Source organism: Ctenopharyngodon idella, chromosome 5 (assembly GCF_019924925.1).
Source record: "Ctenopharyngodon idella isolate HZGC_01 chromosome 5, HZGC01, whole genome shotgun sequence".
In the NCBI taxonomy this organism is placed as follows: Eukaryota; Metazoa; Chordata; class Actinopteri; order Cypriniformes; family Xenocyprididae; genus Ctenopharyngodon; species Ctenopharyngodon idella.
In genome coordinates, this window is record NC_067224.1 from 23,071,321 (window position 1) to 23,334,034 (window position 262,714).

The 262,714-nt window shown below is 37.4% G+C and overlaps 7 protein-coding genes and 2 long non-coding RNA genes across 22 annotated transcripts; 6 read left to right on the forward strand and 3 right to left on the reverse strand.

Moving 5' to 3' along the window:
- Positions 1-19,325: 19,325 nt before the first annotated feature.
- il13ra2 (interleukin 13 receptor, alpha 2) lies at positions 19,326-28,365 on the reverse strand. Its single transcript, XM_051893029.1, has 10 exons — positions 28,193-28,365; positions 26,935-27,052; positions 25,896-26,047; positions 25,193-25,346; positions 23,707-23,827; positions 22,230-22,414; positions 21,105-21,256; positions 20,478-20,634; positions 20,040-20,157; positions 19,326-19,921 (listed from the first exon to the last, which is right to left on the reverse strand). The coding sequence occupies exons 2-10, from the start codon at positions 27,044-27,046 to the stop codon at positions 19,822-19,824; spliced, it is 1,251 nt and encodes a 416-aa protein (XP_051748989.1). The 5' UTR covers positions 27,047-27,052; positions 28,193-28,365; the 3' UTR covers positions 19,326-19,821.
- Positions 28,366-28,537: 172 nt separating this feature from the next.
- LOC127512271 (uncharacterized) lies at positions 28,538-47,820 on the forward strand. Of its 2 annotated transcripts, XR_007930164.1 has the most exons (4): positions 28,538-29,450; positions 29,934-29,976; positions 30,318-30,489; positions 46,723-47,820. It is a non-coding gene; the product is annotated as an uncharacterized LOC127512271 (long non-coding RNA). The 2 variants fall into 2 exon arrangements; XR_007930163.1 differs by lacking the exon at positions 46,723-47,820 and having other exon boundaries at positions 30,318-34,567.
- lrch2 (leucine-rich repeats and calponin homology (CH) domain containing 2) lies at positions 41,951-117,613 on the reverse strand. 4 transcript variants are annotated; one of them, XM_051893008.1, is made up of 22 exons: positions 117,314-117,613; positions 96,717-96,861; positions 95,558-95,684; positions 95,354-95,459; positions 95,039-95,175; positions 84,852-84,982; positions 82,917-83,004; positions 82,348-82,444; positions 81,246-81,346; positions 81,033-81,097; positions 68,281-68,385; positions 66,583-66,651; positions 65,584-65,643; positions 60,054-60,102; positions 58,617-58,655; positions 57,116-57,256; positions 52,218-52,271; positions 50,714-50,777; positions 48,769-48,881; positions 46,764-46,901; positions 46,462-46,539; positions 41,951-45,565 (listed from the first exon to the last, which is right to left on the reverse strand). In XM_051893008.1, the coding sequence occupies exons 1-22, from the start codon at positions 117,561-117,563 to the stop codon at positions 45,446-45,448; spliced, it is 2,277 nt and encodes a 758-aa protein (XP_051748968.1). In that variant the 5' UTR covers positions 117,564-117,613; the 3' UTR covers positions 41,951-45,445. The 4 variants fall into 4 exon arrangements, with proteins under 4 accessions (XP_051748968.1, XP_051748969.1, XP_051748970.1 ...); XM_051893009.1 differs by lacking the exon at positions 58,617-58,655; XM_051893010.1 differs by lacking the exon at positions 66,583-66,651 and having other exon boundaries at positions 117,314-117,612.
- A 2,295-nt stretch (positions 117,614-119,908) lies between these two features.
- Positions 119,909-127,772, forward strand: si:dkey-17o15.2 (uncharacterized). Of its 2 annotated transcripts, XM_051893030.1 has the most exons (9): positions 119,910-120,276; positions 121,070-121,228; positions 121,387-121,478; positions 121,621-121,712; positions 123,912-123,969; positions 124,097-124,149; positions 124,269-124,340; positions 124,444-124,567; positions 124,746-127,772. In XM_051893030.1, exons 1-9 carry the CDS (start codon positions 120,189-120,191, stop codon positions 125,088-125,090), a joined length of 1,083 nt encoding a protein of 360 aa, XP_051748990.1. In that variant the 5' UTR covers positions 119,910-120,188; the 3' UTR covers positions 125,091-127,772. The 2 variants fall into 2 exon arrangements, with proteins under 2 accessions (XP_051748991.1, XP_051748990.1); XM_051893031.1 differs by lacking the exons at positions 123,912-123,969; positions 124,097-124,149; positions 124,269-124,340; positions 124,444-124,567; positions 124,746-127,772 and adding an exon at positions 121,966-122,005 and having other exon boundaries at positions 119,909-120,276.
- Positions 127,773-128,430: 658 nt separating this feature from the next.
- zgc:163098 (uncharacterized protein LOC100037380 homolog) lies at positions 128,431-144,406 on the forward strand. 3 transcript variants are annotated; one of them, XM_051893006.1, is made up of 24 exons: positions 128,431-128,512; positions 129,278-129,364; positions 130,408-130,519; positions 131,221-131,330; positions 131,515-131,582; positions 132,067-132,161; positions 132,245-132,309; positions 132,488-132,653; positions 132,743-132,948; positions 134,534-134,577; positions 135,178-135,282; positions 135,894-135,960; positions 136,083-136,249; positions 136,411-136,573; positions 136,693-136,772; positions 137,609-137,696; positions 137,811-137,939; positions 138,039-138,234; positions 138,465-138,542; positions 140,288-140,321; positions 141,039-141,183; positions 141,306-141,416; positions 142,503-142,693; positions 143,918-144,406. In XM_051893006.1, exons 2-24 carry the CDS (start codon positions 129,287-129,289, stop codon positions 144,042-144,044), a joined length of 2,625 nt encoding a protein of 874 aa, XP_051748966.1. In that variant the 5' UTR covers positions 128,431-128,512; positions 129,278-129,286; the 3' UTR covers positions 144,045-144,406. The 3 variants fall into 3 exon arrangements, with proteins under 3 accessions (XP_051748966.1, XP_051748967.1, XP_051748965.1); XM_051893005.1 differs by lacking the exon at positions 128,431-128,512 and adding an exon at positions 128,552-128,770; XM_051893007.1 differs by lacking the exons at positions 128,431-128,512; positions 140,288-140,321; positions 141,039-141,183; ... (1 more) ...; positions 142,503-142,693; positions 143,918-144,406 and adding exons at positions 128,542-128,770; positions 140,185-140,255 and having other exon boundaries at positions 138,465-138,566.
- A 579-nt stretch (positions 144,407-144,985) lies between these two features.
- Positions 144,986-160,145, reverse strand: wdr44 (WD repeat domain 44). The gene is made up of 19 exons (XM_051893004.1): positions 159,650-160,145; positions 158,312-158,345; positions 156,821-156,898; positions 155,578-156,217; positions 155,310-155,443; positions 155,117-155,209; positions 153,538-153,674; positions 152,775-152,858; positions 151,717-151,975; positions 151,460-151,598; positions 148,485-148,549; positions 148,274-148,390; positions 147,988-148,110; positions 147,414-147,605; positions 147,165-147,266; positions 146,894-147,009; positions 146,649-146,776; positions 145,842-145,976; positions 144,986-145,734 (listed from the first exon to the last, which is right to left on the reverse strand). The coding sequence occupies exons 1-19, from the start codon at positions 159,724-159,726 to the stop codon at positions 145,646-145,648; spliced, it is 2,742 nt and encodes a 913-aa protein (XP_051748964.1). The 5' UTR covers positions 159,727-160,145; the 3' UTR covers positions 144,986-145,645.
- Positions 160,146-160,923: 778 nt separating this feature from the next.
- Positions 160,924-218,158, forward strand: klhl13 (kelch-like family member 13). Of its 7 annotated transcripts, none has more exons than XM_051893013.1 (9): positions 160,924-161,077; positions 167,738-167,827; positions 196,595-196,666; positions 200,939-201,083; positions 204,733-204,865; positions 207,632-207,828; positions 207,935-208,730; positions 212,791-212,904; positions 217,455-218,158. In XM_051893013.1, the coding sequence occupies exons 2-9, from the start codon at positions 167,763-167,765 to the stop codon at positions 217,946-217,948; spliced, it is 2,016 nt and encodes a 671-aa protein (XP_051748973.1). In that variant the 5' UTR covers positions 160,924-161,077; positions 167,738-167,762; the 3' UTR covers positions 217,949-218,158. The 7 variants fall into 7 exon arrangements, with proteins under 7 accessions (XP_051748973.1, XP_051748974.1, XP_051748977.1 ...); XM_051893014.1 differs by having other exon boundaries at positions 167,738-167,815; XM_051893017.1 differs by lacking the exon at positions 196,595-196,666.
- Positions 218,159-249,886: 31,728 nt separating this feature from the next.
- On the forward strand, positions 249,887-254,249 carry LOC127512270 (uncharacterized). Its single transcript, XR_007930162.1, has 2 exons — positions 249,887-251,440; positions 253,137-254,249. It is a non-coding gene; the product is annotated as an uncharacterized LOC127512270 (long non-coding RNA).
- Positions 254,250-257,187: 2,938 nt separating this feature from the next.
- On the forward strand, positions 257,188-261,329 carry si:ch1073-224n8.1 (B-cell CLL/lymphoma 6 member B protein). The gene is made up of 2 exons (XM_051893022.1): positions 257,188-259,206; positions 260,444-261,329. The coding sequence occupies exons 1-2, from the start codon at positions 258,501-258,503 to the stop codon at positions 261,049-261,051; spliced, it is 1,314 nt and encodes a 437-aa protein (XP_051748982.1). The 5' UTR covers positions 257,188-258,500; the 3' UTR covers positions 261,052-261,329.
- The last annotated feature ends 1,385 nt before the right edge of the window (positions 261,330-262,714 follow it).

The following is a 262,714-nucleotide window of genomic DNA, read 5'->3' on the forward strand; positions in this document are numbered from 1 at the left end:
ACAGCACAAATCAAATAGCCGCGCTGCCATCTCATGTTTCTCAGAAAGCTTTGTCAAGAGTAGCCTACCATCAATAAAATAGGCCTACTGCATCATAAACATTTTCTACTATTTGATATATATATTTAAATGTTTTAAATCTTGAGAGGCAATGTGACAGATGATATGATACATGAATAAGTGAAAACTCTGAATGAAATGAGCACAGCGCTATCGTAAAATCAAATAGCCGCATTTCTCTCGCATCTCTCAGAAATCAGCTTTGTCAAAAGTAGGCTGCTATCAACTAAAACACTACACCATACACATTTTCTACTATTTGACATATGTATTTAAATGTTTAAAACATTATACGATATGATACATGAATGAATGCAAACTATATGAATGAAATGAAACGCGATAGAGCAAGTCAAATAGTCACGTTACCGTCTCCGTGCATCTCTCTGAAACATACACAATTTTTCTACCACTTGATATGTCTATTTAAATGTTTTAAACCTTGCATGATATGATCTTGTTTCAACCAATAAATAGCTCAGCGGTTATGTGCAGTGTATGTCTTACAAAGCTGTCTTGGCTTGTGGAAGCAAGAACACAGGTACATCTCTACAGCAATGGATTTCTGGTTCGGGTCGGGTTCGGTCTAAACTGTAACAGGTCGGGTTTGGGTCGGGTCAGGTCAAACAATCTCGGGTACGGACCGGATTCGGGCTTCAGTTTAAAGCCGTGTAGACCTCTACTTTGAACTCCATTTGATTTTATGCATGTTTTACTACATGTGACTGAAGACCGAACCGAAAGACAAGATTTTTTTTGCTGTGTTTTTTCTTTTTTTTTCCCTTATGGATTTACCTGCCATCCAGCTACTCTGCCTAAAGTAGAAGCACCATTCCCTGAAGGACCATGCAAGGAATTTTCTTTGTCTGGTGTGCCTCACACACGACCTGGACCTCTCGCTCTGCATTTTCTACTACACCAGCCTCAGCGAGCAGTCCAAGGCATGCCTGCCTGTTGATGGTCCTCAGGAAATTTTCTCTGTCTATGTGGAGTGAAGCACCACTCCAAACCCTGAGCCCAGCCAGCCGCTTCACTCACTTTGCACGGAGTCTAAAGCCCAAAGTATACTTTGGCCATCCGCGTCCGTGCACCGTCCACATGATGTAATTTTCAACATCAGGAAGGTCCGCAGACGTCCCCAAACCCTGTCCATGTGCAGCCCAATTTTTGAGACCACGTGGACGGTCCGTGTACAACAGCGCATGTGCGAGTGACTTGAGCGCTTGAAAAAAAATCCACTAGATGGAGTGCACATGCCAAACGCGTCTTTCCGTGCTCACGGCCAAAGGAGTATACTTTGAAAGGCTCACACACTCAACTACACGAGATGGAGCGGAACGCTGAAAATGAAGTATACCCGGGCCTTAATCACCCCAGAGCTCGCACTTGACGAAGAGTCTCCTGCCTCTCCAATGGTTCTGCCCAGCTCCAAGTTTCCTGTGTCTCCAGTGATCCCACCCAGCCTCCCTCTCCCACCTCCTCTACCAAAGACAGCTAGTCCTTTTGGCCTTGCCTCCGCTGGTTCCCTTCAGCCCCTCAGCACCCGCTCTGTTGACTTCACTCTGCTGCGTGGATCTGCCTTGGGTCTTCCAGTCTCCAGCTCCACCTTGGCAAGGGGATCCCCTGGCCCCCCCTCCAGCTGTCAACCCCTTTAATCCACCTCAGCCAGCTGACCAGTTGGCTCCACCTTGGCTCCTTCCTCACTTGGCTCCACCTGGGGCTGACATCCATACAGCTCAATCAGGCTCCCTCTTCCCTCCAGCTTCGCCTTGGTCAGTCATCACTCTGCCTACGCCATGGACTTCCGGTTCTTCAGCTGTACTACCTCCCTCCTCATGTCCTGATTTTGCTGAGTTAGACGTGTTCCTGGATCAACATATTTTGTTGACCCTGGAACAACATTCCTGTCTGAAAATTTAATTCTAATCATATCCATACCCCTAAACTTAACCCTACCCATAAGTTGTCACTAAAATCAGAGGGAAATGATAGGTGAATAAAGCTGATGTAAAAGCATCTAAACCTGGTTGTAAGCCTAAACTTGACGTAAACTGTAAAAGTGTCCCTCAAATCTGATTGGTTAACTGGAATGTTGTTCCAGGATCAACAAAGATGTTCATCCAGTAACATGCTGCACTTTGTAAAATCAGGTTCTGCAGTTTCTCCCGCCACCAGCCCCTCATCTAGGAGGAGGGTGGTGGTCATAGTAATGTCAGGGTTATGTGTCTGTTTAGTTTCACTGTGTTTTGGTTTCGTTTTCCCTGTTCCCGTTTTGCCTGTGTTTCTTGGTCATTAGGTTCTGATTAATCCCGCAACCGTTTCTGTTCTGGTAATTAACTCTCCCTGGTTTTTAAGCCCTTAGTTTCCTCAGTTCTTTTTTCTGTCTTGTTTATGTTGTTGTGTAGTTGCTGTTCTCATGCTCCTGCGTATTCTTCTTGTTTATTAAAAGACTCTGAAATCATTCGATTTTGTGCGTGTTTTACTACACATGACAGAAACAGGCGGAGTGAATCAGAGGCAGATCTAGGATGTGAAAACTGACATGGAATGCCAGAGCAATTGCAAAATGCTATAAAACATGGGGAAAATTGTACTCAGAGTTTGAGGGTGGAGTCCAGCTTTTTCCCCTACCATCATTATTTTTCTCAGTCAGACCAGTAGTACCATGGCAACAATCTATGTGCAAAATAATTAACTCATGGACACTGCTTGAGAGTAAAGAGATTTTTATCTGATCCTGACTAACACACATACAGTACCAGTCAAATGTTTACAAACAATTACTCTAAATCCACTCTAATTCTTAATTTAATTAATTAATTCTTTTCCCCTACATTTTAAAATAATTCTATGAAACCATAAAATAAATGGAGAGCATGGGAATTATGTAGTGATAAAAAAAAGCTACACAAATCTTGCATTTTCTACATCTTATTGTATTTCTTTGGTCTAGATTACAGTTCTGCACATTCATTCTCTCAATCAACAAGAGGTGCATCCTGTGATACTTATTAAAAAGTATTAAAGGAGTTCATATGTATAAAGGAGTTCTCCACTCTCTCAACCATTTCCATAAACAAAAATTGTAACAAAAATGTCAGTTTCTTTGAATTGAAATTTTGGTTTAGTAATGGATTTTATATGTTGGCACAAATATATATAAATATATTTGTTTCCATGCCTTCACAACAAGGTTTTCAAGATCATTACAAACAAATGTTCAGTCAAGTGTGTCCAAACATTTGACTGGTAGGGTATATTTGCACACTCAAATACAGATATATATACACACATACTGTAAACACTACAGTGATCACTGTCCACTCATTGGCATACCTCCTAAAACAAAGTCACACACCTAATTCACAACAGTCTCTGAATTAAAGTCTGCATGAAATTCACCCTGTTATTTATGTTATTAATTCATCCATGCATAAGTTTTATTATTATTATTATTATTTAATTATTTTGACCTTGTAATTTTTAATCAAAATGTAATGGTGAAATGACAGACAAGACCTTATTTAGATCTGCCTCCATCCAATCAACAATCGATGGATTGAACAAGTCTTTTTCGATAATCTGTTTCACCCAGATGTACATCACAATACGGATGATAAGATCTGTTGCTAATTCCATTACATTGCAACTTTAAACTGACATCCATATAAAAAAAAAAGGTTTGATATAGAGTAGTCCTGAATGCATACATCAAGTCACATTATGACCCTGAGTTTGACGTGATGGGTTTTTGTCTAAATGTTTTATTTTTAGGGTGGTGCAGAAAAGGTGTTTGTAACTAAAATAACACTACAGAAGTGCATAGAATGTCATTGTGATCAATACAAACAAAATAAACAAGAAAAACACATTTCATAACTCTATAACTCTTAACATGTATTACTGACATCCCTTCGCCCTCCCCTTCCTTCCTTCTCTACATCCTGCCTTCACACTTCCTAGTCTGTCCGTCATATGATTTAACATATGTCTCTGGTGGCTCTGCAGATAACCAGAATTACATAACAAAAAATTCCAATGGCATTCATGTTAAAACAACAACAACAACAACTTCCAGAACAAAAAACCACAGCCTAAGAAGAAACATTAATAGCGGGAAAATATAATGATTATGACTTTTGTGGTTTTGATGCTCAATCAAACAACAAAAGTACAAAAGTATTTTTCATGCAACTAAATGACTTGTTATGACCACTGAGAAAACAGATTTACTAAGAAACATGTGGTAGGAGTGTTAACGATGAGCAGGGACACATTATCTGTCCTATGCTGCCCCCTGCTGTTATACTCAAAGTGACAGCAACATGCCTCATACCACCAAACTAAAAAAAGCAGTCTATGAAAAAATATATGACAGGTCCAGTGACCTTTCAGCATGGTTTCTATGCTATTAAATAATGTAATTAATATAAACAACATACATAACATAAACTGCATTTGTTTGTTTATGTAACTACAGACACACAAACTTTGTAAAAAAAAAAAAAAAAAAAAGTAAAGCTTTATTTATAGCACCCAGTGTTTGCAAAGTGCTTTACAGAAGAGAAATACATATGTGCAAATACAGCAATAAAATAAATCAAGGGAAGGCCCTAGTGAACAAATGTGTTTTGAGATCAGTTCAGTTCAGTTTATTTATGAAGCACATTTAAAAACGGCCGCAGGCCAACCAAAGTGCTGTACGCATAGAAATAGAGCTAAGAGAGATTAATAACACAAATAATATTAAACACAGTTTTAAACAAAAGAGTCATTTATAAGCTAAAAGCAACAAAAAATAAATAAGTTTTGAGACTTGACTTGAACTCAGACAGAGAGGAAGCCGATCTAATATAAAGTAGAAGCTTGTTCCACAATGTGGGGCCTGCCACTTCAAAATCTCAGTTACCCCCTGATTTTAGCCGGGTTCTGGGTATCTGAAGGAGGAGTTTTGTTTCAGATCTAAGACTTCTAGTGGGATAATATAAATAGAGTATATCAGACAAATAAGAAGGAGCTAAATCATTTAATGATTTATACACCAGTAATAAAATTTTAAACTCAATTCTGGAATTGAGCCAATGAAGGGATCTCAGAAGGGAGTAACATGATCAAATTTCCTCTTTCCCTTCAGGAATCTCGCCGCAGCATTTTGAACAACCTGTAAGCCAAGATATGCCAAAATAAAGAGAATCGCAATAGTCCAGGCACGAGGTAATGAAAGCATGGATAGCAGTCTCCAAAGAACGCTTGGGGAGACAAGATTTAATTTTCGATAGAGAGCAAAGATAGAAAAAACTAGATCCAATGACCGCACTAATTTGCTTATCGAATTTAAGGGAGCTATCTACAAACCCGATTTCAAAAAAGTTGGGACACTGTACAAATTGTGAATAAAAAAGGAATGCAATGATGTGGAAGTTTCAAATTTCAATATTTTATTCAGAATACAACATAGATGACATATCAAATGTTTAAACTGAGAAAATGTATCATTTTAAGGGAAAAATAAGTTGATTTTAAATTTCATGGCATCAACACATCTCAAAAAAGTTGGGACAAGGCCATGTTTACCACTGTGTGGCATCCCCTCTTCTTTTTATAACAGTCTGCAAACGTCTGAGGACTGAGGAGACAAGTTGCTCAAGTTTAGGAATAGGAATGTTGTCCCATTCTTGTCTAATACAGGCTTCTAGTTGCTCAACTGTCTTAGGTCTTCTTTGTCGCATCTTCCTCTTTATGATGCGCCAAATGTTTTCTTTGGTGAAAGATCTGGACTGCAGGCTGGCCATTTCAGTACCCGGATCCTTCTTCTACGCAGCCATGATGTTGTAATTGATGCAGTATGTGGTCTGGCATTGTCATGTTGGGAAATGCAAGGTCTTCCCCGAAAGAGACGACGTCTGGATGGGAGCATATGTTGTTCTAGAACTTGGATATACCTTTCAGCATTGATGGTGCCTTTCCAGATATGTAAGCTGCCCATGCCACACGCACTCATGCAACCCCATACCATCAGAGATACAGGCTTCTGAACTGAGCGCTGATAACTTGTGTTGTCCTTGTCCTCTTTAGTCCGGATGACATGGCGTCCCAGTTTTCCAAAAAGAACTTCAAATTTTGATTCGTCTGACCACAGAACAGTTTTCCACTTTGCCACAGTCCATTTTAAATGATCCTTGGCCCAGAGAAAACGCCTGCGCTTCTGGATCATGTTTAGATATGGCTTCTTTTTTGACCTATAGAGTTTTAGCCGGCAACGGCGAATGGCACGGTGGATTGTGTTCACCGACAATGTTTTCTGGAAGTATTCCTGAGCCCATGTTGTGATTTCCATTACAGCAGCATTCCTGTGTGTGATGCAGTGCCGTCTAAGGGCCCGAAGATCACGGGCATCCAGTATGGTTTTCCGGCCTTGACCCTTACACACAGAGATTGTTCCAGATTCTCTGAATCTTTGGATGATATTATGCACTGTAGATGATGATAACTTCAAACTCTTTGCAATTTTTCTCTGAGAAACTCCTTTCTGATATTGCTCCACTATTTTTTGCCGCAGCATTGGGGGAATTGGTGATCCTCTGCCCATCTTGACTTCTGAGAGACACTGCCACTCTGAGAGGCTCTTTTTATACCCAATCATGTTGCCAATTGACCTAATAAGTTGCAAATTGGTCCTCCAGCTGTTCCTTATATGTACATTTAACTTTTCCGGCCTCTTATTGCTACCTGTCCCAACTTTTTTGGAATGTGTAGCTCTCATGAAATCCAAAATGAGCCAATATTTGGCATGACATTTCAAAATGTCTCACTTTCAACATTTGATATGTTATCTATATTCTATTGTGAATAAAATATAAGTTTATGAGATTTGTAAATTATTGCATTCCTTTTTTATTTACAATTTGTACAGTGTCCCAACTTTTTTGGAATCGGGTTTGTAACATCACACCTTAGTTCTGTACTTGGGGAGAGATAAATTGATCAAGAGGTCCAAGGTCAAGATCATGTCTTGGCCTGGATTCTGATTCTGAGAGTTCAAATACAATGACTTCTGTTTTGTCTGAGTTCAGAAATAGGAAATTCTTGGCAAGCCAAGCTTTTACCTCATCAAGACATGCTGTCAAACTGTCATACTGAACTGAGATACTTTTTAAAGGTGCATAGTGAGTCGATAGCTTGTGGGTTGTCAGGAAGAGAATTCCATAGCTTGGGGCTGAAATGACTAAAGGCTGACTAACCAATTTTTAGCCGTGTTTTTGGAACAACTAACAAGCTACTATTGGATGTTCGGAGCGATCTTGCTGGAGTAAATTCATTCAACAAAATAGAAAGGTATATTGGGCCAGTACCATGAAGACATTGAAAAACTAATAAAAGGATCTTGAATCTCTTCAATTCTAAATGATACGGGCAGCCAGTTTCTCATTTGAGGCGAGTTCACATTCTTTGGCGAGCTCTTTGGTAACCCAGCAAAACCCTTTTTTAATTGTAACCTACAACTTCAATCAGTCACCAACAGAGGATGCTATTGCCCTTGGCTGAACCTTCATGAAGAATAAACATTTCATCATACTACAATTACAAATCATCAAGTAAATACATGCTTACTGAGCTGAAGACATTTGTATTTGATTGTCAATTGCTTACCTTGATATTGTAATTGCTATTTTTGCTGTTAATTTGTAGGCCTATTATTTACATTAAAATGTGTGGGCCATCTGCATACCATATATTTTATGGGCAGACTACACATCTAGAACAAGTAGGCTACATCAGGTATGCATTACAGCATCCGTTAATCAAGTTAATCAATACCCTCTGAGAAGCATAAAATAACTATTCAAATGTTGAATAAATTATGCAGAGTGATAGCTAGAATACATACTTTATACCCAAAAGCACGGGAACGCTCCCTTTTAAATAGTTTTGCTCTTCCAGTAAATCTCTGCTAAATAAATTTAACATATGTTTGTGATGTACGGAAGCCCTAAACGGCCATGGATTATTAACATTTTTTCTATCTTGTTTTCTCGTGATCACAACTTATTTTCTCATGATCTCGAGATAACAAGATGTTTTCTCGTGATCACGACTTAATTTTTCGTGATCTCAAGATAATAGGCTTGTTTGAGATGAGCAAATTCTGCGCAGAACCGATTACCGGTGATCACCGCGAGATGCATGGCGGTTAGAAATGTGTCCGAGGGTGGGCCGCCTCGCTCTGATGTCATGCCGACATGTGTCAAAAAAGTCTCGCGAGGGCGAGGCGGCCTCATCGGATTCTGCAGTCGGGCGCAGTTGCTCTCCACCGACTGCGCTGACCAAAAGCACGATGGGGAACGACTTGATAACGACACGGCTTTATGCTTATTGGTTTAAACAACTGTGATGTATTGATCTGTTTTAAAATGTTTGATTTTAAAACTCTATCATGTTTTTATGTGAAAAATAATGTGCGAATATTCCCAAACTCTCTGACAGTGCGATCACCTCTATGGGTTATGTGATTGTTGTAATTTATAAAAAAATATATATATAAAAACATGTCTATAATTAAAGTAAAAAATGATTAATAGACACATCTTTCGAATGGAAATAAATAACAAGTACTTTGCGTGTATTGTTCATTATGTTTATTTTCATATAAACGCAACAGAACTTAATGACATCCAGTTTATCAGCAACACAGCGCAAGAGTGTGAATCCCGCGATATCCGCCTTTGATCTCGTAGGTGTCTGTTCCACTACGAGAACAGAGAACTGTCGTCTTGCCTGCACTTTTTTCACTCCTCCCCTCACTGCATCCGCCTACTCTCGCCTACATTTCAGGCGAGGATAGGCGCATCTCGCCATCGCAAGAGGTTTTTGACACATGTCGGCATGACATCAGAGCAAAGCGGCCCACCCTCGGACACATTTCTAACCGGCATGCATCTCGCGGTGATCACCAGTGATCGGTTCTGCGCAGATTTTGCTCATCTCAAACGAGCCTATTAGCTGTTTTCTCGTGATCACGACTTAATTTTCTCGTAATCTCGAGATAACAAAAGTTGTTCTCTTTAGGTTCACTCGACGCTGCGTAGCTTATGACGCAATGGGAACGCCCTTGGGGCGGTGCTAATTGTCTGAACCCATATAGAATCACGCTAATTCATTGGCTGATGGCTCGGGCGCCTCCTTCGTGGCGCCACGTCACTCACTCTTATACAGTGAACGCGCCATCTGATCCTCAAATTTTCTTCTACGGAAGAAGCGATTTATCTGGCCCGTGCTAGTTAAGCTGTTTGGTTTGGATATTCTCTCTTTATGCTTCTGCGACCGCATATAGTGGAACTTGCTTCGTTCTCCTTCCGGTGAAGCATAATGGATCTGCGTCGTTGCCAGTCGCCGTGCCCTCGCTTTATTTCAAGCGAGGATTCACACGGTAAGTGTGTGAAATGCATTTTGAAATGCTATTTATGGTGCATCTGGCTGCAAGTTTTGACAAATTTTTAAGATTACAAAAAACTCTAAAGATTAATCCGCTCTCCCTCGTCGCTCTGTGGAAAATGAAGCGGCTGAGGCCCTTCATGTGTCAGAGGCCTGGGGATCGGATGTTGAGCTCGAGGCTGTAGAGAGCGAGCAGGCCGGATAATCCCTCTCTCTCTTTCGCCCGAGAGCGCGCCGCGCTGTTTCTCTGGTGGAGTTTCTCCATGATTATTTATGCCCCAGTCCAGAAGCACGCTATGTCGTTTCTTTTGGAATGGAGGATATTTAATTTACCGCGGCGTCTGACTTGAAGATTTTGACGCGGCCTACGCTCTCCCGCCTAGCGGCCAGGAAGCGCTGCCAATGCTGAGCTCGTGGACGTGCTAGTGCATGCTACAGAGAAGCTCAATATCGAGTGGCTTACGAGCCTTGCGACTCACAATCCTCTAAGCTTTACATGAATTAATTTGGCACTTACGCTTCCAACTCTTGTGCTGTGTGATTGCTTTTAGCGGAATCTGAGTTCTGCGGTAGACACTTTGTCTTGCACTATGGTTTTGGTGCCTTAAAAAAAAAAAAAAAAACGTTCCGCTTTTGAGTTCACGTGTTGAGTAATTTCCTACGGCAAGCTATTTCAATTCTATGCCATAGTGGCTGCAGAGTGAGCAGAAGATTTTTCCTATCTCTCTCTCTACTTTCTGCATTAATGCAGACACGTGCATTTGATTTGGCGCTTATGCTTCCAACTCTTGTGTCGTGTGACTGCTTTAGGTGTGGACACTGATGAGTCATGCAGCAGACATTTTGTCGTGCACTATGGTTCTGGCACTTCATGCTATCAAACATTAGTCTGCCTGATTAATTACTATATCTTTCAGCTTCGCTACTGCTTTGAGCTGGAACACTTGAGTGGACAAGTTCATGTATTTAAAAATAACTGCCTGTGGCAAGCTGTTTTATCACTAATGACATAGTGGTTGCAGAGTGAGCGAAAATTTTTCCGTCTCTCTCTCCGCTTTATGCGCTGCATTAATGCAGGCCACATGCATTTGATTTGGCGCTTATGCTTCCAACACTTGTGTCGTGTGACTGCTTTAGACGCGGACTCTGAGGAATTCTGCAGCAGACATTTTGTTGTGCACTTTTGTTTCGGCGCTTCATGCTACCAAACATTAGTCTGCCCGAATAATTACTATTTCAGCTCCACTGCTGCTTTGAGCTGGAACAAATGAGTGGACGAGTTCACGTACTAAGTGTAGGCCTATTTTCCTATGGCAAGCTGTTTTAACACTAATGCCATAGTGGCTCAGGCTGCAGAGTGAGCAGACAGTTTTCTCATGCCTGATAGCGGCAATTTGGTTGATGGGACAGCTATTTCACTGTCTTCAGCCTCTTTTTGTGCAATTGTTTTGGCGCTTATGCTACTAAGCACTCGCTCATTCATCTGACTGTTTCTATGAGCTGACTCTGGGGAGTTCTGCAGCACACATTTATTGTGCAACATAGTGTTTGGCGCTTCATGCAACCAATGCTGTTTTGCATTACTAATTACTCTATTCTTGTCAGCTCAACTGGAAATGCATTAAGCTGAACAATTGTGTGAATGAGTTCACATGTAAGAGTAATTTTTCTTATGGCAAGCCATTTTATCGTTCACCATGGTCAGCCTCACTGCATGTGACCGGTGCGGCCCTTATGCTACCAACACTCCCTTCACATGACTGGCTGCATTTACTTGCTGCAGCATAAATTGTTGTGCACTATAGCATATGTTTAGCGCTTCATGCTACCAAACAGTGATTTGCATGACTAATTAGTCTGTTCTGGTCAGCTCCGCTTGTTGCGTTGAGCTGGAACTATTGCGTGAATGTATTTGTGCTTAAAGGTGATTTCCTATGGCAACGTCTAAGTGTGTTTGCCTCTCTGTCAACGTGCCTTAGCTTTCGGAATCCGAGAAGATAGCCCTAGACCATGTGTGCAGGGTCTATGTTGGCATCCAAAACTCTCATCTCTGCGGTTAGCGCTGGCTTGCCCAATCGAGTGATTTGACTGTTTCAGAAGTTTTTCCCGCGTCCCGCATCAGGTGTCTTGGGAGACCTAGGTGACTGGCTCGTTCTGGCTTAATCCAGAGAGTTAGTGTGTCATCACAGGGATGTCCTTCTCCACCACCTTCGGTCTCTTGGTCTCAGGTTGAGTGCTCAGTAGAGTGTCTTAACTCCTCAGCAGACCACTTTCCTGGGTGTCCAACTCAATTCTCTCTCGATGCAGGCCCGTCTGGCCCCTGATTATTTATGCCCCAGCTTCTGGACTGGGGCATAAATGATCGTGGAGAAACTCCACCTGGAGAAACAGCGCGGTGTGCTCTCGGGCGAGAGAGAGAGAGGGATTATCCGGCCTGCTCGCTCTCTACAGCCTCGAGCTCAACATCCGATCCCCAGGCCTCGGACACATGAAGGGCCTCAGCCGCTTCATTTTCCACAGAGCGGCGAGGGAGAGCGGATTAATCTTTAGAGCTTTTTGTAATCTTAAAAATTTGTGAACTTGCAGCCAGATGTGCCATAAATAGCATTTCACACACTTACCGTGTGGATCCTCGCTTGAAATAAAGCAAGGGCACGGCGACTGGCAACGACGCAGATCCATTATGCTTCACCGGAAGGAGAACGAAGCAAGTTCCACTATATGCGGTCGCAGAAGCATAAAGAGAGAATATCCAAACCAAACAGCTTAACTAGCATAGGCCAGAAAAATCGCTTCTTCTAAAGAAGAAAATCAGATGCAAAAGCAGATGGTGCATTCACTGTATAAGAGGGCAGATCAGAGTGTGGTGTTTGGACGGGTGAGCTTCTCTTGTGGCACATAAATTGCCTGGAGTTGCAAGCCATCTCAGTTGCGCACTCTGGACAGGCATGTGCACCGCCCCCTCTTTGGGGCTCGGGACAGGTTTCTTTCGCTGAGAGCAGTTCACGTTCCAAGGGACTTGAACATAGCAGCCGACTTCCTGTCGAGACAGAAGTTCAGGTCTTGGGAGTGGATGTTGTACTGCCAAACAGTGGCTCAAATTTGGAGCATGTTCGGCGAGGCAGATGTGGGCCTCCTTGCATTGCAGGGCTTGATGCAGTGCCCTCTGTTATTCTCCCTGTCTCATCCGATACCTCTGGGGATAGATGCCGTCGCTCATCCGTGGCCGGATTTGAGACCGTGTGCATTCTCTCTGGTCAAGTTAATCCCTGCAGTCCTTTGTGAAGGAGTGAAGGAGTGTGGAATCCGTCTCCTGGTAGCCCCATTATGGCCATCTCAGACGTGGTTCTCGGAACTGAGCTCCCTGGTGGAGGGGTACCTTTGGCAGATTCCTATCAGGAGAAATCTGTTGTCTCAGTTCCAGGGCAGGATTTAGCATCCTTGACCCGAGATATGGAGATTGTGAGTGTGGCTGATCAGGGGCAATCGCTAGCGACAGTTGCGTCTCGTCTTCCCACTATAATGTTCGGGAGACCGTTGATAATGCTCGTTCACCTTCTACTAAACGGCTGTATTTTTCTAAGTGTAAGGTCTTTGAGTCTTGATGTTCGACTTGTGCAGTGGACCCAGTCAGCTGTTTGTATGCTTTGGGGCCAGCCGCAGAGGGCTCGCCGCCTTTAAGCATAGGATCTCTCCCTGGGTGAGAGACGCGATTTCTTTGGGCGTGAAAGCTCACTCTACTAGGAGTATCATGTCTTCCCTGGCTCTTTTTAGGGGAGTTCCTTTGTGAGATATTTGTGTGGTGACCGATTGGTCCTCTCCGCACACTTTATCAGGCTTATAACCTGGAATTAGATGCAGCTCCTGGTTCCCAGATTCTTTCTGTATGAAGTGGTTGTTTCGGTCTTAGTTGAGTTTGGTCTGGCTTTGTTGGGCCAGATCCAGCAGCACTTAGCTTGATGTGTGTGGTATATCGTTCCCATTGCGTCATAAGCTATGCAGCGTTGAGTGAACCTATGAAAGAGAACGTCTCAGGTTACTTGCGTAACCCATGTTCTCTGAATAGGGTACGAGATGCTGCGTTCGCTGCCAAGCTCCTCTCGCTGCCAAAGGTGCTTCTTCGTCTTCGGGAGAAAATCTGAGGAGCAGATGGCGCATTCACTGTATAAGAGTGAGTGATGTAGTGCCACGGAGGAGGCACCCGCGCCATCAGCCAATGAATTAGCGTGATTCTATACAGGTTCACACAATCAGCACCGCCCCAAGGGCATTCCCATTGCGTCATAAGCTACGCAGCATCTCGTTCCCTATTCAGAGAACATGGGTTGCGCAAGTAACCAGAGACATTTTCTCGTTATCCCGACTTAATTTTCTCGTCATCTCAACATAAAAGTTCTTTTTACAATGATTGATTCTGAAACACGGTACCCGGATTCTGCTGTTGCTATAGTAACGAACACAACTTTCACATGCATCAGATCGACACAGAAATCATGCGCTCTTCTTATATCTTGTGGATATTTCAGCAAAATGTTTACTTTGCTTAATAAAGTTTACAATAAAAAACTACATATAGGCTAATTAATCACTGTTCAATAAATGTACGCTAAATGTTTTATTTGTGTAATTAACATGTTTATTAATCAACAGAGAATTCAACATCTCAAGCGCAGATGGAGTGCCTTCAGAAAGATGCCAGATTATTCTATAATTCTAAAAACTTTTAAAGCTGCTTGGATTAAACCCACTTTATTTTCCTCATTCGTTTGAAATAAAATTATATTACATAATGTGTTTATTTTTATATGTCATGTAGGCTAGGCTGTGAAAACAACTTTTATCTCGAGATCAAAAGAAAATATTAAGTCGTGATCACGAGAAAGCAAGATAGAAAAAAATAATAATCCATGGCCGTTTAGGGCTTCCGTAGTGATGCCCTTTAATTTTAAGTTCAACTTTTTTGTTTCTTTTTATTTAAATTATTGTTGTTTCAATGTATACTTATAAAATGTGAAATTGACTATATGCACGGAGCGGTCTTTAAAACTTCCGCAATAATATACAGGTGCATCTCAGTAAATTAGAATGTCATGGAAAAGTTCATTTATTTCAGTAATTCAACTCAAATTATGGAACTCATGTATTATATAAATTCAATGCACACAGACTTAAGTATTTTAATTCTTTGGTTCTTTTAATTGTGATGATTTTGGCTCACATTTAACAAAAACTTACCAATTCACTATCTCAATAAATTAGAATACTTCATAAGATCAATAAAAAAGGATATTTTAAACAGAAATGTCAGGCTTCTGAAAAGTATGTTAATTTCTATGCACTCAATACTTGGTTGGGCCTCCTTTTGCATGAATATACCTATTTCGGTCAACGTCTTGACCCTTTTAAACCTAGTGTTCCCTAACCTAGCTTGCTGCGCAGCAATAACCAGAGACTCCAGTTTTTGTCCTTCAAAGCTTTAATCACGGCTGGGAGAGTTCTCGTCAATTCCAGAGAATCTCTCTCCGAACAAAGGAATACAGCAGGTTTTATAGGATTTCAGGTACATTTCACAGTCAATATAGCATGATCTATTACTCATTATCATCAGTCTTAATATGATTGGTTCAGATTTAAGAAAAGCAACTTAGTTCCTCTGCCCCGCTTGCTGGCAGAGTAAATTTAGATTAGAACAACTGAATCACAGGATCATCAAAAAATATCACCGGGTTAATAGTTCACTGATTACTCAATAGGTCAAAACAATTTTTCATAGACTATTTTTTATCCTTAGAAGGATGTTGTCTAGCCAGCACAGCAGAATTTTTCCACCTGTTACAACACTCAGTCCTAGTGACTATTTCTCTATTTCAAAGTTAGCTTATTAGGCCTGTAGAAGAAAAGAAATGTTAGTTCATAATTAATTAGTTCAAAAATTCCATCATACAAGTTTGCTGGCCAATCAAGCACAGTAACACCATGGTCATTGAACCAGCTTTTGGTACCTTTGGCAGTGTGGGCAGGTGCCAAATCCTGCTGGAAAATGAAATCAGCATCTCCATAAAGTGCTCTAAAATGTCCTGATAGATGGCTGCGTTGACTGTGGACTTCAGAAAACACAGTGGACCAACACCAGCAGATGACATGGCAGCCCAAATCATCACTGACTGTGGAAACTTCACACTGGACTTCAAGCAACATGGTTTCTGTGCCTCTCCACTCTTCCTCCAGACTCTGGTACCTTGATTTCCAAAGGAAATGCAAAATTTACTTTCATCTGAAAAGAGGACTTTGGACCACTGAGCAACAGTCCAGTTCTTTTTCTCCTTAGCCCAGGTAAGACGCTTCTGACGTTGTCTTTGGTTCAGAAGTGGCTTGGCACGTGGAATGTGACAGTTGTGGCCCATTTCCTGAAGACGTCTGTGTGCGGTGGCTCTTGATGCACTGACTCCAGCTTCAGTCCACTCCATTTGAAGCTCTCCTAAGTTCCTAAATCGACTTCGCCTGACAATCTTCTCAAGCCTGCGGTCATTCCTTTCACTTGTACACCTTTTCCCACCACACTTTTTCCTTCCAGTCAACTTTCCATGAATATGCTTTGGCACAGCACTCTGCGAACATCCAGCTCTTTCAGCAATGACCCTCTGTGGCTTACCCTCATTGTAGAGGGTCTTGATGATCGTCTTTTGGACAACTGTCAAGTCAGCAGACTTCCCCATGACTGCTGTTGGGATTACTGACCTAAACCCAGTATTTATACCCTGAGAATGGTAATTTAATAGAACTTGAAATTAAATATTCTAATAATTTGAGATGCTGATTTTTTTATTTTGATGAGCAGCAAGCTGTAATCATCAAAATGAAAACAAAAAAGTCTGGAAATATTTTACTTTATGTATAATAAATCTAGAATATATTTAAGTTTTACTTTTTGAATTAAATTACAGGAAAAAAATAACTTTTTCATGATATTCTAATTTATTGAGATGCACCTGTAAGCCAGCTGGAAAACTTCCAGTGAAATGTCACTTGCTGGTGTGTAGTTTATAATCAGAATATAGTCACTTAAATAGTAAGGCATAGTATTAATTTAGTTATTCAAACATAAGATGACATAAAAAGATAAATAAATAAAGATGTACCTCAGTGTTCCTCCTCGGCTAATAATGAATCAGCGTATCAAATCATGATTCGGATCGCGTGTCAAACCGCCAAACTGCTAAAATCACGTGACTTTGGTGCTCCGAACCACTGATTCGACACGCTGATTCATTATGCTCCGAAGCTTTATGAAGCAGTGTTTTATAATCGGCCATCACTATATAAGTCGTTATTTTGTTTTTTTTGGTGCACCAAAAATATTCTCGTCGCTTTATAATATTAATATTGAACCACTGTACTCACATGAACTGATTTAAATATGTTTTTAGTACATTAATGGATCTTGAGAGAGGAAATGTCATTGTTCCCTATGTAGGCCTCACAGAGCCATCGGATTTCAACAAAAATATCTCAATTTGCGTTCCGAAGATTAACGAAGGTCTTACGGGTGTGAAACGGCATGAGGGTGAGTAATAAATGACAGAATTTTCATTTTTGGATGAACTAACCCTTTAAGTTTGTGACAAGCACATCAAAATTATTACTTTTTTAATTGGAGTAATAATAAAGAAGCTGTCCTACATTCATTAGTCTCACTGTGTTGTGCTTGGAAAACTGCCAAATCACCCAAAAAAAAAAAAAAAAAAAAAATAGAAATTAATAAATGTATAGGCATCGGTATCGGTATCAGCGAGTACCAGAAAAAAATATCGGTACTCGTACTCGGTCCTTAAAAAATGGTATCGGTGCATTCCTAGTTTCTAGTGATGGGCAGTTTCAAAACACTGCTTCATGAAGCTTTGAAGCTTTACGAATATTTTGTTTTGAATCAGTGGTTCGGAGCGTGTATCAAACTGCCAAAGTCAAGTGAACTATTGAAATTTCGAAACACTTATGACATAACGAAGCCTCATTTAATCAAATCACATGATTTTGCCACTCCTAACCACTGATTCGAAACAAAACATTCGTAAAGCTTTGTTTTGGTGTGCAAAAAGTATTCTCGTCGCATTATAATACAACTCGAATTCCGGAAATGTTGGGATGTTTTTTAAATTTGAATAAAATGATACTTTGATTTGATAGGCCATCAAATCATTTTAACATTGACGAGTGCTGATAGACCGCTGAGGCAGAGCAGCCTAAAAATTTAACTTTTAAACCTTTTTGTCATCCTAACAAAATACATTGATTTTTGATTGATTGGGACACTTTTCGCTATTGAGATGACTCACCCTACTTGTTGTCAGGGTGGAGTTCAAACTGCTGGTAGCCGAGCCTGGCATCTCATTTTGAGAATAATTTTTTAGTGTTGAGCTCATGAATCACATCATCATTGGTGAGTGTAATGTCACACTGAATGGCTCACCTTCCACTCATCTCACCATTTCATTGTTTTTGTCTTCTACTTTCTGATGAATGGCCACCTGTGTGTGGCTGACATGCTTGCTGGAGATCAAGGTTGATGTGCAGCTTTACTTGGAAATGTTAATTTCCCTTATTCCAGTGAAAACTGCAGTTCATGGTGAACAACATAGCTGATATGTGAGATTGTTGGATAAAAGATTTACAGTATTATAATGATCTTTATCGATTCCAGTTTTATAGTTTGTGTGATCCCTGAACCAGTGAAGCATTAAGCTTGAGTGTACAGTTTCACTGATAATGCTTAGTTTGACGTGCTTGCCTGCATTTTAAGCTCCATTTACTTTACGTACATATGACTGTTACCTTTGTGTTCCTGGTACATGCTATACTTTCTTAAATTCATTATTAAAACAAATATGACACACAGTAGAGATCTTTATTTGTTGATGTGTGTGTGTGTGTATATATATATATATATTAGACCAATCTCTAATTCTATCAATGAATGAGACAAGTCCAAAGATCTGTTCCACACACTGGCCAACAAATGAGAGGCATTTTGCCAAAAATCAAAGAGTTCAAAGAAATTCATTACCAAGAGGCAGTTCGGGATGATAATTGCTGTTACTTAAAATACATTTTATAAGAACTGATTTAAAATAATAGATATTTGCTTAGACATCCCACATACAGCAACATATGGTAATTTGGAAAACTTTTACATACATTTACTTACCTTCAATCAGTAGACAAAAAAGCTATTTTGAACAATATTTTAACTGTTTTTGTCCATACAATGAAAGTCAATGGGGTCCAAAACAACAACAACAAAACACAATTATTTTATGTTCCACAGAATAAAGAAAGTCATACAGGTTTGAAAGAACAAGAGGGTGAGTAAACGATGACAGAATTTAGATTTTTAGGAGATCTATCGCTTTAACGACTTATTGGCGCAAGCTGTGTCATGAAATCAGTAGTCTGTGGATACCACACTAGCATGTGCAAATATTAAATCAAGAGGTTAGAAAGCAAATTGGTTTACAAATGGAGGATGGTAGCTGGATAACTGTGGAACATTCTCAAAACAACACTGCTTGTTGCCTTGAAGAATACAGTGACACTCTGTTTCTTGGAGTAATGCAGTGCATCATCTATACTGTCATGACCCAAACATCATCATTCCAGTCACCATACATACTAGAATTAGTCAGCTCTGGAAATGATGATGACCATGAGGAAGTTCTGATTAGGAAGTGAATGGAAATATGTTTTGTAAATGTGTGTGCACTGTATTAGCTGTAGTGGGTGTTTTAAAGACTTCTTGTTGATTGTATGTATTATAAAAAACGTACACAAACAGATCATAAATTCAAGAAAATGTGATTTTAATAATGTATATGAAAGCTTGCACTTTTTCTGAACGAACACTCTTACTCATTCTTCATGATGTATGAGGTAAAATAACCTAAAATATTGAAAAAGTCATACATCAAGGCAAAACAGCAAAAAAAGCTCATAGAAAAATAAAGAGTAGGCAAAATTGGCAAGATCATTGGCATTTGAAAAATCTATGAGTAACTTTAAGTGACACATTTTACGTGTGTAAACACATCAGGTAGCATAGTGGCTTGGTAAACAAAGTGCCTCATACATTCAGGTCAGTGCTGTGGTTCATTCAGGTCCACATATCTGTTCCACAAGATTACTGGTCCTAACAGCTATCACTTTAAATGCACTACAAGGTAAACTCTGGAAGGGCGTTGAAGTCTCACTCCTTGTGTTTATTTCTCTGATTAATGTGCTTTTAGTGCAGTCTAGAACTGCTGAACGGTAATGCAGCATAGCAGGTCGTAGGGAGCATCACTTGAAAATGGGACTGAGGATTGTGGGCATGGTCTCATTGACCTTCTGCTTGTACAAAGTGTAAAGGGCATCCTTCTTGCTGCTCTTTTTTATGCAACTGTGGTGAACAGAAAAGGGTTTTAGAGTCAATCTAAAACATCATCAGTGAAGTATAAACCTATCAACAAATCTGGATGTGTATCTGTTTATTTATTCACTATTTGCCATATACTTACATCTTTTTTAATATCCACAGTGAAAGACAAAGGATGATGACTCCAGCAATGCTAATGACAACCAGGCCAACCAGACTGAGATGATTCCATGTTTCCACGTATTGCGTTTCCTTCTCTTCTGATGGTGGCAATAAGAAAAACAAACATATGATTAAAACTAATATAGTAGTGTAAAATGCAAAGGCCTATTTACAATATAAGGATAATGTCTAATGTCCTAACATCTTAGGAGCTACATTTGCTTTGTTAAGCATACATATTTTCAAAAGCTTAAAAGGTGACATTAAATCAAGATACAATAACAGTCTTTAAATAGTCAAAAAACACACTTCAATTATGAATATGTTAAAAGATTGAAATAACAGACTTTGCATAATTTTACAAGATTTGCTTGATTACATAATATGCACACACACAAACAAAATCAGTAAATCTAACCTGTACAATTTGTTTGGCTCCAGTCACTCCAGAATCCTTCATCAGCGCAGTACATGCTCACTTTTGACCTGATTTGAAAGCAAGTTTTCTTACTTTCTGCTTCTTTCCGGAGGTCATAAGATGTGTCCAGAACTACATTCTCCAGAACCTTTCTTTGCTGAAGGGGACATAAAGATAACATAGATGTCTTTGACAGGTAGGATTTCTGTTTTTTCTTTTTTCGTTTGTTTGATTTGGCACACAACCTAAACCAAATCTTGGTTTAACAGTGCATGCCAAGATTCAGAATGAAATGCAATTGAATGGCAGCTGTTCATGTCGACATGTGTTGTTTACAAATTACTGGATGTTACAAAGCAATAAAATTACTTTGAGAGTCTTATCACCAGTGTTCCTAAGTCATGTTCCCGAAGGCATTTTAGATGTATCCCTTATCTAATACATCTGATTCTTATCAGCTCATTGGTTGACTACTCTATAATCTCAATTGCGTGTATAAATGTGAGACACCTAAAATATGTACAAACAAGAGCAAAAACTTGAAAATTGCATTTCTGAATAGAATAGATTGTTTTAATCATCAAATGGTGCTGGATCGATGAAAGGAAGATAGAATGATTGGAATACCTGCAGTTCTTTGCCATTTGCCATTAGAGTGCTGCTCTCTATCTCATATTCCAGGCAGTGTTCTGGCACCTGACCACTAGGTGGCGACCAATCTAACTTCAACAGTCCATCCATCTCTGACACATGCACAGAGGATACCACTGCTGGTTTTACTGCAGAGAGAAAGAAAGTGAGAAGCAAATGAGGAATATGTTCCTTATCCCTTAAGCACGTAAGTTTAAAATATTCCGGCGTGAGTTTTTTTCAAGGCGACTGTTATTTAGAACGTATCACTTTATTGTTTCCATGGTGACGCGTCATTGCAGGTCACATAACACACCACAGCGCTGTATGACTGATGATCTGCTTTTTAAATTTTTCCTTTTTTATTCAAAATATTCACAAATTTGTTAGCTATAGCATGAAATATCTGATATTCCGATTGTAAAATATGTGCAAGTGGATGTGTTTTGCTGTTTAAACACCTTTATAACGATCGCGTTAGTTGAGCCATATGCGCGATGGGCGCCGCCATGTTAGTTTGCGCCGCACAGAGAATCGGATGTGTTGGATTTACAAGACGTGAATTCATCCACTTCTCCCGAAATACATTAAAGTAAGTGAGTCAGTGAACTGGGGAAGAATAGAGTCAACTTTAAAGTTACTTTCACAGTGTGTATCTGATATGAATAAAACGTGTCGTCTAATTATAATGGAAAGGGTTGTTATTTCAGCTTCTATAGACATCATTGTGTATTATACAAACTCTAAATATATTGTTTTGTTAATACTCGTGTGTATTTAAATGCCTGAAAACCTAAAATAAACATTATTTGGTTGAAAACACTGCATATATGTGATATCCGTCTCTGGTTTAGCGCCAGCCAAAGCGCGCAAGCACATTTGAATTTGGCATTTGATCACGTGAGGCGCTGAACGTTCTAATCACACCGGTGTGGTCGTACGCTCCTGGGGCCAGCCAAGACTGATCACACCGGTGTGATCGTACGCGTCAAAGGGTTAATGCACTTTATTATTGAGTCAGTTCAGGTGCTCATTCTGTACATCTCCCTAGTTAGCCAAGTTTGCAGTATATAAACTCATAGTGAGATTTGTTCTGTCAGGTATAAAACTGTGTATAGTTACCATGATTTTGAACCTCAATAGAGAAGTAGGCTGTTCTCAGACTTTCTGCTGGAGACGATCCATTTACACACATATTAAACTTGGAGAACTCTAAGAGCGATTCTCGAGGAAACCTGCATCCTCTCCGAACCTCAGATAATACGATGTATTCTGGACATTCCTTTGTTTCATCCATTTCCCTGTGCCTGGAAAAACAGATACACACATTCTTGTTTTTCAAAAATGTGGGATAACAACATAAAACTGATTTGTATGTATTTTATTTGCATCACTGAAGAGAAAATGGTGCATGTCACTGACCCTAGCAAGAAATTATGACTATATTCAGGGTACGTTTACACGACAACATACTAAAAACAGAAAAGTTTTCCTTTGCGTTTTTCGCACACAGACGACAACGTTGTCAAAACGATGTCACTTTTAAAGACAGTTCCCGCCCCTAATATATAAACAATATATTTTTGATATATATATATATATAAAGTTTATTGCAAAATATGCATATTTACAAATATTTAAATATTCAGAGAGCTTAGAGAGATCGATTCGATTACATCGAAGTGCTTCACTGAGTGGGCGGAGCTAAAGAGCTATTTTGTAGTGTGTTGCTTTTTTCAACTCACTGATGGGTGTCATTTTCTGTACAGCATCATGGGTAATGTAGTTTTTCACTATAAATATGCTGTTAAATATAGTTATTTTAAAAATAAGCTGAAATAACATGGGCTGATGGCTTTAACAGAAGCAAACACCATGGTTTAACAACCTTGTTATTGTTCAAAATCAATTTCCCTAGGGAGGAAATGAATAGAGTTGTTACTTCTGGAACCGACTGTTGCACTCCATAGACTAAACATGTAATACGCATGCACATGACATCGCCATTTTCACAAACTTGATCACAAACCACTCTGAAACCCACTTTCAAAAGTTTGCGTTTTCAGGCCTCCATAATGCCGTTGTCTTGTAAATTAACGGCCAAAACGCATTAAAAAAAGTTTACCGTTTTTAGTTGAAAATGGTGTTGTGTAAACGGCCCCTCAGAATATGAATAGTTATAAATGGTATTTTGGCATTAAATTGAAGATTCTGTTGTATTACCACCTGTTACATACATTAACAGAAAAAACAAAACAGCTAAGCAGTCCTGCCTTCACCTGTAGTGCAGTGGAATATGCTTAGATCATAAAGGTTCATCCGTGACCACAAACAAATTGGCTTATGGTGAACTTTGCCAAATTCAAATGTGTGCATACTTCAGTGAGCATTGTTCCATGGAACAGATAAAACAGCAGAAGCTTTTGCATTTGAACACTGAAGTCTATAATATCTCTCAAATTCAGGTAATTCCAAGTAAAATGACTTGTGCTTCAACCTGTCCTCTCCTCCCCCTGAGGCATTGCATTACAGCCCTTAATACTGAAACTGGAATGTTTTGATGGTTTATTTTAAGCAACATTCACATGAAAGTGCCCACCAGTAATAGAGGTAGTGCTGTGAATTTGGAGGCTGGACAGGTCCTGACTCCCAGGTGCATTCCATGTACTCCTTTCCATAGTAGACACAATGAAAATCTCTTATTCTTGATCCTGCCATACCTGAGGCAAAACCACAGTTGAGAACATGTTTAGTTAAATGAGAATACTTCAAATAGAAATTAAACAGAAAAAAAGTTAAGTCCTTTAAGTTAAGTTATTTTGTAGATCAAACAAGCAAGGCCACATTTCAGATTAACTGTTTGGTGACAAGACCAAGCAACATAAATATAATATAAAAATAGAGTAAGCCATTTCAAAACACAAAGGCAATTTAAAAACTATTAAAATGTAGATTTATTTGCAACAATGAATGCTCCATTCAGATTTCACACTTGAAGGACTCCTTAGGCTTAGAGATACCTACTTCTGGTTGGAAGTCACTCTTCATGTCATTTTATTGAATATTATGATGCTATATTCTAACAGTATGGATAACTTCGGAATGACAATTCTGCTTAGAATTGGTTTCCTCAAACTCCATCAATTATATTTAAGGTAACATGTAATCTAAAAGACAGTCAGGGCTATAGTGAGACTCTTTTTTTTTTTTTTTTTTAACCAATTTCTTAGAACGACTCAAACTAAATGGTGCAACAGCTGTTTCACTTTTCAAAAGCATTTTTCTTATAAACAAGATATAATAGATTCCAGATGGGTGTGTTTAAACTAGCTCTTTTTCAAATGTTTGCTTATGCAAAAAAGTTCAGATTAAAAAGGATGCATGAGAACAGAGAAGTGGAAAATATTCACATGCATTAGTTTAGATTACAAATTTGTGTAATTATTTATGCTTCAACATTAAATGTATACGTCTGAAAGTCTAAAGGATTACACCACACACAAAGAAGCCAACATATCAACATGCCTTGTTGATGTTTGTTGAGTATTCCTGTGGAGTCTGACTGACCTTTTCTGCTCCTGTTTTTTTTAATGTAGAGTTTTCAATCAGATACACACAAAATCTGGAGATAACAATCAGATACTCGCAAAAAAAAAAAAAAACCAGTTCTCAGTTAAAGATACGATTGTAGAAATGCGCTTTTCGCCACCAGCCATGAATAATAATTTCAGCAAGTGTCAGTAATGGAAATTACTGAGATAAAATGAATAGTAACTCGACCGGTCATGTGATCTCAACCACACTGAGACAACCCACTCACTGTATGTCAAATAAAGCTGCTCTTATTACATACGGGAGTGATTTTTACATGATTTTTCAACATTTTTTTTTTTTTTTTTTTAAGTATTTTTAGAGATAAAATTATTTTAATTAAATTACTGAGTGCATATTTAAAAGAAGCTACAAAGCAATAAAAGTATTATGATTAGGGTTTCAGTTAGATTACGTGCAATAACAAATTATGTATGGCTGGTCTTTGCTCTTGTTCGCTTCAATGGGAATGAGAATAGTTTTTAAATCTTTACCTGTAGGTTCAGGTGTGTATACTTTCTCTGTCTCCTCCCCTTGGACCTCTGTCCCATTGGTGCAGGCACACTTTAACATAGTGAGTATTCTCACCTTGACTGGTTTCTCAAGGTCAAACTGGGCAGCATAAGTCAACTTTACAGTTCGGACACTCTGTACAACACAAAGTGAGGGCAGTTTTGAGTCACAAATCACTAAGCTTGTAAGAATAATTGCATAATATAAGGCTGCTCTGTTTTGAGGATGCTGTACAACAAATACGTCTCTCCTGAATACTAAGTATATCGCCCCAGGGAGAATGGTTGCATTAAATGAAAACAGATATTTGGCTCTGTCATAAACAAGTTTCATACTGAATTTTCAGGAGTTCCATGGAACACGGAACTCTGTTTATGAAATGGACCGTTTACAGTATGAAATGAGAACCTTGGCTCTGAAACCAGCCTTATCATATTTTTTTAGAATTAAGCAATAAATGCTATTCACAAATTGAATTTGACCAAATTATCAGGTCCACAATGTTTTCACAGAAATGGAAAAAAAAAATTCAGAGCACAGTTATTTCAAAAGATTTATAAATGACAAGTGAAGCATGCATGAAGCGTGAAATACACTTGTCCTGAGAAGTAAATATTTACTTGCTGAAAGGAAAACAAACAAGTGTGTGTGCGGTGTGTTCTGCAGATTCTCAAGGATTCTTACCCTCCATCGTTCCTCATAGGTGTCATAGTATTGGAGTTGGTATCGTACTCTGCAATCTGTAAGGTTCTGAAGGCTGGCTGGCTGCGTCCAGTGAATACTGAGGTAACCCAGGAAGCCAGGGTCTTTTATTTCAATATTGGCAGGTGGATCCACTGTGGAAAATTAATACTGTATGTCTATGAACAATGTTTCCACTAATAACACTTTGCTTGTAAACAGTCCAAGCACCTGCAACAAACATCTAGTTGTGCAGTAATTCTAAACTCAAGAGGAGTCAGTTGCTTGAGTCAGACTGTTTTGTGTGTATTAGGACAGCAGTTGTGAAATCCAGTGAATTTAGCCAAATTATCAGAGATCTGTACTATGTCATGCTGAAACCTCTGTCTGTCTAGTCATAAAGTTAGGCAAAGGAGACATAAGTTCGTATGTAATTCCTTGCAGAACCAGGCACCACAATATCTGACTTCTTGCACCCGCACACTCAGTCGAGATCACTTAGATCAGGTGATTCGGAATTACATCACGTTCCCAGGACTAAACTCAAAAATAGCGCTGATTGTGCTTTTTGACCTAGATTATGGAATAGTCTCCCGGCTTACATTAGAACTGCCCCAGCTATATCAATTTTTAAATCTACTCTTAAAACATACTTATTTTCACTGGCGTTTAATATTCCTTGAGTTTTGACCTGTATCCAAAAGTTCCTTTTGAGTTTTCCTTGAACCATACCCAGTTTTTATACTCTGTGCAGCACAATTGGTCAACTTCGGTTGTTTTTTAAATGTGCTAAATAAATAAACATTGTATTGTATTGTATTGTATAAACAAAATAACAATTGTTGAAGACAATTTATAGACAACATTTGAGAAATGTCACATAAGTTAACTATTTGCTAGTATTTACCTACTAAAGCTTTGATAAATGCCATGTTCATGCAAATACTTGGCTGTCTTGTATTTATCTGACTCCGCAGGAGCAGAGGTCTGGAATTGTGCCTATTTGTTTAATCATTTCATTGGAATCGGCCAGGAAGCTTACCCGTCACTCCACAGGCTGTGACCTCTGATGTGGAGACGGAGTCCTGAGTCAGCAAAAGCAGAGTAAATGCAGAAAGCCATACAGGAACCTTATTCAGCAGCAACATGTTCATCTGTGTCTAGAGAGGGAGTATCTCATCAGTTATCTGTCTTAACACTTGTTTGAACTCCTTTTCAAGATGATGGAATGCTTCCGTGATATAAACACTCAACAAAACAGTGCATTGTTTTGTTTTGTTTTTTTAAAAAGGGAGGTGTTTAAATCACCCACACAGTCGCCCATTATTTTCCCCCATGTGATTTGAAAATGACTAAATGTTCAAACGCATTAAACGCTCACGCATAAGGTGTGGCACCTTTATTGGTTGTAGCCAGATGAGTTTATAGTCTGCGCAAGATCATGTCAGCTCTTTGGCATCTTAACCCTAAAACAGCTGTTCTGCATCACTGTGTATTTGATTAGTTCTCAGCCTTAAAGTGTCAGTTCACACAAAAATGAAAATTCTGTTATCATTTACTTGCCTTCAGGTCTTTTCAAACCTGTATGACTTTCTTTCTTCTGCACAACATAAATGAAGATATTTTTTTTAAAAATGTTGGTAACCAAAAAGTTTTAATGTATGGACAGGGAAGGAAATTTTCCAAAAAATCTTCTTTAATGTTGCACAGGAAAAAACAAACAAACAAAAAAAAACAACCATAGTCCACTCATATTGACTGCAGGTTATTTTTAGGTGAACTAACCCATAACACATTCGCAAATGTGATTTTTTATATTAATACATTGTATAAATAGAAGGGAAAGCAAATTACAAATACACAAATATTATATTACAATTTCTTTATATGTTCAAAATGAAAAGATGGTCACAATTTAAAAAAAAAAAAAAAAAGATCAGAGAATCAGAGTAAAAAATGAGTTATAGTTATATGTGCTGTTATTCTGTATTCTTTTTATGAGCTCTGGTTTTTAAATGTAGTATATTATACATATACATTATATAGCCTATAATACATAGCCTTGCCTTAATGTGTTATAATAAATGCTGCTATATTGATCAACTAAAATATTCACAATAAATAATGATATCTGCATACACAAAAAGAAATATAGAGAGAGTGAATTCAACTAAACTCAGCCTAGATAAATAAAGCAGATCTGAAAAGGTGTTGAGAAGTGAGAAGACAAAATATCCACATATGACGAACAAAAAGTTATAGGCTACAGTACAAAAGATTAGAGGAAAAAGTATACTCACTGTCACTGTCCTGTGATAGAAACTCCTGATGGTATAAGCTCATATATAGTTGGACTGAATGAAATCATCTCATGGTTCCTACATGTCGTACAGCGCTCTCGTGTGTAAATTGTGCGTCATTTTGGCTCATTTGTGCGTCTGCGTGCGTGCGCGCGCGCGCGTAGAAGCACGCTGTTACTTACAGACTGTCTTCCTAGTAGTCTGTGTAGTTACTTTTTTTTTTTTTTTAACCGCATACACGTGACAATTTTTTTTTTTTTTTTTTTTTTTTTGATATCGTTGAAAGTTTTAATTAAATACTTGTGGTTTTGTCATTTGGTATGAACTGTTATGTTTAACTTATCGTTTGAAGTGAACGATTTGTAACAAAGGATTATTGTTGCTGCAGCTCCGTTTTGCACAGATCATTTGTGCTCGAGCGTTCTGTTGGTCGGTGTGTGTGTGTGTGTGTGTGTGTTGCTCTGTAAATCATTGTAGTTAGAGTGTTTAGCTACTTAGATTTACTCTGTTTATTCACCCCTTATGTGCATAAATATGGCCACTACAAGGCAGCAAGAAAAAAAAAATCTGTTTGTAGAGCAATGTTCATGTTGAATATGAGCACTGAGCCGTTTTAGCTCTCAGAAGTACAGACATTTATTTTCCTAAATGTAAGTGATAAATGTATCCTCTGGGACTTCCATAGTATTTAGGTTATACCCATATTCTTCATAATCTTCTTTTGTGTTCAGCAGAAGAAAGAAATTCATACAGGTTTGGAACAACTTAAGGGTGAGTAAGTGATGACAATTTTCATTTTTGCATGAACTATCCCTTTAATATAAAATAATATATAGTGGTTGTAACAGTACACAATTAGTATCCATAATATGGCATAAATTCAACGAAAATTAGCTTGCAGTAACAAATATTTGTGGTAAAATTATTTCGCATGATTGTTAAATTGTGAATGCTTAAATAAATGGGTTCAAATTTCATAAATAGGCCTCATCATTTCTCATAATTACAAATTGTATTGTACAATAGTGTTTTGTTTTTTTTCTCTATTTTGTTCATTGATAAAAACTGTCATCTGTGGCTGTTTTAATTGACTCAAATTATTCTGATACACTCTGGTTTGACCTGAACTTTCCTAAATATGAGAGCTGTGAATAATAAGAGTGTTTGCTAATCTTTGTTCATGAGTGTAACTCGAGAGAAGCACAGCGCTTCCTTCCTGACCCCCTGCCTTCTTTGGGATTGATTCTCAGGAAGAGAGGTAAAGGCTTTACTTGGAAATGGATTCATAGTTCTTGAATCATTTAGCAGACACAGACAGATGAATGGTCAAATATTATTGTACATCATTGCTTGATGTTTTTAAACAATGCTTATTTTAATTTGTCACTTAGAGAGTGTCTGTATTTTCACCCATTCCCTTATGAAAAAAGTTTATTCAAGTGTGCGATTAGTATACTTCTTTTAAACTAAAAATAAGAAAGTACACTTTCACTCTACTTTTTATGTACTTCTCAGAAATATGTATCTCTCATAAATATACTTAAGTGCAATTTTAAGTCTACTTGACTTATACTGCCAGAAAAGTCTAAGTATATTTGACTCAATATTTTGATCAAGATATACGTATGATTAAGAATTCTAAGTATACTTGGTTTGTAGTTGTATTTTCTCTTTCCAAAGGCCATCTGACTGACATGTAAAGTAACCAGTCACAATTCATTTTGTTCCGGGTCATGTTTAGGGGTGTGAAAATGTAACGTCGATGTCCCTACAATAACAGGCTGGTGTGTAAAACTCTTGGACATATTGTAAAGCAGGGGTGGGGAACGTTGATCCTTGAGGGCCATTGTCCTGCAGAGTTTTGCTCCAACCCTAAAAAAAAAAAAAAACTCACCTGCCTGTAACTTTAGTAATCCTGAAGACCTTGATTAGCTTATGTGTGTTTAATTAGGGTTGGAGCTAAACTCTGCATGACAATGGCCCTCCAGGATCAACGTTCCCCCACCCCTGTTTTAATGAGTCTATGCTTCAAACTTTGCATAATTCACATACTTTTGAAAATCCAGTGTTTAGCTTATAAGCGTTCACTGTCACAATTGTAAACACAATGGCTTTATCTTTCCAGGCAGACTGTAAAAGAATGCAACACACACTTCTCCCAGACAGCCTGTAGAATTCAACCAATCAGATGACGACTTTGAAAATCCTGAAGTGTTTCCAGTTAAGCGTGCCATATGCATCAGACGTTCAGCCAACAGTACGTGGGTGTGACGTCCGAGGCTGTGACTAGTCCACTGGTAGGGTACATATTTTCCGGCTATCCATGTTTTCACTGTTATGCGGTAGGTGGTGCTATTACGCATCTTCTGAAATAGTACAGAATCTCCGGATCAAAACAAGGATGATGAAGAAGCAGAAACAAGTGATAGAATATTGCTTAAGCAAATGTAAAATAACACGATCATCAAACATTAAACAGCATATTAGTTTAAAACTGCCTAATGTTATTGAATGAAATGTTGACCCAGGAAGAGTTAAAGGGATAGTTGACATAGTCTTTGACAAAAATGCGATTTTCTAAGCCTTTTCTTTAAAATGTTGCTTTTTAAAAAATTTAAACTTACTGTTGATAAAAAAGGATGCATGAAGCAAGTATATTGTTTTTAAATGGAAAGAGTTAAAGTACAATTAATTTCAAGTATAAAAAATTAATACCTAAATAGGAACATAGTAGTATACTGAAAGGTGGACTCAGTAGAATTTCAAATACACTGTTTGGAAGTTAGTTGGGCCAACACCAACAACAAACGTCTAACCAATCTGTCTAGGAGACAGAACGAGCAAGAGGGAGATTTGAAAATAATAAGAAAAAAAACTGCAGAACGAGAGATGGGACACAACACAAAAAAAGCTCAAAAGAATATCACTGGAATGAAGGTTTATTTCTGGGCAAGCGCTTTAGGACCGCGTTTATATTAGAAAAGCTTTCCAGCGCTGGAGAGAGCTAAGTGGGAAGGCCTGAAAACAGACTTGGAGGCTGCTTTGATTCCTTCTTATGTGAGTAACACTGGGTTTAGATTGTCTGGAGCTGCTGTGCTGTTGGCGACTAACAACGAACGCTTTGTATTTACTCTTGTGTACTGTGCGTTCATTCTTTGTGCTTCCTTGTTGTTCGTTCATCAACTGCGCTTTATTTTTCGTGAAGCATTTTGTTGCGCGTGTCAGCTGTGATAAACAGACATCCACTCTCACTGTGTGTGTAACAGTGGTCAGATAGTGAGAGTTTTGCAGTTAAACAACTGCACACTGACAACCGTTAGAGAATGTGGTGTTTAGTGTCATTGATCGTGCATTTGCCTCGCGTGCCAGCGGCGATCGGGCCGGGGTTCGGGACTGACTCGGAGCAGGAGGTTGGGATTGGAGTGTGAGTTTTGGAGGCGAAGCAATGAAGAGAGGGGTGGGTTTTTTTGGGTTGATTTCAAATATCAGCGTTGTTAAAAATCTACTTACCGCACCTTTAAAGTGCAAAAATAATATATAAATAGTAAACTATAATGGTCACTTAAAGAAAACTTACAGGTATACTTGCAGTATAAAACTACTAGTAGTTGAGAGTATACTTCAAAGTGTACTTTCATAAAATAACTTGTCAAATACTTGTTGCACATTTAACAGTAAACCTATAAGTTCACTTGTAGCACAGTTGCAGTACAAAAAAAAACAAAAAAACAACTTAGTTGTAAACTAGTTGTGTACTCAAAGTTTACTACTGTTACACTTAAAAGTATACTGTTACCCACTAAAAAGTGGGCCAATTTAGTCCAAGCAGTATTGAAACTGTAAGGGAGGTTAGATTTTAGGAAATGTCTGCAGCAGCGGCGTCTATAAGAGTCCAGTAACACAATATCATATGACCACTTTAATCGCCCACTGAAGCAGGTAGAGCAAAGATAAGCAGAGAGGACATCATGTGAATATGGGAGGGTAGTGATGTTACATATGACACTGAAGCTCATAGGCGTGGGAAGTGGGACAGTAAATTTTTCACAGGACAGTTAATGCAACGCAAATTTTTGCTCAGTTACGTTTATTCATTTTTATCATTTAATAATTTGTTTGTAATAAACACTTTAAATGGGCTATAAAAATGTTGTTGTTGTGTTTTTTTTTTAAGAACAACTAAGATCTAATAAAAACGCTTTACAGGCTCAAGCATAGGCAGAATTTCCAATAACGTGTTTTGCAGCGTTGATCACAGACAAATGTGTTGATTTCTGGAACGCAGTGAGATGTTAGGATCCACTCACCGCTCAAAACGCCGGAGTTTTTGTTCAGCGCTGAATGCTTTGCATGCTGGCAAATCCTGATTAAAAAGTGTAGACATTATTATTAAAGAATCATTGTGCAGTTATTGAAGCGTTATGAGATCGCGACGAACTTCTTCATCTTTTTTTTACTCATCTTTTTAGTGATTATAAAGGAACGCTCGTTGCGCGCATTCTGCCATGCCAATCATGCACGCAGCACTGCATTTGCTTGCTTTAATGTTTCTGAATGTTGTTGATACTTTAATAACAAATATTATAATGTATCACCGTTTATGCTGGGATCTGTAGGTGGCTAGGCGACGCCTAGTTTGTCAAACGCTGCGGCTTATGTATTTCCGTGTGCAGTCAAATGTCCTGGGCTGCGTTCAGCCCCGACAAAACGTTGCAAAACGTTTTTTAAACGGAAACGGTGGTGCGTTGAACACCCTGTTCTGATGACGCAAGAGTTGCAGCTATGGCAGCTGAGAAATTCTTTGTGTTCTTTTTGAAGAATTTTCGGAGTCTGATGAAATCGGTGTAAATACGTGCGGTCAAGCCAGCCGCCACCGCGAAATGCACGGTCACTCTAGGCCGCCACTATATTTTGCGGTTCGCGCATACACTGGCTATTCAGAGAACTGATCTTAAAACAAGTAATCTTCTGTCAAAGCGATTTCACATTCATTTATTCAGTCAGTCTGTCTGAATAAATGAAAATAACTAAATAAATACATATTTTACAGCCCAATTTCACCTGAAAATGATAGTACACCTCACAGCCTGTCACTGTATGATATGCTGAAATCCAAAATAAATGTCTGCCTGAATAATAATAATAAAAACAGGCCTAAATAAATAAATATAAATGAAAAATATATATATTTCACAGCCCAATTTCACCTGAAAATGATAGTACACCTCGGACGCTGTCACTGTATGATATGCTGAATTCCAAAACAAAAGTCTCCGAGTAAATGGAAAAAAAGGCCTAAATAAATAAAAATTTAACAGGCCAAAGTCACCTGAAAATGATAGTACACCTCACAGTTTGACACTGTCTGCTGCTAAATTCCAAAATAAAAGCCCTCCAACACTCATGTATACAATGTTTTGTCCATACATACCAAAACTAAGAAAAGTCCTAGTTTCCACAGACCAAATTCACCTCAGATGGACAGTACACCTTCTTACGGTGTCAACTACACTGTTTCAGGACATTCTGATGTTGTATTCCAAAATAAAAGCCCCTCAAACTTCATATCTATGCACTGTTTTGTCTATACATTCAAAAAAATCATAAAAAGAAAAGTCCTAGTTTTCACAGACCAATTTCACCTCAGATGGAGAGTACACCTTCTCACGGTGTCAACTACATCGTTTCAGGACATTCTGATGTTGTGTTCCAAAATAAGAGCCCCCAAAAACTCATGTTTCGGCTGTTTTGTCTACACATTCAGAAAATCATAAAAAGAAAAGTTCTAGCTTCCACAAACCAAATTCACCTCAGATGGAGAGTACACCTTCTCACGGTGTCAACTACATCGTTTCAAGACATTCTGATGTTATATTCCAAAATAAAAGCCCCCCAAATCTCGTGTTTCAGCTGTTTTGACTGTACATTCAGAAAATCATAAAAAGAAAAGTCCTGGTTTCCACAAAACAAATTCACCTCAGATAGAGAGTACACCTTCTCAAGGTGTCAACTACACAGTTTCAGAACATTCTGATGTTGTATTCCAAAATAAAAGGCCCCCAAACTTCAAATATACACTGTTTTATCTATACATTCAGAAAATCATAAAAAGAAAAGTTCTAGTTTTCACAGACCAGTTTAACCTCAGATGGACAGTACACCTGCTCACGGTGTCAACTACATCGTTTCAGGACATTCTGATGTTGTATTCCAAAATAAAAGCCCCCCAAACTTCAATTATATGCTGTTTTGTCTATACATTCAGAAAATCATAAAAAGAAAAGTTCTAGTTTCCACAAACCAAATTCACCTCAGATGGACAGTACAGATTAGAATGACCGTACATTTCGCGGTGGCAGCTGGCTTGACCGCAGTAAAATACGCTCAATGTTACAGTCACTGTCCTTGCCGTCTAGAATAAAAGAGAACATCCCAATCGAGTGAAGGGATTTGTGGAAACTGTGGTTCCTAATTATTGTGATCCAACATTTGCCTTGCATTTCAGGATGAAAAGACAAACATTTCAGATGAAGGATAATCCACCTCTTACCTCCGAGACTATGTAATGATCTATATGATTATTATTATCGAGTATTAGGCTTATCATAATTCATGATCCCTATTGCTGTGCTATGATATTGTAATATTTACCATCATATAATCAAAAGAGTATAGAAAGTTTATTAAAGTTTATGAAAGTGCCACTCCACAATACTAGCAAAATATATAATTATGTAGGCCTATAGTAATTTTATGTTATTAATACCCATCGTGCGAGCTGTCTCTTTAATACCGCGTGGTTTATACATGTATCTGTTGATTGGGCTGACATTTTAGACACACACACCGAACAAGAGAAAACGTATCTCAAACCTGTTGCACACCGTTTCCAGGAAACATGTCGTTCAACCCGGAAACCGTAGCAAAACGTTGCGCACCGGTTTGAGCTTGAACGTGCCCCTGGGCGTATGGGCTATGCAGTGTTCTCAGCTACTTTTTTTTTTTCTCAGCGATATACTTGTTGTTTCCCGGAGTTTTGACGCGTTTTATATACTTAATAAATGTATATTATGTATATAAAATATACACCCCGCGTATTGTTTTCAGAGAAACACGTGATCAACAAAAACGAAGCCTCACTTTCTTTCAAGTCACGTGAATGCTTCACTTTTGTGTTGGAATGTTTGAGCCCAGACTTGGGGCACGTTCAAGCTCAAACCGGTGCGCAGCGCTTTGCTATGGTTGAACGACATGTTTCCTGGAAACGGTGTGCAACGGATTTGAGATACATTTTCTCTTGTTTGGTGGGTGTGTCAGAAATGTCAGCCCAATCAGCAACAACATGTATATAAACCACGCGGTATTAAAGAGACAGCTCGCACAATGGGTATGAATATAACATAAAAATACTATACATATTCATATATTTTGCTATTGTATTGTGAAGTGACACTTTAACAAACTTTCTATACTCCTCTGATTATATAATGGTAAATATTACAATATCATAGCACAACAACAGTGATCAGCAATAATGATAAGCCTAATACTCACAATAAAATTAATAAAGTCATATAGATCATAACACAGTCTCGGAGGTAAGAGGTGGATTATCCTTCACCTGAAATGTTTGTCTTTTCATCCTGAAATGCGAGGCAATGTTGGATCACAATAATTAGAAGTTTCCACAAATCCCTTCACTCGATTGGGATGTTCTGGACGGCAAGGGCAGTGACTGTAACATCGAGCGTATTTTGCAGTATTAAACACGTATTTATACCGATTTCATCAGGCTCCGAAAATTCTTCAAAAAGAACACAAAGAATGGCCTTCTCAGCTGCCATAGTTGCAACGCTTGCGTCATCAGAACAGGGTGTTAAACCATAGTGTTCAACGCACCACCGTTTCCGTTTAAAAAACGTTTTGTCGGGGCTGAACGCATCCCAGTACTCTACGGGTTTATGGAAGTTCAAGTCCATGTCCTAAGATTCATTTTATATGTGTAAGCCTATATTACATGATCATATTCTGCCATATAAACAGTATAAAACCATAAAATAATTAGAGCACCATTTACTTGCATCAAACAAAGGTGTTGGTATTACAATAATTAGTATCATTATAATTGTTACATTTAATTTATTGCCACACTTTAATATGTGAATTATATTATTAGAAAACTGAACATTTAGCGTTGTCAAACTTTTGTTTGTGCTTAATGGATAAATCAACGGAGCTGCGCTCTCGGGTTTATGGCTGATGTAAATTTGACTTGCCACAAGATGGCACTGTTTTCGACGCTCCTGGTGCTTCGAATCTTTTCCTGAAACAAACAAGAGGCTTCATTTCTCCATCCCTATGGGAGGGTGTGTGTGTGGTTTCTAAACAAAAACAGAAATACGATAAAGATACTTAAATACGATTAAATCCGAATAAACCACACTAAGATTACACAGTTAAAGATACACAATATAAAAAAACAAAAACAAAACAAACAAACAAAGAAAACAAACTTACATTGCTCATGAATACGCACACACTCTTACAAACATCAGGCAGCTCCAAAGTCTCTCAGTCTATTGTGCATCTTTGCATGCATTTACAAATCAGGACACGTTCGTATAGGGCTGCAGTGATTGGCTAATTAACAGAGGACGAATACAAGTCAATGAGCAGCTAATTGGGGAGGAATTGAGGGACTGTTTACACGACACCGTTTTCAGCTAAAAACGGAAAACGTTTTATGTGTTTTTAATCGTTCATTTACATGATAACGGCATTTTGGTGGCCAGCATTCTATGGCTGCGTTCCAGTTCGTTTTTTAAATGCCCTTCCCTCGCTAACTTCCCTCAGTCTTGTTGACTCGGATGTACGTCATTGCTTACATTGCAAGAGTGCCCACTACTGGCGGAACCTTTGCAATGGGCTGAATTGGAACGTCCTAAGCCCTTGATCTCTTGGAATCCGCAATGGAGCTGATTTATTATTTGTTTTTTCCCCTTACAAAATTGTTTAATGCAGCATTCTATATGTATATAAGTGTGTTTTAAATATTTAAAAAAAAAAAATTAATATATCATAGAGTTGTTTGTGGTAGGGTAAATTAAACGTGATATGCGGTGACGTCACAATCGTGTTGCAGTGTGGGTTATGGAGCTGCCTGAAGTGTACATATGAAGTAGACTCGCTCCCTCAGTCAAAATCGAGGGAGCGAGGGTCTGTCCATATAAACTTCCCTCGTTCACTTCACGAAGGGGAACGCACTTCAAAATGGTGGCAGGGATTCCCCAGAGGGGAAGTGCTTAGGGAAGTTTGTGAGTGCGTGTCTAAAACTGGAGTGGAACGCAGCCAAGATGTCTGTGTGTGTTTGGGTTGTTTTAAATATTTATAAAAAATATATAGGCCTATATCATACAGTTGTTTGTGGTGGGGGTAAATTAAATGTATTGTGTGGTGACGTCACAATCGTGTTGCATTGTGGTATATGGAGCTGCCTGAAGTGTACATATGAAGTAGACTGGCTCCCTCGGTCAAAATCAAGGGGTTGAGGATCTGTCCATATAAACTACACTCGTCCACTTCACAAAGTGGAGCGCACTTCAAAATGGCGGTGGGGATTCCCCCGAGGGGAGGTGCTTAGGGAAGTTCACGAATGTGTGTCTAAAAGCGAATTGGAACGCAGCCCAAGACTAGGTGAAGTTACAGCATGTTAGTAAGGCAAACTGGAGAAAGGATTATAATCAAAAAATAAAAAATAATAATCTTTAATACAACTGTTTGCAACATTTACCCCTGGTTTCACAGACAAGGCTTGAGCCTAGTCAAGACTAAAATGCATGTTTGAACGGTTTCAACGAAAAGCAACTTGCACTGACATATCTTAAAATATGTCAGTGCCATTGTTTTGTCTCAAGATGAACACCAGTAATGTTTTTTTTTTTTTTTTCTAAGGCACATTTATAAAAGATACTTAAATGCCCTAATTGAACTAAGGCCTAATCCTGGCTTAATCTAAGCCCCGTCTGTGAAACCGGGCCTTAAAGTGTCTTAAAGGGAATCAACATAGACAGGAATAGGGACAAGACTTGCTACAGGTCTGATGTACCTGTTGTCCTCAGCGATCCTTACTAGTATGAATTACCGTGACCTTGCCTATAGGCCAAAGAGAATGAGGATGCTAGTGATTGAGGATGCTGGTGATCAAGGATCATAACAGAGTCAAGGGAGAGGTTAGGGTTTTCATTGCTCCATTTTATCCAGCCTATACGCAAGCATGCAGGGGGAGATTAGCCAGTGAAAGCAAATGGCTTAATAGGAGAGGTCTTTTGTTCTCTTGACATACATATCATCCCTGGATGCCTCACTCTGTGCTTGGTTCAAGGCAGTTATTTCAGCCTTACAGTTGGTCTCAGCAGAAGGAACAGCATTGTTGTCAGCCGCCCCGTGAATGGATGCTGCAGTAGTCATCAACAGTTCTTGAAAGGTGGAAAATGGACTAGATTTAAAACATAGCTTCACAGGTTTAGTGCTGGATTTCTCAGATGAGAGGGAAGAACTGGGTTGCATAGCAGCACTAGCCTTTTCTGATTTAGGACAGATTTTTTTAGAGGAGAATACTTGAGGTCTCAGGAGAAGGGAGTTGTTTAATATAGTAAGCTTTCGAAAATTTCAGTCTTTGTATGTCTGAGCCAGCTGTGGTTCTTTCAGGAGGCACATCTCACAGCTTTGAAGCCTAGACATAGCTTCCTTTATTGGGACTTTCAGGGATGCCCAAATGCTTGAATGAATGAGAGGTGTAGCATACCTATCAATTCCATTTGTTGTAACTCGGGTTGTCTGACTTTCTAGAAGTTGAACTGCCTGTTGATCTTGCTTGGAACGGACAACTTTATCACTCCTTGGTGATACAGCATCAAGTTGCCACTGCTTCTCTACATCTTTAGAGAAGTCATCTGGCAGAGAGCTGAAAGAGGTAATTAGAACATGTTTCGGAAATCTCTGACAGGCCCTGAAGTGTCCAAACAAGTTGAGTTCTGATGGCTGCAGGAGTACCAGGAGGGCCCAACTTTATAGGTTGGATGGGCATTATTAGTGTAATCTGCACCAATTAGAAGCAAAGGAGTCACTTTATCAAGCTGCTGGAGGTGCAGTCTCCGCAAGTGAGGGTAATGGTGCTGAAGATTTGTCACTGGGTTAGAGTGTTCAGATAAAGCAAGATGTTGAGCAGTGAAATCTTGACATATAATAAAGGATTTCTCTGGACTGCATACAGAACTTATGGTGCAACTTACTGCTGCACTCTCAAGGGTCTTAACATCCTGACACACAGTTCGCAATGTTAAATGCTTTACCCTCCAAGCATAGTTGTTGAGCAGCTGGTTATAAGATGATTGTCTTTTCAGATCCATTATCTAATATGGCATAAGCATCCAAAGTTTTGTCCCCATTTGTCAGTGCTACTGCTACTACCTTTAACAGCACTCTGTTATAGTCACTAGGATGATCAAGGTACAGGTTTTGAATGTGCCTTTGATTAACATGGCAAAGAATCTGTGTTTCCCCATTGCAAAGGTTACAAGGTTTCTCAGGTTGCAGTCTGCTGTCATATGATCAAGGCCACACCGCCAACATAATTTTTTCTGCTGAATCCAATTGACTCGTTGATCTTTAGTGAGCTTTAGGAAATCATCACATTTACTGATATGATGCTCAGTGGTACTGCAGTAAGCACAAACAGGAAGGCACTCTGAAGTTAGTTGAAGGGTAATACTACTCACTGTAGAAGACTTTACTCCAGCTTTAAGAAAATTTCCTTTCTGAGAATCCTTAGCATCCTTTTGTCTATCAGCTGGAGGCAGACAAATTCCCTTTGGCTGGCATCAAGACTCAACTTGTAGCCATTTGGAGAAATCTAGAAGAATGTAAGAGAATGGACCTTGGTTGGATCTTTTCATGGACATCTTGAATTCACAGAACTGCTCACTGGGTTGTTTCTCTAAACGTCTCTCTACACGAGATCCACAAGTGAGCTTAAAAAGACAATCACGGCCCATGGATTGGAGTAGTCCTACAAGTGCTTGAACACTCAGGGAAAACTGATCTAATGCTTGACCATCTCCAGGACAAAGAGCTGGCATATCAAGAATAGCTCGAAGTTCTTTCAGTGCAAGCTGTCTTGGCTGACCATAACATTCATCAAGAGCTCTGATGGCTCGAGTATGAGGTTGAGGTGTGTGGACATAAGCCAACACAAGTCTCTTAACTTAGTCCACTTTCAAATGGTCTATCAAAACATTATACTTGTACTGTTCAGTCTCACGTTGATCCAGCAAATTAGACAAGGCCATTTTCAACATCATATACTGGGTTTCATTCTCTTTTTCAAGGTAAGGAAAAGATGGACATCATCTTGAGAGATTCATAGAAGATGAATCTCTCAAGATGATGTCTATAAGGGACTTATGCTAAAGTTGCGAAGGAATGGGCTGCAGCAGGAAATACTTGATGTTGATAAAACTGAAAAACAGGTGCATAAGAGGTCTGAGAGGGAACATTTAACGCAAGTGCATAAGTGATGAGTGGAAACGCTGTCACAGTAGCAGGTTAAATACTGCTGGGCAAATGTACTGACACAGCAGGCTGGTAAGGGACTGCATCTGGTATAAACAAAGGCTTAGACGAATTTGAAGAACAGGAGCTGACAATGCAGGAACACGAGAGGCTTGAAATATGGCTTGTGGCAAATTATGACCAGCAGATAAGGTTGAAGATAGGATCTGAGCAGAAGACTTATGATTTACAGGAGGTGGAGACTGAAGCTGGAAAGGAGCTTGAACCTGAGGTGAGAGTTGTTGAAAAACTCTATTAGGTGGTGGAACAAAAACAGGCTCTGAAGGTCTAGGGGTAGAATGTTCATAGGGGCGGGACCTTGAAGCATGTAGAGAGCCACCTGCATTCATGCACTGTTGGATTAATCTACCTTGCATCTTGACTTCTGTAATCAACTGCTGAAGGAGTTCAGTTTGACAGTCAGGTTCTGTGACTACTGGGGGTACAGGAGGAGGATGAGTAATTTCTTCAAGAAATGGATCCTCATTTGTGGCTTCCTCTTTCCGTGGATGATACTGTGCACCACAAAATTCTCAGGAGAAAACTCTCCACTAGCCAATGGTGAATGTGATAAAACAGGATGTTGTATCACAAAGTCATCAAAATGGGCTGGGAGTTGAATCTGGTTACGTGGTCGGTCATTATGGGAAAGAGATGGCAAAGACTGACTGGACATAACCTGCTTCTAATCAGTGAACTCCGGCTCGAAAGACCATGTAAGGGAGGTTAGATTTTAGGAAATGTCTGGCTTGTGTCTGGCAGCGGGTGTCTATTAGAACACAGAGTCCAGTAATACAATTCCATATGACCACTTTATTCGTCCATTGAAGCAGGTAGAGCAAAGATAAGCAAGGAGCGTTAGCATTAGCCATTACGTTTTTTTGGCTAAAGGTTGCAGGCTTGCAAAAAAATATAAAAATAAAAGAAATAATCTTTAATACAGAAACAGTACACTTACAAGTATATTTCTAGTATATTGATATTAGTATACTTACAACATAAAATATACTTAAGTGAATTTCAAGTATATTTAAGTATACTTAATAAAATGAACTTGAAGTACACTTTTTTTTTTTTTTTTGTAAGGGTTATGAAGAACCATTCCTGCAGTGAAGGAGAAGCACAAAGCAAAGGACAAAGACACAATGAAACATTGTAAAAGGTCATTTTATTCCAGTATTTTGACCCTTGAAATGTTTCGGTTGTTTTCCTTTTTAAGAAACACCCTAATGTGTTGAAACAGAGATTATGAACAAGAACAATGGTATGATCCAGACATGCAATCCAGTTGTGTCATACAAAAACATCTATACATACAGTACGCACTGCATAGGAGGCATCTCCTGTCTATTACTTTTGAATCAAGACTTCTTTTTACAAACTGAACATTTTCTCATCAACATGAATGAGAATCAGAGCTGACAAGTGAGATCATTTCAAAGCTTTGCTAAGATGGGGTTTGATTGGGAAAGGGGACAAAAATAGCATGAGAATGGCTTTCATCAAAACAGCATACTGTCATACTCACAATCAACAGTGTAAATGTGCATACTCAGTATGAGCTGTCTACTTGTTTCCCACAAAGAAATAAGTCTGTCATATTTTAAATTAGTCAATTTAAGGTCTTATGGCAAAGATTATCTCTGCTACAGTTCGGTCATTACTGTTGCATACTGAGTACTATAGCATATTATTAAAAAAGTAGCATGCAGTATGCAATTTATACCTTATACCAGGAAACCAGGTTTCTGGAATCTTGCAAGTGACACATGGGCATGTATGAGTGACAGATGGCTAATTGGAAAATCTTGTCATAAATGTAGATGCTAAACAGGTAGAAACCACCAACTTAGATTTTAAACTGATCTATTATGGTACATTTAACATGAAATTCACACAGATCTTATTTAATGGGAGTGACAGAGTAAAACTAAAATAAAAACTAATATAAACATATTTTGTTAAGAAGAACTGTAGAAAACATTTTAGATTCTTGGCTGAGATTGTGTCAAGGAGGCAATTAGCCTGAGGAACTGCTGTCATCAATCTATCACCAAGCTTTGGACCTGAACCAGAAGCAAGCTGCTATGATAAATGAACTATGGTAGGAGGAGCAAACATTACTAATCATTGGAAATTTATTTCCAAAAACTTCTTTCCACAGAAAAGTTGTCAACAGCTGCTCCTACTGCCAGATGGGGAGGCGAGTTTTTGAAAGGCATAAATCAATGTTTACTCATCAGTCTCTTCAAAACATCAACAAGTAGGCTAACTTTCAAGATGTGCTTGTGCAAGATGTCTTATTCAGGCACAACATCAATGAGAGGCAAAAAATATCTGTATTTTTCACAAGAATATATGGTAAATAGTTATGAATAGTAAAAGACTGCAAACTGTGTTTAGACCTTCGATACAGGTAGACGCCTAAAATTGAAGTTACCATGTAATCAAATGACAATTCTTTTTTAATAGCATACTGCAGTATTAGAAATGATTTATCTGTGCGCATCATTATAATTGTAGAATTCATGTGCACTTCCCCTTCCTCTTGCAGCAACATCTCTTCTCTGATGACGTGTTCATTGGTTTGAGGGCGGGACAACCCGTCACTCACATGAGATCACAGCAATAGCAAAACACAACCGTCCAATGAATTCCCGACGGACAAAATCAAGTCTCGCCCTACATTTTTTCTTGTTTGAGAATCGGTTTCAATCAGAAATGTCACAATAGGAAAGAAAGACTAATGTTTCATGCCGACTTTAATCTGTCAGTGTTAAAGCTATTGATACAGATAATGATCAGGTAGTGAGCAGAAAAAGCTTAAAAAAGTGACAGTACATACATGCACACTATAAAGCTGTTTAATCTGAGAAATCGTGTCAAGACACGAAAGTTGGTGTTTACATGCACTGTATTAGCAGCCGTTTTCTTACTTCCATATGAGAATGTGGCTTATGCAGTCATGTAAATGCATAAGCAGCGTTCTTACAGTTTTTTTGATTAGTGCACATGGGAAAGCAATGTACAATTAAAGTAATATAAAAGTGTGGAAAAAGCTACTGATGCGCAAATAATGGGATAAAACTTGGCATGTAAATGTGAACGTTCTGATCCTAATTAGCTTTCTCACAATAAACAGCTTTCTGGTGTGCATGTAAACGCAGTGTTCCGCAGAAATTGCAACTTCGAGAGCTAAAACCTGTCAAGATGGCTTCTCAGATTTCCTTGTTTGGAAACATATATATTACACTCAAGACTTTTTGAATGGTATTGCTGATTTTTGGGCAATACAGTTAATGTTTTTCAAAGGTTGATAAAGAAGTAAACAGACCTCAAAGAAATAAATAAAACACACAAAAGTACATAAAAGGTAAATAAATAAATTCCTTAATAAAACAAATTAAAATTCTTTGTACATACTAAAATTTCTAAAAAGTCTTCAGTTTACAGATGAACTGTGAATGAACTGCTGCACATTAGATCCTTTACAACTTGATTAAATTCTCCAAGCATTTGTTTATCCATCCATGAGACATTTTCTTTTTAAAACAAGCCTTTAGTTGAATGTAAATTTAAATCCATACAATCAAGTGTATATCAATTATTAATGTAACTGTTACTACTCTATAATTAGGTGTTGCGATATTTTTAATTGGCCTATTTTTATTGCTGAAAGTATTCATACCTGCACAACAAACAATGAGCGCACAACGCAATTACACTGCCGCGTGCAGAACGTTCAGGAATTCTGTTGTAAATTCCTGACTCATACTGTTCACGAGAACTGAAACAATAAATAAAACGTGTGGGGAAACCAGTCATGAATAAGAACAAACATTTGCAGGTACGTGAAAGAACATAAATTAGCCTGTGTCTTGTGCGAGTATGTGAGCAGTGTCTTCATGGCTAAAAGAAAACAGTCCAGGCATGCAGAAAGAAATTAATACTTTCTAACACACTTCCAATGACTCACCTGACTGTAGTATCAACAGCTATGACAGCCATGATCATTTTTTTATGGCAACATCTTTGTTGGTCCTTTGCAGGTGTCCTCATTGCTGGTCTGGTTATGATTACATGCACATCAATACATGTTTCTGACCCATTTATTTCCTCAGACAGACAGGAAACCGACAGAACGTAACGAGATGACTGACAGCTATTAGTGACTTCATACAGGAGAGGGCTGGAGTGACACCTTCCCTCTGGTCCAGAATCAGCCAGAAAGCTGCATACTTTTTCCCTGTCCTCGCCCATTGTTGGGCTCACCGGTCCAAGAGAAGAGAGAGAACACGAGAGAAATGAGAAGGAGATACAAAAGAAAGGAGACAGAGGTGTCCAGCATTGAGAGGGGACAGATGGCATAGCCAGCGGTGGACTAGAAACAGCTATTTCCCCTCAGAATGAAATGCGTGGCTTTAATGTACAATTTCCCTCCAATAGGGCACAATATTGGAGCTTTAAAACGTCTAGACCCCTCCATAGAGGCTTATAAGAGGTAGGGGGAAGCCGGCCTGTTCACCACAGTTGAGTTAGGGCCATGACCTCCCCATAGTAGGTCAAAGATCAGCACTGAGAGTGAGGATGAGGAGGTAAGGCAGGGTAAAGGGATGCTAGTAGACGTCCCATGATCCAGCGATGCTACATGGTAGAAAGTTGGTTGGGCTTTGATGATGGAAGATCCAGCAGAGCCTGTACAGTGACACCAACTTTCACCAGACCTCGCTCCTCCAGGATGTGATGTGGCAAACACAACTTGTCCTGTTCATAAACACACAAGCAAATGTAAGCATAAATATAGATTAATATAGATAGATAATATAGCTCAAGAAACATTGAGCTATTATCCATGTTAAAAACAGCTGTGCTGCCAAATTGTCATGGGCTGGTTTGCAGTATTCAATGCACGACGAAGAAGATATATTCAATAAAGGTTTAATGGAGTACTAGGAACAAGGTTCAGTGAAAATAACCGTGAAAATAACCAACAAAACAACTACAAACCCAGTGTAACCTAAACAAAGCTAGACAAAGGACAAACTGAAACTAAGGGTATAAATACACAGTGAACTGAGGAGTTGACGAGACTACTAAACAAGAAACAGCTGGTACAAATGAACTAATATTGATGGTAACCATAGGAATGCCGGGAAACTGAACAAAAGAGAACATGTGACTAAAGACAAACAAACTAATACATGAACAGGACAGGGAAACATAAAAAACAAACTCAAAACAGGCTTAATCCTGACACAAATATTATTGTGGAAACCATGATGTATTTTTTTTTTAAGATTCAGCATTTATTTGAAAGAGAAATGTTTACAACATAAATAGCTTTACTCTCACTTTTGATCAATTTAATGTGTCTTTGCTGAATAAAAGTAGTGATTTCTTAAAAATCTTACTGACCTTAAACCTTTGAATATATACTGTATGACAGATGGATAAATAAACTTTTTATGCATGAAACTTCTTTAACGTTCACATCTATCAATATCCTTTAAGTAAAAAGTAGATTATGTTCTAATTTTAAAACATGTAGAATCAATTAAATATTTGATTTCAGATTATATGATTAAAAAAAAAAAAATGCAGATATCAGATGAAAATGGATATATCATGCATTCATACAATGAAGAAATGCTCAATCCTACCTGTGGCACTCCAAGCTTTTTACAAGCATCCAAGAAATTCTCAACATTCCGCCGACACTTAGCCATACTCAGCTTTGGCTATTAGAGACAGACACAGACAAAGTCCTTTATAAAACCTTCAGAAAGTAGAGTATCTTGCACTAAACAGATCCACACAACATCAAACAATTTATGTGCTTGTTCTGAATGCTAAATAAAACTGCAGAGAATCTAATTTGAACTCACAGAAATACTGTAAGGCATTTCATTAATTTTTTCCAGAAAAGCAGATCCAAGAAAGTCTAAATGAAAGTGGGACTTACCACAGCAGGGGAGGGTACATGAATGCTGGCCACAGAACGAGGGCGAATATGATTGGCCAGATGGCATAAAACAACACCATCCATCAGGGCAGCACCCACATCATCTGGCAACAAAACCTTCAACCTAGACTCGAGGTTCTGCAAACACACACAACCACTTGGTTTACTTCATTTGACTCCAAATAAGAGACAGGTATATCTGTCTCCACCGGCAACTTCAGCAACCAACAATGACCAGAGGAAAACAACAGCAGTTGATGACAGACAAATCATAATAGCTGTGAAAAAGAACCCTGAACAGGAGACAGCAGAATTACAGAGGCTACACAGCAAGATGCTTATGGAACAGAGTTTTATGGAGAGATGGGACAAAGATGAACCTTTATCAAAGTGATGGGAAAGCAAAAGTGTGGAGAAAAGGAACTGCAGATGATTCTAAGCATACAACCTCACATGTAAAGCATGGTGGAGGTAGTGTCATGGCATGGGCATGCATGGCTGCCTCTGGAACAAGCTTACTCATCTTTATTGATGACTTAATGTATGACAGCAGCAGCAGAATGCATTCGGAAGTGTACAAAACCATATTGGCAACCAAATGCCACAAGACTCATAGAAAAGTGCTTGATATTGCAACAGGACACTGAACCATAACACACTGCCAACTCAATTAAGGAGTTTATAAGCGGAAAGAAATGGAAGGCCTTAGATTGGCCAAGTCAGTCTCCAGATTTAAATCCTATTGTACATGCATTTCACCAGCTGAAGAGGAGACTAAAGGCAGAAACTCCCCAAAACAAGCAACAACTGAAAATGGCTGCATTAAGGGCTTGGAAAAGCATTTCATAAGATGAAACCAAGAGTCTGGTCATGTCCATGGGTCGCAGACTCACTGCTGTGATTGTATGCAAGGAATTTGCAGCGAAATACTAGCTTTTAAAAATGTACATTTGCTTTAAGTTAAACTGTCCCAATACTTATGCTCACATTAGATAGAGGGATGAAACACTAAAAGTGCTGTTGTTCTTAGTTGGTAAAACATTTATATGTTGAAACAGCTTTTGTCTCATATTTATCTTTTAATCATATTTCCAGATTTCTTGACTCCACAGCAAAGAGAGCAATTTTGTCTTTACTGTCCCAATACTTATGGAGGGCACTGCATGTTAAAGTAATTAAAAAAAAAAAAAAAGCAGATTAGTCATATTGAAAAAAGTGAAATAACAACAAAATAATAATACATTTCTCTCAGGATCACTGTCGTCAAAGATGACTGGCAGTTAGCATATAGTTTGGATTGGCGGTATGGTTCTGTTCTGGGCAAAAACTCCCTGCCTATACATTAAGCCTAGCATGGATAAGAGCAGGGAGAGCAGCAATAACCCCACTTAGGGTGAACAGAACAGAACCAAAATGATTAATTTTCTTAATGACAATAATTAATATAACAACATAACTGAAGAAGTGAGTCTGATAAAGAGAAATATCAGGACAAGTCCTGACTGGACAAAGGAGGAGCTGGGGATGGAGGAGGGTAATTAGCTCCTGAGCAATGCGATAAAGCTGCTGATAATACTGAATAGACCATACATATATACGAATGCGGTGATAGGCGTCGTATTTAATACCATAGAATTAATGCCATAGATCTTTTCTTTTTCTTACATTATGACTCAACAAGTACATTTAACACCATTGATGAGAGCTTGTCAGAGACAAGTAGAAACATAGACCAGCTAATACAGAAGACTGCCCAAAGAAAGCAATAAATCACTGTTATGATAGGTGGGATTTAAAAACGCTAACAATAAATTTAAAGGGAATTTTGACCAATATAAACCTCTAGGCAAACTTGATCAGCGACTGATATTTTCTGTTGAAAAACAGAACATAATTACGTGTTTAATTAGCTTCACTTGGCTTACCATAGAGATATAAATCAATCATTTTTGCTTATACTTTTAACTTTGTGAAATATGTAAGTAGGTTACGGTGGAATTCTGACCTGCCGCAGGAGTCTGATCTGCTCCATCTCCTCCCTGAGGTGCTCCATCTTTCTCCTCATGGTAAAGCTTGGGTCTGTGGAGCTAAAGTCTTGACGGTTTCCACGGGAGAAGGCTGAGTAGTAAACACATAGTCATCATCATCATCATGTTTTTCTTCATTTAAACTTTCTTCTATGAACTAACCTGTCTGATATTTGAGTCTGGTAAATCTTTGAATCTGCACACTGTGTAAACCTGGTCATTCAGTGTCTCCTTTCTGTTCCTTAGCATTAGCTTATAACAGAGGAAGTTTTGAAGTCTACCATGGCTGCCCTTCAAGTTTGTTCATGCACATCTTTCTAACCAGTAATAAAATTTACTGTTGAATAGCTCCATAATTACAATTTTCAATCAGTTGGCGGTTGCAGCCCTGGTTAAAACAAATAAATGTGCATTAACACACTTTGATGTGGAACAATAAAAAAAAACAAAAACAACCTCAGATATAGACTTTAAGGTTTCAAACAGTTTTAAGCTGTTTGTGGTATCTTCGTTCAAACCAGATTTACTGGATGAAATTACATGGCCATTAAAAGGCCTAACCAACAACAACATTTCTCGATTCCTCCATTTTTCACAGAACTTGGTACACGCATTTCTCACTGCAACGGTATGAGGGCTAATTTACATGAACGAAAAATATAGAGAGGCATGTCTTGATTTGTTTTGTTGACGTCTTTATGATGTATTATGCAGATGATAAACAAGTGATTTAATGATTGTTCACATAGCAGCACTACCTCTGCAGCAGCTATTGGTGGGTCTCAGAGCACAGGATGTTTTAAATATAACTGACTCAAATTATAAAAAGGGAAGCATTTGTGAGACTGATAACATTGCAAAAACAAGCGGCTTTGGTATTGTATGCAGGTCAATTGTATTTCTGTAAGACAGGAAGCACAGGCCTTCCTTATGCTTTCCACTGAATTGCAAAGTCATGAGAAAAAAATGATAAAGAAATACCACTTATTTCTTCAAACCTTGGTATCACTATCAGTTTAAGACCACAGTTCAAGATTACATCTTTCCAAAGAAAAGCTGTTCTTGACCTCTAAATTCCAATTAAACAAGAGTAATGGAGTTTTTTTTTTTTTTAAATTAAAAAGATTGTGAAATTTGAGTGCAGCTTCTGCAAAATAACATATCTGTGAAAAAAAACACTATGATGATTGTGTGTTTCAAGTGTGACTGCTAGAAGCGGTTTTAAAAAGGGAAATGTCTGTTTTTTTGTCTAGCACATCAATTTATATATATATATATATATATATATATATATATATAACGTTCATTGCTTACTTGCACTGAAAAATGCAAGTAAAAGGGGGGGGGGGGGGTAATAAAAGGCCTATTTACATCTAGTCACTTCATGCAATCGGATAGCTATCAGATCGTGAAAAGATGAGGTATAAACTCCCTCTGAAATGCTTTCAAGACAGATTTATATCTGATCATTCAAACCACTTTAGGTGGTGGTTTGAGATGCATTCCAGATGAAACTGGACAAGTGTAAATGCATTTGGTTGTTGAAGCCACATATGTAAATTTGACTTGGCAAAATGGTAATAAATGAATAAATAATGTGATAGCGTGTTATACCGGCTTCCGGTAGCCATATATGACAGCACTGCCGCAACACACATCGCCACAGATATGGCCATTCTTCAGCAAGCAGATGCAAACTGCCGCAAATTAAATTCAGTGTTCAGCGTCACATCCTGAAAGCTCAACACAGTGATGATAAGTAAATTGCAGTGCATATCTGTTGCATTCGGTGACGTGAACTTGGTTTTTTGGAGTTTTGCGGAGACACATTAATGTGGCCAAGTGTAAATGAATCAGATCGGATAGGTATTTGATCAGTAAAAGCTCATTAAGTGACAAGTGTAAATAGGTCCAAAGATTTACCTGATCTTGGTTTCAGGCCAAAGACAGTGAGAGTTGTGGTGAAATCATTAGACCGCATTCCCTCCTGTAACAACACAGACATTGTCATGTTGAAAAAAAAAAAAAAAAAACTGTGTCCGTAAACAGCAAACAATCCTGAAACAATCCTGAATTCTGAAATGGATTCAGTTTCTCCTGATTGAGATGGTCTTACATGTTTTACACAGATGTTTCCTTCCTTCATGAACTTTGTGAATGTAATATTGTACTTCTACAAAATGAGACAGGGCTACAAAAACCAAGGTTTTAAATGGATTTCCAAAACACTTTACAGACTGCTCTGACAAAAGAGCATGACTATAGACATTTCTGTGGTGGAAATTTTTAAAGAAGAATGAAATATGTTCTTTAGAAGACTGTTAATGAAAGTGCTTAAGAAATATGGAAATTCTTAAACTTTATTTTATTTATGTTGCAATCAGCCACAGAGGGCAATGGAACAATTGTATACTAAAAGTAGTCTGTGTTATGATTTTGTAGTCTAGAAAAGGTGCTTAGAAAAGAGTTTAACCAATCAATTTGAAGAAAACATATTTTTATGCAACATATAAATATGCGTGCCATTTTTTGGCTGTGAAGTTGTTTTAATAATGAGAACACTGGGGGTCCTTTTTGGTTACTGCTGTGCTGCAGGTTAGTGGGGCATTAGAGATTATTATTTTCCAAGTGATGGTGTCCATTAAGCTCTGTTGGGGCCTGTGGGGGCCACCTGAGGATAATATTAGTTTGGGATCACACCAATCTCATGCTACATCCACACGAAGCCAGAGCTTTCCCTATCCGATCTTTTTTTTTCTTCGTCTCAAGAAATATCTGCGTACACATGAAACCACTGAAACGACTCAAAATGATGTAGTATACATGCCAGATCAGTATGTGGTGCTGTAATTCTGCAATAGAGAAACACTAAAAACAAAGAATAAGACTTGGAGCATGTAAATAAACCTTGCATGCTGTATGCAAACTTTAGTAAAGCTTAGAAATAAAGCTTGGTAGCTTCTGCAGCATGAACACAAGCTTCTAGAGTCCGCTATTGTTGTTGTTGCTGTTTTGTGCTGTTAGCGGTGTCTGACTAGGGTTGACACGTGGGGTGATGACATCATCGTTTCACAAAATATACGGATTGGCTGTACACGTGAAAATGCAAAGGGCGTTGTTTCCAGATTTATCCACTCTGGGACCCGGTTTAAAAAAAATAGCGGTTTCACCTTCTGAAAACGCCGGATCCGTCTGGACGAAATGCATATACGATACAAAATTTTTGCGTATACAGCTAAATTCGTCTCCATGTGGACGGGGCTTCGGGTGTCTGGGGCGTTAGGTGCATAGAGTGAATTTCTACTACATTTCCAGGACTTGACCTTGCCTAAATATCACAATTATACAATTTCATGACCATGGAAACCCAGTAAAACAGTAGCACTCAAGCAGAGTGACATGCAGACAGTAACACACAAAGTCTCACCTCACAATCATTGTCATTGCCGCTGGAGTTTCTTCGGGCACTTTGACACTTGTACTGAAACACAAGGAGACAGTAGATCAGATTTGTGATTATATATATTTTTTCAGCCTTTAACATCAGAAATGCAGTCTAGCCAGATAAAGGGATTTAATTCCCCAGATAAAGTGCCCACGCTCACGTTTCACTGACTGTCTGATGCACGTTGCACACACAACAAAAAGTGCACGTGCTGACTGATACCACCACTTCCAAAGTGAATGGCTGGAACAACATAATCTGGACCAAAAGCGTCAAGTTACCAAAAACTACATATCCATGAACAGAAGTGTATAAACTGCTTTATTTTTTGCATTATATGAAATAAACAGTATACTTATTACTTTTGTACCAGCATAAATTCTGATTACAAAATTGACACACCTTTTCTACCATTTCTTTAGTGTTTTCTGTTCAACCATTTGTGGAGACTGCCACAAACTGAATAACAAATTTAATTAATTCATCCTTCACCAGTTTTATTATTATGGCACGATCCATTTCAGGAAAAAAAAAAAAAAAAAGATTTTTTTTGCTTTATATGTCAATCAGACAGACTCTTACACACTAGCACATTAGTTCTTACACATTCGCACAATAATATTACAAATATACCTTATGGCTCATTCAGAAAAATTTGTTTAAGTTCATGTTCTTAGTCCAGTTGCATTTTAAGAACAGATTTCGGTATACCCGACACCAGAAAAGTCTCAAGTGGTATCTGCCAGTCACACACACAAATAGATTCTCTTCCTGATTTCCCTTTTATGTGGATAGCTGGGATCCTGTCTGATCCAAACTGATTTACTTATTGATTCACTCTCTCCTTGTCTCTTGACTCCAAATTTCTTGACTTTGAAGGCTACTCATTATTCCAGCTCAACCATGACAAGCGATCACTTCCTCTTTCTCTGAGTCACAAACATTTCTCATTCTTTTTAAATCAATTAATTTCATTTGAATGTTAAAACAAATGGCTGTGAATGTTTAACCGTTTTATAAAACAGTGGCTTTATTCAGGAAGGCTATACAACTCTTTTTAGAGAAGAGAGTAAGACATCATATAATTGTAGACAAAACAAAAACAGAATTATCAGCATGGCATCATCTGCACTTGTCAGAGCAAAGACAAGGAGTGCACATTCTCTAGATGATTCCCATAACAGTCCCCGGAATACATTCAGTAATGACATAAAATTAAGATAAACAAAATCTGACACACCAGAGACAGATGCTGAATAATCCAGCATGTATCATCCTTCTTCTGGGTCAAATCACGTAGCTGTTGCGATTAAATTGCCTCATTCAAAAAAGATCAATTGGCAATCACAGAAATGTTTCCTGAACGAATTGCATGTATGTGATTGGATGAGTGTTTGAACAGGTGTGTGTCGGGTGTGTACAGGAATTTCATTGTGTGGTGAAACTGAAATGTCACTTTATGTTAAGTGTCTTTACTATGTAATTACATCAAATTAACAACAAAAGTACAACATTTATTTATTATGTTTATGTTGTATAGAGGGTGTGCACTGACATCACTTTCTTGCCAGGATACAACCCCTCAGCCAGATTGAGCGTTGAGTGTCACGAATTCATGACATTGTTAAAAATGGCAACAGCTTTCTAACCTGTATGCGACAGTGTTTTGTTTTGGGGGTTGGGTGGAAATGACAGAACTGTAGTTTCTTTATTTTTTTCCCCTCCATTTGGCCTAAAACACTGTCACTGAAGTTGAAATGTTGACTACAAAGAGGTTCAGATTTTCCTTTGTGGCGTTCTCACCGTATTTATGATTCTTTGCAGCCTTTAGCTGCTACCTACAACGAATTGGATTCTTAACTGGAAACTGACAGTAAATCACTCCTGCTAAATATTTACTTTTCGAAATCTTGCACCTGGGAACAATACAAGTGGGACAAAGATAGCTGCAGGTTGGAGTAATAGGCGTGATGAAAGAGGCATGCTGAAAGGTGAATTACTACAACAGAAACTAACCCATAACCCACACCCTGACAGACAGCTTTCGTGGCCCATAATAAAGATCTTTCTCCACGCCCCAACCTTTTGCACACCCATTACTCCAACCTGCAGATACCCACACTTGATACAAGTCAACACCATTGTGACTAAAAGTTTGCAAAGAAGTATTTCCTACTAAAGCAAGGCACTATTTGGCTCTGGTAGCAGACTGGTGGGAGTGGCCTTGGATGGCATCATGCAAAGTGCATTGAAGTTTTCCTACTTATTTGGTAATAGGGAAGACAACAGCCTTTTTTTCTCTGTTTTCTCTGGTAGCACCGATTTAAAAAAAAAAAAAAAAACTTTCTACTTTCTACTGTATAAGCAGCCAAGTTTTATTGAAAGCCTACTTTGCCTTCAGTGAAGTACCCCTTTAATATAAAATGGAACCTAATGTTCTTTCTTTCCATACCATTAGTGTCTGTCTATAGCAGTGGTAAGAAACAACTTTAAAAGTAAAAAAGAGCATTAAACGCTAATGCAAATGTATCAAAATTAATACATCAAAACAAACAAATCCTCCAAGAACTCTCATTCTTACTCTCAGCTACAGTTATGTACATGGGAAATAGTGTTATTGTGAAGTCATCTGGACACAGACTGGGCTTGCCCTCGAATTCTGGTCTTTTAATACTTCCATGGAAGCAGAGTGAATGCAAAACAATGTTTTACCTCATGGCAGTGTTTTTCTCAGCAAACAATAAAGGGAAATTCCCTCACAGAAGAACGGGTATGGGAATGTGCAATTTATCGCTGTGCTATGATTCAAAGGACAGGAAAAAGGACAGTGATGCATTTACTTGGATTTCATTAAAATTTGATTAAAAAGTGACAAGAACAGAGAAACAAAGTCTGCTTAAATAGCACAAACAATGATATGATTTCATTTTTACTGAACACATATTCTAAAACCTGTGCAAATGGGATCCTGGGTTATCTTCCTTCACCTTTCACATTGCTCATTACTCGGGGTTAACAATCCTGGGTAATCATAAGCTGCTGTTTCACACTGTACATTCCTAAACCCTGGGTTAATGTTCTTATTTGCATATTTGTGGTGTCAGTGTCACTGATTGGAGGAACACCGGGCACGTTTACCTAAAAGCTCTAGCATTGCGCATCCTCATATTATATAGTGCTGACTGTATCATCAAGTTTATCCTGAATGGACTTTTTGGATTAGAAAATGGTTGTGTTTTCGGTCACCATTTGACAGTTTTTCCCTCAAATGCTGAAGCTACTGTTGATAAAACGTGCTGTGAAAATAAAATGTGTCCAAAGCTCTTGAAAATGTGGCACACTATTGGTTGTCTTTTGCTATGCATCTAGTCGTAACATTCTAACACTGCAGTGTACAGGTTTTGCACTGCAATGCGACTTAAAAAGTTGTGCTAACCCCATTTCTAAATTACAAGTGTAAAACCTTTCTCTCCCGAGGGTCAAAAACAGCACTTAGAATGATGACAATCCAGGGTTAAGCAGAGTGTGAAAAGGTCTGTAAATCCTGCATTTAATAACCCGCATTTTGGCAGAAATATCCTCCATCAAATGTTTCCTGTAATTGTGGATCAGATGTGCACAATGCTCAGAAGCAATTTTGAACTACTCCTCTTCACAAAACTCTTTCAGTCTCAGTCTGTCTACTGTGAATCAATCTCTTGAGGTCATACCAAAGCACGCCATTTAAAGTGAAGTCAGGATAGGCCAATCCAGAAGGTGTATTTTTCCTTGCCATTCTGTTGTTCATCTACTTCTGTGCTTTGGGACATTTTTTTTTCTCAATACTCCTGCAGCCTATCCTGATAAACCTTTGTTTATCTGTTAAAGACAGCAAGCGGTCCAGGCTCCTATTTTACAACTGGCATGAGGCTTTGATGTTGGTGTTCTGTGTCTTTTCACTCCACACATGGTGTTGTGAGTTCTAACAACTTGTTTCATCTGTCTACAGAATGTTTAAAGCATCACCGTCACGTCAACAGAGATGTTAACATGCTTCAGAGATTTCTGTGACTCATCAGCTGACACTCACAATTTTTGTTTTTATAGTGTAGGGCTTGACAGGGATTCAGGTTATGTGACTGATTCTTAGCATCTTTTGTGGAAGTCAGTAACCTAGGAATTCAGACATGTTTTTCACCCTGCACAGTTTCTGCAAAGAGTTCAATAAAGATATTAAAAAGTGTTCGTTTGACTGTGTTGATCTAACATTGTGCTATAGTTTTCAAATTTTAAGATCTATTTATGTAGAATCCCGGCAAATATTGCAACTCTATAAGCAACTCTGAGACTATACGAAGTGAAAGCAGCAAGGTACAGGGAAATGAAACAATTTTAATCAGGCGCGGTCTAGAATTTTGTCCCTTTTTAATATATAACAATTACAGCTAATTATGTGAAAGATCTGAACATTCTAAGTGCAGGACTAGGAACTGATTCTAAACTCGCCATGCAGTGTTTCTAAAGCACCTCAAAAGAAAAAAAAATTGTCTCATCCTGAATTGCCATGTTTTAGATAAGGACAGAAGTAAAGGAATCAGTCAGGCATTTTAACAACATCTGGGCCAAGATATCAGGGTCTGAGACTACGGGTATTCTAGCTAGTGGTAATATACCATATCAAAAGTGTCAACACAGCACAAAAAAACCCTTCCAAGCTGAACAATTCAAGCAATTTTCCAACAAATAGCCCAGTGACATTTACAAGTCTGAAGCGGCATGAAGTGATTAAATATTTGTGTGTATGTGTCTTTGACAGAACAAGTAAGAGAAAGAGAGGGATCCACGAACAAAATATGTGAGCGTGAAAAAAACCGAGAACATGTGCGTGCTTGGGTGTGTACCTTCAGGTAGTCTTTTCTCAGGTACTTGTTTCTTCTCCGATCCTCATTCTGGTTGAGCACAGGAGGGATCTCTGGCCATCTTGGTTCTGAGTCACTACTTTCTGATTTCAAACTTCCATCAAACGAGCAAGAGGAAGAAGGCTGAGGAAAAAAATCACAACATTACAGTGAATGACAGGATTCAACTATAAAGAGGCCTGAGGCCAGTGTGAGAGTGTTTTGGACCAGTTGGCAAAACTGTAACCTGCTTTTGGGCCAGTGCTACGCTGGCACTGAAAAATCAAAACATTCATTGACATTCACAGATAATGTTATGTGGTTGGCTAACACAGATGAGTGTTTGTTGAAACAGAAAAAATGACAATTGATCAAAAGCATGAAAATATCAGTAAGAATGGGTTGAAAACTACAAACAAATTAGCAATGTTTTGCATTGCATGCCATTGTTTTCCAGCAAAAGTATGTTTATGAATTGGAGTTATATTTTAACTGCAAATTTTTTAGCTTGTAATGTAAGAAATAGGTGAACAAAATGTTGTAAAAAAAAAAAAAAAAAAAAAAAAAAAAGTAATGAAATATACACTACTGTTCACAAGATTGTACAGTAAAAACAGTAATATTGTGAAATATTACTACAGTTTCATATAACTCTTTTCTACATGAATATATTTAAAAAAAGAGACTTATCTTTGACAAAGCCAAATTTTCAGCATCATTCAATGTCACATGATCCTTCAGAAACAATTCTAATATGCTGATTTGATGCAAGAAAAAATTCTTATCAATGTTGAAAACAGTTGTGCTGCTTAGAATTTTTGTGAAAACCGTAAAAAAAAAAAAAAAAAAAAAAAAAAAACCTTTATTTGAAATATTTTTTGTAGCATTATACTGTTGACATGGATAAGCAATTCCGAACAGCTCCAGGTAGAACGTCACGGGTTGCCATCTCTTAATTATGGTAGTTATGACATGAATGCAGCAAGTTTATTGTTTTGGAAGAATTTTAAATAGTGGCTGCTGTTTGTTTGCAGTGCTCAATGACTGACGTCTGTCTGTACTCATAGCACTGTACTCATAGTATCATGTCTGTGAGAACAGGGTGCAGGAGGGTATGTAAAACATGTTGACAGCAAAATTTTTAGACATCGTATTATTTCATTTGGACCAAATATAATGATTGGATGAACATTCCAATGCCTTCCACAGACAATATATATATTTATAAAAATACATTTAGACTGTTTAACAGCGAGTGCTATCAGGATATGAGCAGACTTTCAACCAGTATAATGAAAAAATATTTCTGTAGAGAATCACATATTGCACCTTTAATGCATTCTTGCTGAATAAAAGTATACATTTATTTAAAAATATCAACCCCAAACTTTTGAACAGTAGTGCAAATATGAGTAAAATTACTACAAGAACCTTTACTGTAAGACTTTACTGTAAAGATAGAAATTAATGAGGTGGAGGAGGAATGTGATGAAGAAAGAATGACCTCAGAGAAAGCCGCATCTTCGTCAGTGAGATCAGTCTCCTTAAAAAATAAATACACACACAAAACAACAACAACAACAACAAAATAAAACCCAGAATGAGTAAGAATGGAATTTATTCACAGACACAATAATGAAATCAGCAGGCCCAGAGGAAATCTACAGACTGTTTCACTTTTTCTGCACACTGGGTGGGGGAGTGGGGGGTAGGGGGGTTGGGCTGATACAGATATTAGTATCTGAAAGCTTAAAGATGCAATCAGTAGTTTAGTGCCACTTTAAAAAAAAATAAAAATTTCACATGAAGAAATAAAGTGTTTTTGTGAATAGTCATCTGAATGATGTATACTCATATGAGATGAAAACTGTAGTCATAATAGTTTTCTATAAAAAAAAATATTTTGGTTATGCATGGTGCGGGTCACCCCGCTCAATGTGTTTCGCTATGCTGAAATGACATATTCTACAGTTTCAATAAATGTCAGAAAGAATCCTCTCGCTCATTGGCTCCATAGATAACAATGTAGTGTTGTTTAGTGATGCAAAGAGCAAACATTAGACAACTGTACACACTTATTTTTGTTTTTAACCAGCAGAGACAATGACAGAATCAGTACCTGTACCACAGAATGTTCTGAAGTCAGAAGACACAAATGCCAACAAAAAAGGCATGCAAAAGTTGATAAGTGTGCATACACACATTGGAAATATTTAAATGAAAAACAAATATTTGGAGAAAATCCTGAGTAGTACTTATTAGTACTTATAACGCACATATTCTGCATGACCATATTCTAGAACCCTTAACCCTACCCCATACCTAAACATAACCACTACAACAACTACATTACTTACTATCAATAAGCAGTAATTAGGATTTTATCGAGGGAAAACTCAGTGAACATGTGTACCCTAATTTAAAGTGCGACTAAACTTAAAAAAATAATGATGCTGATCAACGTCAATAGATTGCAGGGCAGCGTCTAACGTGGTATTGATACTTGCAGTACATGAAAAACAGCTATGCTAACGCTAGCTGAAGAACTACTGAATGCACCTTTAGAAGTCAGTCATGCATGGGCGGGGGATAAAAAGCATGATAGAATGGGTGGAAACTTCATGTGGGTCTGGTGACAAGTTAACATCAGATAACAGTCAACCTACTGATAAATGAAGAAAAGAATCAATGTTTTATACTGACAGATAAAGTGCTTTCAGTGCTAAACAAGGGCGTGTATGAAGAAGCCAATCCCACACTTAAGAAAAAGCCAAAGGACTGACACTTGGCGTGGTAATCCTTCATTCAGTGACTTTCCATTGTAAAGTCAGCCTTCATTTCTTACAAGGTGAGGCAAAATGAGCATGTGGCTACATGCATTATTGCATACAACGCAGACGTTCATGACTGTGTGTGCATGTAAACGTATGTATATTGGTACCTGTCCACTTAAGGCAGAGGCTGAGCTGCTTCCTTCATCTAGTGATGCACTGTAAAGAAAAAAAGAAACACTGAATGACATGGACCCCCATAATATACAACTGGGGTCTTTGGGGTGACTGCACTAAGATACTAATGTGTGCACTTATGTGTACAAAAATGGGAATGTGTGTGCATGCTCAAGTGAGTGTGTGTGAGAGGCCTGATGTGTTGCCAGATCATTAATGTGTCTGATCTGTCTGTGGAGGATGAGGGTGCTATTTCTTTCACTTTTCACTGCCAAATGCACATGTGTGAAGAGCTACAGTTGGCAGGTCAAAATTCCTGAAATCAAAATGTGTTTGCTGGCAGTGAGAGGCAAGTCTGGAGCTGTAACACTAAGGGTAGGATTGCTTTCTGCAGACAATGACAGGTCTTTTAAATTATATGATGTGTCTTGCAGTATCTGTCAAATTCAACAAGAATCATTATCAAATATGACTTTACTAAAACAATGTACACAAAGTTCATCAAACATCATATTTCCAATGTCACGCATGGAAAAACCCACTAAAATTTAGAGGTGGGTAGTGTGATGGAAATTTTGAACTAATAAATAATGAACTAACATTTATTTTCTTCTACAGGCCTAATAAGCTAACTTTGAAATAGAGAAACAGTCACTAGGACTGAGTGTTGTAACAAGCAGAAAAATTCTGCTTTGCTGGCTAGACAGCATCCTTCTAAGGATAAACAATAGTCTTTGAAAAACTGTTTTAACCTATTGAGTAATCTAAGCTATTAACCCGGTGATATTTTTTGATGATCTTGTGATTCAATTGTTCTAATCTAAATTTACTCTGCCAGTAAGCGGGACAGAGGAACTGAGATGTTTTTCTTAAATCTGAACCAATCATATTGAGACTGATGATAAAGAGTAAATAGATCATGTTATATTGACGGTGAAATGTACCTGAAATCCTATAAAACCTGCAGTATTTCTTTGTTTGGAGAGAGATTCTCTGGAATTGACGAGAACTCTCCCGGCCGTGATTAAAGCTTTGAAGGACAAAAACTGGAGTCTCTGGTTATTGCTGCAGCAAGTCAGGTTAGGGAACACTAGGTTTTGAGGGTCAAGACATTGACCGAGATATTATTGAGTGTCGATTTGGAGACGCTCCGAAAGATCAGGAAATTTATTGAGTGTCGACTGAAGACGCTCGGGTGTCGACTGGAGACGCCCCAGGAACAGGTAACTTAAGTCAGGTGCATCTTGGAAAATCTACCACAGTAGTAACGAAGTACATTTATTCTTGTAAAATGACTGTTAATCTCAACAAATTCGCTAACACTTTACAATAAGGTTCATTAGTTAACGTAAGTTAACTACATTAACATGAACTAATAATGAACTGCATTTCTACAGCATTTATTAATCTTTGTTAATGTTAATTTCAACATTTACTAATACATTATTAAAATCAAGAGTTGTATTTGTTAACATTAGTTAATGCACTGTGAAGTAACATGAACAAACTATGAACGGCTGGATTTTTATTAACTAACATTAACAAAGATTAACAAATACAGTAACAAATGTATCACTCATGGTTAGTTCATAAATGAACCTTATTGTAACGTGTTACCACAAATTAGATAAGATGCTTGAACACACATGTAAGATTCAGACAGGTGAAACAATATTTTAGTAAGTTGGATTCATAAAGACTTGTTTCTGAAAGAATGATTCAGTGATAGACACATTTTAACAGTAAATTTGTTGCCACCTAGTGGTGTAACAATGCAATCGATACAGTCGTTATTTGAAGTCCAGTTACATTCAGAAGGTAATTTATTATACATAAACATCAGCGTTTCTATCTGAATAATAAGTTTTGTATAACATAAATGGAATAGACCTATTTGTCACACAAAAATAATTATACTGTGCGTTTGAAAATTTTGTTTGTGAAGCTGTTTATATCTACACATGACAGCTCTCTTCAGATCAACGGCAGCGCGAACGCAGATTTGAATGTCGCGATTTTATTTTGTTCAAATGTTTAATATACACGTGCGAATCGTTGTCATTTAGGAAGTAGATTATGTGGGTGATGAAATCGAGAACGCGATCTTTTAAAGATTAATCGTGCAGCTTTGGGCACCTCTCTCTCTCTCTCTCTCTCTCTCTCTCTCTCTCTCTGCATTGTAATCTGACGTATATGAGTAGCGCGAGGGCTTTTCAGTGCATTCATTGCTATAATATTCATGATGTGAGAAGTCTCTATTAAAGGATACGCTCCCCGCACTTCGCCCACCCATCACACCAGAACCGTTTTCGGAACCGAAACTTAGAAATCTTGCACGGTTCCGGTTCTTTTCAAAAAACACTACCGGTTCCGGATGAGAACCAGTTCTCGGTTCCCAACCCTACTTACTAGCCTCGAGTACTTTATTGCTTGTATCAATGCAACTTTCATGAAGTAAACCTTCACTAAAAGCCTTCCTTCTGCCGGATAGTCCCTGACCGTGAACAGCAACAGAAGTTACATTATTACCCCCCCCCCCGTTTCCTTTTCCTTAGTTTATTTGACTCACCTGTTCTCTCTTATGCCCTATTTATTTCCCTTGTGTGTGCTGTTCCGTGCCGGATTGTTGTTTTTTTTACGTTTGAGCTTACAACATCCAGTTAGTGTTTTTGTTGGATGTCGAGTCTTGTTTTTGTTTTTTTTTGTCTACCCCTGCCTGGCATAGTCTACCTGATTTGGACTGCCTGGAATCCTGAGGTTCTCTTCTCCTGACCTGGTTTTGATAGCCTGGCCTGTTGGATCTCTTCCTTTTTCCTGTCCTGGGCAGCGTTTCCCAAAAGCATCGTAAGCCTAAGTTGATCGTAGCTCCATTGGTGGCAATGGAGCTACGATCAACTTAGGCTTACGATGCTTTTGGGAAACGCTACCATGGACTGTCAAGCCAGCACACCTGCCTGTTTCCTGGATTCTCTACTGCCTGCCTTACTGACCCAGACCCTTGCCTGCCCTGACATCAGTACCAGCCTGTCCCTTCTGGGTTTTTTGCCTGCAACTCAGCATCTGATTTTTCCTGACTAACGATAAGAATATTGTTTTTGTTCTGACCTTCTTGGGCCGGAGACCTTGAGTTTTGCCTTTGCAAATAAACCTTTATTATTCACCTGCAATTGGGTTCTCTCTCTCTGTTACTGGTCCTGACAGTTTTCTAATTTAAATGAGCAGCTGTGTGTGTGGAGAAACAGTATGTTTCTGGCACATTAGTATGAACAACTGATGCCCTGGTGCACTGGTTCAGTCATACTGTGATTCTCTAACCTCAGGATTGAGACTGCAGTTCTGAATAAAGCAAAATCTGTAACTTTAACATTTATTCCAAGGATCAAATCTGAGATGATGACAGAAGAAGACACTAGTGGTTTGATACACAATAATGCAATGGGTCTGGGAAAAAAAAAAAAAAAACTATTTCCAGGTATATACACATACCTGCCTCTACCTGTTCAACTGTCAAATCTAGCCTATAGCTTTCTCCACCCTGTTATCAGCTCTCTCTTGGTTCTGTTTTTTATTTTATTAAAAAAAAGGGTGTTTCCACAATCAACAAAGAGATCTCAGAGATATAACTCCTGAGGATTCTCCACCCTACAAACGCTTATCGTTTCAAATCAATGTGCAAATGTGAAGGTTTGTTTTTATGAATACCGAATAGTCTGGTACCACTAGACACACTTTACAATAGCATTATAAATCATTGGCAGATAGAAATAAAAACAAGGTAACATGTAAGAACAACACCTTACAATATAGTTCTATTTGTTAACATTAGCATTTGTTTCTTGAACAAACATTCATTGACATTAATGCTATATCAATAAAAACAAATTAACCATGAACAATATATTTATTAATTGATACTAACTTTAATAAATGCTGTAAAAATGTTACATTGGTTCTTGAAACCCAATGTATTAACTAATGTAAACAAATTTAATGTTATTGTAAAGTGTTATCTATTTTACAATATGTTGCATGTTAATGTTAACAATATTTTTTTTACAGCATCAAAGTAGTCATGAAATCAAAATTGACCCCATTTACATTGTTAGCACACATTACTAGTCTTGTGATGAACAATTAATTCATGCAATTTAATACACAGAAAAAAATTGTTAGTTGTGGTACTCTTTAATCAAAATCTGAAAGTTTGCTTCTGCTCTCCTTCTCCAGTGACGTCAGTTTGACAGCTTGGTTTGAATATCCTTAACCACTCCCCTCAAACCATCAGTCTGCTATGGGGATGGATGGATGGATGGAGAGGAGGTACGCTAAAATAAACCCTCTATTCAATATTGCGTTTCACTTCAATAAATACGTCACAAAACTAAAGTCGGTTGCAACTTCCGGTTCACGGGGACTTTAATCTGGGTAATATTAATTTCTACTTAACTAAACTACCATTAACTGACTTTAATTTGCAGTGAAAAATCATTTATAAATTAGAATTAACCAAGATCAATAAATGCTGTAAAAAAACTGTTAATTGTTATTTCATGATACCTTGTCAATATACAGGAGCTTATTCTAAAGTTTTTATTAGTGATCGACCGATATTGATTTTTTAGAACCGATACCGATAATTTGTGTGTTTATGTGCCGAAAACCGATATTTATTTACTGTTATACTTCTGTTTTTGACCCAATTACAACACCACTGAACTGAACAAACCATTTTATTTATAACAATCACTCCCTTCTTGCATAGAAAACAAAACAAATCTTATTTATACACCAATAAATAGAGGGTCTGAAAGTGCAAAAAATAAAAAGTGCAGTGTTACTAAACTGTTTTTGTTTTAAAAATAACATTTTCAATAAAGCAGGTTACAGCAAAGCAGGTAAGTATACTTTATAAGTGCACGCAGTTGTCTAGTCTCCCCTCAGATGCGCTGTAATGGCGATCCTGCGCGCAATTCTCAAAACACCCACAAGATGGCGGCGTTTATCGGTAAATCCGATATTACAAAACCGATAACCGATTATGGTAAAATGCTTAAATATCGGGAAAATATCGGTAATTCGATATATCGGTCGATCTCTAGTTTTAATGATAATATAAAGTGTCATGACATTTCTAATGTACATTAACCATACATTAGCGGCTAATAAATATGCAACGTAATGATGTGAATTTTATTAAAGTTTTAAGATTCTGGTGTCATCCTCTTCCAGTTATTTTAGCTGTCTAAAAACAGTCCGATATACTGCTTGATATTGCAAACTGGTATTTGTTATAATATTATTTTAATTTAATATTATAATCATAAACAAACTGGTTTGTAGCACAAACAAATTTATCATTTTAATAAATTTACTGTGCTTTGTTATTCTTCTAGTTATTTACCTAAAACATAGGAATTCACATTCACAGGAAATAGCTTACTTGCGCTTTGGAAAATAAGGTCAATAAAGTAGACATTTCTAAGAAATGTGTGTGGAAGAGTTTGTGTGTGCACATCAGAATACCTTCTGACAGTCTGAGCTGGGGATCTCTGTTTGGTGCTGCTCCCTGAGTGGCTGAGAAACCTGCAAGAACAGAACAACCACTCAGTTTTTTTTTTGACACTTCAAATGATGCAGAAAAATATTTCAATGCTGGTGTGACTGTATCTGACACTGTATGAGAACAAATGTAGTCTTTATCCGTGGGTGTTTAACAAATGTATCTGTGACAAGAAGAAGGAAAAAAAAAAAAGCACAGGTGCTTCAGAGCAAAACTGAAAACAATTCCTACCCATGATAAGGGTAATTGTTATAGACTTGGGTCACATTATTTCATGATGCCATGACCTCTAAAATGTACAGGTTCAAAACATGCTTTAGTTTTTTTTACTCTGAACTGAAAAAAAAAAAAAGAAACACTGAAATCTGACGTGACACCACATTCACAGGTGACAAAAACAGATTTGTTGGGAATGCCAATTTAAACTGGCAGATTGAATTTCAAGTATTTTATCGCTATTTAAGATGCGATGCACTTGAAACATTATACAACTTGTGCGTACAGTCAGCGCTAAAGATGTGATTTGAAAAACAAATAAAATTTTTGCGCAATGATTTTATAGGTTAGACATGCTTCTGAGCATTCTCAAATCATGATGTCTGCCCAATGTTCCATAAAACACATTTATGTTAAATGAACCAACAAATTTAAAAGAAGAGTGTTGAAATTGCTGCACATCAGCAATTATAGAATGTGGGAATTTTTTTACACATGGAACACACTATCATCACCATTTGAACTTTGAAAATGGATATGCAATTGCAACACACTTAAAAATTGCAATACTTGACTTTGTGACATAATTAAGCCTAGACATGCATGTATATACTTACTAACACACAACGCACATAAACGCACATGGCTAGATGTACTGGACATGTGGCATACACCCTCATATCATATGACACATGTCCACCATTTGAAATAAACACACATATAAACACAAACAGCTCTCCTTCTACCTGTGAGCTCTCCCCGCTGCTCTTCTACGGTGTATTAGACTCTCTGCCCTACAAATTAGGGACCGCCTCCTGAGAGTCAAATGTCATGTGTGTACCGATCAGATCCCAGGATTAGGTGGAAATGGAAGGGATGGAGAAGGAGATGGAAGGAGAAAGAGGAGGAGGAATATGGTTCATTTGTTAGTAAACAGAGTGTCTGATCCAGTTACTTCAATACATCTGACAGCCATTCTCTTTTTCAGATGCAGCAGACTGCATGGATGAGAGTATCGAAAAGGCACTGCCAAATCTTGCTTTCACCTGTGAATCTATCATAGATGTAACTTACAATGAAAGAGAGCAAAGTCATCTGAGGTATCAGGATGAGGTTCAAAAGAAAGAAAATGTGAATACAGAGGAGAGAAGTAGAGTATTTTAAGATCTACATTATATAGGGAGAAGTAATTAGTACTGTACCTGTATTATACCTGTATATACCTGTAACTAATTACTGTAGTAATTAGTTACTGTACCTATGTATCTTTTTGGCTACTTTGTAGTTTTATGGAGTATCAAATATATTAGCAACTTTTACTCTCTATTGAAGTTAGTCTATTCAGTTAGTCAGAACAAAAGTGGCAGACGTTACTTGTTCAGATGACATTTTCCGGTGAAAATTCTTATTTTGGTCATACTTCCAAGACTACAATCTGTGATTCCGAAGTACAGTATCCACACCTATGTGGTGACTGACACCAAACATTAGATTCATACGCGCTGAGGAGCCGTGCCGAGGCACAACGCACGTAAATATAATAATTCCGCAAACAACTGCAATTGCAGGTTTCAAACAGAGATGGCGACAAAGAGGCAAAATTACAGACTGCAGCTTTAATAAAGTGTATATATATATATATATATATAAAATATTCCAAAGTTTAATGCTAATGGAGCCAAATATATCCAGTCTGGGCTAATCCCCGAATTTCCAATAACCCCAGAACAGCCTCTTTATATAAACAAATTTTATAATGTGCAGTCAGTGCAAGTCTTTGTTTTGATGTTTTTTATCGATTGACATCCCTAATATTACATATAATGCCTTGTTTCCACCGAGCGGTACAGTACAGTACAGTACGAATTAGAACGGTAAACTCTGATCCGGCTTGCGTTTTCACCGGCAACAGTATCTTTACTTGATAGGCGTGGTGTATGCCGGAAAGTAATGATTGACGTCATTTTCGCGCGAAGAAGAAAGCGACACAGTAAACAACAATGGAGGACATACAGCAGATCTTGTTCTTGCTTCTCGGCATGTGGCTGTTTGTCACAAGAAGAAGACAAGCTTTTATTGTGTTTCAACTGTATATTTAAAAAATTTTACCTCTTCTGTCATCATTCCCCTTGTAGAATGCACAAGTAACGTATCTCTGTCAACCAATCAACGTTCTGCAGAGTCTAGCTCCACCCTTTAGGTACTGGACTACTGTGCTAGGTACCCCAACAGAAGAGTCCCAAAAAAGTGGTAGGGTACGGTTCGGTATTTTGGTACCATTCACAAATTCTGACAAACAAAACAGAAATAATTGCATACTGTACTGTACCGTACTGCTCAGTGGAAACGAGCCATAGGACAGTGAGTCTGAGGGGGATACTGTATACGCGTTTGATGGGCTCTGAAGGTTGAATGACCATGTGTGATTTAGCATGAAAGATCACCTGTTCTGTTGCTCTTGTTGTAGCAGCTGTACTGCGATCTTCCTCAGATCCAATACTTCCTTTAAGTCATCCTCTTCCTCTTCAGCTAACTGCTCTTTCTCTGAGCTGAAGCAGATGAGAGAGAAAGGCAAAAAAAGAAAGAGACAAAAGGAGGTTATTGCTATTAAATGTATATTCAATTTATATCAAACAGTTGAAAACAAATCCTTACAAAATTAAGATGCTATTATAACATTACAGTCCCTGTGACGTTAAAGGAATTCATAAAAGAATGGATCGTTTAGAAACATCACATAATGTGGCATAACCAAAAAGACAAGGAATGTGGCTATGAATTTATGCAATAATGTGTTTAATTCATTTATGGTGGATCAGTACCGAATATACTAGTGCAAAAGATATTGTGTTTTTGGCTAGAAGTCCTGCATATGTTAGCATGATACAAGGACTAATGTTATAGGACCTTAATGAAGCCTTTGATCAGATGTTAGGGATGTCACAGTGAGGAAATTTTCACACCGGTATATAAACTTGAGGCAACACCGGAATTACTGATAACACCGGGGCTGATGTTGATCCAGGAGCATGTTTTATGTAGTGAAATCACGTTCACAATCTATATGCGGGGTATTGAAATCGCTTTTGAATGCATGCTCGCTTTTGCTTCAGAATTCGCAATCACGTGTACTCTGTGTACAGGGAGTGGCAGTACTGACTGCACACTTTACAAGATAAGATATTTGTCCATGACGCTCAGGATCTGTTGCGCACGAAATCCTCCGCCATTGTCTTATCAGTCATCAGTCATCTCTAAATGTCAGTCAACTAAATGTTTTTTTGTTTTTTTTTCTATAATAAAAAGAAAATGACAGCAAGGGCCGTGCCGCGGTGGCCAAGTAATGTAATCGGTGTACGGCTGAACACAGTGTAACACCGACTACCAAGTAAGTCTCGTAGACGTGATATTGCATCTTACAAGAGCTGTAAACACTGGTAGGAGACAAACACATCAGTGAGTTTAGTGAATGATGGGATACTGCAATATGCCTGAACAGTCTATTTAATAGCTGCTCTATGACATTCCAAAGGTGTTTGATGGGGTTCACATCTGGGCTTTGTGGGGGCCAAGTTACTCTACACCATACTCTTAAACCATTTTGTATTGTATTGTGGTTCTTCCTAAAACTGCTGCAACAAAGCTGGAAGCACACAATTCTAGTCCTTGTATATGACAAGATTTTTTTTTTTTTTTTTTACTGCAATTACTGGAATAGCCAAACCTGGCAATTAGAATGCGCATTGCCACATACTTTTGGCCATAATAGTGCATTTATCTCTGTTTTATGTGCCTTATTATCATGGCTTTGGCAGCAGTGTGTGTATAGTCATTATTACCGGAATATTTTGTCAGCCGGCCATCTGTACATTATTATACCTTCACAGCCAGTGAGAGACATCAAAAGCACATCTCATTTCAATTAATTATGCAAATTCCACTGTGTTTTTGTTACAAGTTAGACTAAAGGCTGGAATACACTACACAACTTTTGCCCAGAGTCCGGAGGAGTCAATGTCACAGTAGTTGCCGAAAATCAGAGCCAGTCTGCAGATACTAGGCAGTTGGGAGTTGACAGATTTCACAGAAAATCATGTAGTGTATGATGGGCACTCAGACTCCAATTTTTTGGAGAGGAGAGTGTCAGAAAAAAATAATCTTAATTATGTCAGATAACACTTAAGCAAAACATGGTCAGGTCAAAGTGTCTAAATAATTTTTTGGTTCCAAATTTCAAAAATCAATTTTACTGGTAGTCCACTGTATGAAGAATGTTTGGGTATAATATGTCACAGTTTACTTTATTTTGCTATCCTCACTTACATAAATGAACTATAGTGTCCTGTACCCACTAGTAAAAATATATAAAAAATGTCTGAATAATTTTGTGATGTAAATGCTGAATTTAATGATGTAAATTCAGTGATATAAATGCTTTGAGTTACGAATTTTATAAAAAGCATATTAAATCCAGCTAAAAACAACAACAACAAAACCCCACAAACCTCATATCAACCATAGTTTGGCACCACCCATTTTTACCATATAAGAAGTTCCTCTCATCCACCAATGTACACGCCTATAAACAGCTTTCACAGCGGCATGTACACCTACTCGAGTGGATACATCATAGGAACACTACATAACCATGATCTAGTTATTTGGAATTTTCCTTATGACTCAAGTATTTGTTTGTTTCTGTTGGACATTTGGATACTACAAAATCTGCCAATTCTTCGGAAAACATTGTGAGTCAGCAACCTTAAAAGAAGACTACGGCATAAAACTCCTGCGAAGCTTCTATCTACGAAAAACTCCATTGTGAATTTTTCTCTTCCTTTATTATTTTGACATTTATATAACTTTATTAGCAAAGTGAATCTGAATAGAGCTAATATATGATTAAATTAGTTGATTATTGTTGATTAACAGTTAGTGTGGCTCACCAAATGCACTGCAAAAACAGACAAACAAACAAACAAACAAACAAACCAATTAAACCTCTTTTCTCCATTCTCTGGCTCCACCCATTATATTAGGAATCCGGAAATTTCCACAATAATTGGAGTTTGGATGTAAATAACTCTTCTGGAATACCAAGGTCAAATAAAACAGACACGTAAAGCTTGTCTTACGACATAAAAGTTTGGCACTGGCACCGTCAAGGCTTCTTCAATGAATTGTGCCAAAACAAGCTTTGAGGGAGAGGAATTTGCGTCATTACGTGCCGATAGAAGGAGTCAGAAAAGAGTTGCATACCATAGTTACTGTAAGTGTACTGTTGCAAAAAAGGATCCAATTCTATTGTGAATTTTTCCCTCCTTTATTATTTCGACACTTGTAAAAGTAAAGTGTATAAAATAAGTGCTCATAAATGATCAATGAATAAAAAATTAACTAAGAAATGCACTTAATGTGATGAATTAGTGTAATAAAATATCAAATAATCCTCCATCCTCTGGTTCCACACATAACATCAGTAGTCTGCATCTAAATGAGATCAAATCTAGGATCTGAAGCTATAGGGGAGGTATGTCATAACCTTTTTTTTTTTTGGTTCTGAACTCAATTCACCAGAACACAGGGGAATTTTCCTGACATCTAGATAAACCCGCATCACTTCCTTCTTTTGCTAACTTCTCTGGAATACCGAGGTAAGCTTGTAACAAAGGTGACAAAATACCCGTGGAAACACCCACCCCCCACCCACCCAAAAAATCCGGTTTGCTCTTCCCTGAGATGTCAAAACACTAATGTCTTCAAATTACGATTAGAAAGAAAAATGTATAAAATTGAAAAAAAAAAAAATACCATTGTCAATATGGTATTCATGGGGCCAGCATGAATGACGCTCAGGGACGGAAAGAGCGCAGCCAGTGCTGCATCATCACTAAAGTTTATAATTTGCACATGTTTTTAAGCTTTGCCAATTTAAATATTCAAGTGCAAGAAGACGTGAAAGAGGACATCTGGAGTGCATGCCTAGAAAGCTGCAATTCAGACAGCGCTGAATGCTGAATTGAGTACCCTTTCACGTCTTCTTACGCTTGAACGGAGTCATGCGATTTTCGGTTTCTGAAGTCGGAGCATACATGAATATTCAAGAGTTTCCACAGACATGCATGCAGCTGAGAATTTTAGTTTACGACATCTCAACACAATTAGTGGATTATTTCATAAAGGTAATATATATATTTTCAGCATCATGCTGACGTATGCCCAAAATACAACTGTTTACCTTTTCATAGCAGTTTATAATGTTTTTATTAGTATGCATGTTTTGTGCAGTCATCCATGAATGAATGACAGGCATTCACTTCATGTAAAATTACAGCAGAGCAACCTTCAACTAGAATGTACATTTCCTGAAGAAAATGTGAATGGTGCTTGCAGTGGCAAAATTCGGCACTCGGTTGCTAGGGTGTTGCTAGGCAGTTGCTAAGGTGTTCTGAGCAGTTGCTAGGCAGTTGCTAGGGTGTTCTGGGTGGTTGCTAGGCGGTTGCTATGGTAACCTGGGTGATTGCCAGGCAGTTGCTAAGGTACTTGCGGTGGTTGCTAAGGGGTTGCTTGGCGGTTGCTAGGGTGTTCTGGGTGGTTGCTAGGCGGTTGTTATGGTAACCTGGGTGGTTGCTAGGCGGTTGCTAGGCAGTTGCTAAGGTACTTGGGGTGGTTGCTAATGTGTTGCTAGGCGGTTGCTAGGGTGTTCTGGGTGGTTGCTAGGCAGTTGCTATTGGTAACCTGGGTGGTTGCTATGATGTTACTAGGTGGTTGCTATGATGTTACTAGGTGGTTGGTAGTTGTCACAGATAGTTACTATGGAGTTTCTATAGAGTTCTTAGCATGTTCTTAGCCCACTTTAGCACTTAGCTAATCACTATTAGCATGTAGCTATTCACTGCTAGCATGTGTAGCATGTTGGAAGTCCAGTTTGCTAGCATGAGTTCAAAGAGCCAACCGCCATGTCTCTACGATGCTCTGATGCAGAGATATAGGTCTTGCTAAACGGTTGCTAGGGTACTTTGTTTGGTTGCTAGGAAGAGGCTTGGCATCTGCCAGTGATGATACACCAAAGGCTGCTTGCCAATATAAGCCAACCCCCATGTCTCTACAATGTTCTGATGCAGAGATATAGATCTTGCAAAACGGTTCCTAGCAACCAAACAGTGTACCCACACTGTTTGGTTGCTAGGGAGTGGTTTAGCATCTGCCAGTGATGATACACCAAAGGCTGCTTGCCAATATAAACCAACCCCCATGCCTCTGTGACATTCAGATTTGAAGATATCCCCCTTTGGGGTTTGGTTGCTAGGGTGCTCTAAATGGTTGCTAGGGTGTGGCTATGAAGTGTTAAAGGTGATTTGTGATTGGCTGTTTGCTGCCCTGAGTCAAACGATCCCACCCTCATCTTTCTATGACACTTCTATCCAAAGGAATATCTTTGATCTGTTTGAATGGAAGTCTATGGAACCTGTTGCTAGGGTGCTCTAAATGGTTGCTAGGGTGTGGCTTGATAGCGTCACATTGATCCTGAGAGACTGATCGGTTGCCTGAGTGAAATGAGCCCGCCCCCTTGTCTCTATGACACTGTGATCAATAGTGAGAGATGTGAGTGAGTGAGAGAAAGGGTTCTAAGGCCCTGCGCGTGAGTGTGTGTGAGAAAGTGACAGTTGGGATTCAAATTTCTGAACATTCCGCCATTGAAAGTCAATGGGACTTTTTTGGCCGCTTTTTCGCCCCCTGTGTGAACATCGTTGGTTCTATCGCTTATAAAAGTCATAGCACACCTCTCCTCAATGAGCCGGTCAATTTGACACCTCATTCATGGGTCTAGGACAAACAGTGCAGGACAAGTTACGCGCCAAAGTTTTGTGTGGAAGAATAATAAGTATGCAAGAGAACAATAATGATGCTTTGCCTTTGGCAAGCACCATTAACTATTGTCTACACCGATTTCAGTTCGTTGTGTTCTTCTTTTGTACCTTGTAATGTAACAACCGCTCCGCTGCGTGCCTAACAACGCCCCTTAGCTGTTATAAATTCACTGTAAACCATGGCTTCTTGGGGATTATTGCTTTATTTTATCACTCTTTACATTTTAAAGAATATTTTAAAATATTTAACAACAGAAAAAAAACATTGTCTTCTTACATACAGTGGCCTCAAAAAGTATTTGCACTCTTGACCACAATTGAAAACGCATAAATGCATTTGCATTAAATACCATACTTTTTTTAAATTTATGTTACAATAGATTTCTATTAAATGTTCTGTTCATCTGTGAATCCTGGAAACAGACACATGTATGATGGTTTTCACTTTCATTAAGCAGCAAAGTTTTTAGGGCTGCCCCCAATAGTCCACTAAACATTAGTCGACCAAGATTTTATTAGTCCGTTAATTGCAAAAACAAACAAAAAAAAACCTTGTGGCGAAGTCACGCAGCCCATGAGGGACAGATCATTAACTGCGGGTCCTTGTGGTGATTACAGTATGTCGGGCAGGAAATCCAAACATTCACCCATCATCCATCGCCCTCAAATATGTTGCATGTTTCAAATGATAAGCCATATTTGAGGGCGATGGATGATAGGTGAATGTTTGGATTTCCTGCCCGACATACTTCCAGCACAACGTTTGACACCTCCATGTCATGCAGTAATCACGCTAATATTTCATGTGCGCTATTATTAGGCACATATTCAAGTGTTTGTGTGGAGTGTGGAAGCTGAAGCATTAGCGCAATTACTGCATGCAATGGATCACTTAAATTACTCCATTTTTTTTGTCATTTAGATAAGAGTAAATCATATTTCCAAACTGTAAAAGGTCTGCTTTTATTTGTGTACACTCACAATAACAACAAAATGTTGTGCTTTTGTAAAATAGAGAATACAAACAGGATGCGCTTTCTGACGTCTCGGTCTTCCTGAACAGCAGCGCGTCACATAAATGAACCGAAACTCAGCGTATAGGCTACTTGCCTCACAGACATGAGAAATATATCTATAGAAACTTGAAATTTCAACATTGATAATAATAAGAAATGTTTCTTGAGCAGCAAATCAGCATATTAGAATGATTTCTGAAAGATCATGTGACACTGAAGAGCGGAGTAATGATGCTGAAAATTCAGCTTTGTCATCACAGGAATAAATTACATTTTAAAATACATTCAAATAGAAAACAGCTATTTTAAATTGTAATAATATTTCACAATAATACTATTTTTGACTATTTTTTATCAAATAAATTGAACATGAACATAAATTTATTTAATTTATACAGTACAATTTATTTAATATATAAGTTTTTTACATTTATTTACATTGTTTACATTTATTCAATTTCTGTACCTAAAAACTACTATTAAATCAACCTGGAAAACCTGCAAAGCACTGTTTATTGCATTTGTATGTTTGTTCTATTGTATTTATTTGTGCCATCACTCATACTTTGATTATTTGTTCGCCTAGCCTAAATTTTTTATTTTAACTCATATAAATTTCAAATATTGTTAATTTTTGGTGTCATAACCTTATTTATTAGGGTTCCATGGGTCAAAAACAATGAAAACAATAACTATGCCTATTTTATTTAGTTTATTTGTTAACCTTTTGTGGTGGGGCCAGTGAAAATTGTGGCAGGCCGAGTAAAAATTTGAACCACTGGCTCAACTGGCACAGTACACCTTCATGTGCTTGTGTCTGTCTGTGGACAAATGCATGGATGCATCTTTTTAAAGGTTATAAGTTACTTTTACCTGCTTGAAATAATATCACATTTAAAAAGGAGCAACATAAAGAAATTACAGTCTATCAACAAAAAACTATCCATGGTTATCCAGTTTTTTTGTTGTTGGACTCTGCTGAACCATTGACAACAGAGCACCTTCAGTTTATTCTTCACTTAGGTAACACTCTCTACTGTTGGACATTGTTTATGTTACATTCTATACCAGGAATGTATACATTTACAAGCCAACACAAGTACATAAGTTCAGTCGTTGCAGTCACCTCAGTTCTGGCGCCCCTCACAATCACATTCCCATAGTTTGTCAAAGAGTCAAAATCTGCTAAGGGGTAGTAATGGAACAGCAGTTTTAAAAAGGGTTTTTTCAATATCAATTAATTACATTTTCATGGGTTGCAATAAAAGTTTTTTTGTTATAAGAGACAAAAACAACTTTATGCATTAAAACCACTCCTTACATGGTAAAAATTAACTTGATTTTCAAAAGTCAACAAATTTGCGACAGCTGAATGTAATGAATTTTTGACAAGCCAAGCATGTCAGTCTTTTAGTAATATGTAATTTATTTAAGCCATGAAATAAACTTCATTCAGTAAAACAAGTATAATGAACTACGCAAAAAGCATTTTGAACGTCTCCAACATGTTTTATAATTAGCCAAAAATAAAACTTAGTTCACCCCTCACGCACATTATCACACCCATCAAAAACTTATATTAGAAATATTAGAACTAAAAACATTGACATAACACTCATGGGAACCAATCACTTCACTGAATACTTGCCAGCTAAGAAATGAATAGTTATTAACTTATGATCCATCTGTTTTCAAATCCACATCATTTGAATGTCACTACATTGATGTTTGTCAAAGAAATTACATGTACAATACATGACAGTATTTACGAGAAGCAGAGCTCCAGCAAGTACATGCATTTCCTGGAAAACCCACACCGTTTTGACTACGTGTAGGTATCAAATTTGCATGTGATGGTATCAAATTTTCATGTTGAGATTAATTGTTAAAGCTTTTTTCACGGTATAAATAAGTTGCAAAAAAAGTATTGTCATGTATAACAGGTTTAAGAACTCTTTTTGTAATAACAAAAAGAACTCTGAATGTTTAAATACAATACAATACACAAATATAGTAAAGTGAAATTTTCAAACAGATTAAAGTGCAAAAGAATTAGGCTATAAAGAACAACAGGTAACACTTTACAATAAGGTCTCATTTAATGCATTAACTAAGATTGAGCAATAGCTACATTTGTAGCTATTGTATTCTTAAATGCACTATAAAAATTATTCTTAAATGCATTATAAAAATTTTAATAATTGGTAATAAATTATTATTTACGGTATTTTGAAGTGCCCACGATAACAATATCGTGCATGTTCATAATCGTGATATATGGCATTACGGAATATCAGCACATGTCTAACTACGTCATCACTTTTTCTGAGAAGAGGGTGAAAATGATGGTCTGTGCGGCTTCAACATGCTGTCGTCAGAGACGATAACGTACGTAAAACATAATACTAGGGATGCACCGATACCATTTTTTTAAGGACCAAGTAGGAGTACCGGTACTTTTTTGTACTCGCCAATACCGATGCCTATACATTTATTAATCTCTCTCTCTCTCTTTTTTTTTTTTATGTTGCAGTTTTCCAAACATAACACAGTGAGACTAATGAATGTAGGACAGCTTCTATATTATTACTCTAATAAAAAAAGTGTCCAATATAACCTTCAAAGGGCATAATTACCAATATATATAATTGTTGTTATATAAAAAGAAATGTACAAACAAATTACAAACAATACAACAAATACTATACAGATACAAATTAAATAAATTTGTTTTTCAGATATAGTAGGTTTATTTACCATGTATAAATTTATTTGACAAATATAGGTTACGGTCCCTTTAAAACCGAATCAATGGATACTGACACATATCCTGTTTTCATTCAAATGTTTACGTCCATTTAAGCCATAACCGACTGTATTTACATGAGATATTCCACACGATGGACAGTCTGACAACTATGTGTGCATTTGAGCATTCAGGTGCAAGGAGAACCGATCGCGTGCTAGAAAGAGAGAGAGCGCGCGCGAGAGAGTGTCTCTGTGAAGGGAAATTCTGTCAGTTACGTCACGTGAAGTATCAGTCTTTGGTATCGGGGGTATTTTTACAAGAACGAGTACAAGTACATGAGCTTGGTATTGGGCCCGATACCGATACTACATAATACATAATGCACGCGAGTATAAATTTGCTCTTCACTCGCTGACATTGAATTGGAATGATCAGGGAAATATTTAGAAATGATTAGTTCATCTCTCGAGTCTTCGGGTCGGAGTCCTTTGTTTAGACTACATAGCCTTGTCTATGGGGCTGGGACTTGATGAACGAACGACTCGAACCCAAAGACTCGAGCGGTGAACTAATCATTTCTGGTTCCTGTACAGAACCTATGGGAAGTTGCACATGCATTCATTCAAAATGAATGAATCGTTCATGAATGACACATCACTAGCTAGGTGAGGAGTGAAGCAATTAAGTATCCCAGGTGTGAAAAACACTCATTACATAAGCAGCCCTGTAGACTCTTACACTTCAGCAACTATTTGACTTTTAAATTTCAGACAGACAAAGAATCGAAACTGTTATTTAAAAGAAATGTAACTTATGTTGGTACTGACTACAGACATTTTTGACAACACAAAAACCCTCATTAAAATATAACATGAAGTCATGGTACATTGCGTAACAGTGGTGGCTTGTTGACAATGAAAGACGTGGTGATGCAAGTCAAATGTGCCACACCTGTTCTAAGTAATCTAGTGGGGGAAAAAAAATAATGGAAAAAATGAGTTACTTGCTTTGACAAAACATGCATGCTTGTCACTTCTCCTGTCCCTCCTTTTCTGTGATGCACACACACACCACACACACACATCACACACAGATACCACATCAACACCTGCTCTGTTTGTGACACACCTGTGACACAATTGCATGTTTTAATCAAACAGAAATGCATGGAAAATACTACAGCTACAATGCAAAACCAGGATGGCATTTAAGCTTGTTTGTCTAAGAAGCTGTTCACACAGAACACATTTTTGCATTCCACTGCGCTGCTTTTTTTCTTTATAAACACGTGTGCTAGAAAGACATGTTTGAATGTTTGACTGGCTTTTGACAAACCTTTCTAAAAACACAGTTTAAAGTTAAACTTTTTCAAAAAGTGTTTCTATACCTTGTTTTTTATTTTTTTTATTTCACTGCCCTGTTTAAACAAAAATGCATTCTGTGTGAAAGGCCATTTAACTGTTTAAGAACACTACACTACAGTTGATACTTTTCGCAATTTAAAAAAAAAAAAAAATATATATATATATATATATTAAATGCTTTTTCAAATTCAAATTTAGGCTTTGGGCACATCCCTAGCAAGGATGCATTAAAGGGATAGTTCACACAAAATTGAAAATTATCCCATGATTTACTCACCCTCAAGCCATCCTAGGTTTATATGACAATCTTCTTTCAGACGAACACAATCCGAGATATATTTAAAAATATCCTTAGTCCTCCCAGGTTTATAATGGTTGTGAATGGTAACCCACATTCCGAAGACAGAAAAAATGCATCCATCCATAAAACAAGTAATCCATACGGCTCCAGGGGGTTAATAAAGGCCTTTTGAAGCGAAGGGATGTGTTTTTATAAGAAAAATATCCATATATAAAACTTTATAAATTCGAATAACGAGCTTCCGGTGGACGACCGCACGCAGAATGCGCAAGTTGACTTGTGCCAAATGAGTAATCCTCTGACGCGATGTATCATCCCTTCGCCTCAAAAGGCCTTTATTAACCCCCTGGAGCCGTATGGATTACTTTTTTTTATGGATGGATGCATTTTTTCTGTCTTTAGAATGTGAGTTACCATTCACAACCATTATAAACCTTGGAGGACTAAGGATATTTTTAAATATATCTCGGATTGTGTTCGTCATTTTTGGGTGAACTATCCCTTTAAATTGATCACAAGTGACAGTAAAGGCTTTTACAGTGTTAGAAAATACTTCTATTTCTAATAAATGCTGTTCTTTTGAACTTTTCATTCATTCATTCATTAAATAATTCTTTGAGTATTTGAATGTAAAAAATATCACCGTTTCCACTGTTCCACAAGGATCATGTGACACTGAAGACTGGAGTAATGATGCTGAAAATTCAGCTTTGCCATCACAGAAATAAATTACATTTTAAAACTAGGGCTGTCAATTTAACACGTTAACTTAATTAGTTTTTGGGGGGAAAAAAATAACGCTTTAAAATTATTAACGCATTTAATGCACCAGCCCCGCCCCAGATCTATGTAGGTCATCTGACACTTCATACAGTTGATGGTGACGAACATAATGCAGGGCAACAACTCACTGCGTGATGTACAGCAGCCTATAGAATGCAGTTATATGCTGCTAAAATTCAAGATACTGGGGCAAAAATGCCCCGTATGAGTTCATATTTATATCATATGTTATAGTAAAGCAATTTCACATGAGTGCAATACCACACGAGTCCTGTTCTTGTTCTTAATAGCATGAGTGCTAATATGATACTAATTGTATACAACTGTTACAACATGGCCTCATAGCCATTGAAGCCTAAAAGTTTATGTGTAATAAATTCTATGTTGAATCAAATATAATATTTTTTTCTGAAGCTAATTTTTGTAATGTCTATTCGATGCTTTTCTCATTTAACACAATAATGACTTTAAATTATCTTTTGGGGCTAATTTCTCAGCTAAATTTGATGTGCGATTAATTAATCACCACATCATGTAATTAATTAGATTAAACATTTTAATTGCTTGACAGCCCTATTTAAAATATATTAAAATAGAAAACAGTTATTTTAAATTGTAAAAATATTTCATAACATTACAGTTTTACTGTTTTTTTTGATCAAATAAATTGGTGAGCATAAGAGACTTCTTTCAAAAACTTCAAAAGAAATTCTTACCAACCCCAAACTTTGAGCAGTAGTGTACATACGAATAAAGGCAATTTTTTCATTTTTTTACGTTATTACATGTAATACTTTGCATGTAATTTGATTAATTAATCTTGGTATCATGCAATCAAAACAATTAATTTATAATTGACAGCCCTACTAGAGACAAGTTGCACAAATTAAAACATTTGTTGACAGTAGCAAGATTCCATAAATGTGTAAATGACCTTGAATACACACGCGAGCGAGCTATTTTTTTTATATAGGCAGGAAGTGTAACAAAGGCATCCTTTATGATAATAGAGGGAATCTGAAGTCTGTGCAGGAAATTGACTCAAAACTACAAACCTCAGTAGCACAGAATGTTCCCTGTATAATATATCCAATAAAAACAATCAGACTTACCCAGACTCTTCTTTCCAGTTCTCTTTGTCTTTGCTTTGGTGCGTTTTTAGAACCCGCTCCAGCTCCTGAGGATGAGAGAGGGAAAGCTCTTTTACAATGTGTGGTGCAGTGAGTGTGTTTTTGTACACATGTACATGTTTGTGATGTCTTTTCTTGACAGATAAGATTTTAAAAAGCATGTACATATGGATCTGTGTAAATGTTTATGCGTACCTTTATACATGATACATAGGGTGCATTGTGCTGTAGATCTCCCTCAGACAGAGTAGCCTCTTCATCTGGATTTGGGTCAATAAAGTCATATGGGTCCTGATCTGCAAATAATTGAGATAATAAGTAGTGGTGTCAATCACAAATCAACAAACAATATAATTACAGATATATATGTCAGTCAATCCACTCTGAAAAAACAAGTGAATTTGCAGCTGTGGGTAATTTCCTGACTTCTCTGAATTGTTCACTTAATAACTGACAATTACTGTCTTTTATAACACAGAAAGAACAGGATACTCTGTTGGCCTCAACAACCAAGCATCTGCAGACTGCAGGTGAATTAGGTGTCTAATAACTCTGCACAAATGTTTATGGCTCACTAAGGCTTTAAACAGATCTGACAAAAATCTGTTTCTAATTCAGTTGGTTGTTTGTCATCTGAACAGCAAAAAAAATGTGACATGAAAAATGTTCGCTTGAACGGACACATACACACAAAATTATGTCAAAATACCCAATTCGGCAAGTATTCTCTCGGTTATGTCATTAGCGAACAGTTGAGAAAGAAACCGGATGTATGTCATTAAATTCAGTCTGTGTGTGCATTCCGTCTTAAAGTGACAGCAGCCTAATATTCTTGCTGTAGTCTGTGTCATTAATGTTAATGAAAAAAACATCATTATCATCATCTACCATGTTCGAGAGAAAAGAAGATAGTGAGAAGAGCAAAGTGTGAGTACCAAGCAACATCTATAAATTAATTTCTTTCGTGACAACTCTTGGAATAGTTTAGCATGGTAATGGATATAACCATGTATTTGTCTTGGCAAAGGTAAGCAGAGGTAAAATTTCTAGATTTACATCCTCTTTCCACAATGGCAGTTACTATCTTATGTTTTGGCGTCATTACCATGGTATCTGATGGTACAAACAAAACAAAGTTTATTTCAATGTGACAATGCAGACAGCAGACCGGAATCTAATCCCATTACACAATACACATCATGCTGGATTGATCACCATCAAAAAAAACAAACAAAAAAACAAATACACAAATGTAAATAATAACCTATGGCCAATACGACTAATGCTGAAAGCACACCTTTGTTTGAGTCCAGCTTTGTGAGAAGAATGTGTGGGTCAGCCCGCGCTGTCTCAGACACTTGAGAGTGGAGACTCATTGTATCATCATCAGATGGCTGGGGAATGAGAGATAGAACAGTATAGAGAGAAAAAACAAGAAAAGGGTAAGATCCTTTTTTTTTTTTGTAAGAGACACCCTCTGGCAAACTGTAATGGAGTTATATACGCAGTAATTGCTACTTGTCTTAGTTCGTCTTTCTTGAACATCCTAGTCAGGTCAAGTTCCACAGGTGTGCCCGACCCACCTAATTATGAGCTAATTCTGCCTTCACTTGCTTTTGGAAATTTGATAATTCCCACTTCTGAAGTTGTGATTCTGAGTTCATGTGCAATTTTTACCTAGGCAACTCGTATTTACGATAATTCCAACGTTAATCCCCCTCCCCCCACATCAGTGTCTACTGTTTGGACTATCAGGCAGAATTAATTCAAAACTTTTTTCTATTTTGTGTTAAGTGAAAAACCTCAATATTTAGAGCCGTTTGCAGTACTTAACTATACATGCGTACGACTAATGGGTGTGTTTACCTCTGTAGTCGACAGTCTTTTGTCACCGTTGTCACTGCCAATACCTGAGTCAGGGCCATGGTTTTTACTGGGATAGAAATCTTCCATACTACACAAACAAACACATATTCATGTAAACAAAGAGACAAATAGACATAATTTCCCTATACTACACTGACAGTTGGATGAGGATAAATTCAATGAAATAATGAAACAATATCACACATGAAAGACAACACTTTTATGTAAATTATGTGTCCCAAAGATCCTCTTCTGTGTGAAATGACTTTCTTACACCACAGATTTGTGAGCTACCACTGATAGTTTAAAAGATACAAGCCTTCATTACTACTAAAAAGTCGTCACATTACAACTGAAGTAGCAATGATAACTAGCAGTTATAGCAAGTTACTGAGGAAAAAAAAAATGCTAAAACTTTGTACAGACAGATTACAAAAATCTCTAATTCAACTGATTTTTTATCTTCTGAAAAGCAAAAAAAAAAAAAAAAAAAAAGGATTTATTGTGGAATAGGTATTGAATAACTTTAATATTAATACACTGCCCGGCCAAAAAAAAAAAAAAAAAAAAGTCGCTGTTTGGATTTTAACAGGCAAATACTTAAGAGTCAATGGATGGATCATTATTACAGTGATTATTATGTTTCTAGCATGTTATATGTTTGGCAACAGTTCTTCTAACCCTAAAAGATGGAGTGAGTAGCTTTTCATTTCTTAAATAACCATGTATTATGAATCATAAATCATGGCCATATTCCAGGATGACAAGGTCAAGATTCATCAGGCTCAAACTGTGAAAGAATTGTTGTGAGGGAGCATGAAGAATCATTTTCACACATGAATTGGCACTGACCTTTACCTTCAGTATAAGTTTTTGGGATGTTTGAGGAGACTTTACAGAGTGCTCACCTCCTGCATTGTCAATACAAGATCTTGACCAAAAATGATGCACCTCACAATGGAAATAAATGTTGTGATGTTATTTCCATCAAGAGGTGCATCAATTTTTGGTCAAGATCTTGTATTGACAATGCAAGAGGTTCTCTGTAAAGTCTACTCCAGCACATCCCAAAAACTTTCAATGAAATTAAGGTCTGGACTCAGGTGTCAATTCATGTGTGAAAATGATTCTTCATGCTCTCTGAATCATTCTTTCACAATTTTAACCCTGGTGAATCTTGACATTGTCATCCTGGAATATGGCCATGATGTGTCTTCCTACATGGTTGATTAAGAAATGAAAAGCTACACACTCCATCTTTAAGTGTTAAAAGAACCGTTGCCAAACATATAACATGCTAGAAACATAATAATAACTCTAATAATGATCCATTCATAGATTCTTAAGTATTTGCCTATTAAAATCCAAACAGCGACTTTTTTTTTTTTTTTTTTTTTTGGCCGGGCAGTGTATATTAATTTGAGTAACATTTTAAACACAGTTTGCCAGTTACTTTGTAATTGCTTCACCAACAAAATAGCTTCAAACTAATTCATAGCAGAACCATTGCACATCTCTGAGCAACATTGAGGGGTTTCATTCCTGAATGAATCAGTGTTTCTGAACAAGTCTTTGAATGATTTATTCAATGACTCACTCACAAAGAAAGTCACTTGTTTCTTAAATGAATCAGTGCTTTTGAACGAATGGGTTGAATTGACAACTCAATGACTCACTCCACTGTTTCTTTCCTGAATGAATCAGAGTTTAACAAATAAGTTGAGTGAACAACACAAAGACAGTCATCTGTCGCTACCTACTGGCATATCAATGTAACCCGCAGAAAAGTAACTGTACTTTATGTAAATCATTAGGGCAACAGGAAATACCACAGTAGTTACAAACAGATGTTGGCAACATGATTCATGTGGCTCTGAAAATGCTTTAATTTATAAAACAAACAATGCCATAAACAGAGGACAAAGTTGTAGTTACCTGTCTGTCAGCTGCTGAGGTAAGCAGCGTTTTCCCAGAGAAGGCAGGTCAAGTGTGTCTGGTTTTTTATCCAGGCGACATGCCTGCAGGTTTAAATACTTAAAGATGTGGATCTTCCCCTTCAGGCAGATCTGAAAGTAAAGAAGAATCTTAAACTAAAAACTGACAAGATGGGACATTACAGAACAGCACATAAATTACTGCCTCCATAAAAGTCTTCAAACCAGACTTCTTTCAAAAACATTAATGGTAACACTTTAGGATACTGTTTCTTACTGCATAACTAATCAGGAATTATTGAAGAACTAATAGGTAATTCTTCATTAACACTTAAGTCACTACTGTTAACTACTAAGGAAGATGTGTTAACTAATCAGTATGTAATAGTATTTTATGATTATGTTAAGTAACAGTTAGCTAATTAATACTTAATGAATTCTGTCATACCTCCTGAAGAACTACTATTAATTATCTACTAATTAATGTTCAAGAAATATAACTATGAAGTAACTACGAATGAACAGAAAATGATTCATTTCATGATTCAATTCAAAATTACTTGAGTAAAATTACAACTACTTTGTACTACTTTGTTACAGTCCATCACTTATTATTATTATTATTATGGAAATTAAATATGTATTTGTACGCTGCATAATGTACTGCACTCCCAAAAAGACTCATTACAACAAATTGTCAGAAGTTTTTGCCTGTATGGGGATTAGCTACTTTGTGCCCATGTTCTGGTAAGAAATCAGCTTCGGAAAGAAACCCCACCCCCACTGTCTTGCCATAACTATCCAACTTACCACAGATATAAAATGTTTTATTTATTTATTTACCCAAACACTGCGATGAGGCTGTTGAGTCATTTTTGGGTTATTTTTTCAGTGTTGAGTAGTTTTTGTGTTGTTATTGACCAATATATATATCGGAGTCAGAATTATGTGGTAATTATTTATTATTACTAATGGGTCCCTTAAATCTTCACTTTAGAATACTGTTTCAGGTTCTAAGTAATTACTGCAGAATTATCTAATAATTCTTTATGAATTGCTAATGGGTTCCCTGTATTTTCACTTTAGAATACTGTTTCAGGTTCTAAGTAATTCCTGCAGGATCATTTGTTAATTCTTTATTAATTACTAATGGGTTCCCTGTATTTTCACGTCATTACCATTGACTAAATTCCAGTATATAAGGCATTGTGATATGCTGAGGAAAACAGACACACTTACAGTACTGTATATGAAATATAAAAACTAATCTGAGGCAAGTTGGCTATAACAAGGCATTTAGAGTGGGGGTTGTGTTCCTTTCCGAAGTTGATTTCTTACAGAACACACTCACAAAACAATTATTTACCACACAGGCAAAAACCTCTATAAAATGTATTGTATTTGTTAATAATGCAGTTTCATAATACTACTACTGAAAACATTAGTAAATAAGAAAGGGCCACAATTCAATGTAATTGTGTTGACTGTTCATTAGTAGTTACTTCATAGTTATATTTCTTGAACATTAATTAGTAGATAATTAATAGTAGTTCTTCAGGAGGTATGACAGAATTCATTAAGTATTGATTAGCTAACTGTTACTTAACAAAATCATAAAATTCTATTACATACTGATTAGTTAACACATTTTCCTTAGTAGTTAACAGTAGTGACTTAAGTGTTAATGAAGAATTACCTATTAGTTCTTCAATAATTCCTGATTAGTTATGCAGTAAGTAAGAAACAGTATTCCAAAGTGTTATCACATTAATGAAAAAAAAAAAAAAAAAAATTCTCACCAACCCCAAACTTTTGAATGGTAGTGTAAATGCATATATAAACACATACAGACAGACTTCATATTCAAATATTTATTCTCATGTAAATATTCACATTCAGTGTAATGCAACAATTTATGTAAGAATGAATTTATAGGCATTTCACACAATAAATAACCTTTTTTTGCTGAAATACGCTAAAATACCAGACATAACTCTTCTTTTAAAAAAAACAGTGACTGGTATGCACCTGTACTTGCACACACACACACACACACACACACACACACACACACACACACACTCTGTCTCTGAGAGCATTGCATTCCAAGGAAAAACTAAAACATAGAAAGAACATTCCAAACAAATTTGAAACAAGGTTAATTTCAGTCAAGGAAAGAACATGCTGTGCTTCAAAACTGCGTGTCTGACATCTTTTGTTTTAAAATCAGCTTATCAGACAGAAAAAAACATAGTATTTTGCGTAATTGTTTTTGCGTAAAAAGATTTTACTGATGAAGGGGAGAAAGGAAAAAACCTGATCAACAGCTTGCATCTGAGCTGTCGTTTCCTCAAACGTGAAGGACAATATGCTGATGAGATTAAATCTAAGTGTTCAGAACACAGTGATCTGCTAATGCTGTGATTAAAACAACATGATGTCCTGCATCACACCATCTGTGAATCAAGAATCTTATCATTTGATTTACTGCACACAGGTACAGCAGCATGTGTCTTCCTTTCAAGCAGGTGCTATGCCGAATTCTGTGACCCTAGTAGGCGCTGTATTGTGTTAATCCGACCTACTCCTAATTCCAATCCTAATCCTAACCCTACCTGTGCTCGTCTCTCTTCACTGGTTACCGGTTAAAGGGTTAGTTCACCCAAAAATGAAATTTCTGTCATTAAGTACTCATCCTCATGTCGTTAAACTCGTAAGACCTTCGTTCTTCTTCAGAACACAAATTAAGGTATTTTTGATACAAAAACAAAACAAAAATAACAAGTTTATTCAACAAATTCGTCTCTCCCCTGTCAGTCTCCTACGCTGTTTACGTTCAGCACTTCCAGGTCCTACATCAGAACGCTGGCTCAGTTTTGGCCGGCTCCTGCATCAGCATCACACGCATATGTCGTTTTTATTTTGTTTTTGTGCACAAAAAGTATTCTCCTCACTTCATAACATTAAGGTTGAACCACTGTAGTCACGTTGACTATTTTACCGATGTATTTACAACTTTTCTGGACCTTGAATTACTAATTACGTTGTTTTCTATGGGGGATAAAAAAGAAAAATATCTTAATTTGTGTTCTGAAGATGAACGAAGGTCTTGCGGGTGTGGAACGGCATGAGGGTGAGTAATGAATGACAGAAATTTCATTTTTGGATGAACTAACCCTTTAAGTGCCGTGTTGATTTTAAAATTTAGCTGTTTGCTTTTAAAGGTTTGCATGGACTTGCTCCTCAGTATATTTGTGATCTTCTCACTCCATACACCGCTTCAAGATCCCTTAGATTATACACTCAATTACTACTTTCAGTTCCTCATTCACGCTTTAAAGTTAAGGGTGACCGGGCTTTTTTGGTTGCTGCTCCTAGGTTTTGTAATTGTTTTCCTCTCCATATTAGATCTCCCCCTTCTGTTTCTAGGTTTAAATCCTCTTTGAAGACATATTTGTATTCTTATGTTTTAAATGAGGGTGTAAATTTTCATTTGCCCTTTTTGGTTTTTGTGTAGTCTTTTAAATTGTTTAATTCTGTTTTTCTTGTATAGCACTTTGGCTTTAACATCTGTTGTTTTTAAATGTGCTTTATAGATCAATAAACTAAACTAAACTAAACTAAACTAAACTACTGTCATTACAGTCCTTGCTAGTGTCACATAATTCAGTGAGTCACAGAATTCGACACTACGCCGGAACAACACTGGAGAAACTTGGGTTAAGTGCATTGTTTAAGGGTACAGTGTGATGGCTCATGGGTTGATCCTTACAGTAATCAAACCGGCAAATGAAACAAAAAATGTGTTTGGTTAGGGTTGTGATGGTGGCAGATGGGAAAAAGGCCATCCACCACAGGGTCGCTGTGTTTTGAGGGGAGAGGGGGTTGAGAGGCTAATTTATGAATTTTATCTTCTGCAGGTGCTAGACATTTAGGCTATATTTGATGTCGCGCTTCCAAAGAAAGCTAAACTAATTACCGGAATGTGTGAAATGAGCTATACAAATAAACTTGACATGTTTTACCATGTCCAACAAGCACAAACTGTTAAATAGAATTCAACACACAGGTAAAAAGGTATCTGTCTTACAGCGTTTTTCTACTTTACCACAGTAAAGGATGCAAATATAGTCATTAAATGTGAACGAAAGGAAGAAACATTTATAATCCCCTGCGAAAATAGGTGAGACGTTAGTGAAGGTTTAGGAAAAGAAACGTGGTTCCATGTACAGTGGAACTTAGAATTATTATAACATAAATGTATAATAATTTATGGGCTCATGTACCTCTCTGATTCTACACAAAATGTTTCCATGCTTGTGATGTAACATTTAATTGCTAATACACTATATTGCCAAAAGTTTTGGGACGCCTGCCTTTACATGCACATGAAATTTAATGACATTCCATTCTTAATCAGTAGGGTTTAATATGGAGTTGGCCCACCCTTTGTAGCTATAACAGCCTCAACTCTTCTGGGGAGGTTTTCCACAAGATTTAGGAGTGTGTTTATGAGAATTTTTGACCATTCTTCTAGAAGCGCATTTGTGAGGTCAGGCAGTGATGTTGGACGAGAAGACCTGGCTCACAGTCTCCGCTCTAATTCATCCCAAAGGTGTTCTATTGGGTTGAGGTCAGGACTCTGTGCAGGCCAGTCAAGTTCCTCCACACCAAACTCGCTCATCCATGTCTTTATAGACCTTGCTTTGTGCACTGGTGCGCAGTTATGTTGGAACAGGAAGGGGCCATTCCCAAACTGTTCCCAAAAAGTTGGGAGCATGAAATTGTCCAAAATGCCTTGGTATGCTGAAGCATTAAGAGTTCCTTTCACTGGAACTAAGGGGCCAAGCCCAACCCCTGAAAAACAACCCCACACCATAATCCCCCCTCCACCAAACGTTACACTTGGCACAATGCAGTCAGGCAAGTACCGTTCTCCTGGCAACCACCAAACCCAGACTCATCCATCGGATTGCCAGACAGAGAAGTGTGATTTCTCACTCCAGAGAACACGTCTCCGCTGCTCTAGAGTCCAGTGGCGGCGTGCTTTACACCACTGCATCCGACGCTTTGCATTGCACTTGGTGATGTAAGGCTTGGATGCAGCTGCTCGGCCATGGAAACCCATTCCATGAAGCTCTCTACACACTGTTCTTGAGCTAATCTGAAGGTCACACAAAGTTTGGAGGTCTGTAGCTATTGACTCTGCAGAAAGTTGGTGACTTCTGCGCACTGTGCGCCTCAGCATGCGCTGACCCCGCTTTGTGATTTTACGTGGCCTACCACTTCGTGGCTGAGTTGCTGTTGTACCCAATTGCTTCCACTTTGTTATTATACCACTAACAGTTGACCGTGGAATATTTAGTAGTGAGGAAATTTCACAAATGGACTTATTGCACAGGTGGCAACCTATCACGGTACCACACTTGAATTCACTGAGCTCCTGGGAGCAACCCATTCTTTTACAAATGTTTGTAGAAGCAGTCTGCATGCCTAGGTGCTTGATTTTATACACCTGTGGCCACGGAAGTGATTGGAACACCTGAATTCAATGATTTGGAGGGGTGTCCTAATACTTTTGGCAATATAGTGTATATCATTTCTTTTGTTAACAAATCTTTGTGCTTCACCCGTGTCATAATATTAACATAAAACAGCAGTTACAAAAAAACGTGTTCTGGCATACCAATGCCGATGGGATGGTTGTCAAATTGACAGGCACAGCCCTAGGTTTGGTGATTACTTTTCTACAGAAGAACTTGAAAAAAAAAAAAGAAAAAAAAAAATAATGACTGAATGGAAATAGACATGACAAGAACTTAGTCTTAGAAGTAGCTGCAAAATGTTAAAAAAAGACATTGAAATATTTTGTTTTTCTGCTATATATATATATATATATATATATATATTGTAATATGAATAAAGACTTGAATAGTGAAATAATTAATCATTCTAGAATGAGTGAGGTTATTTGGTGCATCTGCACAGAAATTAAAAATACTCTTAAAAAGCTGAAAAATTACTTTTTTTTTCAGATTTTATGGTGATCCATCTTTTTAGGGATGAACTAAAGGCAAAACTCCTAAAAAAAAAAAAAAAGGACCAACTCTAACCTCTTTCAGTAATCAAAAAAAAAAAAAAAATCTCTTGCCACTTGAGTTTTCATAGGCTACATTACTACTGTTTTTTCCCCATTTAATGACTATAAAATAATAATAATTATTATTATGAAATGTCATTTGCTGTTGCTCAAAGCATATCCACAGCATTTTATTTGACCAGAGGTGTCATGCACTTATTTTATCTTATTTTTATTTATTTATTTGTTTGTTTTTGAGGGGACATTCCTATTTGGTACTCTAGGTAAGATACTGTATATACTGGGTGCTTCTCAATATCTCTCCTCGTTTCCTCACTCCTCCGTCCTCCATCCTATGACCCGGAAACCGATAGAACTCAGCCATCTTGAAGGACATCTCAATTAGGGCTAAACGATTTTGGAAAATAATTGCGATTTATTTTTACCAATATTGTGATTGCGATTTAATATGCGATTATTTTTTAAGCTCTTTGTCTTCTGTATTATTCAACAAAGACAAGCAATAAATCATTGTAGGGGTGGGAAACTTTAGGCACCTCACGATTCGATTCGATTTGAGTTGCAGTCCGATTTCAAAATGATTCTTGATCTTTTTTCTTATTGATTAGTTCTTTTTTTATTATTTAATTACATAATATTATGTAATTATAAGTACATTTTAAAATAATTACACATTAAAAATTTTAATTAAAACAATTGCATGTTAATAATTTTAAATAAATATAAGACAGGGCTTAGATTAAGCCAGGATTAGACCTTAGTTTAATTAAGACATCTAGTAGCTTTTATAAACATTACTGCTGTGCATGTTGAGACAAAACAATGGCACTCATATATTTTAAGACATGTCAGTGCAAGTTGCGTTCAGTTAAAACAGCTCAAACATTTTAGTCTGGGACTAGCTTAACCCTTGTCTGTGAAACTGGGGGAAAAGCTAGTAAATAAAAAAAAAAAAAAAAAAAAAAAAAACATATTACAAGTAGGCCTAATAAACAAATAGTGCTTTCAGTATTTAAGACTATCTGAACATTTTCCTTTCAAGAGCTGTGATTTTTCTCTTTCTCAGCTTTATTGTTGTTGATTATTATGATGACATCACAGAGAGCGGGAGATCTAATAAGCTACATTCACACTAATGCACAGATCTCTTTTGAAATATAAGATGTGGTTTGGCCTGTCTGTTTGATCACTTAAGACATAACTGACTGTCTTTACATTAATTTCGCGTCATAAAAGCATTTTGAGATGCTCCCATATTTGGGACCACTTAAACGGAATCGCGCACAGACACACGCGCGAGCACTCTTCACAAAGCGCGCGTCAGCATTTGAAATTGACGTAACGACATAACTGAGGCAGCGTACGCAGAATATTTGAAAGGAAAATACCGGCGGACGAGACGACACACTGCAAGCGTAAGCAAAGCACGCATTTCTCACAGTGCACATTCGTTTCAACCTTTCCAAACTTTATTAAAGATTATTTTGTGGATGGTTCGAGTGGTGTGTGTGAGTGAGAGAGAGAGAGAGCAATTGGAAGCAAGCAGAATAACTTTCTAAAGCACAAGCAGCGCCATCGCGCATCTGTGGTTAAAAACTAAGCTCTGAATCGTTAGAGAGAGAATCTTTTCTGCCATCTCTATTGTATAGTATGAACAACACAATATTAGATAGATTAAACATAAACTGTGCTTTTCTGTAGTCCAGGCATATGCGTAGCGTGTCAAGTTGATGCTTCCTCTGCAGACTGCTTTACTCTCGCGTGTCACGTGACTTGTAATCGCAGCCTTTGCGGTTAAAAAAAAAAAAAAAATCGCATTTTGTCAAATCGCGATATTATCGCAAATGCGATTAATCGTTCAGCCCTAATCTCAATTCTGTAATTGCACCGCGACGAGGCGAGGAACGAGGAGTGAGGACGCTTCCTGAGTAATCATGAGTGGGGATACACAGGTGTATCCTTTGCAGAAGTCTTTCTCGTTGAAAAACCTGACGCACGTGTAAATTCTCCTCCCCCTTCATATCTGTTACAATAATTGAAATGTATTTCAACGGGGCATCCTGCTTTATTAATATTTATTATAATTTTTATAAATAACCAAACTTTAACAACATATGGGCAGATCCCTCGAGTGCAGCTGATGACGCTTTGAAGTGACGATAAAGGGAGCGAGGATATATCATTTCACTTGATTCAATTCCTCTGTCTTCGCCTCTTTTCCTTGCATCCTTCCCTCGTATCCTGAAGGGGTGGAGGTAAGACGCGAGGAAAGGAAACGAGGATGCACAAATAAGAATTGAGAAGCACCCAATGTACAGGTGCTGGTCATATAATTAGAATATCATCAAAAAGTTGATTTATTTCACTAATTCCATTCAAAAAGTGAAACTTGCATATTATATTCATTCATTACACACAGACTGATATATTTCAAATGTTTATTTCTTTTAATTTTGATGATTATAACTGACAACTAAGGAAAATCCCAAATTCAGTATCTCAGAAAATTAGAATATTACTTAAGACCAATACAAAGAAAGGATTTTTAGAAATCTTGGCCAACTGAAAAGTATGAACATGAAAAGTATGAGCATGTACAGCACTCAATACTTAGTTGGGGCTCTTTTTGCATGAATTACTGCAGCAATGCGGCGTAGCATGGAGTCGATCAGTCTGTGGCACTGCTCAGGTGTTATAAGAGCCCAGGTTGCTCTGATAGTGGCCTTCAGCTCTTCTGCATTGTTGGGTCTGGCATATCGCATCTTCCTCTTCACAATACCCCATAGATTTTCTATGGGGTTAAGGTCAGGCGAGTTTGCTGGCCAATTAAGAACAGGGATACCATGGTCCTTAAACCAGGTACTGGTAGCTTTGGCACTGTGTGCAGGTGCCAAGTCCTGTTGGAAAATGAAATCTGCATCTCCATAAAGTTGGTCAGCAGCAGGAAGCATGAAGTGCTCTAAAACTTCCTGGTATACGGTTGCGTTGACCTTGGACCTCAGAAAACACAGTGGACCAACACCAGCAGATGACATGGCACCCCAAACCATCACTGACTGTGGAAACTTTACACTTGACCTCAAGCAACGTGGACTGTGTGCCTCTCCTCTCTTCCTCCAGACTCTGGGACCCTGATTTCCAAAGGAAATGCAAAATTTACTTTCATCAGAGAACATAACTTTAGACCACTCAGCAGCAGTCCAGTCCTTTTTGTCTTTAGCCCAGGCGAGACGCTTCTGACGCTGTCTGTTGTTCAAGAGTGGCTTGACACAAGGAATGCGACAGCTGGAACCCATGTCTTGCATACGTCTGTGCGTAGTGGTTCTTGAAACACTGACTCCAGCTGCAGTCCACTCTTTGTGAATCTCCCACACATTTTTGAATGGGTTTTGTTTCACAATCCTCTCCAGGGTGCGGTTATCCCTATTGCTTGTACACTTTTTTCTACCACATCTTTTCCTTCCCTTCGCCTCTCTATTAATGTGCTTGGACACAGAGCTCTGTGAACAGCCAGCCTCTTTTGCAATGACCTTTTGTGTCTTGCCCTCCTTGTGCAAGGTGTCAATGGTCGTCTTTTGGACAACTGTCAAGTCAGCAGTCTTCCTTATGATTGTGTAGCCTACAGAACTAGACTGAGAGACCATTTAAAGGCCTTTGCAGGTGTTTTGAGTTAATTAGCTGATTAGAGTGTGGCACCAGGTGTCTTCAATATTGAACCTTTTCACAATATTCTAATTTTCTGAGATACTGAATTTGGGATTTTCCTTAGTTGTCAGTTATAATCATCAAAATTAAAAGAAATAAACATTAGAAATATATCAGTCTGTGTGTAATGAATGAATATAATATACAAGTTTCACTTTTTGAATGGAATTAGTGAAATAAATAAACTTTTTGATGATATTCTAATTATAAGACCAGCACCTATATATATTTGCCTGATGTCTTATGTATTTCACAATGTCAGCCACTGGATGGCGCCAACAGAAAAGAAATTAACAACAGACAGTAACAACAATCAAGCAAATCTTCAGCTTCAGCTCCACACATGTGAAGAGATGCACAGTAACAAATAAGTACTGACATACCTGGGCGGGAGGAGACTGCATGGGGTTGTTGTCGAGAGCGATGTGCTGTAACTCCTTAAGTTTGCGGTAAGATATGGGAATCTCAGTGATCTTATTACAAGAAAAATCCAGCCTGATCAACGGCAGATCAGACAACTCTGTGAGGAAGAGAGTAAAAGAAGAAAAAAAGGGAAAAAGCTAAAGATATGAGAAATTACTGTAACTAGCATAAACACTAAATGTGCTGAATTTGAGTTTATATCCAGTGAAGCTTTTATAGTTTTATCTGAATGATGCTTTTGTTGACAATTCTCTGTCTTGTGTATATGTTTATACCATCTGGTAACACTTGTAGGCAGTTTCTTCGTATGTTGAGCTCTCGTAACGCGAGGAGTTTCCCCATCTGTGCAGGAAGCACCTGGATCTCATTACAGCTGATGTCCTGAACATAGAAAATACATATACTGTGTATCTACGAACATCACAGAAACACACACATTATCATATACAATAATCACACACGTATTTCCACATACTGACCAGTTCCATGAGGTCTTTGGCCTTTCCGATCTCCTCAGGAATAGACAGGAGTTTATTGTTGCTGACCACAAGCACTTTCAGAGGAAGAGTGAAGAGAAACTTGGGGAGAACGGACAGCTGATTTCGACTGAAAACGTCAAAACAAGGATTAGCTTCAATAGTCTTCAATAAACACCATTCAACATCTCACACTTTCTTTAATAAAGGAAACCCCCACAACAACAACAACTGAAAACAACAGCTGCTGGACAATAATATACTACTGTTCAGTGGTTTGGGGTTGGTAAGATTTTTTTGATTTGTTTGGAATAAGTCTCTTTTGCTCACCAAGGCTGCTTTTTTTTTTTGATCAACAATACAGTAAAAACAGTAATGTTGTGAAATATTATTACAATTTAAAGTAATTGATTTCTATTTGAATATATTATAAAATGTAATTTATTCCTCTGATGATAAAGCTGAATTTTCAGCAGCATTACTCCAGTCTTCAGCGTCACATGATCCTTTAGAAATCATTCCAATATGCTGATTTGATTATTATTATCAATGGTGAAAACAGTGGTGCTGCTTATTTGGAAACCATGATTTCTTTTTTTTCAGGATTCAGGATCAGAAAGTTTGAAAGAACAGTATTTATTTGGAATAAAAATATTTTGCAACATTATAAATGCATCTTTGCTGAATAAAAGTATTAATTTCTTAAAAAAAAAAAAAAACTGAACAAAATGAGCTGCTGAAAATTGAGATTTGCAACCGAAGGATTACATTACATTTTAAAACATATTAAATAGAAAGTTTATTATTAAAATTTATTTTAAGTTATTTTAAATTGTAATAATATTTCACAATGTTAGTTTTTACTGTATTATTGATCAAATAAACACAGCCTTGGTGAGCAAAAGAGTGAGCATAAAAATGTATAAAAAAAAAAAAAAAACCCAAACAAACCAAGCAGACAAAAAAAATACTGATCCCAAACTGTACAATTTGAACAGTACGAAACAGAACAGAACTTAAATTTGATTTAAAAGCAGTTTCATTCAAAAGACATTATTACAGCTTAAACAACAATAGCATGAAGACCATCTTGGCATCTGGTTTTAGATATAGATGAATTATAATGAGATTTTGAAGTGAGACATCAGAGTGTGGGCATTACCTGATGTTCAGGTAGGTGAGCATCTGTAAGTTTATAATGGCCTCTGGAATGACCTTTATGCAGTTGTGGTAGAGGTTTAAAGACTCCAGCGGTGCAAACATACAAACTTCTGGAGGGAGTTCACAAAAACGGTTTTTCGATAAGTCTGTATAGAAAAAAAAAAAAAGATAAATCCAAGTCAGTTGAACGAGGTGGATAAGTCTATTGTGAAAATTTTCAAATGAAAGATACAGTTAAAAACGAATTATGTATGCCAGTGTACTGCACATCCAAACAAACAGGAAATGTCTACAGGGAGAATGATTAATTGAATAATTAATTGGTTGATTAGCCTGACCTATAGGAGGAGTTTCACCTTATCAGATATTGACAAAGCAGCAGTGTAACACACACACACACACACACAGGTTTATTTTGCTATCTTAGTGAGGACATTCCATAGGCGTAATGGTTTTTATACTGTACAAACTGTACATTCTCTCCCCCTACACTACCCCTACCCCTAAACCTACCCATCACAGAAAACATTCTGCATTTTTACTAAAACATTGTTTAGTATGTTTTTAAAGCTATTTTAAATATGAGGACTCATGAAATGTTCTCATTTCATGTTTACATTGTAATACCAGTGTAATACCCATGACATTATACAAATTTGTGTCCTCATAAATCACAAAAACAAATGCACACACACACTCACACAGAACTCATGGGAGAGAGAGAGAGAGAACAGGATGGGGGAATTATTGATTTGTCAAGGCAGTACATTTAATTCAGATGCAGTGTGAAAAGCTCTGGTGACAAGCTGCTGATCATGTGACAATAATCTAACAATAAAACAGCTGAGATTCACAACGGTGAAATTAATGTAACCCACTCACTTTTAATTTAAAAAAAGAAAAGAAAAAACCTGTCGAAAAAAATCATGTTGAAAATATGTGCTTAAATGCAGTAACAAAACAGCTCTGGTCCTTGACTCTGATTTAATCATCTGCAGGAAGCTGATATAGAGACGAACAGCACTGGTTTGACAGTTTGTATCACTGCACTTGACTGAATTCACATGTTTCAGACAGACTGTGAGACTGTGGTTCTTCAGTGACACTTTCTGCCAGTTACATCATTATGCCACTAGGTGGCAACAAGCGACTTATTAAATCATACTCAAATGATTTGTTCAAAAACAGATTCATTATAAATGCGTGTTGCTCTGAGACAGTCAATGGTTGATCTTTGCTTTGGCTTCGTTTGGGACCATTTTGACTGGTAAAAAAAAAACAAGCCCTCAGTCTCAAATAGACATCAATCTCAAACTAAAAAAACAACAACAAAAAAAACAAGAAAAAAAAAAAAAAAAAACATACCCAGAATTTTAACACCTTCAAACAATCACAACTGATTTGTCATTACCATGGTGCTGCCATGGGAGCAGACATGCATGCAGAACAAAAATCATGTCAACTTCCTCTATAATTGAAAAGAGAAAGAGTGTATGTGAAAGAAATATAAAAGGCTGTAACTATATCAAAGCAGACAGAAAAAGAAGACAAACAAATAGAAAAGGAATGATATCATTTCAGGATTCTTTTGGGGCCGTTACATATAACATCCTTCAGGAGTTTGAGGCCAAATGCCAGCAAAGAAGAATGAATTCACTATTATGGGCTTGGCACTTGTCAGCCAATGAGATGTAAGCACACACAAAAAAAAGACCCACAAAAACCATATTTGACTGTGCAGCGGTCGTTGCCAACCTGAAGCGGTGCTGCCTGGCAACTATTACAGACCGAAGCAGTGTTGCTTGGCAACCGTTACCAACCCAAACTGTGCTGACTCCACCTCAGAAATTCCTCTTGAACAACCTTCAGTTGGCTGATAAGAGAGCGGAGCAGGCTCACGTTATTTTAACAATCGTGCTTCAACACCGAGATCGCATATTATCAACATTTACACACCACTGCACTTTTCACTTCAAACGCTCAAACGTTTAAAAAGATCAGTATTATACATACATTTATCACTGTGTGGTAAAATTTTCAGATATGATCGTGTGCTAGACAAAGTAAAAATCTTTTGCTAGTCCAGTCGGGAGTCATGTTTTGGCTGATTAGCACGGGCCAGTTAGCTGTAACCACGCCCACACCACCCTGCAAACTTTTAAACATTATATTATAATACATGTTTTACCAGTGATCATTTTTGGAGGGTTTTTCAAAAGACTTTTTAGCGAAGGGATAGGGCTTTTAAAACATGTTAAATGAAAACTCATTTTCAGTCACATTAGAATTCTGTTCCAGGAACAGAACTTCAAAACTATCATACCTTTCTTCCTCTTTTTAGAGAAAGTTCACCTAAAAATGTAAATTCTGTTATCATTTACTCACCTTCATGTCATAATAAACCTGTATGACTATCTTCTGTGGAACATAAAAGAAATATTTCTGAAGATTGTCTCAGTGTTTCCTATCCAGCCGTTGATAATCAAAACTGTTTAACTACCAACATTCTTCAAAATATCTTCTTTCATGTTCTGCAGAAGAAAGAAAGTCATACAGGTTTGGAACGTCATGAGGGGGAATAAATGACAGAATTTACATTTTTGTGTGAACTATCCCTGTCTCATAGAAACATTTGTCTGTTTCTATGAGAGGACTTTATAGTTTGAAGAGATACAGGAGGAGAGAGACCCAATCAACTGAACTGGAAAAGAGCTGATCAAACACATTACACACAAGCACACACACACAGAGACTGTATGAGGAATCAAGTCTGTGTGATTGTTAGAGACAGACAGACAGAAAGTCAGTGACTGAGTGAACAGAAACTTAAAAGAGCCAGACAGAATGACTGAGGAACTGTGTGTACAGGTTTGGCTATACCTCTAAGAGCCAAATGTCCTCACTTATATAGTAAAATATTATGACAACTGATAGTGAGGACATTTTACTGGTCCTCACTAGTTAAAAAGGCTTATAAATAGGCCAAAACATGTTTTTATTTAAATCTAGTGTTGCACATGTTTCTGTGATGGGTAGGTTTAGGGGTAAGGTTTGGGTTAGGCCATAAAAAATATCATTAACCTGATATAAACTCAGTGGAAGTCTATGTAATGTCCTCACTAATATAGTGAAACAAACGTGTGTGTGCGTGTGTGTAAATGACTGTGGACAGAGATAGGAGAAGTGAGCGAGGAAGCGATAGAGGGATAAATTGATGGGAATTCTTTGAGACAGCGACGTTTCTAATATCAGCTCAGCATCTCCAGCAGTGGTTTTGTGTGCGAGTGTGTGTGCACGTGCATCTTTTGGCACAAAACCAATGAAAGAGAGCTCACTGAAGGGAAATGATTCTCGCCTTTTTTTGCTGCTCTCTATGTATTTGCTATCAGATCATGATTTGATATCTATCAGCTATGATCACTTTATTTGTTCTTTTTTCATTTCTTCTTTCTTTTTGTGATTTGCCTTTTACACTCAAACAATACTTAGACTGAGGCACAGCTGTTTAGCAGAAGGTGCCAGACCCCCACCACACACACACACACACACACACACACACACACACACACACACACAAAAATGAGAAATCAATGTGCTTTTAATGCATGGACTTAAGGCCAATGGAGATGATACGGGCTATCAGCAGGCTTCCTTAATGTCTTCATGAGAGGGATGGGGCTCACGTTTCAGACACACACACACACACACACACACACACACACACACACACACAGCTAACTCAGTGCCCCATGTGTTTCATGAATATGATAATGGGCTGCATCAGTATATTTTATCCGTCTTCTTTATATTTGCTCTCTTAAACAACAGATTCTCAAACCTGTCCACTGGAAACATTAAAATGATGGATTGTATTTGACTGCTGCTGCTACCAATGAATTTCCTTGGTGAGAAATGATCAAATTCTCATTGTGAAAACCCAAAAATATGACATTCAATTTGCAGAAATGTGTAGAAACACTGCAAAAACCAAAGGATGAATCAAGACAGCATGTTTGAGCTTAAAAGGGATAGTTCACCCAAAAATTAAAATTCTGTCATCAATTTCTCGCCCTCATATTGTTCAAATCCAAACCCATAAAACTTTAATTCAAGACAAATGAAGATATTTCTAATTGTCTCTAATCATTTTGTCCTTCCATTTAATGTCTAGGTAATCAACATTCTCAAATTTGTGCGTGGCACATGAGAACAAACCTCACTGGTCCTTGTGCGTCAAGCTTCCGTTTACCATATTTGATGCGTTCAATGTACACGTGTGCATTTATTAATGTTTATATGTGAATATAAAATTAAAATGTTTATATAAAGCAAATATGTCTCTTCAGAAGCCTTGAATTGAACTGCACAATTGATATGGATTACTATAGGACTGGCTAAAATGATGAGAGAATATTAAAAATATCTTAATTTGTGTTCTGAAGATAAAAAAAGTGTCTTACAGGTTTAGAATGACATGAGGGTGAGTAAATGACAGTATATTAATTTTTAGGTGAACTATTCATTTAAAGCTGAAGTGTGTAATTTCTGCAACACTAGCAGCATCAAACAGAATTGTAAAAACTTCACTCTTTCTGAATACGATCAGACAAGACCGCCATAAACACAAATGTTGCTGTGTAGGGTTCGTCAGGAAGCAGTGCATACACAGAAATCATTCTCACACAACCTTGCTTGAGCAACAGTCTCAGCACGACTATAGTGAGTGAGGTGAGGTGAGGTGAGGGGAGGTGTTAATTTTAATTGACCCACCATGCTTCAATTACCATGGAAACCAGCAATAGATACTCACAGAGTGACAGGTTAATTAACAGGAGTGGAGAGGTTTGGGGTTTGTTAACACATCCATACAACTTCAACACCATCCACACATACTCACACTAACCTACGGCCAAATACGCAATAACCAAAATGGAGGACCTACTCAAATGGTATATGAACAGCTGATTGCCTGATTCTTCAAGTATCACTCCTCCACATTTTAGTACACTATAGTAATGCCACTGCCGGTATTTGGAACAGGCATAAGGGGGAACTGCATTACCGTTCAAAAGCTTGGGGTCAGTATGATTTTTTTTTTTTTTTTTTAAGTTATATTTATGAGCTTTTTGTGCCTTTATTCGGAGAGGATAGTAGAGAGCAGACAGGAAAGCACTGGGCGGAGATAGGGGGAAGGACCTCGAGACGGGAATCGAACTCGGGTCGCCGTGAACGCATTTACGCCATATGTCGGCACACTAATCACTACGCTATCTGCGCCGACGGTCAGTACAATTTTTTTAAAATATATTAGTACTAATATTAAGCAAGGATGCATTAAATTGTTCAAAAGTGACAGTCAAGTCTTTAACATTGATACAAGATTTCTATTTCAAATAGCCTAAATGCTATTCTTTTGTACTTTCTATAAGACAAAGAATCCTGAAAAAAAAAAAAAAAATGTATCATAGTTTCCATGAAAATATTAAGCAACTGTTGTGCTGTTTAACATTAATCATAATAATGTGCCATCCCAATTCACCTATACTTAGACTATACCCTAAAATGTAGCCGATTTTTGTAACAAAAAAGTATAGATACTTTTGAGTGTGTGAGAGAAGCTTTGGTGCATACTACCACATCAAAAAAATAGCGCTCTGTTGCATAGTCATTTGCATTCTGTCACCGTAAACTGGCCTGTCAATCTTCCTGTCACAGTTAACACCGTCATATACACAGTCCACACTTTATTTATTTCATTAAATTTGCACTATTGAAGCAATTCCTCCATTCCTGCTGTAACGCATTGTGTAATGAGAAAATAGGGATACGTTAGCTCACTTAGCTTGAGTTATTGATACCAGACAGACTTCACGGAGGCGACTGACATTTCACAACTGGCACTTTATTCCCCATGAAACTCGTGTAACCCGCATAGAGTCCGGGAACGTGATGTCAGCAACGCAATGCATTCTGGGACTTAAGGACACCGACACTACTGTAGAGACTGGGAAATAGTGGAGGTAGATGTTAAAATTTATATTATACAGTTAATAACAAATTAGAATGGTGAACGCTGGCTGTGTTATGAACCATCTGGTGATTTGTATTTGTTGTCATTGTACGCTCCTGAGCGTGTCCTAAAACATGGCAGCGACTACCCAGAATGCAATGCGCAGTGACGTAGTTTCCTGAGCTCTATACATGCGGTGCTCGAGTCGTTCGAGACAGCTCAACCGGGAGCACAGCTCTTAAAGGGGCCACACCATATACTCGTTACACATGCCTTTATTAGAGAGAAGAATTATCTTCAGCCCCCTCCCACCGAAGCTTTGAATATTCGGTGCTGATTACTACAGAGCTTCGAAGCTCAAAAAAATGGTATTCGGACCAGCCCTACACTGAAGATGACATCATTTTAATATAGTTTACATTTTAAAATAGGGCTGGGTAAAAAAATATGGATTTCTCGATTTTAATCGATTCTCATTTTTACGAACCGATATCGATTCTTAAATCCCAAGAATCGATTAGTCTAGTCTGTCTTCAGTTGATGATTGAACAGAACGTAGCGCGCCTCCCATCCAATAAATTGCAGTAATCTTTGTGCTTTGTTACTTTTGATATGAAGCAAAGTCTCAGATTTCAAATGACGCCCATCTTATTATGAGATTAAAAAAATAAATACACTTTTTTTTTAGCGCTGTTTAATGTGACGTGACAGATCGCTTTAGCGCCTCAGTTAAAGAGAATCGGCAGCACGGAGCGCATGTGAACATCCTCTCCTCCGCTTTAATACCAGTAACAGCGTGAAATAAACATGACTAAACATCGGAAGGTATGTTAAAATACACAGTACAACTTACCGAAATCCATATCATGTCTTGTGTAACAGCTCAATCAGTGTTTCAACCTCGGAAAGACGTCAATAAAACAGCTTGTAAACAATGTCACGTAACGTCACATTTACCTTAGAAAAACCATATTCAGTGACCATAAACTCGTTAGTCAGCTAGAAAAATGAACTCTAGAGAGCAGCATTCTGATAAATACAGCTATGCACCGTTACAAATTCATTATAATTTTTAATGTTCTTCAATATTTAATGCATGCTTGAACAAATCAGTTATGACAGCCACGATTTAAATGTTTATAGGCTATTTAAAAAAAAAAAAAAAAAAAAACCCGATGGAGTAGAAATATGATAATGTAATTCTAAACTTTATTTATTATAAAAAAACATAATTGAGTGTAATTTAATTGTTTGTATATAAATAAATTAATTTAACCTTTAATATTATTATAGTAGTACTCCCATGTGTAGTTTACAGCATTAGTTGAGATTTTTTTTCCTCTAGAAAATTTGCCATGTACTGTAACTGATATACTACATCCAAAATAATCGAATCGAAATCGTAATCGAATCGAATAGCAAGCATGTGAATAGAAATCGAATCGAATCGTGAAAATTGTGTCAATGCCCAGCCCTATTTTAAAATATATTAAAATAGAAAACAGTTTAAAATTCAACATTTTAAATTGTAATAACATTTCACAATATTACTGTTTACAGTAACAATATTTTTGATCAAATAAATGTGGCCTTGGTGAGGAAAGGAGACCTCGTTTACAAACATTTAAAAAAAAAAAATCTTACAGACTTCAAACTTTTAAACATTAGCTTACAAAATCTGTTAATCACAAAATGGCTAAATATCAGTCATGAATTTCTATGTTAGTCCAGGCTGGTTAATAATACTGGTTTGCTGCTGGTCTAGCTATTGAATCAAAGCCATGCAAAGCTGGTGATTCTAGTCAGTCAGCACTGCTGGTTGGCCAAACACAATCTGGTAAGTTTAGTGGGGATACCAGCATTTTTATATCCCATACTAAGGACCAGCATCCAAAGCACAATATTTGCTGGTGACCAGCAGCACTGTTCAGCATTCAATACTGTCATAGTAAGAGATTGCTGTAACAGAGGGTACAACAAATATTCTCTTGTCCTCTGCATATTCATCTCATTTTCTTTCTGTGGACTTCTTAAATTTCTCTGTCTGTCTCTCTCGCTCTTTGTGTCACCATCATAACTCATTTTTGTTGCACTGAATAAATGTTATATAATAGTCCATCTATCCAATTATGTCCATACTGAGGACAGAGAGTTTTAGAGAGAGAAAGAGAGAAAGAGAAAGTGAAAAGAGTCTGAATTAAAGGAGGAAAAATGAAACAGCATCTCAATGTATAATGTTTCGCTCTTTACCAGGGACTTTACAGAGAAACATGTCATATGATGCAGTATTTCCCCTTACACATACAGTACAACATACTTCTTTATGTTCATTTTTCCACAAAAATCTTTTACACAGATACACATCCAGTATGAACTTTTTCTGTTAACTTAAAATCACTAGTTACTCATCATTTAGTATATTCTGTCCTATCAATAGAAAGAGAGGGGTGGGTAACACTTTATTTTACAGTGTCCTTGTTACATGTTACATGTTACATGTACTTACCATAGTAATAACAGTAAATTATGTGTAATTACATGCAACTAACCCTCAACCAAACCCTTATCCCACCCTAACCCTATAGTAAGTACGTTGTTAATTACTCTGTATTTAAATATATAATTACACTGTAACAATGACACCTTAAAATAAAGTGTAACCGAGGGGTGTTTGCAGATGCTTGCATTTACCATTTTCTGGTCATCAAGGCAACAGTGGCACTCTCTCAGGATAAAAATTAGACTGTCTAGACCTGACTGTCACTGTGAATTTATGATACAATGTCAGAGAGCAAGGAAAAACTATGTTAATGCAAACAACACATTTAAACTAAGCACATAAGCATTGCTATGATATCAAAATGAATATGTTTATAGACTTTAAAGAGGGAAAAGAACATTCCTTCCTTTAACTTCTGTCATTGAAGTCCAATCAAATACTGTATTTTGGTTCCAATTCATCGGTCATTTAGCTAGCAGAATCTTAAAGAAAATTAGGTAGATATTATGCCCTTATTCTTAAAAACCATGAAAGCAAGGTAAAAGAAAAATACAATCCAGATTACAATGAATGAATGCACACTTGCAACAAGAAAAACATGGTTTGTAATGACCATCATGTCAGGTTGCCATTAAGCTAGTGGAGATCCACTGATCTATTTCTTACTTCAGTGCTTGAATGTTTACTATGTCATGTAAGTGCTGACACAGATACCGGTTACTAAGTTGGGCAGTACTGAACTGATTAATTATAACGTTTGTTATAATGAGAGGATTTGCGAGCACACAGAACTCAGAGTCAGCACTGAACAAAAACTCTGGCGTTTTGAGCGGTGAGTGGATTGTGACTAACTTTAACACCTCTGATTGGTCATTTCATTCAAGGGATCAGCAGACATGTCATATATACAGCTTTTCTTGCTCTCTTTTAAAGCACATTACGATTATCTAGTCAAAATAACAAAATATACAGTGGGGAAAAAAAAAATAACTAAAATCGGATGCGTTCTTAAATTCAACTTAGCTGGCTAACGAATGCATATAAACTAATGCAAATAGACAGCATAACAGTTGTGACATTTAAACATTTGTTTCAGATTTGCATTTATTTTTGTCACATTGTTCTAATCACTATGGGTACTACTGATGTTAACGTCCTCTCAGTCATGCCGATGCAAAGTTACTTATTAGTTAGTAGACTGTCTAAAGCGGACTATCAAACTAAAATGTTTTTTTTTTTTTTTTTTTTTTTTTAATTTAAAAGCAAAAAAGGCAACCTGAAATAGTGTTTGCATCTGTCTCATGCTCTAGGTTTAGTATTACAGGACAAAGTGAAAGCACAGAAACACAGGAATACAAGACTTGAACACCAAACTTTGAATATACAGCTCATAAACACTATACCTCAGTGGGTGATGTGTATCAGAACAACATGCAACTAACTCAAGTGATGAAATTGGATCGCTTGTACAAACAGCGCAGTCAATATGCGGTGTATCTATAACGCTTGCTACAGTAATGATGAAAACATCAGCATACCGCCAAGAGACTTTTTTATACAACAACTGAAAGTAGGTGTGAATGGGGGGAAAAAAACGAGGATGGAAAACTGGGAATTTTCTCTCTGCTCATGTCTATTAAGATATCTCACTAAGATGACAAACTTACGAGGAGTGTGTCAGCGTGAGATACGCACATTTATGAAACAGATATTCCCAACTATATTTCTTGAATGTAAAAGAAAAAAAAAAAAAAAAAAAAAAAAAATATATATATATATATATATATATATATTATATTATATTATATTATATTATATTATATTATATATATATATATATATATATATATATATATATATATATATAAAATGGCATATAATACACATCTATTGGTGTGGCCAAGAACTGGCAGAGCATAGTTTGAAGGGGTCTTCCTCGTCGACTTACTTCCTCTTTGTCGTCTTGGTATCAATGTGTGCCCGGCAAGACTGTTTTGTGCTTGAGCGCCACCAAGTCGTGTTTTACTGTAACTTCAGCAGCTCAGTATTTAACGCGGCGCGTCAAACCAAAAAAACGAACCCGAGGCGCTTTTTAAAAATGTTGCTTTTACGCCTGGCGTTTTTCGCATCGGTGTGCACACTCACATTGTCATTTAGTCACGAGGTGTTAAATGTTGGCAATAATCGCGCACGATATTCATCCCGGTGTGTGTAGGCCTTTTGGCTGACAAACTTAGAATGGTTAAAATTTATTTTAAACATTGTTCTTGAACATTACAACCTCAAAGTTTATCTGTGTGCAGCAAGTTTTACAGAGAACAGCATCCAGAACCTAAGAGAGTACAATGCAGAGTACGCACAAAAGCTTCTCCTGAAAGATGGAGCAGTTCCCACTTTGTCGGGACAATCTGTTATGGATCACAACTTGTATGTCTTATAATTTGTAGTTTTGTTTTCTATTAACAGTTCCAATTATAAGTTTTATGTTGTTGCTACGATGTAAACAAAGAGCAAAGCTTTGCCTCCGCTCGCCTGCTAGCCAACATTAGAGAGGATATAGTGTTTACTGTACCTTTTGTAAGCTCTCGCTTTTGTAAGGCTGTCCCCTTAGGAAAGTTAACCATGGTTTTATAATCAATTACTGTTTGTATTACCATAGTTTTCCTGACAGATATTATGATTAAAGGGTGTATAACATTGTATCTAAAATGTATAGGAAAATTACAAAGAAGAAAGACATACCACTCTGAAACGTCCTGTGAAATCCGTGCTGGCAATTTCCGTGCTTGAAATCCATTCTGCATGATTTTCTTACTTGTTAACATTCTTAAAGTTCCCCTATTATGCTTTTTCAAATATTACCTTTCATGTAATGTGTAATGTAGCCGTCTGTGAATGTAAAAGACCTGCAAAGTTGTGAAGACGAAAATGAACAATAAATAAAGTTATTTTCTCTCAAAAGAAAGAATCGACTCTGAACCGTCTAAATGAGTCGCCAGGAATTCGAATCTCACTTCCGTGATGGCTACACATCACTGGGTAACACATTTGCTTAATGCCCGCCTAAGTTCTACGTTGTCCGCCCACGAACAACTTGACCCGCCCTCAAACACTCAAGCTAGCTGTTCCTGTTGTGTACATGCCGAAAACACTTTGTTTTTCCGCTTTTCAAAAGGATGAGGATGTGAAGAGTCAGTGGTTAAAATTACCACAGTGATACGACAGCAGTACAACCCTTTGATGATTGCTTCACAAATCTCTGTGAGGTCTAAATGGGATTTACAAAACGCCATTAAAGATGGGACAGTACCTACTTTATTTGTAGCAACTTGCTCCTCAGAATCACACCTGTATATGTATGATTAATAATTGATGTGTATATTTTCTACCGGGTGTTCAAAATGTGTAGTTTTGTGTTTTACATTGTGTAGGTTTCTGGCTAACTCACATTATTACTGTCGCTCTTACAGCGATACTTCTGCAAATCAGCTGTAGGCAACTATTACATAGTACACAGTAATGATATAGAATTGGGCAAGACATTTTTACAAACATTAATGTTACATCAGTCATTCACATTAGTGTTCGACTAATATGCACCGTTATGGATAAAATTAATGATACAGTTCCCACATGTGCACCGCAATAAATTAGAAATATACACATCAGTTTGTTCATGGACATACACTTGTTAATGCTGATGGTGAGGAATTACAGTTGCAACATCTCATTTTGTACGTCAAACTGAGTAGTGTATCACTAAGAAACGTCCTGCTCAAGTCGTCCTTGCGATGGAGGTTTGGGTTGAATAACTAGTTCTTCCAAGGCTTCAAGGTTGGAAGAGTCCATGGTTTGGACTCACGCTCAGATTGATATGGTAAAATCGACGCCATCGTTACTGTCTTTACAGTGTGTACAATCGCTGAGCTTTAGGAAGCCACCAGAGCTGAAGTTCAGTTATGGTAACGGGTGTTTCGTTTCCACATGAGCTTTAAGCAGTAGACCAATCACAACAGACTGAGCCATCTGGCCAATCAGAGCAAAGTAGGCTCGCGGAAAGAAGGGATTTAGAGAGACTGAAGAATTGGACGAGTCGTTTGAGAATCATTGAAAAATGTGGTGATGTGCAATGTATGAGAAAATGAAAACATTTTTTGACCTTTGATGCATGTAAACCTGTTGTAGGAGACCTCCAAAACAAGTTTAGGAACCTTTAAAATAACATAATAGGGGAACTTCAAGTCTGAATCTAGCTTGAATTGGTTTGAAATTGACGCCATCCTTAATATTTACATCTGAGTAGATCTCATGGTTATGGTAAGCGGCGTGACATTTCCCAAACACGTGCTACACACTGGGCCAGCTAACCAATCACAGAACATTTCATATTTTGGAAGGAGGAGCTTCACCGAAACAGAAACTAAACGGCATGTTCGAGCAAGACTGGGAAGAGAGGTGCTGTAATAATGTAAAATATGTGAAAAATAAAGCATATTCTAGTACACCCAAAAACAAAATAAAGACTTCATAAAAGGGCATAATAGGACCCCTTCAAATTCATTAAAAGTCTTTAGGATGTGCTGGAGTAGACTTTACAAAGTGCTCGACTTGCATTGTCAATACAAGATCTTGACCAAAATTTGATGCACCTCTTGATGGAAATAAATGTTGTGATGTTATTTCCATCAACATATAACATGCTAGAAATAAAATAATCACAGCAATAATGATCCAGTCATAGACTTAAAGGTGCAATATGTAAGATTTTCTGACCGCTAGAGGTCGCTAGAGGCCTATTCAAAACAAAGGCGTAGCTTGATGACGCCAAGTTTGAGCGCGGAATCTTGGGACATGTGGTCTTCAACTCACAAGCCGGTGGAAAATAATCGGGATAGGACTCGGGCAGAAATCATGTTCATGGATGCGATTATTAACGTTACTGTAGTATGAAGCAGAGCAGGGCCGAGTGTTGTGGGAGCTGAACGAGGCCGCTGGAGCGATTGCGCAACACACACCACGAGCAGTGGAACTTTTATTATGCCACAGTCGCCGGCGCTGCTTCCGCTTTTCCGGTCATGAGTATGAGGTAACACAGCTCTGTTTATCATATTAGATACATTTGAGTGTGTTGAAAATGTTATAACGTTACTCTGTGCGTTCGCTCGGTGGCTGCTATGACACACTTGTTGCACACTGCAGTAAGCTAGATCGATTTAAGAATATCAAATTAAATACTGGATGGCTTGTGTTGGTAAATGGCATGCAATTAATTTTAAAACGTATTGTATGATGGAGAAAATGCTGTATTACTGTTACTAAATATAAAGCTGCATCTGATTATGCTATGTTACTTCACAAAATAGTGTTTTTCTCTGAGGCATGGTAAAGCATGGTACTCGCAAAAAAAAAATCAAGAAAATTAGATTTAAACAATAAGACTAAACGTGTTGAGCTATATAACAATAATTAGTTTTCTGTCTATAAATATATCAAAACAGTTGTTCCCTTGTCTATTAAAACATGTCAATATTAAAGTGTCTTTGGTGTTTCCATGGTTTCTACAGAAACCAAGGGTAACGCGGGTATGACGCAATTGACAGGCGACTCCTCACACGTCCCGGAGCCTTGGTTAAAATTGCAATTTTCCTCACGATTTACAAATAGTTGCAAACATTTGGGATATTGTGAGTACTCAAGTGAACAAAATATATAACACTGGCCTAGTGGTTTTTGGATATTTTACTGCAAAATTCTTACATATTGCACCTTTAATTATTTGCCTTTTTAAATCCAAACAGTGACTTTTTTTTGTCCGGGCAGTGTAAAAGCAACATTTTATGTATCCCCACCTTGGAATTATAAGGTTCTATCTGCATTCTGAGTTGAGATATTGAGCATTGAAATTTTTGCATTCCTGCATTCCATACTCCTTTGTAGTTAGAACCTTTTTTTTTCCCTAAAAATAAAAGTCCCAAAATGTACACAAATTAAAAAAAAATAAATAAATAAAAAAAAAATCACATAATGTAAATAACTTTTCACTTATGTGAATAACTCAATTTTGACAAACATCTCAGATAGAACCTTATAATTCCAAGGTGACGGTATGCGTGCATATATTTGCCTAAAACTGCTGACTCATTAACTCTGCTGACTCATTAATTCACTATTTACTACATAGTAATGTCACACAGAAAAAAGAATAAGTGAAAATTGGTATATCCGAACATAGCTGCACTTTGTTTGATGCTACAAATGTCCTGAAAGATGAAAATTGGACGAAATCCGATATGAATGTTCACACTGAAACACATTCCAAAATAACGATTTCACAGCACATATGGATGTGGTTTGGATCGTGTTAGTAAAATGAAATTTATGTTGTTGTTATAGTTTTTGTGCTGTTCAGATAAAAAAAATAGACTACCTGACAGATTTAACAGAAACCTTAACAGAAAAATCAGATTAACATTATAAAAAGGCCTAGAGCTCAGAAGGAGCCTTTAATAAAGCTACAGTATCAGAGACCTGAGAGCTACTTCCAGAAAGTGAGAATAGCTGACTCATATATCATCAGTTTCACTTCACTTTAAACCCTGAATTAGCCTAATTTTGTTTTAGATGCATTTCTCAATGTCATCCATACGTCAGACTGATCTTGACTGATCTATCAGTTAGTTTATTAACTTTTCAATCCCCCTAAAAGTCTTTTTCTTAGTGCTGCAAAGTGTCACTACACAGTGATGTGCTACCAGAACTACAAAGACCATGATGCTGAGCACTAGGGTTTGCACCTTACAGATGGGACCAGCATGTCAGATCATGTGTAATTACCTCAGTCTCTGGAGAGTGCTGTGTGTGTGTGTGTGTGTGTGTGTGTGTGTGTGTGTGTGTGTGTGTGTGTGTGCGCGCTCATCTGTGAAGGGCAGAGAGGTCCCCTGCCTACTGTCACAAGATCTCAAGACCAGAGTGTACATCACAGGAGGACATACAAGGAAACCCAAGCAACACCAACAAAATAAAGTTACGTAGTTCATCTTAAAATCTAATAAAGCAGAGCTTAATGAAATAGACTGTCACGGTGCTGTCATTTGCCCCATGCATTTTTATGTCTTGATAAAATCTTTAAACATTGTTTTTTTTTGTCATATAGTTACTATGTGTTATTTGTGTTATGCAATAAAAAAGTAAAATTATTTGATGCAAATGAAAAATAACATTATAAAAATGAATAGCAATTAATACAACAATATAAAGACTAATATTAAATAACAACTTTATTTTATAAATTCAGGCCAGAAAAAAAATGAAGACAGGGCAAGTAAGTAACCTATGCCAACATAAAAAATATATATATTTGAGGGCTTTATGTGTACACTAAAGGGATAGGCAGGGCTCAACAATACATAAAATCCATACAGGGTAAGACAGACGAAAGATGCAGTAAGTAAATCAAGATCTGTGACATTACATTTTCCTCCAAAACGTATGGAATGAATTTCTTTTCAATTCCACAATGAGTCATTCATTTAGATACAATGACAAGCTATTTAAAAAGTGTGAATTTGGTTCCTGGAAATAGCTTTTGCCTGTCTGACCTCAAAATAAATAAATCCAAGTCACCCACATTGACCTCTATTTACAAAACATAACCTTAGTGTTGTGGACACAATCTCAGTTCTCAAGATATACGCTGACCAATTCAACTTGAGTCACAATCTATTGAAATATCAAACCTGTTCATCTCTGACCATTCGATAGATCGGTTCTTGGAACTACAACACTCCTTTAGTTTTTTTATTTTAATAGCTACTGATCTACTGAGAACTTTAGCATGCTTTCAGAGGAAGAAGGACTACAGTGTTCATGGTGTTCAGATTACCTTAAAGAGAGAGAAACTAAAGAGAAACTCAACACAATGCCACAGCTATAAACAGCCTTGGCACTTCCTGTTGCTTTGTGTACAAATATGGACCATTTTCACAGAATTGATGGCATTTTTGTTGACATTTTAGCAGGATATATGGCAAATTAGTTAACACCAGGCCTCTTTAATGACATTTTACTGATTTACTTTAATGATGAAAAATTACTAACTGCACCTTTTAATGTTTATACAATTTGACATGCAGACAGACACAAGATGGCAGACAGATGGTTTAGTAGTGTGGACAACAATTAACTGCATTGCTTAAAGGATTAGATTCATTCAAATATACAGCCCAGAGTTTAAAATACTGCTGTTGAGTGAGTGGCAGCAAATTTGGCACCTTCTGAACTTCTGTAACCCATATTTCTCAATTTTTGCTCTTTTTGGAAAGTCAGGGAAATGTGATTTTTTTTTTTCTTTAGCTGTTGGAGCAAAAGTGAATACATTTGCTATGGTCTCCTAATTTACCCCTTATACCAGGGCACTGTTTAACCTGCTATTCTTTACTTCCTCGCTCAAAATCCAGAAATGTGAAGAGTTCATTACCCATATCTTATGATGACCACTTCCTCTAAAGCACTATGATGTCATAACCCCAAGGGTTCTGCCTAGAGACAGAGAGGATTCTGTCAAGAGTCATTCATGTACTTCACACATGACAACATTTAAAGTGAAACTCCACCCAAAATGAAAATTCTGTCATCATTTACTCAACCTCATGTTGTTCCAAAACTGTTCCAAGACTTCACTTTGTGAAACATAAAAGATGATATTTTGAGAAATGTCTGTGGTTTTTGACTTAAACAATGGTAACCAAAACAGTTCTTCAAAATATCTTATTTTGTGTTCCACAAAATGTATACTGGTTTGGAATAACATGTGGTAATAAATGATAACAGAAGTTTCATTTTTGGATCGAGTATCTCTTTAAGGCACTACAAACTTAAAATCACTACCTTAAGCTAGTTTTCCATGAACATTTGGGCTGAGCAGCATTTTTAGATATATTCCATCCAGTACAACCTTCCAGACTTTGACACTCACACATGCGGGAACCCATATGAATGAACTTATGTTTTGTCAAATCTAAATAAGAGCAATTATTACCTTCTCATGGTACAACATCTTTGATAACTTTCTCTCACTGGTAGGTGAAACATTGCGTTTTAAAGCCAGATATGTCACTGTTAAAAGCGGTTATGACCAGCATAAGCATACATCTGTATCAGCCTTTAATACAGGGACCCTAAAACTATGTGCACTATGTGCACAGCGGATACATACATAATTCATATACATGACCACAAACTGCCATAATGTAAGTCATTTCCATGAAAGACAACTTAGCACATTAATATTCTATAGTGCATACTACAGCAATTGCTAAAAGTCTGATGCACTGATATTAAGAGAGAGAAAAATTTTTTTTCTTCCTTCATCTTCCATTATTGGTATAAATACCACTATACTTCTATGAAGATAATGCATATGAAAAAAAAAAACAAAGTTTACTGGTAATTCTCTCTGACAAACACCTTGATTAGCCAAAAGTAGAAAAAAAAAACCCAACCATCTCACATCAAGCCAGTCTTTGTCAAATAAAGATTGTTGTTCAGTTGCTCAGATATGGGTTTAGAAACCAGTATGTGTTGTGCACATGAACTTTGAGCACACTTCTTCAGCTTCTCTTTCAATACTCACTACTGCAGTGGCAATAATAAATATTTATACTGCTTTTAACCATTGCTGTTAATGGAATCTCACTTTTTCAGAATTTTAAGCATTTGCTTTTAATGCACACATAAGAAGGTCAATGGTGGGAGACATTGCCATTTAGCCACTGTGAACTCCTTGCCAATGCTATATGTTACATATGCCAGAAAAGCATTGTTATTGTAAACTTAATCTAAATATATTAAAAATTTCTTGCAGTAATAATTTTAATTCATTTTTAATTGCCTTGGCAAATAACTGAAATAAATACGTTAAAGCACTAAAATGACTAAAACGAAACAATAAATTAAAGCTATACAGGAAATAAAAGCAAAAAAATACTAAAGCCTAAAAAAAAAAAAAAAAATCAGTAAAATTAATGAAGAAGCAGGTCATCTTAATAGTAAACTCTGAAGCCTTGTATGAGACACAGTACTGGACAATAGTAAAGCAAACTGTGTGAGAAGGATTGAAACTGATATTGAAGATCCAATTACAGAATGATATTGAGATGCATTGCAATGTACTGAATCAGGACATATGAACGTATCATGCATATTCACAGAAATATGATCCAGTTTATCAACGAAGACCCAAATGATGACAAAAAGATATATGCAGCATCAATCTAGACTCATGTCATAAATAGTTCTCTTCAAAAGGGAAAACTGGTGGGAAAATGAAGGAAAGAAAATGAAGGCAAGAAAGACAAAGAGAGGGAATTCTTCATCTCTGTCACACTTTAACATCAGACACTTGGGGGTATCTTCATACTCCAGTGTTAAGTTTGTGGCCAAACATAGCAAGGACTGCCAAGTGGGTCACTGAAGCCATTGGAACAGACCGACACTAGTACACACGTTACCATTTACTCAAGCCTACTCAAACTGTCAAACACACGAAAACTAACCAGCACACAATCAATCTAATTCTCACAAAAATGAACACAGATTGAAAGACAAGGATTCTCTTCTCTTTATGCAGAAACACAGTCATGCATCTCCAGTTGAGTCAGCGACAAGTCACTTCCTCTTATAGGTGATTGTCTGGTGCACATCCAACTGTTTCCTCTTTTGAACACATGCACAGACATCATGCACACAAACAAAAGTGCACACAAGCAGCCCTGTACTATCAACAAATGCAATCTGTATGCCAACGACCCTGACAGAAACAGTGAAACCAGTGAACGTCCAGTGCTATCTACAACAACCACAGGCTTCTTTCGGCCAACAAGTCGTGTGAGAGAATCAAAACACAAGGCTCGATATAAACAAACGACCCTTTATACAGCTAAAATGGTTTTGAGACAGCCAAATAATCACAGAAGGCCTATTCACTAGTGTAACTCAATACAGTTGAATGGGAGTGTAGACATGATGCTGTGTGTAAGGTGTGCATGAATGAATGGATTAGTGTCCCTCCTCCCACCGTCTGCTTCACATCTGAATGGCTGTTTGCTGCAGCAAGACTACCATTACGGACCACAGACACCTCCGAGAGATGCAGCCATTTAATTTCTAGCCTCGTCTCTAGAAACAAGAATATAGCGAATACACTTCATGCTGCAATCTTTATAATAGTGCAGCACATTTATAGTACCCAAAAGACTCTGATTTGCCAGACCAAAGACTATTTAGATAAACAATAGCTTTTAATACTATTACAAACATCAAACTCATAATACTAAAAATTAGTTGAAAATAAAATGCGTGTTTATATTACATTCACAGCTGCTTGCACTTTGACTTGCACTGATAGGATGAAGAAAGGCGCGATAGATTATAGAGACGAAGGGCAGCATCTTTTGTCTGGCACTACAGCCTCTATCTGCATTTACCGACGGTTTAAAATGCTTTTTTTACCATCCTTTAACACCATATCCACTAAATAAACTGTTCCCGTGATGTTAAATAAAACGACGTCGTCAAATATAAAGGGAGCATTCTAGTTTTGGTGCGTGCTCGCAGTATAGATAAGGTGTAGTGTGGTTTCTACGGGTTTGCATGTTAAAACTTGCTAGATTACAGGAGCAAAGGTTAATAAAGACTGTCTCCTGTCATTCCAGTTTAAGCGCTCTCTCTAGTTTAATTTATTTATGGAATATGATTTGGGGGAAATGGGATGTGAAACCAAAACAACTAGAGAAACCAGTGCCATAGCCAGCATTTTTAATGCCAAGTCTATTTGCTTGTCACCGCACGCAAGCTACGATAAACACGAGAGATAAAGCGTGATACTAACGGTTTCCCCTTGTACAAGCACCATGTGCACTGGCTATTGTAGCGAACACACAAACACCCATTGACACACCACGCAAATGCACCAAAAAGGCACCCACGCTCTTCGGTGTATGTGTCTTTTTGTTGTCCTCTTAAAACAAGAATCGCGAGAAGCGGGTCAGTGGAGCACGAAGGGAGATTAGCCCACATCTGCGGGACCCACCTGCTTGTGTAGTATCGGTCAAATCGTAGTTGAGCCCCGGGTATTCGCGCAGTTTTCTTCCGCTGATGTTGAGCATCCCGGAGCATACGGCATCTTCCAGTGCGCGTTCCAGACTGCGGGCGGTGTGTAGCGGGTGCTGCTGCTGCTGCTGTTGCATCACGCCAGGGTTCCAGTGCGCGACGTTCAGATAATGCTGGCTCTGGAGAGCCGCCGCAGGTCCCACAGCTCCCTGACTCGCCGCCATTTTCATAAGTGAAATTATTCTTACAATAATAATAGGGGGCTGCCTGGCGTGCCGCGCATGCGCAGAGGACGCAGACGGAGCTGGGGAGGGGATGGGCTACTACTGGAAAGGGGCGGGAGGGATTTGGCTGCTCTAACGGCAGGTATAAGGATGACCAAGAGAAACCGTTCATGTTTTTGGTTTTCTCTTATATAATTACACCAGTATTATGTATTTTGTTATCGGGAATTTTGATGCGAGAAGAAAGAGTCGTGATTGCAGCACTTTCAAAAGCTAGAGTAGCCTTGCTTTAGTCATACAGACGCTTTTAAAAAAATCTCTTAGATAACTGTTGAGTGAAAAGAGGTAAAAAAGAGGGTTTAATGACTTTCCTTTTAGGGCGTGTCTTATCTCCTTTTATGTGGTACGTTTGCGGTTGTGGTACAGAGAACAGGAGGCCACGCGCCCTGGCCTGAGCTCAAAGGCGAACCCTGGCGGCTGAATGGAGATAATACTCGCAGCATAATCGAGGTGCTGCTGACCCCCTCGATGGACGTTAAATCAAAATGTTGAGGGCCCTAAAATATACACACACACTAAAAAGCTTTAATACTAAATATTAGTAAATGCTAAAATGATTTGCAGCTGAATACTAACATGGAAAAATTCTGTCTGCTTATGAAAATTGACAATTCTGTTTTTGTTTTGTTTTTTAACGGAATATTGCCGTATTTATTACATGATTTATCCATGCGCATCATTATTTTTTGCACATACGTGTTATACGAGTTTATCCATTGGGGACTGGATGGTTGGATCGTTGCTATTGCTGTGATGTCACGTGAGTGATAAGTTGTCCCGCCCTTGCGCCAGTAAACACGTCATCAGTGAAAAGATGTCGCTGAAAAAAAATGTAGGCGATCACAAAATTTAATATAAAAACTGCAGAGTCCGTGTATTTACCTGTCGTCGTTTGAAAGTCGAGGAACCACCACATCAATATAGGCTGCGGGTTCCATCAGTAGACGCTTTTCCACTGTCTAGGCCAGTGCAAGCCAGGCTAGGCTAATAGCCTCGGACTTGTAGCACCGAGCCCAAAATCACGCTGCATTTCCACCGTCGGGCCAGAAGCTCCGCAGCGCTTCACTAAAACCCGCCCGTAACACGCCTCTCTGGAACAACGTCACACAAACCCGTCATTTCACAAACAAATGGAAGTTTTATCAGAAAAATAATCAGAAAGAAATCAATGGAAATTGGCGAGATTGTAAAGTGAACATGATAAAAGCACTCTTTGTTGGCATTTTGTTGTTTACTTAAAGATTTAAAAACCCAAGCATCGATGTTTTACCAAACAAATTGATCATAATGAATTAATTTGTGTCAAGATTAAACATTAGTCACAGGTATTTACTGTTATTTCACAAAAGAAAGACACACGCACTTATTCAGTCGCGTCTGTTTCTGTTTATTTGTAGTCATAGGACAGTATGTTTACATCATATTTACAAAGAATGATAATTTCTACAAATTTGCTTTAGCACTCTCTCCGGTGACAGTCCCATCAGTTATTTTCATTAAGACCATATGCGCCAGAGAAACAAGCGCTCCGCCATCTTTATAATATTGTCTTTGAACTTCCGTTTTTGCGGTAGCTCTGTATATTTCCATGGCATCGCTGTCGAAGAATAATTAGCTGGTGAAGTGGATTTACTTGTTGTAGAGTTAATGAAAGTTGTCTTAACAAATGTCAGTAGACACAGAAGATTTTAAAACGAGCAGTTTATTCATAAATACGTAAGATCGCTGTGGAAATACAAACCGGAAGTCAAAAGACAACGAGCGCAGCGCTGAAAAAGGGGCGGGGCTACATAAGGTCTATAAAGAAAAAAGTCACTACAATTTACACTTATTACAATCTATATAGGTTCTGAGATCGTTTATAAACATTGGGTATTTATAATAGTGTTTATAATTCTAATGTATAGTGTTTAAATACTGTGGGAAAAACAACAAAAATGAAATTTGGATAAACTCTTTAAAACATCTTTCCCCGGTTTTACAGAAAAGGTTTAAGCCTAGTCCCAGACTAAAATGCATTTTTGAGCTGTTTTAACTGAAAGCAACTTTCAAAACTTTCAAAACAGATTTTTTTGTACACCAGTAATGTTTTTTTTCTATGGCACATTTATAAAAGGAACAAATGTCCTATTTGAACTAAGGCATAATCCTGGCTTAATCTAAACCCTGTCTGTGAAACCAGGCCCTTTTGTCTGTAACAACGTGATAAACATGATAATTGAGGACGAAATTCCTGCCGCTAGTTGCTTTGCAAAGCACCTTGGAAAGACCTGCCTTCCGGGATTAGACATTGCGCTATTTTAAGGGCTCTCGTCACATTGGTCGTCAGATTCATCGCGCTGCTGGGCTGGGTCTTGCCATTCACTTGATCGACACAAATAAACACAAGGAACGCGCTTTGAAACCGTGTTAATTTTAAAACGTTTCATAGTCCGTCTCGTCATTGGCGTTTCTGTGTTTTGACATTTGGAAGTTACCGAGTATAAATACTTTGGTGTTTTCGAGCCGTCAGAAACACTGACACGTGACGCTTTAGAAACTTTTGCGTGCGTAACGACACTGGAAGACGAAATGGGGGAGAATGAGGTACAGATGGAGAACACAGAGCAGATGCAGGAGTCTCACGCTTCAAGCTCGGACAAAATCGACTTGTCATTAGGTTAGTAATTGCGAGGCGAGACATTATTTTGATTTGGATGAGTTGGCAGGATCCGTCGGTTTCACTTCTGTGTTGACGTGTAGAGCAATAGTGGTCAGCTGTCACATACATTCAACCGCTGTCAAACCAACGTGCTCGTGCACACATCATTTGCCTTGAGTTTAGCAGGACAAGTAATGACTGTAATGATATGTGATTGTGAATGTCTAATAAGAAGTAACAGTTAAAGTGTATAAGTTAAAAAAAACTTCATCCATCTGTAGCCACAGTTAATGACTAGCACCAGTCAGTCAGCCATACAGACCCTTTACAGACAGCCATACAGACCCCTGTTTAGTCAAGAAATCTGAAGAACAGGTCCTTTTTAAATCTTTTGTCGTTGCATTTAGTTAGGTAAAGCCAGCGCCCTTGAGTAGAATACTTTCTATTAAAGGGCTCTGGGTAAAACCACATTCAGTTCTCAATTAATAATACAAAACAAAACATATCTCCTAGACACCTAATAGTGTATCATCATTAGAAAGTAGTTGTTGTGCTGTTAGAAGATTTATCCTGCATATCTGACATAGCAAAACTCATCCACTCATCAGATAAACAAGTAAATAAAAACATAAGGTGCCTTATTATATTGCATGCTGCAATTTCTACCTAATTCTTTTTCTTTTTAGCTCAAACAATAAGTACGTCCAAATTTTATCTAATTTCATCTAATATATCATTTATCTTTAAATTGAATATGTTTGCTCTTTCAGTAAACCAGAGGAAAAACACTTTGTTGCTTTTGTTTTCACAGATGACATTATAAAGCTGAATAAGAAAGAGCAGAAGGCAAACAGAGCTGCGAACAGAGCTAAAAGTAAACGTGCTGCTAACAGGAACAACGTCTTGAAGAAACTCAACCAGGTTCCACAGCAGCAGAGGGATCTCGGACGAGGAGCGCAACAGTACCAAGGCAAGCATTTGTTACTTGACTCTGTCTTACACTTAAATTTGTGATAGCTGACACATTTTGACTGTTGGCATATGACTTCTGCCTGGCCAGATCTGTAAAAATGTTTCTAGTGGATAAACATCTGTTAAACAAGTTTCTAATAGAGGTTTGTCCCACAGGTCCTGGCAGGTTGAGAGGTTTGAGGAGACAAAGGGGATCCCGTAGGGGCATGGTGTCAAGAGGGGGTTCACTAAACAGAGCCACTGCCATGGTATGAACCGTTTTATTGTTTCTGTGGCTAAAATAGAGTTAAGTGATTGAAACCAGTAGTTTTCAGTTGAATAACCTGTGTCCTATCTTAATAAGATTTCTTTTCAATGATTATTACTGTGATTGCTCTGTCTGTGTCATAGACCGGTGGACAGTTTGATCAGACCACATTCACATCGAGGGGGACATTCAGAGGACGAGGAAGAGGTAGAGGAAGAGGAGGCGGACTGAGCAGGTTCTACACTCTCTTCTCTTTATCATCTTAAAGGCATAATATGTAAGATTTTTGGATTAAAATGTCCAAAAACCACTAGAACAATGTTACATATTTTGTTGACTTGTGTACTTACATTATCCCAAATTTTTCCAACAATGTTTAAATCCAGAGAAATCAGCTATTTTAACCAATGTATCGTCCCATGTCATTGATCCACCTGTCAGTGACATTATATCTGCGTTACTCTCGATTTACCGTTTTACTTCCATAGGAACCGTGTTTTATTAGAGAGGTGAGCAACTGTTTGGATACCTTTATCGACAGAAAACTAATCATTTATTATATAGCTCAACACGGTTTGTCTTATTGTTTGAATCTCGTTTCTTTGATTTACCGCAAGTAACATGTTTGTAACCAAAAAGTAAATGAGAAAACAGTTTTAATTATGCTAACAGCATAATTAGAAAAAGCTTTATTTGTAGTAACACTAATAGACCATTTTCTCTACCATACAATGTTTTAAAATCAATTGCATGCCATTTAGCAACTCACATCATCCAGCTTTTATTAATATGATATTCTAATGTCTAGCTTACTGCATTGTGCAAAAAGTGTCTCAAAAAGTGTATCAGCTTCTGAGCGAACGCACAGAGTTTATTTACTTTATAACATAACTTTCAACATATATTTTTAGTATGATTGTTTTGAACAAGTAAAACAGTGCTGCATTACACCACAATTTTAATTTGTCAAATAAAGTGAATTTTATGAGTAGTAATTCAGCACTTGCGGCTGTTTCATTAGAATGAAATAAAATAATGTGAATTTAAGTGATCAAACGTAACTGTAAGAAAGTTCAGGGAAGGAGGCAAACATTAAATGTAACTTTAATCGTAATTTTAATCATAAAATATGCATGTCCCATGCTCTTGGCCTCACCCTGCTTCATACCACAGTAACCGTAATAAAACTTTAATACATTAGCTCATCCACGAACATGATTTCTGCCTGAGTCCCATTGAATGTTTCCATCGGCTGTGGAGGTGAAGAGAACACCTCCACAAGTTTACTTCATTATCAAAACAAAATATGATAAAATATTGATTTTATGTTATATTCAAGCCTATTTGTACCAATAAAATGCAAGAATCTCAGTCTGAGTACTAATAAATCTAAAGTATTTATTGCTATATAATAAAGTATTTATTATTATATTCTCCTACGATTAAACAGTGGCCAATATGAAATATTGTGCAAACAGAAGTGGTAGTCTTACAAGCCATAGCCCAATCTCAACTCTTGGTCTCTCTCATTTATTTGAAGTCATGAAGTCAAAATATAAATACTGAAAGCCAGAGATGCAGAAGAGAGAAGTAATAGAAAATATATTTCCATGCAGCCAAGGCTGAAATGGTCAGTGTTACTTCTCTGTCCTCAAAGAGAAGCTCAGATGTTGCAGCTGTGGCTTATCATCTCTAAGGGATTCAGACCTTGAAGAGGGTATAGAGATGTTTGGGGTCAGTAGGATTTTTTAAAAGCATTTTTAGTTTTAGTTTTTTTTTTTTTTTTTTTTAAGTATTAAGAAATGAATACTTTTTTTCACCAAGGCTGAAGATCAAAAGTGACTGTAAAGACATTTGTAATGTTACAAACAATTTCTATTTTAAATAAGTGCTGTTCTTTTGAACTTTCTATTATTCAAAGAATGAAAGAATTATCACTCTTTTCACAAAAAAATTAAGCAGCACAACTGAAAATGCTGAAAATTCAGCTTTGCCATCACAGGAATAAATTACACTTTAAATATGTTCAAATAGTAAACAGTTTTTTCAAATTGTAATAATATTTCACAATATTACTGTTTTTACTGTATCTTTGATCAAATAAATGCAGTCTTTGTGAGCATAAACATCTTTCAAAAATCTTACAGGCCCTAAACTTTTGATACATAGAGTATCAAATATATCAGATGACTTTAGATGTAATACAACAGAACAATAAATAAGAAACAACCATAAAATGTGTTGGGTGACATCTGGTAAACTACAGACAATAGACTCCCATTAACCTATTAAGTTATGTGGTGTGAAATTGTGACAAAAAATATTGAAATCGTCTTATAAGTAACATTAAACTTTTAGAAACAGAACTGTAAACTTATTATAACACAGATTGTAGTTTAATGTAATTGTTTCATAGTTATTTTTGTTGTTGTAGGGGTGCAATGTCATCAAGAGGACAACGGGGTGGAAGACCATTTGTATTAGATAGAGGGGTAAGAAGGGCAATCTTTATTTAAAAAAAAAAAAAAAAAACACATTATACATGACTTACACACGTATTGACCTTCGTGTTACAATGTTCTAGACTTCCAGTTCTGTTCTCTGTCTTTGTTTCTTTAGTTTTCTGCCACAAAAATGGCTGAGAAATTACAAAAGTATCAGAAAATAAGAAGGTGAGTTTCTCTCATACATGTGAAAGTGACAATTCTAAAAAGTAATCTCAAGGTGTGTTAACTAATTGTCTTTCTCTCTCTGTTTCTGTCACACCCACATCCACACACACATACTGAAGTCAAAGAACAGAACCATCTGTCTCAACACTGACAGTTTCCCTGCCAAATGCTACATCTGCACCTGTCACTGTGTGAGTTAATGAACCTTCTCACTGACTTCTATTTCACTGTTTGTACATTCTTCTTTGTTTACGTTTTCTTAGTCTCTCTCTCTTGCTTTTTTCACTCCATCAGGACAACACCTAATCAGGCTAGGAGGGGTGGGGCAGTGTTAAGGGGCAGATCGTCTAGAGGAGCCAGTACTTCTTCACCTAAGGGGATTCCTCTGCAGTTTAACTACAAAGCAACCACTAACCAGGTGAGTTTAGCCACCCGGAAAAGCCTGTACAACCAGTAAAGTAGGAGAGTCAGACAGTTATTACATTTTATTGGCCTTATGTGTGTAAAGACAGTAAATTTTTATTCTTTTTCTATAAACTTAAATGATTAAATTGTTCATCAGCTTTTAGAGCCTCTGTTTTTACTTTGTTTCACAGACTGCCGTATCCCTCAATGACCGTTTCACTGACCTGAGGTTCAGAGGGCGAGGACGAGGAAGGGGCAGTGGAAGAGGAAGAGGAGCTGTTGGAGGAGGCGGACGAGGCGGAGGAAGAGGAAGTGCTTTTGTGGGTGGACGAGGCAGAGGAAGAGGAAACACTATAGGTCCTGGAAGAGGCAGAGGAAGAGGAAACATTATAAGTGCTGGAAGAGGAAGAGGAAATATTGTGGGGGGTGGAAGAGGCAGAGGAAGAGGAGGGGTTGGTGATACAAGAGGAGGACGAGGCTTGAGAAGAGGGAGGGGAGGATCAAGAGGAGCTGGTCGGACAGTAACTCTTCAGTGATTAGAATAACCATTGTTCAGTTTTATGAATTAGTAGTGTTTACTGTTAGTGATGCACCGAAATTTTAGCAACCAAAATTATTTGAAAATTACTTGAAACAGCAACAACAACAACAAAAAATAAAAAAAGTAATAATTTTCAGTTTTGACCGAAATAGTTTTGGAGGGCTTTGCTATCACAGGACTACATTACAGTTTAAAATATATTAAAATAGAAAAATATTTTTAATTGTAATAATATTACAATCTATTATATATAATATTACAGTATTACTGTTTTTACTGTATTTTTCCATCAAATAAATGCAGGCTTGGTGAGCATAAGAGACTTCTTTCAAAAACATGTAAAAATCTTACAGACTCGAAACTTTTGAACGGTAGTGAATATCATTGAGAAAAATATTAAATATATCAGATGTAATCATAAACTGAAACAGTGAATTTTAATTGCGTTTCTCCAATGATGGTAAACATTGCCGCAAAATGGACGCTCTTCATCTTGAACAAAAATGATGCTAGAGTAACAATATGTAAAAAATTGTTCAAAATATCAAGAGGTGGCTCATTGCTAAATAAGTTTACCTCAACTGGTATAATTTATCACCTAATCATGAGACCCTGAGCAGCATAAGGAGTTCAATTACCCAAATTTAATTAACAAAACTTTCGGTTTCAGTTTTGGTTTTTCAGCTTAATGAAAACTTTAATTACAGTTTTGTAATAAAATAATTTCGGTGCATCACTATTTACTGTAATGATGTGATTCAGCTACAGTTTTTTTTTTACGATTGCTTTGGTCTGATTTTAAAAACAAGGACAATTCACACATTCACACACAAGTAGCAGAACATTTCAGATCTTTTGCAGCACTAAACACTTAATTCGAAACTTTAAAATAATTTAACAAAACCCAATTTTAACACTGTATGGCACACACATGGTTCATACAATCTGATTCTGTTTGAACCACTTACACACTGCTGTGCTCAAGCTTAAACACTTCCAACATTTATACTTTTGCAATGAGATAATCTGGGTTTGATTTTTTTTTTTTTTTTTTTTTCCAGAGATAGAGTAAAGCATTATTGACCAAACACACAAGACCAGTACTGCACATTAGCGAAAATATTTATTTCTCTCCACATTGTAAAAACAGTCAATACATCCTTGCATTTCCAAAGGTTGCATTTTCCACTGAAAATCACAACATATTCTAAATAGTATATAGTACATAGTCAACAAAAACCTTTGTGGAGACAAAAAAGTGTGAATTAAGAAAAAAACCTTAGCATCATCTCTTCGCCTAGCTGGATCTGGCCATAGCACTTTGTGCACATCACAGGCTATGCCCTCTCTTGTAAGATTATGAGGGAAGAATCCATCCTTGCACAGACCTTGCATAAATTATGTTACAGGCCTCCTCCATGGCTTGAATGAGGGATATCCTGACATAGGGCTAGAGATTGTTAACCTTCCACTGCCATGCTGAAAAAAAAACTCCTCATTGGGGATAAGGAAGGGAGAGTATGATGGGTAAAATTGTGGATGCTCATGAAACCAGTTTTGGACCAGAGCAGATTGGTGGAAAGGTACTTTGTTGCAGATGACAATGTATGTCACCTGCTCTGCATTTATTTGGTTTTAAACATGGAATAAGGTGAATGGGTCCCAAAAAATACTGATGGAGGTCATATAGTAGGCTACATTGTACTGTAGACAGTAGAGAATTTTTTTTTTGTTTTTCTCCTGTGCTCTTGTCAAATTGTCCAAATTACTGTAGCAACAGTACTGTATATCTTGTTGGGCTGAACTCTCTGTCCAGCCTCTCTCAATGTCAACCCATGGTTTACAACATGATCAACCAAGGTTGCTCGAATCGCATTTGATAAATGTTGTCCTCGTCTTTTTTGTCCAGATCCTCCTCCGGGTCTACCTCTTCCTCTTCCTCTTCCTCCACGGGCTCCCCCTCTCATCCTCACTCTCCCTCTGCAATGTTGTCTTCCATTTTTGTTGAAGACAAATAAACTCACCTGTTTCCTTTTTATAGTGCTTACACTTGATTGTTGAGTTTACAATTAAGCACCCAAGTGTCTGCACACCTGACGGCCATGTTTGATCAATTGGTCCATAGGTATTTTAGAAAGCAGTGCCTTGAGATGGCAAAGAAGTGACATATTAGATTTCTGTGTCTAAAGAAGTGTGTGTAGTGATTTGCAAAAAGTGTGAGGCTGAGAATGTGCTTATAGTTGTGCAGGTCTGGGCTGAGGTTTTGCTTCTTGAGTGTCAGGTTTCACTAATTGTGTGTTATTTCAATCGTAAAAAAAAAAAAAAAACTGTAAATATTTGAAAGAATTCTTACAGGGATAAGGAGGTTTTATTGCAGTGTACAAACAGAAGATTGTCCTTTTTAAAAGAAAATGTAAATTGTTATATGATGAAGATTTTTACATTTTTAGGTTAGAAAAAAGAAGGAAAAATACACTTTTGAAGGTAACTCAGAGGATAATGAAGTGCCTCTTCATATACGGTGTAAATACTGTTTTGCATTCTGACACTAGAAGAGTTCCTCTCAGTAATAAAAATTATAGCCTATACTTCAAACCAAATGTAATTATGCAAAGAAGTTGTTTACATTTGATATCATCATATCAATAAACCAAACAATGGACATTTTTTGACAGTATTATTTTGTGTTTTCTGTGTGGTCTGTCTGACAGTTTATTTGGAAAGGGAAAGTTCACACAAAAATTAAAATCGTCATCATTTACTGTTGTTTCATGTCTTTCAAACCTGTATGGCTTTCTTTCTTCTGTGGAACACAAAATAAGATATTTCAAATAGTTTTGGTTATCATAAGATGTTTCATATTGTTTTCCTTCTCTAATTAAAAAGTATTTTTTAAACAATGCTGTTATTCTTTTGTAATATCCTGTTTCACCCTTCCTTTCATCATTTTGCAGGGAAAACAATAGCACAAACATCAGGATGAATTCTATGATGTTCTGTCATATTAGTTGTGTTATCTTATATGATGTTATCAAAATTAACTTCAGGTTGACAGCCTCATATAAGCTAACTCTGTCAATCCTTCACTGAGTGGAGAGACTAATCTCATGTCATTACTTCCTTGCCATGTTCTTGCCATCTATAATCAAATTATAATTAATGTCACAGCGTATTTGTATAACTCGAGTACACACTTTTATAGAAAATATTTCTTATGTTACACAGGCATATTCGTTTTTTAAACATACAGAAGTGACGGGAGACTCAAGATCCACTGCAGTCGCAGAATGAGGCGTTTTGAGCTCTGATTGGTGTTTGTAACGCGACGTCACTTTTCCGCTATTTCCATTTCTAGTGAATTCAAAATGGCGGATTAACAACAAACGAACGGTTTCGTTTTTGCAACGCAAGAGCTGTGTAAGTCGTTATATAGACTGTTTACAGATGTGTAACTGATTGCAGCAACAGATAGGTCTTCATTACGTCCTCCAGCGGCGTTAAAGCAGTTGACATCAGAATGTTGTCTGAGGTTTAAAGGAGGCCCGGAGGACTAGAGATGTTAGCCCATACGCTAAATTACACATACAGGCAGTCTTTCCAACCTGGTGAGATTCCCACCTAGACAGCTTTTTTGGGAGACTGTCGGCGTCTGTGATGCCCACAAATGCTGTCAAGGTAGGCAGCTCGCTACGTTTGGAGACAGTTGCAAATTGAGTTATGTAGACACCAACAACAGCAGGTCTATGACCATTGAACGATGTTATTATAACTTATAAAACTAAATAGTGCCATTGTGGTAGTCTTCTCGTGACGCGAATCATACACAAACAAGGTGTTTTAGTGCGTCTTAGTGTGCAGTAAAATTGGCTCATAATAAGGCTGGGTTTGTAATCCAGCATATTTTAAAGTTGCTTTGCATCTTCATCAGTCCTGCATCCTACTGTCCTCAGTTCAGATCAAGAGGTCATATTGATGGAGTGCAAAAATTTTCACTCTTTATTTTCAGAAATCTTGTCATTAGGTCAAGTAGTTAGAGATATTTGTCAGTTATGCAGGGTCTTGACCCCCAACATTCACACTAGTATAACCACTAGAATAGTTGGTTCTTAAATTGTTATATGTTGTCCCCCCAATTACATGATTGAATGAACGCCGTTACAGTACATATCTGTTGTGTTTTAGAGAGTTGACATGGCAGACAAAAAAGGGAAATCAGTGGGGGTGAAGAGGACACTAACGAAAAGAGAACAAGAGGAAATGAAGAAAAAGGTAAGTTTTTGTTAGCAAAATGTTTTTGATAGAGTCAATAAACATTCAGCATTTTGAGATGGTCAGTGCGGAGTGTGACAGTGCGTATCCCTGCATATGGCATGCAGAAGAAAACAGAGATATTGAATTAGTGGCCATGTTTTATTAATTAATTCCCTTGTTTAGTTTAAATGTGGCTGTGATTTAAAGGTGCAGTAAGTGAATTCTAAGAAACACTGTTGATGTTTGAAATCAACCCCAACAAACACACCCCTCCCTTCATTGCTCCACCCCCCAAAATGCATAAACACACAATGCAAGAGTTAATCGCCAGCAACACACCAACTCCAGATAAACAATGACACTTAAAACAGTCCTCTTACTATAGTCAGTATTACAGCAACAGCATATCTTGGTTCTGTGAAACCGCAAAACCAGTGTTACTTACTTAAGAAGCAGAAACAACGCAACCTTGGCGTCTGTTTTCAGGCCTTCCTGCGTAGGTCTCTCCAGGGCTGGAAAGCTTTTCTAATATTAATGTGGTTCCTAAAGCTCTTGCCTGATCATAGCCCTTCTTTTTCTAATGATATTCCTCTGACCTTTTCTCTTTTGTAATGTCTCTCAGCCATCTCTCTTTCTACACTCTTTCTTCTAATCTCCCTCTTGCTCATTCTCTCTCCTCCCCCATCATGAGTGGACACGCCCCTACTGCTGATTGGCTAAAAGTGTGTTGTGGTGCTCGGTCCAATCCATGTTCAACAGCGGAAAAAAATCGCTTACAGTACCTTTATTAAAACAAGGAAATGAATTAGTACAACATGGCCATGATTTAACCACAACGAGGAAACAAATTCTTAATTCAGAAACTGAATAAGAACCCCCCCCCCCCTCCCCTCCACCGCGCATGTGCAGCTCTGAAAGTTGAACAAAAAAAAAAACAAACGTATTAATTAAAACCATTATGATTAATGAAGGGGACATATGGTGTTTATATTTAAAATATACCCAGCAGCTGTTTGTCTTGTGTAGACTTGTACAGTTTTTCTCTTTCTCACTGTTTACAGGAGGAGGAGAAAGCTGCTGAAGTCTTTGAGGAATTTTTAGCTTCTTTTGACACTAATGACAAAAGTGGAGTGAAGACGTTTGTACGAGGAGGCATTGTAAATGCAACTAAAGGTGAGCTGTGGTGCATTTCTGTTTTAAGTCTGATTTATATTCAGTATTATACTATTATAGTATCTATTCGGTTGTTAAGTCTGACGTCACGCGGCAGCGCTTCCGGGTCCAAATGCTCTATCTCATACCACAAGAAAAACAACAAACGGTGCTAATATACACACACAATGTGGTGTAATACTACCAAAAAATTATAATCATAACCTTTATCTCCATACCAAAATTCCAGATGGCCAGAGAGTGATTCATCTTTTATAAATCGTTAAAATATTAATGTCTGTGAAGTTGTGTAGACTGTAAGTATTTAAGATGTTTAACTTTTTAAAATGTTTGATGTTTAATATGAATAAATAGCACTCATAAACGGCCGTCGATGGCATTTGCAAGTGAAACGAGTTGAGGCTTGGACCCAGAAACGGCGTTCCTTACATCACGACTTAACAAGCAGATTAATATTTTGAATTAGCCTTTATTATATTCAGTTTTCATTTTAGTTTAATTTTTAGTAGTTTTAAGTGCTTTTGCCATATTTATTTATTATTTTTAATATTTATTTTTAGCTTTAATTTACTTTTATATCAGTTTTAGTAATTGCAGGAAAAAGCTAAGAGGTGTGGGCTATTAAAAAATATAGATCCAAGCTGTTAATTAAAATGGAAGGAGAGTGTTACTATTGCATGTGTTTGTTATTCACCTCTCAGAGGAAGAAGCCGCAGAGGTGAAGAAGAGCAAACTCTACAGACCCGCCTCTAAATTCAATTCTCCACCTCAGAATGCCTCACCTGTTCAACCTACAGAAGTTAAAAAAGCTGTAAGTGAGCTTCTGTCTACTGTAATCAGATGAGCTTAATATCCCCAGTATTAAGAGGTAAGACTGGGTCAGAAGGAACAAGATGAGAAGATCATCATAATCAGTATAGATGACACAATCCAATTTGCTGTCAATCACAAAATACAGTATTTAGTGTAACATTGTTTGTTTTTTTCCATTCTAGGCAGTTAAAAAGAAAACAGAGGAGAAGAAGAAGAGTAATCTGGAGCTTTTTAAAGAGGAATTAAAACAGTCAGTGTTTCCTTCATGGTTTCTTTCATTCCGTTTTTCTGTCTTGGTCATCTCAAACAAAAAGCCAAGGATCTGTATATCTGTCGGCATTAAAAAAAATTCACTTTATCTGTTTTCTAAATGCATGATCTTATTGTGAACGATTCATCCACGTATGCATTTTATTCATAACTGGATCATTTGGTGAAAACGACAGACTTCTCTCTGGTGACGTATGCCGGACTTCAATCATTTAGTCCGCTTAAACCCTGCCACTCCATAATCGACCTCAAGCTTGCATTCAATTTTTTGAGCTCAACGCCCATATCTCAAAATTCTATTAACAACCAATGCATAGAACCAAGTCCCCATCCTACATTTCTTCTTTTTTCGGATGTATGTCACAATCCAGTGTAAAAGATCTATTGCTACTTCCATTTCATTGTGACTTTGAAGAGTGTTACAAAATTGTAGCTAAAAAGTCTTTATTCAATCTGTCACTCAGAATACAGGAGGAAAGAGAGGAGCGATACAAAAGAAAGAAAGGGGACTCTGGAGGAGTGTACCCAGATGTGGATTTACCTCTGACACGAAGATCGAGTAAGTCTGACAAACTTATGCCACATGTTTCACTTTAGGAACCCAGTTGAAGCCTTAAACCTTTTTACGTATTGTGTTTGCAGTATTTGATGATGATCCTGCAGTGCCAAACACAACAAACCTGTACATTGGCTGCATCAACCCCAAGGTGAGAAAAGACCGCAACATTTTGCCTGCTGATTGCCATATAATTCATGGAAAAATCTGGCCAGCACAAAAAGTCACATGGTTTTGCTTTTACAGACTGCATAACAGTGACCATATGGCACTCTTGTAATTACACAGGTGTGTTACATTTATTTACCAAGCTTTGACTGTCTCATTAGATGACAGAGGAAATGCTTTGTAAGGAGTTTGGAAAATACGGTCCTCTGGCTAGTGTAAAGATCATGTGGCCTCGCACTGATGAGGAGAGAACAAGAGTCACCAACCGCGGCTTTGTTGCTTTCATGACACGGAAAGATGCAGAGCGTGCTCTGGCTGCACTGGACGGTGAGACATCCTCAATCCTCAGACATCAGACTGACACCTGCAAAACAGGTACTTGGACAGTTTTGAGCTCTGGCGTCTGTATTTTGTAGGTAAAACAGTAATGGGTTTTGAAATGAAACTGGGTTGGGGGAAGGCAGTACGTATTCCCCCACAACCTCTCTACACCCCGATCGGGGTGCTGAAGACCACTGCCCCCCCTCCACCCTCTGGACTGCCATTCAACGCCCAACCCAGAGACCGCTTCAGAAATGACTTCACCAAACCACGCAGTCGCTCACAGGAAGACTTTTACAAGGTAACAACACGCACACACTGTTTCCTGGTGTAGTAGAGTTTGGTGAAGTCAAGTTATTTATTGACAGTTTTTCTACTGGCAAAGTATTCTGGGAGCATGAATCATTACTGAGTAAACAAAAGCTTACTTTTTTATCATTAAATAATAAAAAGTAGCCAAAGAAAAATTAGATTCTTGTACAGTGGTTTTAGGTTGATACAAAAGATCATGGCTGAGTATTAGGATTTAATAAAGAGAATAGTTACATTTTGGAATCTAAATGGAATCAAAGTGTTTAAATTTAATACCAAATATTTTGGTATTATTTTTATTTAAACATCAGAGAATTACACTGTTGTTCAAAAGTTTGCAGGCAGTAAGATTTTTCGAAAGTTTTTGAAAGAAGTGTCATGCACACCAAGGCTGCATTTATTTGATCAAAAAATACAGTAAAAACCGCAGTTTATTCCTGTGATGGCAAAGCTGAATTCTCAGTATCATTACTCCAGTCACATGATCCTTCAGAAATCATTCTAATATGCTGATTTGCTCCTCAAGAAACATTTCTTATTATAAATGTTGAAAGCAGTTGTGCTGCTTAATGTTTTTGTGGAAACCATGATTCATTATTTTTCAGGATTCTTTGATAAATAAAAAGTTCAAAAGAACAGCATTTATTTGAAATAGAAACCTTTTATAACATTATAAATGCCTTTACTGTAACTTTTGATCAGTTTTTTTTTGTGTCCTTGCTGAATAAAATAATTAATTTCTTAAAAAATGTACATTCCCCTAAACTTTTGAACAATAGTATATATGTAGAGAAATGTGATGGAACGAACGTTTAACTGCGCTGTCAGAGCAACTATTTTATTGTTTCATTGTTTGAGGAAAGTTACAAAATCAACTCACAGTGTGAGTTCACACTGTTGTGGGAACACTTTAGACTAATTCGAGTTGCTTGATTTGACTCGTATATGAATATTGTACCAGACAAAGAATCACTATCAGATTAAACCAGGAATCTGTACAGAAACACTGCTGTAGTCTTGGTCAGTTCTAAATTCACTGATGTTCATTAACCTGGGGGAGATCCTGTGTAACAAGTGAAACTTCATTCCTACTAACCTGCCTGGCTTCTTAGACTTACAGATTATGTTGAGGCTGATTGGCTGGTCTCTCAGTGACACATTTTTATTGGTATGTCAGAGATTAGTCACCAAAAATGTCAAATCCAAACATTCCAATACCTGTATAGCATCATTGGCAACAACAAAGCATAAAATCGGTATATTCAACATGGGGAACAATATTCGATTCTCTTAAGTTTATTTGGGTTTAGATCATTTGTTTGTGGGCAGTAAAAAAAAAGAGCCAGTGACCTTAGTGAAGCTATACAGGTTGGAGGAAGCAAAGTGTAAAATACACAGAATTTCCCCCAGACATAGCCAGAAAGAGCGGTGAGATGAACTCGTCTGTTTGCGGAGCATGTTTCCAGAGGTTTAGCAGCTGCTGATGATATTAATCATGAATATTCTGCAGTTTGTTTAAATATAAACTCACTGTATTTTTGTATCTTCATCATTTGGTTTGACGTCATGAACAGACTCTGTCCGAGGCCGTAGTGACAGTGGTAATCCCCCCAGAAAGGTACACATTCTCTGTCCATTTATTAAAACACCATTGCCACTGAAACACACACAAACACACTCACCTGTAGACTGACGCCTAAATCACAGTGGTTATATCATCGGAAAGGTACTGTTATACATCACTGATATCACTGATCTTAGATCGTAACCAAGCCAATCACTCATACGCTCCCAGATACATGTACATGCTTAGAGGTTACCCATCTTTACCAACATCAGTATCTTTACTATTCTGTTAATACAGTTGCGGTTTAAACCATATAAATAATTTTATACCCAGTAATTGCTACTGTGAAAATGTGTAGAATGTCACACAGTGGCCTTTCTGTGAACCTCAGGAGCTAACATTATACCAAAACACACTCCCTGAACGGTCTCATAGGGCCATGGTAACATCAGAATGCAATCTGATTTGGAGTGGACAGAAAATTCAGAGCAAAATACAAGTTTCAAACTACCAGACAGTGAAAATGAAAGAAGAAAAAGATAGAACTGACATGGTAAGGCTGTAAGGACTGTATGGAGTGATTGAGAAAGGGGGGGAAGAGAAGAGAGTGCCCTTGTTCATTCTCTCATCCATCTATTTTGTGGCTGATAGGAACCTGCTGGGCTTGATACACAGAATGATTGAGTTTGTGGTAAGAGAGGGACCCATGTTTGAAGCCATCATCATGAGCCGGGAAAAGAACAACCCTGACTTCAGGTATGTGAGGAGAATTCTGCTTGTTATAGAATGTTTGGTCTTTTATTATACTTGGATAGATTGCATTGCTTTGTATTCATCATCTTCACCTTTCACACAAAATGAAAATCTTGTCATTTACTCGCCCTCATGTCTTTTGAACCAGTATGACTTTCTTTTTACTGTAAATCACAAAAGGAGACATTAGGCAGGATGCTCATGCTTCTCTTTTTCATACAGTGTGAATAGTCACAGGATGACACAAAGCAGTCTATATGATTTGTGAGCTATATTCAAGTCTTCCAGAGCCACCTGATATTGAAGCTCAGAAATGTTTACTGATTTGTGCAATTTGAATATGCACATATTTAAATTTTATGAGAACCAATAACATTTGGCATCAGTGATGTCACCCACCATTCACTTTTTTTGTGGAAAATAGCAGCATTGACATACTGCTAAATATCTCTTTTTGTGCTCCATGGAAGAAAGACAGTTATTCAGGTTTAGAACATAAGGGTGAGTAAATGATGACAGAACATTTAGAACTTTAATTTAATTCTAATTTTTGGTAAAATATTTTCTCAATCCTCTGAATGCCATATCCAATCTTGGTCTGGTTAATGTTGCAGGTTTTTGTTTGATAATAAGAGTCAGGAACATGTGTACTACAGATGGAAGCTCTACTCCATTCTACAGGTGAATGAGCCACTGCCTTTCATGGCCAGACACAGTCTTGCTCTCAAAGATAAATCATGCCATGTTTGCATATCTATATGAAACTGGTTATACATTTCCCTGTGTCTCTGTCCTTCTCTCAGGGAGAAAACCCAAATAAATGGAGAACGTCCCCTTTCAGAATGTTTAGGGGTGGCTCTCTTTGGAAGCCCCCTCTCCTTAACCCATATCTCCATGGTGATGAAGAAATAGAAGAGATCTCCTACCCTTCTCAAGAGGAAGAGCCAAAGAAAGGGCACCTGAAGGCAGAGTAAGGATGTGTTCCAAAAATAGATGTAGTAGGCCGTCTCGCTTTTCTTTTGCACATTTTTCCTTTGAAATAAAATGCACATATGCCTGTGGTGTTTAGGTGCCCACCTACTTTTGGCCCTGTAATGTATGTACAAGTTGAATACGTGTGTTATGTCTCAGGCACAGAGAGCGGTTGGAAGCCCTGTTGAGAGGGCTGACTCCTCGCAGAGATGAAATCGGTGATGCAATGCTGTTCTGCCTAGAGAGAGCGGAGGCTGCTGAGGAGGTCGTCTCCTGCATCACTGAATCTCTGTCTATTGCACACACACCACTGCAGAAGAAGGTACACACACAGTTAAAGTAGTACAAAGACAGTTGGAGTTCACAGATCACAGCTAGAGTTAGTTGCATAGCCCTTCTTCACACTTTTGGACATTTTGTCTGATGTTTTGTGTATTACAGATTGCCAGACTTTACCTGATATCCGACATCCTCTACAACTCCTGTGCCAAAGTGGCCAATGCGTCATATTACCGCAAATTGTGAGTCAGTTGTGCAAAATGTTTGTTTGATGTTATGTTGATGAAATGTTATGTTTTTCTTGATTGTTTTTGTGCTTTTTTAGTGTCTTTGAAATAGTTTTGAACCTACAGCATTAACATGATTAAGATTTTTTTGTCCTAAAGTTGCCATGAAATGGAAATTTTCTAAATGCATGTTACTGATTTTATTGCGAACCATTCATCCATAGATGATTCATTTTTTTTACCTTGTATTTTTAAAGTGTTAGTTCACCCAAAAATGAAATTTCTGTCATTAATTACTCGCCCTCATGTCGTTCCACACCCGTAAGACCTTCGTTCATCTTCAGAATACAAATTAAAATATTTTTGATGAAATCCGAGAGGTTTTTTATCCTCCATAGAAAGCAACTTAATTACCACGTTCAAAGTCCAGAAAAGTAGTAAAAACGTCATTAAAATAAGTCAATGTGACTACAGTGGTTCAGCCTTAATGTCATGAGGGTGAGTACTTAATGAGAGAAATTTCATTTTTGGGTGAAGTAACCCTTTAACTAAAATGTCATATTTTCCGGAGGAACAACAAATTTCTCTCTGGTGACGTATACCAGACTTCTCCAATCATTTAGTCAACTTAGACTGCCCTCTTTCTTGTGATCAACAGCAAAACTTGCATTCAGATCTGCCTCCATCCAATCAACAACTTGTGGATTGAAGTCCCCACTACACTTTTTTTTCTTTGTTTCACTTGAATGTACGTCACAATATGGAAGAAAAGATCTGTCACTACTTCAGCAACATTGCAACTTGAATGTTGTCTCTAATTAAAAGTGCGTTTCTTTTTTACTCTGTAATAGTTTTGAGACAAAGCTGCCTCAGATATTTGGAGACATCAGTGAAGCGTATCGGAACATCCAGGCTCGACTCCAGGCAGAGCAGTTTAAGGTGGGAACAGTCTGTTTTAGCACGTCGTCTGTCTTGAGCTCCTTCCCTGCAGAGATCTGTGATCCCACTCCCCAACTGCAATTCTCTCTTACATCTCTCTCTCTCTCTCTGCAGCAAAGGATCATGGGATGTTTTCGTGCGTGGGAGGACTGGGCAGTTTATCCAGACTCCTTCCTGATCCAATTGCAGAATATATTCCTGGGACTCATTAAACCTGGAGAGGAAGTCATTGAAAAAGCAGAGGTGAGTTATGGCCAATAGATAAAAAATATCTATAAATAAACTGTATATGATCTGTATAGTGTACTATGTATATTATTAATTTGCCTGCCTGTTCACTAGCCCGAATCTCCTGATCTGGATGGAGCGCCATTGGATGGTATTCCTCTAGACAGAGTTGAAATTGATGGTACACCCCTTGATGACCTGGATGGTTCACCTATGACCTGGGATCCATCATCTCTAGATGGTGTACCAGTTGACGACATTGACGGTGTTCCCCTAGGAAACTCAATAGATGATATTGATGGTGTGCCATGTAGGTAGTCAGGCGCTGAGGTCTTTAGATGTTTATATTGTTTATTACAATATTGTGAATAAGTTTTATTATACTGTTATTGATGTTTAAGTAGCCTTCTTCTTCTCATCTGAACAGTGAAATTGAAGAAAAATATACAATATTCATATTGCTTTTGTTGTTATATCATTGATTTTCAATTAAATTACCTCTATTTCCTTTCTATGCTTGCTTTTATGTGTCTGATCCAGTTGATGAGGGCTCAGATAAGGCTTTACCCACTGTTGCACTGTCCAAATGGGAGAAGGTGGAGGATTCAGAATCCTCAGGTACAGTCACAACACGAAGAGTAATACAGTGGGTACGGAAAGTATTCAGACCCCCTTAAATTTTTCACTCTTTGTTATATTGCAGCCATTTGCTAAAATCATTTAAGTTCATTTTTTTCCTCATTAATGTACACACAGCACCCCATATTGACAGAAAAACACAGAATTGTTGACATTTTTCCAGATTTATTAAAAAAGAAAAACTGAAATATCACATGGTCCTAAGTATTCAGACCCTTTGCTCAGTATTTAGTAGAAGCACCCTTTTGATCTAATACAGCCATGAGTCTTTTTGGGAAAGATGCAACAAGTTTTTCACACCTGGATTTGGGGATCCTCTGCCATTCCTCCTTGCAGATCCTCTCCAGTTCTGTCAGGTTGGATGGTAAACGTTGGTGGACAGCCATTTTTAGGTCTCTCCAGAGATGCTCAATTGGGTTTAAGTCAGGGCTCTGGCTGGGCCATTCAAGAACAGTCACGGAGTTGTTGTGAAGCCACTCCTTCGTTATTTTAGCTGTGTGCTTAGGGTCATTGTCTTGTTGGAAGGTAAACCTTCGGCCCAGTCTGAGGTCCTGAGCACTCTGGAGAAGGTTTTCGTCCAGGATATCCCTGTACTTGGCCGCATTCATCTTTCCCTCGATTGCAACCAGTCGTCCTGTCCCTGCAGCTGAAAAACACCCCCACAGCATGATGCTGCCACCACCATGCTTCACTGTTGGGACTGTATTGGACAGGTGATGAGCAGTGCCTGGTTTTCTCCACACATACCGCTTAGAATTAAGGCCAAAAAGTTCTATCTTGGTCTCATCAGACCAGAGAATCTTATTTCTCACCATCTTGGAGTCCTCCATGCGGGCTTTCATGTGTCTTGCACTGAGGAGAGGCTTCCGTCGGGCCACTCTGCCATAAAGCCCCGACTGGTGGAGGGCTGCAGTGATGGTTGACTTTCTACAACTTTCTCCCATCTCCCGACTGCATCTCTGGAGCTCAGCCACAGTGATCTTTGGGTTCTTCTTTACCTCTCTCACCAAGGCTCTTCTCCCCCAATAGCTCAGTTTGGCCGGACGGCCAGCTCTAGGAAGGGTTCTGGTCGTCCCAAACGTCTTCCATTTAAGGATTATGGAGGCCACTGTGCTCTTAGGAACCTTAAGTGCAGCAGACATTTTTTTTGTAACCTTGGCCAGATCTGTGCCTTTCCACAATTCTGTCTCTGAGCTCTTCAGGCAGTTCCTTTGACCTCATGATTCTCATTTGCTCTGACATGCACTGTGAGCTGTAAGGTCTTATATAGACAGGTGTGTGGCTTTCCTAATCAAGTCCAATCAGTATAATCAAACACAGCTGGACTCAAATGAAGGTGTAGAACCATCTCAAGGATGATCAGAAGAAATGGACAGCACCTGAGTTAAATATATGAGTGTCACAGCAAAGGGTCTGAATACTTAGGACCATGTGATATTTCAGTTTTTCTTTTTTAATAAATCTGCAAAAATGTCAACAATTCTGTGTTTTTCTGTCAATATGGGGTGCTGTGTGTACATTAATGAGGAAAAAAAATGAACTTAAATGATTTTAGCAAATGGCTGCAATATAACAAAGAGTGAAAAATTTAAGGGGGTCTGAATACTTTCCGTACCCACTGTACATTACTATTTTCCACCCTTTTTATTAAATGCTTTTCCCAGACTATCCAGTTGAACTCAGCTTGCTGCATGCACCCTTTTAAACTGTTCTTATTCTTTCAGCCAAGAATGACTCAGACACTGAGATGAATTTAAGGTAAGGGCCTGTCGGATGGTGTTAATTTTATTCATTCTTCTCTGTGATGAGTGGATTCATTTTTTTCACATGATTGGATCATTTCAATAGCCTAAAGAAGTCACATGCTTTCTTTTATTACATTATTTGTGACCCTGGACCACAAAACCAGTCATAAGGGTCAATTTAATTTTTTGAAATTGAGATTTATACATAATCTGAGAGCTGAATAAATAAGCTTTCCATTGATGTATGGTTTGGTTTGGTATGATAGTATTTGGCTGAGATACAACAATTTGAAAATCTGGAATCCGAGGGTGCAAAAAAACCTAAATATTGAGAAAATTGCCTTTAAAGTTGTCCAAATGAAGTCCTTAGCAATGCATATCCACTCACAAAAATACATTTCTGATATATGTACAGTAGGACATTTACAAAATATCTTCATGGAACATAATCTTTACTTAATATCCTAATGATTTTTGGCATAAAAGAAAAATCAGTAATTTTGACCCATACAATGTAATGGCTATTGCTACAAATATACCCGTGCTACTTATGACTGGTTTTGTGGTCCAGGGTCACATTTGTGTGCGAACTTTCCACTAAACATTACCTAAATTGTTTACTTAAACATGTACGTTTGCAAAATTGTTTAGCAAATCTAGGCTATAAACTGATTTAGGAGGAGAGGAAATATTTGAAAAATCTTTTCAGTTCACTCTCTTTCTTATGCAGTGCCCTAAAGGAGAACAATGGTGATTCTGATATCAGCAGTGATGAAGCTGACAGCCCCAGCAGGTACGAGGGGGCAGATTTTAAGAGTTCTCTGAAAAACTTTGAGCTCTCTGAAAGCAAAAGGACACGTCTCAGAGAACTGGAGGTTAGTCACTCACTCAGTATTTCATGTCTCGCTCTCTCCCTCCCACACACTCACAGACAGATGTAACTCTAAAGTTAACTGTGTTGCCAGGCACTATAAAAGTGTGTGTGTGCATATTGCAGGTGAAGGTGATGAATTTCCAGGATGAGTTGGAGTCGGGTAAGCGACAGAGGAAGTCCAGTATGACTCTTCAACAGCAAGTTCAACACTACAGAAATAGACTACTACAGAAGGTACACACAACACTCAAACATAATCAACTGCAACAATAGAATACAAGGTTATGACAGATAATTGTGGTGCTGATGCTCAATTTTCAGTACAATGTTTCAGTTGTACTATAATCATTCAAAACATGATATCACACTAAAGGCTGGAATACTCTTCACAATTTTTTTTTTAATCTGAACAAATTTTAAAACACTAGACATACACAAATGAAAACTGTGTGTTCTGGCTTAAAATATAAATAATGTTTGATATAATTTAACTGGATGGATTAGTAGTCTGAAGCTAAAAAATCGGAGTACTGCTCTAAAGCAATCTGCCCGTTACGTGGAATTTTGTACCCACTCACCAAACTGACATGCTCCCAGTACAGACATTTGGCATTTAACTCTGCATTTAACTCATTCAAGTTAGTGCACACACATTAGGAGCAGAGTAGTGAGTAGTGAACACACACACACACACTGCAAACCGTGATACACACCCGGAGCAGTGGGAATCCTTTATGCTGTGGCGCCTTGCTCAAGGGCACCTCAGTCATTTCCTGCCAGTGCTGGAATCGAACCAGCAACCTTTGGGTTACCAGTCAGACTCACTAACCATTAGGCTATGACTGCCCCATGTGAACACAAAAATCATCGTCGTAAAAAAGTCACACTTGGCTCCTTCACGGTCAAATAGGACCGCCATAGGAAATGAATGGGAAATACAAAAAAATACTAAAACGTTTGGTGGTTCAAACTACAAATCAGCCACTGTGCAGAAAAAAAGTGCACAGCAATGAAGGGGAGACACTCTAAAATGTCAAGAGTGCAAAATAGACACACCCACTTCCCCCCTTCCCCCCCACACATACATATGAACTAGCCTGACTATAACACAGAGCAAGTTTTTGCAAAAGTGTGAAATAAAAACAATAATTCAGTCACAAAGCAGTAAAAAGTTGAGTGTCACATTTTAAGGCTTCTGTCATTTTTGACCATGAAGAAGCCAAGTGTGACTCCTAAACGAAGAGGACCAGAGGGTTAACTGATAAATCAGTAAACTCACTCAATATTTCTTTCCTTTTTTTTTTTACCTTCCATCTTTAGGAGTTTGACAAGGATGACCAGGAAAAGAAAGACAAATATTCACAGAAACAGAAAGATCGGTCCAAAAAAGATGAGCGGAGAGATAAAGGAGAAGACAGGAATAAAACACGGGATAAAGAGAAAAGTAGAAAGAGTGAGGACAGAGAAAGGAGTAGAGGAAGGAGTCGAGACAAAGAAGAGAGAAGGGAGAGGTATGTGCTCATCACACACACAGGTTTGTTTTTGTGAATTGTGGGGACATTCCATAGGCGTAATGGTTTTTATACTGTACAAACCATATTTTCTATCGCCCTACACTACCCCTACCCCTAAACCTACCCATCACAGGAAACTATGCACATTTTTACTTTCTCAAAAAAACTCATTCTGTATGATTTATAAGCTTTTTGAAAAATGGGGACATGGGGTAATGTCCTCATAAGTCACCCTCTCCTTGTAATACCTATGTCATACCCATGTTATTATACAAATTTGTGTCCTGATGTCACAAAAACATGCACGTGCACACACACACACACACTTTGTGTCTAATTGTTAATTATGCTTATCAATTAAGTCCCCTTATCATTCAAAAATAGTCATTCACGGTGTCCTAACCAAGCATGATGCATCAAGTTTACAGTGACAAGTAATTTGTCTGTACACACTAAAATCGAAAAACATTTACCAATCAGAACATACACTACTGTGCAAAAGTTTGGGCTTGGTACAATTTTTTTTTTTTAAAAAGATGTCTCTGCTCACCAAGGATGCAATTACTTAGTCAAAAATACAGTAAAAAAAGTAATATTGTTGTGAAATATTTTTTTAATTTTAAAACTCTTTTCTATTTGAAAATGTAATTTATTTCTGTGATGCAAAGCTGAATTTTCAGCATCATTACTCCAGTCTTCAGTGTCACATGATCCTTCAACAATCATTCTAATCAAGATCTGGTGCTCAAGAAACATTTATTTCTATTATTATCACTGTTGAGAACAGTTTTGCTGTTTAATGTTTTTGTGGAAACAGTGATACTTTTTTTCAGGATTCTTTGAAGAAAGTTCAAAAGAATAGCATTTATTTGAAATAGAAATCTTTTGCAAAATGATGTCTTTTCTGTCATTTTTAATCGATTTAATGCATCCTTGCTGAATAAAAGTATTTATTTCTTTGGAAAAGAAAACTTTGAACAGTAGTGTATTTCATTTCTGTGAAGTGGGATTTTGAAGCAGTGAGAGTTCACTGAGGGAGGGGCTACACAGGAATGTCCTGATGGTTGTGGTCACAGCTAGTGAGAAAAAAAACTATAAATTGTTTGTCACTTTGTATCGTGCTTGTTTACATCATGGTGTCATGTTGCCATAAGAAGTGTATATGAATTTAACTTAGCATTTACCCCTTGATTCATCCTTTCTCTTCCATCTTTCATGAAGAACAAAATCTCGATCACCACGGAAGTCAAAACGCTCTCGATCACCATCACCACAGCACAAATCCTGGAGGTCTTCGTCCCGATCACCACATCGCTCGCACAAAAAGACCAAGAAGAGCAAACACTGAACTTTGACCCTTTGAACCCTGTGACCTCTGCAATCATCTCTTAACACAGCCTGACGGAGCCTATGAATGGACTGCTCTTGTCACGCACTTCAACGTGTTTCTATTCCACAATGCTTTGATTACAGACTGGCTGATTTACAGCTGTTCATTTGTTTCCAGAACGGTCCTCTGTGTGGCTGCTGCAATCCCAACCCTGGGCTTGGCTGAATTTTTCTAAGATGAAGTGTGAACTTGTACAGATCTTATTTTTGTTTTGTAAACCGTTTTATTTGTGTTTTGTTTTAAATCCAGTGTTCAAAAAATGCTGCAAGATTGACCCCTCCGCCTCTAAACTTTACAATAAAAACAATTGTGGAAGGACAGATGTTGGTGTGAACATTATGTAAGAAGTTTTCATAAAGCAATTGTTTTATAAGCAAACCATCAAATCTATTTAAATGTTTTATTGTGTTTTATAAATGGTGATAGTAGGAAGCTTATAATAAAACTCCAGCTGCTAGAACAATATTAGCTTTGTAAGATCTAAAGGAGTGTGTAACATTGGCAAAATCAAATATATGATTGCCTAGGTCAGACCAAAATAGTTTTGAGATAGGGCAATCTAAAAAATAAATGTTCTGCATATTTACAAAACAAACATAAGCTGTCAATGTCCACATGCTTATAAATAAGAAAATTTAGAATACAACTCGTGCTCGTTGCGTTAAATTGCACACCAAATTCAAACTTGCGTAGTTGACAGTAGAGCAGGGGGTTTTCAAACTTTTTATACTAAAGATCAGCAAATATATTGTTAAAATATAAAGGAAGATCCATTTATACTAAAAATAGTAAAAGTATATATAAGTACAACAAACCCTGGAAAATATTTATTTTGCTCACATATCTCAGTGAAAAACATTTTACTGCATACACAGAGATCAAAACAACACAAGGGAAAATCTTTATATAATTTTTTTTAAATTTATTTCTGGAGTCATACACATAAAAAAATCAAGTTCAATTATTTTTACAACAAAATAACACTGACCAAGATTTTTAAATTGAAATGAGTTTAGTTAGTGCTCATATTGTTTTCCAGAAACATCAACTTTGGGGTTAAGGTGTGGAGGGGGAATTAAAGTCAGTGTGTGTGTTTGTGTGTGTGTGTGTGTGTGTATGAAGGGCTGACCACCTGTGACTCTCAAATCCATTCTATCTCCATACAGGCTTGCAGTTTCACTCATCCATTAAAATGGCATCATTGATCTGTGCAATTAAAGCCCTTTTGTGTATGTACAGTAACAATACAACAATATCTCTCCAAAGAAAGTCAAATTAAAAAGAAAGGAAGGTAAAGAAAGATGCGTTTAGCTGTTAGGTCTGTCCCTGCTCCTCAACTGTCCCCGCCTTCCAACTTCCTGGGTCCCTGTTCTCTGCGAATAAGGCGGGGCTTATAATCTCCGCCTCTCAGAGCACTCTCCAGCAGCTGATTGGTCAATGAATGGGGGCTCAGTTAAATGTAAAGTGGCACTGATTTTGCTTTAACTCTGTCCAAAAGCTGAGAGGAGCTTTTAAATTATTATATATACTTGCTGGGTGTCATATTTCAGCACAAGCACTCAGTATTTCTTAACATTGACAAAAACTTTAATGGCTCCGGTGAAATCAGCAGAAAGCAAAACTTCAGAGTGGTCTGTTTTCAGCGCCCCTAAGGATAAGAAAAGAAAAAAGAATGGGTTAGTTTTGTTCACTACTACCTCATACAGTGTACTGTTGTGATTTCACAATGCTAGTTGCCATAGTTACAGTCAGTACCTGAAGGGATGGTCTCAGAGTCGTCTGTGCTGTCACTCTTACAGTCTGAGTCTACCTTCTCTGTCCCTGCCTCTTGAGGCACGATGAGATCCGGATGCGGAGCAAAAATGGCCGAAGTCACCACCGCATTATGAGCTACAAATCATAAAAAAGTAATTTAGGACCCCAAATACATACATTAACGATTGTTAGGGCTGCACATTTGGGGGGAAAATCCCTCAAGATTTGCTGTGCTTGTTTAGCTGCTCAATTTGGCCAAAACATTTGTGATGATATATCAATATGATAATAATAATTATTATTTGATAATCACTCTAAGCCATATCACATTTTTGGTTTTATTTCCATTAATCATGCAGCCCTAACGATCATTCTTATTAGGTTCTGAACATGGCGGCAGTATAACCTTCAGCCAGTCAAGCACTCCAGTATGTAGAGTATAATTTTATTTAATGCCATATCAGCATCTGAGGCTTTTTTCATGGCAAAAACTCAATTACAAAAATACAAATATCACATAAACACACAGCAAGTAATGTACAAGATTTTTAAAATTAACATATTCTAAAAATTCTAAAACCTTTTCAGGCAAAATCTTACTAAATAAGTCCTTAAGTGAACTAACTTCATAAAAGAGCTCCTTGCATTAAAACTGGGACAGTCCATTAGAATATGTTTAATAGTAAGGGGATCAAGCATTCCAGAAATTCACTATAATTTGACAGACTGCCAAAATATACTTCCTGAAATATCTGTGTAACTGCTGCTGCTCTCAGTATGTGATTAATTTTTGTTCGATCATATTACCTTTGATCCCTTCCCAGAAGTCATTTCGGTCTCTCCGCACAGAGGTGAACTTGCTCAGGTCGTGGTATGTGCTCCAGATGTACACATACTTGTCCTCTGAGCCGCTCACAATGAAAGAGTAGTCGTGACTACAAGAACAAGAGGACATCCTTGAGATTCACTCGTATTTTTCAACTTTCAGTAGAAGTGTAAGGTCAGAGATGGACATATTGGGGCAGGTAGTCTTTCAGGGTTGATTCTCTCACCTGAAGCTGGCTTTGATCTGACTGCTGCTGTTCACATAGCCTTTGTACTTCATAGACAGAGACAAATCTCTGAGGTCATACAGGCGAATGCGAGAGTCATTTGACGTCACCAAGATCTGCAGAGGAAAAGGAGATTAGCATTAACTGAGACTGAATGATGGAATGTCAAATTTTATCACCATGGTATGAATGACAAGTAAATAAGATCTAACTGCAGTATTTTTTTCCTATTTTCAGTCTTTTGTCTTTCATGAACGCATATGCGTCTTACCTTGTTCTCTCCTGGAAGCGGCTCAATACCGGTGATTTTGCGGCCCACACGATTCCTGCCTCTCGTGGAGCGAACATGGATTTGGGTGTGATACTTAAGGCGCTGAGCAGAAAATGGTGAAAGAAGAAATCAGTGATTAATTGACTAGATACAGTTTGATTTATAAATCAATGCTATTCACATTGTGTTCCTCCATTTTAAGTGAAAATCATTGTTCCCATCTAAACGCTCATAAGAACAAACACTCACCTCTGTGTCATAGAAAATGCAGCGCCCATCGTAGGTGCCGATAACCGCATATTTTCCATTCTGGCAGAAGTTAGCTGCTGTTATCAGACGCGTCTGTCCGTCTACCTCATTCCACAGTGCCACTTTCTTATCTGGAATATTCCATAACCGCAACTTTCCATCCAAAGAACCGCTCAAAAAATACCTGTCATCCTGAGAGAAGAACACAGGCAATAAAACCAGTTATTTTTGTATCATTCATATACTATACAGAATATTTTTAATTAGATTTTAGTTTTATATTTTCTGTTTTCATGTTAAAGTTTCTTTGTTTTTTTATCTTTTGTCTTTTTTTAATGTCTATATAGTTTTTTATTATGTTTTAATAAGTTTTAATTAAGATTTTTTGATTAAAATATCCAAAAACCACTAGAAAAGTGTTATATATTTTGTTGACTTGTGTACTTACATTATCCCAGATGTTTCCAAGAATGTTTAAATCCAGAGAAATAAGCAATTTTAAGCAGGACACGGACCGTACCAACCCAAACTCTAAAGAGTAGTGTATACGATAGTACACAAGCAGCACACTCACCCTGGGATGAAATGCAATGGCTGTAACGAAGTCTATATGCTGAAAGCAGCAGAGACACTCTCTCCTGGAGATGTGCCACAAACGAACCGTCTTATCCATCGATGATGACAGCAGGAAGTAGTTCTACTCACAAAAGAACATCATTACAGTATGTCAGATTGCTGCTCATTACATTGAGAATTTCAAACATTTTCCACACTTAATTCTTTATTAGTGTTTTCATACAGTGGAGCAGAGTTTCATACAGTTTTCATTCAGTAGAGCACTGATGACCATAATCTCTCACCTTTGACCAGGACAGATCCAGCAGGTCAGCAGTATGACCCTTGTACTTGCAGAACGGAACCTGCCGGAATGGCACATTTTTGTCTTCAGTGTCTGCATCTTCCACTGCAGGACCAAACTGAGTGACGGAAAGCAAGAGAGAGACATTTTAAGAGCTTTAAATAGTTATTAATCAGTATGAAAACAAAGAGAACCCTAAAAAAATGCCTTACCCCTCCTTCAGTATCTGATTTAGAGGAACACAGACTCTCCTGAGAGGGAGACGGGGACACACGTCCTGAGAGAGAAAGAGAGAAACCAAAGAGACTCTTTTGAAAAGGAGAAATCCAGTACAAAAAAAGATAGAATAATAACTAATTATTTTATACTAACAGTTATTTTACTCAATATTTGTGTGTGCTATGTACATATGATTATTAGAGAATCATGCCATTAGCTTAGCAACATGCTAACACCAAACTATACTGAAATCTCTTGAGAGTGTCGCCTCCCATGCAGAGTGCTACTCCTGCGGCAAGTTGTTGCCTATGTAGAGTGCACCAAATCAAGTCACTTATGAGGTTTCAAGAGGGTTAAAGGGTTAGTTCACCCAAAAATGAAAATAATGTCATTTATTACTGACCCTTATGTCGTTCTACAGCCGTAAGACCTTCGTTCATCTTCAGAACACAAATTAAGATATTGTTGATGAAATCCAATGGCTCAGTGAGGCCTCTATTGAGAGAAAAGCCACTGAAACTCTCAAGATCCTTAAAAAACATATTTGAAACAGTTCATGTGAGTTCAGTGGTTCTATCTTAATATTATAAAGCGACAAGAATACATTTTGTGAGCCAAAAAAACAAAATAACGACTTTTCAACAATATCTAGTGATGGCCGAATCTTTTGTTTCAAATTAGTGATTCGGATCTCCTATCAAACAGCTAAACTGCTGAAATCACGTGACTTTGGCGCTTCGATCCACTGATTCGATTTGTAAAGCTCTAAATCAGTGTTTTGAAATCGGCCATTACTAGATATTGTAGAAAAGTCGTTATTTTGTTTTTTTTGGCACACAAAAAGTATTCTTGTCGCTTTATATTATTAAGATAGAACCACTGAACTCACATGACCTGTTTTATTTATGTTTTTAGTACCTTTATGGACCTTGAGAGTTTCAATGGCTTTCAAAGACTCACTGAGCCATCGGATTTCATCAACAATACCTTAATTTGTGTTCCGAAGATAAACGAAGGTCTTACAGGTGTAGAACGACATGAGGGTCAGTAATAAATTACATTATTTTCATTTTTGGGTGAACTAACCCTTTAAGATGCTTTAGAAGGCAGTAGACAGCTCACTAAGGGCCAGATTTACTAGACACTGCAAATTAGTGTGAGAGCACAATCCCATAAAAGCACAGATGGGAGTGGAAAGTTCTGCAGGTGATTTACTGACAATGCACATATTAAAGAACACAGACGCAGCTGGATTATTTCGATTATGACCAACGCAATCTATTAAATTAGCGTCTGGCTAGACATGCTTTTTTTGGGTGTTAAATAATGGCGCAAATACCAATAAATTGACTAGCGCAAACCTTAGTAAACCGCGTTGCATGATTAATTTAAATACTCTCCTTCCATAAAGTTTGCGTCTGAAAGGGAAACTCCTACAAATGGATATGCAATAAGGTCAGACGCAAAAATAACTGTGTCCACGCTTTTTTAGTGCTAAGTTTTAGAACAGAGTAGACATGTGCCGATATTCGGTAATACGATATATCACGATAATGAATATGCATGATATTGTTATCGAGGGAACTCCAAAATTCTGTGAATAATTATTATTATGAATTATTAACATTTTTATAATACATTTTAAGAATACTTTCCCCACCAACTGTACAAAATGCACAACACCGCTGTATGCTGCATGAAAGGGACACGCGCACTCAGATGTAAACAACCCCGACGTGCATAAGAAGCACATGGCGGAACGAGTGAAGGAGACACGCTGAATGAGAGTGCACATTCACTCTCTGACAGCAGAGGGCGCTGATGGAACAGCAGAAATGCAGCGGTTACCCCGGAAACCTCGTAAACAAAGCAGCTCTGCTACTTAACAGTATTTAAAATGCTTCAAACAGCCATTCAGTTTTTTGTATTTGCAAAGTTGTTCATCACAGCACCAAATACTTAATACTTAAAGACTTAATAGGCTATTTACTTTCAAACTTAAACATTTTTATATTTTAATCTGGACTACAACATGCTCTATAATGATTGAAAATGTTCAGATTATTGGTTATTGTTCAGTAACACTAAGTGATATAAGGCTTCATTAGTTAACATGTTAATTCATTATTACCAAACTGACAATGTAAAATACTTATAAAGCAATTATTAATGTTAATTTCTTAGTTAAATTTTAATAACATTACTAAAATCAAAAGTTGTTACTATTATTTAATGGACTTGAGCTAAAACTAACAATGATCAGTTGTATTTTTTAACTAACATTAACAAAAAATAATACCTTCTGTAACAAATGTAGCTATTGCTCAATCTTAATCTTAGTTAATGCATTAACTAACGTTAAATAATGAGACATTATTGTAAAGTGTTACCTGTTAGTGTTCTTTTGCACATCAATCTGTTCGAAACATTTTACTTTAGGATTTTTTTGTGTGTATTGCGTTGTATTTAAATGTTCAGAGTTCTTTTTGTTGTAAGAAGAAGAGTTCTTAAACCTGTTATACTATGACAACACTTTTTTTGCAACTTATTTCAGTATCGTGATAATACCGTACACTGTGATAAAAGCTTCAGCAATTATCGCAACATGAAAATTTAATACCGTCACATGCCTAGAACAGAGTTACAGTTGTTTTGCAAACGCTCTACAAAAGCATCAACACAATAGCGCTGTGCATTAAAAGCCAGCTGCTTCCATTGATTTTCAGATGAAGTGTTTATTTCCTAGACAAAGATTAAGCTTAACCTTGGGCTAAACTACACAATGGTGATTCATCTTTTAAATGTAATTTTAGCTTTAGTAATACATTTCAGACAACAAGAAAGTGTCTATATACTTTTTGGGGCCACAGTATATGAATTATAGGAAAGGTACGGCATGTTTTGAATACAATAAAAATCTTTATATAGTAGTCTATATATAAAAGACTGTGCACATGTGTGTGTTTACCTTCTGTGTTGTATTTTATTCTCATGTTGTTGAAATAGTCATAGGCATTTTTTAGGACCCAAATCCGAACCACATTATCCTGCCCTGCTGTAGCCAACAGCCGCCCACAATGAGAGAATTTCATTGTCCAGACAGCACCCTGAGAGAGAAAGAGAGGGGAAGAGGGAGTGGTCAAACCACTAAATAATTAACTAACTACATCACAAATCACAAAATAGGTTAAAGTTCACATTAAAGGTCGCACACGCTCTCCTCACCATGTGCTCCCCACTCAGATCCTGCACTACTTTGATTTGGTCAAAGTCAAAAGGCCCTTTGAAGCTGTGAGCTGCTTTAAACTTGACTGGTCGGGTGTACGGCATCCCCTCGTCATCACTGGATGATGGGTCGTCCTGGTCCGTGTGGAATACTTCATCCCGAACGCTCTTGACTTTATTCACAGCTTTCTCTCCATATTCCTCCGCCAAGTGCTTCGCCCTCTTCACCGATTTGCCCAGAAACTTCTTCAGCTGTGTACTGAGTGAAGGACGAAGAACAAACAGGTGTCTGAAAATCACCTGTTTCTCACTGGTCCTTCAAGCTATATACATTTAAATGGTAGTGTAATATAATCAAATATAAAGTTTGGGGTCAGTAATTTATAAAGAAATGCATTTATTCAGCAAGAATGCATTAACTTGATCAAAAGTGACAATAAAGACAATTATAATGCTAGAAAAGATTTCAATTTTCAATAAACGCTGTTCTTTTGAACTTTCTATTCATTAGAAGTGTATCATGGTTTCCACAGAAATAAAGCAGCACAACTGTTTCAACATTGAGAATAATAAGAATTTTTTGAGCATTAAATCAGCATACTAGAATGATTTAGCAGTACATTTTTATTTCAAATAAATAATGTTCTTTTGAACTTTCTATTTATCAAAGAATTCTAAAAAATAATGTATGACTGTTTTAACAAAATGTCAACATTGAGAATACTAAGAATTTTTTGAGCAGCAAATCAGCATTTTAGAATGATTTCTGAAGGATCATGTGACACTGAAGACTGGAGTAATGATGCTGAAAATTCAGCGCTGCCACCACAGGAATAAATTACATTTTAAAATATATTAAAATAGAAAACAGTTGTTTTAAACTGTATTAATATTTCACTATAATAATAATATTTTACTGTATTTTAATCAAATAAATACAGCTTTGATGAGCACTTTCAAATACATTTTTAAAAAGTCTACCAACCTCAAAGTTTTGAGCAGTAGAGCTCTCAAATGATGTATTTTTTTTTACAGTTCTAAATAAACCTCTCTCTTACGTTCTCTGTTTCAGTTTCCCTCCATCTGTGTCTGAAAGGGCAGGCTGGGACTTATCATCATCATCCGACTGTGCTGCATCATTTCTGCCAAGAAAAAAAAAATGTGTGAGATCCCACCCTAAAGCGTACAGAGCTGCTGGCTTTAAGACGGGAGTTCTCTTTAAACCCCTTTCAAAATTAGGTTGCGTTTAATCCCGATGTAAAATGAGAAACACTGATCCAGGACTAGATCCAGCTACCCAACTGTTTCAGATTAACCACACTAACAGAAACTACAAAACTGTTATCAGCTCAGCATTATGAAGTACTTCCTGCCAAAATGTTCCACCCGTGTTTGAGTGGTTTCAAATCGGAAGAGAGCGGGAGAGGAGAAGGGATTACATGCCTTCTTCCTTCAAAAGAGGAAAAACAGTCTGTAGGTTTCATTCTGACTGATAAAACGAGGGCAGATGAAAGTGTTGCGAATCGGATTACTGGTAGGATTCGATCCTGTTGCCTGAGGGCCCAACCGCATCAGCACAAGCAGAGTGTCATATAAGAAAAATGATCCTTGATCTCACACATGAAATGCAAAATCAGCTCAGAAGAGTTCCACAACTCTGATGAATTGTGGATTATATGGTACAGTAGGGCAACTCAGGCCTCATGATATCTTGGAAACTCATCACATTTTTCATACAGTCCAATCAGATAAATTGTGTCTCTATGTCTCAGGTTGAAGTGAAGCATTGGTGGTGAGTAATGGGAAATGCAGTTCTCTTACGAGATATACTCCTTGGTTCTCCTCATGATGTGCAGTGTGAGTGGGTTGATTCCAGTGGGTAGTTTCTCTTCTGCCTGGATCAAAGGGATCTCCTCACCAGTGTCCAGATTCTTGATCATCACACTCGCAAGAATCTCCTGTACACCAAAAACACATGGATTACTGTCTTGAGTAATAATCATTATACTATAAGGGATTCATAGCAGCACAAAGAAAAAAAAACTGCAGCAGCCCACATAAAACAACCAATCAAAAGCCTAATGAATGAATGTGCAATCAGTCATCCTCCTAATATAATTAATCAACTTAACTGCTTTTCAGATAATCAGTAAAAACAACTGGCACCTTATTAATATTCATAAGCCATGCTAATAAAGTTTAGAATGTGTCCCTCCCACTTTCCAGATCACAGAATTCTTTAGGGTAGGGACACACCAAACCAACGCCAAAGAACTAGCACCAATAAAAGCCGACTGTGTTTTAGCATGCGTCGGATTAAAGGCAAAAAAAAACTGCACGTGAACACACCGAAAGAACTACAGCCATCATTCATAATATCATTCATGTTGATCACTTTCTATATTCCACTCGGCTCACGTTAATAATAAACATTCACCCAGGAACGCTCAGGTACATGACGTAAAATTAGAACAGCCTTCTGTCTATACCACCTTGACTTGTTTGCTCACTTGACTTGTTTTGCCATTATTCTCGCACTTCGACTCGTTCAGCCAGAGTTCTCTCCCTCGCCCGACGCCGATTCTACATGCTGAATCGGCCCAAAAAACCCTGACGGTGTCTGACTAGAGCCAACGGTGCAGAACACACCAGGAAAACTTAGTCTGCCGACACTTAAAAACGGTCCAACGTTGCCCGATGGCCGACTGCCGGCTTGGTGTGTCCCGGGCTTAAGGAATAAGTCCTAAAACCTGGAAATGAGTTCCGGTTCCATCATCCATTATTCAATGGGTTTTTTGACAGGGATTCTGGTTTAATGCCATAAATAGGTCTGTGGTTAACACAAGCAAGATGTTTTTGTGTTTTATAAAATGCATTAGTAATACACCAGTCATGATTTTTTTTAAACATGCATGTTATTGGCTAAATGGAACTACAGAGATTGTCTGGGGCATTAAATTTCATCAAGTCGAACAGGAAAACTCATCAACTCAATAATCCGCTTTTACAGCCTTGTTGTATTTATACTTATGCTCTTGCAAACTATTATAACTCAAACTGTTCAACTTGTATATTTTAAATAAAGACTGAAAGCGATGTCAGAAGCTTAAAGTGGGTGATATTGAAGTAATTTGACTGTGGTCTAGTTCGTTTATATCCTAACTTTAGGTTTTTACTCCTGACAATTGAATTTAGATTGTATTTTGTATTCAAAATTCATAAAAGTTGTGTTCATTTGTGAAGATTATCATGATGAACAAAATGTTAAAAAAAACAATAACTTTTTATGGTCACAGCGCTTATTTTGTACAATAATCCAAAAGCCCATGGAAAAATCATATTGGTTTACATATATATATATATATATATATATATATATATACAGTATAAATGACATTACCTCATCCGTAAGCTCTCTGCCCGAGTTAGATCTTGGTCTTTGAGGTCCAGGGGTCTCGCTGCCACTGGGACTTGATGCCTGCTCATCATTTTCCTATTCATACAAAATTACAGACACAAATGTATGACGTTAAATATTCAGTGTGAAATCTGCATATTTACATGATTTGAAATGGCTATATTTAAATTCAAACCTGTGCAGTGACCACTTTATCACCACTAGTGGCGCTAGCGAGATCCAGGGAGTGCTGGAGATCTTTAGTAATACATCGTACTGTGGCATTTGGACTGATCAATCCACACAGCTCATCCGCTGGCTCTACAGAGACTGCGATATTGCTTTAGTCATTATATAAATTTCACATTTCATTTTATACCAATAAGAAGTGTTAATCACTATAGGATGGCACAAAAATACAGGCAAATATGTCTTCAAAAAAAGTAATCGAGCAGCATGTTTACTTGTTAAACCAGCGATATCTTTGGAGATGCCTTCTAGCCCTGCTGGTCGTATCACTTCCTGGGATTTTTTACTAGCTGAAAAGCTGGGCCTTGAGGGGGGAGGCGGCCTAGGAGGTGGAGCCCCAGTGGGCGGAGGTGGCCTTGAAGGAGGTTGCTTCTTGGTGCTAGCTACAATGTCTGGCTCCACGGTAAACTGTCTGGGAGGTTTGGAAGGGCCAGGGTCATCTGCATCAGTCATAGGGACTTGCTCTAGAATATCAGCAGTTTCTGCACAGGGCAGGGAGGCGGGTTGCGATGGTTGACCCAAAGCACTTGTAATGTCAGGAGGGGGTGGCATAGCCTGGTCCTGACCCGCTTGGGCAGGACCAGCCACATCTGGTGCTCTGTCCTCAATGCCCTGTGACCTCACTTCCTTTGGTCTTACATCAGGCAGCTGCCCAGTGCGACCAGAGTCATGTGGTGTCACATCAGGATCTTCTGGAGGCACCTCAGCTACCTCGGGAACCAGGTTTTCATCAACACTGTAGCCTTCTGCTTCTGCCTTCTCTCCTTCAGACGAGGCTGCACAGGTCTCCTCTCCTCTCAACAACTGATCTTCCACTCCACTCTTCTGACTCTCCTCTATAATACTGTCAATGATCTGGAAAGAGGGACAGTCAGAAAACTGTGCTTTAGCATTCATGTAGAACGCATCTGTTCATCAAAACAAAAGCTTTGTTTACACTGGCCGTCTAATCTTATAGTGTTTTCCTACAACATCAATAATGATGTATGATTACAGAGGTCTCAGGGTCCACGTTTATTGATCAAGAAGAGTTTGGCATCCAGCCAACTTGCGATACATACTCAGGAGGAGCATTTTAGTTTACTGGCACAAAATACTGAGTTTTTTTTAATGTGCAGCCTTTAACATTGTCAACAGAATAGAAGATCTCTTCTCTTTTAAGTTGAACATTTATTTAACAAGCTATTTATTTTGCTATCCTAACTATGCATGATTATACATCAAGTTGTTTTTTAATATTTGCATTAAGCATTTTTCCTGCTGGGTTGTAACTGACCCGTTGACATAGACTTAAGAGAAATGCCTGGCTTTTTGGGCAGACATCCAACAGCAAACATACACTAGAGAGCACAGCATGCTTCTGTTATAATTACCAATAAGTGAAACAGAGAGAGAGAGTAGATAAGGAATAAAGAGGGGTAAGTAAGATCTGTAAGGCTTTATCATGGCCAAACCCACCTGAAGAGAATCGTCATGCCGTGGTTCTGGCTGAGCCAATCCAGCAGTGACTTCCTGTACCACATTCTCTGCAGGACCCTACAGCCAATCAAAGGCAACAGATGAAAAACCACCCAATTCTTAAATACAAACCCTTCATGTAGGTCATTTACAGATTTTACACACAAACAAATGTCAAAACAAATAAGACAAAAAAGTTCTCCCATTTATTATTTATTATTATCCCAAATATTATTTAAATGTGTATTTATTATTATTTACATGCATCATTTACATTGCATTGCTATTTTTATTTTGAAAGAAATTAAAAATGTTATTCAGCAAGGAAATTAAATTGATCAAAAGAGACAGTAAAACTACAAATGATTTCTATTTCAAATAAATGCTGTTCTTTTGACCTTTCTATTCATCAAAGAATCTTGAAAAAATGTATCACTGTTTCCATAAAAATATTAAGCAGCAAAAACTGTTTTCAACATTGATGATAATAATAAATGTTTCTTGAGCACCAAATGCACACATCAAAATGATTTCTGTAGGATTATGTGACACTGAAGACTAGGCAATGACTGCTGAAAATTCAGCTATATATACACACAAGAATAAAGTACAAATAAAGTACATTTTTAAAATAGATATTATTACAATATAAAATTATTTCACAATATTTCTGTTTATTATGTATTTGTGATCAAATAAATGCAGCCTTCATGAGTATCAAAATGTTTTTCAACCCCAACATTTTGAACAGTAGTGCACTGCACAGTATATTATATTATAAATACACAACAATAATAATAATAAATGCATGCATTGTTTACTTTATTTATTCTGTTTTCCTAAAGAAATCATTACTTTCCTTAATCTTATCCTTAATCCTTGGGAAACTTGTTTGTTCAGGACTGAAGGAACATTTTAGAGATTATAATTCATGTCCTCACAAAGCCAAACAGTTGCAGGGTTCTCAAAAAGGTCACTATAATAAACACTGTAACAGCAGTTGAGCTCTGGTTTGTTGGCCAGGATCTGTTTTATTTAAATGATTAAACAGCACTAGAGCAGAACCTCAGATCATCTTTCCATCCTGCACTCATGTGACTAAAGCACTTCACCAAAAGGTTATAACCATCACCCTACTAAGACTTATGACTCAAACAAGACCCATGCATGACCCATGCACTGGTCAACACAGAATCTGATTCAACGAATCCCCTGCACCTTGTGTATTCATTTTGATATATTTTTTGCTTATGTTATTATTCTTTCAGCTACTGATAAGGGTGTAGTGCATTCAATTCTGCTTAACACAATTTACCAATGCAATCAAATTGGCAGACTCTGTCTGGACCTACCCATGGGCAAATGTTGCAAAATTGCTCTGTTTTTGCTCAATAAATTCTCACAAAATTTTCTTTAATCACATTTCCACTAAACATAGACACTGTAGTACACAGGTAGATTCAAGTGTAAGTGAAAGCAGGAAACTCTTACCCCTGGCTGAGGAAGTTCAAACTTTGCAGGTGACCTACAAGGAATAAAAGAACAAAGAATTAAGAACACAAGGCTCAAGAGTCATACTCATACCACTCATATCATATGTCACACAGAGCTCCATTTTTACATATATGCCCACATACTTGTGCAAAACACATGCAATTTGAGTCTTCAAATGCTTCAGCACTGTATGAAGTCTAGTTTAGACTAATTGGTGAATGTCAATAAAGTTGTGTGTACAGAAGAACACAATCAGTGGGTGTGAGGGCTCCTCCCAGCGCTGAGTTCACATAAAGAAACCTGACCTTAATTAAAACTAGCTAGAGCGGCCCGTCTGACGCAGCATTCATGAACAGACAAGCCCCTCAATAACATTCATTACACACCCTTTAACCAGTAACCCTAAACACAAGCACAGTGACCGAACATACATTTTTAAATCAGCCCTCAGCCACCACTGAAGACATTGTCAAAACACTCCTCCGACACTGTCACAGCTCTTCTCACACACACCTTTGACCCTAGCCATGCTGTGATCACAAGAGCCTGGGTGGATTTTCCTATACTTGATAAAATGAAGACTCGTTCTTCACAAAAGAGCAATTATTTTCGAACCTTCAAATCGTTGTTCACACTGAGAATCTGAGTCACTGGGTTTCTGACTCATCCGGACTCATTTTTCTGAAATTAGCTATCATATTTGTGACAAAAAAAAAAAAAAAACTGGCTGTCAAACTAGCCTGTCTAAATACATGTAAGACTGTCACTTAAGAAATGCCTAAATTAGTGGAAAATATTAGTTTATTACAGTAGGAAAACGCAGTAAAAGGGTACAGTCACAGTTCCCACAAAGTGCAAATTGTCATCATGTGCACATCCTCGTGTTGTTCCAAACCTGTATGACTTTATTTCCGCACAGGAACACAATAGAAAAAGTTTGGAAATGTGAACTATCCTTTTAAGCATTGTAACGCATTTAAACCCTTTTGGTTCAAGTGACAACACCAAAACAACATGACAGCAACATCCTCTGAACGCTACGTGTCACACAGCGATATCGTGGCTGTATTTCAAAACTTCTCAGCTGACTCGAAGGTACAAAAAAAATGTTGTCTAGATAGACAGTTCACTTGTGTAAGTCATATGACTTTATATATCCACATAATAAACGGTACATGGCTGTACCGATGCAGTAAAAACATAAACAAGCAATGGGGCAAATGTTGACAGCTTTGAAATGTGCAACTTCATTCTAAATCACATAATGAACATCAGACATTTAACTGACGTAATAAAAGTAATATGTAGTTTCTATATATTGAATATAATACTCACGCATGAGGTGAGGGTGTGAAGTTGACATCCTCCGCCGCATCGTAAAACTCCTCCGTGTCGCTGGTGTCCGACGCCATTGAGCCCGGGCTGCATACAGAGGCCGCCGCCACTGTTGCGATTTCAGCAAAAGGGGAAAAACTCCCAGAGCTTGTGAAGCAGGGGGCGAGAAAACAGACGTCTGGTACGTTACTGAAGTGCTGGGAGAGGCCGCTCTGCTCACCTGAATGTGCGATAACGCAAGCAGACACACGGCCTAGATTACAAGATCTCAGACGGAGGGGTTGAGTTTTATTTATTTTTTTAAAGCAACATCAGTCGGTTATGTCGATCTGATCCGGGGGTAATGCAATGTGAAGGTCCGCCTGAAGCTGTCCATGCGCATTGTCAGTGATCCTGGCATATCGGGAAGATCCCCTACCGGGATTTACGATCGAAAACAAACCGAGAGGAGGAAGAGAAACGGCGACAGGTCTTCTCGCGTCCACCGAAATCTCGCAGGAACATCTCGCGGGGTTTGGAGGCATGTTCTGTTGAACAGCTGATCTGTTGTGAAGCTTAATGCACGGACTCCCAGTGTGCATACTATGCATCCTAAATAGCATGTGACATTAGTAATATTCAATACTATTTAGGGCGGAAAGGGTGGATAGTGTGCACATTGGGATGCAGGGTGAGGTTGCTCCGATGGATCCTTGATCAGTGAAACAGAGATAGATAGATAGATAGATAGATAGATAGATAGATAGATAGATAGATAGTTTTTGTGATTCCTGTTTTCATCCACTGGAGAGTGCAGTAGGCTTGGGCCAGTATAATTCTGTATCACAGAAAATATACAGAAAACATACATAACTTCTGTGTTACAGTTTCTTATTTGTTATTCTTAAAGACAAAACATGTAAATATTCAACAGATATATTGTGGACTTCGAGCAGTGTCATTCCTTTTTAATGCTTATTTATATTATGTCATTTTCAGTTGTCACAATATAGTACAGCACAGCAATTCATTTAAATTATCAAAATTTGTAAAAATAAAAAATACATATAACTACAGTTGAATTTGCTATAAAGTTGCCATGTTCCATTAATACCAGGTGCATGATAAACAATACAGTGATGTCATGCTGAACAGTCAGTTCTTCATACACATTGATATTTATACTGCACCGTCCAATTACATCCCGACCATAGACGATTCAACCAATCACTACGCGTATCCCTGCGCCATGAACTGCTTTTGGTAACGGAAGTTTTTAGTGTCAAGAATTGATTGACATGGACGTAGACCAATCAGCTACGAGTACGGGACATATTCCCTTGAGGCATCAGCCAATGAAAAACAAGAGAGGAGGGGTTTTGTGAGGTCCATGAGTAGAGTGGATTTGGGGGTTTAAGAAGAAAACAAGGGTAAATTCCAGAGGTTGTGGTAAGTCGAAATGGCTTTTAAAAGTTTATTTGTTTACTATTCTGTTTGGCAAACTGACATATCAGTGGCATATGCGTAAAGACACACATCATTCAATACGAAAAGTAGCTTGTTGTCAGCTGAAGCTAAATGTAGCAGCAGCAGAGACAGAGCTGAGAATAGGGAGCCATGCTTCAGGTTTGGTCCTTTCTTCAAAAGAGCCGAGCTGTGCTTTCAAGAACGGACAAAACCAGAATCACGGCTACAATCACAGCTCCGGTTTTGCCGCTGTACCGGCGTCAGCGCAGGGCGTACGGCTTGTTCTGTGTGTGGTTAGTTAGTGTGTTAGTTCCCACATAAACGTGAGCCGACATGTCGCCAAGAGTCTCTTCCACAACCCCAAACTCTGTGTCTGAACTAACAAACAAGTAGTACAAACTGACAAAACGAAGTGCTCCTAACAAATAGATGCCGAGTTTCTGTTCATTTAAGGCCACTGTGATGATCTAGTAGTTGCCTTGGCTGGACCCCTGCTGTTCTGTTGGAGACAGACAGAGACTGAGAGAGAGAGAGAGCTGTTTTCCTTTTGTTTGTGTTTGGCTTCACTTTCTAACACACATTTCCATTTTCTTTGTGTTGTTGTTTTAAACTGACTCGCTAAAAGAAAAAGCCTTCTAAGGAGGTTCAGAAATGTCTCTTTGTTTTGAAGAGGATGTAGTCCTATATGATTAGGTAGTATAGGTTACTCAAGTTCAATTATTTATTTATTTTTTTTGTCTACAACAGACTTGAGTCAATATAGCAACCAAACTGAGAAAAGAAGGACAATCTAACCAGAAAACTCTTGCTTAATTGTTGACAGTGTTCTCAAGCAGCTTTTGATCATTTCTTAACTCATTTTAGGAACTCCAGATACTCACTCCGGCTGTCAGAGTGTGACAAAAGTTGAGCTCAATTATTAAGAGCGTGATTCAGAGCAGCTGGGGGCTGTAAGGGCCACCATGTGCTCATATGCCATGACAACAGTAACATAACACTAATGGCTAAAAACAAGCCCTTCTACCAAGGGCCTCTGGCTGAAACCCTATTTTAGTGCATGTCCTGTGTTGTGTATTGTCATGGCAGTGTCATTTGTTGCTTTTTTTGCTGAAAGGAAGCACATGGTTTGACGTGACTAATGGCACTTATGTTTTTTTGTTTTTTTTTAACTTAAGCTGTTCAATGGTGTGTATTGTTTATATTTGCCTCAGACGCAAACATATAGCCAGTAACAGAACTATGAATACTCATTTATGGGTCCTGTGACTACAGTTCCACTCTGCTTGATGGGGGGAGAGAGGCACGCTTGTCTTTAGATATAGTTACAACACAAATTCCCTGATATAATTCCTCTTATTTTTATTTATTTAAACTCAATTTCAGATTTTGAGTCCTGCTGCATTTTGTTACAGAAATAATACTTGGGTTGGGACAACTATTTTTTTTTTTTCTTCTTTCACCAAGAAGATTATATTATAATCAAGCCTGTGGATTTTATAAACTGTCTAATATTTAAACACTTCATCATTTGTTTGTGGAAATGGGTGGCTTCTCTTATTGGGATCCCAAAAGATAAGAGGGTTCATTTGGAAAGCGGGTGATGGTTGTAAAAAGACTGTGTGAGATGAAGCGTGTAGTTCAACCTGAAATCTCGTCTTTCTTAAGATGAGGCGGTGGTGGGCTGTGGTTGTGGGCTGTGGTTTAGTACACATAGTGTAGTAATGTGTCAGAAGAAACACATTTTGGTGACGCACACTCTTATAGTGCTTTACATGATGATTCAGCACACGTTTTAATAGTTGTATGACCTATTCAAGGTTCATTTATGAAGATAGATCAGATGTGTGAAAGGGTTTGTCAGTGGCTGAAATGACAGTTTGCTATGCGCCAGTATTGATTTCTCATATTGAATTTGACAAGGGTTATAAGGGGTTTGATTCCTTGTTTAATCCAGCATTGATTTCCAACCTTACATTCAACTCTGAGTAATGTCACGAACAACACAGTATCACATTACAGATGAAGAATAGCCTCTAATCAGAGAGAAGGGAAATTGGTCAGGGTGATAAAATGAAATGCAGTTTGTTTTTAATTTTCCAAGCTAACAATAGAATCGTAAAAAGAAATCGGATGCCTTTTCCTTTTGACAGTCCAGACATATTGTGATTTTAAAATTTTAGAAAACGGTGATTGATTAAATATTACAGAGAGTGACTGTGTACTTAATTTACATGAAAGGCTTTTTTTTTTTTTTTTTTTTTTTTTTTGTCTAGCCTTGACTGAGCCTTGAGCGTGACTGACAGTTTTAAAAGCACCTTAAAGTGTGTGTGTGTGACAGTCAATCTGTTAGTTCTTTAAAAGTCTACAAGGAGACATACTAAAACTCGAACATCTTGTGTTGTAGTAAGGTTTAGGTTGTTTAGCACAGCTTATCCTTGTTCTTCTTTGACCTCTGTCTGTTGCTAAGACACAGTGGTTGCCACGGCAATGGGAAAGAATTCTACAGGCAACTGAAGTGCTGAAATTCTTTCCATGGTGTGGTGCCTTCAAAAGTGTTCGTCCTTGTGGACTGGACAGGGTAGCTTCTTTACTCTAAAGTTCTTCAGGGAATCTGAAACACCAAATGTGAATTGAACAAATGTCACTATGTTGTTCAATGAAAGAAGGAAGATGGTGTTTTGCTGCTTTTTTTCATGTATAAGTGTCTATTTTTCATGCTCATATCTCGTTGAGGTTTCTAGAGCAGGTCTGACATGTGAAAAATGTTCAGTTCCTTCACACACCTGTGAGTTGTGTAGTATAGATGCCAGGTAGGCTACAGGTTGTTGTTTTTTTTCTACTCAAATGATGCTGCATGTTCAAAGAACTGTGATTTGGTTTCGACTCAAATGCAATTGATCGACCTCAGTGACGGATATGCAGAAACACAGCAAGGAACTCATTTAGCAGGGTTTTATGAGCCCACAAAATATGCTCTTCTGCTGCCTTTAGTCTGGCCACACATTTTTTCTTACAGAGATTTGCTTTTGGTCCTTGAGCTTCACCTTCTTGTAGAATAAAGCTGTTAAACACTCCAGCTGGTCATTGACGGTGTCAGAGGATGAGATGCTCACAGCTGCAGTGAGTGTGTCTGTACAGAGGTGGCATTCAGCGTCTGCTGCTCAGCTTTGTTTCTTTATCCGTGAAGTGGCTGATGAGGATGTGTGTTATGTGATGATTTTCTTTTCCGTCTCCTGATCAGATGGCAGAGAGGAAGGGGTGGCTGCCTGGGAGACAACGCCCCAAAATATGAGCAGCTAAATATTAATAGAAATGCCATATGCTGTTCTGCCACAAATACTCACAGAGACAGAGGCAATAAAGGGAATGGCTATAACGGAAAAATGGATCATCATTTTGAGATTTGCTAAAGATTGCTTTTAAAGGGTTAGTTTACCCAAAAATGAAAATTCTGTTATTAATAACTCACCCTCATGTCGTTCCAAACTCGTAAGACTTTCCTTCATCTTCGGAACACAAATTAAGATATTTTTTGATGAAATCTGAGAGATTTCTGTCCCTCAATAGACAGCCGCAACTGACACTTTGACTCTTCAAAAAGCTCGTAAAACACTCCATATGAATTGGGTGATTTAGTCCTAATTTTCTGAAGAGACACGATCACTTTATATGATGAACAGATTAAATTTAGGCTTTTATTCACATTTAAACACTGATCAGGGAACATAAACAGAAGCTCAACTAAACCTGCTTGATGCACGAGAACAAACCTTTTGCAGAAGCTCAAACATGCTGCGTGACACACGAGAATGAACCTCATTGGTTCCCGCATGTCAAGCAAACATGCTTGAGCTTCCATTTACCACAACTGATGTGTGAGTTGATGAATGTTTAAATGTGAATAAAAGCCTAAATTCAATCTGTTCATCATATAAAGAGATTGTGTCTCTTTAGTAAATCTGGACTAAAACGCATAATTCATATGGATTAGTTTTACGATCTCTTTATGAACTTTGTGAAGTGCCAAAGTGGTAGTTGAGTAGCTGTCAATGGAGGGACAGAAAGCTCTCAAATTTCATCAAAAAGATATTAATTTGTGTCCTGAAGATGAACGAAAGTCTTATGGGTGTGTGTAACGACATGAGGGCGAGCTATTAATGACAGAATTTTTATTTTTGTGTGAACTAACCCTTTAACAGTGTTATTAAATTATTAAATGAATTATTAGTGTTTTAAAGATTAACTTTGAGTGTAAGATTATGCCAAAGGTAATCTAAATGTAAAGTGAAAATGAGCATGAACATTTAATCATCAAAAAAATATTGACTTTAGTGTTGACTCATAAGATCTCTAATATCATCTATTATCATCAGTATATAATATCTTAAGTGAAACAAAATTTGGGCGAGTCCTATGGAAGTGTTTGTGGTAGAGCTGCATGATTAATTGTAAAAAGATCGCAATCTCGATTTAAACACCCACACAATCTTATTTTATTAATGACAACAATTCGCCCGTGTTTATTAAACCTTTGACAAAATCATACCGGACCATTCAAATCTGTTTTCGTGCTGCCACGCTGAGCCAGAGAGAGCAGTTTTGAACTACACAGTAGTTTAATTCATTAATTTATTAATATTAAAATTAAAGTTTGGATATAAACACTGATGTCTACAATAGCGATCAAAGTAGCGCAAACCACCTTTTGAAACTAACTTGGTGCTTCCAGTAACTGTTGTATCAATTACATCTCAACTGACTGTTAAAAAATGTATTTGTCATTGAATCATTTATTCAAAAGATTTGTTCAAAACACTGATTCATCCAGTAATGAAACAAGTATTTTTTTTTTTAATAAGTCATTGAATTCATTCAAAATCATTTTTTTTTTTTTTTTTTTAATAATTCATTCAAATAAATTAAACATTTTTCCAGCAATTAGAGTCGGCAATTATTTTGTCAGAAGCTCTAGTAAATTGCATGTTCTTTTGTTTGGTTGTAGCCTATATTCAGAATCGTGGGAGAATCGTGATCTCTATTTGAAACCAAAAAAAATTGTGATTCTCATTTTATCCAGAATCGTACGGCTCTAGTTCGTGCCATATGAAAATTGCCAATTTTTTATTTTTACATCACAGCCATGAACATGATTTGCTGAGATGAGAGGGATTTCTTTTTTTTTCCCCTCATTGCACAAAAATCTGTGAAGTGCTGGAAGACTGATCAATATTTTTGGTCTGATTGTAAATATTAAATACATATTGCTAAAAGCAAAAAATTGTCATGTTTTACACTAGCGTTATCACTACTGTTAGTACCTATATCCAGCAAGGATGAAAGCGACAAAGACTTTTATTGTTAAAAAAGATTTGTATTTCAAATAAATTCCGTTCTTTTGAAATTTCTATTCATCAAAGAATTACTGAAGAAAATATATCACGGTTTCCAGAAAAATATTAAGCAGCTCAACTGTTATGATTATAGTAGAAAATGTTTCTTGAGCAGCAAATAAGTATATAAGAATGATTTCTGAAGGATCATGTGACACTGAAGACTGGAGAAATGATGCTGAAAATTCAGCTTCACCGTCGCAGGAATAATAAACCAATAAACCCCAAGAAGCCGTGGTTTACAGTGAATTTATAACAGCTAAGGGGCGTTGTTAGGCACATTGTTGTCACCCCCTTAGCTGTTACAAATTCACTGTAAACCAAGGCTTATTGCTTTTATAAAACGATTACCACACAATACAATATTAAAGCCAAAAAATATGTATCAATGCAACTTTCATGAAGTAAAATCATTAAAAGGCTTCCTTCCGCTGGAAAAAATAGTCCTTGACCGTGAGCAGCAACAAAGTTACGTTTATTACAGCATTAGATGGTGGCAAAGATTGTTTTTATGAGTGAGTCACTCAGTCGCAAAAAGACTTTTATATTGAGACTTGTTGCAAACACGGAACAAGACGCAAATGACAAATGCTTTGACTAGCGCTGTCAGTGTCAGCAGGGCATGGGAAAACCCGTTAAATGTTAAAAGGACAAGATCACAGCGGACATTTAGGTGTATTTTTATACATAGGACTGACCTGAAGGAAAATGCTAAATCTGAATGCAGGTAATACACTCGGTCACTCAGTCTCACAAAACTTCAATGAACAAAATCAATAGAGAACAAACATATGTTTACGTTGCGAAGAGTGGTTGCTGGACGCAGAAAAATGCACATTCAGTGGCGCAGCGATACTAATGTAATGTGGTCAGCTGTATGTTTTCGGGAATTTTACAACGGCTTTGAATGCGGCTCAACCAATCAGAATCAAGGGCCGGGACTATCCGTTTTATAAATTACATTTTAAAATGTATTAAAAGAGAAGTTATTTTAAATGTTCATAATATTTCACAATATTACTTTTTTTTTTTTTTTTTTTTTTTTTTTATACAGTTTGATCAAATAAAGACTAATTCACACTGTCATGACAGTCACCAGATTGCAGTATGTCACTTCTCAAACATAAAAATAAATAAATAATAAGTAACTTCTCAAACATTCAAGGACCTGAACAAACGTAGATTTTTAGAACACTTTTGTTTTCACTTTCATTACTCACTATGTTCTTGTCATTCTGCTAATGTTTCAAAGGTGTTCTGGGGTTTTGTGCCTGGGCATGGACCACCCTGTGCATAGAGGAGACACCATGTCCATCGGACTACACGACAGGTACTGTGCAATGTATGTCATTTCTTTCTTCTACACACACATACTCGTACTTCACGTTCTCTATATGTCACCCCTGTACAGAGACACATGCGTTCTCATTTACTCTCTCTCCTGCCTGGACACCGTCCTCCTGGTTTGCTTTGTGCATCTGTTTCTGACATGAACACGCACAACTTGTTCAGAAGTGTCTCAGTTCTCTCTCTCTCTCTCTCTCTCTCTCTCTCTCTCTCTCTCTCTCTCTCTCTCTCTCTCTCACTCTCACTCTCTCTCACACACACACACACACACACACACACACACACACACACACACACACACACACACACACACACACACACACACACACACACACCCACACCCCTCCACCAGTCTCATGTGAGCTGTCATGGAGAACGTAGCTAAAACTGTGACATCCGTCCTGCTGTGTGTGTGTGTGTGTTGTACAGTTGTCTCAGGAGGTTCAGACTGAACTTTTCTTTTTCTTCCAGATCCAATAATATAGACTTGGTTCTATGTTGTTGACGTCACATACCGGTACTAAACTTTAACTGTGACCTTCAGTCAGTTTTATATGCTTCTGTGTTCACACACGAGGGGTGTAGTGGTTCAAGTTTGTCTTTGTATCACTATTCTGTTGTCACAGTTTCAGTTCACTCTATGAGGGAGGCACAATTTAGAATCAGTTGAAGCCAATACCAATAACTGATATTTTAATATGATCTGATGAAGCCCATTTTTGCCTTAGTAAATAAAAATAAAAAGGTAATTGTGTTTTAACTTTTTTATTTCACAATTGCAACTTAATTTCTAATAATTGCAACTTTATTTCTTGCAATATGACTTCACAATTTACTCAGTGATTTTACACACTTTACTCAGTGATTTTATTTCTTATTTTAAAGTTTCTATTACAATATTTATTCTGACACTGCCTGAAACAGGCTTCCGTAAATCAGAAACACCCTCTGCCTGTGAATCATTTTGCATGTTCACGTTTGTTGACATCCAATAGAGTGCTGCAGGAATGAGTCCTAAAACCTGGAAATGAGTTTGCATTTTTGCACTTCCCCTTCCACCGTCCTGAAGTCAATGAGTTTTTTGAATGGATATTTGGTTAAATGCCTGAAATATGCTCTGTGGTTAACACAAGCTCAAGATATTTTCAGTTTTATTCTATAATATAGATTAAGTAATTCATGACTAAGATTGACTGTTAAGATGGTAGATGCTGTCAGGAACATTAAGTCATCACACCAAGCAGGAAAACTCTTGCTAGTCTGCTTTTACAGCATTGTTGTGTTTATATTTGCATTCTTGCATACTTCTCTAACTCAAACTTTCCACTTTTTCTGCTGTAATCCAAAAGCCAATGAAAAAATCCAATTGGCTTTTTTTATTAAAGAAATGAGGGTGATGCTTACTTCCAAGTTGACCTACACTGTAAAACCGAACAGTGAATTTAATTTAATGAAATGAGTTTGTTTCACTCAAATAATAATGAATGTTCATTGTACTTAATAGGAAAAAGTTCTGTGGACTCAAAAATTTATTGTACTAAACTGAAATTAATATGATTGAGTTGCAGCAGATTTCTAATTCCCAGCTTGCTTTGCGTCAGACAAATTAAGTGTTATTTTGTATGTTTTTGCACAAGATTAACATAGGGAGATGTGTTAGTGTTTTATGTTGGGGTTTACAGGGGGTTCTGTTATGTTACTTTTGTAGGGTTACCATTGTGGTAAAGAATAGAGCCTGTGGTTAGGTTGAGGATGGGCTGCAAAACTTTTAAGACCAAATATACTGTATATTGTTTGATTATATACATGCAAGTATATAATGACAATCTCTGATAGTTATAATAGCATGTGTTATTTGCTATCTAACATTTAACCAAGATCTGAATGTGATGTTTACGTAAATTAACTGCGTGTAATTAACATTATGTTGAGTTGGGTGAGGCTGAGAACTGTGGGAGTGAGGGATGCCGAGAGAGAGAGACAGAGAGAGAGAGAGAGAGAGACAGAGACCTGTGCACCACACTGGCCTTGCTCCGCTTCCACAGCTCTCGACCCTGCCCCACTTGTCACAAAAATTTTAAGTTCTACTAACTTAAAAAAAAAAAAAAGAGTTGGTTTACTTAAATGTTTTGAGTATTCTGAACTTTTTTACAGTTTTACAGTGTACAAAAATGTCACCCCTGCAACACATTTTCTGACATGTATTTGGAATGTTGACGTTGGCAAAAGAGCTGTCTTTAAGCATCATGTATCAGCAAAATGTGTTCTCTCTTGTTTTTAGATTTATATTTAGAGTGTGTCATGCTGAACCTGCAAAACTGCTATTTATTCTGTTAATAATCTTATTGTGACAAATATATCAAATGGGTTCATCACAGACCAGTGCTATGATGAGTGAGGCTGAGAGAGGGCATATGTGCACAATTGTTTCAATCAGTTCAGGCTCTTCTGTTACGTTAAGGAGACTGTTTTTAGATCTGTATTTTTATCTTTGTTGTTTAATTCATTGTTACACCAATTTGCAATGTAATTGGTTTACAGCTATACTAGGGGTGGGTTTTATGAAAAAAAATCTAATATCACGATAACAATATATCACGATATTGTTATTTTTGCTTTAAATAAGTTTTTATGTTATCAAAATTAAAACCAGTGAAATTTCATAATTCTCATCACCAAATTCAGTATCACAAAAAAACACGCAAGTTAACAGTCAATGATAAAATAAGGAAAAAGAAACTAATTACAAGCAATGGGACAAAAAATCTACAATAGAGCAGACACAAATGAAATACTACATAGCCTACATTGTATAAAGTATACCTAATCAAAAGTATAAAAAACACTGCATAGTCTTCACTGTGTAAATTAATTCTACATTTATTCTTCTTATTAAAGTCACAAAAGTGATTCAGTGAAAAGCAATGAAATTGTATGATTAACATTAAAGGGTTAGTTCACCCAAAAATGAAAATTCTGTCATGAATTACTCACCCTCATGTCAATCCATAACCATAAGACTTTCCTTCATCTTCGTAACACAAATAAAGGTCTTTGTGATTACATAAGGGTGAGTAATTAATAACAGAATTTTCATTTTTGGGTGAACTGTCCCTTTAATGACAAAGAAGGCAGGAGGTATTTTAGGCTGCTGTCACTTTAAGGCCAAATGGACAGATATAAAGATACTGATAGGCTACACATGCATTTTCTTTCTGAAATGTTTACATTGACTTGACATAAATGACTGTGTTTACAAGCATATTCGCAAAGACGGGCATTTTGATACATGAATGTGTCGTTCAAGCCCAATAAGGCACCAAAAAGTACTCTTCATGCGCATACTGAAATGAGTTTGCTTTTGCTGCTTGAACAGTTTAAAATCAATTGTTTTTAAGCCACAAGGTGTCTACCGGTATATCGCCCACCACTAAGCTGTACAAATACATGCTTTTGAAAATAGACACCTCAGGACATGAGATCAATCCCGGTACAAATGCATAACAAACAGTGCGCGGTGGGTTTTTTCTCACACCAAACATACATGAATTACTTTTTTTTTAATAACACTCTCTCACTAACTAACTATGTGCTGTCATACTAACCCGCTGACTAGTTCTCACTCGCACAGATGATATAAGCATGTGTCACGGTAGGCAGATGACTGTCTCTACAGTCATGCCTGATTGTTTGCTGTCTGTAATGTGTAAATCACAGTAGAATTACACCATGAGTTCAGATCACTATAAACACTCAATTAAACAGCACAGCTCCTGAAGTGAGCGCAGCATGTTGGCTGATGGATTCTTCTATATTGTTTAACAGGAAAAACAAGGCAACTGTGAATTCCATCGATCTGAGCCGACCTGCCGCCTGCTGAAATGTTACACGCACTGGTCTCGTTTTGTGTCTTCAGATGCCAAGTTGGCACTTAAGGGCCAAGCATGTGGGCATGTGGATTTGTGATGACTCAGACCCTTGAGATCATCAGACTAAGATTCAGTCAGCTGGTGTGTAGGACAGTATTGACAGGGCTATTTCTGTGTTCTGTTGGAGGAATGAATTTTGAGACCCATAGCCAAGAAGCAGTCTCTCTTATGGCTCTTTTTAAGACATGAGCAGTGGCCCCAAAAGTATTTGGTCACTTAAGTTACATTTAACTTGGCATTGTATAACAAAATATGTATAACAACTGTATTTTTGATCAAATAAACGCAGCCCTGGTGAGCACAATTCTTCCAAAAAACATTTTAAAAATAATACTAACTCCAAACTTTTTAAATGGTGGTGTTGTTCAAACAGAATATTTCACAAACATTTGTAAGGTTTTTAAATGATGAAACAACAAGATGGGCACTTTGTGATTTTTCAACTGTAGTATTGTCAGAAGTATCAATATTTCGGTATTGATACTGAAATATCTGAAACGATTCCAATACTTCTTTCTGCAGTATCAATACACCTATACCAGCTGCGCTTTCTTGCTCTCCTCTCCGACAGCGAGTTGACACGCACCCACCTCCTCTCTTTCAGTTGTCTCATTCACTCCGGTTAAAAAGTGTTGGTGTGACAGGGTCTGAATTTCGGCGAGGGATTGCGCATAATTCTAGTCATTCCCGCAGATTTCGCGCAGACACATAATAAAGCCGCCTCTGACATACAAGTGCCAAAATGAGCTTTTTCCGCTTATTAATGGTCAAAAACACATTTTGGTGAGTATTAACATAAACACAGTCATAAACTGTTCAGAAAGAATGTAACAGTATTTTGGATCCGTGTGTGCGTCAGGTCTTAAAGGGACAGCAGCCTAATAAATGTGCCGCTCTCTGTTGTTAATGTTAATCAAACAACAAAAGACAAAGAGAGAACCACTTACTGCTCTTGACTGATTAACTTGTGTAACTTTTAATTTATTAATCTGTATTTAATTTTACAATGACGATTATCCAGTGTTATTTTAAATTTGATTACTTTGTTTCTTTATTCAGTTTCTTACCTGAATACTGTTAGACCTACCTGGAAAAAATAAAGCAGTCTATTTCATTTGTATATTTATTATATTGCATTTATTTGTGCAATTGTTAGTAATTTGTTTATTTGTTCTTATTTTATTACTGTTTACTTGTCTTTTTTTTTTTTTTTTTTTTTTTTTTTCATTCAATTTATCATTCGAAATCAAGCTTCCTTGTGCTGTGTGTAAACTATTGCAACACAATTACTCCATTGTAAAACTCAAATTTGAGTTAGCAAATATTTGTGAGATAATTGTAATGGTAATTGATTTTGAACGTTTATATATGAAAAAAGCTTAAATGCTCTATCATATAAAGTGATTTCTTCAGAAGAAATGGATGGATAGATGGACAAAAAAAAAAAAAGTTAAAATGCAGCATTTTTTTCCCCATGGTATCGAATATCTATACTTTTCAAGGTATCGTATCGAATTTAGAAATTCCAGTATTGTGACAACACTAGTCAACTGTTAGTGGATCATGTTTATTTTTAATGTGTAATGTGAACAAAGACTATAGAATAACAGAATATGCGTCAATATGTCGGAATACGTCCCCCCTTCTAAATAAGAGCTAATCGCCGATTGGTAAAGTTATCGCGTCACTGCAGCGGCTCTTAGAAGCTCCGGTTCCTGTAGAAACAGTCAGACGCGCGCTTCCTGTAGAGACACGCACTTAAGACTGCGCATTAGATTGATCCAGCCTGTTTTTTTTTTTTTGTTGTTTTTTTTTTTCATGATTCGAGCGTTTAGAAACAATTTATGAGACAGTTGTTGTCAGATTTCATTGGTGATTTAAAATATGAAGTTTAATTGAAAGCTTGGCGAACAGCTTTGGAGAATTTGATGTTTCCCCATTCAAAGAGATAGGAGCTGCACTTGCATACCCGAGAGGCATTTTAAAGATGGCCGCCGAGTGAAATGACTTGTCTTAAAAGGACTTTGATGTGAACTAACTTCATACATCTAATAACAAATTACCATAACAAGTTAAGTGTTTGCAAAATTTGCTCACAAAAGTTCTTATAAAACACCTATCTTTTGTGATTGTCATCCGAAAGGTCTTAGTGTGTGATGATGTGCTTGTGTGTCTTCTATTCTATTTTGCTAGTTTCTGTCACTCTCGTAAACTCTCTAGCACACACTGATCCTGTCTTTAAGCTGTTTAGGACCCTCAACCATCTGTTGCAAACTTGTCGAGGTTGCTATGGCAACAGCTTCCTGTAGGAGAGTCTGAACTGGTAACGCAATCTCAAGTAACTTTTGCGCTTAGTAATGGCGCTGCCTGGGTTGTCGATTGCTGCTTTGGTTTATCCATTTTCTCCCTAGCAGTTTAAAGACTGTTAAGGGTCTTAAAGTACAGCATGATGATGGGGATTTACATAAGAATATTATCTGTGAACTTTCCCTCATTTTTTCCTCTCTCTCCCTCTTTAGCCATTGTCATCACTCGCTGTGACACTTTTCATCCACTCACTTATTTCACCCATACCTCATTTCTTCTTAGCCTTTTTAAAATCTATACTTGTCCCTTCCTGCCTTGTCAGCCGATTTTTCTGTCCTTCCTTAAGTGCTTAATCAAGTGAGCCTCTCTCTCTCTCTCTCTCTCTCTCTCTCTCTCTCTCTCTCTCTCTCGCTCTCGCTCTCTCGCTCTCTCGCTCTCGCTCTCGCTCTCTCGCTCTTTCTCTCGCGCTCTCTCTCTCTCTCTCTGTGTGTGTGCTACTCTTCCTAAAATGCTTTTGAAAATGACAAATGCGGATTAATTGTGGATTTTCTTTAAGCTTTGCCAAAAATACTTTGCTAGTTCATACGGCCACCAAACGCTCTCAGATCAAAACCTTCATGACGTGCTGATCGTCTAGTGGCTATTATTGCCTCTTCTCTCCCTTCATCCCTTTTTGTACATAAAGACGAGGCTTGTTTCAGATGAAAGTCTTGTTATATGATGTTTTGCATAATTTCTGCATATCATAACTAAATGTAGAAAGTCAGTAAGTTTCAACAGTTTCCATTTAAAGAATCATTTGATCTCTCATAGCTTGTCAGTCATACTCTAAAGAGGAGGAAAAAAATGCAGAATATTAAAAGCTCTTTTTATTAAATAATGAATCTCTTCCAAACTTTTAAAGGTTAACTATTTACGTAGGACCTTGTTTACAAAGTGCTTTACAAAAGACGGGGTGACCGTTCTCTGCTTCTGACAAGAAAGAACAAAATGTGTGTATTATTTTGCCAAGTTGAAACTGCAGCTTGGTTTTGATTCAATAAAAATTGAGCTGCTTGTTTTTATTTGACTTCAACCTGGTTTTGAGGACTGTTGTTTTCAGTATCTTGCTCATTCATTTACAGTCCCCTTTTAGACAGGACCAGAATATGATGCAGTTTAAACATCTATGACTATATTTGCTCTGAATCAATGTGTCTGATAACAAAAATATTACATAAACATCACCATCATAAATACCATCATAAATACTATTCTTTTGAATTTTGAATATTGAAAATTGTATCATGGTTTCATCATGAATATTAAGCAGCACAACTGTTTTCAACGTTGATAATAATGAGATTAAATGTTTAAGTTAATATTTTAAATTGTAATTTTTCACTTCATTACTGTTATGCTGTGTTTTTAAACATTTGTTTTTTATTCTTGTTTTTAATTCTGCCTTTTGTTCTTACTGAAAAGCAGCATGTTCTTTGAAATGTTTTCTCTCTTAATCCCACACAGTTATGTGCTACACACTCAGACAGTGAGTTTCAAAATCTTTTCACAGTGACGAGTGATTTAACATTTAAAAGCATTTTTATGCCAATTATCTCTGCTGTGCCATTTAATATTTCTATTTCGCATGCAGTCAAGGAAACCCTGCTCTTATTTTTAGGAAATATGTTTGTATGAGATAAGATTCAAATGCACACTTAGAGGGCAAATGGCAAGAAGGGAAAAAATAAATAAATAAATAAAAAAGATATATATATATATATATATATATATATATATATTACAATATATTATATATAATATACAGTGCCACTTGAAAGTTTGTGAACCCCTTGCAGAAAATGTGAAAAAGTTTAACAAAATAAAAGAGATAATACAAAATGCATGTTATTTTTTACTTAGTACTGTCCTGATTAAGATATTTTACATAAAAGATGTTTACATATAATTCACAAGACAAAAAAATAGCTGAATTTATTAAAATGACTCCATTCAAAAGTTTGTGAACCATTGATTCCTAATACTGTGTGTGGTTACCTGGATGATCTACGACTGTTTTTTTGTTTGTTTTCTGATGGTTGTTCATGAGTCTCTTGTTTGTTCTGAGCAGTTAAACTGAGCTCTGTTCTTCAGAAAAATCCTCCAGGTCCTGCAGATTCTTCAGATTTCAAGCATTTTTTGCATATTTGAAGCCTTTCCAGTAGTGACTGTATGATTTTGAGATCCATCTTTTTACACTGATGACAATTAAGGGACTCAAACACAACTATTAAAAAAGGTTCAAACATTCACTGATGCTTCAGAAGGAAACATGATGCATTAAGAGCCGGGGGGTGAAAACTTTTTGAATTTGAAGATCAAGGTAAATTGTACTTAATTTGTTTCCGGGAAATATGTAGGTATCTTCTGTTGCTTCCAAAGGGCAGTACTAAATGAAGAAAATTGATATTTAAACAAAATAAGAAAAATTTGGACATCTTCATCCTGTTCAAAAGTTTTCACCCCTGACTCTTAATGCATCGTGTTTCCTTCTGGAGCATCAATGAATGTTTGAAACTTTTTTAATAGTTGTGTTTGAGTCCCTCAATTGTCCTCAGTGTGAAAAGATGGATCTCAAAATCATACAGTCACTGCTGGAAAGGGTTCAAATATGCAGGATATCTGAAGAATCTGCAGGACCTGGAGGATTTTTCTGAAGAACAGAGCTCAGTTTAACTGCTCAGAACAAACAAGGGACTCATGAACAACCATCACACAACAAAAAAACAGTCATAGATCATCCAGGTAACCACACACAGTATTAAGAATCAATGATCAATGGTTCACAAACTTTTGAACGGGGTCATTTTAATAAATTCAGCTATTTTTTGTCTTGTTGATTATATGTAAACATCTTTTATGTAAAATATCTTAATCAGGACAGTACTAAATAAAAAATAACATGCATTTTGTATTATCTCTTTTATTTTGTTAAAATTTTTCACATTATCACAGATTCTGCAAGGGGTTCACAAACTTTCAAGTGGCACTGTATATATATAACATATTAGGGCCTAAACTTAGAGGGCAAATGGCAAGAAAAAAAAAAAAAAAAAAAAAAAAAAAAAAAAAAAATATATATATATATATATATATATATATATATATATATATATATATATATATATATATATATATATATATATATTATATAATATATATATATATATATATATATATATATATATATATATATATATATATATATATATATAATATAATATATATATATATATATATATAATATAATATATATATATATAATATTCAGCGCCAAAAATTGGCGTTGGCGAGTATATAATACAGTGTCACTCACCAGCTGGCCGGTAGCATTTTTATGAATTCTAACAATGCATGAACGTAAACAAATGTGAACGATGCTCAGGACAGCTGATGGGCCAGCACTGCATCATAACAAAAACTTAAGTTTTGACAAGAAGAAGACTCAAAAGGGAGCTCATTTCTTTAGCGCTGTGTGTGGAAAGTTTTGTGCGTGCACACATCCAAAGCTCTTGCCCAAACAGCCACATCAGACAGAGCGTGAATACTAAACTGCACTCTTGTCTTTTTGCAATTTTATGGACAAATTCAAACAAAATTCTCAAAAAATAGCGAGTATCCTACTAAACATAGTCAGTTATGTCTTAAGTGAACATTAACAGTTGACAATGTAAATGTGTACAGTGTCCAGTATCAGTAGGCTATATTATCCGTGCATTCGCTCTTAAAGTGACAGTAGCCTAATATTCCTGCGTCTGTTTTAATGTTAATCAAACAAAGGACAAAGAAAAAATCACTAACAGCTCTTGACTGAGTAACTTTTGTAACTTTATTAAGCATTAATCAATAAGGATGTTTAATTTATACAGTGAAGTCTATGCAGTGTTATTTTACATTTGCTTACTTTATTAAGTTTCTGTACCTGAAAAGTACTGTTAGACCTACCTGGAAAAACCTGAAAAGCATTGTTTATTTCATTTGTATCTTTATTACATTTTATTTATTTGTCCTTATTCTTGTTTGATTATTTGTTCTTATTTTATTACTGACTGTTTACTTTAATAATGTTTTAAATTTATATTAGTAGGCTAGTGATTTTAGCTGTAGTGTAGAAATTGTGAATTTTCACTAAAATTTTGGTGTCATTACTGCCTTTTTTTTTTTTTTTTTGCATAAACAGTTTCATGGCTGGTAAATTTTAAGTCACCAGCCATTGGCAGGTGTGGCAAAAAGTTAGTAGAAATTTTACATTTGCCAGGATATATATATATATATATATATATATATATATATATATATATATATATATATATATATATATATATATATATATATATATATATATATATATATATATATATTATATAATTTTTTTTTTTTTTAATTATTATTATAATTGTTGTTGTTGTTGTTATTATTATTGTTATTATTGTTATTTATGTCATTATTTCCATCACAGTGGCCCAGATTGGTTGTACCTCTAACCTTCCTACATAGTCGAAAAGATTCCTCTATCAGTATCCAGGCAAACATGCAGCCTTTTTCATAGATCATGAACTGATTCTGGGAAAGTTGAGCAAAAGTTGGTTTCACTTTCCTAGCGACTGACATAAATTGTTTGAATTATTCATCTTTTATTTCCGTGTGACATTACATAGCTGCTTGCCACACATGACATCAGATGTATAGTGTGAGGTACTAGCTGAAGTCATTGCAATGTTTGGCTCCAGGCTGTGCAGGTGAGCCATTGAGAGCTGTGGAACAGGAACTGCTTCAGACAACAGTGAGGGAGTGTTGCATTAGTGCCACGTCGTTCTCCACTGCACAATGCGGGAACAACACGATGGCCGAGACTGCAAGGTTTATAATAGCTTGCTCTTTGTCTCTCTTAAATACACACACCCCTCTGTCCTCACCCACTTAATTAAGTGCTAAATGTGTGGCGAGGGTGAGCCGTAGCTATTCATAGAAATGTATTAATAGAGTGATTAAGGGGTAAGGAGGGCAGCGAGAGTGTAGGGTGTAATAGGATGAAGAACATTTGCTCTCTCACGTGAGAAAATGATGAGTGAGGCACGAGGAAAAGCAGAAACGCAGGTAGTGTGAGGAGTGGGACTATAACCGTACGTCTCATCTGATTGTTCAGGTCCTCAGAGCACCAACTGTGCCCGGTAGAGGTTACTATTGGTGCATGTCTGTGTGTGTGTTTATTACTATCTGAACCTCTCAGTACTTTTTCTTCCTCTATAAGTGCACGTCTATTTCTCACACGCTAATATACACATGACAGCTTAGGCACATATACATGTAGGCCTATAACATGCTCTACTAACGGAGTGCTGTAAAGTCACACTCTTATCTTGTTTGTCTCTTGTTGTTGGCCCTGTTATAGTATGATATTTGCTTTACTAATGGAATTAGCTGGGATTTGTGCCGGTAATGGACTTTGCTGGGGTTTTTGCCAGCCAATTACGTTTGTGTATGTGTGTAAAAGAAAGAGGAAATTATATATATGCAGTGTGTTGAGTTTAACCCACTGTAATGGATTTTAACATGCATGTTTTTAATAAACTAAAAATAACTCCTTAAAGAATAGTTCATACAAAAAAAATGTGTAAAATGCGAAAATCAGACCACATTTTTGTTAATTTTAACCTGTAGATGGAAAATAAGCTAATGTGCATTCTGAAAATCTCAACACTTCAGATAATAAGGGAGCCTATGTAGAATTGTTTATGAATTGTTAATCGAGCAGATAAAATGCCTATAATTTATCATTTTGACTCACAAAACAAAAATGATTTAAAGGCTGAAATGTGAGGTTTATCATTTTATAAAACTTTTTTTTATTAAAACATTTTATAAAACTTTATTAGAACATGTTGTACATGTTAGGACATAACATGTTTATGTTGTAAGGCACCCATTTTATTATTTTAATTTTTAGGCTATGCAACCAAAAAGTGCACAGTGCTGTTAATTTTTTGTTGTTTATTGTTTTTTTTGTTTGTTTTTTTTTTTTTACATAAAACTTGGTGAAATGATTTTAGATGTGTAGTATCAGCACTTTTTTGAACATTTCAAATTTTAACAATACTGTGATCAGTTTGGTCACTATAATAGTGATATTAAATTTGACATTTTCATACTGTTTCATCTGTAATGATGCACTATTAAACAACTATAGTTATGTGTAGACAACTACAGTTTAATATGCAAAGTAGGGCTGCACGATACAAAAAATAACATTAAAATCATGCTTAAACACGATTCTTAGTGCGAATATGAAATCACATAGGCTGCAGATGGTTTTTTTTTTTATGCGCAGCTTGTCAATGAAGTAAGGCTCCAAATGCTAATCCATCTGAAAGCACTGCAAGTTTGAGTCGCTTATAATGTACATTAGAAAAAGCAACACACGTCAAACATCTTTCCACGCATAAGAAGCATTTATTGTCTTTTGTTGGACAAGATGTTAACATTTAATGACATGTTTTTACTCCACACTCACTTCATAACGACAGTTGAGCATCCTTCTGTGAGATGATGTGGCTTCTTACACAGAATAAGGCAGTCGTGTGTTTATTAGTCATGTTTAATCAATCAAAGCGCTTCAATCTTCTGTTTATTCAGCTACAGCGATATTATGTGTGTTATCTTCTGCGGCAAGGCATATTTGGAGTTTTTGCGCAAAAGCGCCCTCTGGCTTTCAGATGGGGAAGCATTTACTACTGATCACAGAGCCTTACAGCTCTGACAAGCTGCGCATAAATGGCAGCCTTTGCCAAATCAGGTGCGATAAAATTTGCGATAAATCGCGATATATCGTGCAGCCCTATTGTTAAGTACTGTTTTCCATAAAGAACTGTATTCTCTGATTCTGTTCTTTTTTTTTTTCTGGCTTTTTTCCGTGTGTATACAAAAACTCTTTCAGGTGTATATCAGTTTGGATTGTTGTTCATTTGAGAGTTATGATACATTATTTAAGAGATTATTATTTAAGTATTGTACAACATGAGTAGCTCTCAGCCACTTTCTTAAAAATAAATAAATAAATAAATAAATAACTGTTGCTCTCAAATGAAATAAGGTTGGAGACCGCTGCTGCAGACGGATGGAAAAAAAGTCACGTGCACAAATGGTGACAATGATTTGCACAAATGGTGTGAATGGCCTATTTCAAAGGACAAGAAATTTTAAACAGTAGAAAGGCAATGACTTTGCAGGTATGAACTTGAGCTCCTCCTAGGACTGTCATCTTGTTTTCTGCCCTTCCACCAAAGACGCTTCAGAGTTTGTGTGTCTTTGTCTTCTTGGATGTACCTGAGCTGCTTGCTTGACTAAAATTAAATTTGACAATGGGTTGGTTCACACGTTCCTCTCCGAACTCATGAGGATCTGCGTTTGTAGTGGCCAATGCAAGGCACTTTCACTCTCATCTATAATGCATATTCAAGTCCGTGGGTTCAGTAAAGCCCTCTCTGCCCCTCTCAGATACTGCCGTCCCACCTGTCTACCCCAAACACTTGTCTCAACAAGATTAGAAACATGGAAAATTGCAGTGTCATGTCTTGAAATGCAAATCAAGCATCTTTCATGTCAGCTTCATTTGGATGAGGGTGGCTTTTGATGAGGCCACAACCCAGATTCCAGATTTTCTAGAAACGGATTTAAATCAGAAGAGCAGAATGAAAGACAGCTTACCCTCCTTGCAGACGCTAATCGGTCGCCATTATCTGTAATACCTTTAATGGAGAATCCATAGTAGCTGGAGATGGTGGTGGGTGAGTCAGAAGTAAGCTAAAGAAAAACATTGATTTTTATTTTGTGGGTGGTTAATTTGCTGTTGTGTCCGTTAGTGTTCCTACACTGATTAACTTCTAATGAAGGCTTCTGTTAACAGATTCACTGTCCAGTTTATCACTTCAGACAGTGACGCATCTGTTCTGAGCCGCAGGCTTACAGCTAGAGGCACAATGTGTCCTTTTAAAATGCTGTTTATATCTTTTCCAAACACTGTTTTTTGCTAAAGATCAGTAAATGTAAGATGGAAAGGTATATCCTTGTGCTTTTGGGAAAATTTGTGGTTTTAATGTGCACTAATCTCTTGTTGTTTGATCAATTGTTGTTTGATTGAAGTGTGTACACATGAAGCCTGTGTGCTCATGAGTTTTGTACCTGACCTGTGCTTTTGAGACACTGGTAGAATTAACCCACTGATTGCCTCTGATGATCTTTCTATCTCTAAGCCCAGCTTATAACAGGATCCACAGCAGGCCATGTGAACCTTCAAACTTTATTTATTTTGTAGAAACTGATAAATTATTTCAAGATTCTTTGCTGAATAAAAGTTCAAATTAACAGCATTTATTTGAAAGATAATTTTTGTAACAATGTCTAGCCTTTGCTGTCACTTTTGATCAATTTAATGCATCCTTGCTGAATTAAAGGTACAGTAAGTGATTTCTGAGAAACGGTATTGAAAGTGGATTGGACCGAGCACTACAACACACTTTTTAGCCAATCAGCAGTAGGGGGCGTATACACTCATGATGGGGGAGGAGAGAGATTGAGCTTGGGAGATTTGAAGAATTTTGAAGATGGCTATATGATGACATTACAGAAGAGAAAAGGTCAGAGGAATAGGGCTGGATGATATGACCTAAAATCAAAATCTCGATTAACTGAACATTTTATCTTGATTACAATTAATGAACGATTATTTAGTTTTTTGGTTTTTACTTTGTTTTTTTTGTTTTTTTTTGTTTTTTTGTTTTTTTCACCCTCATAGTTCACTGACAAGGTTTGTACTATAAATATGCTTGACTATAAAAGGTGGGATATTTTTTCCTGATGAAAGAGTGCTTCGACATAACAGCTCACTTTCAGCAGATATTTTATCTATGGTTCGTAACATTTCATACAGATTTCTGCTTGTTGTAAATCAGATACAGATAAAGTAGCACAGTACCAATACATTTATTTGAATGCATTAATGAGAGAGTGATTGTGTGTATGAATTAGTCATACTGTCTCTCTATTAATTGTGAAGCTGTGTGTTGTAAATAGTTACTTCAAAAGTAGAAAAATATATGCTATAACTTTAGCATTTTTAAGCTACTTTAGTGATAAATCACAGGACAGCATTGAAAATGAGTTTCTGCGCTCCTCTCTTCCATATTGTTGTTCTTGAATGATGTAAAATCACACGACTATTCAAACTTTTTTTTAAGCCTTTAAACACATACAGTTGACAAACTTTGAGAACGCAAGCAAAAGTGATCTCACTTTGGGGCTCGCACGATGTCTGTGTGTGTTGACTCAGCGTTTGAGTTCACCTCCGTGTTGCTTCCATGCTGCTGACTGGACGGGGCGGAGTCACGTGACTACACATGCGGTAGTATGTTTTTTGTTTTTTTTTAAGGGGAAAGTATTAACAGGATTAAAAAAAAACGAAATATTCGACATGGGTAAATTATGTTGGTTAGAGGTTCTGAATTTCAGTTTCGATTACTTTTCGATTAATCGTCCAGCCTTTAGAGGAATATCACTAGAAAAAGGGGGTTACGATCAGGCAAGAGCTTTAGGAACCGCATTAATATTAGAAAAGCTTTCCAGCACTGGAGAGACATTAGAGAGTGGGAAGGGCCTGAAAACGGACATAAAGGTTGCGTTGTTTCATCTCCATACATAACATTATGCCGTTTCATCAAGTAACATTGGTTTATTACTTTTGATTGCTATGTTTCACAGAACCAAGATATGTTGTTGTTGTAATGTTAGCTATAGTAACAGTTTTAAGTGTCATTGTTTGTCTGGAGCTGCTGTGCTGCTGGCAACTAACAACGAACTCTTGCTTGTACTATCTACTCTTGTGTACTGTATCTTAATTTTTTATTCATTCTTGTCGTTTGGTCGTCATCTTTGCTTTATTTTTCATAAAGCATTATTTATATTCGCTTCAGCTATGATAAAGAAGCAATCCACTCTTGCATTGTGTTCTTGTGCATTTTGGGGGCGGAGCAATAAACTTTTGAATAGTATTATAATGGTTGCTTGTTGATCGTGTAAGGTAAGTGTTATCCATTAACCAGTAAACTGTGTAAATGTCATATTTAAATGGCAAATTAATTTACATTGGACTCAAAAGAAAGTGAGGGGACTGAAGGGCCACCACATGCCACTCACAGACAGAGAGAGAAAGGGAGAGATGCATAGTGGAAGGCACGAAAGAACAGAGAGTGACGTGCACTTGGTCACGTTTTCAAGTGTTGTAGCATATCCAGAAAGAGATTTAATAAGTGAAAGGACATCTATTCTGATTTCTTGTCAGCACTTTTAACAAAGATGGACATAATTGCAGAAACGAATGTGGTAGCTCTTTCTTGTCCTCTGTCTCCTCTTTGACATGTGCTGTCACAGTAGTGGGTGAAGAGCCCCGCGGTGGAGTTTGTGCCCTGCTTGCGCCGCCTAGCTAGCTATGTTTTGAAAAGACCTGTCTCTCATAATGGACATCAGTGAGAAATTCTTCACCAACACTGAGGAGCAGGAGTGATGTTCTTTAATGTTCAAGACAGTTGTACTTGGGTTTTAGATTCCGTGTGTCTGCAGTCATGTTGTATTTTATGCCAGGTCATTAAACTCTTATCTGAGTGCAGAGCTCTCTCTCACACTCACTAGCTCTCTGCAGTCAACTATGGCAAGCCAATTTTGCTTTTTTTCTGTCCTTAAATCTAACTAGCAAATGTTTTTGTTATAATACTTAATTTTTAATTAATAGTAAGTAATCAGATAGTCACTAGTATCATTTTCAATTTCACTAGTTAGTAGGCCTATATATTCGATAATAGTACTTATTCTATAACCAGAAGTAAATAGTTGATATCTGAAGTGCAGATCCCTATAAAATTTAATGAAAAACATACGTAACGAATAAGTACTAGATACTAACTGAATAGAAATTACAGGGTTCATTGGGATACTATAGTTAGTACTTTAAAATAAATAAATAAATAACTATTAACATACAATCGATAGAAGTTAAGTAAATGAATGTTAATAAGGCTTGCCATAGTCAGCCTGCATTCAAACAAGGTGGCACTATAGCTGAGCATCCAGTGCACCGACCGCGCATGCCTCTTCCCTGCGCTGACCGGACGCGACGGTGCCTATTTTTTTTTTCCTCCCTCCATCATCATCCCCCTCTCTCTTTCTCAGGAGATGATGCTCGGCTCAGGCACACCTGCTTTTCACCTCTCGGCTCAGGCTTAAGTGTCATTCCTCCCGGTTTTCCGCGACCTTCGCTGCGGTATTCAGACAGAGCTGCCTCAAGCAGAGAAGCACTGCCTCAAACAGAGCTGCCTGTGTCGGCGGTTGATCCTCTTTATATTTTGCTCTTCCTCCTCCCTGCTCTCGGTGAGGGCTGCCGGGGATGGAAGCCCGCGCTGGTCGCCTCTTCATGGACTCGCTCTTGACGGCTATTCTCATTCGCGCTGTATCTCAGAGGTGCTGACTGGAAAAACATGCCGTTGAAATGGAAAAGCGGTTCGCCCGTCAGCTGGAAATTTCCCGTGCCCGTCCTTAAAACGTCCAGGTCCTCCCCACTCTCGCCTGCATATATGTAAGTAGCTGTAATATTAACGCGTCGAAGTGCGTGTGTGTTTTAAAATGTGACTGAGGGCGCGTGATTGTGTTTATATTCCGTCTTTAGACATTCATTAAGGATGCTGCTGCTGTGCTTGTTTCGGGGTCGGTGTCGCCTCCCCTCGTTTCTCTGTAACCTAATTGAGAACGTTTAGGGAGACCCATTTTAATAACGTTTAGCGTGTTTCCTCGCGCCTCCTAGTTTTCTGCATCCACGGAGGATTTTAATGTGCTTTCTCTCTTTCTCTGTTCTCTCTGTATCCTCCTCGCGGCTGTTTTTGAGCTCTAGTACGCACCGGGCCGAGAGAACAGCCAGTGGAAGAATCTTTTGTCCTGGCGTGTCGTGCGCCCTGGATTTGATCGCTTGTGTTGTGGTGGTGGGTGGGGGCCCGGTGGGCTGCTGGAGGATGCAGCGCTGATGCTGGATGATAGACGGAACATGATCGCTAGCGCTTCTGCTGCTCTTAATTCTTGCTCAGGCATGTTTAATACTCCAATGCACGACTAACTTCAGATGTGTGCTAGAATACCGCAGTTTGTCTTTAACATGAGAAACAGATCCTCTTTTGTGGATCATTGCGCACTAGAGTGCTGTTCATCTCTGCCCAGTTGAAACAAACCTCTTAAGAAAAAAAACCCTGTTACAATTGCAAAGCCTTTTATTACTGTATAGGTTTTCATAACTCTTGTAGGGTTTGTTGCCAGCAGGCTTCCAACCAATGCAGCAATGAATGCAGCCAATGATTTTAATAAGACACATTAAAAATTGACATTTTCTAGACTTTAACCTTTTGCCATCAGCCATTTAAATTTTAGTGGATTAATTGAATGTTTCTGTATATCATGTTCAAGATGTTTGATAAATATTCTTATATATTCTATCATGAATTAATGTAATGAAAAATGTAATTATTCAGTTCAGTTCACTTATATTTGTATAGCGATATTCAAAATACACATTGTTTCAAAGCAGCTTTGCAGACAATGCACATTTCAAATGTTACAATCAAGAAGCCAGAGGTAAATCTTTGATGAGGGTCTGACTTATCAGAGCCCATTCTCTGGCAACAATGTAATGTCCATATGAAAATAATATTTTTCATATGGTCATGATAATGCAAGTAATGTGGATAGTTAAAGTTATGTATTCAGTTAAACGGACAAAATGATGCTATCCTTTTCGTTATTAGAGCTTGTGATCGTAATGATTGCAATATAAGGATAATATTTTTAACTAAACAATTTTTATTTAGTTTAGATCTTAATTTTCCTCAGGCACAAAGTTGAAACCATGACCAGCTGTTTGCATGAGCGATGTGAGAGTTAACTGTGAAGCGAGAGTTTAAGGGCGCTGGTCTCTCTTCCTAATCATAGGCTATATCAGTCTTCGTCTGAAAGTGGTTTTGCTAGTTCAGTTCTGAGTTACAGGCTGGATCCGAGGTTCATTGTCTTTTTTGTTTTGCTAATAGTCTCTTTCTCCTGTCTGTCTGTATTATTGTCTTTCTTTGTGCCTGTCTAGTCGTAGATCTGTTGTGCATATACAGTCCTCATAAATTTTCCCTTGTGAATCAATAAACTATGTTTATGTATGTCTCTGTACCTTCTCAGATTTAAGGTTTGGGGTTGTGGATTACAGTGTTGGGTTCCCGACCCTGCTGTCGCCCCTCCCAGAACCTTGCAAAAACAAAGTCTATTTTTACTGCTTTGGCTGTGTGTTGTGTGTGTGATTACAGGGTGAGCTGTGGTCTCTGTATTTCTCAATGGGAGGAGAAATGCCTCTTGGACACATGAATCATTTTCCTTTTGTGTTTTAAGACAAAATATTGTCAGATGCTAAAAAATTAGAACTAGTGAGAGTTTGCATGCTCACACCAAGGATAATAACTGTAATGATAAAAATAGTTTTACTATTTTTATTTATTTTTATTTTTTTTTCCAGCTGATGATAAAACTATAAAAACATTGACGGCCAATCAGAATCCACCTGACATATTGAGCTCGAGAATTTAAAGTGGCAGACAACTGCAGCGCATGCATATAAGACACCGCACAGTATCGTTTAAAAAAAAAAAGGCTATTACGCTAATTAGGGCTGTATGTTTAATTGAAATAAAACTGAAATCGCAAAAAGACTTAATGGAAGCCTTTGTGATTTGATAATTACACTAAGAATAAGTTAAAATAAAAGTTTGGTCGTTTAAAGGGTTAGTTAATCCAAAAATGAAAATTCTGTCATTAATTACTCATCCTCATGTCGTTCCAAACCCATAAAACCTTGTCCAGAAAAGTAGTAAAAACATTGTTAAAATAGTCATCGTGACTACAGTGGTTCAACCTTAATGTTATGAAGCAACGAGAATAATTTGTGCGAAAAAAACAAAACAAAAATAACGACTTTATTCAACAAATTTGTCTCTCCCGGTCTCTCCTCTGCTACGCTGTTTTCGTTGCAGCTTCCAGGTTCTACATCCGAATGATGGCTCAGTATTGGCCGACGCCACTTCCATGAGCAGCACGAGTCATGCATGTGATGCTGATGCATTTTAACAATGAATGTGACATTGATGTGGTAATTTTGTTGCTTTCAATGGAGGATAAAAAAAGCATATCGGATTTCATCAAAATATCTTAATTTGTGTTCTGAAGATGAACGAAGGTCTTACGGGTGTGGAACGACATGAGGGTGAGTAATTAATGACAGAATTTTTATTTTTGGGTGAACTAACGCCCTAATGTTAATATAGTCATCGTTATAGTTATTATTCTTGGTGTGAATAGGACTTTAGGGGTTTAGATGCGGTTCTTCTGGGGGAAAATGAATGTGTGCATGTCGTTTCAGTTGACTGTATTGAAATAAATGTGAATGTGGTGTAAGGAAGGTGAGGATTCATTTAGTTGTGTGTACTCCTGAAGTGTTACCTCACCTCTAAATATACCTGCTGCCTGTAGTGAGGATTTTCATGCTCAGTAGGGCAAGGGAGAAGTGTCCATTCTCACTAAAATACTTGCAATATATATATTTTTTTTTTGAGGATAGAGGGAGAACAAACAAATGCACCACCACAAAATACAAGCACACAGTCCTAAGGACACATTCAAGAAAAAATGTTTATTTGTGACTTGAAGGATTCCTGGGCTTCAGCTTAAAAAGAGTGATGTAGAGTGACAGCCGGAGAGCTTCTGCCGCAGGGGGGAAGAGAATGACGCACACAAGGGTGTGTGTTTGTGTTGACACAGGTGAAGACGGTACACAGTCGTGGCAGATCTAAAGTCCTGCTCATCTGCCGCTACAAGGACCTTGATCTTGACCTTGTTTTACATTATAATGATAAAAGTTTACCTGAAATTTTTGGAATCACAGTCGTCCAGGAATTTTAGGGTGTGTTTGCTTTACTACCGGCATTTTCTCCTGTGAAGACAATGTCAATCCCACAGAAATGTCGGCAAGAACTGACAGCATTTCGTCCTTTTCACATTCACCTTTCACGTTGGATTCTTCTGTTTCAACTTTTCTTCTCTACCTTGTGATCTCAGATGAAAGGATGAGATGTGTCAGACTTCTTACTGCTGCAGATTTAGAGAGGCCTGCTTTATTAATTTTTATGTTTTCTGAATTTTGTACACTAACTTTCAGTCAAAATTCTGTTTGGAGAAGGCCACAAGCTATTTTATCTCGCATGCTTTGCATCTGGTTTAGTCCATCATTGCTTTTGGTCTATTTTATTTATTTATTTATTTTTCATCTTTGCAAGATAAAAGCTATTTCAAGATCTACTTTTAAAACTGACTTGAGCTTCTCACTCAACTAAAAAAGTAGGGACGATGACCTGTAACTCATATCACAACAAAAAAACATTTAAACACTTGGGTACGGTTTTAAATCTTTTTCTAAAATGTATGCATTTGTTTTACTTCAAAGCAAATGTCCTTACCTCTCAGTGAAAGTTTGTTTTCTGACAAGTGTCATGGTCTGTTTTGACTAATAATATAGTGGTACAGGTTAGCGTTTATTACAAACAGCCTGTAGCTAGCTATTCTGATCATGTGACCTCATCGGCTCCCCTTGTGCCACACAGTATGACATGTGAGCAGGATCCAAAATTAGCTTTTTGTCACACCTGCCAATGGCGGGTGAATTAAGAGAATGTACTGTTCAAATATTTTTTACTGAGTTATTTTTTTTTTTTTTTATTCAGCAGTGATTCATCAAATTGATCAAAAGTGACCGTAAAGATATTTTTAATGTTACAAAAGATTTTTGTTTCTTATAATTGCTGAATCTTAAAAAAAATTATCACTGTTCCCACAAAGATATTAAGTGGCACAACTGTTTTCAACATTGATTTTGATTTACTAAATCATCATATTAGAATAATTTCTGAAGGATCATGTCACACTGAAGACTGGAGTAATGGCTGCTGAAAAATCAGCTCTTAAAATATATTAAAATAGAAAGCTGTTGTTTTAAATTGTAATATTTCATAATATTACTGTTTTTACTGTATTTTTGATCAAGTAAATGCAGCCATATTGCGATTTCAGAGCATAGGCTGCGTTAAGAGTTTAAAAAATCTTACCAAATATACCCAAACTTTTAAACGGTTGTGTAGCTCCTTGCATATTTGTGATAAACAGTGCAGGTCACTGTGTCGCTCTAAGAGAATAGCTGCTAAGAAATATCTATGGCGCACAATATTCCTGCCATTAAAGTTCATTTTGGGCCCTGCAGTTCTTAATAAAGCTACCAGCCAACTGGTGAGCAACTCCCAATCCCAAAGCCAATTTTTACTTTCATTTTCATTTGGTAAGTGTTAATTTTAGGCTCTGCATGTGAGCATATGATTTTAATAATGGGATTATATTAAATAAGTTAGTGCTGCAGTAGCGTGTCGTTTGCTGTGAGTCATTTGTGTTCTTGCCAGTCCGAGATGTAAAGTTCCTTTCCTTGTGATTTCTGATGTTAGTTTTACTCCCACACCTTTATTCAAAATCATATTCATCATGTAATAAGTCTACACTTCCTCCAACATAAACCTGTCAGAAGAGAGGAAAGGCAGCTGATTTTTCTCGCTTTCTCTTTCTGACCCTTTTTGTATTTATCCATCTTCATTTATTCACATCTGTTTAATCTTGTTGTGTCAGTAAGGAAATGCAGGAATCCAATTTTCACCTCAAGATCACCTCAGATGGGGGAAGGGAGTGATGAAGAAAGTTGGAGGGAGAGGTGGAGAGATGGGATGGAAAAAGGAAGATGAGGAGAAAACAAAAGCTAAAGAGAATGAGATCGGAGAAGGAAAGAGGAATGGGTGTTGTGAAGGTTGAGGATGTTTGGTAAGAAGAAAGCGTGCGAAGGTGAAGTGGCAAAATGGAAGAAATGCAATGCAAGAGGAGGGCAAAATATGAAGAGATTGCGAAGGGAAAAGAAGAAAGCATTTCAATGCTCATTTTATAGCTTTGAAGTTCAATTAGCATTCAATCTTTTAAGATTTAATTTTTAAGTGTTATGTGTAAATGCAGTAATTCTGAAATATTTTCCTCATACCTTCTCAGTCTTGTTTATTTCATAAAGCTGTAACATTTTATAAATCCATTGATTATAACCTTGAGTCACTCACTCCTTAATAAACACTCCACATAAACACACACAAACTGAACAGAATAGATGATAAATTCTGATTCTGATTGTAAAACAGATGCAGAACTTCTGCACAGATGGCTTGTGTTCATCTCCCTGCATGTGTAATAAAAATAAAACATGGTTGTTTTGAACCCAGTCTAAGGTCGGAACAATTCATAATTGCAGCAGCTGGACGTCCATGAGTGGTCATGTGATAACATATAAAAACAGCACCACATGTGCTCCATTGAGTCGGCCCTCATGTTTACCAAAGACGTGCTGCAAATCTGACTCGTTTGGCAATTAATAAGCATATTGTTTCATTAAAAAATGATTGAAGTGTTACAGACACAGATTTAGGTCATGTTTAAATGTGAATTACTTTAATGAAGAAATGGTGAGCAGCCTTGGGTCAAGTACAGAGCGAATACTCTGAATTTCGACCATAATATACATCATATAACCGTGTGTTTGAATCGATCAAAGTTGTGCCACCACAGTTGGATAACAGACCCTTTGAATTCATGCGAACTGCAAATAAGTGGCAGAGAGATGGATGTTGCTTGTTTCCCTCAATAACTAATGGAAACGGAACACATTATTTGACTAAACGAAGGTCTGTACAACATTATGGGAGTGGAAACTCTTCAGCAGTACACAAGCACAAACAAACGCACTGGACACGCTTCAGCACACACTTATCCGTAAGAGGCCTTTATGCACAATATAAAATGGCAGCTGTGAGATGCTTTTTTTATAGTTTGGGGAAATTAAGTGAAAAATGTTGAGCTGCAGGGATCTAATTTTTTCCCACTTGGATACGTTGTTGGGTGGTTTTTGTTTATTTCGTGACATTATGCAGTATGGTACTATTTAGTGACTGTGACTTTAGTTGTGTTTACACTGATCTGAAATCAGCCTCAGCTTATCTCACTGTCATTCTGTAATCAGTCATTTTATCATGCCATCATTCACAAATGCCCTGAATTTTACATATAGGGATAATATTTTATTTATTTACCTTTAGTTAAGGCATGTATTCCAACAATATAAAAACATTCATCTTACATGGAAAAAAATATCAGTGTACTTCAGTTTATTTACATATAATTTCCCTGGGCTGCCCATGACTAAAGATTTTCTTTGACGACTGTTAGTCGTTCATTTAAGACATTAGTCAATTAATCGGGGGAGAAATAATAAACCATAATGATGAGCATATGAAATAAGTTTGCCACAGCAACACTGGCAAACATTGCATGAACTTTTCCGAGATCAGAACGCATACAAAAAAAAATCTTAAATCAATTTCATGAAAATATTTTAAAATGTAGGACATAAATATAAATTATAAACAATCATAATCAGGTCGACGAACCAGTAGCCTTAACATATAATGAAAACTCAGAGGCCCGACACAAACAAAATAAATATACTTATAAAAACAAATAAATAAAAATATAGCAGCAAACTGAAACACTACAATAATATGGATAATTAGGCTATACCTGACTCACCGTCACTATTTTTTTCCCCTCTGATCTCAGTCTTCTCAAATTATGAGAAAGGAACACGAGTTTATCCATGTTGTTGGGGAGTGAGCTCCGTGTCTTGCTTACAATGAAGCCATAACACCGGCCTTTGAGAAGATGCCCTCGGATGGCATGGAGGTTAAGTGAAACATGTTGTGCAGTAAGCGCTGTACTAAGTTAGCTTTCACACTCCACACAAACACTTTGATATGCACCTAATATTATTGCACATTTATCTAGGTTAATGTTAATGATAGAGCGAGCGGCCATGTAAAGTTGCTAACATTAGGCTAGCCGTGTTAACAATCAGTCACTGCCTGACCTGTGATTAAAAAAAAAATTCTGCGACTAACCGACTGATTAAAATTTAGTCGACCAAGCCTTTTTCGCCTATTGCTGGCAGCCCTACATTTATCAGACTGATCATTTATTAAATCGCCTCATATTTTATGCTATAGTATGCAGCCAATATATATAATTACAAATGAGAAAAAGAAAGAGTTAAATAATCAAAAAGAAAGCATGAACATAATTATGACAAAAATATGTTTGTGCTTTCTTTTTGATTTTTTGTAACGGGTATTTGAACTTTTTCTTTATCTTATTATGAATTCTTTACTGGATGCATTTTTTCCTTCTTTTTTTGAGTTTATTTTGGACTTTTATCCAGTGCACCTACAATTAATTCAGATGTGTGTGGCACTATATTTTTTATATGCTATAATATGCACAATTAGAATGGAATATTATTTGGGGACATTCAATGGGAGTTTTGTCTAAGGCCCTTGTTCATTTCTGACCCTAACATTCACTGTTTTTGATACTGCCTCCAATTGAGAACAATGCAGAAATGTGACTACAAAATGTATCAAGTAAATGACTATTGGAAATATTGTAATTGTTCCCTTATAAAAACAATAAATTAATTATTCCTTTTAAAATGTATGCATTTTGCTGCAGAACCATCGTCTTATTGTACATCATTTAATATTAACCCCCCTGCCATTTTGTACAGAAATGTCTGTCTTGTCGCCTGAGGTGCTTGTAAGATCTTGTTGTTTCATGTTAATCTGTCAGAATCTGCTCTCTTCATCAGTGTCTGCTATCTCTGTATCATCACCCTTTCAATCAACACTCCAGTCTCCTCATTAAATGGGGGATAAATCTGTTTGTGCGTGTCACCGAGCAGATCTGAGTCGCCTAGTGAGTCACACGCACAATCGTGTGGATTTTTCTGGAATTTCAATATGCATTTAAAACAAAAAAAATAACCCCACATTTCTGCCCACAAATTACACATACTTTCTGCCCACAAATTACACACACTTTTATACCAGTAGTGTGGAACCACACACACGCTCCTACACTAGATGATAAAATGAGTGGCGCATTAGTCACATTTGTCATCGTCGTAATGATGTCAGTAATGTGTAATCAGATGTTTATCCACTTAAATCCCACCACGAAGTAACAATTCAACTTCAACCTTTTTGTTTTTTTGTTTTTTTTTCAAAACAGTTCATGTACACTACGGTTCAAAAGTTTGTGGTCAGTAAGAATTTTTTTTTTTTTTTTTTTTTTTTTTAAAGAAAAGTTAATACTTTTCAGCAAGGATGCATTCAATTGATCAAAAGTGGCAGTAACGACTTTTTTGTCACCCCCCCCCCAAAAAAAAAAAAGATAAATGCTGTTCTTTTGAATGTGTTTTTTTTTTTTTTCCAGAGAATCCTAGAAAAATGTATTTATGGTTTCCACAAAAATATTAAGTAGCAACTGTTTTCAACATTGGTAATATTAAGAAATGTTTCGTGAGCAGCAAATCAGTATATTAGAATGATTTCTGAATGATCATGTGACACTTTTTAAGATGTGTTACAATAGAAAACAGTTATTTTACATAGAAATATTGTGAAATAAAATTATAGTTACAGTATACAGTATCTGATCTGCCTGCATCGACACCATTATATGCGAACTGAACTGAGCTGGATGATGACAACACTGTTTACTCCAGTGCTGATATAGATAAATTAACTAAATTAATAACTATTGATTCTTACAACGGAATGAATCAAAACTGAATTTACTTAAGATGGACAATGACACCATTTTCTTTATGAGATGCTGTGCAGCCAAAATTATATACCAGTTATCACTGTAAAGCTGCTTTGACACAATCTGCATTGTAAAAAGCGCTATATAAATAAAGGTGACTTGACTTGACTATTTTTGGTTAAATTAATGCAACCTTGGTGCGCATTAAAAAAAGTCTTTCAAAAACACTAAAAAGCTTATTGACCCAAACTTTTTAATGGTAGCCAAAGTGCCTTGACAAAAATCTGAGCTTTACATTTTGGACTTGAAACCCTCTGAGGCATTTGCCTGCTAGGCCTCCATTGTTACTGCATTTCCTGTTCTTATAACCTAAAAGGAAGAGTTGACATGATTTCCTGAGGTAATTGACAACATGACACGGATACAGTCGAAAGAGCTTAAGTTATTCCTGGAAAAGTCATGTAACCCTTTCATTTAATCGATAAATCGACACCTTGATCTTACATTGCACCAGTTTGAACATCAACTCAAAGTCTTTAGTCTACAGTTCCTGTAACAGCAGGTATATGTTCCCTCCCTCAAGCCTTTTGTCCTAGATTTAAAGTTGTCCTTCACTGTAATGTCTTTTTAGGAAGAACAGTCTAGAGAGGGCACAACAGAATGCCAGTTATATTTAGATGCTACAACACATTTTATAATATCAATCCAGTCATCTCTCTCTCTGTTCACCAATTTGCTAATGTTTGATGTGTCATTATCAGACAGACCTCAGGTGGGTTTCTAATTCTCTCTGAGGACTGAATGCCCAGGGTGACTGAACTGATTTGAAGAGGTATGATCTGAATCGGGAGAAAAGTGTGCGTCTTTGTGTGTGTTTGTGTGTGTTCTCAAATCCTAATTAACAAGCAGGGATCTGGTCCAGGAGAGTTGAAAAGGATGTTGGTTAATCAAAGCAGAATATGTCGAGGTCCGTCTGTGTGTGTGTGTGTGGGGTGACAGGCCAGCTGTTCTCCTGTCTTGTTCAGCTCTGTTCTTCCCGTTCTCCATAATACAGAATTATTAAAGAATGCTGTTAAGCTAATGCTCTTTTGCTTACCCATGTTCTCTCTCTCTCTCTCTCTCCCCATCCATCTGTATCGTTTTCATTCTTTCTGCACCACCGCGTTTTATCTCATTCTCTCCCCTCATCACTAAATATCTCTCGTTGTCCTTCTGCATCATATTTCATGGATGATTAGTGCATAGTGTGAGTTTATACTGATTTCAGTTGTTGGATCATTCCACCTGTCTTCGTTTGTTGGATAAAAGGTTTGTACATGTCTTTGTCATGTCTTATCTTGATCCCATCAGCACAGTCTGTTGTGTGCGTGTTATGCTTTGCCATTTCATGTCAAATTGTCTTCATCAAGCCGAGTTGTATCACTACAATCATCATCATCTAATTCATCAGTAATTTAGAGGCTCACATCAATCTAAACTGCTTAATTGAATGAATACCCTCGTGATTTCTCACTCTCTGTCAGATTGACGCTTGTGATTTGTGTCTGTGTGTACACTTTTCTTCGTGTTGCGAGTGTTTGCATGTTTTCTGGGAATGTGCGTGTGTTTAGTGATGCTATATCTCTCGTTGTTTTTGGCAGCCACCAGCACTCGTTTGTGGTGTGGACCACCCACTCTCTGCTTGCTGCATCTCCAACCTATCACCTGACAGGGTAATGCACCAATCAGCTGCCTGTGCTTTGTGTCATGTGACTGTGCCTGCCATTCTCGTCATCTCCTTTTTTTTTTACCCCCCTTTTTTTTTAACCATAGAATCTTCTCATTGTCTGGTAGTGACTCCCTGACCTGCTTGACCCTTCCCCCAGAGCTCAGTTGGTCTGCGAATTATCCATGTTCCTTCGTCACTATGTTATGTTGAAACTTGGGTCATGATACAAGTATTATTATCTTTTTTTTGTTGCAATAGAGTGCAATAGTACCCGCCCACATTTTCAGCAGCCTTGGTTCTGGACGTTTTTCCCATTCGTTTTTCCAAAAGTCTTTGTTGATTAGTTATAATTATAAATTAACCAAGCCAACCAGCTACAAGGTTACGAACTTTGACTTCAGACAAAAAGACAAAGGTTCAAGACTGTGTATTTAACGGCTTTAATGAGGGGAAAAAAAACTACAATCCCGTGTAGCTCTGTGAATGTAGTTTTTCAGCAGGAATTCCACTGTTTTTATTATTTAAAATTCATTGTTAAATTGCCAATGCCTTGAAATGGAAAATAAGTGCTAGCAGTGTATTGATTCTGTATCGTGACAAGAGTATCACAATACAGTACTGTTTTTTTTGTTTTTGTTTTTGTTTTTTTGTTTTTTTTGTTTTGTTCACCCATACCTCCAGAGTTTGTGCTATAGCACTTAATGATTGCTCCCAAAACCCCTGACCTTCATCCAAGACAGTGAATCCAGATAAAAGGATGATGTGTTTGACTTTTTTTAAATTGATTTATTTATTTGTTCCTGGTTGGGTATCTTTATTAAAAGCATGAAGCTGTGAGCGAAAGGTCTGTGACATAGATGTTATTGTGTTGTGGCCTCATTCATAAAACTTTGAGTAGTTTCCATGGTAAAGGTTTGAGTACATCTGTTCATAATACATATTAGGGCTGGGTAAACAATATCGATTTCTCGAGAATCGATTAGTCTAGTCTGTTTTTGGTTGATGAATCAACAGAACATGTAGCGCGTCTCCCATCCAATAAATCGCAATAATCTTTGTGCTTTGTTACCTTTGATATGAAGCAAAGTCTCAGATTTCAAATCACGTCCATCTTATTATGAGATTCAAAAAATAAATACCGTTTTGGCGCTGTTTAATGTGACGTGACAGATCGTTTTAGCACCTCAGTTAAAGAGAAGCGGCAGCACGGAGCGCATCTAAACATCCTCTCCTCCGCTTTAATACCAGTTACAGCGCGAAATAAACATGAATAAACACCTGAAGGTATGTTAAAATACACAGTAGCCTACAACTTACTGAAATCCGTACCATGTCTCGTGTAATAGCTCAGTGTTTCAACCGCAGAAAGACATCAATAAAACAGCTTGTAAACAATGTCACGTAACGTCACATTTACCTCAGAAAAACATATTCAGTGACCATAAACTCATTAGTCAGCTAGAAAAATGAACTCTAGAAAGCAGCATTCTGATAAATATAGCTATGCACCGTTACATATTCATTATAATGTTCTTCAATATTTAATGCATGTTTGAATAAATCAGTTATGTCAGCCACGATTTAAATTAAAAAAAAAAAAAAAAAAAACGAATTGGATTAAATGTGATTATGTAATTCTAAACTTTATTAATTATTAAAAAAAAAAAAAATTAAGTAGGCTATTATTAAAATTTAAGTGTAATTTAAGTGTTTGCATATAAATTAATTTTAACCTTCATTATTATAGTAAAGTAGTACCAACTGACTCCCACGTGTAGTTTACAGCATTAGTTGAGTTTTTATTTTTTTTTTCCCTTTAGAAAATTTGCCATGTACTGTAACTGATATACTACATCCAAAATAATCAAAATCGAATCGAAATCATAATCGAATCGAATCGCAAGCATGTGAATAGAAATCGAATCGAATCGTGAAAATTGTGTCAATACCCAGCCCTAATACATTTGCCACTGTCCTGCCTGCACACAATTCTTTAGTTGTCTGAAAATGCACATGCTTTAAGAGCCATCATTGCTTAGCCCCAGAGTAACCATAAGTGGTTATTATGAGGCCTTTTTAATTATTCATCATTTCATGTGCTCACAAGTTCCAAAATTAACACTCGCCAAGCGCCAATTGTGAAAACAAATTGGCTTCAGTAAGTAAATAAAACAGAGCCAGTTGGCCAGCAACTTTATTAGGAACTGCAGCATTGAAAGGTTTAAATCAAATCGTAAGAATAGTCAGACCGATCACTGATGAAAGTGAGTAATTCACATACTGTCTTTTTTTTTCTTTTCTTTTTTTTTTTCGCCACTCCAGGATATTGGTGTTTTTAGGCCATTCCTCATTTGTTTTGGCTTTAGTTTCAGGTCATTTCTCAGACACTGTTAGGTTTTTTAGGATTACTCTGTATTTTTCTGATTCATTTTACCCTCTCAAGTCTTCTAGGTGTGCGGAGAAGCATTTCCCAAGCATGATGCTGCCACCGCAGTGGAGCCGACGTGTTTATGGTTAAACGATAACATTTAAGGTTCTATCCTTATCTGTAAATGTTAGAAAGTTCTGCGAGTATTTCCATTTTGCATATTCTGACAACAAGCGAGTCTTGTTAAACTTCACAGATTTCAATGAACGAGCGGCAGTGGGCGCATGCGCATCAAACAGACTCAATAATTCTGACTAAAATACACATTTTGCTGAAATATTTTTTTGTTAGAAATTAAGTCTAAGTTTAAAATTCTACATGTAACACAAGTAATCATATTTATGACAGCAGTAACAGTAAAGGCACTATTGTTGGAATAGCCCATTAATGTAATATAATTACTGTGTTCAGATGAGTAAATGTGTGATCTTCATACCTCCCAAGGTAACATTTTAAGCTTTTGTTTTTGTTCATTATTTTTAATTTAGTCATTTTAATTTCTGCTTTAAAATAGCCATCTGTTTTTTTTTTGTTTTGTTTTGTTTTTTTGGTTTAGAATGTAATGTTTGTATTTTAACCCTTTTTTGCTTTTTATGTACAGCATAGCCAACATGGATACATTCACTATATTTGTTTTTATATTACGCATTTTTTAGAGGACAGCATTGGGCAGGATGTGGAATAACATTGTTTAAAATAAATTTAAAATAAAAAAAAATTTAATGTATAATAATTTTCAGATTTTTCATCCAATTAATCGAAAAAATAGATTAGGCCTAATTGATTAACAAAATAATTGTTAGTTGCAGCCTTAATTTGGGCTAAGTTTATTATTGTCATGTATGTGTGACTGCTTCAGTGTTTCCCATATTCTGGCAAATTGTAGCAGAGTTGTGATATGGCATTTTTAAACAGTGGTTTTCTTTGTGCCACTCTTCCATAAAGCTGTAACTGCTGAGCACCTGAGCAACCACTGGAGCTTGTAACTCCTTCAGAGTTACCTTTATGTGGTCTCACTCAGTGGTCTCTTTCTTACACTCAGTTTAACCGTACTCCAGTGGATATTCACTGACTTGAAAATCTTCTTGTGTCCATCCCTTGCCTTGTGCTTTTCAGTGACAGAGTTGCTGAGAGTTTGTTGGTTTGGTAATATTTGGAAACATTTCTTCTTATCAATGTTGAAAACAGTTGCTTGATATTTTTGTGGGAACCCTGACCCTCTTCAGGATTCTTTAGAAATAGTTTCTAACATTATAAATGTCTTTACTGTCACTTTTGATCAATTTTTAAAGCATTCTTGCTGAATAAAAGTATTAATTTCTTTAAATGTTATGACTGTTTGCTCTTTTACCATTAGACTTGGAAAAGGTCAAACTAGCTGCCCGCAACATCTGAAACAATGTAGGCCAATTTTATTGGATTGCATTATTTTTTTATACATGTGCTCTAAAATATTATTGGCCAGTAATGTTAACATGGCCAAAGAGGGAAAAAAGAAAAGAAAAAAAAAAAAACCCAGAAGATTTCTCATAATTATTACTTTTAGGTTAATTTCTGAGAGGCCTATTTTTGACCTCATGTCACATTGTGTTAAACCTCTGTGTGATGGTGGGAAACTAACGTTCTACATGTTGTGAACATTCAGTTGTGTCATTTGAGGTGGGTTTCTGTGCTGTACTCGTGTTAAATGATGAATCAGGAAGCACCACATCTGTTTCGTATGTAATGAATTAAACATATTTGCAGTCAAACATATTTGATCTTTTGGCACAGCTCTGTCTGTACCACTCTCACGCGTAACAGGTTACTCCTTCATATTAACCTTGCCTTTTTCTCTCTGATGGGCAGATCACTGGTGGAGGATGATGATGCTCAGATGATGAAGGTATCGCTGGGATGCAGTGAAATGGGGCTCTCCTCCCACTTGCAGGCCTCGAAAACAGGAAATACACGCTTCTTTACCAGCAACACACACAGCTCTGTGGTTTTACAGGTGAGTGTGTGTGATTACATGTCTCTTACTAAACGTCGGGGTGGGTATGTGGGGCGTCACCATCTGTCACTCTGGCGTCATGTCACACATGAGAGTTTGTGTGTTTGGAAGAGACTGTGAAGGTCATCTCTGCTGTTATTGGCAGTCTAGCTTTAGCTCACACATGAAGATGATATTAGTATCATCATCATCACCATCATCATCTGTGGTGGGCAGAGTCCTGCCTGAGGTCCATAAGAACATTCATTAGCACCTTTCTGCAGGTCACCTGGCAGGTTTCAGCATGTGCTTGTGTGGGAACAAAGGTTAGAATTTAATTGGAATTTGCCAGCGAGTCATTGCAGACAGATCAATAAGGGAAGGTCACCTGACTCCCTCTGTTTGTGTGCATCTGTTCATATTGATTTAACCCTCTTGATGCATGGTGTTCTCTTCAGTGGACTATTTTTATGTAATAATATAGAAGTTTAAAAATGAGTCATTGTAGTAATAGCCATATTTCCAATGTTAATTATAATTCTATAATAATTTATATCCAGTGTATAAACTGTAGCTCTATGGCACTATCAAAACATTGCTGTTTGTTTGAGAGCCAGCACTGTTTTACCTGACCAATTGCAGACATGGAAAAGTTTCTGGGAAACCACACAGTTCTCTTCACTTGCTTAGACTGATTTTTAAATTTCAAAAAGAAAAAAATCAAAAAGTTTAAGTGTGACTGACCTTCTGACATGCAAATACACTATTTTTCAAAAGTTTGGGGTGGGTAAGGTTTGTTTTTGTTTTTTGACAGAGAGCGAGAGAGAAGTTAATACTTTTATTCACATTTTATAAGGATGCATTCAATTGATCAAAAGTGACAGAAATCTTTTGTAACATTATAAATGGTCTATACTAATTCAAATAAATACTGCTCTTTATGAACTTTTTATAAATACATCAAGAAACTTGAAAAAATGCATCATGCTTTCCACAAAAATATTAAGCAGCACAACCGTTTTCAGTGTTGATAAGAAGAAATGGTTCTTGTGCACCAAATCAGCATAGTAGAATGATTTCTGAAGGATCATGTGACACTAGCTATGTTTCCATCCACCTATTATATGCATTTTGTGATGTCGCATAAAAAACTGCTGGATGGAAATGGCAAGATGAGCATAAATTCTAAAAATGTGAGTCGGATACATTTTTATCTGATAAGAAAACGTGCATGAACTACAATGGAAACACATTTACCAAATAAATTCCTCTGTGCAAAAACAAAAAAAAACGTGACTTTGCAATGGGACGGCATAACTGTACTAACCAGCGGACCGATTTCAGAACCGTCTTACACAACTGCGTTCTCAAACAGCAGGCATCTTCCTCCGAAATGCATTTATTGCATTTCGTGTGCATGCTCTGAAATGCAAGTCATTTATTATATATAAAAAATATTATATCCTACTTTTCTTAGTGATATTTAGTGCCAATTTATTAGGAAGTGACGATTTTGTTTTCTTCGACTCACTGGATTGAAACGCTGCTTTATTCGCAAATGTTTTATGTCATATTCCCATTTTGGGCACAAGTTAAATTCGCAACTTTAGAGAGAAACATAGATACTGAGGAATGGAGTAATGGCTTTTCCACCACAGGAATAAATGTTTTTTTTAAAATAGATTAAAATTTAAAATGGTTATTTTAAATTGTAATAATATTTAATTCACAATATTACTGTTTTACTGTCTTTTTGATCAAATAATGCAGCCTTGGAGATCATAAGAGACTTCTTTCAGAAACATTAAAAAATGTTACCATCCCCAAACTTTTGAACAGTAGTGTAGGTTCACGGTTTGTTTGCGTGGGATAAGAGTGTACACAAACACACACACACACACACACACACACACACACACACACACACACACACAGACACATTCACATTCACGCATTGCGTGCTTTCTTGGTTGCATCAGCACTGACATTGATGTGATGAGGTCACTCTATTGATTCCCATCACAATGTCATTGACAGCTGTCATCGATCATCTGATCGGCATTCAGGCTGAAACCAGCTACTGCTGTGAGAGGAAGTAGGCTGTGTGTATGTGAACTTAAAATTCATTTTATTAAGATTGAATCAGTTCGTTTAAATCAAGATAATACGGATAAACAATATTTGAACTTATCAGTCTAGGCACATGCTGGAGATTAATAACATTTCATAGCACACACGGTTAAGGACACCCAAACATTATTACACACTCTCAGTGTTTGTAAAATACCATAGTCACAAGCACACATGCCCTGGTGTTGGGGATGAAAGGAAAACTATTACCATGACAGCCGCTTATCATGTCTGGCATGATGACTTCATTTCAGTTGAAATCTGTCACATAACACGTGTCCTAAAGCACAGCAGCCCTCATCCCCCTACAGTATCACTAACCGCTGGAAAAATTATTTGATTCCAGTGATTTGTTGGGAAACAGCTCTCAGTTCATTTGATTTGATGTTTATCCGCAGGCGCTGTGTGTCCTCACACTCTGAACACACAGAATGAGAGTTTTAGCTGAGGATGCAGGTTTAGTGTGTTTCTGGCATATGTTTTTTGTTTTGCACATCCATTTCCTGATAAAGAAGCTGTGTAAATCTGCTGACAAAACTAGCACAATTAATATTTTAGGTCGGAGTTGCTTTTATATATTTTTATTCTATTTATTTTTTGTTTAATTGTAACATTTTTATAATAATGATGATTATTATTTTTAATAGTAGTGGCTTAAAGTCTTAATAGTTTATTTTATTTAGTTTAATTATTATTATTATTATTATTATTATATAAAAATGTTGGCTATATTTTATACACAGTCCACACACACCCACACACAGTGTTTGTATATGTAAAATGCTTTTACTTTCACGTTAGATGCAGAAAAATCTTCTTTTTCTTTTCTTTTTTTACATTTAGTCATTTAGCAGATGCTTTTATCCAAGGTGACTTATGAACGAGGCACATCACAGGCAAAGATTTTAGTTTTAGATTTTGCATCAGACACTGATGTTATGAGGCCGGTAAAGACAGCCAGCTGGCTTTCCCATGTTTATCGTGATTCGTGGCATATTTGTAAAACTCCAGCCCAGAGGGTGTAGTACACAGTTTGGTGCTTAAAAAGCTTATGTGTAATTTCAGTAAGTGTATCACTGATTGGATTGTGCCTTATTTCATGTCCTATCACATGCTTGGCATTTGCTTTTGCACATGCTAGTGGATTGAGCCTGACACAGCACTCTGAGAGAGAGAGAGAGAGAGAGAGAGAGTGGACGATGGCTCTGTCCTGTTAATTATGGCTTGTCTCCGCCGTGGGATCCCATCTCTGCTGCAGTCCCCTCATGTATCTGACCTCCTGTTCATTAATTAACCCCACAATATTTTATTCAGAAACGACGCTCATGGGACGCATAGTAATGATACAACTCCTTAACATTCTCTGTTTTAATGGGTGATAACAACAGATGCTTTAATGTTTTTGTTGTTTTTTTAATTTTTTTCTCAAGACCTTTTTGTTCATTCTCTTTCCTCCTCAGTGAATTCATTAAGTGCATTACAGAAAAGCTTGTCAGTTCTCTCACTTCCTCCGTATTATTTTATTCTCTCCATCTCTCAGGGTTTTGACCAGTTGAGGATAGAGGGCCTGCTGTGTGATGTCACGTTGGTGGCGGGAGACGGGGATGAAGCGTTTCCTGTTCACCGAGCCATGATGGCCTCCTCCAGCGACTACTTTAAAGCCATGTTTACAGGTGAGCAAGAGAAACAAGACATGGGACAACAAAGGATTAGGTGAGGTGAAGCCAAGTTTCCAGGTGAGGAAGGGATAAAGGGAGGAAGAAGGAAAAACAGAGAGAGTTTGTTTGTTTGTTTTTGTTTTTTGGACCTAGAGGTCAGAAGAGAAAGCTAATATAAAAAAAATGTTTCCTCAATGTTACCTACTATATTATATAATCAGCTACACTGGATTATTTTTGTTTGTGCTTGGCTTGATCTCTTTAAATCTTCTTTTACATTTTTTTTTTTCTTCTTCTTTTTTGTTTAGTCTGTTAGTCATGTAAATATCAGTAGCATGTCAGTCTCATTTAGTCACACCAGAGATTTTCCTTCAGAGCTCAGAATGTTCTTGATTCTCCCTCCATTCACTCCCTCCCTCACTCGCCCTCTCTATCTCTCTCTCTCAGAAGTACACTCTCTTTCTTGGGAAGAAAGAACAAAGCAAGAGAGGTGAAAAAGATAAGAAAGCAAGAGATTAGCTCGGGGTTATTTGGGGAAGCTTGTTCAGAGATAATGTGTTCAATGGAAAGAACTTCATTTCATTATTTGAATTGAGTTCAGCTATTCCCTAAATAATTATGCCTCTTAATACTGCATACTACCAAACCCTGGATGAGTTTTTAACACAAAACTATTATGAGAGAGCACTAAAACAATTATGAAGGAGCAGCGTGTCCAGGGAATACTCTTTATGCAGGCTTACACCATTTCCTAACTAGAGCTGCTGGGGGAAAATCGATTCATTGAATCATCAAGATTCTGAATCAGTCCAGAAAAAGAATCAATTCAGAGTTCAATTTTTAAACAGTGGTGATATGAACACTAACTAGGTTGTTTAGCCATTCAGTATGCTACTGTTAAAAAGTTTTATTCAGCAAGGATCCTGAATAAAAAAGGGAGATAAAGGCATTTATGTTACAAATTATTTGTATTAATTACATTCCTATTTAATGATAAGAAATGTTTCTTGAGCAACAAAACAGTAGTCCATGATGACTACTGCCCTACAAAGGTACTGTAATGCCGGGTTCAGACTACACGATTTTAGCCTGATTTTGCCATGATCTGCTTGACATGGATGTCGTGGGGATTCGTTAACGACAATGGGGCATAGGGACACAAGATTTGATCGTTTCAGCTTGTGTAGTATGTCATAGTGGATGTCATCATGCAATGCTTCACAGTGTCACGACAGAAAGACTAGCATGTTTAATTTTTTCCCCGGTCATCCACAACGAGTTCCGTCACATGTGTGACACTGGCCAATAAAAGCACAGAAGCGCATTTCTACATGCTTTCAAACATGCCAAAATGAAAGAGACAATGGTATCATTCCTGCTAGGTGGAACTTTACAATGGATGAAATGTGGAGGAAATGTTTGTGGATCTATGGCAACAATACTCCTGCATTTATGTTTCCTCGAGGGACTAAGTTACCGTGACAGAGTGAAAAAAGGTAAAGAAAACATGTGTTACCTCAGTTCTCTTTGGAGGAAATCCAAATATCCATGCAATCCAGATGCGTCCAATTTTGGGCTTTTCTGACGAAAAGACACAGCAAAGCAGCTGCTAGCCATTGTTTGTTTACGCTCACAGCACCTTCTGTTAGTCGATAGTCCTGCCTTCTCGATGACAGCATGCACGTGGTTAAAGACGGCGCGCGATGAATGGTCGGGTAACAACGTGTAGTCTGACACGTTTCTTGTCCATGACTTTAGGAGTCAAAACCGTATAATCTGACACCGACAAAAATATTGTTTCATCTGAACCCGGCATAACTGGACCTGGTAAATAAACCAAAATTTGTCTGTAACAGTACATACCATAATCTGAGAAACCTTAATTTGTTCCTTACTCTATTCTGATAAAATAAACAGTTTAGCCATTGTATTGTGGAATAATAACTCTTCAAAGCTCTTCAATCTGAATTTTTGTCCAAACCAGTTGTAACGGGCACGGTTTCTCTTTCTGCAACATTGCGGCAGGTAGCCACAGCCATCAAATCTAATTGACCCAAAAGTCATCATCTTATATTGTTAAAGCAGATAGATTAAATATCTTCTGATTGGCTGTGATTGTGTCAGGTCATGTGTACAGCCTTCTAAGAGATCCCATCAGGTTACGACACAGCGTTACAGTTTGGTTGTGTATGTAGCTGAGAAATGTGCTGTCTCTGTTCATCTTATGATAGGTCACTAGTCTTCTTTCAAAGCTCATTAAAGTCTTGCTACAGCATGTGTGCCATGAGCATTTCAGAACTGCAAAACTCCCATAATTGCTGTCTGTTACACTTTCTTTCATTCTCCCCTTGTGTTCTACTTATCCTTTTTGCTCTCTGTCTCTCTCCCTCTCTTTCTCCATCGCCACATAGTTGAGAAATCATATCTGAATTAATGAAAGTGGTTTGATTTATTTCAAACGTGGCTCTTGAATAAGTGGCTCATTATCATGGTAAAGAGAATTGGTGACAGCTGGCAGTAAGACTCGCTTATCTTCTCTCTCTTTTCCTTTTTCTCTCATTCTCCTTATTGTTTCTGTCACTCTCCCCTCTCTGCCTTTGATCCGCTCGTTTGCATCGTTTTTTGCTGATCCCTCCTCCATTCTTTTCTTCCTTGTTCTCTTCATCTGCCTTTTCCCCTATTTTATGTGTTTTGCCTGAATATTTCTTTGCACTGATTTTCTCTCACTTTCATCTCCTCCCTCTGTCATCTCTTCCCCTCGTTCTTTCTTTTTTTCCTCAGGTGGAATGAAAGAGCAGGATTTGATGTGTATAAAGCTGCATGGTGTGAATCGAATAGGGCTAAAGAAGATTATAGACTTCATTTACACCGCCAAACTCTCTCTCAACATGGAGAATCTACAGGACACCCTAGAGGCTGCTAGCTTTCTCCAGATCCTGCCTGTCCTTGACTTCTGCAAAGTCTTTCTCATTTCTGGGGTAGGACACTCTTCAAACTATTTCAAATGAGAGCACTTAAGTTCTGCTGTGTATTTTTTTTTTTTTTTTTTTTAAGTACTAACTCGCAGTTCCTCCTTCCTCTTAGGTGTCGTTGGACAACTGTGTAGAAGTGGGGCGCATCGCCAATACCTACAACCTCACGGAGGTGGACAAATACGTCAACAACTTCATCCTAAAGAATTTTCCCTCGCTGCTCGGCACTGGCGAGTTTGTAAAACTTCCATTCGAACGTCTAGCGTTTGTGCTTTCCTCCAACAGTCTAAAACACTGCAGCGAGCTGGACCTGTTTAAAGCCGCGTGCCGCTGGTTACGCTATGAAGAAGGCCGCATGGAATACGCCGCCAAGCTAATGCGCAATATCCGATTCCCCCTCATGAGCCCAACAGAACTCATAAACCACGTACAAACTGTCGACTTCATGCGTACAGACAATACATGTGTTAATCTTTTATTAGAAGCCAGCAACTACCAGATGATGCCATACATGCAGCCGGTGATGCAGTCGGAAAGAACTGCGATCCGTTCAGACAGTACCCATTTAGTGACGCTAGGGGGCGTGCTACGGCAACAGCTGGTTGTAAGTAAAGAGTTACGACTTTTTGACGAGAAAGCACACGAATGGAAGGCACTGGCACCCATGGACGCCCCGCGCTACCAGCACGGGATCGCAGTCATCGGGAACTTTTTGTATGTTGTCGGGGGACAAAGTAACTATGACACGAAAGGTAAAACAGCTGTGGATACTGTGTTTCGATACGACCCAAGGTATAACAAGTGGATTCAGGTGGCGTGTCTGAATGAGAAGAGGACCTTCTTTCATCTGAGCGCTCTCAAAGGACATCTATACGCTGTGGGCGGGAGAAACGCTGCAGGAGAGCTGGGTGAGTCAGGAAGGGATTTTAGTGTCACAGCAGGGGACAGATTTCCAAGGGACACGCTGTGCTTCAGTTGTTGACATGTTTTGTAAATATAACCTTAGGACGAGTGTGTTTGCAGTACTAAATCTTGAAAATGCTGAGAAGATCTTGATATTTTTGCTTGGTCCTAAATATAGAAAGATTTGACTTGATCCTGAAGAGGAGTTAGTTTGTAAGCAGTGCTGCCCCCTAAAGGGTGATGGGCTGTGACCCAAAAAATTCTATCACTTTTGTAAAAGCTAGTATAATTAGGCAAGTACAAACATGGTTGGTTTACTTGAACCATTTCTTCTGAACCATAGACTGAATTATGCTAGGTTAAAAAAATACAACCCAGACCACATTAAAATACTGTTTACATGCAGTAAGGATAACCAGGCAGGGTTTGTGCTGACCCCAATGTGTTTTGAGCTGTGAATTATTGAGTGCTGAGAGCATGACACCATCAAAATTTATTTTAGTTGCAATTACGGAAGTAGTGGGAGCTCATTTTTATGTTTTGTGGCATAAATCTGAGTAAAAAAAGAAAAAAATGTAGGTGGTGACTTGGTTCCTCGGATGTTGATTAGATGATGGCAGATCTGATTTACCCCTTTTCTACCGACACGGTTCCGGTGTGGGTTCCAGGCTCCAGTTTACCGGGCTGAAAAAGGGGTAAATATGAGTTTGCAGTCAATTATAAGAAAGGGGCAGCGTTAAAGCAGACTAAATTATTAGAGCAGTCCGACATACATCACCTGAGAGATGTCTTGACATTTGGATGAAAATTGAATTAAGAAAAATGAAACATTTGCATTGATGGATTGTTTCACAATAAGATAAAAAAAAAAAAAAAAAGCTCAAACGTGCTGCATAACACACGAGAATGAACCTCATTGGTTACGCAGCACGTTTGAGATTCTGGAAGAGGTTTGTTCTTGTGTTTTTTCATTATTGGCTGAGCTTCTGCTTATGTTCGCTGATCAATGTTTACATGCGAGTAAGAGCCTAAATTAAATCTGTTCATCATAAAAAGCAATCGAGTCTCTTCAGAAACCGCTCGATTCATATGGATTAGTTTTCCGATTTCTTTATTTTTATCTAGCCAGCTAGTTTTCCGATCTCTTTTATCTAGCTTTTTGAAGCATCAAAATGGTCATTGCAAAGGCAGTCAATGGAGGGACAAACCCTCTCAGATTTCATCAAAAACATCTTCATTTGTGTTGCGAAGATGAACGAAAGTCTTACAGGTTTAGAATGACATGAGGGTGAGTAATTAATGACATCTTTTTCATTTTGGTGTGAACTAACCCTTTAATACCAAGTGTAAACAAAGCCTAAGTTACGTGATGGTTCCACCCACACATTTTTATCTTATTTATTTTTAGCGTGGTCAAATAAATACTTTTATTTCAGAGTGAGGTTTTGTAGGTTTTTGAAAAGACTCAGTCTTAAAATTAAAATGAAAGATGATTTCACACAAATCTAATTGTGGTGGAGAAAAACATACAAATCTTATTTAGTGATGTAACTGTAGTGCATTGTTTTGTCACTTTAATTTACACTTTAATATGCATTAATCCAATATGCATTCAAGACAGATAGCAATGATATTTATCTGTGGTTTTGAGTTCATCTGATTGTTCAGGCACATATATAAACATTACTCCTCCCAAATGAAATTAGATCACCATACAGAAGTTTAAGAGCCCTGGAAATGACACGAGTGAGGAATCATTGGTGATACGCATGGATGGAGCAACCGTGAAAATTAAAAAAAACGACTTGCCATTTGAGAGCAAAAAGAGCTTACAACAGAAAATAGTAATAGTATACAGGATTTATGTATTTTTGTGGAAACGGCCCTCTCAGAGATTTTGAAAAAAGTATCTTGCATTTGGCACCATTTGCTTTGTAGTCACAATTTTACTGGCTACTGTTGTATGATGGACCGCATCAGGCAAAGGTGGAGCTTAACCAGAGGTGAAGGTGAAGAAACAGAGATAATTAAAATGCAGGGGCAGCTCCACATAGCAAAACAGGACATAGAGATGCATGTCTCCACACAAACCAATATAACCTTACCATCATCCTCAGCAATGCTCCTCTTAACTATACACACAAATGCACAACCCGTCTCTTTTACACAGACCACACAGGTCCATGATCAGATATGTAAAGCAGCCCACAACTGACAGGAAAGAGACAAACACACACAGGTCACACACTATAGAGATTTGATAATGAACTCTGGCATGCTCACTTCCATAGCGAGAGGGAGAAAAAGCACACAAAAAAAACTTACTTACAGCCTTCTGGATACAGTTTACATTAACTCACACACACTCTCAAGCGCCTAGCGCTCAGTCGCCCATGTTTCTATAGCGACCACCGTCATGGCGGTCAAGTGGAATTTATTGCTTTGAGTTGAATTTAATCTTTTTACCCCGTACTGTTTGAGGACTCTAACTGCTGTCTAATATTACTGCCCCAGTGTGCTTGATTGTCAGTCTCAGTACAAGATTTGCTGGAACTCGCTATTATTGCAGTGCAGTTTGATTCAAATTACAAGTGATTGATTTTAAAAGCTACAGTACCCAGATAACTAGTGATGTGGCCTCATATCTGAAAATATGCAGAAGGCATAGGCTCTCAAGGGAAAAAAATGGTTACGTTCAACATCCGAATTTATTAGGAATTGTTACATAGATGCAAAATGACCAGTAATGCAGTGCTTTTTTCCCTATTAAACTTGTTTTAAAAGTGTGATCATCTGTTTTTATAAATGAGGCCTGGCTATTAAATATGTGTCTGTGTGAGGTCATGAAGATTGAGTGAATGTTGATGTGCGAGTGATTTTTATGACCATAGATTGAGGACAGACTCTCAGTGGCACTGTCTGTCTCGTTAATTTACTGATATGAAGGCTTTTTCAAAGCTCTGAGAGTTGTATATTTGGTTCTTTATCAGTCAGAACAGACACAGACTCTCCTGTAGTCGATCATTAGTGGGAAAACAGGCTGTCTGTGTTTAATAGTGTGCTGTATATTTTTCTATACTGTAATGAACTTTAATCTAGACCTCGCTGCTTTTGGGCAATTCCATGGAAGGGTCAACCACACCATAGACCATTTAGTTTCAAAAACTTTCAAAAAATTACATGTACACAGTAAAATTATGCTGATGTGAAGTATAATGAACAAATGGTCTCCCATATTTAGTTTAAATACCCATAATTATGTGTAATTCTTTATATCAGATAATATGAATATCAGTAGGAGAGTCATAAACCTCCATCACTCATTTTCCACCTGCTGTTTTTTAGGATTATACATACAGTTGGTTCAATATACTGCCAATAAATACTTATTTCATGTTGTCACAGTTTATTGCCCTTGTATCTTTTTTTAACCAGAAGCCAGACTCCGCATTAAGAGCTTGTTCTGTGATGTCTTTTTTTTTTTTTTTTTTTTTTTTAAATATATCTCCAGTGTACCTGAGATAAAGATCACTAGATATTAATAATGCATCTGCCTGTATCAGATCTTCTCATAGTGATCTGATTTGTGTGGACAAATGCTTTTATAAAACTAACATTGCTTCTGATTTAGAGAGATTAGATAAGAGCAGCCAGCAGTCTTCTTTGAATATTTAACAAGGTGAAGTAGAGGTTTCTGTGTACAGAAGTCAGTGGTTATTGTACCATATTTTTTATTTTTTTTTGGTTCATATTGTATAAATTCCTCAATAATGATTATTATTTCATCTTCCAGTGCCAATGGACCACAATATTTATAGTCATCAGAGTCTAAACTTGCATCTGTTCTAATGCAAGTACATTAGTTTGGTTCTGTATAATTGATCACTAAAGCGTCCCAGTTCTCTCTGTTTGTGAGAGCATGACTAATGTAGAAGAATGCTTTTTCTGTCCCCTTTAGACCTCATCCTGGATCCACATTAACTCAGCTGTTAGTCTAGTCATCTTTCTTAGCATTCGAGACCTTGTTTTCATCTCTAATTCTCACTGTCTCTTATCTTTCTCCAGCAACTGTGGAGTGTTATAACCCTAGGACAAACGAGTGGACGTATGTGGCCAAAATGAACGAGCCTCATTATGGACACGCAGGCACTGTTTACGGAGGATACATGTACATTTCAGGTACCTGTCACACATCCATATGTTTGTTATTTATGTGTGTACAACACTGTTCAAAAGTTTTGGGTCGGTAAGACTTTTTAAATGATTAATTTATTTTATTAAAATTGAAATTTATTTGCAAAATGATACAATTTAAAATAACTCTTTTCAATTTGAATATATTTTAAATTGTGTTTTAATTCTGTGATCATTACTCCAGTCTTCAGTGTCACATGATCCTTCAGAAATCATTCTAATATTATGATTTGGTGCTCAAGAAGCATTTCTTACAAAATGTTAAAGACAAGAAACCTGATCAGAAGGAAAAATATTTTGGTTATATATTTGGTTGAGTCGTGAATAAGTTATGCACCACTAAAACAAAATCAAGCTCTCGATCAGATCTTGATTTGATTCAGATCCATTGTAGTATAATTCAGTTGCAATATAAAAAGAAAAAAAGAAAAACACAAAACCACACACTTCAAATTTTATGCGGGCACAAGTTAGAGAAAATGTAAAATGTACTCATTCTCAAACACATTCTCGTCTTCATTCTCAAACACATTTTCACAGATCAGGTAGTTGGTAAGGTGTCGCTAACAGGAAGAGGAATATCTGGAGGGTGAGAATGAGATGTTCTCACCACACGCACACAAACTGATTCTCCATAGATCAGTGTGTGTTCCCTCTTTTACACAAAAACACTTTCAGATGGCAAGAAATTAACTTCTCCAAAAAGAGGAACACACAGACACTCTCTCACAGGGTGTTAACCTGCCTTGTGCAGGATTGTTCCCATCACATTCTCACTTTACAGGATTGCAGCTCAAATCCTGCTTTATGGAGATGAGTCCTACTTTCACTGAGAATAATAAACAGAGAGAGAAAAAGAGAGATGGTTGGTTGGATAGGGTGGCGAGAGGAGGAGATAGTGATGACATGAATCAGAGGAGTGTGTTTCTGTGTGATAATGAACATTGAGGTATGTAGGAGTGTGATCTCTCTCTCTCTCTCTCTCTCTCTCTCTCTCTCTCTCTCTCACTCACTCACTCACTCACTCACTCACTCACACACTCACACACACACACACACACACACACACACACACACACACACACACACACACACACACACACTCACACACACACAGAGCTGTGATAATGCTGCTCAAGGCTTTCTGTCTTCGGCTCCCACACACACATTTACCTCTCCATATATTAACATTCATCCTTACACGAGCATGAGACTGATGACTCTCATTCAACCCTCCAGCAACCTCTAAATAACATTCTGAGCTCCTCAACGTGATGTGCGAGCGCCGTATATGAAGTGGTGTGACTGTAGGCAGGAACGTTCTGTGCGAGGGTCTCCAAACACACTCAGGCACCATTAGCCATTAGTGTAACTAAGAATGGTGTATTATAAACCATTGATATTTATATTTGATGTTTTGATTGAGATTTATACTCTTATATTCTATTTTCTAAATGCATGTTTTTATCTTATTGTGGATTATTCATGCATGCATATGTTTCATTTTTATGTTTTTTACCTTAATTTTTAATGCCATATCTTGATCTTCTGGTGAAACGTCAGACTGGTGATTTATGTTGGACTTCTCCAGTCATTTCGTCCACTTAAACCCTGTCCCTTTCTTACACTCAACATTTAGATCTGCCTCCATCCAATCAACAACCAATAAACTGAATTAAGTCCTGAAATACATTTTTATTCCAATAATTCGTTCCACTTTGATGTATGTCAAAATTTGGAAGAAAAGATCTGTCGCTACTCCCATTACATTGTGTTCCATTATTTATTTTTTATATATATATATATATATATATATATATATATATTTGAGAGAGATCTACAAACCTTTTCACTCTGCCACAAGGATCAGTTGGGGTCCCCTAGATGATGAATTATCATGTTTACTGTTATTACCTTGTCAAATCATAATAAAAGTGCCATGTTTGCAGTTGTGCCACTCTGACATTTGAGAATATACAAATTGCTGAATAAAAGTGTTTCAATTATCTCAACAGATTTAAAACTACTTATATTTATAAAATTTGTTTATTATGAAAGGTTTTAAACCTAAAATGAAGCCATAGTCTAAAGTTTTTAATTTTTTATTATTAAGACACCATTTTAAATAGTTTTCTCGTCTGTTCATTTGTTCGGACAGTTGAACCACCTGACATTTTGGGGGTTTAAGATAACAAAACATAAAATGTATTATTTAAATGTACTAAAAATGAATTCAAACTAAATAGGTTTTATAGAATAAAGTGATATAGGTCATTAATTTATCTTATACTACGGGGGCTGTTGAATGCTCGAATCTGATTGGTTGACCAGCGTTCTAAGGTGTGCAATTATTTTCAGGGAAACGCATGGCTAAAGTAGTTCTAGGCAGGTCTTGACCGCATTACAGTTCCATATCACTTCGCCAAATGCTTTTAGTTATCTCAGGTCCTTACAGCCTACAACTGCAAAAGAACCAAAACCCACAACGACACCGACCAAGCAAATAAAAATTGTAAACAATAGGATGAAAATGACTAATTATTGTCACGGTTTTTGCTATAAAATACGTTTTATTGTGTCCTAAAAGCGCATATTCTCTCTCTCTCTCTCTCTCTCTCTCTCTCTCTCTCTCTCTCTCTCTCTCTCTCTCTCTCTCTCTCTCTCTCTCTCTCTCTCTCTCTCTCTCTCTCTCTCTCTCTCTCTCTCTCTCTCTCTCTCTCTCTCTCAAACGTACACATACTCTATAGTACGGACACACACTCGGACAGAAACGTTTGGTCAGCGCTGCTCTGACGAATTAATCAGTAAAACAGTTTAGCAACTTAAAAAATACATGACTCACCAGAGAGGTAATAACTGTGCGGTTCTTGAGATAACTGCGTTAATAATTGTATCAATGGTATTATTCTGCTATCAAGGCTCAAGCCTCCGTTACTAGTTCTGAAATGACGTTTTGGAATTAGCAACGGAGGCTTGGGATGAGATGCGTAAGAAATTAGTCCACACGCAAGAGTGTTTTAAAGACAAAAACCTGACAAATATCTTGAAATACAATATCGGAACAGTGTCTTGAGGTGTGGTAACCTTAGTATAAGCGGAATAATTGACTCCGGGCCGTTGAATTCTTAGAAAATAATGTACACCCGAGGTGTAACCTCTGCGTCGCGTCGTGGCCACATTACCACCTCTGGTGTGCATTATTTTCTAAGAATTCAACGGCCCATTGTCAATTATTCCTTACAAATTATTTTAAAACTAAATAATAATGCACTTGGACACAAAAATATATATATAGACATAACCAAGGTTGTGTGGATGGGGAAAATAGATATTAACTGATGATAAAGCCTCTTAATCAAAATCTTATTTACCATGCTAAATAATCTTTTTTTTTTTTTTTTTTTTTCACTCAGAAATGTCACATTACAGAGATTAAATGCTTTCTGAATGCTTGTCTGAGGTATTATATTAATTTTGGTCAGTGTGACATTTCTGGAGTTTTAATAGCTGTTTGTAACTTGCACTTGTAATTACACAAACTATAAGACCCCTCCTCCATGCCACTATCTTAATCTGTTCTGCCTGGAGCATATTTATTCATGCATGATTATCATTTAGTCTTTTGCTGGTGATGTACGTACATACACACATTTACATTGATTCTCACACTTCTCTTCTCCTTCCTCTCCTCCACCCATGCACTTTCTCTGGAGTATTTTTGGAACTGCTGATCCTTTTGTTTTTACTCTGGTGTCTGTGTCCTTACTTCTGCATGCCTCTCTCTCTCGCTCTCTCTTTCTCTCTGTTATATAGGTCATGAAGTATTGAAGTATTAAGCTCTGCACTCACATGAGTGTTAGTGTGCATGCATGAAACAGTCTAGTGTTATGTGCTGCCTCATGCTTTGTTCTCTGTTGTCATCTCTCCTTCTCCTTACCCTAATTTCACCTCTTCCTGTCTGTTTTCTCACCATTTTACTTCAGACTTTCTCCTCTTTCTGCTGTATTTGTGTTTCGATTCACACAAATACACTGAAAGAAGAGTTACAGTTAGAAAGCCTGTGTGTGTTTGTGAGTGAATCATTCTCTTCTCTTAGTAAAGGAAAAGATAGATTAATGGAGGGATGGATGGAGAGTTAGAGGGCAAAAACAGGAGGGATGGAGAGAGAGAAAGAAGAGGGAGGGTCTGGTTGGCTGATGCCTGATGGGATAGTTCTCTTTATTTTCAGCCCTCCCTGTAGACATGTCCTGTTTTCTTTTTCCTCTTGTCTTTTTCCTCGGCTTCCCTCTCTAGTTCTTTTCAGTGTGCATGCAGACCTGGTTGTGTGTTTACTTTGTGTGTGTGTTTGTGTTTTTGGAGATGCATTATTCAATCTCAACTCTTTCTTCAGCAGATCTTGAGAGAGTTTCTGCGCACACATAATGCATTATTCATTTCTTGTTGTGTATATCTAATGCTTTCAGAAACGTGAGCACACAAGGTGTCCGTTTCAGCAGCGAAAGTGATGTGAACTCTCCTTGCGGTTTGTTGTGCAGGTGGAATAACCCACGACACCTTCCAGAAGGAGCTCATGTGCTTTGACCCGGATGCTGATAAGTGGACTCAGAAGGCTCCCATGACAACGGTCCGTGGCCTTCACTGCATGTGCACAGTGGGCGATCGTCTCTATGTCATCGGCGGAAACCACTTCCGGGGCACCAGTGACTACGACGACGTGCTGAGCTGCGAGTACTACAGTCCCGCCCTGGATCTGTGGACACCGATCGCGGCCATGCTCCGCGGCCAGAGTGACGTGGGTGTGGCTGTGTTCGAGAACAAGATCTACGTTGTGGGCGGCTACTCGTGGAACAACCGCTGCATGGTGGAGATCGTCCAGAAGTACGACCCCGAGAAGGACGAATGGCATAAAGTGTTCGACCTGCCCGAGTCCCTGGGCGGCATCAGGGCCTGCACGCTGACTGTGTTTCCCCCCGAGGACCTCTCGCTCGCCGGCTCGCCAAGCCGCGAGTCTCCTCTCTCAGCTCCTTGAGAATGGATGGAGGGAGAGTGAGAGAGACAGAGGAATCAAACGGACTGATTGATTGACAGACATACAGATGGATGAGTAGAAGCAACTCCATCGCCGTATAGACGTGCACCCCTGTCTCTCTTGTTCTCTCTCTCTCTCTCTCGTTCTCCCTCCCTCTCTCTCTCTCTCTCTCTCTCTCTCTCTCTCTCTCTCTCTCTCTCTCTCTCTCTCTCCCCACAGGAAAAAGACAATGTTTGCACTCCCCACTGATATACGTTTCAATGGTGTCTGTGGTGAAACCCCGTCCCTTCCCACAAATGATTCCACTTCTCTTCCTCATCACTCTGCTCCTCTCCTCCTGAGAGTGAATATTGAAAAGTCCTTCCATCCCCCCCCTCGATGAGAAAGAAAAATGGAAGCACTCCCAGGGTTGGGCGTAACTACATGTTAACATTGCATTAGGAGGTTTGTTTCGTCCCTTTTGGCAGGAATAACCTTGACTTGAACAACAAATGACTTTGCAATTCAACTTTTCTACCTGACTCTCCAGAGTTTTGCTATGATGACTACTTTTCCCTGATCCCTCCTATTCTGAGGTCGCATACCCCCTCACTGTTCTCTTTCTTCCCATTATGCCTGCTCATTTTTCCCATTTCTGTCCACTCTCAGCCTTTGCCCAGTTTTTTTTACCCTCATTCTCTTGTCTCTCTCAGGGGGTTAGTTGACCTTTGACCACAGGATGAGGAAACAGTTTTAAACTCAGGGGTTGGCCTGCCCCCATCCTCCCTGCCTAACTGATATTTCATTTCTCTACTCCTGCTGTTGTTATGAACCATTAACAGAATTGTGTTTTCTAAATTTAATAAACAAGATTTTGAGAAAAAAAAAAGAAAAAAAAGTGTTCTGTTGATTTTCATTGTGTTCTCAGTTTTCTTAAAAGTTTCTGCTCTACCCTGGCAGTCAACATCATATTTTGTGAATACTATAATCATGGCTAAAGGCCGCTGCTAAGCATAATGTGCAGTAGAGCACCTGCAGTCCCTTTAGCCTTGATTGTATTCAAAGTACAGAATGGCCTTGAGTGTCATATTGCTTTCCAAGATTATTACACAATTGTATTTGATCACAGGCAAATTGACCAAACAGCATCCAGGACCAGAACAATCCATTTTATAATCAATAATTCACCTCAGTAGCAATTATTATGAGTCTGTCTTATATGGATTTGAGTAGAGCATCATGGACAGAGAAGCCAAGACTTTCTGAAGCATTAGAAACAGTCCACGTGACCTATGTCAACAGAGGTAAGTGTTGACATGCAAGATATTATGTGACCGCAAGACAAGATGAAGTTAATGTGTAGCTTTAAATGCAGTTTGTTATTTTCTGGTGTATTTAAATGAATTGTGATTTAATTTCATCAGGAATTGATAACATTATCAATTTAGGGGCACAAGTGCTGAAGGTGCAACCCCCATATGATATCTGCAATTTCTGTTTATAGGATATTTCTTCAGGTTTAGATGGTAAGTATCTTATAATATTACAAGCCTCATCTCTCTCATCTCTTAAAAAAAAGTAAAGATACCCATCAATCCACTGTGCAGCATATTTCACGTCCACCATTTTGAAATTTGTCTAAACATACTTTTATGAACTCCTACAGATTTTCTCAGATTCAGATCTTGCTGCTAAAAGGATACAGAGTGCTGCAGGAATGAGTCCTAAAACCCAGAAATGAGCTTGTTTTCGCACTTCAGGTTCCATCATCCCAAAGTCAATAGGTGCGTCTCAGACAGCTCCCTACCTTCCTAGGTCATGAATCAGTATATGGTGTACATGAATTCGGGCACTGGTAAGGACCCTGGCTCACTACACATTGGGACACTGATAACTCTATTTTCGCCGACATGGCAACGTCCTCATTGTACAACTTCACTACTGGTATTTATTATCAACAGCAGAGCTGATATCTTTCTGACATTATTTTTTAACGTTATTTAAAGTATATTAAAATAAATACTTTGCTTGTATACATGGAACATTTCAGCTGTAAATAAATTATAAATGTTTGCTAGATTGTTCATTACCTGTCAAGTAATGTATGTTTATGCTGAAATATGGTTTGTATTTTACATTTTTAAACTAAATTTAAATAAATTTAAAGTATCATTATTACTATCACTCTTATTATCATTATATGTAGTGAGTTGGCTCAAGTAATTTATGTTTTGCTCTTCAGAACTTCCGGTAAGGGAACATAGTAAGCATCAGTGCTCCCTGGTTTTCACGGTGCATTGTGGGACTTTTTAGGGAGCGAACGTTTCAGTACACTGGAAAGATTTTGCAACAGCACTTAAAATGGCTGACTCCCTGATCAGTTCTCTGGCTACTGAACTAGGGAGCTAATTGAGATGCATCCAATGATTTTTTTTATTTTTGAAGCGGTGCTGCGCAGACCGATTGTGATTGAGTTTTTACGTCTTGAAAAAGGTGTTTAGCTAACAAGTGCCTAAATGGAGTTACAGAGGTTTTTGGGGACATTAAAGGAATAGTTCACCCAAAAATGAAAATTCTGTCAACAATCCAAAAGCAAAAAATCCTATTTTTTCAAGGGAATCAGAGTGATACAAAAATAGCACTCCATTGTTTATTGCAATACTTATTTTTACTGATCATGTTAAAATTCAAATTGGTAACAGTGCCACCTGTTGGTCAACAACATCCCTATTATAAATAATTCCACAGCTACTAGACATAATTTAAGTTAATTTTTTTAAATTCATCAGTGGGGATGTTAGGTCCAAAGAAATGTACCATTTATGTGTACCATTGTTGTGCTTGTTTCTCTTTCTCAGGCAGGTGTTCGGTTCAGCTCCCCATGCGGTGCCCAGGTGAACTGCCATCTGTGTGAGTGTACGTGCGGCCTCCCAAAGAGACATATGGTCACTAATCTATTACAACTTAATAAGGCACAGGGATTGACCCACACTCACTCTATGGCCCTGTAGGGCAGAATCAAATACATAGTTTATATTATTTAATAACTGTGAAAAGCAACAGACCACTGTGTTCTAGTTAGTCAAACATAATTGACTCCTTTGAATAGTGAGTTTTGATTGCCAACTACTGCAGTGAGTGTATATCAGCATGGGGACTTTCTGGCCTGGTTGGTGTTTTGGCCCTGGGCTGCATCAGTTGATCTAAATTGCATTAAAGCATCATGGGAGAATAATACCAGTACTAAGTGCAGGGTCAAGGGCAGTCACATGAGAGCCGCAGGACTGTGTGTGGATAATAATACTGTTACTATTAGAATAAGGGCAGTTTTTAAAGTGCATTTCTCTGGAAAATGTAGCTCCACGGGTGGCAGCTTCAAGGCAGTGTGCACCCATAATCCCAGCTGTCCTCCATAAGAGTGGGATTAGTATGAAAGTGAAGGATTCGTCACGTCATATTTTGTTTTTTGTTCCCCACCCCCATTTATCCAGCCCTACTAGAGGATCTCTAAATGGCATACAATGAAAAGTATGTTTTTGCAGTCCAACTTGCAATAAGATGCTTTTTTCCCCCTCTACACTTCACACACAACTGTCTGGCCTCTAGAATGATGTGTACCACCGTTTCCTTTCAACTGGCGTTATGCTGTTGAAGCCGGTTTTCACCGTGCCATGTTTCTGGGTGTCTGTTATCTTGCCCTGCTCAGACTGCAGCATTTTAGAATCAGCAGAGTTCAGTCTGCCTGCCTACATCTGTGTCTGGATTTAAAAGCATACGTCACAGTTGTCTGGCACTGCTAGTGAAGCAATGGCAAACAGACACCATCACTGCTTCTTTAAAAATCGCTCTCAGATATTGCCCAAAAGGAAAGGTTTAGCCAGAAAGAAAGCATCTACTCGCCGTCATGCCACTTAAAACCTGCACACCAACCAGGCCAGAAAGTCCCCATGCTGATATATACTCACTGCAGTAGTTGGCAATCAAATTAAAAAATAATGCCTGTGACACACACTGACAAAACTCACTATTCAAAGGAGTCAATTATGTTTGACTAACTAGAACACAGTGGTCTGTTGCTTTTCACAGTTATTAAATAATACAAAATATGTATTTGATTCTGCCCTACAGGGCCATAGAGTGAGTGTGGGTCAATCTCTGTGCCTTATTAAGTTGTAATAGATTAGTGACCATATGTCTCATCGGGAGGCCGCACGCACGCTCACACAGATGGCAGTTCACCTGGGCACCATCAGCACTGTGGACTTTAGTATATAAATTGTACTATACAGAAGCAATCGCTTTTTTCCATTTTCCAAGAAATGTTTAAATTTTTATTTATCCAATGTTTGTGGACTGTACCTTAAAATAATTTACCAACTGTATGCATATCGACCTACTGAGCAGCAGACATTGTTTGATCATTAAAAATGAATATGATAAATAATTGATTTATTCATTTAAAATGAATGGTGTATTTTGTTGATGGTCAGACCAAGGACCTGAAATCTTGAGGCATTCACATGGATTTGTAAAGCACTATGCTGTAAATCATAATATATGAGCATAAAATAGACTACAGCTTTGACCTTTCATTGCAATCTGAATAAGATTCGGGTGCCGTGACCTTAAACCTGTACCATACAAATCAGCTAAGGTCATGGGAAGATGTAAGATGTAACGTCATTCCTCGTGAATGAATATTAAGTTGATGTGACTGATTATTTCTGTCTGGATAGAGCCCATGTTTGTAGTTAATGCTGATGATGTGGTAATGTGTGTCTCACAGCTGGTAGTATGCTAATATTGGATTGTTTTTTGTTTTATTCATTGGAGTGGGGGAGATAGATTGCTACATATTTATAGTTTGATGTTTTCTTGATTGCTTGTTACTTGAAGCTGTTAAACATTTAGTATTCATATTGCCACAATAAACCAGCAATTAGAATGCATTCAATGTCTTATTAGTGAAATGAACTGAATATGCAAATATATGTGACTGTTTAATTAAATACTTCTGAATATAATAATTATGTGTTAAATGACACTGTTACATTGTACAATATGCATAATAGAGTCGAATTTGGGTTAAGTTATGCTCTCTAACTCTTTGTTATATGTCATGAATGTGAAACTTCTGTTATATGACCTGTATGAATTTATAAATAAAAGGATATATTAAGTTGATCAAAAGTGACAGTAAAACATTTTTTTGCTAACACTTGACAATAAGGTTTCATTAGTTAACTATTTTAGTTAACGTGAATTAAGAATGAACCATACTTCCACAGCTTTTATTAATCTTTTAACGTTTACTACATTATTAAAAATCAAAAGTTGTATTTGTTAGGTAAGGGATAATGTACATCCAGCCGGTTGTTATCGCAGAATAAACCCCGACAGGATGATCAGGACCCTGCTGCGAAGCGGCTGGATGTACATTATCCCGCTTGTTACACGGCTTCTTGCCACATAAGTAAATAATTAGACATGAAATATTGATCTGAATCGAAATATTTTATTAGCTCTTTAAACGCAAAGCTTCCGCGGAGACAGCAGTTGCTAGCAAGCGACAAGTTCAAACTAGACGGACATTAAAGAGACGCGGTACAGTCATACCACATATTACACGGCATTTCGCCACATAAATAATTATGGGGATAAGAGATATTGATCTGAGATGAAACTGATTTGAAATCGTACCTGTTTGTTATCTTATAATCCATTACAGTGAACAACAATAGTCGCAAAATGGCAGCAGCTGCATTTGTATGAAACGAGAGCGAGTCCGCGATACCGAATGACATAAATAACTGTACACAAAATATTTATTTGACTGCGTTTTAATATTTTATTAGCTCACCAAACGCAAAACTTCCACTAGGAAAAAACGTTCCTAGCCAGCGTATGTATAGTGCTGCAGACTTCAAGGGTTAGTTCACCCAAAAATGAAATTTCTGTTAATAACTCACCCTCATGTTATTAATATCCGATGGCTCAGTGAGGCCTCCATTGCCAGCAAGATAGTTAACACTTTTCAGATGCCCAGAAAGCTACTAAAGATTTAAAACAGTTCATGTGACTACAGTGGTTCAACCTTAATGTTACGAAGCGACGAGAATTTTGTGCGCCAAAAAATAAATAAATAAATAACGACTTTATTCAACAAAATGTGATGGGCGATTAAACACTGCTTCATGAAGCTTCAAAGATTCACAAATCTTTTGTTTCAAATCAGTGGTTAGGAGCTTGTATCAAACTGCCAAAGTCATGTGATTTCAGTAAACAAGGCTTCTTTATGTCAAAAGTGTTTGGAAATTTCAATGGTTCACCACTGGGGGCGTGACTTTGTCAGTTTGATACACGCTCTGAACCACTGATTCGAAACAAAAGATTTGTAAAGCTTCGAAGCTTCATGAAGCAGTGTTCTGAAATCGCCCATCACTAGATATTGTTGAATAAAGTTGTTATTTGTTTTTTGGCGCAAAAAAAGTATTCTCGTCGCGAAGATGAACAAAGGTCTTACGGGTGTGGAACAAAATGGGGTGAGGAATTAATGAAAGAATTTTCATTTTTGGGTGAACTAACCCTTTCAGTTACCCGGATGAGCCTGTGTTATCAGTTTTTAGCGGTTATCAGGGAATAATAACATATCGCTGGATGGCGCAATTGACCAACCAGAATCAAGTATTCCACAGAGCCCTGTAATTACATTAGTTAACCTGAACTAACAATGAACGACTGTATTTTTATTAACTAACACTAACAAAGGTTAATAAATACTGTAACAACTGTATTACTCATTGTTTGTTTAATACATTAACTAATGTTAACAAATGTGACCTTATTGTAAAGTGTTGCCCATTTATAAAATGTAATTTTGATCTTGTGCATCCTTTGAATGATATCCCGCTTGATGTTCATGTTTTCTCTCTGAAAATTCTGTCTTCTCTTGCTCAGAAGCCTCAGAGCAACATCATCAAACATTTCATAGGAACTTTGTATTTGTCATTTTAACAGCTAATGAATTCTATGAATAAGACTAAAATTAAAGTGCTGTCTTCCACTTTCAGGATGAACAATGAGACTGTCTCAGAATTTTCGCTTATAGAGCAAAATAAGCCAGACAGCCACTCTCAACAACACATTTGTGTTCCTGTTTTTAATGAATTGCTTTGTGTCCAAAAATACAGCAATCCAGAGAGAGAGAGTGTTAGAGACTGAGATCAAATTGGGAGTTTCCAGGACATATATAGGGCTCAGTATACAGTCTCCTCTCTCTTAATCTTTTATCTGTCATCCTTCAAATGCAACCACATCACTTAGAGATTTAGAGCGATTGTCAACAGAAACATGTTATATTTGATGTCTGTTTTCTCCTAGAGGCCTTCAGATCAACCACAGTGACCCAGATATACAGTATGGGTGTAAGGCTGAGATTAATATAATGGCCAAAAGAGACTAATCAAACTTTAGTGCACATCCTCCTATAATCATCGACCAGATTCTGATTTCACACATTGTGTTGCTGACAGGCTTCATAGGGATCATTATATTTGTTATGTCTGAAAGCCAAATTGAAGTAATAAGAAGAACTTCAGTGACAGAAACAAGACATTTGCATTCTGCTTGTTTGTTATATGCGTGTTTTTAATCTTTAAACCTGCAGACACCAATGAAATCTTGACAACAGTAATTTATAGCATCTATTCGTTTACATGAAACAGTCTCAGCTTCACCATTTCTGTCTTCACACTCTTCTGAACACCTTCCGCTCTCTCCGTTATTTTCTCACTCTCCGTTTCCATCTTTGCGTGACCTGCGTGGAATGTTTTGGATGCCCCTGCGGTGAAAGTGGGCTGGTTTGCTCCGCTGAGCTTCCCATGGTAATGCATCCCAAAGCCTCTAGGCAGAGACAGACAGTCACAGCACACACAGGGTTGTGCTCTCACACTCGGATGATGTGATGGAGCCACTCAAGAGTGACAGGACATCTTAAACCACGTCCTGTTTCAGATATTTTGCATATAATCTCATAAATATGAACAGTCAGCACTGATCATGACATTCTCATGGTCAAATAATTCCGAAAGGTTCTTTATTGGCATTGATGGTTCCATGAAGAACCTTTAACATCCATGGAACATTTCCATTAGTAAAGGCTCTTCTATTGCATTGTATGAAATCCTTTTTTTTTTTTTTCTTCTTCTTTTTTTTTAGAACATTAATTTTTAAGAGTGTAGCTTACAATCACAATAAGGCTTTTATTTAGGATTTTTTTAACTTTTCATTAAATTTGGTTACTGATAATAGTAGGACCACTTTCTGTTACCGTTTTAATTTATTTTAAGCTACTCATTCAGTGTTAATAACTATTACTCAAAAATATTTTCCAGTTTTACACCATTTGTTCATTTTTAAATGTTGTCATCATTTAGATACTTGTACATATAATGTACCAGTAATATTATTGTAATCATTAACATTTGGACAAGCCTGAACTAGAAACATCTTGATATTATATCTTTAATATTTGTGCAAAAATTATTATAACCAATATCAAATTACCATGTTTTAAAGTCATATTATTTACACAATAAAAAACAGCTCTAAAGGAAATCACATTCAACAAAGATAAAACAAAAATAAAATAGGAAGATAAGACTTAAGTATAAATTAATATCAGCTAGTACATTTTTTTTAAAAAGTGCACTAAAAGTAGCACTAAAAGTGGTTCTTGGCTCATAATCATAGGGGACCCACTTTTGGTGCTATGTAGCTCCATATCTTTAAAGGTGCTCTACAGCACCTTTGTCAAATGGTGCTATGTAGAACCCATAAGAGGTGCCATATCGCATTTTATTTCTTCAACAAAAATGGTGCTAAACAGCACCAACAGTGGTTGTTTGCCTCGTAAGGAACCTTTAAAGGGGCTTAAAAGGTTCTTTGTACGGCAGTGGTGTTATATAGCACCTTAAACACCCCAAAGAACCACTGAAGAACCGCTGAAGAACCATACAGGGGCTTAACAGGTTCTTTATATGGTAGTGGTGCTATAAAGCACTTCAGTCATCCCAAAGAACCACTGAAGCACCAAGATTTGGTGCTGTACAGCACTTAAAGTGGTTCCTATATGATTACGAGCCAAAGAACCACTTTCAGTACTATATAACACCTTTTTTTTTTGTACGGACACAGATACATATTGTATAACTAGGAATATTCCTATACATATTCTATAACTTATTAATATGTTTTTAAATAAAATATTAATTTTTAATTCATATTAAAACTATTGAATTTTTAAATCATTTTGAGTGTCCAATGATTTTTTTAAGACCTCTGTATATCTCATATTCACACTTTTTTATTTGTTTGTTTGTTTTTGAAATGGTGGAACATTAATTTTATACATAGAAAGGGAAAAATCAGCACTGACAGAAACAGGGCGAGAGAGTAGGAGAAAGTAGAGTAAGGAGAGTAAGAGAATGAGAGAGAAGAGTCCATGTTGTTGTTTGTTATGGATGTCTGTAATTTTATGCTTCTTGTCATATGCTGTCACTGAAGAAGCAAAGCGAACTGAAGTGAAAATGGAAAATCTGCCCCGGGTGTGTTGACTACACCAGTGTGATACAAACATGTTATGACATGTGACATGACAGTTTATATCAGCTGACACCAGGATAAAATCTGACATATAAATATTGTTTGGAAGTGAAGTTGATGTATCTGTTCTCCTGAATGCTGTCTATGAGATACACCACAGGTTCTTGCATCTTATAACTTTATTTACTTTTAACATCACTTTTATTCACACTTTCCTACAAATCTGGTCTTTTTTTTTTTCAGTATGAAGCCAAATATTATTAAAGGGTTAGTTCACCCAAAAATGAGAATTCTGTCATTAATTACTCACCCTCATGTCGTTCCAAACCTGTAAGACTTTCGTTCATCTTCGGAAAACAAATGAAGATATTTTTAATAAAACCTGAGAGCTTTCGGTCCCTCCATTGACAGCCTACACAACTACCACTTTCAAGCCCTTGAAAGGTAGTAAAGGCATCATTAAAGTAATTCATGTGACACCAGGGTTTTAACCTCAGTTTTATGAATCGACACGAGTACTTTGTTTGTGGGGAAAAAAAACAAAACAAAAAAAACAATTTACTTTATTTACAAAATATTAATCTCCAATGCACATTCACGTAACAATGTCCACTCTCGTGTCAACACAACAAGCATGCGTCATGGTGCTCTCATGTTGGAGATTAAAGGGTTAGTTCACCCAAAAATGAAAATAATATAATTTATTACTCGGCCTCATGTTGTTCTACACTCGTAAGATCTTCGTTCATCTTCTGAACACAAATTAAGATGTTTTTAATGAAATCCGATTGCTCAGTGTGGCCTCTATTGACAGCAAGATAATTTACACTTTCAGTGCCCAGAAAGCTACTAAAGACGTGTTTAAAACAGTTAATGTGACTACAGTGGTTCTACCTTAATATTATAAAGTGACAAGAATACTTTTCGTGTGCCAAAAAAACAAAATCACGACTTTTCAACAATATCTAGTGATAGCCGATTTCAAAACACTGCTTCATGAAGCTTCGAATCTTTTGTTTCGAATCAGTGATTCGGATTGTGTGTCAAACTGCCAAACTGCTGCAATCACATGACTTTGGCGCACAGAATCACTGATTTGAAACAAAAGATTCGAAGCAGTGTTTTGAAATCGGCCATCATTAGATATTGTTGAAAAATCTTTTTTTTTTTGGCACACAAAAGTATTTTCATCGCTTTATAACATTAAGGTAGAACCACTGTACTCACATGAACTGTTTTAAATATGTTTTTAGTAGCTTTCTGGGCATTGAAAGTGTAAATTAACTTGCTGGCAATGGAGGCCTCACTGAGCCATCAGATTTTATCAAAAATATCTTAATTTGTGTTCCGAAGATGAACGAAGGTCTTACGGGTGTGGAATGACATGAGGGTGAGTAATTAATGACAGAATTTTCATTTTTGGGTGAACTAACCCTTTAAAACTCTAACTGTAAAACTGTATTCAATTATATGCTAATTAACTGTATGATTTATATCTGACACACAACTGCATGTGAGTGTGTGATGTACAGAAGAGTAGCAGCTACACTCTTCACCTCAGGCCTGAACTGAAATGAGGTCTGTGCAGTGACACTGACAGAGGCGCTTCAGTCGAACAGTTCAGATGAGTTCAGTGTCTGGCCAAACAGTCTAACACCAATTACTTCCCATAAACAAGTAAAACATTTCAAACTAACTGCTAAAATTACTTTCAGTTTTCATTTTTGCAATCATGTTTTCATTTATAAGAAAATTACTGATTTATGATTGAATTGATGAAATTATTGAAGTATGATTGAAAATATAATTGAATATAAGCAACAACAAAAAAAATCACTAAATGAGTAAAAAGTTAAATGAATTATTATTTACATAAAAGCAATTGTCACTAATTTTAATGTCAGTGGTGTTGTCTGACTGTGTCATCATTGTGATTATGTGAGGATTGTTTCATGTTGACAGCTTAAAGGGATAGTTCACCCAAAAATTAGGGTTCTGTTCGCATTTGTGACACCATTGACATTATCTGATGTTTCTATTGATAAGTAAATACCCAGCTCTCATTCTTTTCTACTCCTTTTACCCCTATCCAACCATAGTGTGGGAATTATGGATCTGGGGCAGTTCTTTTCCATCTCTGACTGGCTGAGGGGGCTGTTGTCATGGTGCAGGCTGCTCAAACCGCCCTGGTCTAGCTGAGCTGGCAGCCATCCTGTCCCTGACAAAATTATTTGAAATTATTCATAGACCAACTGGGCATGAGGTGAGGTAATGTTTGTGACAAGGGCATGCCAGCCATCTGATTAACCCTTTAATTCAGAGGACTAGCCAACTTGGTACAGATGACAGATTTTATTTGGAATATGATCCGTTATTATTACTGTAGGAGTTGTAAATAATTACTACCAAACAACAACTTGGAAATTGCGTGTGTGTGTGTGTATTTTTTACTTTTTAAAACTATGTCAAACCCAATCTCCAGACACTCAATGTATATTGTTCAGCACACATACACTCATTTATATTCAAATTTAAAGAGAATGAGCAAATTAAAAATGATGATGAAGGTAAGGGGGAACAACAGAACAGATATGTGTCCATTGACAAGAGAGCATCAATGAACTCTCACTGACTTTCCTGCACAATCTTTCAACTCTGTCTGCGTTACCATGACTACCACACAGAAAGGAAACTATCAAAAAAGAAGCTGCTTGAGAAACCTGAAAGAGATAAATGTCCATTTCATCTTGGCAATGCCTGAGGTTTTAGGAAATTAGTAGGTAAGACCTATATTTTTTGATTAGACTGCTTTTTTATTTTATACATTCATAAACTGACTGCTTCATATTTCTGTTGTTAATGTTCTAGTTGGTTCCCTCTGTCTCTGCACCAGAGAAATACTGCATACGTACAGTAACGCTGCATTCACACGGGGCGTCTGCGTTAACGCTTCTCATTTACTTGAATGGGTGACGTCATGGGTTGCCGAACTGAATTGTGGGTTCCGTCGCATTGCTTCACTTGCGTTGCTCCTGGCAGAAGTTGAAGATTTCTAAACTTTTGAAACGCAGGCATCATCCAATCAGATCACAGACGCTAGCCAGTTGCTTTCATGCAACACCGGAACGCCCTTCGTCAAGCCTTGACGCCGACGCCCCATGTGAATGCAGCGTAAGTGTACTCTGTAGCAACCCTACAGCAATGACAGCAGGAAACTAGGGCTGTGCAATTTTAGTGTTCTTTCCTTGAAATGGGTTCTTTCCTGCTTTCGTTCCTCCCAAAAAGCCTAAACTTATCGTCCAGATCAATTAGATCAGTGATTGTCGTAAAATACAATCTACTGTTACTTAACTGCAGGATGTGCTCAATAATAAAAAGAGTTAAAACTGCATTCAGCCACAAAAGTGAAATTGTTCCCCAAGCAGCTTTCTGTGCGCGCGCTCTGAGACTGAGTGGAACATGGACAAGCAAAGTGAACTTTGAGCTTCGCGTACGGTTAAATACACACACATGTCAAAATGTCCTGTTTGGTGAGTATTCTGTCATTCTCAGCTGCAATCAATGCTTCCACCATTTGTACCTGTTTGTCTTTCCAGTGCAGAAGACATTCTTAATATAATGTATTTTCCACTATTTTGAATGAATATGCTCCTTTAAAAACAAGATGTTCCCTCCTCTCATACTTCTCATTGGTCCACTACTGAGCTTAGTGCAATGAAAACTAGAAAGGCTTTATAAGAAAACTGTCCTTATCGTTCACTCTCTAGCTGAACACATTTAGAAGTACAGGGAAGCTCTTAATGCTGCTCGATGGGCTTATTTTACTGCACTCAATAACAAGTCCAAAAACAGGCCTAGAACATTATTTACTACAAGTAAAAGATTAACCCTGTCCCCTGTACAGTCTCTAGAGGGTTCCGACCAAAAGTGTGATGCTTTCTTGAATGTTTTTCAGAGTAAAACACTTCTTATCTGTCAGCACCTTTCCTTCATTTCCCCTACTAAACTTCTCTCTTTATGCCTTACTCACAATCTCTCTAATTCTGAATCCATTGTCCCCAAAGTGGTTGATGAGATAATCAGACAGTCTAAACTCTCAACTAGTCTTCTTGATCCTGCACCCACCTTTTTACTGTCTTGAGTTTCAGCTGGACTGGAATGAAGTAGTACATCTCATGCTTTTTGCAGCCAGAGAAGCTGTGCAGGATTCTCTGGGGTTTAGTCCTGCTCAATTGGTCTTTGGTCATAATGTCCGTGGTCTTTTGAAATTGTTGAAGGAGAAGTGGCTGGCTGAAGCAACAGATTCTTCCAACTTAATGGACTATGTTAGCCATTTTCGATATCTGCTTAGTAAAGCCTGTGAAGTTGCTCGTTCTAATCTTGCTGGCTCTCAGAAAAAGATGAAGGCCTGGTATGATAAGCGGGCTAGAAAGTGATCTTTTTCAGTAGAGGATCAAGTTTAGGCTTTGCTACCTATCCATGGGTCTTCATTGCAGGCACGTTTTTCAGGGCCTTACACAGTTGAACGCAAGGTTGGTGATCTTGACTATGTCATTTCTACTCCAGGCAGACGAAAGAAAAGTCATCTCTGTCATATTAATATGTTGAAGGAGTATTTTGTTAGAGAGGGGAGTTCTGATTTAACCAAGAATGTGGTGGTGTTACCTTGTGCTCCAGTCATTTCAGAAGAACTCAGTGAAGTGGTGGTTCCTGCACCTCAATTGAATAATTCTGATATTCTTTTTAATCTTGAGGCTCATCTTTCTTATTTGCCTCAGGTTGAAAGGTCTGTTCTTGTAGAGCTGATTAGCTCCTATGTTCCATTGTTTCCAGATGTGCCTAACCAAACTAATCTTGTTGTGCATGATATTGATGTTTCAGGTGCTGCTCCCATGAAGCAACATCCATACCGGGTTGGTCCTGAAAAGCGTGCACTGTTGAGTAAGGAAGTGACATATATGGTTGAACATGGAATTGCCGTAAGAAGCCAAAGTGCCTGGAGTTCTCCTTGTATTTTGGTGCCGAAGTCTGATGGGTGTATGAGGTTCTATACGGATGTTCGTAAGGTTAATGCTCTAACCAAAGTAGATTCTTATCCTTTGCCCCGACTGGATGACTGCATTGACCATGTGGGATCTGCCAGGTATGTAACCAAGTTAGACCTTTTAAAAGGTTACTGGCAGGTTCCCCTCTCTGACAGAGCCAAAGAGATTTCAGCGTTTGTGACTCCAGATGGGTTATGGGAATATCGGGTTATGGCTATATCGGGTTATGGCTCTCGGGATGCAAAATGCTGCTTCTACCTTTCAGAAGTTAGTTAACCAAGTGATATCTGGGTTAGACAATTGTGAAGCATATCTGGACGATATTGTGGCGTATAGTCCTGACTGGAGTAGTCATGTAGCTCAGCTTAAAGCTCTTTTGGACCGTTTGTTGGCTGCTAACCTGACTGTTAACCTAGCCAAGTGTGAGTTTGCCAAGGCTACCATTACCTATCTGGGCAAAATTGTGGAGCAGGGTCAGGTTCGAACTGTTAGGGCTAAAGTTGAAGCTATAGACCATTTCCCTGTTCCTCAGTCTCGTATAAAGCTAAGGAAATTTTTGGGAATGACTGGCTATTATCGTGCCTTTTGTCCCAATTTTGCTAGTGTAGTGAGTCCTCTTACAGACTTGTTAAGTCCAAAAACTGACTTTGTGTGGACAGATAGTTGCCAGCAGGCATTTGATAATGCCAAGGCCCTGTTAGTCAATGTCCCTATCTTTGCAGCGCCAAATTTTAAAAATGCTTTTAAACTGGCAGTAGATGCAAGTGAAAATGGGGCAGGAGCCGTTCTTCTGCAGGATGACGATCAAGGTATTGAACATCCAGTTTGCTTCTTTTCTAAAAAGTTTCATTCCCATCAAAGAAACTATTCTGTAATTGAGAAGGAGGCTTTGGCAATGATTTTGGCAATTCAACATTTGGAGTAGCGGCAACCCAATTGAAGTGATGACTGATCATAATCCTTTAGTCTTTTTGCAGTGGAGTTGCAACGCTAACCAGCGCTTGATGAGATGGAGTCTGTTTTTGCAGTCTTATCCTCTACAAATTCATCACATTAAAGGAAAGGAGAATGTTTTAGCTGATGCACTGTCTCGTGTGTAATATCGTACTATGCTCTGCCTGTGTCTTTCCAACGGTTTCTAATTGTGGATTCTTTCATAAACATGGTACTTTAGGAGGTGTTGATCTGTCTTTAAGTAAGTATATTTTTATGTATATATATTGATTTATTGTTTTTTTCAGTTTTGATAGTGTTTAATTTTTTGGTGTTAAATAATTGAGATTATTTAACGTTTTGTTGGTTGAGGTGTTACAGCCCTGCCCTTTTTTTTTTTCACAGGAAGTTGTTGTAACTTGGGCATACAATGTCCGATCTGCCCCAAAGCTTCACATGATTCATTAGAGTCCTGACCTAAAGACATCTACAATGCAATATTCAGTTACAGTCATAGCGCCACCTGCAGGCAACAGAAAATTACATGTTTTACACTGTGATTTAAATCCTCATAGAGATTTATTCAGATCAACATAATATTTGGTCAGTCTAATCTTAAGGCCTTAGTGATGTTAAATTGCAAAGATCTTGAGTTTTCGCTGAAGGGCATGTCCGTGGCAGCCTGACAAAGTCAGATGTTTCGCCATGAAGGAGGAAGCTGTTGTAACTCAGGCATACAGTGTACAATCTGCCCCAAACTTCACATGTTTGATAAGAGTCCTGGCCTGAAGACATCTCTATGCCAATATTCAGTTAGTCATAGCGCCACTTGCTGACAACAGGAAATGGCCTGCTTTGCACAATAATTCACTCCCAGAAACACATTTAAATATGCCATGAAGTACCAAACATACTAAAAACACATTAAATCATGCAACACTTGGCTAAGTGCTAATGTATGCGATTAACAGGCATACAATGTTTGATCTGCTCCAAACTTCACATTTGATAATAGTCCTGGCCTGAAGACATCTACTTGGCAATATTCAGTAATAGTCAAAGCGCCACCTGCTGGCAGCAGGAACAGTGGTGCATCAAAATGACTTTGCCATATTTCTACTCTATTTATCCACTTAAATGAATATCGCCCACTGTTCAGTTTTCCTAAGGCCACCGGGTGGCGGTAAGCCTGGGCGCAAGGGCCCTTTCATCGCTGCTTGCAGCTTTAATTTATGGTTTGTTTTTTAATGTTAACAACATATTCTAACGTTTCCCCAACATTATTTTAAAGTTATTCTAATGTTATTCGAATGTTCCCCTAACGTTATTCTATTCTATTCTATTTTAACGTTATTTTAACAATATTCTAACATTCTCCTAATGTTTTTTTAGCGTTACTCTAACGTTATTCTAACGTTCCCATATTGTTATTCTAACATTCCCATGATGATATTCTAACATTCCTCTAAAGTTATTCTGTTTCGCTATCATTATTCTACTCATTATTTTAACGTTCTCCTAACGTTATCCTAACGTTATTTTAATATTCTCCTAATGTTATTCTAACGTTTCCCTAACGTTGTTTTAACATTATTCTAACGTTCCCCTAATGTTATTTTAACGTTTCTCTAACGTTCCCCAAACATTATTCTAACGTTTCCTTAACGTTATTCTAACGTTTCCCTAACGTTATTTTAACATTATTCTAATGTTCCCCTAATGTTATTCTAACATTTCCCTAACGTTATTTTAACGTAATTTTAACATTATTCTAACGTTCCCCTAATGTCATTTTAGCGTTACTCTAACGTTATCCTAATGTTCCCCTAACGTTATTCTAACATTCCCATGATGATATTTTAACATTTCTCTAACATTATTCTAATGTTTCGCTATCGTTATTGTATCTATTATTTTAACGTTCCCCTAATGTTATCCTAACGTTATTTTAATATTCTCCTAATGTTATTCTAACGTTTCCTTAACGTTTTTAACATTATTCTAACGTTTCCCTGATGTTATTTTAACATTTCTCTAACGTTCCCCAAACTTTATTCTAACGTTCTCCAAACGTTATTCCAGTGTTCCACTAACATTATTCTAACGTTTCCCTAACGTTATTTTAACGTGATTTTAACATTATTCTAACATTCCCCTAAAGTTATTTTAACGTTTTTCTAACGTTTCCCTAACGTTATTCTAATGTTCCCCTAATGTTATTTTAACGTTCCCCTAACGTTCCCCTGTTATTCTAACGTTTCCCTAACGTTACTTTAACGTTATTCTAATGTTCCCTTAATGTTATTCTGACGTTATTCTAACATTCTCCAAACATTATTCTAATGTTCCCCTAACATTACTCTAATGTTATACTAACGTTACTCTAACAGCCGTGATGAATACAATCCTCAATTGGATGGAACTGGAATAAATACTTTGAATGTTGCGATCCTGTCGGACTTATGATAGCTACCTGAATCGTAACAAAGCACTGTTGGCCAGAGGAGAACTGGCCCCCCGACTAAGCCTGGTTTCTCCCAAGGTTTTTTTCTCCATTTAAACACCTATTTTCCACTTGTCTGCCACCTGATGTCACCTGATGGAGTTTGGGTTCCTTGCCGCTGTCGCCTTTGGCTTGCTTAGTTGGGGACACTTGACATTTGACTTGACATTTGATATTCAACAGTGCTTTGATCTGCCTGCATTGACACTATTCTTTTAAGAGCTGCTGTGCAGCCAAATAATGTACCAGTTATCAATGTAAAGCTGCTTTGACACAATCTACATTGTAAAAAGCGCTATATAAATAAAGGTGATTAATGTTCTAACGTTTCTTTAACGTATTCTAACGTTCCTCTAACATTATTCTAACATTCCCGTGACCTTATTCTAACAGCCTACTCCAATGGTTTCCAACCATGGTACTGGAGTACCCGCAACACCATCTGAGGTCTTGGAGTTACGAGCTGATGAGTTGAATCAGGTGTGTTTGATGGAACATTCTAAGCCAGCTAACAAATTGTGGTTCCCAGCACGTTCTTTTTTTTAACATTATTCTAACGTTCCTCTAACATTCTCCTAACATAATTTTGACGTTCCTCTGACGTTATTCTAACATTCCCCTAACGTTATTCTAACATTCTCCTAACGTTATTCTAACATTTTCCTAACGTTATTCTAATGTTATTTTAACATTCTCCTAATGTTATTTTAATGTTCCCCTAACGTTATTTTAACATTCCCCTAACGTTATTTTAATGTTATCCTATCGTTATTTTAAAGTTTCCCTAATGTTATTTTAACATTACTCTAAAGTTCCCCTAACGTTATTCTAATGTTCCCCTAATGTTATTTTAACGGTCTTCTAACTTCATTCTAACTTTAACGTTCTCCTTACGTTATTTTAATGTTCCCCTAACGTTATTCTAACATTTCCCTTATGTTATTTTAACATTATTTTAACATTATTCTAACGTTCCCCTTATTTTATTTTAACGTTACTCTAACGTTCCCCAAACATTATTCTAACATTTCCCTAACGTTATTTTAACATTATTCTAATGTTCCTCTAACGTTATTCTAACGTTACTCTAACGTTATTCTAACATTCCCATGATGATATTTTAACATTCCTCTAACGTTATTCTAATGTTGCGCTATCGTTATTGTACCCATTATTTTAACGTTCCCCTAACGTTTCCCTAATGTTATTTTAACATTATTCTAAAGTGCCCCTTATGTCATTTTAACGTTACTCTAACGTTCCCCAAACGTTATTCTAACGTTTCCCTAACGTTATTTTAACATTATTTTAACATTATTCTAATGTTCCCCTAATGTTATCCTAATGTTTCCCTAACATTATTTTAATGTTATTTTAACATTATTCTAATGTTCCCATAACGTTATTCTAACGTTTGCCCAACGTTATTTTAACGTTATTCTAATGTTATTCTAATGTTATTCTAATGTTATTCTAATGTTCCCCTAACGTTATTCTAACGTTTCACTAACGTTATTTTAACATTATTCTTTATTTTAACATTTTAACATTCCTCTAACGTTATTCTGTTTCGCTATTGTTATTCTACCCATTATTTTAACATTCCCCTAACGTTATCCTAATGTTATTTTAACATTCTCCTAACATTATTCTAATGTTCTCCAAACGTTATTCTAACGTTCTGCAAACGTTATTCTAATGTTTCCCTAACGTTATTTTAACATTATTCTAACATTCCCGTTATTTTAACGTTTCTCTAACGTTCCCCAAACATTATTCTAATGTTTCCTTAACGTTATTTTCACGTTATTTTAACATTATACTAACGTTCCCCTAATGTTATTTTAACATTACTTTAATGTTATTCTAACGTTCCCCTAACGTTACTCTAATGTTATTCTAACGTTTCCCTAACGTTATTTTAACATTATTTTAATGTTCCCCTAACGTTATTCTAACGCTTCTCCAACGTTATTTTAACGTTATTTTAACATTATTCTTTATTTTAATATTTTAACATTCCTCTAACGTTATTCTAATGTTTCGCTATCGTTATTCTACCCCTTATTTTAACGTTCCCCTAACGTTATCCTAATGTTATTTTAATATTCTCCTAACATTATTCTAACGTTCTCCAAACGTAATTCTAACGTTTCTCTAATGTTATTTTAACATTATTCTAATGTTCCCCTAATGTTATTTTAATGTTTCTCTAACGTTCCCCAAACATTATTCTAACGTTTCCTTAACATTATTTTCACGTTATTTTAACGTTATTTTAACATTATTTTAACGTTCCCCAATGTTATTTTAACATTACTTTAATGTTATTCTAATGTTCCCCTAACATTATTCTAACGTTCTCCAAACATTATTCTAACGTTTCCCTAATGTTATTTTAGCTTTACTCTAATTTTATTCTAACGTTCCCCTAACGTTATTCTAACATTCCCATGATGATATTTTAACATTCCTCTAACGTTATTCTAATGTTTCGCTATCTTTATTGTACCCATTATTTTAACGTTCCCCTAACGTTATCCTAACGTTGTTTTAATATTCTCCTAACATTATTCTAACGTTCTCCAAACGTTATTCTAACGTTAATCTAACATTCCCAGAACGTTAGTTTTTGGTTTGTATACTGTTATTCTAACATTAATCTAATGTTCCCAGAATGTTATTTTAACATTAATCTAACGTTCCCAGAATGGTAGTTTTTGGTTTGTATAACGTTATTCTAACATTAATCTAACGCTCCCAGAATGTTATTTTAACATTAATCTAACGTTCCCAGAACGTTAGTTTTTGGTTTGTATAATGTTATTCTAACATTAATCTAACGTTCCCAGAACGTTAGTTTTTGGTTTGTATAATGTTTTTGTAACATTATTCTAACGTTCCCAGAATGTTATTTTAACATTAATCTAACGCTCCCAGAACGTTAGTTTTTGGTTCCCAGAACATTATTCTAACGTTAATCTAACGTTCCCAGAACGTTAGTTTTTGGTTTGTATAATGTTATTCTAACATTAATCTAACGTTCCCAGAACATTATTCGAACGTTCCCAGAATGTATGTTTTTGGTTCCCAGAACGTTAGTTTTTGGTTCCCAGAACATTATTCTAACATTAATCTAACGTTCCCAGAACGTTAGTTTTTGGTTTGTATAACGTTATTCCAACATTAATCTAACATTCCCAGAACGTTATTCTAACGTCACCTGTAGATTCCAATTTTTGTAGCTACTCTGCAGTCCGAAGTCTTTTGCTTTTGTCTACGGGTAAATTAGTCCTTCGAGGATTTCGCTGGACTTTTTTCTGATTTTAGCGGCCTAAAATGACTGAATTTGCGGCAGCTTTTCTCAAAATTTGTGGCAATATTTACAGCATGTTTTCATAGTTTCACAGAGATCATCGCCCCCAGTGATGAAACATTGAAATTTCAAAACGTTTCGAAACACTTATGACGTAACTAAGCCTCATTTACTGAAATCACGTGACTTTGGCAGTTTGATGCACGCTCCGAACCACTGATTCGAAACAAAAGATTCAGAAAGCTGCGATTCTTCATGAAGCAGTGTTTTGAAATCACCCTGTAGGGATCGAGGACGAACCAGACAAATGAATCTTTCAGATGATTCTTTTCAAAACATAATTCCAGAGGCCCAAATCAACATTGCAAGACCCAAGCTCAGAGAATCTAATTTTCGGCTCCAGTCCGTCTACAAAACAAAACCCTGCTAGGTATTTTTTTGGTACACATGCTTCCTGACTGAGGAGAAAGGTGGCAAACTTTAAGCCATTTGTAGAAACCAAATGGTCGAAAAGACAACACAATTTGAGCCACAAGAAGATAAAGAGTCTTTGATCTCCAGATCAAAAGAGACAGAGAGACAATGCAGGCCTGTTTCTCTGAGTGACCTCTGAATGACACAGAAAAACCCACAGAGACAGAAATAAACTATATCAAATTGTTCCAAAACAATTCTAAATGGACTTATCAAACATCATTCAACAGCATAATTCTCTATCATGTCTACAACTCATACATGTGACCATGTATTCTTGGAAACACTCACAATTCATGTAATTGTATAACTTTTGAACGGTTGATTGAAAGTATGTCTTGTCTGGTATGAAATCAAATCTCTTTTTTCAATTTAGATTATGGCTTGAATGAAATCTGTGTAAAATGTATCATATTCCGTTTAATAGAAATCATATCTAAACAGTACTCTCTGTATTCTCTGCCAAGAGTGGGAACACTTAGAGATAACACTTAATTTATGATCGGGGAGGAGAAAAAGCCACCTTTGAAACAAGACGATACCTGATTGGCCAGAACTCCTCAAAGAGGTTGGACCAAACACCTAGGTTAAATAGTCACATCACTAAGACAGTAGAGACTAAGACCAAAGAAGTAAGAACAAAGAAGAAGAATAAGGCAGAATAGAATAATATGACTTAGAAAAGAACAGACTATGAAGGACAGACAAGCAGCTCATTCAAGCCATCCAATTTCTTACTCACTTTCCTTTTCTTTTACTTTACCTTTCTTTTCCGTTGAGAGTCTCATGTTCTAAGTTAAGTTTTGCCGCAAAGTTTAACCAATGACTTTTGCAGCCTCAACTTTAAACTCCAGCCAAGAGACTTCATTCATTTGCCAGCACGCCCGAACGTGATTGGTTTTTACCTGACATCAATCCGGACCTGAAAAGATCCTGCAACAAATCATCGACTCGGAAAAACCCTTTTCTCCAAGCCAAGGACACTGAAAAGGGGATCCACATTCAAAGACAAATGACAAGCAAGTACCTCCAGATCCTAAAGCTGAACTGGTGCATTAAATTACTGTGATTCATGGTTCGTTCAGGTCAGGTCTTATGAAATGCTTATTTTGCTAGAAGTGCTCATCATTTCACTCTCTCTTAATACTCTTTCTTTTTAACTTCCTTTCTGTTTGCTACATGTATGAATGTGTGTTTCTGTGTGCGTGTTTGTGTTAGATATTAGTTTATGTGTTAGAATAATCAATAAAGTCTCCTGTAGATTTTTAAAAGAAGTGTCTTATGTGCTTTTAAATTTACTGTCTTAAACTGCCGATCTTAATGTTACCTTGCTACTAAATAGTGTTTTCACGATAGTTGGATATTCATATCCGCTACAAGAGCTTATTATGGCCCGAGCAAATGAACGCTGGACGATTCAGTTGCTCAGTCGTAAACTAAGTGACTCTTTATAATTCCCTATAAATTAATTAATTATTTCATTTGAGCTGATTTGTCTTACAACCATCACTAGATATTGTTGAATAAAGTCGTTATTTTGTTTTTTTGGCACACGAAAAGTATTCTTGTCGCTTCATAACATTAAGGTTGAACCACTGCAATCACATGAGCTGTTTTAAATATGTCTTTAGTAGCTTTCTGGGCACTGAAAGTGTAAATTAACTTGCGGTCAATGTACGCCTCACTGAGCCATCGGATTTTATCAAAAATATCTTAATTTGTGTTCCGAAGATGAATGAAGGTCTTACGGGTGTGGAACGACATGAGGATGAGTAATTAATGACAGAATTTTCATTTTTGGGTGAACTAACCCTTTAAGTTCTAAGGTGGCACCAGCCCCTGATTTGGCAGTGCTGTAAGGACTGACAGAAAAGCACTGAGCTTGAGTTGAGATTCAGATAATATTAACTTTTTTTTTTTATTAATAAATATTAAAAATATATACTAGGGTGTGGAAAATGGCTAATAAGTCAATAAGTGCCCCTCTGCAGCATCTACTACAGTGGTAATTTATTCTTTTTTAATTCTAAATAAGTGTTTGCTTTCCTACATCATGAAACCTTTAGTTTTACAAACGGGGACAAACTATGAAGTATGAACAAATAATGTTTTCTGATTACTGTGGAGTTTACTTGATTTTGCGATAAATTCAGCGATCGCAGAATCGCAAAATCCTGGAGGAACTGGTGAATCTCCAGTTGTCATTGATGAGTGTCATTTGGACCTTTCTGGATTACAATCCGCCATCAAAAAGATAAGTTTAATTATTGCAGCTGCTGTGAGAAAAGGCTATAAATGATCCGCTACCAGCAGCATCCTATATGCATAGTCTACTAGCTGAGACTCCTTCCTTTCTGTTGATGTGACGTAATGGCACAAAGACAAATGGCTGCATGCTCGAATTTCCTGTGGAAACCCACCAGTATTGATTTTATTTTAAAACATTATTACAAGCTTACTGTTGTGAATCGGGCTAAGGTAAGGAGATAGTTTTGAACACTGGCTGGTTATTTACTTGCTCTAAAATTGATTTTGGATAATTTTTAACCAAAAAAAGTTACGGACTGCAGCTTTGATGTTCCCAGAACGTTAGTTTTTGGTTTGAATAACATTATTCTAACATTAATCTAACATTCCCAGAACGCTATTCTAAAGTTAATCTAACGTTCCCAGCACTTGGCTAAGTGCTAATGTATGCGATTAACGCCACGAAAGAGGAAGTTGTTGTAACTCAGGCATACAATGTTCGATCTGCTCCAAACTTCACATGTTTGATAATAGTCCTGGCCTGAAGACATCTACTTGGCAATATTCAGTAATAGTCAAAGCGCCACCTGCTGGCAGCAGGAACTGTAGTGCATCAAAATTACTTTGCCATATTTCTCCTCTATTTATCCGCTTAAATGAATATCGCCCACTGTTCAGTTTTCCTAAGGCCATCAGGTGGCGGTAAGCCTGGGTGCGAGGGCCCTTTCGTCGCTGCTTGCAGCTTTAATTTTTGTTTTGTTTTTGCGCACAAAAAGTATTCTCGTCACTTAAGGTTGAACCACTGCAGTCATGTCGACTTTTTTTAACAATGTCTTTAGTACCTTTCTGGACCTTGAAAGTGTTGGTTAAATTGCTGTCTATGGATGAGAATATACCTCTGGGATTTCATCAAAAATATCTTAATTTGTGTTCCGAAGATGAACAAAGGTCTTACGGATGTGGAACGACATGAAGGTGAGTAATTAATGACAGAATTTTCATTTTTGGGTGAACTACGCCTATCCCTTTATCATGTCAATGTCCTCTGGAACAGTTCCATCTAAGCTCAAGATTGCTGCTATCACCTCTGTTCTCAAAAAGCATGGTCTTGGTCCTTCATCTCTAAGTAGCTACAGGCCTATCACAAACCTCTCTTTTCTTTTAAGATATTAGAAGTTGTTGTTGCCTCCCAGTTACAGGCACACAGCACATAACCTCCATGAACCTTTCTGGTTTCCATCCTCCGCATAGTACTGAAACAGCTCTGGTTAAGGTTCTTAATGATCTCCTCCTAGCTTCTGGTTCTGGTGCTCCTAGCACTATCCTCTTGTTGGATCTTAGCTTAGCTTTTGACACCGTTAGTCATGAGATAATTCTCTTAAGCCTTCCAGCAATTGAAATTACTGGTACAGCTTTTGACTGGCTTTCCTCTTATTTGAGGCAACAACTTGCTTCAAGGAACTTAACCTTTGGCTAGAGGCAAATCACCCTAAATTTAACTGATTGGTTCTAAAATTGTTTAAAATGTCTAAACTATCTGGCCAACAGATAGGTCTGAATGGCAACCTGATTAAGCCCTCTATAACCTCTATTGGTGTTTTTCTCGATTCCAGTCTTTCATTTAATATTCACATTAGTAAGGTGGTAAAGACAGCTTTTTTCCACCTACATTATATTTCTTGTATTCGATCCTCTATTAGTCAGCAGGATGCTGAAACTGTTATATGCCTTTGCACATCCCACCTTTATTACTGTAACTTGCTTCTTTATGGCCTTCCAGCTATAAACTTCAAACAATTACAATATGGTCAAAACTCTGCAGCCTGTTTCATCACTCTCACAAGAAAGAATGAGCACATTACTCTAATTCTTCATCACCTTCACTGGCTTCCAGTTTCTATACGTATAAACTTCAAGGTACTAACCCTCACTTAAAAAGCTCTTCATTACCTTGGTCCTTCTTATTTATCTGATTTACTTCAAGCTTATGCCCCTGTTCGTTTCTTAAGATCTTTCAGTGTGGAATTGTTAATGACTCCTAAGTTTAGTTTAGTCACTATTGGGGGTCTTTTAATGTTGTGGCTCCAAATGCTCTTCCTCAAGCCATCTGTCAAGCATCCTTTCTTTCAAAAACCTCTTAAATTTTTTTTCCCTCTAACCTAACTTTGTAAAGTGCCCTTGGGCTTTGGAAATGGGCTATAAAAATATTATTATTAAAATTATTATTAAATAAAGTTTTCTCCATTGAATTTTTTTTTCAGGTGATAAATGCTTGAAAAATCTGGCATTAGATGTGTGCATTTAGTTGGTGTTCCTATTTTCCCAGAAGTCCTATCTTTCCCTGGGTATCAGTCTTTGATGTGTTTGCAAGTGGGATGATGATAATTAGCAGTGCTAATATCTAATTATGCAGGGAGCATAATATTAATCAACCTCCTAATAACTAAATGCCATCTGGTGACCAAACATGGAACTACATATCGGTAGTCAGAAGGACAGCAGGAGGCACAAGAAAGCAACCCTGGAAACTATCCTTGGTCTTGGCATTAAAATTGGTATGTTAAAATTAATGTCCACACAGCATAATGAGACGACTTCCCAATTTAACGCTAGAGACCACACAATAAATGAATTCTTTCCAAGCTTAAAGTCTAAACTATTAAGCATTACTGTACACATATACAGCAGCAAACTAGCATGTGTTTCTGATGAAGGGAAGCTGTTTCCCCTGTCAACAACAGTACCTGCAGTACCTTCACAGGCATCTAGGGGTTAAAAAGCCCGGGAACATATGTACTCGCATGCATACTATTCAAATTATTTTGTGTTTTCCTGCTTAAAACGAGCCATCCATAATTGCTATAACATTATATCCACCTTTTTCATAGTCTCTTTCTTCAGGTCTGTCTTTTTTCCTTCCTCTGTCAGTGAATAAAGAGCAGTGAACCGCTTCAGATTGACTGAACTGGGTCTGTGAGCTGTGTGTGTGCCAGCATGTGTTTGCACTCGCTAACAGACTGAAATAACTCTTGATTATCACTCCAGTCAAACCACTGCGCTTGTCTATTTTTTTATAATTAGCCTCTCCTGGTTCATATTCCCTAAAGACTCAATGCATTGATAAGAACATTAGATCATTTCTGCTTAGTACAGCTTGTGTTTGGTGTGTGACGAAATCTGTTCCAGTCAAACAGCAGCTGTTTGAATCTGTAGAGTTGGATTGTCTTATCTAATATTCTGTATCATCCTCAGTAGTTTCCTTTCACTCCCTGCCTCTCTGCATTTGTCTCCTTTGACTGCAATTTGATCAGAAAAAAAAACCACCATTTACAGACAAAGCATTATGAAATCATTTACTTGTAGTTTGTGATATAGCAGCTGTCAGATCCAATGTAGTTGGCTGCTTCATCTTTCAAGTTCAAGTCCGGTTTATTTTCAAAACACATTTAAAAACAGCTACAGACCGACCAAAGTACTGTTAAGTTGTAAGACAGGATTTGAACTCAGAGCAGAAGCCACTCTAATGTGATTTGATAGGTTAACAAACTTTCAACAAAAGTTTGCAAACTCTCCATTACACTGTGCCTCGTTGACAAAACAAAATGCTCCGAACAAAAATATAATCCTCTGACATGATCCGGGACATCATTAAAATAAACAATAAACAGTTTCTGATGCTGGGATCCTTCTAATCCTTTGTAAAGAGACGCAAACAAGCTGTTTAAACTGGATGTTGACAGATCTAAAGAGTATGTCAGAAACTGAACGCGCACGCATCTGTATAATGTATCCAGTGTAGACAGTGTCAATGATTATAATGGGTTCTATGTGCTTTTGCCGCAACACGACTGTGTAGGAAAACGTCAGCCGTTAAGCGACTGAATGCCAGAGGGCGGGGCCTATAGTGAGATGATGTATAACGATTTGTCGATGTCTTGCTCTAGAGGCAGGCACATGCAAATGTATTTGTGATGTCACAAATCCCGCAATATCAAAAGGAGCCATTTCTGGAGCTTGGTTAAGTCAATGCTTTGTTTATGATGAGGAGGATGTTTTAATGATACAAAATGTCTACTTAGAGCAGTAAATAACAGTAACCTTTTGCACACACTCTCCATGACTTGTAGAAAGTAGACTGTCTGCCAGCCCCTTTAATAGAGTCTAGACATGTTTGCAGTTTTATCAGATTACAGTTTCTATGCTGATAACTTTCAGGAATTATATTGCTCAATTCACTGAAGTACCACTGCAACGTGTTACACAACCACATCCTCTATTTGAGTTGAAACAAGTATGTAGCCAATTGAACAAAAATATCTGGCCAACTTGGTCGGACCAAATATAGGAATGTACAGTCAGTTAGCCAATCGTTATCACGAAATAAACCACGACAGGGTGATCAGGACTCTGACGCAAAGAGGAATTCCAAGCAAAACAAAGCAATCAGCCTAGCAACAAGACGAACACTATAACAGTAATAAAGTAATATTAAAACTGAAGTTTTCTTTAGTCATTTGCACTGCAATCAATAACTGAGATGTAAGATGGCGGCAGTTGCGTTTGAAATGAGAATAGGAGTCTGTGGTGTGATACAAGAAACATGAATGTTGCGTCAGGATCAGTGACACAAACGAGCAGACTGATATACAGCATTGCCATGGATGATGGCAACTATTAGGAAATATTAGAATGATGAATGGGGCAATTGATCAATCAGAATTTGTTGTTCCATAAAGAGTGCAATTTTTCCCATCGATTTATCTCATAGGGATTTTAAAAAAGTCTTTAAGGGTGCGTTCACACTTGTAGTTCGGTTCGTTTAGTTCATTTGGTCCAGACCAAAAAAAAAAAAAAAAAAAACATTTAGTCCTGATCCGATTAGCGTTCAGATTGGCAATTTTAACACCGAACCAAAAGATAACGAACCTAAAGGCATAGGGATACATTCACAACCTGACCGGTCGGATTTTATGACGTATTGCCTATTTTGAGACGGAACGTACCGAACATCCAAAACAATGCTGTGTACTGAGGTAATTGCGCTTGTTGTGTGTGCGTAGCCTGCATATGATGGTATTTTGGCCAGCTGGGAACTCGTCAAGAGCTTATAAAATGTGTAAAGGAGTCAAAACAGCGGCGGGAATCCCTCCGTCACACACACAAACGATCTGCTGCGTGGAGACGCGCGTCTGATGCCTGTGATGGGCAAACTCGCGACTATGACGAAAAAAATAAAATACAATATGCGTGAAGTTTCTGTCCTTTTTAGGGTCTCATCTTCCTGTTTTTGGTTCGTTTACATGTCTTTGGTCCGTGTTGCGTTCATATATCATTCAAACCGCACCAGAGTTCGTTTGAAAGCGGACCGAGACCCATCTTTTCAGCGGTTACGGTCCGCTTGTTTGGTGCGCACCAGGGTTCGGATGGCAGCGTTCACACGTTCAAATGAACCGCACTAACAGAGCAATCGCACCAGGGTCCGTTTTAATCGAACCAAACATGACAAGTGTGAACGCACCCTAAGAGTTATAAGCTATGAACCGAACCAACCAGCAACAAGGTGAATCACATTACAAACTTTGATCTGAAGTAAAAAGACAAAGGTACAAGACTGTGTACTTGACAGCTTTAATTTTATATACAATTTTTAAATAGTTTGAGAGTGTAGGGAGACTATTACGTCATTTGCAGTGCTTCATGGGAGTAGGTGGGAGCTAAAGAGTTCTTTTGGTTAAAAAGTATATAAATTTTTTTTTTTTTTTTTTTTTAGAAAATGACAGATCGTTTCACTATAGATAAGACCCTTATTCCTCGTCTGGGATCGTGTAGAGCTCTTTGAAGCTGCACTGAAACTGCAGTTCGGACCTTCAACCCATTGAACCCCACTGTAGTCCACTATATCCTGGAATGTTTTCCTCAAAAACCTTAATTTCTTTTCAACTGAAGAAAGAAAGACATGAACATCTTTAATGACATGGAGGTGAGTAAATTATCAGGAAATTTTCATTCAGAAGTGAACCAATCCTTTAAATAATTTCAGATCCCTGATGACACAGCTCTGTTCCTGTTTAATACTATTAACTGCTGCGTAATAGGGACAGAATGTACTTTATAAACCAAACAAGACAAAACATGAAGTGTTAAACAACAGGGCATTTAATAAACACACCCTCCTCGTATAAACTAAACATGTAGTCATTCAGAAAGTGCTGCCCTAGGTTACATCCATTTCATGAATCAGACATAATAAAGCTCAAATACACAAATGTGATAAAACACACACACAACAGCTACACCCTGAAACACACGCTTACTTCATTTTCCAACTAAACACCCTTGGTCTGACGGGATGCATGACATGCGTGCTTGTTTTCTTTGCAGCTGCTCCCTTCTGCAGCTGCTTTCAGCACACAAGTTAATCACCACCAGATGTGATGGAGAGAGAGAGAGAGAGAGAGAGAGAGAGAGAGAGAGAGAGAGAGAGAGAGAGAAGTTGAAGAGCACTATCTGTGTAACAGATTGGATATAGACAAGTGGGAAGTTAAAATACTCTGTTCTTCTTCTAAAAGACACCTAAAGTGAAAAGATATCAAACAAGCAGTGGTACGTTTACATACACTTAAAAAGTTGTCTGAAGAGTCTGAAGCCGGACTGAATCAATAATTCGTCCTTTTAAATGTCATTTAAACGCTTTAACCGGAATGAAATCGTACCTGTGGGCGATTATAACTCTTCATCCAGACTGCAGCTTGTTGTGCGCATGCGCTGACAAAAAACCGTACCGCGCGATATTCAGTTAGCCTACGCATGTCGACATGTAGCCTGCTTAAACACAGACTAGCTCGACGACCACAGAGAAAAACGACAATTGTTATAACTGCGCATGTAAACCTACTTATGAGTCATACCTAAAATAAGCCATTTCAAAAACAACAACAACAGCCAGGCCTTGAAATTGAAAAAGTAAAAGACTTATTGCAATTTTGTGTATAGGCTAATATTTTTAGTTATGCATGAACAAATACAACTTTTAGAGTATTTTGACAAGTGTTTTCCCCCTCTGTTTACGCCCTCCCTAGATGCCCGTATGTGCAGCTTTCCCACAGAAAAATATTCCCATATGATCGATTCTCTCTGGAAAACACATGTTCATTATTAAAAAAATGTATTTTTAGTAGTATTTATGATGACTGATCTGTGAACACATTTAACAGCACATTCATGTACAAAAATGGAATGACATTTTGTATTTTATAGGCTACTGCTATAGGCTATGAGCTTCATAATGTGCAGTGTGCCAAGCTGCAGCATCTCATAGGGATCAGAATTGGATATGTTGTGTTGGTTGGCTGTGTCTTGTTGTGCTTGTGTGAGCCTGTCCAGAGAAGAAAAGGACATGTTTGCAGTTCTGAGGGAGCTTCACCATTCCTTTATTTCTATAACTGTTGAGATTGAAATTAGAGCCTGAGGTGAGACCCGCTCCAACCCTCCTGATTCCCGTATGTCAGCTTTGTAACAAAACACTGTTGCACCATCAGATGTTTTTAAATATAGGCTACTTCATACTGGTAAGAGGCTTGCATCCTGTGATCAGAATAGTCAAGACAGAAAAGATCTCTGTTTCTTCACTTTTGCTCGACCTTTGAAAAAGAGGAAAGTCCTCCCTAAAAGAATACAAAATGGATTTGTAATCTATGCCACTTCATTTAAGTTAACACCCCAAAACTCCAGTGTGTGTCAGTGTATCATCTATCCGGTGTTTCTGACCACTCTTCCTCTGGAACTGCAAAACTCAGAGGAAACTAATCCTGACAGCAGATGATGGTAATAGAACACTTTATTGTCATACAGCATATGGGTGTTTCTTCTAATTCAAAAGTTAGCTAATTAAAACTAGCATGTTAACTATACTATTAACTATTAACTTAGCTTTTCTTTTTGTAATATGAAGGTCATATTAAAATTGTCTTGGAAACTTCATTTATTTTTGCTACTTTTCAAATGTCTTTTATTTATTTTATTCATTTACTCTTTTCCCAGACCCAGATTTTTACTCTTAAAGTATTAAAATACATAATTCAAATCTAAAATGGTCCTTTTTGTCATTTAAAAATACCAACTTTAAGGGTAACATATATTATTCATTGTTAGTTCATGTTAACTAATGTAGATTGTAATGTTAAAAAATGGAACTTTATTGTAAAGTGTTACCAGCAAAATAGTAAAATAAATAATTTAATTATCGTGTGAAAAATCAAAAATTTAATCTGTATCTCAGGTAGATGTTATTTCAACAACAAGCAATTTTTCATTTTGTTTATTTTTTAAAAGTTGGCTGTCATCTGTAACATAACATTTTAAATTAAACTTATTATCTATTGACTGTGAACCTGTGAATCATTACTGTTTTTTAGTACTGTCTGTCTGATGTCAGTCTGTCTATCTAATTAAGATGACTCAACTCAAAAAGTATATTGTGACGAAATAACCTTGACCACAGTGCCATGACAGTGTTTCTAAGTATCTTTATACGCATGTAAGTGGTGTACGAAAGGCGGGTGTACGGAAGTGTGTGACTGTACGTAAATTTATGAATGATGTGATCTTTCTGTCATTGAGTATGAAAAAAACAGACTTCCTTCTCTACGGTCAGAGCAGCTGCACCAAAACCAAACTCAGTCTCATACACACACACACACATACATGCTTCCAGGATGCAGTAAATCTTTTTAGTGAAACACCAAATCCACATTTCTGGATAATACAAACTGATATTTTGATTTGAATTAAGATCGTATGAAGCTTTTCACTGAAGCCTGAATCATATGCTAATAAACAGTTTCCAAATCTGTCAGTGAAATAAAGAGCCTCTTGTTCGCTATAATACCAGCATGCCACAGGAAGGCTACGGCTGAGTTGTGTTCAGTGTAAGTTGTTTACCTTAAATGTGTTTTCTGCTGCTATTAGATAGTAAGAACATGTTTCAGCAGATAAATTAAAGTACAGTTGTGTATGAAATATTATCTCTCTTTTTTTTATTAGAATGTCAGTGAGTTCAGATAGCAGTTGCTCAACATGAACTCATATGCTCTAAATGAGTGTGTGCATGTGTGTACCCTGTCAGGTTTCTGACCTGGACATGTAGCTGTAATCGCTGTGATTCATTAGAGGCATGTGCACAAATTCCACACACATTCTCTCTACCAGAAAGCCTATTAACTTCGAAAAGGTGGAGCGATGAGGGAGAGAGGGGGATGGGGTTAGGAAGAAAAAGGAGGTGATTGTTGGGGAGTTAAAGAGAGAGAGAGTTGCTGTAGCAATCGAATGAGAGCAAAGGAAAGAGGATACCAGAGATTTTAAGATAAAACTTTTTGGACTCCCCTTTTAAATAGGTAAGAAATTAATGTTAATTTCTTTGTTTGAACTCTTTTTCAATACGTTAACATTGCAACTTCAGTTTTGATACAAAAGTAACTGAGAGACAGCAAGCAAAATACAAGCTCAATACAAAAGCCTTTTACTTATTAAAATACCTTGAAGCTCTGCATTCCTTTATCTCACAGCCATCTAATTTTCTCTCTAAAGCTCATCAGTGTGGTCTTCATATGAGCTCTGTCTGGTTTAAATTAAGTTTACCAATGCAAAAGAATGTTAATCGATATCTTAACCAAGGGCAGATGACATGGTACACACACTCACTCACACAAGTGCAACAGTTTGCTAACTGGTTTGTTTTGCAATAGAGAGTGATCTGGACGGCTGGATTGTTTGTATTCACTCTGATAAATGTAAACTGTTTTCTAGAGATAATCTGCGCTGGAGATGTAGATTGTCAAATGAGAAATATGAAGCAGGTTCCTAAGCTCCACTGGTTGTTTACTTCGTATTCCTTAGTTCAGTTCAGTGATTTTTCCTTCTAGTTTCTGTTCCCCCCAACCCAATTCAGGAATGCAGTTGTTACCTTTCTGCTTGATCCATAAATGTACTTAATGTAGCCTAATCAGAATATCACTCTTGGGAATAATGCGAATTACAAAAGAGTCAAAATGAAACTATCCAGGTGCATTATAGTAATTAAGCTTTCGACTGCCGGTATGATGCATGAACTGAAAGAATGTATAGCTTGAATGCATTTTAAGTTGGTTTTTCAGAACACTGCTTCATGAAGCTTCGAAGCTTTATGAATCTTTGGTTTCGGATCAGTGGTTCTGATCACGTATCAAACTGCCAAAGTCACGTGAACTATTGAAATTTCAAAACACTTATGACGTTTACTGAAATCACGTGATTTTGGCGCTCTGAACCACTGATTCGAAACAAAAGATTCGTTAAGCTACGAAGCTTCATGAAGCAGTGTTTTGAAATTGCCCATCAATAGAAATTGTGGAATAAAGTTGCAATTTTGTTTTTTTGGTGCACAAAAAGTATTCTCATCACTTTATAATATTAAAGTAGAACCACTGTAGTCACATGAACTGTTTTAAATATGTTTTTAGTACCTTTCTGGGCATCTGAAAGGGTTGATTATCTTGCTGGCAATAGAAGCCTCACTGAGCCATCGGATTTCATCAAAAATATCTTAATTTGTGTTTTCCAAAGATGAACGAAGGTCTAGAATGACATGAGGCTGAGTAATAAATGACATCATTTTCATTTTTGGGTGAACTAACCTTTTAATATATTTAAAAGTTTTAAAATTAAGCAACAAAAACAACAACAAAAACTTCTAGCATAAATTATGCAATCTGATAATTTACAAACTCAAGAAAGGTTAATGAAATCAGTTAAAGATGACTGAAACATTCACCCAAGGAATGAGTCATGAATCATTTGAGTTGACTCCATTGATCTAGAGCTACATTTTATTCACTATACATACTTTTCTTTCCTAAAAACTGGTGCAAACTGTAAATATACTACATTCAAGAACCGTAGTTCTTAATTTCATACTATAGGTCAAGAATTGGTAAAAGAAAGATGATTGAGGATTTCATTCACTGAAGGAATCAGTTGACTTCTCTGATCTGAAGCTCCATTCGTAGCTTATGTGACTGAGTTGTTTTGTTTTTGTTTTGTTTTTTTCACCAGAAAACATGTTTGTGTGTGTACGTCCCATCATCCTTCTCCTCTTCATCAACTTTCTCGACCTTTCATCGTCATCATCATCATCATCATCATCATCTCAGAATGCCACTAGACCCCGTTCCCATTCCTCTGAAGAAACAGAAGATTACAATGTACTCGAAGACACTACCACTGAGCCTCCCAGCTCATCCTCCACTACCCCTGAAGACAGAGAACTCGATTTTTGCGACTACAGCATGTGTATTGAGTATCAGAAAACCTGCGCAGACCTTGCAGAAGGCTGCCTCTGCCCGGGGTTGGAAAGTTTCCATCCCCCGAGTCCACCGTTAATCTCGAATCTGACTCAACAGGGTGACAAAGGGGTTGTGGTGTACTGGTGTGCTCCGACCTCCATTGTCACCCACTACAAAGTCTTGGTGAAAGGCAAGGACAGAGTTATTCATTGGGAGACAGAGGTGGAAGAGAAAAAAAGGGCAATAGCATTGCGGGATGTGGCGGCTGGTGCGCTCGTGTGTGTAGTAGCGGTGAATAAGTTCGGCAACAGCACAGAGACGTGTAACACATTTGAACCCCAACGTCCAGGCTCTGGACTTGCGCTGAAGCTGGGCATAATTGGAGGTGTGGTGGGACTCATAGTTCTGCTGATTCTGGCTCTGCTGCTGTGGAGACACAAAAAACGGCGGGAATCTTCAGAGACAAGGGGAGTTCTGTAACAGAGAGGAAGGAGCGTGCGTGTGTGTGGGGCCATAAATATGCACTTAATCTTGGAATGCATGATAGGAGTAAATGAATGACTGTGGACTGATAGCCCACTGTGAGCATGCTGGATAGAGGGGGAGTGTATTAATGACTCAATGAAAGAGGGGTGCAGAGAAGGTGGACGAATGACTCAGCACATTCTTCTCATTTGGTCGTCAGTAGTGTCTAACAATGTGATTTTGGACAGGCACAAATTGCAGACTGCTGGTGTGCTGACTCTAATCATGGGCACCATTTCAAGTCCAATTCCCAAATCACCAACACACTTTAAACTTGTGTATGTCTTGTGTATGTTTAAACTTGAGGTTTTGCTACAAAAAAATATGAAGCTTACAAAATAATAAAAAATATTTTTTATTTTTGGGGTGGTTTATTTTCTGATTAAATCAAATATAATTATGTTCCCTTGAAAATCATAGATGTATCAGAACATATTGTCTTCAGAGGCTGACAGGGGAAAATATGTATAAATAATTCTCACATTTAGGAGCCATCTAAAAAAGAATCAGGCATTTGTAATGCATCTAGTATAATATAATGAAATATTATTAATAAAATTCTTCAGTCAGAATACATGGCTAATTTCAAATAGCCATCAAAGGAATGGAAAGCTACTTTTTGGAAATGAATGGTGTAGTTTGTAGGGAGTAACAGGGCTTTACTTTCTTTCTTTCTTTGTTCCTGGAGCTAATGTACTAAACAGATGTAAGAGCATCTGAAAATATCCACAACATTTTTATAAGTATAGTTGAATGCAGTTTCTGTGTTGAGACTTAAAACTATCTTAAAGGGATACTCCACCCAAAAATTCTCTAATAATTTACTCTCATTGTCCTCATATACTGTCTCAGATATATAGATGACTTTCTTTCTTCAGATGAACACAAATAATACATGTATGGGACAATGTAGATCAGGAATTTCATGTCTGAAATTCTAGGTTTGTACTTGTGGAGCCAAACTGTAGCAAAAATACTACTATATTGTGAACTAATTTGTGTAAAATGTCACATCCGTAGAAAGACATTTTTATTGAGAAAAGTATTATAATAAGAGAGAAACAATACATCACTATGTGTCAGGATTAGATTTCAAGGTATTTAAAATAATGATTTTATTTCTGCTGTCCATGTAACTCTACAGCTTCTGTATAAATCAGTTACTTAAAATGAGGGGGTGGTTTGGTAAGTCCAGACTCTTCACATGGGCGAGGAAAATGTTAGGGATTCCTGCGATTTTTCAAATTTTTCATTTACCACAGAAATTATATCAAACAGCAGCACCTAGCCACCAACTCCCATAAGAGTTCTTCAAGTGTAAATCTACCACAACTCAAGAGGGGCAGCAAAAAAAAAACCTTTTTATTAAAGGTAGGAAACAACAAACACTGGTGAACTTTTCACTGGATGGAACATTTCCATCATTCTAGAAGAATAAACAGGTCCAGTCAGATGTTTTAATAGTGCTTCTCATTATCTGTAGCTTTTGTAATCCTCTGTATTTTAGAAAGCTGGAAAATAACTATAATTTATGACAGAATTACCATAATAGGCAGGAATAAATAGGGTCTAGTGTGACGTATTCAGTTTTTCCTTTACTGGAAAATTCCATTCTTTATTGTGGTGCGCGCGGTTTAAGGAAACCACATACATCTTTGGAGTTTGGCTTATTTTGCATTAAGCATTCTGTTTAGTATTTATGTCAGGTACAATTAAAAAATAAACTGGAAAAAAAAAACGCCCAGAGGGGAAAAAAACTTTAATATAGATGTAGATCTTTTTGTTCATTAAAACTCTTCCTGCAGGTTACATCTTATGCCAGTAGATGGTAAGTGTGTACAACTGCTCTTCAGATTATTAACAACAGCCCTCTTGCTCATGTAATATATTGTATAATAAACATTTGTTTTTTTATTAACTTTGTGTCCTACTAAGAATTTTATTTTATTTTGTCCTCTGTACATAGCATTCTGCGATCCATTAATTTAAAATCATAACCAGCTAATTCAATTCAGCTAAAGTAATTCTCCTTTACAGAGTAACAATTGCTTGATGCTCCTTTAAAAGAGATAGTGTTGGGCCTACAAAAAAAATACACTGCAAGTATGCTGCATTCCTGAAATTTTCATCACACCTTCCCCCACAAGCTAATTGGCTATCCTTATCCTATCATTGCACATTTTTCACAACAAAATAAAAAAATAAAAAAATGCGAGCTGTAACTAAAGCCAGATGTTCTGGTACAGCAGAGCCTGATTCAACCACTGTTAAAATCTTAAAAATTAAACTGCCACTTCACTTCATTGAGATTTGTGTGTAATTTTTCTGTAGTATCAGTCACAAATTTAAATACATACTTCTAAGCTAAACACAGCTGAGCCAGAAAGTGCTGGGCCACACATAAGCCCAAAGAGAAGGATTACAGAGTGCTGACGCATGTAGCCCCTGATGCATTACCACAGACCCTGCTATTAACACTGAAGTTCAAAACTTTCCCTGTAAATGCAAAACAGAACAAGTATTCAGTTTTCAATTTCAATTGGGAGCTTCATAGAATGGTTTTACATGGGTGTGTGCTGTAGCCACACAAGATAACTAGGCAATGCCAAGTATGTGCTGGTTGGAGTAAAGCTCGCTGCCACTGAACTTTGGAATAATGAATCAGTTTACCATCATCCTCGCACATGGATGAGTTTGGGGGATGGCAGTGTAAAGCTACTTGACCAAATTTATATAACAAATTGGTCAAGGAAGAAAAATGGTCTGTGGCTGTTTTCCCTGCTTTAGTTCCACTGAAGGGACACACTTTGTGGAAACACTTTGGAGAAGGTCTTTGTCTGTTTCTGTATGGCAAAAACAACCTAACACTCCAAAACAACCTTGACATGCACTTTGGACATATTCCTCATTTATGTAAAACAGTTCATTTATTATATTATATTATATTATATTATATTATATTATATTATATTATATTATAATGTTAGATCGTATCATATTGCAATTCACCAAACCATATCCTCTGGATCAGAACTACTAAGATCACAATGCAGCAGCAGTTATCTATGATTTCTGGTCCTTGTCTATATACTGAGATCTGCCAGCAGATGGCGCTGCAGCACCAGCACAACCTCCCCAAGAACACAACAGAACACAGCACAGTGGTTCTCAACCAGGGGGCCGGGGCCCAAGATGACTTATTTTCTAAAATAAGGGGTGGCGTTGAAATCAAAAAGGTTAAGATCCACTGCAGTAGTAGCACTGTCATCACAGAAAGTGTAAATGTTACACCAAAATTATAGGGAAAATTAGATATTTGATCTCTGTAAGTAATATGCAGTATTGTGGAATACATTTCTAGTTGTATGATGCACTATATTCATGATTACCTTTTCAAATTATTAAGATACTGAGGGGTTAATGTAACATTATAAATGTTTTATTTTATGCAGAAATGGCAATATCCAAAAGCTGAATCAAAAGATCTTTATACTTGTAATTCCCTCTTTTGTATAGTCAACCCCATTCTCACCTCAGAGTGTCCAATAAAGCTGGCAAACAAAGAGAAATAACTAAGTTAAGTACGGCTTACGGGTCAAACTCATCAATGCCCAGATTTCTCCCAGACAGCTTAATTATGATTATTTGCACAATCTTTCATATGAACCAGACATTGCTGCATGAACTGAACATTCACTAGAGATCAGACATTCTTTTTGACAGACTTCTGAAAAGAAATATGTCAGTGTAATATTAGGCTATACATATTTACATTTTAGTATTTTAATTAAGATTATGTACTAGGCTATAACTAAATTTAAATAATTGTGAGATTTATTAGTGCCCCCTGGACGTTTGCTGAGGCCCCCTACAAGTCCCCCTGGTTGAGAACCACTTGTGTATAAGTCTTTCTGTCTGTCTGACAGCAGCCTATTTCTGTCTAGCCTAGGACATGTAACGACTTCAAACTTAAAGGTTTTAATTTACATTTTACGTCAAGCCAACGTCAAAGATTATCTTGATGAACTTGCCATTCATACGTCATAATATGTGATTAACTGTTAAAAACATTATTTTGCATCAGCAAACGTTTCTTGTACAAACAATTGCTTTGTGTACGACAATGATTTGCAAACATTAATAAACTAATCAGTCTATCGCTCAGTAAAATCGTCATTTTTATGCGCTTTGTTTACGCGAGAGTATGTCATTAAGCCGCGACCACATCTCTGACCAATCAAAAGTCAGGATTGACCTCCGCGTTTGTACTGTGGAATGAAGGATCTGGCTCTGGCGCGTAGCTAGAAAACGATTACTACATTAATGCAGATTAAAAATAGTATTGTCGTGAGGATCCAGTGTGGTTATTTATCGAGCTTTCAACAAAACCCAGGCTGCGAAAGGCTCTATTGGCAAGAGGAATGTCTGGGCTAGTTTGCTAATGGCAATGCTATAGTAGCTCGTCAGGCTCGTCTTTAGTTTCTCGTTTCTGAGTGATTAGAAATACTGTCGCAGCGAAACTCTAAAGGATGAGCGTTTCATTTTATAAAGAATTAAAACATTAAAATAGGTTTCTTCTTCGTTTGGTTGTACAGCAGAAGAATTCGCAATGAACTCAAAGCGCAACAACGGTGAAAACGGGGCGGGCAGAATCAACCCAGTGTCGGTACCAACAGCAACAAACAGCTCATCAGCGAGTGCTTCTCACCGTAAACAAACTATAATCAACTCGTCCCATAAGGGAGAGAAAGATGAGTGCATGCAAAACACAGTCCGAGACAAAAACCTCTCCATCTCCACACTCAGAACTCGCCTCGGACCGACCATTCGGTCCACTCTGTCCGCGGCAGTGGACACCCTTCTGGGCGAGATCGTGACGGTGCTGTCCGAAACCCAGCGGGAGCTGCTGACCAAAGAGCAAGAGAACGAGAAGCTGAAGGTTCGGCTCGAAGTCTCGGAGAGAGAGCTCAAGACATTACAGGAGTGTCTGTGTAGCGCTCAGAAATTAATCGACCAACTGCAGGGTCCCTTTGGAAACCCGTCCATGCCGGGACATCACGTCTACGCCACCTCTGGACAATTAAACTCGAGCCGCTTGACACATCGGAGTGCGCCCGAGCCGGATCCGCGCTGCTTTACTGGAGCCGAACCCGAATTGAGTGGCGCTCTGGGTGATGCCATACACGGCTTTGACTCCAGGGAAGAGTTCAAGAGCTGCCACCTCTCCATTCAGGCGGATGGGACGGTGACGAACAGTTTTTATGACCCCATATCCGTCCATTCGTCTAACATTTGTTCAGACATGAACCGACCTGGTAAGACAACAACCACTTTTACACATGGAGGTACTGCTGCTCTTATGAATTGTTGATGTGCCAAAACTGTCAACAAAGAACCATACAAACATTAGTCAGTGTGGTAACAACACAATTAAGGGGTGCACAATATATTGGTCCATACTGGTTATCTGACGACATTAGATATGGTTAAATGCCGATTTTGGATATTTAAAATGTTTCTGTTTTGTATGTTTTTACATTTGAATTACCAAACAGTAATAACATTGTTAGCTGTCATATTTAGAAAATCTCAAAATCAAAGTTTTCATACTGTATTTTTTCATACCTAAATTGTAGCATTTAAAATGATTTTTTTTGACAACATAATATTAATAGTATTGTTCTAATATCTTTTACTATATGGTTTTCATATAGTAACCTGAAAAGTTTAATATTTATGCATCCTTGATTCCCTAGTTAAGAGAAAGAGATCGACAGATATTCATGTTTAAAACTGATCTAAAAACTTGAACTGTCTAAAACTTATTTTTATGCTTATGTATCTGATAACCATAGAAATTTCCTTTGCTTTTTCATGTACCAAATAGCCTAATTATTAGACTCCAACAATAAAAGCATAAAATTCATGAATATTTTAAAATTGTGTTACATTTAAAATATTCATGTATTTTATGCATTTGCAGTTGTTACCAATTGATACCAGAAATATGTGTGAAAATCAGTCTATGTATTACACACATCTGCAATTCTTAACTGTTTAGAAATAACATCTTTTGTTTAACAGTTTCATAATTGGTAGTTTATGAATATAAATGTCTATAATGAAGGTAAACTGCCTGGTGTGTAGCATTTTAATAATTGTGTCTATGTAAATTACATAGATATTACATTGTTATTATATACAAAGAATCTAATATTCTTAAGAAGAAGAAGAAGAAGTTTTAATTATATAGCGCCTTTCCATAGCTCAAGGTCGCTTCACATAGTGCTTATACAATACATTTGCACTTCCACATACACAATACAAACACATAAGGCCACATATAGCCACGTTATCCAAAATACATATTGAAAAGATATGTTTTTAGCTGAGTCTTGAAGGTAGGCAAAGATGATATATGAAGCACAATGAGAAAACAAATCAAAAATCTTTTGTTTTACAAATAATGAATTTGTCATGTCAAAGTTTGACTGCCAATTCTCATATCATAGACTTTCGTACCGGTGTTTAAATGTGTGATCTGTGTCACAGGTGAGATGGTGGATGACAGCAGAAGACTCTCGCACCCCAGACCCCCGAACCCTCCCTCACACACTAGCTTCTCTGTTAAAGAGGAGCAGGTTCCTGCCTCTGGACAGGTGTGTGTGCGGGGAAGAGAGGCGCCCACAGAAGCCGAGCACTCAGCTCAGAGCGTGTGTGATCTGGCATACGTCCACGTGGTCGAGGAGGAAGGAGGGTCCCGTTCACACCATCACCCCTCCAAACCTACACCACCGCCCCCCTCCAGGCCTCACAATGGACCCTCCTCTAGTAGTTCCCCTACACAGGGGACCTCCGGACTTAGATCGGCCCAGAGAGATACTCCTGGTTTGGGTATGACTCCTAGGAGGAGCCCAGGGGTGGGTGGCTCATCTCCAGAAGAGCCTATGCGGCGCTCCATCTCAGAGTTGATGGGGGAGGCACCTGGAGAACGTCCTCACTTGTGCTTGGAGTGCGGCAAGACCTTCCGTCTGATCTCTAGCCTGAAAAAGCACCTGAGGATCCATACAGGAGAGAAACCGTACCCGTGCACCGTGTGCGGCCGCCGTTTCCGTGAGTCTGGGGCTCTTAAGACTCACCTCCGCATCCACACAGGGTGAGAAACCCTATTCCTGCTCTGATTGCGGAACTCAGTTTCGTCATCTCGACGGCCTGCGGAAGCACCGCCGCACGCACACCGGTGAAAAACCGTATGTGTGCAGCGTCTGCGGGAAACGCCTCAGTCGCCTGCAGCACCTTAAGCACCACCAGCGTATACACACAGGAGAACGACCGTGTTGCTGCCCACTCTGCCATCGAGGCTTTAAAGATCCGGCCAGCCTGAGGAAACACCTCCGCGCCCATCAGGGGGAGCCTGGAGCGGATGAAGCAATGGGGATGGCCGGTTTGGGAGAGGGAGATGGAGGATCCATGGATGATGAGGATATGAGATTCGGGATGTGGGGGGAAGAAGAAGGAAACGAAGGCGAGCCTGTGGTGGACTGTGTGTAGTCAAGCAAACATAAGCAAAAAAATAAACATTTTGGTCTTATAGTGATTTTTTTTTTTTTTTTTTAAGAGGACAATATTTTTCCTAATTTTTTAAGACTGTAATGTGACGTTGACTCTACGATCGAGGTTACATCTTGTCCTGGATTAAAAAACACTGTCAATGGCAACATTTTCTTCTTTGATTGACTTTAAAACCTATAACAACAAGCTCATTATCTGACAATATGGTTATGTAACTTTAACATGACTTTTCCCAAATATCCACTTACTTCAAGTACATATTATATCTGATGATGTCACATCATCATAGACCAGGACAAAACCACTGCAGGTCTTGCAGGCTTTTCCTTCTGTGGTTTAGTGTCAGGGGCTGTTGACGCTCCAGTGGGACTAACAGGGTATCGTATGATCTGTTACTCACAATTATGGATGTTGTCATTGGTGTATTAATCATTTTAATGCCCTCTTCAGAGAAAAAGCTATTGCGTAGATGTTCTAAGATGAACACATTAAAGCCTTAACCGTGGTTTTATTGTACACGCTCACACTCCGATCTGCATCAGAAGGTGTAGTGTTGTTTTAAATGAAGGTAACTTTTTTACTTTTTATCATTGGGTGTTTGCAGGCTGCAGAAAATTCATTCAGATTACTTTGATGGATTGTTCGGTTTATTGGTAGATTTAGGGGTGTTTTAGAGGATGTTGTGTTCAGGGTGAAGAGTATCTCACAGGGTGCTGATTCAAATCAGAAATGTGACTGCCAGGGATAATTCAGCTGAGTTCAGCTGACTCATCTGTAAAAATGTATTATGCAGATCCAGAGCTAACACAGGAATCAAGGAAACTTTAAAAGTGGTGCCCTCTAATGGATGTAAGAGGGAAAGACTGTTACTGCCAAATTGTTTTTTTATTGGTTCTCCTTTAAAGATGGAGCCGCTGTTTCTATCATGGCCATGGCATCAATCTGTGTGGTTTTGTGAATGCTTTTTTTTTTTTCCACCATTTTTTTGTTTTTATATCTCATAAAATGCCATTTTGTATATTCAACATGTATATTCTGTACATAGAACTGAAATAGGTCTAGTCTTTAAAATTTCAAGCCAGAAACTGGAGCTTAAAAAGATCCATGACAAGTGTTTTAATAACTTTGGACTATTTAAATTGCTCACTTTGTTATAATATTGCATTTGTTCCTGTGCCCACATGTGATGTTGAATTTAGAGATGTTGTTGCAGATGTTTGAAGATTGTGGTTCATCTGTAGTTGGTTCAAC

What these genes read in the sequence shown, in the direction of transcription:
- il13ra2 (XM_051893029.1), bottom strand. Translation starts at nt 27,046, where the DNA reads ATGAACATGTTGCTGCTGAATAAGGTTCCTGTATGGCTTTCTGCATTT. An exon ending in CAGCACTACCTCTATTACTG is followed by an intron (nt 22,415 to 23,706) that starts GTGGGCACTTTC and finishes CTGTTTTTCCAG; the next exon opens with GCACAGGGAAATGGATGAAA. An exon ending in TATTGAGGTTCAAAATCATG is followed by an intron (nt 21,257 to 22,229) that starts GTAACTATACAC and finishes TTCTCTCTGCAG; the next exon opens with TAAAACCAGCAGTGGTATCC.
- lrch2 (XM_051893008.1), bottom strand. Translation starts at nt 117,563, where the DNA reads ATGAAAATGGCGGCGAGTCAGGGAGCTGTGGGACCTGCGGCGGCTCTC. An exon ending in CCTACAAGTGTTACCAGATG is followed by an intron (nt 95,176 to 95,353) that starts GTATAAACATAT and finishes TCTTCCTCACAG; the next exon opens with AGTTGTCTGATCTGCCGTTG. An exon ending in CCTATGTATCATGTATAAAG is followed by an intron (nt 81,098 to 81,245) that starts GTACGCATAAAC and finishes TCTCATCCTCAG; the next exon opens with GAGCTGGAGCGGGTTCTAAA.
- si:dkey-17o15.2 (XM_051893030.1), top strand. Translation starts at nt 120,189, where the DNA reads ATGGGGGAGAATGAGGTACAGATGGAGAACACAGAGCAGATGCAGGAG. An exon ending in CAAAATCGACTTGTCATTAG is followed by an intron (nt 120,277 to 121,069) that starts GTTAGTAATTGC and finishes TTGTTTTCACAG; the next exon opens with ATGACATTATAAAGCTGAAT. An exon ending in TAAACAGAGCCACTGCCATG is followed by an intron (nt 121,479 to 121,620) that starts GTATGAACCGTT and finishes TCTGTGTCATAG; the next exon opens with ACCGGTGGACAGTTTGATCA.
- zgc:163098 (XM_051893005.1), top strand. Translation starts at nt 128,750, where the DNA reads ATGCCCACAAATGCTGTCAAG. An exon ending in AAAGGGCACCTGAAGGCAGA is followed by an intron (nt 136,250 to 136,410) that starts GTAAGGATGTGT and finishes GTTATGTCTCAG; the next exon opens with GCACAGAGAGCGGTTGGAAG. An exon ending in AAGTCATTGAAAAAGCAGAG is followed by an intron (nt 137,940 to 138,038) that starts GTGAGTTATGGC and finishes CCTGTTCACTAG; the next exon opens with CCCGAATCTCCTGATCTGGA.
- wdr44 (XM_051893004.1), bottom strand. Translation starts at nt 159,726, where the DNA reads ATGGCGTCGGACACCAGCGACACGGAGGAGTTTTACGATGCGGCGGAG. An exon ending in GGCATGACGATTCTCTTCAG is followed by an intron (nt 156,218 to 156,820) that starts GTGGGTTTGGCC and finishes CCCTCTTTCCAG; the next exon opens with ATCATTGACAGTATTATAGA. An exon ending in GGGAAACTGAAACAGAGAAC is followed by an intron (nt 151,976 to 152,774) that starts GTAAGAGAGAGG and finishes TCCTTCACTCAG; the next exon opens with TACACAGCTGAAGAAGTTTC.
- klhl13 (XM_051893012.1), top strand. Translation starts at nt 185,630, where the DNA reads ATGCCGTTGAAATGGAAAAGCGGTTCGCCCGTCAGCTGGAAATTTCCC. An exon ending in AAGTCTTTCTCATTTCTGGG is followed by an intron (nt 207,829 to 207,934) that starts GTAGGACACTCT and finishes CCTTCCTCTTAG; the next exon opens with GTGTCGTTGGACAACTGTGT. An exon ending in AAACGCTGCAGGAGAGCTGG is followed by an intron (nt 208,731 to 212,790) that starts GTGAGTCAGGAA and finishes ATCTTTCTCCAG; the next exon opens with CAACTGTGGAGTGTTATAAC.
- si:ch1073-224n8.1 (XM_051893022.1), top strand. Translation starts at nt 258,501, where the DNA reads ATGAACTCAAAGCGCAACAACGGTGAAAACGGGGCGGGCAGAATCAAC. An exon ending in TTCAGACATGAACCGACCTG is followed by an intron (nt 259,207 to 260,443) that starts GTAAGACAACAA and finishes TCTGTGTCACAG; the next exon opens with GTGAGATGGTGGATGACAGC.